This window comes from Ammospiza nelsoni, chromosome 4 (assembly GCF_027579445.1).
Source record: "Ammospiza nelsoni isolate bAmmNel1 chromosome 4, bAmmNel1.pri, whole genome shotgun sequence".
NCBI lineage: Eukaryota > Metazoa > Chordata > Aves > Passeriformes > Passerellidae > Ammospiza > Ammospiza nelsoni.
Window position 1 is genome coordinate 27,803,305 of NC_080636.1, and position 249,592 is coordinate 28,052,896.

A 249,592-nucleotide genomic window follows, 5' to 3' on the forward strand; every position below is an offset into this window, starting at 1 on the left:
TTCCTTCTGAAAGGTGATTCCTAAAACAACTTCAATCAAAAGACGTGCAAAGATGAATGATGATTTTCTTCTTCCAAGGCTCTTTCAACCCTTGTTTAGGGTGCCTTTCTTCAGTCAGGCTCAGGTTTATTATGAACGAATCCCTGGTTTCTTGCCATTAATTGCAACTTTTTATTCGTCAAAGATCCTTAGTTTTACTGTGTAAATATTACACCTCAAGATTAGGTCATTGCCAGTCATCTTGTTAACTGGATAAACACCGTGCCTTATTTTCAGAGCATGCTGCTTAATTCCAGGACAGATGAGTGTTGACATCCAAACAATGATAGTAAAATTAGTTTGTTCATGTGCAACCCTTATCCTAGAAGTGCTTGAGCATGGCTTGGTGTTAAAGCCTTGTCCCCCCAAGCACATCCCACTTCATCTCTGTTGGCCCCTGGGGCTTGCCCCTTCTGGTTAGATGTGAAGCCCTGGCCAGCCAGAGTGAGCTCCATCCTGGTCACACTTCTCAGGTAATTTGCTACAAGGGCTGTGTGGAAATAGATAATAAAGGCAAAAGAAATCAAGGCTTCCAACTACCCAAACTGGCTGGATGACAGAGAGTAAAACACTCTTTTATAATCTTTATCTCTTCCCAAGCCTGATCTCTTCCCAGGATCTGACTATAACATGCAGCTTGGCCAGCTCACAAAGTCATCCTTCACACCACTTATTTTTCACTCCATTTTACTGCACTCCCTCAGTGTCTCTGGGTAGCAGGGCCAGCTGGGCAGAAACAAGTCTGCTACCCTGCCCAGTTATCTTTACCTGTTCTCACTCCATTCAGGAGCTGATGGGCATCATTTTCCCAGGCCAGTTGTCTTCATCCCGAGCCCACAATTGATGACTTCTCACCTTACTCACCAGGGAGAGAAAAGGGAATGATCAAGCATGAATCCAAACTCCGCTATTTCCCCACAAATGTGAGTTGGCTTGTTACAAAACTTCTCTCCTCTTATGCTCCCTTGTAAAATCTTGAAACGCTAATCAAAATAAATAAAAATTACCACTAAGAGTAAAAACACCACAGGAACTTGACTTAGATGATCAGATAAATGCAAGCTAATAGGAGCAGAAGGAGAAGAAATTGTGTTTACCTAGTGAGGAATGCAGTGTTTGGAAATATCAAGCTGTTTACAAAGCACATCATTCCTTTTAAGAATGGATCAACACCTGATGCAAAAATAAGATTCCATTTTTTTGGAGAAACTCACCAAATGCTTTGAAAAGGGGCTCTAGCACAGCCTCTAAACCATGAAGCAGAAAAAGACACAGGACACCTTGGTTCTTTGTAGGTGTTTGTGGAAGGTTCCTGCTAGCCCACACTAGCTCTTTCCTCCATCATCTCAGGATCTTGCTTGAGATGGCCTGGAATGGTATGACCTTCCCCAGCCCTTCTGTCCAACACATCTCTCTCTCTATTATATCTCAAATTCCCTGTGACACAACTGCATTTGAATGTACTTGTGAATTATGTGCCTGTGATTATTTTCAGGCATGGATGTCTCCCCAGAGTCAAAAAAGTGAGAACAGAGGCCATCATTATTCAAGGTGATGGTGCTGACAGGTCCCTGCCTCTTTCTTATTCCTTTTTGGAATGGTCGCTTTTAAGTTTTAGGACTGATTTAAGTGCATAGTCCTAACTTTTCATTTTTTTTTAAGAAGGGAAATGCTATAATATGTCTTTCAGCACAATTATCTTGAAATGATGCTGGTGAAATGACAACATTTCCATTCATTTCTAGGAGCAGAAGCTGACTTTCTTATTATCCTCATTTGCTGTTCATTATGATGGGAAGAAACCTGCTTAACTGATATACTAACTAATGCATGAGCAGGAGGTCATATAAAAGTAAGCAGTAGGAATAATGGTTGTAATGGTAGCAATCAGAAGCCAATAAAACACATCTGATGCTGACCTCAATTAACACCAACATGCTCTCTCATTTTAGCAGCAATATCAAGTGACTGCTACAACATAGTTAAAACCCAGAGCTCTGTTTTCAAGGGATGCTGGTGACAGTTCTGTTTTCAAAACAAACAATTAGAGGCCACAAATCGGGATACCAAGTTGAAACGTGGTCTCCCGAGGATCTCATGATCCTGAGCTTGAGCTGTCAGATAAACACAGTACTGCTACAGAGAGAGTCACATTGCTTTTCTCATTCCAGATGATAAACAGGTGTAACCTGCAATTTTAAAATCCTGCCAGGAGTGGAGCAAACATCTACAGCTGGGATGACACAGGCATTCTTCCAGTATATAAAGGCAGATAATATGAGATACTCGCTGAGCAGCAGGCTTAACCTTTGAGGTTAGAAAGTTCAAACCAATTTGTTGAGAAAAGCTAAAGGCTTATATTAACAAGTTGTAGAAAAGGTCTGGACAAGAAGAGGAACCTGGACTAACAGTGATATGGAAACTCCTACGATCAAGACCAGTATTTAGGGTGTACTCAGCATTTTGTTATTTTTTTAAAGGAATATTTTGAAAGCAAATCTTCCACTCTTGCTCATGGCTGAATTCTTTGATACCATCATAGCATGTGTAAGCCAGGATCCCTTCAGATGATGCCAGACAAAAGGGTGAGATCAAGAAACACGACGGCCATGCCCCAGCCACCTAAGGGCATGCAGGCTCTGAGTCAGATCAGGAAAGGTTCAAAGCAACCTCCTCACCCCACACACAGTTTGGTCACCGAGTCCTTGGTACCAGCTCATGAATCATGCTGCATCAATGACAAAGTTTTAGAGACAATTCCTGTTAGTTGACAAATCCAAGAGTACTTATTTACAAAAAAATTACTCAGATACAATGGCAAAAAAACCAAGAGATGTTCTCCAGGATGATGAAAGGCTTACTGACCTTCCAATAGAGTCAATTTGAGCCTGCACCTTTCCTTATGCATCATTGGCATTTGCAAAGGAGGATATTTCCCACACAGCAGAGTTTTTCCCAACATGCCTGTCCTTCCTAGGATAATATCTCTGCAAAAATGCTCTCAGAAAAATCTTGAACCAAATAAAACCAGGCATGTCTTTTCTATGGGTCATAACTGCATGGGGAAGCCCTAGCACTTCTAAGTATCCAGGCACTTTTTCTGAGCTTTCCAAGGAATGAAATATGAAATTACATGTACTGGTCTCCTCCCAGTACCTGAAAGGCAATAGGGTCTGTGTGATGGGGTAATGTATGTGAGGATGTAACTGTGACTCTGGCTGGGCTGGCTGCTGCTTTCTACATTGACTGCAGCAGAAAGCTCATGAAGGTCAGTGCAGAGTCCAAACACAGTCCAAAGTCAGAAAATCCAAGAATTAAGCATTGTTAGTATGAGTGGGTGATTAATAATACAGCATTAATTGCTAAAAAGCCATCTATGGATGGAAAGAGGAGTGTGGTGTGACTCTCTGGGATGGTCCTGCGCATGGCCAGAATTTGGACTCAATGATCCTTGTGGGTCCCTTCCAACTCAGCATATTCTGTGATTCTGTGATAGAGACATTTTTCATTTGGGTTGTAAATAGCTGCACACCTCCTTCCTTAGGACATCCCACTTGTTTCCCAGTTATTCCTGCTGCAGATATTGAGGCATATTTAAGTGTATTTCCTATGGTGTGGATTGAAGCATCTAGCTAGATTTTAGGTTTTGGTATTGAATCCTCTCTAAATGAAAAGATCATCTCCTTTGAGTCAACATATCACCTGGACAGGAGCAACAGAAACTTAAGAGTCAGGTGTCATCTATAGTTTGATCATTTAAGCTTGCTTCTTGATATCTATTAATCATCATAGCCAGAGCTTTATTTCTCATCTAGTATCATATAGACACATTGAATAGAAAATGTAAGAGATTAGACCCCTGTGGTAGAAGATCTTGCAGGGCTGGGGACCAACCACCTCAAAATATTTTCTTGGCTTTCGGGGTTAAAGGATTGAAGTGACTCTGGTCCCTCAAGAAGCTGTAGCTCAGTCCAGAGAGATGCAAGGTTCCCTCTGTATGATATTTGAAAAGTCAGTGAAACTGGGAGAGGCCTCTCTCTAGTGACTGGAGAAAAGCAAATACTACACACACATGGTCAGAAAAGACCAGAAAGGACAATCCAGTGCACTGCAGACAATCAGTCTCACTTTGATCCCTGGGAAAACTTTGAAACAAGTACTCTTGGAAGATTTTTTTGGCATATAAAGGAATGAAGGTGATTGGTATCAGTTAGCATGGACTGAAGAGTGGTGAGTCATGCCTGATCAACCTGATTTCTTCTGTGATAAAATAACTGCAGGTTATTTTATTTGCAGGTGCCTTTGGTGAGGCTTTTGAGGCTGGCACTCACAACGATCTTGCATCCCATGTTAGAGCTGTACAGTCTGGATGAGTAGATAACTAGAGGGCTGAAAAAGTGGTTGGATAACCAGGCTTTGAGGGTTAATGGGTCATCCTCCACCTAGAAGCTGATAATAAGTGGGGCGTACCACAGGTGTCCTTCCTGTAAACTCTTGTTGTGTTTAACATCTTTATCAATGTCTCAAAGAGGGTGGTGAAGTCCACTGTCATCTGATCTCAGAGTTGGCCATGCTTCAGCAGGAGGCTAGAGGAGAGACCTTCTGCAGTCCCTCCAAACCTCAGTTATCCCAAGATCCTGTGGGAAGACATTAAATGCAATTCGTGCTGTTCCTTCAGAGAGTATTAACCTTTAAAATGTAGCATGCATCAGCATTCTTTGCACTTCATCACAGTGCCTGCTGCAGGTAATTTCCTTTTCTGTTTTTCCATGTTGTGGGTATGTCCATCACAGAAGACCATGATGGGTCAAATGGCTTTGTTGCTCACAGTTCACATGCTGAAGCTGAGGTTTGGTTTTCTCTCTGGCTTTACTCATGCAACGAATTTCAGCACTTGGCTCTCACTTCATATATTCTAGCTGTCTCTATGATTTCAAATCAGCACAAGGTTTTCCATCTAAGGGGTTAAAAAGAGAAGCAATATTCCAGCACTAATGAGTCAAATACTATAGCTCAAAAAGGCCTGTGTGTCCTGAAATAGACTGGAGAGGATCAGTGCTGTAACCAAGTTTCCGTGTGAACCTCTGACTTTTATAAATACCAGAGACTCTTTCCTTTCAGATCCCAAGTTTACCTTCCTCATCTGGCTTGTTGCTTCCTTTAGCTGCATTGGGAGGGGACTGCTGTTTTGTAGGGAGAAGCCTGGGTTATTGTTGTCTAATTGGCCTTGTTTTTTCCACAGATACTGTCCCATGGGCTTCAGAAACTGTGAGGCCACTGAAAGGTGATTTTTCTATGCACAGTTCTTGCCAAGACAGCAACACTTAAAATATTGGCTGGTTTAAAATCCAAGGTGAAACACTCTTGAGTTACAATGAGGATAAAGTTTCACACAGCTCTTTCTGCAGGATGATGTTCCTCCCAAGGAGGAGGTTTATATGAGGGCAAAAATCCTGTGAACTTCAAAGAAAGCTGGTTCCCTGGACTCTCTAAAAAATGTATTTGGTCATTGTGGTATAATATGTATGGCATTTAACTTTTTGCATAACCTCACTCCGATGGTTCTTGCAGACCTGGGGCAGGAAATCACTCTAATATGATCACACTGTCTGCCTGTCCTCCCTTCCTGCCCCCTGCAATAACCTTTTGGTCAACTAACTACTTGAATCTACTCATTTTCCATTTTGTTATTTTATATATAGTCTAGTGGTAGGGAAAGACTTCAGATGGAGTTTGTGATTTAATAGGCACTACAAAATCTGATGGCAAGAGCAGGAGCCATAGCTAGTTCAGCTTCACTGTTCTAGGCTTAGAGGGCAGACCTATCTGCTTTCCCCTTTTCTTTCAGTCTCAGGTAATATTAGCATATTCTTCTTCTAATGTGTTTTATTTTAACATGTCCTTGTTTACAGAGAGCCAAGTTGAGAGAAAATCAGACGTAACTGGAGTTTTCCCTACTGCCTTCCTAGCAGAACAGCAAATGTTTGTTCCCAGGGGCTGATTAGTTCCTGCTTTGACAATGCCAGTCACAGTCTTGCTGGCATCTCCATCTATTCCCAGCAATAAGGAAAGCTATACCAGATTCCTAGAGTTTTGCTCTAGAGCTAGCTGGGAGGATGACTGAAATGTTAAGGTGTCAGAGTGTGTGTGAAACAAAGGAATAAGGAAGAAAAAACCTATTTGAATAGTTAACACCTACGATCTAATCTTAGAGTTTTAAGGTAGAGCATTTTTAAGGGAGAGTAAAACTTGTTTACAAGCTCATATCATACCTCTCACATGGGAGAAGACTTAAAGTGAGCCAGTGACTTGCTGGAAAAGGACACAGATAGTAGTGAGGTGTCAGCTGAAACAGGGAGCTGGGTTTCCCAGAGGGCAGCTTTATCAGGCTGTCTGCTCTGTTTCTTCCCTTCCCTTTCTCCCCTTCTTCAGCCTTATGGGAAAGGCCTGGAAGAAGTCAGACAGGTTCACTGCTGTCTTACAGCCTTGTGAAGGCGTCTTACCTGTACTGCCTGACATGGTCTGTGCAGCCCCTGGATCCAGATCTCTCACATGCCTGCTGTGCATGGGCTGGCAGATATTGGTGCTTGTCTGCACTAAATACCAAGCTGCAAATCTGACAGGTTGTTTCTGCTCAGGCTCATATTCAGGGCAGTTATTCATTTGTTTGCAGAGAGGCTGTGGATGCACAAGTCCCACCAGCTGTAGGGCTGAGCTCAGTGTATCTATCTATGTTTTGTCCCAAGGCCAGAATATTGACTATCTCTTAAAGGCTGATGCCACAGGGCAACATCCAAAGACACCAAAGTAAACAGCCTTTACTGTCATGGACTTTCAGCAGTTGTTTAGAATTTCCATGCTTTAGCCTCAAGGAAATTTTTCCCTGTAAAGTTACTAGGTACACAGGCATCCCAATGGTGTCAATGAGCTTTCCCTCTCTGTGCATTGCTGAGCATGGTCTTGTGTTGTGTTCAGTGAACTTTGAGCTAGAAACATGGAGTGATAAGAAAAATATGATTTAGTTTTTCCTTTATGAATTATCAATTTACATTCACCTTTTGGTTTTTTCCATCTTAAAAAAAAATGGTAAACAGGTTGACTTCTTCACCAAAATTGTGTGGAAATACAGGATATATATATTTAGCACCAGTCAATCTGTTCAGAATGAGTAGGAAACCCATCAGTTCCTGAGGCTGTAATAGATTTCCTCTGCACAACATGTCAGGAGCCTGATGGAGCTGAGGATATTCTGCCTGTGTACTTGAAATGTCAGGAATGCAGTGTTTATTTGCAGCAAAAAGGCTGAAAATCAGGGCCTAAAGTCTCTCACCCAGAGGTTACATGACTCTTCAACAAGCTGCTGAGACAGACACAGGCTGTGCAGCTGGTACCTGGTGGGATGAAGCATTGCTGAAATCAAACTGCAGGGTACAGCCACCCGTGTGAGGCGTCTGTGACAGGGGCTGGTCCACTGCCCTTCACCCTCTCTTTGGAGGCACGCTCATTTTCCAAGGGCTTGGAGCCACTTACAGCAATTTTAGCAGAATTTGTTTTACCCATGCATACAATGCTCTTTGCTGAGCACTTTAAGCGTGTGTTGGAAAACACACATTTATCTTCTTTTACATGCAGCTCAGAAACTGTAACTCTTGCAGAGAATTAGTGTCAAGACACTGTTTTAGTTAACAATAAGAGCTTACAAGTTCACTTATAAAAGCTTCAGGGGGTCATATTGCAGTACACCAAAGCACCCTTCTGGGAGCTTTAGCAGTTGACAGTGGAATCCAAAGTAACAGTAAATCAGCAGGATAAGCACATAGAAAACTTCTCCCAAACACCCTCTCTCAGTTTCCCGTGATTTGCAGCTCAGAGATTTCCTGAACTTGTGATGTGTTTTATATATTTAGTACCTCTGAATGCTTTCTTCTTCCATTAATTTGCTTAATAGTTTGCTCAACTGATGTAATTTTTTACAACCTGTGGGAAATAATTTCACAAGTTTACTGAGCACAGATGAAAGCTATTTTAATTTATTTGTAGCTGATGCTCACTAGTTCTTGTGCTGGAAGAGACAGAGAACCAGTTTTTCCCTACAACTCTATTTCTGTAAGACACAACCTATGTGAGGCGTGAGCAAAATATTATCTATTCTCTGTATTATCTTATTCTCTGTAACACAAATAAAAGGAATACAGAGAACTCTTTTGATGAAGAATTTTACACATCTGAAGGAATATCTTCAGGTTTACTTGAAGTTCTTTCAGCTGCTGAAGAAAACACATGAACAGAGTGGACAGAGGGAAATGTCTTTCCTACCATTTCAGAAAATGCCCCAGATGGGAGCAGTGGGTCTCTCTCCCCCATCTGCAGCTCACAGCCACACAGACACACTGTGCTACATCTGAAAAAGGTTGCAGGGGTTTTAGTTTCACAAGCAGTGTTAGCTGGAGGAAGGACTGAAGCTGTGCCTCTCCACTACTGCCAGCATCCACAGCTTTCCCTCCTGCAGCTGCCACATCCCTTTTTGTAGCTGTGTTGCTCAGTAAACCATGTCCTGGGAGCTGAGTTCAAACTAACCTGAGAAAACCAATCAACCAACCAAATAACCCCACCCCAATTTGTTTTCCAGTCAGCTCTATCCTCTGCTGGCACAAAAACAGAACATGGGGTAAGGGTTAAGTCCAAGAGTCCTAAGCCAAAGTTAGAGAGTTTCTTCTGGTGAAAAAACTGCCCAATTCTGACACTTAATGTCAGAGTAAATGTCAGAGAATTTTGGGTTGAGCTATACTGAAAGTATCTAAGCTTGTTTCACAAGTACGGCCTGTGAAGCAAGACCTGCCTAGGATGTACCTTGCATTTTTTTTACCATGATATTTAAGCTTTGATGAACTCTAATATGCCCAAACCTAATAATATGCTCTTAATAAAGAAAAATAAAAAGCACTTCATCAACTCAGATGAGAAATCTATCACAGATACTTCTGTGGCAAAGTGTTCATCATTAGGCTAGTGAATTTTGGGAATAATTGACAAATATGTTTATGATATGGTGATTTGAATATACATATTTAGATTAATATATTAATTTGCTTGAAAGCTATGTAGTGGTCAGGAATTTTAATGATATTTAGGAGTCAGAAGGGGGAAAAAATTTTAAACATACAGCAATGTTTTTCTACAGTCTACTTGTAAAACTGTTAATTAAATTCATATTAATTAAATTAATTTAAGACTGTGGGCAGATTTTGCAACCTTTTCTTCAATGTCTAAAGCATCTATCTCATCATGCAAAGACCAGTTTCAGCAGAATTATAAAGATTCCTCCTTATTTGCTTTCAAAGCTGTCCCCATAACAGACTCTACAAACTATAGCTATTAAGGGACACTGCATGATACAATATTGATTTCTCTAATAGCTATATAATTATACTGAGAAGCAAATTGCTAATAAAACTCAATAATCCTCCTGAAAAATTAGCAACATTAGCCCGGGAGCAGGCTGGAAATGACTAAAGCCATTGTTCTGATAGCATTAGCAAACACACATTAATAATTGTATTGCTTTAGCTGCGCACTCCCTGCTGCTTTAGTACTTAACTATACTGAAATGCTAAATAGTTGTTGCCAGTTTAAGAAGTTTATCAGACAATATAAAGATGTCTTTGTGATTGTAATAAAAAACTACACATAAGTGCACCTAAAAAGTTCTGCTGGTGCAGTTATCTCCTAAGAGCTCCGTTTATGGGTATTACCCAGAGTTTAAAGAGAGCTTTTATACCCCTGAGTCTTAACTCAGTAAGTAACTGATAAGATAGGCCTGGCTTTCCCTCTCCTTGGCTGGTTCACGGTGCTGCTGTTTGTGCTGCATTGCAGTCATCCAGCCCCTGCCTGCTGCCTCTTATCCCTCCGTGCAGCCAGCCAGGAGCCAGCACAAACAGCCTGGGAGCAGGGCGACGCTGCCCACGGGGACCAGCCCAGCCCAGCCCCTGGAAACCTTCCACCAGCCAAAAATAGCAGCGCTGGGAAGGTGCTGGCAAAGCTGCCTCTTGACATTGACCGATGCTCCCCAATGCTGCGGTCTGTCCGTCTGTCCATCTGTCCTCTGGACAAGGCACGGCCCTCTGCTGCCTGTCCCACAGCCTCCTTCCTCCCCACGGAAACCCCAGATCTTGTGGAGACCTGCTTGGGAATTATGCCAGACAGATGTCACCTTCTCACCGAGGGGCCCTGTTTACAGGTTTGGGGAGATGCAAACACATTTTACAGGAATACTCTGACTTCAAAGGGAAAGACTGGGGGATAGCTGTCCATAAAATCCACAATGAAAGTGAGTGGGGAAAACTTGATCAATATGCTGGAAAGTAGCTTGGGCCATGAAGTGAAAATGTGCATGCAAACAGCTCTTGCTGTGGGAAATTGCAGATGTTAAGGGTTACGCATGAGTTCAAAAAGTGGAAAATCCATCAAAGGATATTAAACATAAGGGCCCATTGCTGGTTCAGATGCCTTGCCCAACTGATCAGCTCTTAAACTGTAGCCTGAACATGGTGAACAGAGAAATAAATGGAGCGAGTCTACAAGTGAAAACCTGGAAAACTTCAGGAATTATCCTTCCTAGGAATAAAGGGGCATATTTCTGCATGAAATATGCACTATAAAGCAGCCTCTACATATCTAGCAGAAAGCAGTGCTGGTATTCCAATCCAACAGTGCAAACTGAAGGTCTCTAACAACTAAATCCCCTTGTTCTTCCTCAGTTCCTGGTGCTAAAGCACAACTCTCCAGGACCTATGCATATTTGAAAAGGATATACACAATTATTAAAACTTTCTTTGGGTCCTCTCCCCTGCTCCATGCAATGCAGCAGTGCCCAGCCCAGGCAGCGTGTCAGTCCCCAAACCAAGGCCACTGCTGCGTGCTGGGCCCCATCAGCTGCAGAGTTAACCAGGTCCAGTACACTGGGAATGGGTGGTGGGAAACACCCTGCCATCTTCAGTCTCAAACGAGTCTGATAGAGGTAAAACATGACACATAACCTTTGCTGCTGCAGTACATGACACAACAGGGGAGTGGAATGCACCAAGAAGTGCAAGAAACTCCAGCAACCAGACATGACTTGCATTGCTCTGGTTATTCCTGGATGGGGAGATGCTGCAGCTGAAGGTGTGCCTCCAGCACATGCAGAGGTTACCCTGTGGCTGACATCCTGCTAGTGACCTGGGTGCCAGCAGCACAGACTTTGCTGTGCCCCACTGTCATGGCACCATCACAATAATTCTGGACCAAGCAGAGGTCCAGGCTGCCAAACCCTCACTGCTGCTTAGCTGGGCAGGACGAAAACTACCTTACATTTTTCTACAATGAGTGGCAATCATGCTTCTTACTGTAGTGTGAAAACAGAGCAAGAGAAATAAAAATAAACTCTCTTTGTGAAACCATTGCTAACCACACCATTTAGCATGACTATACTGAAAGAGAGAGCAGCATGGAGCCCAGAGAAACAGTTTTGCAGGATGGTGAACAAATTCAGCTTTCCTTGAAAAAGATAACTGAACTTCATTTCATATGTTCCACCCTTTGAGAAAGTCTTTTTTTTTTTTGACCAGGACTTAGGAAACCACATGGCACTGCCATTTAATGTGGCACCAGCAGCTGTGTCTGACATTAAAGTTGGGTCTGGAAATTGAATTAATTTCCCCCCCACTCCTCCCCAAAACTTACAGAGCAGTCATCATTCACCATAACATGTCATCCCAACAAGCTGCAGGGCAGAGATACCTCACATTTGAGCCAACTGGTGGCAGCCAGTGAACAATGTCTAGGTAACCAGAACACCCTTCATCATGGATCTGATAGGTTTAACAGCTAATTAAACCTGTGTAGGGATTAGGCTTTACATTGTACAGTTTTATGGCAACAAAACCTGAGCTTCCTAAGATTACACTGAGCAGCTCCTTATCTCTGATGCAGAGATGTTTATCAGCACCATATGTTACAAGCCCCTGCTATGTTTCCCAATGACCTTCTGGGACTTAATCAGCCTGAATGTCAGGGGTTGAGGAGCTGAGGACATATATTACAACACAGAATGCAGCACTCAGCCAGGCAGAATAAAAATACAGGGCAGAAGTCCAAAGAAAAGGTCTTTGTTGGTTAACTTCTGTCCCTAATAAATTTGTCAATTAGAAAGAACAAACGTTAACTTTGTTTTCCTTGCCCTTGCTGTTGCTCTGTGAGGTCCCACACTGCGAGGTAACACAGGGTGTGTACTCAAGTACCAGTGATGAGGGGAAACCTCAGATGATTCATGGTTTGGGAATGTTTTGCATAAAAATAGCAAATTCCAGCTTTATATCTGGAGGCTATCCACGCTACCCAGTTATGTTTTCCAGTCTTGGAACTATAAAAAGAGATGCCATGGAGAGGAAATTTTTGTCCCCAGTGTCTGCAGCTCTGATTGTAGTGATTTTAGTCACATGCTGCTTTTAATAAGCACTCTGAACTAATAAGCACTTAAGAATTAATAAGCATTCTGTCCCAAAAGTATCCAGGCATGGTCTTTTGGGATGACCACATCAGAAGACATGGAGTATCATCCTAACACTTTTATTCTCATGTGAAATGCACTTGTTTGCAATTGGAGACGCATTAATAAGAAAAGCTTAGGCAAGGACTGGATTTGCCAGGACATTTCCATGCAAATGATGAGATACATGTTACAGTATCTCCTGCAGGGAGAAGGACCCACCTACTATTCCTGAACACCCCTGCATTCTTCAGGTGGGCTGTGTTTACATTGATAAGGCTGACATGAGCCATCTCCAAGGCATGACACTGCCTATTTCTGGCATGGCTGTGCTTGATTGCCCAATCCTAACCCACCAGCAATTACTGCTCACTCTGGCAGCTCCTCTGAACAAGACAAGTCAATCCCATCACTGCTTCTCCTCACTCCAGCCCAGCTGCTCACAGTGATATGTTTGGATACATAATTTCCTAAGTGTCCCTTCTATTTATTCTAGCTCACTGGGCTCAGATCCAGGCTGAATTTCATGGATAAGGATGCTGATCCAAATGTTGACACTTTGCTGCATGGCTGCAGGATAGAGATAAAGCTGGGACTGGTTTGCAAGGCATTTGCAAATCTGTGCATTATATGTCTGTTGTTTAATTGAAAATATCCCGTTTGGAATTCAAAGCATCTCAAAGACAGATGTGGCATGACTAGGGTTTAGCTGAATGTGCTGTATTCAGAATACAACAAAAAGTCCAGGTGTTTTAAAGGATGTAATGGCCATGGTTCAAGAAAAGAATTGTGTTACTGGATGCCAAAGATATGAACACATTTATAGAACCTTTGCTTGCTTCTGACAGCGATTATATGGTGTGGGTTGATTTTTTTTTTGTTTTTAGAAACTAATTTCCTTTACAAAAGCAGATGTGTGCTAGTTGCCACATTTTGCAGGCATATTTAAAACTATTTGGACCCAGCAGAGAGTTTAATTGGCTGACAAGGATTGTAAGTGTGAACTTAGTAACTGATATGGCTATGTCTTGAAACTTCATTAGTCTGCATTGTGGTGGGAGGCTCTTCCAAAGGTACTGTGAGCACACAGATATCTGACTGTGTGTATGTGGCACATATCGTGTGTTACACCAAGCTGGAGAAGGAAAAAACTACAAAATGAGACGTCTAAATGGAACATCCCAAACCTTGAGGAATGCAGGTCTGGGGCAGATGGATATCAATGACGCATCTTCCTCTCCTCCTCAGTGTCAGGACTCTCTAATATATGGCTCATCGAGGTCCTGCCAGCGTCAGTATTTCATGTCCATTGTGTAATAATACATAGAAGAGCACTTTCATTAAAAACATTGAAAAATATTACAGAGGGGGGATGTTAAAGGATGTAGCATCGTCTGTTGCGCATACTCTGCTGGCTAGACTCTTGCCTGGGAAGCAAGGCAAATGCCAAATATATATGTGAAATCCTTCCTAGGAGCCCTTACGAATGATCTAGGAAGCCTCTTCCTTTTTTTCTGTCTGACCTCCCTGCTCCTGATTTCCTGGCTATAAAATGCTTTACATTTAGGGGGAGGAATGGAGAAACATTTACAGTTTAACATCTCATAACCTTGTATTTGGGTAATGCACATGTGTAGAGAGCATTAGTCCCATGTTCAGCCTGAGAAGAATTAAGCAGCAAGATCTCTCACTTCCTAGACAAATGTTCTCCCTATGCAGTAGCCTGTCTCATTTCAAACTACAATAAAGAGAAGCTGAATTAAAGTCTGCAATGTGTGGCTTAACTTCCCTTGCACTGTTTTGTAGCATAAGCTGTTAAGTCCCTAGCAGTGGACAGCCTTGCCCTCAGAACAAAGACCTACACAACGCAGAAGAGAAAGTCAAAAATTGGACAACAGAGTGAAAAGGTAGGAGATTTAAGTACAGGTTTAAAATAAAGGAAGACTTCACTGCACAAGAGCAGGGAAAACATTTAGTCTGTGAGAAGTGAGCTAGGAGAAACAAAAGTGGGAAAAGATGAATAAGGCTTTAAGGGAAAATGCCACTCCCCAGGCAAAAGCCACAATACAATTAGATCAACCATCCCCAAAGGAACATAATAAACTTTCTCAAGGGAAGATTCAGCTCATACAAGCAGTCTCTTCCTCTGACCATTTCTCTAAAGGTATTTATTGCCAACTGCTAAAAATCACTGAAGTTCCTTTACTACATATACCTACTACATGTTTGTAGATTTGAAACAAGTAGTACTTTAGAATCTTCCCTGTCAACAGATATAACAAAAGAAAACAAACCTACTTGTAGCCCCCAGGTCTAAATTTCCAGTCCCTTTTAATAAAGCAAAAAGTTTTAGCTATTAAAAAAATTTGTGACCTTTTCAATGCTACAGAACACAGATACAAAATGTGAATAGTAAAATATCTGTTATATAATATATATTTATATTTTAATATATTACATTTATTTCTACATAAAGAGGCTATAAATACTGTATATGCCTTATATTCATGATTCCCAGCATTTGACATTATAGTAAGTACAAACAAAAAAATACTTATAAAAATACAAAAAGAACTCAGTAGAAATAGCTTTACATTTGAAAATCTTGTAGTCCTCATTGTGTCTGTCAGTAGAGTTCTGGAACTACAAGAGCACAGGTAAGAAGTTGTCCAACAATTAGGCACAATTTCATCACTCGGAGAAGATCAGAGCTGCCACGAAACCAGTCACGGGTTCCCAAGGCTACATAAACTGAGATCTCTGCCACTGCAAACAGACTTTGAGTTTTCAAAGTGAAAAAGTCAGACCTAAATCTGAGGGAAGGGGAATGAGATGAGAAGGCAGGGTGCCCTCAGGATGCCCCACCAGAACCACAGTGCTTCCTGAGGTCCTGGAGTAAATGACATTGCCTTTTCTACCTGTTGCTGAGGCTGCCCAAGTGGTGATCTGAGGGGAGGGGAGTACTTTCTGCAGCAGTTTTGGGCAGCTCAGAGGCAGGCAGGCATGAGTGAGGGTGCTGGGGATGAAAGGGGAGCAGAGCCATCCTCAGAGGTCAGGCACGGCCCTGCTATTTGAGTCCCATCCCTTGGCTCAGTGCTCTGTCTTCTCCCTACTAACAAACTTCACTGAGAAAATGCAACTCATGAGGACTTGTACAGCAGCCTTTTTCCTCTGCCAAGGACAGAGACCATCACCCACACCTATATTTAGCCCAGCCTATGTTTAGTCTCAGGCCGTCAGAGTGCCAGAGCCTTGAGCTGGAGGTTCCTTTTTTTGTTTGTGAAGGTACAAGCAAGGAATAACTCTGAGAAACAAGAAGCCAGTGCCGTGCTGTTTCCTTCCTGGAGTCCAGCCACAAGGGGAAAACAAACAAAAAAAGCCCCACAAAAGCAGGGATGTGCCATTATTTCGTACAAGTAGGAACAGTTAAGTTGAATGCCGTGATGCCGCCCGCATCAGGCAGATGCTCCACATCACCAGGCTCAGCCTGTGCCATGGGGCTGGCGCAGCCCACACACCACGGCCAGGGCTCTGCTGGCACCCTCAGCCACCAGTGTCTCTTGAGGAAAGAGCCCGGCCTGGCACGGCGCAGTTTTGCTGCCAGATGCTTCTGCATCATCTTCGGGGAAAATTAGTGTCTTTTCTTAGTCCCATGGATGCCATCTTTCAGTACATGAAACCCGGATAGCAGCAGCCCAGGCAGTGCAGGCACATCCCAGGGGAGCTGGGGCTGCCAGCCTAGAGCGGCGCGGGGCTCTCGTAGGGGAGCCCGTGGGCGCGGCAGAGCGGCGGCGACGCCTCGGGCGCGCACAGGAGCTCGGTCTCCTTGCTGGAGTACACGGGGGTGTCCATGTCATCCGAGTGGTAGCCCGACTGGTACCCGCTCGTCTGGTTGGAGGCCTCGGACATGACGGACTCGTTACTCTTGCTGGGCACCAGCGTGCTGCAAAAAACAACCAGAAACGGGGCTGAGAGAGCTGTGTCTTCTGCAGGGCAGGTGGGCGACTCTGGATGGCAACTGCCTTCCATCACGGCAGCAACCAAAGCAAGAGGCTGTACTTAAACCTGGCTTCAAGCCTTTTTAAACATGCATTTGATTACAAGGAAAGACCTATTCATATGCCCTAACTTCACTAATGCATGAAAAAGATGTTTAATTTTATGATGATACAAGGAGTTGGATTGAGACCACAGATGAAATGGAGAGAAAGCTTGCAGAGGCTTTACATCAGCTGTGGTGCAATTGTAACTGCAGTATATCTTCATCTGCACTGAAGTTGTTCTGGAAAAAAATAATTCCTGGGAAGCTCTCAGAGAGCATATATGAGGTCTCAGCTTCATGAATGCTACTGTGCTTCCTGTGAACTGCACAATGAAACCCCTGTACTATGCTCTGAAAATACACCCAGGTACATCCTGAAAACTTGAGTCCCAGCTATTAGGGAAAAAAAAAAATAAAGCAAGCAAAAAACCAAGAGCTGTTCATCAGTTCAGACATGCTCAGCTGTGTGCACCAGCTCAGTGCCTTTGAGGGGTAATTGATGCTATTGCAGCTGATAAATACAAGTCCTTTCTGGGTGCTGACTGAGGCTTCCAAAAGCTGCATTACCTCCCCTCGCCTAACACCAAATGCAAGATGACCAGGTATATTAGGCACAATTTTGCTTTCTCTTTTTGAAAATACTTTAAGAAAAGTTTTTTTTCTTCTGGACAATTTTAGAAACCAATCATCAGTCTTCTGACATACTGCAGTAAAAGGTCATATTGAATTCTATGTGCAGCCCAAGCCTTACCTAAAGGGTATTTTCACTTGGTTTTCACTTTCTTCCAACGCCTTCAGCTCTTCAGATGCAAGAACCATCCCACTATCTGTCTGGTTTTCCTGCAAAGGTGTTGGAAATGCATTAAATGGAAAAATATTAAAGCCACAAAAAAAAAGCATTGACAGAAGGACAGTATGTACAAATAGACAAACTCACCTCCTGAACAACTTTTACAGTGGTTACCAATGGGACATCTTCAAATGTTTTCACGCTCGCAGGGCGGCTTTTTCTCTTGCTACCTTGTCGGTACTGACTGCAAAGAAAACAAAACAAAAAAATCTTGTGTCTATTCTCCACAACTTGGCTGCAAACCGCACAATGATATCAGAATCCTTTTATCTCTCTTCAGAGAAGTTAATCCTTTTGTCAAAACATATTATGCAAACTTCAAAATATCTATTTATTGAAAGGGATGAACAGCCTAGAAAGTGGCATATTTCTGACCTTTTGCTCCTGACAATATTGATCTCTGAGCAAATTCTAAGAAATGGCTTTGAGAAAACAGCTTCTTTCCTCATTTACACTGGAGGGCTTAACTTCCTGCAAGCTTTGCTTAGAACTATAATAAACAGAGAAGCCTGGAGCACAGACGTGTGTCTCTCTCTTTGGACTGCACTTCTGAGACCCCTGGCTGGACCTAGGACAACAACAGCAGAGTCAGCACACTGCTGCCCTTAAGCCGTGGGGATCAGGACAGGGAGTGCTAAATCTCTCTTGAAGGCTCTTCTCCAAAAGAAGCCCTCTGGTTCAGGAAGACATCCATAAAAAATATTGGACAAAAAAATAAAATTGACTCTCATGGAGATACTAACACAGCAAACAAAACAGCACCCTCAGCTTTCTGCCTAAGTGAAAATGGAATCAAATGGATGGTGTCCCAGTTAAACGGGGCAAATTTATGTTCTTAACAGCTAATGAAGGAAAAGCCATGGAGTTAGTAGAGTAACCTGCATCCACTTGAAGTGCAAAACTGGAGACAATTAAAAGCATCATTCCCCCCTTTTCCCATTTTAGCTATGCTGAATCCTGCTTATCTCCAATAGACAATTATTCAAATTGGTGGGGATTTTACAAGTTCCTTGAGTAGCCTGCTCTGGTACTCAATCACAATTCAGAACATTTTTCAAACATTAAATATTATTATTTATTAAATTTAAAAATATTAAAAGTATTTGCTCAAATAAAATTTGTCCTAATGCTGGGGACACAGAACAATCATTAAACACCCTCTTTGGAGCAAATTTTCATATACTGAAAACAGTTACTATATTCCCTCTCCATTTTCTCTTCCTAAACTTAACAAAACCAGTTCTTTCAAGCTCTCTCCACTGGCCATGTGTTCTGCTCCTTTGCAGTGGTATCTAATATATTTCCCATCCAATACTTTCAGGACCAAACCATCCAATGGACAATCTAGTCCATGCACTCTCCTGGACACCCTAATCTTGTACAACTAGAAGTTCATTCCACAACTGCCTTCTGTGTTTGGAAGCTCCCTGTGTGCCTGCATTAAATGCACACATAGGCACAGAACTGCACAGCAGTTTTCCAGGGTGGTGAGGGCTGAGAAGCCCAGCCTTGATCTGAATGACCTCTCAAGTATGGGAGACCCACCTCTGCTCAGCCCAGACAAGATTACTGTAATTTTTTCTTGACAATTCCATGCTGGCCATTTGTAGTTAATTTGTTTTCCTGTAGGCATTTACCATTACTTATCTGAACATTTATTCCAGGATGGTTCCTAGAATTCAAATTAAACTGATTGCAGAATTACACTTTTTCTGTTCTTTCCAAGAGTAGGCATTATCTTTACACTTTATACTAACTCTTCTATACATCACCTGACTGTTTTTAATGACAATCTTTCAAGGTTCAGAAATCGCGTATCTCTTTCCTATCCCAAATAGGGCAGATGTTAGGAGGTCCTGCTGATTTTAATTTATATCAGCAATTTAAAGATTCTTTAATATTCTCCATGTTTTCCCTGTGCTTGCTATCCTCCTCTAGCTTTGGTTTAGAGATTATATTTTTTCATAGTTAGTACTTTTGTGAAGATTGAAAATGACATCTCTGAACAGATAAATCTTTTTCACTACCAGCATAGCAAGATCCATGCCTACAAAATCATTTTCAGCTACCAGAACATAAGAATAAAGCCCCTAAGCGTGACTTAACCTCCTCACTTTGCCTCTTCTAACATGCTTGCTTTCACAATCCTGTCACAATGTAAGATGAGAGAAAAGAGATTCAAAGTCTCCTTAAAATGTCAACAGAGTGCTTTTACTTCTGCTCATAACAGGAAATGGGGACAAGAAAAGCCTTATAGGAAGTATTAAAAGTGGAAAATAAGTGTGATCTTTTCAGTGCTAAATAATGCTTTTTTTTTTTTTCTTTTAAACATGTATATTTTGAATTGCCCCACTACTAAAACATGGGGTTGAGAGTTCAGCTGCAGGGCTGTAAGTTCACCCAAAGTGTGAAATGCATTGTGTAGTCATTTCTAGGATGACATAAAAATGTTATCCTGTTCTACCCAAGTCTGTGGTGGTTATGATACAAGCACTGAGGCAGAGGGCTCTGCTTCATGGAAACCCCATGAAACCTGTGAACAGAGTCTGTCCCCACCCTGGTGTTCACATTGCTCTTTGTACCCTCCTTCTTCTGAGGCTGCATTGAACAACCAGGGCTCCAGCATCTCAGTGGCTGCATTGGATGGGAAAATTCCTTTCTCTCTTACATCCCATGCCAGAAGTCCTCAAAGGGTCCAACATAAGCCCCTGAAGTGCATTAGTACAAACTCCTCACTGGAAGGTCACCTCTGCCATGATACCTAACAGCATCTACCATTGGGGATGCCCCATGAGCCCCCAGAAGGAAGCAGTGCACAAAAACAGTGACAACACTATTTATGTCACATTCTCCTTGGCCATCAATTCATGAGCTGTTTTCCAATGTTTCACTTTAGTAGGATAAATGCCAGAGACGTTATTAATGATAGCTCTATCATCATTTATGTTCTTGGCAGCTGCAACACAAGAACACTGTGACCACAACCAAACTGGACCAGTAAAACTTTCTATATGTTCTGGTTCTTAAAAAGCAAACAACACATATTTTCATGGGGTTTGCTTTTTTTGTTTGTTTGTTTTTGAATGAGAATACCAAGTCTTGAAAGGGTAGCAACAATAAAAATAAATAAGAAAATCACTAACTGGGAAGGTAAGAAACTAGCTTTTGCCTGCAAAAGCTTTACAAATTCCTTCTTATCCCTATGGAGAAGGTTAAATATGGACCAGGCAGCTGAAGTCTCTTCCTTTCATTTTCCCTTCCCCCAGCATGAACAAAACCTTCCCAGAGGCCCCAGTAGGATGTCCACCATATAAAATACCTAATTCCTGCTGTGTTGTCATAATGGAATTTAGGATCACAGACTTCCTCTTCCTCCCTACAGGAAGCAGGTGAAGTTGGGAGAGAGAGACCCGAATCCTCTTCCATATTCAATGACACTGACAAAGGAAGGACAACGTAGTCTTTACCATCCTGTAGAATGCAGTGAAAAAACACAAAAATTAAATAGGCTACAGAGACACACAGACATAAACAGATACGTGCACGTACATGGAGAATGCATCAGCCCAACAGGGTGGGTGTTTTATTAAATTGTGAACATTATACCACCTTTGCAGGAGCAGCTACATTAAAAGAAGGAGGTGGTTCTTATCAATCTTCCAAGTAGTTTTACTTTTTTTTAAATAGATTTTTATATTATATACTGTAACGTAATATATAAACTGGACTTTTTATTGATGTCTTTGAAAAAATAAAGGTAGATCTCATTAATGTTTGAATCCCAATGCCACAAAAAAAATTAACCTGACAGTTTAGAAGGGCAGCGTAATTCCCATTATCACAGAGGTTAAAAAGGGAGAGTCTGTCTAGTATGGAGCACACAGCCAAATCCATCCTCCTTCATTCAGTGGGCTCGCATTTATGGCCCTGGCCTTGTCCACTTCCATAGTAACTGAAGAGAAACCACAAGGAGAGCTTGGGAGGGAGGCCCATGTCCCCACCTGGTTGCAGTGGGCTCTCTTACTGCAATGCCTGCACACAGGTCATGCCTTACCACATTAATTTGCACAGAGCAATGAAGTTCTTGTGTCCTTGTTTTCCAGGATAGCCATTTAAAGCATTGCAGCCCACACCCACCCCCACATACACAAAGATAACCATCTTTGGCACAGTAAGATCAACAGGAGCTACCTGCTGGAATGTGTCTGCAGCCTGCAGAGAAATCAGCAGCAGAGCAGGGAACTGAGCCTGTGCCACCAGTAGTGTCAGGGGAAGCTTTGCTGGCAGGGCAGAGTGGCTTTTGGTTACCACAACACAACCTCTGGGATCTCTACACCACAAGTCACTCTCTGCTGGTCAGAGACCCAGCTGCTGGTCAGCAATGGGGGCAGCAGAGGAAGCCCAGGCTCCCTGACAGCTCCATCAGACAGTACCCAGCTGTGGAATGCTGTGATGGCTGGCAGGACAGGACAGGTTCAGCCAGTGGTTTTAGCCACCAGAGAATACGGGTCACACACCTGACGGACATTGGCTTGCAGTAAATTCCCCAGGTGCTCCACCAGCTCTGAAAAAGTTGGTCTCTGCTTAGGATCTCCATGCCAGCAGTCCAACATTGTTTGGTACCTGGAATGACAAAACCAATTAAAATACCAGTGTGAAGAAAACAGCACCCATTTTTGCTCCTGCACCTGCTAGTAGTGTGGGGTAAATGTGGGCAGATGGAAGAAGAGTTCCTCACATTTCTGGTGTTGTATAGTCTGGTGCTCTCATTCTCGTTCCTTCTTTCAGTCTTCTGCAAAATTCCTCATCAATTTTCACTCCAGGGTACGGTGATGCGCCTAAAATGAAAACAACAGTAATTTTAATGCATTAGACTCTTAAATTCTGGGATTCATTTTCAAGCAAATAACTTGCTACGGTTTGTGTTAATAAGACAATTTGGTGTATTTGGATGTGTAAACAATTTATATTTATGATGGAAACAGCAACTGACTGAGTAAATGAGGCACATCATCACATACTGAAATTGCATGAAGAAGCATTTCAAGCCCATGTTCCTACATTTGCATTTTAAAGAAAATTTGAGTATTTTATTTTGATGGAGAAAATATACAGGAATTTTTTTTTCAAGAAGTAAAAAGAAAATGCTACAGAGGTTCCAAGAACACTTTGAGTGCTTTCTTCGGACTCTTTTGTTTAGAGATGGCTCAGTAAAATTAAAGTGACTCACCTAATGAAAATATTTCCCACAGCAGAACTCCAAAGGACCATACATCACTCTGAATGGTATATACTCTATCAAAAATGGTTTCCGGTGCCATCCATTTTAGGGGTAGTCTAGCCTAAAAGTATTTCCATAAACAAAATGGTATCAAAGTTTAGCAAAACACCAAGTTTCCAAAAATCTCTTTAAGGGAAAAAAAGAAAAAAGAAGTTCTGATTTCATATTGATTCTCTATCAAACAGATAATCTGAAACTTACATCTCCTTTCCTGACGTAATCCGGGTCTTTGTAGATGTCTCGAGCCAAGCCAAAATCACAGATTTTGACCACGTTATTGTCTGACAAGAGGATATTACGAGCAGCCAGGTCCCTGTGGATGCACTGCAAAAAGAAGTAAACAACTTCATGTGCTGCCTGTCGTCACAGCTCTGTCCACAGGGCTGATTTCTTTCACATATGTGCTCTCCTACCCTCAAAGGCCAGATAATTCTTAAAACCTTTTAAGAAAAAGAAACCTCAGCATCAACAGTTGCTGATTTTAAGTGCTTTTTTGATGGTCACAACTGATTTGGCTCAGGGAGACTTGTGTTCCCAAGTCCAAACATATGTCTGTTTATCCACTGTGCAGAGAGGGCCTTTGAAGTTAGCTAATTAATTATCCTAAGAAGCTAACACAAAACAGGTTCAGATCTGATTACCTTTAGATTTACTTAGGTTCACTCAAATCTGTGTACTCCACTATTTCTCTGAAAAACACCACACTAAAATGCTGACTTGATTCCAACACAAACTAATCTTTACTACAGAGAAAGAAGTCCACATCTCTACCTATGCAGAACAGCAGCTTAGTTAACAACCCAAACAATTCAAAACTCAAGCCTCAATAGCCTGAAGTAAAAAAAAAAATAATCAGGCTCTGAAAGTGGCTTCAGATTTAGTTAACAGCAGCTTAGTTAACAACCCAAACAATTCAAAACTCAAGCCTCAATAGCCTGAAGTAAAAAAAAAAATAATCAGGCTCTGAAAGTGGCTTCAGATTTGCTTCTACTATGGATTGAAACTGCAGATTCTGGAAGCAGGTATTTTTACATTTGCACATCAATTGGGATTTATATGAGAGGCAGACAAAAGTATGTTTTTAGAAAAAGACTGAAGTCTGCTCTTGAAGACTGAGCCTGCATTCTAGAGCAGTGTTGTATCTCCTGCTTCTATTTTCTATTCCCATTTCTAAGTGGTTTTTGTTTCTATACAGCTGCAGGCAATTCCTCACTCTTGCTGGAATTGTCATCCTTTGAAACATGTACTCTACATATTTAGCCACAAATCACAGAAAAATACTTTTAGAAGGAGAAAATGCAGGTCAGGTGCTGTTGACTGCCAGGGTGTCCTTGGCAAGAGATTCTCCAAGGAGTCACCCATATAAGTTTCACAGCTGAGTATTGTCTCTCCTCACATTGCCCTTCCAATCCCAATGCACAAGGTACAACCAACCTCCTCAGAGCAAAATCCTTCACTCTTTTTTAGCTCCTCTTACCAGGGATTTGTCCCTAATTCCTTCAATTGTCCTTTTAAGTCAGTTCCCCTCCTCCAACTACTTAACCATTCCTCTATGAACTGGTGGCCCATAAACCTTGTACAGATCACTAACATTTGTGTCAATAAATGCATGGGCTGTTTCACTCTGTAGCATTAATGATTTGGGAATGTCTCAGAGCAAAAAGAAAATGTTGCGGCTGACTGCCAGTCCAAAGATGAACATGCTGTTTCCTTCTGTAGACCTACAGCTTACTTCCTGCAGTCAAATAAATAACATGTCACTCTTCCTGAGAAGTCCCTTACTTTGCGTGAGGCCAAGAACTCCATTCCTCTTGCCACCTGGAAGCTATAACAGATGAGGTCCTCCATGGTCAAAGGGTTCTTGCAAAGGTCTTCAGGACCAGCTGCAAAGAATCAGATGACAGTCAAACATGCCCTTTGTCACTGATTTCACCAATAACTGCTTGTTAGGTAAAAGTCCATCCGAACCTTATGCCACACTGGACTGGAAGAGCAAATCAAGCACTTTTTTTTTTAGCTATATAATTATCACTAGCAACCCATTTTACATCAAACTAGTCTTGTGCAAAATAAACTTCGAGACAACGGGTTATACCCTAGGTCTCCTTGTTTATGTCCAGAGGAAAGATTTGCAAAACAATCCCAAAAGAAAAACAACTGAAATTCAGCTCACAAATTCCTATGACAGTAAAGTTTTCTCTGGTTTCAGAAGATGAATTTAGAAACCAGGAGAGGGAGGCCCCACCTAGTCTTTATGAGAAAAGAATATGCCATAGGGAGAAGGACTTTGATTTGGCAAGAAGCCCTGCTAATTTAATGTAGAAGAACCCTAACCTCATCATCTGGTGACCTGGAGGAATAATGTACTCAAATATCCAAAGATAGCTAGGCATTTAGTTCCTGCTGAGATAAACAACTCTGAGACTTTGTTCAGCTTTTGATTTGAAGCAGACACCTACCAAGAACTACAACACTGGTGGCTAAAACCCTCACCATAAGGGCTCCTTCAGGTCTTCATACTTCTTGTAATGCTCCAGCTCAGAGGGTCGATGTTTACCCCAGGACATACTGGAAAGGGACCAAGATGGTGTGGAAATGCGTGAAGTGCATGCCTGACATTACCTATTAGATTGGATTGAAACTGCAAGATCATTCTCCCTGTTCACATAACTGATGTATTCTTTGCACTAAATGATTTTTAGTAGCAGTAGAGAAACAGAAGTAGAGCTTTCCTCATAACTAGTCTGATCTCACCTCTCACCCCTAGGTGAAATTAGCAGCCTCTGAAATGGCAGCACTGAGCATTTCATGCTGCATCTGCCAAAGGAGAACATGGCAAATGCATCAGTGAAACCACTGCAGAGGATATGTACATCCTGGAGAGGCTTTGAATGAGTGGATAATTCAGGCTTCCTGTTCCTGACAGACCACCTGGGCAGAGGGAAGGCAAAGCAAGCTCTCTGCTAATAAGCAGTGAATCAATTAGCGTTTCACAGTATTTAACTTTTGGGTAGACATTATGGAAGTTCAGTAGGCATGCTGGTGCATCCCTCTCTGCACTGCCTTCGGAGTTTGTACTCTGCAACTTACCCTCAAAATATTGGGGTATTTAATAGACATTTCTCCAAAAACTTCACACTAAAAACAGACCCTTTTCCTACAGGACATTATCTGGGGTTGGGCTGAGGGGTTTGGGATGCTGATCTAGATAATCTAGTATAGATAATACTCAGGAACTTTGGACATCCAGAGAATATCCCACACACAGTTTTGAGGGAGCTTTGGAAATCACACAGTCCCCAGTGTCCCTCATCAGCCCCACCAATGGCACATGCTCCAGCACCAGAAGAAGATGTGTCCTACCATCCTCCTCTTCCACGTCACTCAGGGACCGCTCCTCCACAAAGCCGGAGCTTGCGGAGCTCTGGCTGCTCGTGATGCTGTCCAAGCGCTGCTTCAGGTCAGAAGAGACATCACCAATGTAGTTCTCCTTCCCCTGCCTAAATCTGGCACATTTGGTCTAGAAATATGAGAGGAGGGTGAGAAAAATCAGAAGCTGAAAGCATGCCAGAAGATTCTGCTGGAGAGGCAGTGATGCTCCCTATGGTCTGTGCCAAGGTCACTGGGGAAGGCAAGGAGAGCAACCAGTGAAGGCATCATCAGCTACCCTGCTCCAAGGCAGTTCTGGTTGGGGCGCCAGGCTGGTGCACTGATGGAACCAGCAAAACCCAACCCATGGCCATGCAGGTTCACCAGCTGGAGCACCCTCTGCCCCTCCACAGCACAATTTTCTCCTGCTTTCACAACCTCCCAGCCAAACCTCAGCAGCACCTCCACATGCAGGTGACTAAATGCTCACTGAGGAGCTGGTGTCCTCAGCCCCTGGTGCCCCTCGCTTGTGAAACACATGTGGATGGATGCTGCCAAACCCTCTGGTACACTTCAGCCTCTCTGTACTGCTATGGCTTTACCTCCTGCTGCTGCAAAGGGCCTTCTGCTAAACCTCTACCTTGGCCAAAACCCTAATAGCCATCAAAATCTGACTTATTGCCTTCTTTCCCTAAGCCACTGCATGCCTCTAGGGAGGACTCCAGCCCAACAGGTATCCTCCAAAACATTTCCATTTTCTCCTGCTTTGGTTTGGTGGTGTTTTCCCTGGCAGGGCTGTTTTTTAACACTGCCAAATCCCATTCCCACTGCTTGTGTAAGCAAGGGTCAGCACTCTCATCAAACCCTGCCTCTTACTTCAAGGCCTCTCAAGATACTTGTTTATCTTTTTACCTCACAAGAAGATGCAGCAAGTTGCCTTTGCCAATACAAAATAGTAAACAATGTCTCCAAGGATAAAGAAAAATAACCCCCTGGAGAGCCAACAAGCAGCGGGAAGAAGCTCTGATCTAAACACAGCAGCTGCAGGAAGGCTCAAGCCTACCAACATGGCAGAGCACAGCCCAGGGGCCTCCCTCTTGGCTAGGGGTGGAAAAGGGTAGGTCCCCAGGGTGACCCTGAGTGCTGGGTGCACACAGCCAAGTTCTTCACACAGCAATCTGACTCTCAGACAGCATGGATCCTCCAGATGGATGCCCTCCATAAATAAGAGTTCTCTCAGAGGCGCCCAGAAACGAGTTTGAAAATGCCAGTCCCCATCTTCCTACTTCTTTCAAATCACGGTGCTGTAATGGGGCTCCCTTTTGCAAAGGACTCAGGGGTGAAAAGCTGAATGTAAACTCATGAGCTGCATCAATTATCCAAAACTATTAAGAGCAGAAGAAATGTGCAGTCTCGTTCAGCAATGAGCCAAGGGGACAGTAGAACAGATAATCATGTCACAGCAGATACCTATGGATATCTGAGGGATATATACACTAAGCAAGGAGTGCAGTTATTTAAGGTGGTCTGGAGCTTAACTAAGAAAGGAAAAAATTCAGGCTGATAATCAGAAAAAACTTCCTGAAAGATACAGCCAAGTGTAGAACAGTCTGCCAAAGGAAATAGTGGAAGCCCAGTTCCTTTGCACATTTTAAGCTAACAATAACAAAACAACTACATTGCAGGGGCCAGGGGAAAGACTAAATGGCCTCTGATGTCTTTGCCATCTCTCATTCCCATGGGAAGTGCTAAGACACTCAGTGTCCCCAAGGACTGCCGCTGCAGTCTGCACTAGAAAAAGAAACATTGTGTGTGGAAAAAAACCACCAAACCAAACATTTCACTGTCAACCTTGACTCCTCACCTTGTACGGGATAAATTCACTCCTCTTGCTCCGTAGGTAAGCGGACAGATTTCCAAACTTGCAGTATTCCACAATCACCATGAGTGGTCCTGTACAACGCATAAAGCAATTAATTAGACCATTTATATCCCACCTTATCTCAGAGCATAAATTCTGCCTAGAAATGCATACAGTTCAAAGAGCATTCCAATAGCCAAGGGTTCTTTAAAATATCAGTAATAAAAAAAAACCAATCTAATCAATGCATCAAAATTATTTATTTTTCTGCTGTTATCTGCACATAATTTTGAAAATTGTGGGCTTAATTTCATATGTCAAAAAGTATAGTGGTGTGCTTATATTTGAAGTGCCAATAACAGCCAAACTAATTAACATTGTAAGGAAGCAGCATAAATATTTGAAAGAGCTTCAGTGCAATTACCCTCTGCAATAGAATACACATGTGATTATCCCTGCATTTTTCTACAGGTGATTAAAGTACTAAACATTTAAAACTGGAAACTTGGTTTTAGACATAGATGCCTTAATGTACAATCTAAATATGGTATTTCATGTTCAAATTTATTGCATAAAGGCATTTGCTATGGTGATACATTTTCATCCTAGGTTCTACGTACTGGCCATCTCTATTTTATTATGGAATAAACAAGGAAATAAATATTTTTGGATTATGTTTCCTTCAACTACTGACTTCTGTCACGGAACTTTACAAATTAAATTTTCATCCCACAGTAAGCCAACAAGTCAGATTCCCTGAAAAATTATTACTAAGTTACTTTACATTGAATTTCTTCCAAATTAGTTTGTAGAGTTTGTAGTACTGGATTTGCTAAACAAAACATCTGTCTCTGATTATAAAGTGAAATAGATTCATCCACCCAGAGCTGGACTCCAAATTGCATTTTCCCCTCCTACACACACACACACACATGGGCACCAACAGCCCATCCAAAGACAGAGAGGGGAAGTCCCAATTTGCAGTCCCCTGTAGCTGGTGACAAGAGTAAGAGTAACTTGTTAAATCTGATATTAGACTTAGTTTGGAAGTCTGTTACACATGGGCTGCCCACCATAAACATGGATCTCAAGTACAGAAAAGCAAAGTGATAGAATAAGTAAGGGATGGAGATGCATGGCCCTTATTCCACCTTTATTCCACCTCTGGACCTGCTCTATCAGACTTTTGTATGTGTGTGTGTGTGTGTGTGTGTGGTGTGTGTGTATGTGTGGCATGTGTTAGAAAGAACTACTCTTTCCAGTCTTTAATTTTGAATTTCAATTGTCTGTGCAGCAGACATGGTAGAAATAGGGTTTTCATTAGCACCTTCTCACCCACTAAGAAGTCACTCACCTCCTGGCTTTGTGCAGGCTCCAAGTAAATTGACAACATTGAGATGATGGCCAATATGAATGAGTATCTTCAGCTCTGACATGAGTGCTCTGTGCTCACTGTGGGTTGCCCCTTCTGCAGAGGAAAAGCAACACAGGTCAGGAGCACCCCAGACAGAAAGGTTGTGCCCTCCTCCCCATTCTCTTCTGGTATTTAACCAGCCCATCAAGTGAGGAGCCTTGCTGGCTGGTAGGCTGTGTCAGCTATGCCAGTACAGCACGGGGTGGAATACAGCCCCCAGCTGCTGGCAGCCCCATTCTGCTGCCCTATTACATCTTCTTTCAGAACAATGTGTCTGGGAACCACACATTTCATTTTTCATCTCATTTTGTGGCAAGTGTGAGGCAGTATAATATGATTTAAAGTGAGGAGAAAGCTATTCCAAACTACAACTCAGTTTGGAGCGTGCCTAAGCCATTGTCTTGAGACTTGCAGAAAGCTCCAACAAGGATGCATAAGGGACACATGCAAATTGATTGCAGGAGCAACTTTGCATTCTGAACTTCAGTAGAATTATAAAGCAGTGGCTAGGAAAGCACAGCTGCATTGCTTCAGTTATCAGTGAGGAAAAGGCATATACTTTTCCTGATAACAGCCATTAAGCTTAACTTTTACAACAATGGGTACAATGGTTAGAGTGTTGACAAATATCCCTATATTGTATATTCAAGTTGAAGTTCTAGTCATTATTTTTACCTTTAAGCATTTTCACTGCCACTGTTTTGCAGGTAGCAGTTTTGTCAATCCCAAATGCATCTGCTTCTATGACCTGGCCAAAAGCTCCACGTCCAAGAGGTTTACCTTGAAGTGAGAACACAAACATATCTGCTTGACACAGCAGGAAAAAGTTGTAGAATAAAAAAGCTACTCCAAAATGTGTTAATGAAGCAAAAATTAACAAGAGGACTTAAAATGTAGAGAGGATGCACCATATCCAATGGGAACACAGAGCCCACCCAGGGATCATGCAACAGAGCAGTCCTGTGGGGAGCCAGGACCCAAAACACCCCCCAGCACGGTGCTGGCTGCAGGATCACGAAATGGCTCATGCCATGAAAACTCACCTAGCTTGAGCCGGTCTCTGGGAAACTCCCACTTGCTGGCATCATATGGGAGCCGCTCACAGTGCTCGTCTATAGGGACTTCATCAGGATCCATGATGATTGACAAGTAGCCAGTCTTCATGTCCCCTCCATTGGCCTGGAAAATGGTATTAGTTGCAGTTGCACAGTTTTTTGCTGGCAATGTGCAGGCAAAATGCCATTTTCTCACTTTAGGGTATTTCATTAGTTCCCAGAAATGCCAGGCTACCATTTCGCTACACCATGTCATCATGAGTGTCATCATTGTTAATTACTTGCACTTTTTTTTTCTGTCTCTCTCTTTTTCTTTTTCTTTTTTTAATAAACAGAACCAGATGAAACATTTTTCTCTTGCAAGGGCCTGTTCAATTAAAAACAAATTTCTGCGCCCCCGGTTCCAGGCAAGAATGTTATGGCATGGAGAGAAAAAATGTGTCTGTTGATTTAAGAACAATGGAAAGAAGCAACACAAAAGGCCTCAAGTCAGCTCTCATTTGTCATGCAAGACCAGTGCTGATAGGATGGTATGAGAATTTTTTCATTACCCGCTTAACGGTCCGGAGGATGATTACAAGAAGCAACCAGAAGAACATGGCAATCACTGCAGTGCCAACGAGGATAATGAGCTCCAGATTTGTTTTCTCTTCAGCGCCTGGGAAGAAATAAATGAATATTTGAGTGATAGTTGGAAGCATATTTGTTTTGTTCATTCATTAAAGTAAAGAATGGAGGTCCTTGTTCTGAAGGTTCGTTTTAAAAGTGCAACATGGGGCAAGGAAACGAAAGCAAAACAAAACAAAAAGCTTGGGGGTTTATGTTGGAATATTACAGTTCCATGCTGTTTTACACACCATCACATTTCTCAGCATCAACTTTGCTCCAAAGACACTGTCTGGACCTTTGGCAAATATAAAAAGGTAAAATCCACATTTTGGAAAAAAATGTTTTTAGAATTAAAAAAATGTTTTTAGAAAAAAATGGTTTTAGAATACCAAAAAGTATTCTTTTTATTACTCTTTCTTTAGAAACCAAAAAAAACACCCTCATCATATAGAAAATAAAGAGCTGCGAGAATGACCTAGAGAACAATCTCTCTCTTGTCTCTTGACATCATTCAGCTGGGGCATGAAAAATGTGGTTCTACAAGAACACACGATAATAAGGTCTTATTTACAATGTTCCTTTTCCCATAAAATAGTGGCCAGCAGATACCATTTGAACACCTTTTAGTGCACTGACACAGGTCTCCTCTTCAGCCCCTCTTTGCCACATCATGCTCCTGTATTTCATCTCTTGCACCACTGAGATTTTCCTACACTCCATTGCACGACCCCCATGAGCAGCACTATAAATTTTTTGGAGTTAAACAGTATGTCCTACACAAATTTCAAACTTCTACAGATGTGCCCCAGCAATATTTACCACATCAGCTGAAATCTACATCGACATCATCTGCAGATAATTTCCACCCCATTTAAACATTTTGCCCAACATCTAAATATCCTAAAGGGACCTCTAAGAACAACATGATATTGCTTTAATTAACTTAATGGTATGGATCAACCACCCTGACTTTTAAAGACAGAGGCGTACAAATGGCTCAGTGACTGAAGTATGCAAATGTACTAATGAATGAAAGGATGAACTAATATCAAGAGCAAGGAGCTTTTAGTTTGAGGCTTCTTGTTGCAACTCTGAGTGGAAAGTCCATCATGGAAAGTCCATCAGCTATCCACACTGCAGACTAACTTCTTGCTACCATTTATTGTTTGTCATTGCAACTTGTATTTTGGTGTGCCACAATAGGACTAGAACAAGTGAGAGATGGGTCTCACAAATGATGCTTTCAGATGGACCAAGGCTGGAGTCCCTAAAATCACTACCTGTTTCACTAAAATGAGACAGCAATCACAACAGACTGCAAAAAGTCTTCACTATGTTTTCCTCAGATCCTGTGAAAGTAATTACATAATTTCAAAAGGTACAACATACTATGCTAAAAAACATGGTATGTCAATTATGTTACCTAGACAACAGAGATGCCCCAGGATAGCTGCATGTTTACTTGGCTCTGTTTTATGGGTTGCACTTAATATAGATTGGCAGAGTTTTCACTGCAACCACAAGTAAGATAGATTCAGTTTTTGTTGAAAAGCCCTAAGCAGCATGGTGGAGAAAAAAGCATCAACCTCAACAGCTATGATAGCACCCAGTTTCAGCTTGATAGGAATGGTCAGCACTTTTCACAAATTTCATATTTTTTTCAGTATGTTTTCAGATCTCCCATCAGGATAGCCTGTAGATTTTTACTTCTAGTTATTCTAAAGATTTTGTGCACAATCTGGAAAGAAGCTAACACCAACCTTCCACTGAAAAATAAGCCACAGCTTTGCTGCATCCGAGGACATTGCAGGCAAGGCAGGTGTACAGCCCTCCATCTTCTTTCCTCACTCTGCGGATGGTTAGTGTTTTGTTTCCATCTTTCAAAACAATACCTGGGGAAAAAAAATTATTCTTAGTTTTGCTATTTTTATGCCACTTTTGTTAGGAATTCAAAACAAAACTTTTCATGGTGAAAATCAGCAGTCAGTCCCACAAAAGAAAGCCTTTTGATGATAATAGCAAATGAGCAATCCTCACCTGAATCTTCCACAAGTGTCTCGTTATTTTTAAACCACATGATGCTTGGAGGAGGAATGCCATTCACTGCACATGACACTTCTATTGTTTCACCAACATTTGTTGTTTGATTTTCCAGATTTCCAACAAGTGTGGGTGCCATGGGCTCTGTTGGTTTGAAAATTCAGTAAAATTACTGTTTATTAAGAAAAAGATCCATTTTTTTCAGTAGTAGCAGTTCATGTCCCAATACCAAAGACTCAAATCCTTTGATTAGACCAAGAGCCACAGTGTTCATGTTAAGATCATAGTTTAACTTCCACATGACATGAAAAAAATTATAATAGCCAAGAAAATTTCAACAGTATTGATATAACCTGCTTTAGCTGAATTAATTTTTAACTGCTCAGGCTGCTGAGGGAAGAGGGAGTAGTTGAGAAATTGCTTCCCTTGCATTTCTGTGTCCAGAGTCCTTATGAGAGGTTTGACACTCCTGGTCCATTAAATGTCCATTCAGGACAGATCATGAACATGCATAAGTATTTCCCTGAATCTGCCTAATCAACCTAGATGTCTAGGTCCCAAAGCAAGGTAATCACTATTTGTGTGGAAAGCTGACTGATTATCAGCTTGCATTGCTGTTGCCTGAACACCAGTATCCCTCATGGCAGTTTTTAATTACAGGCACTACTGCAAACTCAAGAGCCACTCACACAAAGAAATGGCATTAATGCTAGGAGTACACACATGAATACAGCTACAGAGAAAAATGTGTTCTGAAAAGTGGAGAAGTTACTGAGCTAAACACATTACTTCAGCAGAAACCAAACACATCTCCTTGCACAGTACAGTGGCTCAGTCAGTGTTTCCTCACTGGTATTAATGAAACAGTGCCTGCTGCCTGGACAAACCCCAGAAGAATGTGTTACAACAACTGTAAATCTATTTAACAAACTGAGTACACCATTAATCAAACACATCCAAAGCCTGAACATACCAAAAACTGCCACTACTGCAATTGTTTTCATACAGAACCACTCATTTTGCTTCAGAGTTAGAGATCTGTACCTTGAACAGTGAGGTGCTTCACCAGGCAGTGCTGTGTTTTAGCCTTCTTGTCCTGAGCAATGCAAACATAGTCCCCTGCATCTTGGAGGGAGATGTTGCGAAGGATGAGCTCTAAGGTGACGTTTTCACCATTGGTACTTGAGACTGTCTCATTCAGCTTCTGGAGAGCATTGAGGTTCTTGCAAACAGGCATGGGCAGCCCTCCGAAGGGAGTCTGCGAAACGTGAGCGCTCAGCTTGTACCATGACAGCTTCTCAAAGGTGAACTTGTCTGCTGTGCATTGCAGGGACATGTTATCCTTCTCTGTCAGCTGATTCTGAGGCTGGACATTAATTTCAAGACCCCCTGAAAGTTAAAAAAGTAAAATAAATTCCTATTTGATTGTGCATTTTGTGGCTAACATTAACTTGAGAAAGTAATTTTGAAAATACAGATTAAATTATCTATCTGGTTGAAAATAAGGAAAAGAAACACTGAAACAGATCAATCAAATCAATCAGTCAGTGAACTAGGAGTACAATCTTATTTAAGTGACACATTTCAAATGGATCAAATGAAGGATTCAGTCACTCTTCTTGTAGAAACTTACAGCAACCTAAGATGATTTTCAGCAATATCTTATCGGTCATTTTTAGATTTGGATTAAAACAAAATTTTGGCACATGAATATGGGGACTGATTGTTGAGGAGACAGAAGGTCTTTGTCACTGGTTTGGAAAATTTTAGCCTTAGCTCTTACAGCAAATCTTTATTCATTTTGTGGCACTACCATAATTTCTCCATTGCTCTTTTAAGTAACTACTAAAGCTCAACAGCAGTCACTCTTGGGACAACATCTTGCATCACTTTCAGCAGCCTGCCACTCCACTGATGCTGGTAGAACTAATCACCTGACTGAAAATAGTGGCAACTGTAAAGGCTGCCTAAAGAAAGCCATAAGTAAACCTAAAATCTGAAAGAATGAAAGGATTTAATAAAGGTCAGGAATCAGGTAACATCACTGAAGTGCCTTTCATCAGCAAACAGACAAAATAACATTAATTTAACGTGGCTGTCCTTGGCAGGGGGCACTTACTGGTCACATGGAAGGAGATCACTCTCTCACTTGACCCAGCCTTGTTCGTGGCCATACATCTGTACAAAGCAGATACATTTGCTGCTTGAATCACGAGGGTGCTCACAGTCTACAAGAGAACAATCAAGCAATTTCATACCACATCAGTGCTAAAGTAATGCCCAGACACCTCAACAGCTCAGCAAAGGGCTCTGCAGATATCTGCACAACCACAAATCCCTCCAAAGCACAAACCCATGGCATGGCAGAAGCGCTGTCCCCTTCTGAAGTTTACATTTTTGTCTCTAAGCGTGTAAAAATCAGGTAAAAGAAAATGGGAAGAAGCAGAAGATGGACTTAGACATATGTGTTAAAAAAGGGTGCACCCACAATTTTTTCTGCTTTTCAGTCTCTCCAATTTCTATTACAGTTAATTTGCAATATTAACTCATCTAACTTTACACCGCAAAAAGGTAGTTATTGAGATCTAAGTCATTTATATTCCTCAGTGGAGATTCACTTTGGTCAGTGTTCAAATGAACTGAAAGTGTGTATCTCTACCCCTTGGCTTCAGAAGGAGCTTGCCCATCTAGCTGAGAGTAGATCCCCAAGTTTTCCCTGAGGTGAAGAGAGTCTCATCTCTAGTGATGTATTTCCAGGCATGTGGACTGCTGAACAGGGTTAATCAACCCCAGCCAAGAGAAAAGAAAATGTGCTCACCTTTGTTTTCCCAGCAATAGTAACGACCCGGTGCTTAATTTCAACCTGATTCCCACCCTTTCTCTCGGAGATCGCTTTCCATTTCTTGCACGCATACGGATTAGCTCCGGAGCGAACTTTCCTGAAATGTAAGTAGAGACACATGCATTAGATAAGAGGAATATTTGCCCTTCCAGAGGGGTATTTTGGGTTCTACTTATAATATGAACTTATAAGTCAGATGCATCACTGGCCACAGCTTGCATCTATGAGGGAAGCATATGCTTCTGGAAATATTTCTATTAAATTTCACCCTATAACCTCCTGAGACCTTCATGCTCTTTAAAGCAAAGTATCCCCAAGCCTAAAGGTGAATTTCCTAATTAATCTGCCTGTGTCAGCTCAGTTGGGTGGCTGGAGCAAAGCAGCTATTCTGGGAACAAACCTCCATTCATAAGTGGATGATTCAAGTTGATTTAGTTCAAAGGAAGACAGAGAGACATAAAAATCGCTGAACTCCCTACAAGAATTTCTTAAGGACAGTAGCCATTGTGTAGGAAGCAACCAGGCACCAAAGGAAGAAACTAGTGGAATCATTTTAAAAACAACAACAGGAAAGAAGAATGCCTTTTTTTTACTCTGGACTTTTTTTTTGTTAAAGGAAATCTGGGCTTATGGCAGGTCCAGATAAGGGAAGCTGCGTGAATCTCAGTCAGGCACTCTCTCTATCATTCCCCAACATCAATCAGTGCACTTCCTCTGAGATACACTTTCACACAGATAAAGAGCCCCATCACACTCAGCACTTGAGCACAAGGGAAAAAAACACCACAAGGACGCATCATTAGCATAAACAGCAAATTTCCTCTGTTTGGGATGGAGTTTTGGGCCTGCAGCCCACAGGGGGATCTGAGGGAAGGGCGTGCAAACAGCTGCATTTGAGACCCCATGCAAGTCGAGATGCCCTTCCAGAGAGCACAAGAGCAACATGCCAGCACTGCTGGATCCTCTCTGCGGGTGGCCCTCGCCTCTGCCAACAGCAATGACCTTGGCAGAGCCTGCCTGCAGCAATCTGCAAATTAAGTACAACAACCTCTTTCTTCATTGGCCATTGAGTTTGCACTCTGTAATGAGCCTGGACGAGGGAGGCACTGGACAAACCCCAACCCAACCCAAATATCCCTCAAGACCTGCATAAGCTGCAGAAACAGCAGGGCCTTGGCACTCACTGGGGGCTGAAGGTGCACTCCTCCTCCAGCTGCCAGTGCCAGAGCACGGTGCTGGGCGGCGGCACGGCGTACACGGTGCAGGTCAGCGCTTGTGTCGAGCCGTACTTGTACGAGTCCACGGGCGCCATCAGAGCATTCTCACCGATCTGGGGGGGCACTGCAGGAGAGAGCAGCAGGTCACACCTCCTGCTGAAGGCTCCAGGGTGCATGCTTTAGACCCACGGTGACCAATTCACACCATGCCCCAATACCAGTGCAACACAGCATCTCCAAGGACATGTGGGGAAGCAGTGAGCCTGCCCAATGCTTTGAGGATCAGGATACTTAGGATCTCCTACAAAATCCCCCTTCAATAGTCCATGGTTTAAAATGCAGTTCCTGGACTCTCACCACCATTACCAGCCATTAAATGCACACTATTCCCCAGGCCTGATCCCACTGCACGTAGCCTTGCTGCCCTTTCCAAGACCTGCTGTCTTCAAAGCATAGGCTGTTTCCTGGGGAGCAGAAAGGAGGAGGCAGGGGAGGAGGAGGAAGGTTGTAGAGGACAGGACAGAAGAGGAGGGATAGCCTGTGTGGGGCAGGAAGGATGGGTGAGGCGGGACAGGGCCAGGATGGAGCGGGGTGGAGGAGGACTCCAGCAGCATAGCCAGCAAGAAGGGCAGGAAAAGAGCAGGACACAGAGGCAAAGAATAATATACAGAAAAAAAACCCAAAACAAAACAAAAAACCCCACCCCACACAAAGTATCATCACAACACCAGCACCCAGAGTCTGCAGCCTCTTGACTGACACATCCTAGAGCCAGGACAGACCGGTCACCTCTGCCCTCCCAGGGCTGAGGCTCAAGGACTGCTCTTCTTCAGTACTTAAATCTTCATAGGTAGGGGATGAATTAAGCCTAAGGATGGTAATGTACCAAATCCACGCATAAAAGAAAGGCACCTCTGTTACCCCACTTACCATTTACCAGCAGGGTAAATGTGTGTCTTTTCTGCATCTTGTTAATGGGGTTTGTAAGGACAATCGTGTAATTCCCTGCGTCCTTTTCAGTTGCCTCAGTGATCACTAATGCGTAGCCAAGTTTTACTGTGTGATTTGCATTGATGGCTTTTCCATTTTTATACCTGAAGAAAATACAGAGCACTTTGAATATTTAATGATTTGCTTTAACTAAGAATTGCTCATTTTTTCAAACACACTATATCCCAATTCTTACCATTTAGCCTCTGGTGGAGGATATCCTTTAAACTTGACAGGAATTTTGACTGTGTCGCCTAGCCTTGTCTCAACAACATTCTCCATTTTCTCCAGGTGAATAAAAGGACTTTCTGAGGGGGAAAAAAGGAAGCAAACTAAACGGTCTTTTCTCATGGACCAAAGCAAAAGTGCTTTCCATGTGGGTCAGCACCTAACAAGATGACAAATAGGAGCTAGTGACAGGACTATGGGTCACTGGTCAGATGGCTCCATACTGGGCTCTGGAGAGATGCCACCATGAAAGCCTAGTCCGTTCCTTCACACAGAGGAACAGACCAGTTCCCTCACTGAGGAGCTCTGGAAAGAAGAGACAAGACTCAGCTCTCAGGATAGTATGCCAACTGTCAGACCTGTATATACATATATATATATACACATATCATAAAACTCTCTCAATATACTTATTCCAGGAAATTAGACTATTCAAAACTGCAGTGTGATAAAGTTAAATGCTCAAGTATGTATTTCAACCACTGCAGTCACACAGTACCTTCAAATTATTTACATTACTTGATATAAGTTATAAACTTGCATTCAGACAGAAGACAGTGATTAGCCTTTTGACTAAATTAGTCTTTTGACTAAGATTTAGGATGGTTTAGACTTAGTATCTGGTATACTCAGTTTAGCACATGATCTCATTTTGGCTGCTAAAGAGCAGAACAGAAAGAGACCAGGAGAAAATTCAGTATATCTTGAATCACTATGCCCACAATAAGTTTGAAAGTCTTTTGTTTTGTTTTAAAAGTGCCATGAATATTCTGGCCCCTGAAATCAGACCTCAGGAAAATTACTCTCCTTCAAAATATATATCTCTTTGTCTAACTTGGTGATTAAAAATGAGCCATTCTCATGCTGGTAATTTTTTCTATAAGCAAGTTAGCAGAGCTGGGGCTGTGCCCAAGAGGGGGGTGAGAAAAGGCTGTAGGATGTGGCCTCGTACTTATCTATTCACTTAGCCAAAGCTGTTTCCCTTGCATCATTTCCGTACCACCAAAACTCCATTTGATTCATCTATTCATAATACAAAAGCTGAAAGTTTTATTTTCTTAGCTTCATTCATGCTGACCCAGACTCTCGTGTCACAGAGCCACCAAGATCCAGCCTAAGTTCACCAAGAGTGAGAACAGGCAGCCCTTGTACAAAGCCACCTACACAAACTGAGTTTTACAGGACCTTGAGGAGGTCAATGCAGAAGAGGGTCAAAGGCTTACATCACTTTATTTTACTGCCCACTTTCCAGTGGGATTCTACAGCTTTCAGTAAAATACAGCATCCTTTAAAATCTTATTATTAACTAAGGCTGTGGTATAAAAAACCCCCACACTAGTTGCAAGAGAAATACTGTAGCTGCAGTTTGGTTCATTTCTGTCATTTGGTTCATCATCAAGAGGCCTTCTGCATCCCAGTAATTAATCCCAAATCTGAAACAACAAACAGAACTGCAGTGGGAAATGTCATACCATGGATAAGGAAGTAACTGCTGTTTTTCATGTTCATGCGACCACTGGAGGCTGCACAAGTGTACCGACCATTGTCGCTTAAGGACACGCTGTCAATGGTGAGGGTGCTCACAAACTTCTTCATTTCTCCTGCAGTGGTTTTTACATCCCTAATAGTGGCACGCTTTTCCTGCAATAGACAAAAGACAGAGATGTTTGGAAATGCCATTGTTATTCCTTCTGTCACCCTTTGCACATTTGTATATACCAGAAATTTTGTTGCGTATCATCATCTTCTTTCTCAATGTTTTAAAGGGGGAAGTGACATTATGCCAAAATAAGTAAAAGTGCTTTGTGAGGAAGGCACCCGTAAGTTAGTACGACTTTACCTTGATGGAAGGGTAGTCCCATTTAAAATCTATTCCCACATTCAGCTCTGTCCTTACAGTGCAATTGAGAACAAGTTTTTCTCCCACTGCCAGCTCTACTTCATTGTGTGGGTTCATTGTCAGGTCATAAATTCGGTACCCTAGAGAAAAAGGCACACACGAAACGGGGGGGTAAGCAAATTTCCCAGGTGAATTCACCACAACTCCCACCAAAACCCCAGCTACAAAAAAGGCCCTCGATGCCCCAGTGCAGCACAACAATGGGTGTACAAAGGAGCCTGGAGAGAAGTGACGTGCCTGCCCTGAGCTGAGACCCGCGTCAGACAGTGACACAGCAGGATGTGTGCCCCTGATCAGAGCCCCTCCAGTGGTGGGAGCAAGCAAGGGACAGTGACTCATACAGCTCCTCTGCCTTAGACACCTCCTTCTCATCCTTGTGAGACCTAAACCAAGGGAGATTGTACACCCATTCCCAGCAGTAAGCAGGAACTTTATAGAGAATAATGGTAGTGCAGTAGCAAAATTATCCAAAGTTTACTTTGTGCAGTAAAATATTTCAAAACAGAATATTCTGAATGCAGAAATTCTACAGATATTCTGAAATTCCTCCAAATCAGAGTGAGGATTTGTGAATTGGGTGGAGAAGTAAAAGCCTTCTGCACAGAGTAAAGAGGGAAGGCTATGACTTCCTGACAAGCCAGGAGAGATTGCCTTGGTGCCATTTGGACATTTGAAATGGCCACTATGTCCTCAGCTGAAAGAGCTGCTGAGTTTCTGCTGCTAAGTTCAGGCTTAGGCCTCCACAGAATTATCACATTATTTCTGGGGTATGAGGAACAACTGACAAAATGTAGCAGGAAAGCATAAAACCCTGTGAGAGCAAGACACAGGTCTTTAGGGAGACAAGACAACCCAGCTCACAGCAAGATCTTCAGATCCACCCTTCCCTTGGTACCCACTCAGAGCAATTTCTTTTCATCTGTTGCTGATGGTTGCTTGCCTCTCATTTCCTTCCACTGTGACTGAGATTGTGGATAAGTGATTTTAGGGAAAAGGTTTGTGTTGTCAGAAAAAAAAAGTATTAAAATCCCTGGCATCAATGTAAAACACTAAAAATAGAAGCACTTATCCCAATGATCAACCAGAAAGAACACAATACATTGCATTTAAAAGAAAAGTGATATAAATCTCAACATCCATTTTGCATTAACTGCATTGTCAGTATTGAATAACCTAGCGTCCAACCAAATGTAATTGGTTCAGTATGCTGTAGAAAGCAAAAGAACATCGGTTACAGAGAAATAAAAACCTTTGGCTTACCTACAACTGCAACTATGTATATCATAGACTGGTAGCTTTCATCATCTATTTTAGCTTCGCAGAAGACCATGCCTGCATAGTTGATCAAATGACTGGGTATAGTGAAGCCTCTTTTATTATTCCACGAAATGGATTTACCATCAGGAACAAATATCTTTTCTGGATATTTCTGTTTGGAATATTGATAAAACACATAGTCAGAATTCAAAAATCGAACAACCCTGAATTTTTACCAGCATTTGCCACAACTGCAGGGCCCCCATTTCAACATTCTAGCTCAGGGAATTAGTACATGCTTTGAGAGTACAGGTACAGCACTCATCTTGTAATCACAGGCTATAAAACTCACAATGATGGAAAGGAGTTTTTAAGAAATGTATTTTTACTTCAAACAACATATTTATGCCAGAGTGACTTCAACTAACTCTTGAAAAAATAGAAGGCTTTTTCCTTACCGCATGTAGAGATACATTGAGATTTGACACGGTTCCAAGGCACGGCACTACCACAGTTTTGTTCTTAGTGATGTATACAATGCCAAGCTGATCACTAACTGAAGTCACAAATGGTGATCTGTAATCTAGAAAAATATTCAATCGATAAGTGGGTATTATTCATCACATGATTATGGAAACTGGAAACCTTTCCAGTTTTCTTATTTCCCTATTTTTTCACAAGTCAGTTGTACTATTATCCATGTCATAAAGCACTGAAATAATGAGACTAAATAGGGGAGGTACATGTCTTTATAGATACCCCACCCCCTAGATTTAGAATATAATTTTCTCAAAACAGTTATCAGCAGCAGAGTGCACTTTGGAGAATGGCTTCCTGCTACAGCAGTCCTTTTGTCGACAAAAAACTGATTTACCCTAGCGTGACTTTCCTTGCATAAGTATTCCAGGAAGTATCAGTTAAAAATTGTGACATGTTACACTGACTCCCCTGATGGCAGCATCCTTTTCAAAGTCAGAGCAGAACACCAAAAAAAAAATAGCTCCATGATGTTATAAAACAAGCTAAGTCATGTACTTAATTACATCTCATTTCTCAAAATGCTAACTATAAGTTAACAATAAAGAGGAAACAGGATGCATATGGAAACGAGGGTGAAGCCATCAGTACAAAAAGGCAGATGCCTCAATGAATGCACTTATTGAAGCTGAGTGTATAACTGGAGGCTTTGCAGTGTCTGTGACACTCAGCTGAAAACTGAGCTCTTACAGCCTACATAGATTTTACCACCAGAGTCAGCAAATGTGTGAAAGTTTATGTTTTGGGGTTTGGGTGGTTTTGGGGTTTTTTTAAATGGTATCAGTACAAATCATACACGAGATTGGATCTGTAATTTTTAACAAATATAAAACCTCTGCAATCCTCTCTCATATGAAACTCCTGCTGAGGTCAGTAATAGCTCTGCATGAGGACAGGCTCAGAGCTCAGCAGAGATATGTATGCTAAATTCTGGGTGGAATTTAGCTATGCTAAATTCTGGGTGGAGAACAGCAGACCATGTACTGCATATGGCAGGTCAGTTCAGAATCATAGGTATAAAGGATTTTATGCTGATGGCAACTAGCATACCTGAATTTAATTAGTCAACATGAAAACAAGAAAAATGTTCCATAGGATCAAATATTCTAGGATTAATAAATTTTACATCAAAACTGTTTTGAGACACTATATTCCTTTCTTCTCTTGACACTAGGGAAAAGACACCTGAGAGCAGTGTAAGCACTTACCTTGGACATAAACATAAATGGTTGTAGCTGCCTGGCTGTCCCTGTAAAGGCACTTGTAGTCCCCTGTGTCATTGCCAATGACTTTGCTCAGAGTAAGCGTCTTGCAGTAGGGGCCATCACTGCACTCTGTCACGGAGACACGCCGCTCAGCATTGCTCTGCTTGCTTGGCCATGACCACTCCAGCGGTCTCTGACCTCTGGGAAAGCAGATGTTAGAGCAGCAGACACTTGTGATGTGAGCCCCAGCCCCACCAGTCTCTGCGGCTGTGGAGAGGGACAGGCTTCACCCCATCACACACAGAGAGCATCAAACCGTGTAGGACAAATTCACACACACAACCTACTGCCAACAGCTACACTGAAGCTACTTGAGGTTTACATTCTGCTGAATCTAAGTGACAAATCACCCAAAAGAGAGTGTTGAGAGTATGGCTCACCAGCACGATGCACAAGGACACAGCCAATGCTTCCTCCCACAGCCACCCTACACTCCCCAGCTCTCTCTGGCCGCAGCCCTCCCACATAATTTCTAAAACTCATTAGGGAAAAGTGAGGCACAAGGCCCAAAGGGAGTGGAGAGAAAAAAGGTGGCCTGACAGGAGAGAGAGATCACATCATGTGGGATTCTGTACAAAAGCTCACTACATAAATTACCAGTCATCAAAATCATGCTGAACAGACTTGTCCTTACCTGCAAGTAATATTTAGTGTGTTGTTTGCCATTATTGTGAGGACATCTTTTTGGATGTTAAGGCTTGGCTGATCCAGAGACATACATAAACCTGCAAAAACACGTATGAAACCTCTCTAATAAACCAAATAAACAAGTAAATGCTACTCAATCAGAAAAGTATTATATGCAGGAATATTCATCCGGATTTAAGTGGACACTTTCACATCATCTATTTAGCAGCGAAGGGTAAATCATGATTTTTCACACATCCCAAAAAGTTAAAAAATTCTGTCATAACAGGAAGCAAAGGCAGATGGTCAGGAGCTAGCTGCAGAGCACTACAATTCAGCAGCCAGGGTGGAGTTCCTGTTTTCTTGCATTGCCAACTTCAAGGTCTAACAAGAGGATGTGGGACATTGAAACGAAGTGAACCTTCATCTGATGATCTCACTCCCTTGGGGATTACCAGCTTTTCTTATAATAAATCGAATATACTTCTTTGAGACTACTGATCAATGAATTAAGCAAAGGAACTATTTTCACAGTTTGTCACAAATCTGAAATCCCATTAATTTATTTTATGCTGTGATTTCCTAAGTTTCTCTTTCCTCCTAAGAAGTTAGGCAAAACTGTGTTACTCCCGGACTATCGGCACAGCGGCTTGCATCGCACCCACCCGGAGCCACTGGCGCTGGTGAGGGCTGTGATTGCCCTCTGGGTGCCAGTGCTTGCTCTGAGACACCAGCCCAGCTTGTGTAACATTTGGGAGTACCACAGGGAGTACCACAGGGAAAGATTTTCACTCCTCCCTGGCTGCTGCCATCACCTTCGGGAGTCCCGGCTCCCCGGGCCGAGCCGCAGCCCCGGCCGTGACAGCCGGGCCAGAGACAGCGTGCCCGGAGCGGGACACTCCCCGTGTCGCCAGCGCTTCCCCGGGCTCTGATCACTCGCATTCCGAGCAGGTTCTTCCCATGACAGGTTTCCCGCGTTTGGCTCCAGGGACATTTTGCTCTCGGAAACGACAGCTGATGCCGGAGCCAAGCGGGCAGGGCAGCGTGCCGCAGCAGGCAGCGCTCTCCGACGGCCAGCACCGGCCGGGCGGACAGGAGAGGCCGAGGGGACAGGACAGGAGGGCTCCGCAAGCCCGCAGCCACCGGCGCTCCGTCCCACCCGGGGACTCGCCCTGGCCCAGCCCCGACAGACCCATAGGAAACCCATAGCCGGCACCCGGGCATCCCCGCGTCCCTCTCCTCAGGGGCTGCCCGGCAGACCGGAGCGGGTACCGCGGGTACCCCGGGGCTTACCTGGAGCCAGGCACAGCAGCACCGCCAGCAGCCGCGCCGCGCCGGGCTCCATCCCGCTGCGGGGCTGCGGGCGCCGAGAGAACACTCTGCCCGACGGCAGCCGAGCCGTGCCGAGCCGAGCCGTGCCGAGCCGTGCCGAGCCGTGCCGTGCCGTGCCGAGCCGAGCCGAGCCGAGCCGAGCCGAGCCGAGGCGCTCCGCACGCCCCACACCGCCCGGCGGGGATGCGGGACCCCGGCGAACGGTGCCGCCCCTGTTGTGGCCGGGGCGGGCCCGGGGCCGAGCCCCCGCCCTCCCCAGCACGATCCCGCCCCCTTCCCGGCGCCAGGGCCCCCTGTGCATCCCGCCGGGATGCTCCCCTTCGGACGGGCGGCAGGAGCTCTCCCTGTCCCCTGATCGGCGGCAGGAGGGCCTCAGCAGTAAGATTCAGCGTCGTCTGGCGCTTCATCGTGCTTTTTTGGGGTTTCCTAAAATCCGCCCAACAGAAGCGATCCCAAAGGCCCGCCACATGAGGTACTGTCAGTGAGACACAGCCACGATCCTGCTGGCAGCGACTGCACCCCGGGTGTGGAGTGCCTGGCAGCGACAGCGCTGAGTTCACAGCGCGGAGTCCCCCAACCATGCAGCATGTACCCAGCCACCCCAACCGGCCACGTCCCGGCAATGGGATCCGACAAGTGCCTGACACAGCTGCCCTTCCCGCCTTTTTATCAAAATTATTAACTAGTGCCTGCTAAAGAGAAGTTTGTGAGGTAGTCCTTTGGAAAAAATAAACACACATTAATAGTGGTGGTCATTAATGGTCATTAATGTGTTATCCATACGCACAATATAAATCCCATGGGCTAGATAGATCAGTAAAGAGAGGTATAAACAGGTAGATAATCAGGTAGATAGAAATACACAGCTGGGTACATAACTATGCATGCCTATACATATGTGTACCTCCACGTGCCACCTTTTCCTCTTTCCCTGCAAATTGCATGGGAGCTTGTCCACAAATGACTAAGCTAATGGAGAAGTGATTTTATTTTGCATGCAATGCAATTCCAGCTCTTTCACTGTACTGGGGAAAGAGTGTAATTTCCTTTGAAATTACACCCCTGTTGCTCACAGAAAGATACAGGGAGTGGGAGAAGCCAAAGTTTTCCTAGAGATCAAATAAAATCCATGAAAAATCAAATAAGACTCATGTGATTCAAGTGGCAGCGAGTCAACACCATGCAAATAAAAACTGCACTTGCTATTCTTATGAGGTCTTAAACCAGAATATTGGCAGCCTTCATTCATACCCCCACCTCCATCACACTGTGGGTCAGGTCACCGGTATTGCTGGGTGATTTGGGGAACTCTGGCAGTGAGTTCAACTACTGACCTTGCTGAAACTAGGCTGCATGTAAGGGCTAGTGTGCTAGTGGCAGATAGTTAGTGAAAACCAAAGGTACCTGCTGCTAAAAAAAGCCAGTTTTATTTGTGGTGATGCTGGTTTTGTTTGGTTTGACTACAAAGAGAAAAAGAATTGATAAGGGTTGGGTGACCTGCAAGAAGTGTTTGCCTCAAAAGCACTTTGGGCAGTCAACAAAGAAAATTGAATTATAGGGGTAAGTTAAAAACTATTTACATGAAATAGTTACAGGGTCCATAGAAAACAGTAGAGTCACTGGCAGCTCACTTTAATGCTTTCTGTATTTCTACAAAAGTTTCCAAAATGCAGCTGTAGAAAACATGCCCCTATATTTATTTTAACAAGTAACTTTTCTAAAATCTAGTCAGATGATGTGCAGCTACAGCTTGCTGCAATACCACTTGGGCTCTGTTTTCATGCACAGTCATTGCTATTAAGTGAGTGGTTTGGAAGGGGGAGCTGCATTCATTGTTGAAAATTATTGTGGTGCCTGAGCTTTTTGGAAACAAATACCTACTGTTTGCTCTGAGCACATCTAAGCCAAGATAGATGAATGCTAGCCCTCTCCAGGCCCTTTGGCATTTGCCATGTCCCCGGCCCTGCAGGGTCCTGGAGAAGGGAAGGAGAGAGAGGGGCTGACCCCTCAGACACACAAACCTGGCGAGTGCACACATCGAACTGAGCAGCTGGCAGCAAGGAGCTTGCGCGTTGTGACTGCAGCTCATCCACAGAGAACTCTGCATTTCAAAAGCACAAATTGTTTTTATCTCCCTGAGTGATCCCAGTGAGATCCCAGTTTTAACACTGTGCTTCCTAGATGGGACACAATCCTTCAGCACTTTGCCTGGCTGTCAGTATAATCTTGGTAACTAGAATAATTCTGCAAGAACTGCTGCTTCAGTGCGTGAATTGCCATCCCTGTATTACCAGGGACATTTGTGGTGCCAATGAGAACAAGAAGGCAACTTCTTTGAATGGGGCCCTAACCCTGTAAACATTTAAGCACAAAAGTATCTTTATTTTGAAGTCAGTCAACAGATGCAGGATTTTCATCTGATTCAAATTAGTTACATGGTGTTGGTGAGACTAATCCTCTAGGAAGATCAAATAAAAACTAGAGCCAAGTGTCATTGGAAATGGTAGATGTTTGGGGAAAGTAAGAATTGAAAAAGATGTGAGGTAACTTTACCAATACATGGTGTATGATGTTGTATGTACTTTGCTAAACTGATTTTTCTGTTTTGAGCTTCAGTGGGGCTTTTGGTAGTGGATTTTCACTGGAAGATGCCATGGGGAACCTCTGAGAGAAAAATCAACCAGAGCATGGAAGAAGGACAGTGACCTAGAATCCAAGTGAAAGATTCATGTAAATATATTGTCGCTATGATAGCTGTGGGACACAGATGTCTGGTTACAAAATCAAAACCCCAATGGTTTAAGGGATGGAAGCTTTCTCATCCACCTGATTAGGCTGTGATGTCTGCAAAGCCTTTGTGTCAGACTTGCAGAGTGTAGTCCAGATTGCACCAGACACTATCAGTGCTGAAGCACAGGGATCTAGTGAGAAAAGCTGAACATATTAATGTAGCTCAGTGAGTACAGGATGGGATTCCCTCCCTCACCAGTGAGAGTGTGAACGTGGAGAACTTCCTGAGATCTGAATCCAGCCTGCAATGGCTTCTAAAGATACTCTACTCTCTGTCTCAGCATTCTCACCTGCCTCAACAGGAAAAAAACCTGTCAAGACTTTTTTAACTTGTCTTACTTCAAAAAAGTGCCTCTGCCTTGTCCAGACAATAACAGCAAAGAAACGTGGGGCTGGAAGCAGCTCCATGAAGCTTCAGCCGTCCTGCCACACTGAGCAGATCTCAGCTCAGCATGAGACCAGACCTGGGGAGCTGTGGAAGAGCTGGTGGCTGACAGACAGAATGCAATCAAGCCCTGTGCATCACTCCGTGTTTCATCAGATTGACTCCCAGTTCACGGAGCATCTCCCCGAGCCCCGTTCTGGAATCAGAGTGTCCCCAGTGTCTGGGCTCATCAGCCTCTTTCTGCTGCACTCAGGGGAAGCTCCTGTCCATGAGCTGTCCCTGGGAATGGTCTGAGCCATGGGAGGGGGCACCGAGCCTTGCCTTGGCCAAGCTGGGCCGGCGAGCCTTTGTTTGTGCATCTGCTCCTCCGACCGCCAAAAGCTCATTAAAAACAGCACACAAAGAAGCAGCAGAGGAACCGGACAAGCCCCCTCCCGTCTCCTCCCCGACCTGTCACGACTCCCCCAGGCTCTCTGGCTCTGTCAGGGCGTCCCGGGCAGCCCTGCCAGGAGTCCGAGCAGAGGCCAGAGCAGCAGCAGCCGAGTGGCCCTTTGTTTGCTTAATTATTCAAATAACAACCTGGGAGAGATAAGGGCTGGCCCTGGCAGCACCGATTGTGTGCTTTCCTGCTCCTGTAGCTCAACAAGTTTACCGGGGCTCAGCATGCCATGCAGAACACATCTGGAATGCGGCAGCCAGCAGCTGTGCCGCCTGCGGGGCACACCTCTGAGCCACAACTCAGCACCTCACGCAGCAGTGCATGCTCCCTTCAGCTCCCTTCAGCTCCCTTCAGCTCCCTTCAGCTCCCTTCAGCTCCCTTCAGCTCTGGCCACAGTGCAGACTGCACCACTGCAGCAGCCTGCAGCCTCGGCCCCAGCGTGGCTGTCAGCAGGCACGCATCCCCAGCACACCGGTGAACTTTGATAGGCAGACACGCAGCACGTACAAGATGCTGCTTCAAGAAAATGAGATGGCATCCATGTAAATGGCATGCAGGTTCAGAAATACATTTACCACAACATACACTTTGTGTGTAGGCCCTCCCAAAACCTGTTGGCTTGAAAGGGTCATTGCAAAGGAAAAAATCTAAGCTTGCAGCTAGAAATTAAATAATAAATTGTCTCGGGTTAGAACAGATGTGGAAGTAGGAATGAGATGGCATAAATCCACTAATTTTCAGACAGAGTTGCATAGAGGTAGAGGTGTGAATGCTTCTATTTTCAGAGTATGCCAAAACCATTGGTACCTTTGCTGGGATCTAGGGATATGTGCTTTGTATTTGGCTTTGTACATCTATAAACAGGAGGTGTGAGTTTGGTGTGCATGGACATCCCCAAAGCAACTCTATTCTAGCTTGGCTGGATGCTGATGGTACCAAAATTGGAGGAGCAGGTTCATTGCTGTCAAGCCCCAGAGTAGTCTAAAGTACCTTGGATATGTCTCTTCACTCCTAGGCATGTAATTATGGTTCCAGGCGTGTGGAATTTTAGGGATGCACCTTTTAAAAATTCATTTTATATAGTTGTTTATTTACTTATCCCTATTGTGTCCTAAAACTCTGCATAATTACTCCTGCCAGGACAACAGGGCCCTACACACTCTTCATTCACACTGTTCCTTTTTTACCCTATCTGGTTGTTTTTTCTACCAAAGTCTGCGGGGCAAGGGCTCTGTGGAGAAGGGACAAATGCCTTTGTTGTTTCTGTGGCTGAAGTCTGTGGATTCCCTGTTGCTTGCAGCAGGAAGCAGATCTGAAGCATCACTTTCTGAGCAGGAAGCAGAGGGTGTCTGGGGCCCCTGGTCAGTTTGGCTAATGGATGGGCAACTGGTGACAGGGATAAGCTACAGATTCTTATGCAGAAGTGGCATGCAATATTTTTTTTCCTTGTTAGTTTTGTTTTCATTCTATTTTTTTGACCCTTGAATTTTCTTTTTACTTTTTGGGGCTCAAAGTTGAAAGTCTCTGAAAAAAGTCTCAAGGCCCAGGTTGAAAAAACTGCTGGAGAAGGACAAAATCTTTTTTTCTATTAGTTGCCTGGTGCAGCATGTTTTCCCTGCATCCCCTCCTGTGAAGAGATTTGCATTCACAAGAATATCCTCACCTCCATGCTGCAGGAATGGAAAGCAGCATCCTTAGGAGCTATGTCCAAATGGCTGTGCCCAAATGTTAAGGGCACAAATTCCCTTAACATTCACTGAAGGAAAACAAGTATCACACTACCCACAGAGAAGGTCCTGGAGCAAATACCTGGATTCTGGACCATGTGCCTGCAAATAGGGAAGGAGTGTGATGGAGGTGGAACAGCACCATCAGGAACCCTGAAATGGCCACCTGTTATGGCATCATGGTGTCTGAGGCTTTCTAGTGGCACAAAGCCAGGCGTCCCACAGCTGAATTTCCATGGTAGTGGAAGTCTAACTTTGGGAAACAACCTTCCACAGGTATATGTTATTGTTTTTTTATGAAATAAAGAAAAATGATTAATGTATCTGACAGGGAGACAGCCAATCCAACATATTCTTACGAGTCATCATTTTGTTAGGGGGAGAAGCAATGCACCCCAGCTTCCAGAGAGTTTGTGTGTCCCATACTGCATGAGAAAAAATCCCAAGGGTTTTGTGTAGTTTGTAGCACTTTTCTGCTATGGAGGTGCCTCAGTGTCTGCCAAGGGTTTTGTCATGTTGCAGCCTTTCTCTGGTGAGCACTCCAATCAGATGTCTCTCCTACACCTTACCACTTCTTAAATGAAAAAAATAAGGACCTAATATCTTAGAGACTTTTAACCACTGTCACGTTTGCCTGAAACTGGCAGAAGAGTTAAAAAATTATGAGTCAAGTAGATAGAAAAATTAAACAGACAGACATAAAATGTGATTAGTAAGTCCTATTTCCCTAGGGAACCAACCTAAAATTTACTGGTCACAGCAACTGGAAAAAACTGCCAGCAGTTTGTAGGACAGCATTAAGAGTTGAGACTGGAGGAAATGCAAAGGAGAGCAAAAGGCTGTCAGGAATTGTGAAAACTCAGCCTACAAGGAAAGGCTGACAGATCTGAGGCTGTTCAATCTTGAAAAAAAGGAGACCAGACCGACAGGCATGATAACAACCTTCCAGTGGGAACGGGCTGGAGGTGCCTGATCAATTATCCTTATAGTCACCAAAGGTAAAAGAGGAAATAATCAGTCTAATTTTCTGGACAGGCGATCCATCTCAGATAGTGGGGTACATTTTCCGATTTTCTGGGCAGTTAAGCACTAAATAATGTTGTCTGAAGGGTCTGGGACTGACATCAATTGAGGTATTTCAGATCAGGTCTGTCAGATCTTTGTAAGGGATGAAATTTAATTCTAATTTGCAATAGAAGTGGGTATTGGAGACTCTTCTCAGGTTTATTCAAGTTGCATGTATTAATAATTAATAGGAGTACAATTTGTGGTTTCTCATTCTTTAATAAACAGCCCAAAATTAAGTACTTCTTTATTGGGTCAACTGTAATATTTCATCCAGCCTACAACAACATTTCAGCATTTCTTTTCAGCTAGAAGAACTAATGTGATCAGTTTGAGTTGATACCTCTTCTACACCTTTCTCTTGGAAGCCATCTTGAAGAGACTACATCTCCTATCATTTTTTGTGTGTTTGGCAACACAACTAAAAGAAATCCAAAACCACCCAACCTCCAAAACATTATTCTCATCACCCTGCTTCCACCTAGGAACTCCTGGGAAACTTCTGAGGGCAAAACTTGGTGAGGATTTCTGAAACGTGTCAACAGTTGCCGAAGTTCAAGCAGAGTTTTATAAAGATGGTTCAAAATTACATCAAATGACTTTCCCAAATCAGAGCAAATGGCACAGAGCATGTGACATCTCTTTCCTGACTAATACTTGCTAGTACACCTAAACTGCATTTGAGAAAACTTCAAAAATGGTTCCTTCCAGGTGAATTTTCCATACCAATTTTCCATTTTCCTTCCATTTTCTTCCCAAATATTTTCACAGCCAGGATAACTAAATAGTAACTTTATTATGGGACATAATGTAGGGACTTCAGAACCAAAGAACTCTGAGATCCACAAAAGACACAGCAAGGGCTCTTACAGATATAGGAGGGATCTCCATCACTCTACCATTCTTCTAAAGACTTTTTCAGGCACTAGTGCACCTGGCTTTCACAATCCCTCTGAAGAACTATTTTTATCTCAACAGTGAGGAATCCTTGTTTTTATGCTCAAAATTTACTTGCACAGCAGATAAATGTAATTAAACCCTTTAAAGTTGTTATATGGGAGTTGATTTTTAACACCTATATCTCAGAAGCCTTTTCTTACAAAGTGTAAGAGTTCATCACAGTTTGTGACTTTTCATTTTAGTATTTTTCTTTCTTTTGCTTCATGCCCATTTTCATGAGATAATGACCATCATTTGTTCCAAAGAAACCAACTGTTCCACTAAGGGCAAGTTCAGCTTCTGTTCAGGCTTCCCTTCCAGGACACAAATCAGTCAGGTTTGAAAAGGAACAGGGAGAATATCCCAGCTTCTTTGCTGATCAAAGCTCTCTTTACAGGGGTACAAATCATGTTTCAACAGCCTGGGGAAGCAGACTACATCAATTCTCACAATCACATTCTTTACCCCTAAGCTGGAAACCCTAACCCAAAGCTCTGTTTTCTATGTATTTTATCTTTGTGAACAAGCTGATTGATTACACTGGTTTTGATCATTTGACTATTTTCTCACATCTCTCATCCAATAAGAAAAATCATAGCAAATATTGTACTACCTCCTCATTCTTTTCCGCTGTGGCTGTAGCTAAATGAATCCTCTGAACATTTAATGGCTGATGTGTGGCAATGTGGGACCAGAAGAAAAGCATCAACAGGAAAGGAAAGGAAGTGACCAGGCACTGACCGTATTCTTCCCTGGGTTTGTCTCACCAAAGGTTGTCACCAACCAAAGGTTAAAAAATACATTCCACATTGTTTTCTGGAGGAGGACGCCCAAACAAGCCATGCACAAAATTCACAGAATAATCATTAAGGACAAAAGGAAATACTGGGACATGTATTCTGACCTCTGAAAAGCACAGGCAGCCAAGGGAACCCACTGGGACACAATGCTTCATTACAAATTCTACTAGAAGAGAAGAGGAATATTTACTAGAAGATTGAGCCTGGCTGAAGTTAGAGCTGGATGGAGGGCTCAGAGCCTGCATGTTATTCAGGAGGATTTTGGGATCATATATAATAGCAACATTAGCACTGTGTTGAAATTATTATAAAAAGACAAACTGTATAATCATATATATGGGGGCTATAATATATACATTTATATTTATACACATAGGTATCTGCACTTTGTGAGAGGTCAGGAATATTTCTGGAATTCTATTAGTATAACATTTATTAACTACACAGTAAACATAGCTGATAAGCATTTTGAAATTATTTCATTTCACTGAGTTGCTGATTCAGTGCTTGTAATACATTTCCATTCACACCCTTTCAGCTGTGAGATCCACCAAGGTCACCCTTCCTTGCACCACTCACAGCAAGCAATGAGGACCCTTTTTTTCTCCTGCCCAGACTCAGAAGGAGCTGATTAAGGCTAGCAGTGCCAAGGAAACAATAAGGAAAGCACAGAACCTTGGGAGGGGCTGGAGGGTTTCCTAGAGAACCATCCTGCAGCTGAGGGAGCAGTCAGGGAAAGAGCCCAGCTGTGTTCTTTTCCACAGTCAGCATCACATTTTCCAGGCAAGCCCTGGATATGGAACACCACAGACTGGGGAAACTGATCCACGGGAGACTGCGTGGTGGAGGCTGCAGGCTGCGCTCTGGGGCACTGCTCTCTCTGCAGAGGTTATAATTCTCATTTTCAGCTGAGACCAGCAGTGAAATGCCAGCAGTGGAGAAGAGGTGAGATGGGAATTTTGAGTTCAAGAATGACATGGTGCGAACTACACAGGTGCAGATGTAGAAAAGGATGGCAAATCTCCAGGCTTAAATTGGTAGGAAAGGCTTTTTTCCTAAAGCCACAACTACCAGCATTAGAAATGAGGGGTGAAAGCAACCTTTGGGTGAAAAGGGTGAGAACCTTATGAAAGTGACATAGAACTCAGATTATCTGGTTTTGGACTTTTTTCCATAAAATGCCACAGGATGTGAGTCAGCAGGAATTCTCTATAACCCTGAAATTAGACCTTTATTGCAGGAAGTACTATGCCAACACTGAAGTGTTGGCACCACACACGACACACCTCCTTATTCTTTGACATCTGCAGACTGTCATGTGCCAAGAAAAAGGTAACTGAGCAGTTCAAGGAAGGAAGATATTGAGATCAGGGTCACTGATATCTGCCAAGAAGACTTATTTTATTTCAGACTTAGAAATACAGGAATATTTGATTTATAAAGGGTGGGAATCTAAGCATAAAATTATCATTTCTAAATTTTTAAAAATCACAATATTTTTAACCCAAAATATGTAGCAGCAGGTGTCAGAGAAGAACAAATCTGTCTAATGTCCACAGATGCATGAACAGTCACTATGTAGAATAAGTCTCTTCATCCCTTTTCCTCTGCCTCACTTATAATGCTATTTACTGTAGTCACACAGTTTAACTGCGAATTTGTGCTCCTCTTTTTATCATTTCAGTCACTAGATTTTTGTGTGTGTGTGAACCTGTGAAAATATTTTGATTGAACTGGTGCAAAAACATTTCAGGCAAATCCAAGGTATGGATGTCAAAACATGCTAGGAGAATAACACACCTACTGGTAGGTAATAACATCATCCTGGTATTAAAGGAAGCAAGTGGGAAAATATAGGTATATGGTTTCTAGCTAGTAGGGGAAAAAAAAGAGAAAAAGACAGATCGTGATTAAAAGCTGTTAAATGACTTTGATACTGCTTCCCTTCCTTAATCCATTGGCCTCCAAAGGATGGTCCCAGCTGGCCAGGGGAGCACACAGAGGTAGGCAGCCTTGCCACGCTGGCCTGGTGCAGTCAGCGGAAGTCGCTTCCCGCAGCCCCCGGCCTTCCTCTTGGATGTGCGTGTCATCAGGAAAACTCAGCCCAGGCTCCCGACTTTCTCTTCCGCCCCTTTAGCTCCACATGTTTCCTGACCCTTGGCTCCTCTGCTGTGAGGGTTTGCCACCTGCACGCCGGCTCTGCTAGCACAACCACATCCTGTCCCTTCCCGTGGCCAGGGGTCGGGATTTTCATCGGCCCTGAGGATAGCTGTGTGATGGGAAGGTATTTGGGTTCAAACGACCCTGGTGAAGGAAAACAAACCAGTGTTTCCCTTGCAGGCTGCAGCAGGGAGAGCTGAGCAGTAAAAAAGGAACCAAAGACCACGCAGCATCGGGCTGGATGCCTCTTTGGATGGGATGATGAGTGCCCTGTGGGTGTTCAGTCTCCTCAGTCCAGTTAGAGTTCAGCACGGACCTTTTCTTACCTTTATTGATCCACCACCCCAGATGGTGCTATCCTGGTGCTACAGCAAATGAAATTACTGCCCACCTGCAGTTATCAAGCTGTATCATTGAAGGACAGTGACTGAGCAGGGGAAACTCCCACATGAATCCCCAGTGCTGTGTTCTCCAAGAGGACAAGGCAGGCCAAGGAGTAGCACAACACTCTCTGACCATGTGGTGACTTTGGAAAACTCAGAACATGCTAATGAGGGCTACAACAAAATTCAGTGTGTTAATGTTCAATGTTGCTATGTTCAAATGTACTTCAGGTGCCAAATGCCAAAGTGCCTTGGATTTATTCATTGCAAATCATAGAAAAATGAAAGGCCAGTCCCTTTCAAAAAGAAACCACAGGGTTTCCAAAGTCCAGTTCTGACCTCCTGTGCACTGATGCAGACTGGAAAAGTCTGCATGAACGTCCTTCACTGGTTAATGTAAGGTATCGAAAATACCGCTTAAAGCTAATTCACCAAAAGACAGAGGAAAAAAAATCTCCAACTTCCCTGACAGGATTATTCAACTTAATCCTTTTGACAGTAACCCAAATTCAGTAACCCTTAATTTCTCTGAAGTTGATAGTGACTTCTGCTCAGTGTGACAAAAGAAGAAATGCCAAGTCATTCTTCATCTGAAATACGATCTTCTGATTGCAGTGTAAAGAGTCCTCACACAGGACCATAATTCCCACCAGTGAGCAAAAATTAATTTTACCCATGAACTGATATCAGATCTATTTTCTTAAAAATAATGGTCAGTGTTCCATGTGAGAAAGAACCTGCACAAAGAAGAACACTATCTTACATTCGTCAGGAGGTGTTTTCACAGTCCATAGAAATCTATTGGTTTTATAAAAAGCACAAAACTACAACAGTTATGTGCTCAGGGCAGGAACCACATCCGTGGAATTCAGCTACATTTGGTTTGAATAAATGGTAAGGCTATTTCCACCAGTAAAGTCAATCTAGATTTCTTCAGTATGAATAGATTTAATTCTTAATGGCTAGATTTTACCAATTATCTATCTGAAGTCATTACTTTTAAAACTGTAATAGAGAAAGGTATAATCCTCTACTGTGAGTGTAGTGGGGCTGGGGCTTTTTATGCAGTAGGAACAGAGACATCATTTTCTTCAAAGTGGAGATCAGCACATAGTGATGGACAATGAAGTTCCAATACAGGGAAAACTTGTGTCAAATTTTGGAGGTGGCATTTGGAGACAGCCTTAACCTGGAAGAGATTTACTTTGGGAGATGACATAACAACAAATCAGGCTCTTCACACTTTATCCATCACACTGAAAGGTTTGTACATTGTCCTCTCTCAGAGGTGAATGAAACTGCCCCTTATCTTGGGATCAGCTTTAGTAATAGCTGCACAGCACTTTGGAATTGCAGCCTTTATACCCTGGAGGACTTGTAATGGACTGGATAAGGAAGAACTTCCATTTGATGTGAAACACCAGGAAAGGCTCTGCAAAATGAATTTTTATGAAGGCTGGAAGTGTCTTGGTTTGGTTTAGTTGTAGAAAAATGCTCTAGGTTGTGAGAGAGGATGTTATAGTGGGAAGATAACACAGTATCTGAAGAGACAATCTTCTGAACATGTCAGTGGGAGAAGTATCTCAAGAGCTCTCACCTAATTGATAAAGGCATAGAAATTTTTCCTTCTGTGAAATACTTCCCAAAATTACCATTGTCAATCCAGGGGTCACAGTCTGTAAATGTTTAGGTTTTCTTAGGTTTTGTTAGAGCCTGGCAGTCTTAATCCAGTGCTCGCAATTACAGTTTTGAGTCACCATTAACAAGAGAGGGCATAAAACCCAAGCCACCCGTTCTTGGCTATACAAGTTGACTGCTGTATTGTATAACAAATGGGCTCCATGGTGGGTTTTCCCAAAATAAAGGTCCTATAGTCATATTATAGCCCAGTGCAGCCAGCACAGGAACAGAGGCCACTTTGCCTAGTTTCTGAATCACTCTGGCTATGGAGGCAGCACAGCAAGCAGATACAATTTTCGGGCCCAACAGGGACATCCAGGCCAGCTCAGATGCTAGACTAGAATGGTTGATCAATGGAAGTATTTTTTAAATCTTTGGATGGAGAATCCATGTAAATCCTGTTTGAGGTGAATAAGTCCCTTTTTGTGCTCCTGGTCCTTTGATGCACAAAGGATTTAAAGACCAGCAGTGTATTTATTTTACAACGCATTCAGCGTGTATACTTCTAAATGATAAGATGGTTTATCTGTTGTTTGCCTAATCTTTTCCTGTCATTCATGGAGATTAAGCACCATTTTCATTGTAAACATTCTCTCTGCTCCCCTCATAATTCCCTAAGGATGCACTACTTCAGATATCCCTTCAAATAATGAACAGGCAAGGACCAATAAATATTTCACACATAAAAGGAATCTTGTAGCAAAAGGCTCTAACAGTCCCCTTCATTATGGGGAATATTTCCATCTGATTTTTACTTCTTGAATCTTTTCTTATAACTCAGAGACAAATATGGATTTCCAGTGAAAGTGGCAAGCACACCCAGACCTAGATAAAATAAAATGATGGAAAGTTAACTGTCAGGAAGCAGAGCACTTATTTTGTGTGCCCATCCCACTTCCTATAATGCATTTTAAAGCAGGGGCTGTTCTATATCCCAGCCCAATGAAGTTTACTACATATTTTTCCATTTTGATCTAAAGCAGACTGTGCTTTTAAGACTAAAGATTAGGTAAAGGGAAATTGAAAACATAATACATGGTGAAATTTCTCTACTTACCAAATCTGAGTTAAAAAAAAAGAGCAAAACAAGAAAAATACCAGAAAGCTCATATCATTTTCCCTCAGCTGGTTTTTAACTAAGAGTTGCCAGTCTATTCCATTCCTAGTCACCAGAGAGTAATTAATTAGTAAGGCATAAGGTATTTCATTTATCAGTGGTTCTGATAAATTCCCAGTGCCCAGTCTGGGCAGAAATCATGCCATCTTTGGTGTTTCTTCACACATCTTGAAGGTATTTCTTCCTTCATTTTGTTTACTGCCCAAGTACTTGCCCTCTGAGAAAAAAACCCCAAACAACAAAACAGGAGAGGAAGCTGTGTGTGTCTAAATATGTAATTCCTTTTTACCAAGAATCAGTAACTTTACTTGAGAGAAATAAGTCCACAGATCCCAAATTTTATGCATAGTTTCTTCTTTTAAAAGAAATGTAAATTGTTAAGAAAACAGAAGCTGTGTTTTTTTCTTTGAAAAGGTCTAATTTATGAACTGCAAAAAAATTGTGGCAATTTCTGTCACCCATTTCTCAGAAGCTGTTACTTTTGCCGTAGGACATCTCATTGGCCTCTGTGAATCCATGGGTTTTGCAATCCAGCAAGATCTCAGAATGAATGCCTATTTTGTGAAAAGATTATAAGCTGCAATGGTTCAGTAAGGGCAATATCCTTTAGGAAAGAAGAAGACTGAAGAGAGGGACCTGGTGTTCACCCAAATCCATCACATCTGCCTAGGTATGTATCCTGCCTCTGAGGTCTTCCACAAGATGGACTTAGCTGGACATGTAATTCTTGGCCAGTCCCGTGATACTTGCATCCAGACAGCTCTAAAGGAAGGGATGATGGAGCACCACTGAACACAGAACCGGCTTTGGAGCTTCCCCTTCCACTTTCTAACCAAGTCATGTCTACCATTTGCTAAAAAAAGCCACTCAGCAATCCTTCCCTGCCAACATGGGCACAAGGCCTCTGCATTCACTCCGAGCTGGGCTGCTGGTGCCATGGCTTGATCCCTCATCTTCCTTCCACGTGGTGAGTGCCACTGTGCTCCCTGCCACGGTAAATGAAACTGCACAAGCAGGAAGTTCTCTCTTCTGGCAGCTCAAGTGGTTTTCACCACATAGTTGTAGCAATAGCCAAAGCTGCTGGATGGTCAGCTTTCAAAATCTTGAGCTTGAATCATTCACCATGACACACATGTACTGATAGTAGTGAAAAACTTTGGTTGGGGAGTTGTGTTTTATCTACTGTTGAGTATTCATCTCAATCAGAGACAGAAAATTTATCTTGCATTACCCATAAACACAGCAAATCCAGGCCCTGTGTTGTGCTTCACATCTGGGCTGAGCTGAGACTACTTCTGAGAAAGGTGGTCCCAGCCTCTCCCCCAGACATCCCTGTGGCTTTCTGAGGGCCAGCATTAGTGCTACAGTCCTAGAGGAAACACAGATCCTGCCCTCCCTCAACAGAGCATTGGTTTTAGGACTAATGTGAATGTTGCTGGCCAGCTGGTGCCTCAGACATGGCATCTGAAAATGAAGCTGAATATTTCACCTTTTCCAGTCTGATCCAGGGGCACCAGAAGGGATCCCATGCTACACCTCCAGGCACAAGTTGTCAGTTCTCTTTATTGACATAGTCATACAGTTGCAGTGAGTTGGTCAATTGAGTTCATCTGGCAGAAAACAGACCCAGTTCCAAGAAACAGCTTTCCATCAGCACAGATCAACAGACCAACACAACCCATAATCATGCAATTATTAGAGAGTAGAGAACTTATGGTAAAAGCTGGGAAGCATAGATCAACTCCTTGCTGGCAGTAAGCACTCAGGTCTAATTTGGTAAATCATGAAATTGCACCAGAATGCTGCTGCCTCAGCTGGGTCTAGTGGATCGTGTTCTCTACAAAGCTTCCTGTTTTCCAGAAAATCATCTCTAGAACTGGCATAAGCAGCAGTGTCACTTGCCTCTGCACACTGAATCACATTCTCGATTCCCTCTTTGTATTCTCCCGTTCCTTGCTGAGGGCACGGAGTCTGGAGGATTGCCCTGGAGTTTTCACCAGCCTTAACTTCATACAAGTTTTGGTTTTCTTTCTCCCTTTTGGAAACTGTTGATTAAAAGAAGCTCATACCTACTAAAAAGGAAAGTCCTTATGTGATACAATCAGATTTCAAGACTATGTCAAGTTGTGACTGCTTGTGAGCACCTTGCCCACAGTGACCTTGTTCAGAATGCCAGCAGGCTTTCAAATGGAGAGAAAACCTTTCCAGCAAGCTCTCAGTGAGGTGTGCAGGGAAGGCAAGAGCAGATGGGGAGAGAAACAGCTCTGGGGCTCTGGCCCGTTTGATGGAAATGAAAAAACATCAGCAAATTTGTAAGAGCTGACTGAGGCCTTTTTCAAAGAAGCACAACAGCTGCAGGGCTGACTTTGAGGCTGTCATCCTGTGCTGTGCGGTGCACTTTGACCACACTCTCACAAACACCACCTTCCAATTACAGGCAGGCTGGGTCACTTTGCTGGAGAAAATGTGGGGTGAAATGATACACCAGCACTGCAAGACATATATACAAGCAGTTCCACAGTAAGAGTAATAACAATGAGGATGCTCATAATTAATAAAAGCAACAGCATGACAGCTCAGGAGAAAAGGTGGGAGGAGTCATAAAATTTCAAAAGGTTCATTGACAAAACCCTATATTTCAATATGCAACTTTCTTTGCTAAATAAGGTTATTTGATTTGGACATCGTCTCTAACAACACTTGTGATTTGACTTCACAAAAGTCTAGTTACTTATGGTTTGTTTTAGTTCAGTCTTCCAAGATCCTGCCCTTGCTATTCCTGAAGAGGTTTCAGCTTGTGTCCTCAGTTTTAAGCACGTATGTATCTCCCATGGCTTTCACAAGCAGGAGGAGTGCTTTGGGGCTGACATGCACTATGGGACTGCAGCTTGGACACTCATCTGCAGCACATCGTGAGATCAAGCTTTGCATGATTTAAAGCTGTGACTCAGCATGCTGTCCTTTAATATGGTCTCATTGAGCTTGAGGAACTGGCCCTAGGCTGTGTGTCATTTGGAGAAAGGAGACTTTTGCAGTGAGAGCAGGAATATGTCTTACGGAGTGAGAAATTTTGCTGCATGCTGCACTTTCCACCACAGTGCTTTACTTCAAGTGCTGCTTCTTGCCTCAGGGAACCACTCTTTGGTGTTTATAATGATGAAAAGGCTGGTCTTGATTTGGAAAGAGCAATGTGCCAGATAAGATAAAATTGCTGCTGAGGAACTAAGAGCAGTCCTTTCTCTGCATTACCTTTCACTGAAGGCCAGTGCCTCATAGCCAGCCTCCCTCTATCTCAGGAGCAACCAGCAGAGCCCAGTGCTGTATATGCTGTTCAGCCAGATTCCCAGACATCAGGAAATGAACGTTTTGACAACTTAGCCAAAATAACAAAATCGCTAAAGTTAACAGGATAGCAGCTGTGAGGACTTATTTCTCACACGGGGCTTACTGACAACTGTTATGGCATGCTGAGGTGGAAGGATGGGACACCAAATTCCCCCTTAATTTTACATATTTATTAATAGAAATAGCTTTTGTAGCAGGCTCACACTCTTAAAGTCTGAGGTCTGAAGCCCTCTGATTGCTTACAGAGAAAAGACACAGGCAGTCTTTCTCTATTGCAACACTAGCATTTTCTGTCATTATCCAGGTGAACACATTTCGAAAGGGAAGATTAAATTTTACTCCAGTTTTAAGGCAGTCCTGAGTCTAAAGATTTTAGCAATAGGTTTTGTATTTGGTGTTGGATTAGGTTTCTTTAGAAAAGGGGACAAACAGGAAGCAGGGATCTCTCCTGCACGAAGCTGTGCTCCTGCTGAGCTGTTCCACCCCACTGCACCAGGCAGGAGCAGGGCAGGCCCCTCTCCCACCTCCCTGTGGCAGCATGATGAATGATGAGCTCCCAAGGCTGCAGCTCAAAAGGCAAAGACCAGGAAAATCCTGCATCCCTGTGAATCATGAGGACAAGATAGGAGTGCAGAGCCTTTTGTTGAAGGGCTGGGAAAGTCTGTGTACATCAGGACTGTCTACACCAACACGGGACATCTGGTCTCCCAGCCTTAGACAAAATGGGCCAACATGGTCTCTTACTACACCAGTAATCATAGCAGGATTTGTGGCCATCCATGTTGCTGCTATGGAAAGCAGATCCATGAACACATGGCATGACCATGAGTGACCATAATTTCCACCCAGAATGGCTGGAGAATGAAACACTGAATCAATGAGTTTTGCCCAGGAGTAGAAATTTAAATTGCTGTAAAACTGTGCAAGTGTTTAGCCTGGAGCTCTGGAATTAGGAGCCGCAGTGGCAGTTTGGGAGGGATCAGCATCCTGAGGTTTGAGGTAGGATGCAAAATGCTCCATGTTACCTCCAGACGAGCAGATCTGCCTGCATGCCACTGGAGAGGGCTTCTAGCAGGACTGGAGGCATTCTTATTCCCAGGCTGGTGATGCCTAGCCTGGGGATTTCTGTACTGGGCTCTAGAGCACAGAATGCTCCTGTGAGATTTTATGTCTATAATAAAAAAAAATCAAGACAGGTGCCTTCCTGAGGTAATCAGTTTTACAAAGGGACAAGTTTTCACTTATGATGGAGGAAGAGAAGTGTCATGGGATAAAGCTGGAGCTGGTATAAACTGGTATTATTTATTCAGAATCACTGAAATCATCTCCATTTATACCAACTGATTCGGCCTTCGAGGTATGAGAGAAGAATTAGCCAGTGGGCAGCTCAGTTAGAAGAACTGACAAGTGGAAGGCAGATTTTACAAAGCTGTTTATGGGATGGCCTTTATGGAATTCTCCCAACAGTTCTCAGACATTGATGAGAAACATATCATGAGGTGACAGTGTTGACAAGTGTTTTCCTTGGCCCTTGTTATGCTATAATGCAGAGAGCAGAAGCAAAGGCAGTGTTTGTGATGCTACAGTACTTTTGTAAAGTAAGAAGCCTTTATGAAATGTATTGCTTGTTCATTCTGGACTTGCAGAAGCCTCTCACTGAGGTTTTGTAAATATTTGGTATTGGTAACCCTGGTCCTATACATGCCTTGTACCTTAGGCTTTTCATAATGCCATTGTCCTTTAGACAAACCACAGCCCCCTTCAGAACAGGTTGTTGCTCTGGTAATTTTTTCTACTAACTCCAGAAAAGAAAGTTGTATTTCTTTATATGAATAAATATATGCTGTGTGGCACAATCCTGCACCAAGTGGAGAAAAATCCCTGGAGAAGGTTTTTACAAATAGAGGGCTTTTCTCATCATGGCGTGCCCTTTCCTTTAACTTGGTAAAATGATGAAATTGTATCTCAAATATCTCAGAACTCTTCTGCTTAGACCCAGCCAGGAGGGTGCTTGCTCCATACTGACTGGGCATGGAGATGGGGTGCAGTGTTTTGGGAGTGATGGAGAAGGTGAAGAGACCCCAGAGGCAGTGGGGTTTTGCTGCTGAGCAGGAGAGTGGGGCAGGCATTGGCTGGGCAGGGCTAGAGGTGACACAAGAATGGGGCCAGCTCAGGAGCAAGCACTGTGGCCTCATTTCATCATTTTGAGGACCAAGAAAGGACACCCATTTTCTCTTGACCATATAATCTTAAAACAACTTTTATTGCTTTTTCTCTTACACATGCTCAAATTAACTTTGACTTGGCTTCTGAGGAACTAATCTTGTCCTTGAAGTTAAGCACAGGTGTAAGTGTATTTTCTGGAGCAGACACAGTGTACAAAGCCCCTGGCAGGATCTACACTACAAAGAATCTGCAGAATCCTTTGATACACTCAAGAATCTGTAGAAAGTAAATATGCCTTTTATGCACACAAAAATTTCTGCAAGAAACCTGATTCTAGGAGTTATATTCATTTAGCTAAGAGTACAGAAATTTCTTATGTAGCCTACAGCAAATCATCTCAGATGTCAAATATTAATTGCAAACTATTTGCAAATGGTCAGCAGCCAAAACTCATGTGCAGAGATTACACCGCTAAAAATTTATAACAAATAAATCTGTTTACCAGTCATTTCTCTGGGAAATAATGGGCCAAGTTCAACAAGTCTTTCAAATTATTTCATGTAACTTTATTTCTAAATAAAGGTGGTTGCAGTCATGCTGAGAATGTCAGAGCAATGCCCAAACCAGGTGTGCAAACAGGATTATAAACAGAAGTATGGGCTGGGCCAGAAGGAGATCCTCAGAATGTGGAGATTCAATAATAATTAAAATCATAAAGAACTGAGATAAGTCATAATAAGAAGGCAATACTTGGATGGCTGAAATAAATTTGGTTTTTCTTATTTTAACTCCCCCTCAAACATGGTACCAAAATGTATTTTATTTAATTGATCTTGACCATGTAGCTGTATTTATTCTAATTAGGCTCTTACTCTAATGCATATTCTACTAATATCATCTCCAGCAGTGCACAAAGACAGTTTTGCCCAAGTTCATCTCCAGTTTCCCTTGAGAAACAGCAGTCACACTGCAGCCCATAGGTCCTCCCCTTCTTGTGTCAGCTGGATCCTCCCTGAGAACCTCCTGCAGCCTTCAGACTTGCTTTATGCACGACAGACAGGATGCTGCTGTCTGTCCCACAGCAACAGCCTGTATCTGCTCCTGCCTGGAGAGGCCTTCCAGAGTCACCTGGGGCCCATTAGGCTTTTTACAGGATTAAATGCTCTGCTTATAGTCCTAGAGAAACTTGTACTCATTTTACTGATGAACACAACTGATGCTTTCACACTCGGGGTGCAGCTCACCCCTGGTAGGTGACCATCACTGGGGCCCTGCAGCCTGGCACGAGGGCATGGCTGAGAGGATGGCATGAGGAGGTGAACTGATGGCCAAGGAAGGGTCTGGGTGAGCCAGAAAAGCCTTTTCTCCAGCAGTCCACACAGCCTGTGCAGGAGGCAGCAGTTGTTTTTCCTGAACATAATTTGAAATGCAGGTGTGATGCAGCTGCACGAGAGCCTTGGACCATATGGGGATACATTTTATTACCAAATAACCTTGACACACTTTACTGGCAGTCACTGTCTCAGGCTGGCTTATTAGTCCCTTTTCCCTTCTTGGAATATGGCAAGAAGTGTTAATGAAGAGAGTCTAATTTCACCATCTTTCCCAGCAGCCACCCTAACTCCAGTGCATGCCCACTGGAGATGGCCTTGCTCACTGTCTGCCTATTGAGTGCCTGTTTAGTCATCACTTTGCTGATACTTACAGGAAAGAGCCATTGTTTCTGGGCTTCCTTGTCGATAACACAAGTTCCTGAATTTCTACTTGTAAGTTAAAGAAAACACTTCTGAAGAAAGCCTTGGTTCTGATTCGTAACTGTCAACATTTTCTGGCTATAAACTGCATAAATTAGTTTGATTTTTTTAGTTCATAGCCTGTGAAGCAGCAAGGGGGATTTAAGCAAACATCTTTGGGCAAGACTATGGTGCAGCTCACAATAACTGAAATGTCAAAACAACAGCAACCAGCAAACCTATGGGACTGCCTGGAGGACCCTTCAGTTTGGAAAGCTGCTCAGCCCCGCACTGCTGTTTGGAAGAGAAAGGAAAGGTGCTCCTCAAAGGGTATTTTCAATGTAGCCAACATATTTATCAGGTTAGATCACAGGAAAGGAACATGGGCAAAAAGAAATCATTTTCATTAATTGAGTTGATAAGCATAATAGCTGCCTGGTTTGACATAATAAGGGACAGAAATCATTCAGTCATTTGCCAGTACCCATCTGGTACATTTGACTGGTTTATAATGTGAGTATTGCTGTTCTGCTAGGAAGGAAAAGGAATTACATATTCTCAAAATTAGGAAGAAGAGAAAGCATAGAAAATAGAAAGCTGGGGAGGCATCAATGTGTCTAAAAAACCACTAGAATAGATGGGAATCTGAAAATGTTGGGTAAGATTAAGACTTTTTTTATAAAGCGGAGACCTATATGGGTATTTTGCTTTTTCTGTAGGCTGTGTCATGAATATGCAGTAGCCTTCTTTATCTAGCTAACATTGTAGGGAGAGACAGAATTTACCTAGTTAAATGTGCTTAGATAATAAGAGTTTTTCATGTAAGTGTTGCTTTGTAATAGACATGGCCTTCACTGAGATAATGAGTGATTTAGATAAAAGATGGGCATACTGTATTAGCTTTGAAGACATAATCTTCACTAGGAAATTCTGAAAACTGAAACTAAATCAGTGTTCTAGTAATTGTACATGTCCAGGAACATTTCAGTAGATAAGTGCAACACCAGCAGCTGAAAGCTGTTAAACTCTTTGGCTGTTAAACTCTTTGGCTGCTAAAAATTTGATCTACATGACATGTACATAAAATTACAGACTCATGTCACTCATGTCAAGTGAAAAAAAAATGCAGTAATATTGTAAAACATTTTGACGTTGCTTTGGGTGTTTGCATTAGTAAAGGTTAGGAGTTAAGGCTTTTATAGACTCAAGTCATGGTTCTGACTGTGTTTTCCTCTCAGACAGACACAATTGCATCTGTGCAGCCCTGTGTACACCCAGATGAGTAGCACAGCATGGGCACAGTAAGGCTGGTACATACAGAGTGATTTATCTGTAGGTGTGCAATAACATTTTTCCTGACAGCTGCCAGCCTGCACTCCCAAGCCTCTGGAACAGTGGGACTGCAAAAATACAGGAAAGGACATAACCTGTATGCTTGTCATGGTGCCTGGGAGCTGGCCAGGCAGTGCCGGAAATCCTATGCAATATGAGCAGTGCAGCAGCCCTGCACTATCTCATATGCCTTGGGAGGTTGTATGTAGGGAAGGGGGTGGCTGAGCCTGGGGTGCAAACCCACGAGGTCAGACTTTGGGGTGGAACTGCCTCTGCCTGCAGCAGTGCCTAAGCGTCCTTCTCAAGGAGCCAGCAGCTCACTGTGCCGCTCTCACTGACTCGAAGGGAGCTACTCATATACTTAGAATTAGCCCTGGAGCAGGGCCAGAGTTCTCAGCACATTATGGGACAGAACTGTTGACAGATCATCTTAACTCTCCTGCTTGTGAGAAGTTTGTACACACCCTCAGCGGAGCTGCAGGACCAAGGTCTTGGCCTCACATTCTTGATGAAAAGCCCATGGTGTTTTCCATGAGAATTAAGATATCAGGATCATCAGTCTGACCAGATCAGGTGCTGGTGCCAGCAAAACCCTCCTGCCCTATCCTCCCTGGCTATCTGTAAACATCTGTGGTCACCCAGCCTGCCACACCCCAGCACCAAGCAGTTTTGAGACTTTGAAACAGTTTGGTATTAATTTGACTTGAATACCGAAAAACATTAACCAAGAAAGGAAGTACTCAGAAACAGATATTCCTAACTGCTATTTGTGTTCACATGTTCTGTGTTTGTACAGAGACAAATCAGGTAGTACAGCTGAGGCATTCACAAAAAGCAAGGTGTTCCTGTGGTGGGATTATGCCAGTAAGCAAGCAGATGAGTAGAAAAGTTAAACTGGAGTAATATTTCATTGGGTTGCTTGGCAGATTTTTCTTCTCCTACTAGTTTGGGCAGAATAATCTGTTGAGGGTGCTCTGGTTAAGAAAGAAGACAAAAGGAAGAAAGAAAAAATGCTTAGCCCCAACAGGACAGCAGACTTTTGTCTTGCTAACCTTTATAAGACTGAGGTTACGGTGAGCTGGCAAGGCTGAAGAGCCACGTGAGGCAGCACCTGACCACAACAAAAAAAATAAGACTGTCTGAATTAGCAATATGGAGCATGTTACATTTCCTGGGCATCTTCTTTTCTTTATCTTACTTGGGTTTTTGATCTATGGGTGAGCAAGTCAGGAAATGGCCTGGAAACACCCCTTTAGCCTCATGCATGGAAATCTTGTAATTATAAGGCTACATCGACAGGCTCCCACTCCTGTCATGACACTTGGCATGGTTTATGTGGTTTAAACAAGAGAGGGAAAGAACTCACCTCCCAAACCAGTGAAATAATGAGGAACAAAATGCACTCTTTTATCTTTTTGTCAAGTGAGGCAAGTTTATTATCTGCCCAAGGCGGTCTGCCCCAGAGCAGCATTTTACAGGCTGATTAGTGTATAGCTTCCTGCAGTAAACTGCCTGCAGGGGCCAGGACACAGGAGGGGAAAAAGAAGTTCAGGAATGAGATTTAAGCTCCAGCCTTAGTTTTTGTTGCCAATTCTGTATATCAATACATATTTAACTGATAATTCATGGATACTGTATGACATGCACTACAAACAAGCATGCAAGCACAAAATAGCCTACATGAACCCCAGGAGTCACTGCTGACTCTGAACCCAGAACAATACTACATCAGGAAGGACTGAACCATCTGGCTTTGGAAAAAGGCAGGCCTGGAGCAGGTTGGTGGTAGTAATGTCCTAAAAGTTTGTGGGACAGTGCTGGAGTTCTCTAGAGCTGTGGCCTTGAGATTTGAAAAGACCCAAAGTCACTGCAGTTGGAAAAAGTTTCTGCTATACTAAAAAACTATTTGCTCTTACTATTTTATATTCTTGGAAAGTAATTATGCCATGCTGAATTTGTAAAGGATTTCCATGCATAATCTTGTTATTATTTAGTTAGAGATGTCTGTTAAAATGGCTAATTGTATAGACAAAACCAGATAAATATATTTGTGACAACAGGAAGAACCAACTGCTCGTTAAGTATCTAATTTGGATGGGAAAGTAGTGATATGGCAGTAAATTTCCTACACCTCCAAACTGCTAATGCTTTATTGCATTGTGTAAAGCAGGGCAAACCTGGAAAGTCATCGGGATCTTTTGGGTTTAGACTAAGAATCTTTGAAAGTCTTGGAAGTAGCATTTGCTGTCAGAGTGTAGGACCGTAGGGAGTCTATAAGCACTGTAACAGAAAAACTGACACAAATGATAAGCAAGAAAGCGGCATCATTCCTAAAACAGCTTTCTGAAGGTGTCTCAGCAGTGGAAAAAGGTGACTTGAAGGGTGACTGGGAGCTTGTAGCGCATCTCTTTGTATGAGCCCACTCAAATCAGCTGTGGTTCTGCAGAGGCAGCTGCAGTGCAGGGTTAGCAGGAGGAGTTTGTCTTGGCTGAAACCAGAAAGATAATCAGCTTTTAGATCCCGGATGTGATTTTGTTAGGTGCATTGATCTTGATTTGGAGATACACTTCAAATGAGCCTTTGTAATAGAATTTAAAGAGCCCAGAACCCTGCTGCCTTTTATTTATTTATTATTAGCAACATTATGCACTTTATTTGATTAGATGTAAATACTTATTCCAGGTAAATGGGATAACCTTGGAAAAACACGGTGATGATACTGTGTGCATTAACTCCGTGCATTGTGCAAATCTGATTTACTTCAAATATTTCTGTATCATCTTGGCTGAGATTGTCACAAAAATTAACTGCTTCGGTTTCCTGGATAAAGGTGAGTTTACTCCCACTATCCAGCTAAATCCAGTGGCTACCAGGATTATAGAGGAGACAGCTTGGATGCAGACCCTGATCTCTCAGCTCCCTGGGAGGTGTTGAGAGGTTCTGCCTCTCAAAACAGAGATAAATGAAAAAAGAGCAGAATGATAATGAAAAAGATAAAATTGCACAAACCTTCTCCATCACCCTCTCAAGGAGCCTTAGCATCTATTGAACTTGAGCTAGTCAGGCATGCAAACCTTTCACACATCCAGTAAAGAATTAGACCACATAATCAGCTGTTGTGAGGAAGAGAAGCTGTCCTAGATCAACTATTTCAGGTGTTTTCACAAGGAAGAACTGTTGCAGATATTGCAGCTCTGGCAGGTAGCTGGACTGGGCACTCCCTTCATGTTCAGTCATTTGGCACCACTCTTAAATTGCCATTAGTATTTTCCACAAAGAACAGGCATTTTTTAAAAGCATATTATTTGCACCAGTAGATTTTCCCAAATTTCCAGAAAATTCTCTAAACATCAGGCTACTGTCAGAACCATACTGAGGGGATTTGCACACTCGCAAGCAAGGTGTGATACAAAGAAGGCAAATTTAACTCTAAAAGTCTGCCAAGGTCAGGGAATTGACCTGCATGACCAGAGGATTGTGTTCTGTCCCCGTGTCAGCTCCAAGCATTACCCTGTTCACTGCAGAGGCACAGCACGAGTGTCAGCAGCTCCTGCAGAGCAGCCAGCATGCTGCTGTCATTGGGATATCCTGCCCATGCTCGGCCCTCACTCATCTTAAACCAGAGACAGCAGGTACAAGGAGAACAGTATATCCAAATTTTATTTTCCTTTTTATTTCCCCAAAGCAGGGCAGGCTAGATTATAGCAGGATGGGGCACCATTAGCAGTCACGGCATAGGACTGCAGCCCAGGGATCTCACATCCATCCATGCCTGGACACAGAATCACTGCCTCACATTCCCTGGCTGCCAAACAGGAGATGTGGTGCACACCCAGCTCTGTGGAAAAGCACCTTCAGATCAACACACCTGAATGGCAGAAGAAGAGCTATTTAATAATTTTAACTTTTCTTACTTCAATATGAGATCAGATTTTTTTTTTTTAATAACTGCTGAGCAAGTACAGAGGCTGATGAGTGAAATCACAAAGATCCCTTCAATGCAGCTGAAATGAGAGCTGGATGATACACTTGGCACAGGAAAGGTTGGTGGCAGTACAAAAAGCACTCCAAAGAATACTCAAAAGGTGCCAGCTCAGAAGAGGATAAAAGCCCAATTTTGTCAGGGCAGAGGGGAAAGAAGGACCTGTAGAGAAGGGAACGTGTGAGGATCACAAGATGAAAATCTAGTCCAACAAAAGACTCTTGAATCCCGATGAATAGAAGAGGGAAAACATTACTTTTTATCCTCTCTCACATATGAAACAGAATAGAAAAGAAGTTAAAAATTAGACACATCAGTTTTAAAACATAACTTCATTTGCAAATTCAATATATGAACTCAAACTGCATCTGTTTTAACTTTTTTTCCAATGGACTGAAGTTATTGGTGATTTGACTGACAGTGCAATGGAGACTTTCAGAAAATGAAGAAAACATTAATCACTCATCAATCCTGCACAGGACTAGAAAAAAGCATGTGGACAAAAGCTTGTCCGAAGCCATCAGAATGTGATCCTAAGAAACCATTTTTAGCAACCCCCTATTCAATTGATTCCTGCCCAGTAATAAAGTTCCTTATTGCCTCCTTGTTCTGCACATGGCCAGTAAAGGATCAGGGATTTATGGTTCTTTGTGATGCATCCCCGAATCACACCCCATCTTCATAGAATTGCACATATGTGTGCTAAATGCATATTTTTTTTCAGCTGTATAATACAGAATCAGATCCCTCTCCAACCTAGTGAGTAGAAGAGGGTGATTTATTTCAAGTTATAGTTGAAAAAAATGTCTTCATTTGCAAAGTATCAGGGACTGCAAAAGGACAACTGATGATAAGACATTTCTTACCTAGCTCCTCCTAAACTGAAATGGGGTGGCAGCAAAGCTAGAAAGAGTTCCCTCAGTTCCCAAAGCCTCTCTGTGTCTTAACTGTACCTCAGATTTAAGCATTTAAGTCAGAGCATGACATTGTGTGGGAGAAGACAGAAGTAGTAGGAAGCTTTGTTCAGTTAGATTCATTCATCATAGATCTGGTAAAATGAAGGATTGGGATATAGGACATAAGTCAGTTTATGTTTGGCACATGAAAATGGTCAGCACTCACTGTGATAAGTTGCAGCGGATAGTTACATTCTGAAATGAAGGCTTTATGATTTTTTTCTTTGGGGAACAATTTATAGATACAACTAACAGGTTCAATACTAACTGTAGAGATCAAAAGAACATATATTTTTATGTTGTGACCACCTGGTGCCAGAGCCCAGTGATGGCGAGTATCCCACGAGGGCCACTGAGCCCACTGCAGTAACTGAGGCTGTGCCAGACTCCACACCTCAGCACAGGGAATAGAAGCACTGAGTTTCAGATAGTGCTATATGATGAATAACAAAACAAGAAAAGAAAAAAGAAAAGAAAAGAAAAGAAAAGAAAAGAAAAGAAAAGAAAAGAAAAGAAAAGAAAAGAAAAGAAAAGAAAAGAAAAGAAAAGAAAAGAAAAGAAAAGAAAAGAAAAGAAAAGAAAAGAAAAGAAAAGAAAAGAAAAGAAAAGAAAAGAAAAGAAAAGAAAAGAAAGAAAAGAAAAGAAAAAGACCCAAACCAAACAAAAAAAAAAAAAAAAAAGCAAACACAAACCAAACCAAACAAAAAAAACCAAACAAAAAATCCAAACAACACAAAAACCCACAAAAAACACCAACCCCCTCCCAGAAAAAGAGAAGAGTTAAAAAGTAAAGAGAGATCTTGTTTCCCCTGGTACCTACAACTGCAACCCCTCATTTTCCTCCCTCATCTCCACATGCTGGCTGCTACCTCGTGAGACTCCATGAAGTGGTGTTTGCCTGCAATTAAGAATTTTGCAGCTTGCAATATATAGTTTGATGTCAAATCCACATTCAGAAATGCCTATTTTTTCTACTCAGGTGGTTACATTGGCAATGAGAAAGGTTGCTCTTAAGTGACGTCAGTTTAATCTCTGTGATACTCAATTTGAATTAAAAACTGACAATGTTATTTCCAGAAAATGCTTCGATCTCCTTTGGGATTTCTGCTCTTTTGCGTTTCATGTAAACTGCACTTATGCCTGGATCTGGTGATGGGAAGTGTACAGGATCTTTCTCTTTTTAAAAGAAAATTAATTTAGGACCAGCAGGAAGAGCTTAAATATGGAAGAGTCTATATTTAGATTATTTTCCTTTTGTGTACAGCTGAGTGCACTTCCAGATCCCTTGAGTGTCCGTCATGCTGTGGACAACTACAGAACATATTCTACCCTTGAAAGTCATTCCAAAGCAGAAGGAAGACAAGAAAGAATAACTAGCTGTAATGATCACAAAACTTAGGAAGAAGCCTCTTCCGTCCTCAGAACACAAATTTACTTTGTTTGGCAGCACCGTTGTTGAATTACTTTCAATAATTTGTCATATGTGCTAAAACTCACTCATAAAAGCACAAAACATTGAATATTTTAAGTTAGAAAGGATTTCTGCAGATCCTCTTGTTCCCCACTCAGAGCATCTCCTGGATCAGACCTAACAAAAAATTTAGATCAGGTTCTCAGGGCCTTGTCTAGTCCAGTTTTCAATATCTTTGAGAACAGAAATTACATGGCATTTCTGGACAACTTATTCAAGTGCTGGTTATCCACACAGTGAAAAATTGAAATATTGCTTGAACAAAGTCTAACAAAGAAGGACAGATTTAAATATAAATAAGCCATTTGGTGCTGTGTGAATACTAAGAGGCTTTAACTTCTCAAGAATGTATCAATTCCAAAGGTCTCAAATGGGAAATTTAGCATTGTCAGCAGCATAGAGCCACAACTTTTATAAATAAAAAAAAGTTAGTTCAGCACATACTTATGTTTCTGTTCCTACTTACTGGTTTTTCTTTTGATCCAGCCAAATACTTCTAGAGAACAAAATTTACAGTTTCCAGTAGTAACATTTTAGTAATTTTAGTAATACTTTAGTAACAATTTAATGTCCAAAAGGACACACATTAACTTCCATAACATCTCCATCTCTTAAACAGAAGAGAGCTTTAGGATGTGATATTCCAGAAAAAGTCTCAAACCAAAACTAGTTTTTTGCTAAACTGAAATTAATTTGGCTTAATTTCTGATTCTAGTTTTTGTGGTTATATTTTTTAATGGATATTCCTTGTATTTGTTGTACAATATTTATCAATGTTGTGTTGAATAATACAAATTATATTTGCTTGTGCAACAAAACACAGCAGAATAAATGCAGTCTTTAGATAGAATTTCAAAACTATTCAAAATCTGTCAAGCATAGAGAAAGATAGTCAAAAAAGAGTGTGAAAATTTGAAATTTGGAGATAAAAACATAATCACACACTGTATTTAGATGGGTCATAAGTAGCCTCACTTAGAAACAAACAATCTTACAGTGGAGGTGATGTAAAACATGAGATCATGAGATCATATCCACTTCAAAGTGACATCATTAAGAGGTTAAATGTCATCTCTCACACAATTTTATAATTGAACCAGTGCTCTATCACTCTTTTGGAGTTATTTTTATTTGCACTCGTGTAACGCTCTGGTTTTCATATATCACAACACAAGTTTCACCCTCAAATTGCTTAAAAATTTTGGAGACTTGTAGAAAATAACTGGCTGTTTACTTTTCAAGAAGATGTGGATCATGGTACAGCTGAACAGGATCACAGAATCTTATCTCCACTGTTATGACAAAATAAACAGTCATTACTAGCTGCAAAGAAAATAAGCTCTTCTGTAAGCAGAGCAGATCCCTGGTCTGCCATTTCACAAATATAAAAACAATGCTTTATGCAGGACAAGTGTCATGGAAAGCAGTTGACCATTATTTGCTGAGGAAAGGAAAATCTTCACATAGTGGAGACAGGTTGAAGCTCTTGTTGGAGCACAGCACTGGTCACACAAAGGCAGTTTTGACTTGTTCCTAAAGCTCAGGATTTCAAGCAAGGACCTAGTGGGCACATAGCTGTCCATGGTGCAGGGGACACTGCAACCACAGGTGATGTGCCCACAGCTGCCAGTGGTGAAACCCACCCAGCCCCATGCTCTGTGCCCAGCGAGGCATGCACTGCTGGATGGAAATGTAGCTGACTTTGGCATTGCCACAGCTTTGTCAGAAAGTCCACATGCTAATTAAATACACACTTAATGGCTGTAGTTAATAACACTCAACAGTGTCTGACAATTTGCGCAAATAAGAACAAACTCAGCCTGAGGAAGCAATTGAACCACTGCTTCTAATGTGTGATAGTGCATAAAGGGTCCAGCAGGGATTAAATCCTCCTTCAGCTAGGTACTGTACAAACAAAGAGCAGAAAGAGAATCCAAGTTCACCACCTTAAGCAGTGCCCTGCCAGCAGCAGTATCACTTACAGCTGAGACTTGGCCACAATTCCTCAGTCAATGATCAGGGAAGGAGTATTTGGTATGAGATGGATTCTGTGAGAAATCTGGGAGCTGGCTCTTAAGAGAGAAGTACTGGTGAGCAAAGTGTAAAGAAACATCTTATAATTTAGAATACAGCCATCATGTAAAAAAGGCAAAAAAATCACATAGTTTATCACATAACCAACTGATAGTCCAGGGAGAACAAGTTATGCAAAATTAATAATGGAGCGACACACAGTGTGGTATGTAAATAATCCAAAAAAAGAATGAAGACAGGATATTTCTTTCAGAACAAAGGCAGTATAATTAGTTTTTCTTGCACTAAACCCTTAGATATTACTGCAGAAAGGTGTGACAAGTGGAGGAAAAACCAGAAGTCTTTTCAGGAGACACCTGCCTGTGCAAAGGGAGAGGATAGAAAGAAAGAAGGAGTCCAGCAGCACCCAGCCCTCCCAGCATGGTGGAGCTTTCTCCTTGCTCATCCCTACTTGCTCCTCACCCTGCTGACTCCCCAGGCACCACAGGTCTCCCCCTTCTCCTCAGGTCATGGGTCCCTTTGCCTAAACTAGAGCTGCTGGGGCATCCTCCAGAGAAAAGCCACTGCAACCATGGCCAGCGCTGCTCCACCTGTGTTGTAGGTGATGCCATGCCTTGAGTGGAAAGCTGCAGAGGGGCTAGAATAAAGCTAGAGAGTTAAACTTCTAGTAAATGGCAATGCATTCACTTTGTTTTCCTGTCATCCTGTTACCCCTGTCCAGACCTTGTGTTCCATCTACTCTTTTCTTCCTCATTTTAAAGAGGCAACTAGGCAGATCCCAAAGTCAGTACTGCCAACCCTAAAGCAGCTTTTCCTTTGGACCTTTGTGATGCTTGGATCCCCAGCAGTCCCAGCACAGAGAGCTGTCCTGGCCACTGAACACCCAGCTCCATGCTTCGTGTTCAGTGTGGTGTTTGCTGCCAGATGCCTTAGCATTGCTGCAATTAAGTCATAAAGCAGATTCCACTAAAGGGGAGCTGGGGTACTGGCACTTAAGTTCAATCAGAAAAAGGACATGAGGGATTTCTCTCTTAATCCTGGCAAATGATATAAGTAAAGCCCCGGGAAATCAAGGCATTTGAGATGCATCTTTATCCTAAACAGCAGATTTGCTCATTCCCGTAGTCTTTCATCACATTCACTCTTCTCTCATTATTTAACATTTTACAAAATATCTCTCCTGGTATGCAACCACAGAAGCCCAAGCAGAGCATTATCCTCTAGCACCACAAACCCCTTCAAACAAACCCTTCAGAGCCACTGAGGTCATTGAGCTGTGCCTCGTAGCTCAGGCACACAGGGAGGTGAGGTGGGGATGATTAAGTTACAAAAGTACCGTGTGAAAACCATCAAGTGTCACAAGTTCTCTGGAGAGTGATTTTTACACTTATCAGGCTTAATGGCAAGCCAGGGCCATTAGATGCACTCTAAAATTCCTGCCTGCGATTTGCAGGTCCCCACAGCACGCCGTGGACACGCGCCGAGGGCTCGCCTCGTGAAATGCTGCCCTTCTGGGAAGGTGGAATCAATTAGCATGGGAGATGTGTGCTTAGGGGAATGAGCCTGGCTGCAAACACCCCCCAAGAGGTATCAGCCGGGCTGTTTGCTCACATGGAGCCTGTTAGTTACACAAACACGAGGAAAGAAGATAGTATTACAGGTGAAATCCTGCAGTTCTCCTAATGAAAGTGAATTTGTTTCTCTTCCTGTTTTTCTGACTTATCCTTACTATTAGAGCATTATTAGAGTGTGGCTCGTATGCTGGTTGAGGGACAGTTTTCTTCCTCCCATTCAACATTTTCTATCTCTGTCACTGATTTTAACTCAAAGAAATTGCAAAAGAAGTACCTAGACTTTACTTGGGAGCAACACCAAGGAAGTTGTCACTGATCCAGAGGGATGTTTCAAAATATAGCTGGGAAGAATAAACCCTGAGAAACAGATGAAAAGTGGCAATTTCAGAAAGAAAAACATTCTTTTTCAATTTTCATTTTCAATGATCTTTGACCTTCCCATTTCCCATCTTCTTCAGTTCCAGAAGGAAGAAATGCTGCCAGTATGAAAAAGTAAAGCCCCAAGGACAGTAACCTCTGGGGAGGGAACACTTGCTTTATCAGAAATAGCATAACCTGTACATTGATCACTCATCTTAATGCAAAGCTGAGGAACGAAATTCTCTTTTCTACCAGAGGATCCTGGGATGAACAAATGTTGATTCTTGCTGTCTGATCTGGTGACACCCTAAGCACTACTCAATCTGTGTGAGTAGTGAGATACCAAGTCAGTGTTAAATTCCACTTCTTATTCTGAAATATGGAGTCCATGTACAAGTGGAAATAATCCTGGCCTTAATGAGGTTTTCCACTTCTTCTGGCTGCTGTGTTACTCCCTAAAACTTGGGGACCAAACTGGCTGCAACCTGGCCTGGCTGGCTGCTGTCAGGTAACACATAAGCTGAGTGGATGTGCTCTATGGCAACAGCTGAAGCAGAGGTAGTTCAGCAAGATGAGAATCTTCTGAGATCTTGGCAATAACACCTAGACCAAATTTTCAGATCATGGCTATTTCTCAAAATATTTGAAATTTGAAAAAAAAAAAAAAAAAAACAGAATTTTTTTTCAGAACCAAGACACATTTTAAATTTAATTATTTATGTTAAAAGTGATTTTTTTTTCCAAACAACCCCCCCCCCCCCATTTTAAGACTGGAAAGCAGATGATGATGATGATGATGATGATGATGATGATGATGATGATGATGACTACTATTATTATTATTACTATTATGAAGCAGATCACCAACATGGGCAATATCAATCCAAAGGGCTGACATTTGCAACAAGTAATAACGTAATATTAATAATAGCCACTACTACCAAGCAAATAAAACTGTATTCTTCTTACTTTTAGAAGTCTGGGAGCAAGTAGGGTGGAGAATCCTGAAATGCTTCTCTCACCATAAAAATACAAAACCTAATAGTTTTCTTGCATCTTTTTATTCTGCAAAACTATGCAAAGCCTGTCATTAATTTGAAAAATCCACAGGATTTTTTTTTTTGTTTGAGTTATCAGCATAAGTGACATTGACCTCAATATCAATTCACATAAGCTTCCATTTTCAGGCAGCAAGAAAGAAGAGTGGGACTGTCTTGACCAGAAAGCAAGAGCTGAAAAATTCAGTGCAAAATGTGAATACAATGAAGAATATTAAATGGGGAATTTATAACACAAGCACTTTTTATTCCTTCAGCTCTGTGACACACAAGTACCCTGACACTTGGGCAAAATCAAACTGAAAATGGGCAGCATGAGATCCTTTGTACAGAGTAAATGCATAAAACATTAAGGCTCTTGAAGAAACAGGATGGGCTAAAATTAGAAATCAGCTCTTAAAATAGGATTGGGCTGTAAGGATTGGGCTTGAACTGTATGGTTACAGGGTCAGACCAACAGCTGAAAAGGGAGCAGAAAATGCTGAAATGTTTTTATTCTGTTTTGTTTGGGACAAGCAGTGATGAGCTGCTTATGATTAAATGGTAATTTTAAAAAAGTGATAGAAAGGAGAGACAGACTGAAAGCACAACACAGAGTCAGGAGAGGAATAATTAATTATATATCACGTTTTTCCCTGAAATGATCAACATCCTCTGCCAGGCCGAAAGCTCTTGTTGCTCTGCAGAATATGGACCTGAAAGAAAGAATTACCAAAGTCCATGTCTCTGCAGTAAATAAAATTTCAAGTAATTACTCTATTATACACATATTTGCTTTTACTGACAGATCATAGGTTTTGAAAAGTTTGGAAGAAAGACTTCCCCTTCCTCCCAGAGTGTTGAATTTGTATTGTCCACTTGATGAAAATATGAAGTCACGTTCTTCATATGACAATGCAGGGGGAAAAAAAAAGGGAAATTAAAAAAATAATATCAACTCAGCACAATAATTTCAAAACATTTTGCCATATTTTATTGTTTCCTCTTTACCACCCCCTCCTTCTTATCTCATGTATGGGGCCATCTACAGTAATGTTTTAAATGAAAAGCCTTTTAGTGAGCCAACTGCACCTTTCTCTAGGGAGTTCCCACTGAAATTCCTGATAACACCAAACAATGGAACTTTTTTCAAAGAGTTACAAAGCGCAATGAAAATGACATAAATTACAATTTAGAAATTTCATCCCTTTGAATACATTTTTCCTTCATTATCCAGAGCATTTTTTTCTAGAAAAACAAGCCATGATAAATCTTTGCACAGAGTAACTTAATTAAGCCAGAATATTAGCAGCAGGAGTGGGCTCCCTCAATTATTACCATTCTGTATTTCTATTTTAGAATGCTTTTTCTAAAACAAGCAGTTAGAGAGCTGGGGAATTTAGGAGCTGAGGCTTTCCAAATATTTACAGCACCCAATTAAAACCATAGCAGAGGGGACACAATATGTTGCAGGCTTGATTCAGCTGTGCATTTAGATAGATTTGGATTTATGGATACATGGAAATGTATGTCGGTAACAAATTGACCTCCAAAGTAAGAAATCCTGAGCCTCGTTCGTGCAGCTAAATGCAATGTGCTGACCAAACTTGTGCTGCCTTTCTTCATAAGGCGCACAGGAGTTGGAGGAGTGTAGTTGCCTGAGTCTGTTTCCAGTGTTCCCTCAAAGCCATGCAGTCAGGGATGAGAGTGGAAGTCCAGGAGGAAGGGGTCACCTGCAGAGATCAAGGGGCTCTGTGTGCAACATCTTCACCTGGTGGAAAAGATGGGTTGCCCACTTTAGGTGCCTAATTTAGCCACAGGCTGGTAAAGTTCTCCAAATGTGGATAGCTTCTTCAATTGTACACAAAGGAGAAGCCTGGGATGAGTTATTCCTCTGAAAGTAAGCTCTTAAATCCTACCAAGGCCCTGGCAGGAGGAAGCTGTCTCTGCCAACTGCAGATCCCATGCAGCGAACTGGAGCTCTCAGCCACACAGGGAGGGCATGCCTGCCCAAAGGCTGATCTGCTCAGGCCAGTTTGGTGTCCAAGCCTCTCCTGGGTGCCCCTAAGAGGGGCAGAATGACCCAGGGGATGCTGTGCCTAGGGGAAGGACACGCAGCCTGCTGCAGGCTGCGCTCACCACGGCTGCTCAGCACGTGGGTGGGTAGATGCTTATCCCAGCTGAGGATGCAGAGGGGCTCCTTCAGACTGGGGCAGACAGGGACTCTGTTTTGGGCGGTTCTCTAGCAATTTGATTATTGCTTGAAAGTGTGGGTGTGGGTTGCTAACACTATGCTTATAATTTCTGGCATCAGTAGAGAGATTAGACAGTCCAAGAAAGTAGGATCAGTGTGAGGTTTAGACAGACTAATTCCTATCCCAGGTTTTATGCTGTTTCAATTTCTTTAGTCTTCTGCCAGGCCAATACACAGATCTGCAGGAATCCCTCTTCTTCCAGCTTCACACAGGCTTACAAATGCCAAAATTAACAAATCAAGATTGCATTTAATTCCAGATGAGCACATCTGAATTTCTCCATCTTATGATAATATTTTGCATTTTACTCAGAAGAAATACTTACATACTTAAACAACAAAGCAAAACACTTCAAAAATCAACTTTTAGCTCACATCTCTGAGTTCAAGGCTATGTATGAGGCTTCTCACTCTTCCCAGTCAGTGTTGTCTGGTGCAAGGGAGAACTAAGGAATTGGGTCCAGCAGGGTCAGGCAATGAAAAGAGAGAGACTGCAGGCCCCTTGTGGCATAATGCACTGCCAGCACTGGGACCAACCCAGGCACTGCCAGCACTGAGATCCATCCAGGCACTTCCAGCTGTGGAAGCCAGTTTCCAGCTGTGGGAAGTGGTGGAAGTGCAGTGGTGAAAACTGGGGTGCTGATTGCCACACTTCTGAGTGCTGGTGATCCCATCAGGTCATAGCATGCCCTGCCATGTACAAACTGCAGCCCCAGGGTGATCCCATCAGGTCATAGCATGTACAAACTGCAGCCCCAGGGGCTTGGCCACAGCTGCACGGGAGGGCTGCAGCAGGGAAGTTCACTGCACATGCAGATCCTGAGCTCAAGGATCATTTCCTAGCCATTGTACCCTCCTGTATTGTTTCCAGTGCTTCTTCACTGTGCCAATGTTCTATTTGCAAAGGCAGGTGCAGTATGGCAGGGTCTCCCTAGGGGTAACACAAAATAACTCTTTCTGAAGTTCAGACCTGACCTGCACCACCTCTAAAGTATTTCAGGTGAGTCTGAGAAGAAGACTTGGCAACAGTTCAAGAGGTTTGAGTTCTGGATTGTGTAGTCTACAAAACCATCCCTGAATATTTTGTTTAAACATTTTTGCCCACGCCAGCCTTCTCTTTCCAACCATTATAAAGGAATAGCAAAGCCTAAATTGTGGAATTTCTTAAAAATACTTCCCTTGTGTAGGGGACTTTGACAAATACTAGGCAAATCACCAAGAGATGAAGACCTAAATCCTTAAGACCTTATACATATGGATTAAAAATAATGGTTTGAATGTCAAAATAAATAAATATAAAGCTGATTTTACACTACAGGATTATGCTTGGGAGGGAAGGTTTTCCTTCTGTCTTACACAACCAAACTTCAAAAGAAAACTCCCTGTTAAACACTACTGGGTTTCTACAGTCATGTGGATGACTTGGTTGGGCCGGAGAAAGCTTTTTTTTTTGAGGGAAAAGCTCCATTTGGAAGGTTTGGAAGCAATTTCTGCCCTCAGTTTGCAAAGTGCAAATCAGGACAGTTTGTAACAACACAGAGCTATTGAGATGCAGGGAACTATTTACACAAGTAAGGTAAGCAGGATTTGACCCAGCTCCATGAGCTCTGCAGATAGCATTGTCCTGTCAATTTTCACTCCCCACAGCAATGAAGCCAGATAAATGGCTTCCTGCCATATGGCATCACCTTTTTACAAGAGATCATGAGGGCGCTGCCACTGCCCAATAGATGCTTTGGAGGCAAAATCCCACTTTGCTTCACACAACAATTTCCAGAATGCTTTCCAAATGTGCCATGTAGTATGAGTTCTCTGTTGAAATAGGTAAAGATGTCCTGGGTGATGGTACCAGGAAAAATGAGACTTGTGTGTGCTACCTATGAGGTTTGGTATCTTCAGCACTTGGCAGGTTGGAGATCTGCCTGTGAATTGTGTGATCACTCAGGGTCAGTACTGCTATTTTTGTTAGGCAGGATTTTGTACAATCTCCCCATGGGCCATTCATTTAGGAGTTGGACTCCATGACCCTTGTGGTCCCTTACAACTCAGAATACTCTGTGATTCTATATTTTGATCCATTTCTGATGCCTTCAGGGAGAGCAGATACCAGCCGGAGTTTTGAACATAACCTTTCAACAGAAAGATTAGACTGTCACATGAATGAAGTTGAATAGAAAAGTTTGTCCTGCTAGTTAGAGATCTTGCTCAGTATTTCCAGGCTGTGCTTTATCCATAGGTGCTGCCTCTCATCCTCTACTACCTGTCAACCAGACTAGCTAGTTGTGATGTGTCTCATGATTGTGTTACACCAAAGAAAAATCAGAGAAAATAAATCATGTTATTCAAATCTGACTTCAGAAAAGAGCAAATCTCTCAGGAAAGCACTCCTCCCTTCTTATTTATGATATAAAACCCCAGAGTCTCACACCTCAGGAAGGGATTGCTTTATACTCTCACTCTATGTAAAATTTAGCCTGCCAAGAAGCAGCTGATAAACTCAAATCTCTTCTCACAGCATGAGTTTCTTAATGCCTCTGCCTCATTTGTTCATCAGCACTTTATGGGAAAATAAACAAAACCCCTGTCTGTTTGCCCATTGTCATCAAGGGCATCTGAACACTTCCTGCTAGGAGAGGTGGCTGTACCACCCTTGGAGCAGAGGGGGTCACATCTTTTTTCTGCCTCTGCATTTACAATGGCCCATCTACAAAGCTGGAGTCCCAGGGAGCTTAATCAAAGGCCTGAAGACACCCCAGGGTACATGTTATTGTCTAATAAGAGCAAGGAGCAAGCAGTGCACACTATTAGCACCAGCATCAGCCTAGTGTCAGCATCTCTGCATACTTGGGCATCCCTGGGAGGTACCCTACTGCTCTTATGGAGCAGAAACTATTACAGATGTAAAAAACAGACTATGTATTGTATGACCAAGTCATACAATGATTTTTGATAAGGTAAAAAATAAAAATAGATCCTCAATGTTCACCTCTGGAAACAGTTTTCTTTCTCACGTCAGTTTGGAAAGGACAATTCTGCTTTTTTTCAGTTCATCCTATCAGCTAAGATAGTAAAGCAGTGCAACAGTGCTCTAAAATATCCCAGGATCATAGGTCAGGGTTAAAACCCACAGATTTCTTCACAAGTCCACTGGCCAACATTTTAATATTCTTCAAGGGGCAGTTCTGTGAGAAGCTCAATGCAGGTCTTACCATCCATCCCTCAAACTAGGCAGCAGTGAATGTGCAATTTCCAAATTATTTTTCTCCTAGAGAACTGGGGGGGTTTTTTGTGTCTGTTTTTTTGCAACCATTCCCCCTCAAATCCATTTTGTTTCTCCACAGTCCCTTCTAACAGTATTTTTCTTCCTTGGATTTTAGCTTAACTGGATAGGTGCGACTATTTGACTCCACTTCTGCACCCCCAGGTGCTCCTGTCAGAGAAGTGAGGGGCAGGAGATGTGCAGCTGGGAGGGATGTTGTTCACACAGGGTTTGCTCATCCAGCATCTCCCCGAAGAGAGGGAGGAACGTGGTTTGTATGGAAGGCATCTGAGAGCATTCACTTGCCTCCAACCTTCATGTGAGGTGCATGCAGCATGGAAAAGGTGCTGGGGAGGGGATTCACAGTCTACAGGGAGGCTCCTGTGCCCAGAGACAAAGCAAAGGCCTGCTTCTACCCTGCTCACTGTACCCTGAGAGAGGCTGTGCAGGTGAGACTCTGTGCTACACTGAGGAAGGAATACTCCGTCAAGTCCTATTTATACCATTCTTGGGCAAAGGGACACCTGAAGATCTTTGCGTCTTTCCTTTTCATCAGCGAAATGGTAAACAAGGGGAAGAGGTGCAGAAGCAGAAGGTCCTGGGCAGACCTAGAGCAGTGCTGCCATTCCAGGGCTCAGCCACCTGTGCTGTCCCCTGGCTCAGACCCCGAGTGCTCCGTGTCCCCCCCAGGTGCAGAGGGGCAGGGGCACCTCCAGCTGCCTCCCCTCTGTGCCTGCACGCTGTACCTGAGTGCTGCTGGCTGGGTGAGGGAGGGGTGGCAGCCCCCAAACCTGATGCACAGGGCACTCTTCCCAGCAGAAGTACCTCCTGCAGAAATGGTCTTTTTGCTTGAAGTCAAATCTGACGTGATTTTTCAAGGGCTTTGCAGTCTGCTTCAGTGGGGAACTGAGGCTCCTAAACAGATTTCAAATGTCCCTCTTTTCAAGTGCTTCTAGTCTGTTACCAAGTGTTTTTCACACAGGATTTTTGCATTTTAGCCTTACAATATTGCATAAATACATCCAGAGACATACATACACACAAAGAAACAGATATGCAAAAAAGTAAAATAAAATAGAACACTAACAAAAGTAATCAAAGCCAGGACTATCTCAGCAATTCTGACTGACTTGATTTCTTGTACTGCCAGAGATCATTTTAAAAGTCAAATTCTCATCAGATATTGGGGAGGGAGGGAGGAACGGGAAGGAAATTCATGACAGATTGTGCTGTGAATTCCTAAGCCTGGAGTTTTGTTTGCGATTTATCATTGCTGAGCCTTATCAAACACTGATTGAGCCTTTCCTCTCCCAGCCCTTGAGGGTGCAGCCTGTGGTCTCCTGTGGTTCCCTCCCAGATGAGCAGCTTCTCTAAATGCTAATCAGATGATAGGGACCCTCCTGTGATCTTGTGAAGGGCTCTATCAGCAGTTTGGTAGAAACACCGTCATGTAAAAATGATACTCCCCTGTCATCTCTGAGAGGTGTCTGCCAGGAAGCAGGGTAGAAACACAACATCAAATGGTTCCTATACTGTCAGCTCCTGCAGTTTGCCCTCTGATGTGCTCAACTGTGGACAAAAACTTACCTGGCATGGCTTGTTACAGAACTTGGGCTTTTGTGAAGAAAACAGATATTTTATAACTCATTCACTTTGTTTCTTTACTTGGTAAACTGAATTAGATTCAAACAAAAAACTACACAGTTCCAGATAGAATAAACTTGGGACCAAGGTCCTAGAAACTTTAGTTTTCTCATGGAATATATCATAAACATCCTACAGGAACAAGGCCAGCAATCTCCTAACACATAAGCAAGCAATGATATAGTGTCTCCCAACAATAAGTAAGAAGGCAGCTGTGCCACCAAACCACCATTCCTTGGTGCTGCCATGCTGAGGGCAGAGGAGGAATTCTGCTTTTCCTCTCTGAGGGATCTGGCTGGTACAACATGTACGTGATCCTTCCATTGCCAGCTGCTGGCCGAGGGCCCCTGAATCCAAGGGTGGCAAGATGCTGCCCCAAGAGCTCTGTGTCTGCCCAGCATCCCCACCCACTGTGTCACATCCACCAAGGGCCCCTCTGTGCTGTGCTAGGGACAGACTTGTCCAGGCACTACCTGGGATGAGGCAGGCTCTCTGGGGACTTCCTGCACAGAGCCTGTGGGCACTGCTCAGGTGCTTCTTCAAGCTCACAGGGCTGCAGCTCCCAGTCATGGGCTAAGTGACCTCCCCAACATATCAATGTGACCCCATTTAACCAATAAACCAAAATGCAATATAATATATAAAATAATAAAAATGCTGGGTATTGCCTACCCTTCCCTTTCAGATCCCTTTCCCTATTCCACAAGGTGCCCAATCTCAGCAGAGAGGACAATGATCTATCCCTCTCCTGCCTCAGAGGAGGGTCAGGATTGCCCTCTGTGGACAACTGGGTTCCTGGGATAGCCCAGGGAGAGGAAGGCACCTTTCCAGGACTGGATTTCCCTCCAGAAACATGCAGAGGCACCCACATAGAATTTACCTAAGGAGCTACAAGGGAAAGCTGTGCAACATTATTCCACTATCCAAATACAAAAAAACATGCAAAATTTCATTAATTCCTTCCACCTACTACTATTCAGGTTAAAGCTAATTCAGCTTGTGTCATTGAATATGCCAAAAAGTTTCAATCTGGTATCAGCTGACAATCATTTATTGACTTCAGTTTGCTCAGATAGGAAATAAAAGCTATCCCAACCTACACCCAAAAGTACCATGACAGCCTCTGAGGGAAAAGTCAACCACCTGAGCCACAATATGTTAGAAATCCTCTTCAACCAAGCCTACTGAACTTAAGCAATCCATAGAGACACTATCTTCTAAAAATGGCTAATAAAATGTGTCTTGGGAATACATCAGCATGCCTAAACCTAAGGCCATGAGGAACTCATGCCCCAGCACAAGAATTATTTATGTGACAATTCTGGCAGCAGATCTGGTACCTGGCTCTCACACAACACCCACCCACACACCACACACACATCCACAGGTCATTTCTTCCCTTCCAGCTCTCTGCCCCTGAAGCTGCAGTCTCCAGGTGAGAAAAAGCAGTGGGGTTTGAGGGGCAGCAAGGTACCCACAATCACCACACATTATTGGAGGGGGGGGGGTTAAACTTACTGCAGGGCTGCTTTGCTTAATTAGTGGCAAAGCAGTTTCAAATATTTATTACCGCTGGCACTGCAGGGCCAAGTTCAGCTCCCCAAGCTTTATCCAGAAGTGTAGGAGCCTATGGAGATACAACCTGATATGTTTATCTTTGCGAAGCATGCTCTCTGCCTCAGTCGTGTGCCAGATGTAGCCACAGCTGCAGGAAGTTGTTTATCTGCCCTCGTGACCTTGCAGAAGTGTCGGGTGATGGTAAAATCATGTTTTTATTGAGCATCTCTTCTCTTCAACTGGAAATTCTTCACCATCAGTTAAAATGTATTTTAAATTCCATAAGGAAGCCAAGCACTGATACTGCAGAGCTCTGTAATCCAAATATATCCTTTACGGTGTGCTCGCTGAAAGAGTTTATTTTGGGGAGCTAGCTTGAAAACATTCACCTCAGGGAAAAAACCTGGAACATCTGAACACCTGTGGTAGCTACTGTTATTAGTGCCCTTTCTAAATCTCATAAATCTGTATATTTATTGTCCTTTACATCTCCACATTTTATAGAAACTTCATCTATCCCATTCATTGTACTGTGACAATATTCTGGAGCATAAGTAAGATCCTATGAGCATTTGGCTGCATTGTCCAGGACTGCTGGAGCACACAGGCATTTGGTACCCCTAGGATTTCACCCCTAAGATTTGGAAACCAAATTATACTAGGTCCCTCTGAAAATTTTATTCCTTACAGTTCTCCAAAGGAAAAAAAGCATACCATGTGTCAGATAATTCTGTCAAAATAAATTTACAGCTGCAAACGACAGAGCAAGAGCATTTGTCCATAGAGCTAGATACTAATATACATTGATTGATCAGCTTATGGTGTAAGTGATAGTCCTGAGCATGGGAGAAAAAGGATTAAGCAAAATACAAATGGTATGTATCCATCAACCTTATCACTCAGGAGAAAAAATAACAGTGTCATTAGCTAAGTTTCCAAAATAGCCCAGTTTCCTGCTTGAAAGTCAATCCTTCAGAAACAGGTTAAGCCTTCATTTTGTTATGACATGCTGGTAAAGTCACAAGGGTGCCTTTGGTCTTTTTCTGTCAACATTAACGTGCTAAGTGAAAATAATTGTTGCAATGGAAAATACTCACTCGGCGCATAATACATTATAATTATCAATATTTCTTTTTAGTTGAACAGAGATCTTGTTTACCAAATGAAGTGAGTAAAAGGATTTGGTAATGCTTTGTTTTCGTTTTTCCTTCTACCTTTAATCCCTTCATTTGAGTCGAATTTACACAGTAATTTTAGTGATTCTTTACCTTTTTCATTTCCAGAATAAGCAATGCAATTAATACTAATGTAGTCACTTGAATATTTAATCCTCCCCATAACATTAAAATCAAGCCACATTCATTATGCCTGCTGGTGCTGTATTCAATTAGCTGCTTCTGCCTCCACTGGTAACTTCCAGACATTCACAGTAGCTATGTTTAGACACATTTACTATGTGCTCATGACAAAACCAGAGCCATGGATGCTTTAAAGCTTGGAATAGATCCCTATAAAGACAAGGCTGCTCTTGAAGGTTTGCACTGACTGGAGGTCAAATTTGAGAATTACATAATTCTTTGCTGCAATCTCATTTGTTAGGGTCCAGAGATAATCTGTTTACATTTGGATACAGACCTGATTTTCTTTTTAAAGTTAATTTAGTGTTCTTGAAGGAGCTGGGAGCAAATATCTTATTTAGCCACAGAGGAATGACAGCTTGGCTAGGAGCAGTGTAAATTCCCCACCTGTTCCTGATGAGGTGCCTCATTTCTTTTTCTGGTAGACATCCTGATGGGGATGAATGGGTGGGTTTGTCTCTGCAGTTGTTTTGGTCCTGGAACACTTGCTGAGTCCTTGGGAAAAGTGCTGCTAAGAGCAGCCATGAGGCAGCACCATGGTGTGGCTACCTGTAGTTCCAAGACTCAACAGCTCCTTTCCCATGGGACACCCAGTGACCACTAAAGGCCAGTAACTCTCACCTACCAGTGACATGAGGACAGACTAAACCTGCAGTGAGTTCCTCATCCCAGATCTTCTAGCTTCACAGTGGAAAGTAAATCTTCATTTGTTTATCCGGCAATTAGATGCTGAAATATATAAACTTAGAGCACCCATTTTTTCATAATGCTAGCTTGAGTCAGTGTATTATATGAATCTCTGCTTTCAAAAATCCCCTTTTCCAAAGGCAAAGAGCTCCACTCTAGGCAAAGTAACCCCCAAACTGGACCTAGAATATCACATATGTGATGTTATATATGTGAACACAGTAGAAACCTGCTGACTTCACAAAATTATCCTCATCTATTTTCAGTGCCATATGATTTGGACACACAAAATCTCTGAGGTTTCAAGCCAGAAAATCAGGTGGATCAAATGAACAGACTGTCATTCAAACTAGACTGTATTCAGGTATATATAAAGTAGTGATTAAAGTCCTCTTGCAGTAGGATGCCCTGTGCAATTCTTGGCCATATAATAGATACTGAGGAGGCAGGTTAGATTTTTTCTTTATGTTTCATGGATTAAACTGCTGCCAGAGCAGTGGGATTCATTCTGATGCCTGCAGTCAAGGAGGGATCCTGCTCAGTTGAAAGAGATTCAAAGGACAGCCATAAAGGACATGTGTCTTTCATGGATAGATACTACAGATAGCAGATAGGTAGTTCTTATTTAAATTAACAAATCAGAACAGAGATGACTTGATCATAAGTGCATGCACATGTGTCGAGCCTATAAGCTGGATATTTCAATCTGTAGGAGACCAAGGTATAATAAGTCCATAGAGTGAGAAGTTGAAGCCACACAAATTCAGTTTAGAAATAAAATTGCAAGCTCTTTGTCCGTAAGGATAACTAATCACTGGAAAAAATTACCAAAATCTGTGGGAATTCTCCACCACTGAAATTTTTTAAGTCAGGAGTAAATGTCCTTTTTTTCCCCAAAAAAAAGGTGTTCTAGGTCAAATTTTCATGGAAGTCTCATGTCTTTGCCAGGGATGAAGGTGTCCTTTATGTCCACAGAGACTTTGAGTTTATGGCTGTCAAAACTGAAGTCACAAAGACCCATTTTTATTAGAATTATTTAAAATACTATATACAGGAAAAATAAGAGATAAACAACAATTATAAATTTATTCTTTTCTCAATTAAACATTGGACTATTGGGAAATTCTGGCCAGCTCTGGTTTAAAAACACCCCATAAGCTCTCTGTGCTTGCTGGTGCTTTTTCTGTAAAAACCTCCAGTTGAGAGCAATACAAACTGTAATACTATGAGAAACTCAGGGTTGGACCCTACAGGCAATTTCAACTCGGGCATAAAACAACAGCAGTGATATTTTATATGTGGCATCACTAATGTTTCACAGCTTCCTTCAACACAAACATTTTAAAAATTAGTGTTCTGATCTTTTCTGTTATTCTGTTTCATTAAGAAATAATCCAAAAGTTGAACAAACTCTTTTATGTCTCCTCCAGAGATTTATCTTTTCATGTCTCTACCATCTATATTCCTTTTGTTCAGACCATAAATCAAGGTTCCAAGCCAGATATTTGTAATAAGTCTATAAAGAAAACAGAAAGAGGTGTGGTGAGTTTATCAGCTTGAACCACACATTTAAGTTTCTGGTGTACATAAAAATTCCAGACTTAAGTCTTTTGACTCTCCCTTCCAAAACATTTCCTGTATAGCTGCGAGGAAAAAAAAAGAAGAAAAAAGAAGAATAAAGGAGAAAAAAAGAGACATGAAGAGAGAAAGAGAGAGAGGGAAATTTCTGGAAGGACACACATTAAAAAGCTACAGTAGCAGACTTTATGAGATGCTCAGCAGTAGCATGGCATGTTCAGACTAGCACAACGTGGTCCCAGGCTGCAGGACACACCAGCCACATTTGATTGCCAAAGCAGAGAATGGAGCTAAGAAGCAGTGCTAGTTCTTCCTGAGATGTATGCCTCTTCTTCATTCCCATCACAAAATGAAGAAAGAATCCTCTTCTGTTTTTCTGGGAGCACACCAGAGTTTCAGCACAGGCCAGCCTGGGGCTCCTGCAAGGTGAGAGCAGCCCCTCCATGGGCTCCTGCAAGGTGAGAGCAGCCCCTCCATGGGCAAGGGGCTCCTGCAAGGTGAGAGCAGCCCCTCCATGGGCTCCTGCAAGGTGAGAGCAGCCCCTCCATGGGCTCCTGCAAGGTGAGAGCAGCCCCTCCATGGGCAAGGGGCTCCTGCAAGGTGAGAGCAGCCCCTCCATGGGCTCCTGCAAGGTGAGAGCAGCCCCTCCATGGGCAAGGGGCTCTGGGCTGCTGCAGGGGACAGCAGCGGGATAGCTCCGTGTCAGCCCCACAAACAGGAATCCAAAACCCCAGGTTGGAAAACTTCGTGCTGCACACAAATCCCTTTGTTTTTCCTTCCCTGGCATCTCAAAAATCCTGTACAATAACAGCTTAGCACTAGTCACAGAAAGGCTTGAGGAAGCAACAGAGAGCTGCAAAGATTTATTTTCATTTCCTCCTAAGTAGTGTCTTCTAATTCATCAGATCACTTTCCAAGTCTCTTTAGATCTAAGTGGAAACAACTGCTGCATGCAAAAGAAAGGAACTGAGCAGAGAAAACCATCCTCTGTCATTGCATTTTTAGGTGTGACAAACACTGAAACTGCCTCTCCACTACATCACTTAGCATGGGTCACTGGGAATTAATCTATGCTTTTCCTTAAATCCTCAAGCCAGATGAAAGCTGTTGGTTCAATTTGGAGGTGAGCTAGGGAATTTAGCAGGCTAAAACTGTCTGTATTGGAGTGAAATTAAAAACTATGTTTCCTCAGCCAGGATGAATTTTCAGGGAGCTTATGAGCAGATCAGGAGTTGAATTCAACCACAGGCAACCTTGATAGTAAGTGCTGAGTCCAAAAGTTTCCAACAGGCCCTCTGATCACTGAGAACTGGAAGGCAGACGAGATACTGCTAAAAATGATTTTTGCAGAGGTGGGAGCAAGCAAATGCTGCCATCTCCAGACACCTGGTCAGGCAGGGATCACAACAAAATGCAGGAGTGACAGGCAGCAGGCTGGCCATTCAGTGGGCATTCACAGCTCTTACATACCCTGCTCACGACAGTCAGACCTCTGACTATTGTGCTAATATTAGGGAGGTCCTGAGCTTAACTCTATCCAGTTCAGCAAAGCCACTGAAGCTTGTGTTTGATCCCTTGCTGAATAGGGAGAGAGTGAAATAAGATCTAAGTAAGCTGCAAGATGATGGAATTTAAAGGAATCAGGGAACAAGGAACTGAGCAAGGAACTCTCCTGCCCAGTTAGAGCTCTGTCAGGCCACAGTCTGTCCTCTTGGCAGCATTTGCACACCTTCTGAGGCCAGCCCTTCAAGCCCAGACCCACCATGCAGGATGCCCAGTGCTTACATCCCTACATCCCTGCCAGTGACAGAGGAGACAGGGCCACTTCTACCCCTCTGACATGGTGGAAATGAGTGGCAGTTAAGGAGAGGATTTGTCACTCACTGTCCTGTGCCCTGTCTACGCTGAGCACTGGCTCAGGCAAGCTAGCCTAGAAGGTTTAATGATCTGGCTGCATTTTCCCTCACATCCATGGGCTCCATAGTTGGAAAGGAAAACCTAAATTGTTTACATAGTGGTACAAATCATTGTGGTTTTCACCTCTCTCTCTCTCTCTCTCTCTCTTCCTTCTCTAGCTGCTTCAGGAGTGATTTCAGCAGGAACAGTATTCTGTGTGTGAAGCTCAGCAGAGCTATGGGTAAAGCACATTGCTCTGAGTTCCTGGCACATTGCTGTGCTCCTGGCACAAAGACCAGAAGCACATGCAAATAATACATCCCTACTGCTCTGACAGTCATCCTGCTGCTCTCAGTCCAAGGGGTTTGAAACCTGTCAGGATAAGGTTTCATTAAAAGAGCCAAGAAAACAGCAGCCTGGAGTGCAGAGGCTGCATCTCCTCCTAGGTAACAGTGCCAGCCCCATGTGACCTCAGCTTGTTTTGAGTCCAGGCAATAAGAATGTTTATTAACTGCTGTCTCTGCTGCTGAACCAAGATGAATCGCACAATGGGGATGGCAAGCAAGTCGTGCCTTTGCCTTTGCTTTTGCCAAAGCTGCTCCCAGCATCTGAGCACAGGGGCTGGGATTATTTATCAGAGAGACCCCCCTGCCTCAGTCATATCTACCCACTCATAACTGTTTATTTTTCTAGCCCTTAGTTCAGAGAGCAGCAGAGCAGCATGTGTCAGTGCAAATACACAGGTAAGGCACTACAAGTAATTAACTCGTGGATGACCTTTCATTTGCTTTAACACTTCCAGGATTCATTTTTAATTTTCTTCCAGTCATACACACAGATGCCAATGAAGTGGACACCAATATGCTTGTCTAGCTGTATAACAAGAAACCCCTCTGGCTTCTCACATGTCTATCAAATCCAGAAGTCTATTTCCCCTGGGAGAAGATACAGAGCATTTTCAAACGTGTTTTAAAACCAATGCCAGCCCCCAGCTCCTCTGTGGGAGGCTGCTGCCATTTTAAATTATTCGCCTCTTAATTCTGTGCCCCCGGTCAGAAGCTAATCCTGTGCCATCATGTGTATGACAGACCTGGTAGGTGAGGAAATCTCAGCTCTCCTACCTAAAAATCACCAGATATTTGTCACTGATTGGCTGCATCTGAACATGCTTGCAGCATGCAGTGCTCTTCAGGCACTGTTGCTCTCTCAGCTGAAGCCAGTATTTATCACAATTCTACAGGCATTTGTAGTGTTAAGTCCCTAATAAATATTTATTGAGAAAATTACTAACATAACACTTTCTTGATGAATATTTACTAGAGACTTTCAGTCAGTAAGCACACCAAGGAAAAAAATCCTTTAAAAATCTGTAACTGAAAAAAAATTAGAAAAGCAAGACAAGATAAAAATTAATCAAACAGCTGGCAAAAAGGAGTACAAAACTTAAGCACATGCCAGCAAGGGGAGAAGTACACAGCAAAGCATTTGACAGAATAAAAGAAGACGTGTGAGCTAAAGTGGAACTGATTCCCTTCTCAGTCCAGATTTCATTCAGAACTAGACTGGGATTTGTAACAAAAGCCACAGATGAAACTGATTTCCTTTGCATAAAATCCCGTTCTCTTGCACCTTCACTTGAAAATACTGCAAAGCCAGCACTAGGTTTGTCTCATTTACCACATCAGACTGAAAGGCTGAGCTCAGATGTAGTTAGGATCAAGTCCTGCTAAGGTAACTTAGCAGTTTCAAGTATAAATAATATACTGTTAGCACAGACCTTGCATCTTTTTTGCCCTTTGTAGCAATGTGGCATTAATGAGAAAGCAAAGATGTTAAATTGTCTTTCCAATATTACACTAAATTAGTTAATCAGGAAGAGTTAATTTGCCCAGATTATATTTATACAATAAGGATAAATGAAAAAAAGAATTGAATATTCATCAACAGCTTTCATTTCCCTTGTGACATGTTTACCTTTAGCAACACAAATTATTTTCTACAGCTGTTTTTACAGCTGTTAACTGTACTTAGTAGTAGAAAACCTGAATTTTTTTCTAGTCACAGGTCACAGACAGTAAGGGTTCATTGAATCTCTGCATCTTTCCCAAGGCAGGATCACCAGTAAGTATGAGCACATCCATGAATTTAGCCTGTGGCTTCATGCTATGGCAGAGCACTGATAACACAGGGAAAATGACCCATCTGCATTCTGGAGCAGGGCAGCAGCCTGCATTTTCAAACCTAATGGTTCCTGTTCACAGCAGGTGATCCCCCTGAGACACAGCCACTTTCTTTAGCTCCCGTACAAGGGACAGGTACCCACCCCAGATAATGCCCAGTGGAGAAGGTGCTTCTGCTACTCAGTAACATCATTCTCATAGTCCATGACAAATGTGGGTCCTGCTCCTGTTCACGATTTCATGTATAGACTGGAACATCTGCCACCCCGGAGAACAGGACCTATGTCCTAAAATTCCTTCTGTTTCTGTGATTATGTTTACTAAACAGGTACCAACATTAAAATACTTTTCATTCAGAGTCCCAGAGGGTGTAGGAAAAGCCCACTAATGGCACCCATTTCCATGGAGTGTATAAAGCAGCATAGAAATGGTCTGTGTTTCCTTGAGGGAACTTTGATTCTTCCCGATTGTGAGACGTAAATGTTGTTATTACTTTTCTCATTGTCTGCCTAGTCTATTTAGAGCTTTCCTTCTTCAGCTGATATCCCTGAGACAGCTAACTGCCCTCCATTACTTTTATCAGCCTTGCTCTTTCTCCTTTGGCAGGCAGTTAGTGTCTGAACTCTCACACCTTGTATTTGAGTCTGAAAGTTTCAAAAAGGATCTCAGAGAGAAACTTTTACTTTTGAACCCATGCCTGAATGCAATCCGTCTACTCCAGGAAAATTCTGATCATTCTGCAAGCAAATATATTCTGGCAGATTTCTAAATAAATATAAAATATACAGAAGACAGAGACAGGTATGTCCTTTGAGGGTTTTTGTACAGAGTCAGATAATAATTTGCTACTCTTCGGGCCTGAATTCTGCCCCTGCCAAGCCCTGTGATTGTAGCACGGACCAGTGCCTTTTCACGAAGAAATTATTAAGGACTCATTCCTGAGAGTTTTAACTTATCTTCCCTGCTCTCATTTTAACCATAACTTACTTGTAATCTTAACTAAAGGTGTATTTACTTTTCATTAAGCTATATTGAAAATCAAAATAATTCAAGTGATAATTATGAGCTTTAGATAGTTTTCTCCCTCACAAACTTCCTTAGATAATGATAGTTTCTCAAAAATCCAAATGCCAGCTCATATAGCAAACAGCTTGCCCAGACTTAGCCTTCACAGCACATTACCAATCTGAGATGAATACCATATCATAAAGCTACTTTTATTACCAGGGTGAAACTCCAAACTGTCTCAGATTCTAAGTTGACTACATTGGCAAGATACTGGCTAGCTGTGTTTGCTGAAAACTCAGCAAATAATATAGCTGAATGGTGAATAAATCATGTATCTTAGTATCATGGCTCTCAGACACGTGGAAGTCACACCTTGAAGTCTATGGATTCCTGTGCATGAATTGTGAATGAAGATCTATGCAAATACAACAGTGTTTATAACAGGGTTAATCCCAGAAGCATGGCACCAATCCTGAACAGGAGCTCTCAACTTATCAGAGACCGACTCCTGCTTTCTATCAGCCAGTGGAAACTCTCGCATTTTATAATTTGAAAGCCAAGGGCACATATTCATCCCTTGAATGGGAGGAAGTGCATTTCAGTGTAAGTTTCCCACATTTCTAAGTGTGCTTTTTTTGTGCTCTGTGATTTATGTTTTCTTGGCTACAGCATCTCTGTATATTCTGCCAGTGATCAAAACCAGTAGACACAGACTGGCATTTTAAACTTCAAAATGCAGCAATCTGATGGCTTTCTTGGTTTACCTGCCCACAAATTACAGAGATGTATGGCTTCAGCCCATTGTGTTGATTAGTTGAATCAAAGAATGTTCTGACAGCTAAGGTTTCTAGACCCACTAGTACCAACCAACTAAATACAGGTCATTATATCCTATAAACAAGTGTCTAGATTTTAAAATCCTCACCTGTACTGGCTTTAAGCATTTTGATACAAGTCTAAAAGACAGTGGCCTGTAATTCTACTTTCAGGGTTGTCTTTGTGCTAAATTCACATTTAATCCTGTCTCAGAGATTACCAAGAAACTTAAGTGTAGCTATTTTGCTCACAATGTTTTTGAGCTTCATTAGCAAACAAAAATATTTGTTGGAAAGAAAAGTCTGAACAAAGCTACCAGCAAAAAGTATCTGAGTAACTGAATCATTTCCCTATTCTCCCTTATAAATAAAAAAAAATCACTATAATATAGATGGATAAGTCTAGTAAGTCTGGAGTTGCAGTGAAATCTGCTGTGGGCTGGCCAGTAAATGATGCTGATTTTTGCCCCTCATTCAGACAAATTCCTTTGAATAATATGATTCAAAGTTGAAAATCTCCAAAGCAGATCTTTGCTGTCCCACACCCTACAAGTATTTAATGAAGCTCTATCAGACATTATGGTCCACAGTGGCCCACACAAGTCCAGCTTTGGGACACAGAAATTTGAGCTCTTGTCTGACCTCTCCAGCTTTTCCTATATGGTTCAGCCAAGCCTTGATCCTCTTTCTCTGCTTTTGCACACCATCTTTCCAGGCTTTCTCTCCATTCTCCATATACTAAAACCTAGTAAGTTTTGTTATAAGTGATGTCTCACAAAAGCCTAAAAACTGTCTGGGTAGGTCTCCTTTAACAGGCAGGAAACACAAAGCAGTTCATTTACAGTTAACTCTCTTGCATGACCTGGACTTTTGGGAAAAAGTATTTTTTTTAACTTAGTGAAAACCTCTTTGTATGACACTCATCAACTCTAGATCCAGGAGCAGAAATAATTTATGCCCACTTTTATTCTGGATCCTCTGATATTCTCTTTCCCTCAAGCAGATCTTCAGCAGGGAGGACAATACAGCTCAACAGCTGATACATCTATGCTCAGGAAGAAAAAAATTGGCACTCTGGAGATACCTGTCTCCATCAGTTATACCAGGAACCCATGCAAATAGTTTCATCTATTTACCTAATTTTCAGATTCATAAACTTAGGTGAGTGGAACTCCATCTCTCGAGACAGAATAAGTGTCACAGGGCTGAGAACAAGTATTTGCCACAGAAAGCCAACAAGCAAACACAAACGTTGGGAATTGTCGAAGTTCAAAGCCTACAAAGGCAAAAATCAGCTGTTCCAGACAGCTAACGCGAGCAGAGGCTGCGAGGTGGGAGCCCCGCAGCGCTGCTGTTGGGACGATGCCGTGAGGATGCTGTGAGGGTGCTGTGAGGATGCTGGAGGGATGCTGGAGGGATGCTCGGGGCACTGCAGGCAGCAGAGCCGGAGCCCAGCGCAGGGCAGGCGGGTTTCGGGAACCGAAGAGTGCTGGTGCCACCTACAGGGAGTTACTCGCCTAAAAATGGGGAAATCCGCACCGCACATGGTGTCACACCATCAGCCGCAATTGTACAGCACTGGGGAAAAAACCCTAGGAAGAAGGGCTCTCTCTTACTGCTGTGCAAACTATTTACACAATAGGAGCAGTAGCAGCGTAGAACTTTCATCTTTATGTCAGTTTAGCTTGAAATTATAAATGCAGACAGTATATTTAAGACAACTATCTACTGATTCCTCTTCACTTCAAACAATTTCCCAGCCACACAGCTGTACTCCTTCCCTTCTTCCTGCAGTTATCTGAACTCTGAGGAAATAGCCAACAAGCTGACCACACTGGAGGTTGGATCCCACCTTCCTGTAGCAACAGCCATGGCTGGAGCCAGCTGGCATGGAGGGTGCCTTGGGTGTCCAGGAAGAACTGACTATGTGCTCAAGAAAGCATCAGGGATGCAACTCCACAGCCCTCTGCAGAACACCAGCTTTTCCAAATGATCCATCTGGAGCCTAGCATCTCCCTCTGTAACTTAAATTTGCTCTGCATTATGGCAGGAAAAGGGCCAGCACCCACAAGCAAAGGAAGGATTCAAGCATAAACATAAATCGCTGTAATTCTTTCATCATTGAATCTGCCACCCACACCTGTAGGTTTTACCATTATTACAGCAGTGACAATAACTTGCAGGGACACTGTGGAGCTGGGGGAAGTGTTGCTAACCTTTCACAGTAGGTTAAAGTAATTTCTGAGTAAGTGTTGACCAAAACATTGTACCAGAGCACTTTCCTTTAAGCTTCTGCACATGATCACTGCCATGGGTTAGTCCATGGACACAGCATTCATGCTGTGGCTTTTATTTGCCCCAGAGGAAATCCCACGTGGCATCCGTGCTGAAGGTGATTGTTAAGATATTAAAAGAGACCTGTTCTACCTGTTACAGCTGCAGTTTTCTCAAACACTAATTCTCTCTCTTCCCACATTTGTGACCTGGTGCAGAACAAGTGTGGGGCCATGCCTACTAAACCCTCTTTGTCTGGCTTTGCTGCTCATAACACTGCAGGCAACACACCACAGCTACCAACACAGCTTGCCATGTGGAAATAGTGCCTCATACACTTGTACTCACACCTAGAAGATTCCTGGTCTTCATTCCTTAAAGCTTAGCTCATGAAAGAGGTATTTGATATTAAATATTTGGTAGTTCACTGACCTCCATGAGAGCTGTACCTCCAAGGAGCTGGGATAGATAAATTTGGAAGATTATTGAAGTGCCAAAAAGTTGAGTACGTGTCACCCTAAATGGCGAGATGCACTGCATGTCTTTGGGTATGTGGGACTATCCTGCTGGAGCCCTGCTGCCATACACCAGATTATTCCCCAGCAGCACACCTGCAGGCACTCTGGCTTCACTGTCCCATGAGGGCACTGTAACAGCCACATTCCTTGTCCTTCTCTTTACAAACATCCCCAAAGCCCAAACTCTACAGAAAAATGTATCTGGAGTGCCATGGAAGACACTCCAGACACACATGGATCCACTCAGACTGTTGCAGAGCCATGCCATACACCCAGCTAGGAGTCTTTAGACCATGATTTCATGAAAATAGCAACTGCACTGGCCAACAAAATTGTTGAGCAAAGCTATTTCAAGTTTTAGAAGGTTGCTGCTCAGACAAGGAAGGACTTGCTTTATAGGCCAGACCATTGCTGCCCCTTGTCTGATCTGTCTTGTGGAAGCTGTAAAAGGAGCAGACTGCAGAGACAAGGCTGTGACATGTCTCCTTTTTGTTTCAGAAAGAAAATGAGGCTGAAAAGAAAGAGGTACATCTGCTGTGTTTCAGAGAGACACACTGCAAGAGTGGGGTGGACAATGTCCAGCTGAGGGGAATGTGCAGCACAGGAGCACAGGGTGCCTTAAGTCAGGACCTGCAGAAGGACATTGCAGCTGTGACCTGCCGGCTGTCACAGGCAGCTCCTGAGCCATCACTGCTTGCACAGCAGGCATGGCTGCTCCCTGCTTACACATGCCTTGCTCTGCTGGGGCCAGTCACATCAGCAGCCCTCTGGAAATGTGGCTGTGTAGAACTTCGAGATAAGCATGGCAAGGCAGCTGCTGGCTGAGCTCCCCAGCTGCAGGGCTGGGATGCAGGAATGGTGACACTCCTACCTTCTGCCCAGCACAGCCTGGGCATGCTCTCCTTTGCCCTGCTCTCACCAGCTGGGGAATTACCCACATACAGCCAGCTCCTTCCTCTCACTCCCCAAAGATTTACACCCACCTGGCTGATATATTCATCCCCTGCTAATTACCAAAACCATTTGGTCATTAAATCCTTGAACCAGATTTAGGATTCAGTTATACAGAATTTACAAGAGAATTAGACTGAGCACCAAGCATTGTCATAAATGATATTGAATTAAACATATTTATTATAACCTGTCATGCAGATAGAACCAGAGAGCTACCAACACATTTTAGCAGGAAATGTGAACTTCAATTATTTTTTCCCAAAGCAATGTTACTGACGTCATGGGTGCTTCAGCAGTGTATGTGCTGCTTTGAAGGATTCACTGATAGGATTGATTAATGTAGTCATATCTCAAAATAATCTAGGCAGGATTTATACCTCTGCTTAGTAAAAGTACATTGGTAAAATATAAAATATGCACCTCAATGTCCTTTTACTGAAGGACCCAGAAATTAACCCAGCACTCAAGGCGCAGCCTCACCAGTGCTGAGCACAGGGGGACAATCCCTGCCCTGCTCCTGCTGGCCACACTGTTGCTGACACAGGCCAGGGTGCCATTGGCCTGCTTGGCCACCTGGGCACAGCTGGCTCATGTTCAGCCCCTGTCACCAGCACCGCCAGGTCCTTTTCTGCTGGGCAGCTTTGCAGACACTCTTCCCCCAGCCTGTAGCACTGCAGGAGTCACTGTTGTTGTGACCCAGGTGCTGGACCCAACACTTGCCTTGTTGAACCTCACACTACTGTTCTTAGCCCATGGATCCAGCCTGTCCAGACCCCTCTGCAGAGCCTTCCTGCCCTCCAGCAAATCAACTCTATCACCCATTTGGCGTTATCCATGAATTTACTGGGGGTACACCCGACTCCCTCATACAGATCAACAATAATGATATTAAACAGCATTGTGCTCAATACCGAGCCTTGGGGGCACCCCTGTCAGCTGGATGCAGCACCATACACCATCACTCTCTGGGCCCGGGCCCGCCCACCCAGCCAGTACCAGCGAAGGGTACAGCTGTCCAAGCCGCGGGCTGCCAGCTTTTCCAGCAGACTACGGCGGGGAACGCCGTCCAAGGCTGTCAGACAACACGGCCCGGCGCTGCTCTGGGCGCGGGGGCAGGCACAGCGGGCAGTGCCCATGCTCCGCAGCGCCGCTCGGGCTCCGGGGACCCCGCTTTTCCCGAGAACGGGAAGCGGAAGGGACAGCGCCGCCGGCGGGGCGGGGCGGGGCGGAGCGGGGCGGAACGGGCCGGGGCAGGGGCAGGGGCAGGGACAGGGGCAGGGCCGGGGCGGAGCGGAGCGGGTCCGGGGCGATGCTGGCGGCGCTGGCCGCCACCTGGTCCCTGCTGGCCGCCGCCTGGTCCCTGCTGGCCGCCGCCTTCCTGGCGGCGCTGCTGCTGCTCCGGCGGGCCCCGGCGCCGCGGCCCGGCCGCGCTGGCCTGGTGATCGCCGGCCTCTTCCAGGACCTCATTCGATACGGGAAGACGAAGCGCGGGTGCGGGCAGCTCCCGGGCTGGCTGCAGCTCCTGCAGGTGCCCAAGAGGTGAGGCCCGTCCTGCCGCCGTGGCGGCGCGCAGCGATGGCCGCGTCTCGGGTACCGGGTGTGTATCTCGGGTACCGGCTCCGTGTCTGGGGTACCGGGTCCGGGTCTGGGGTACTGCAGCCGGAGGTCGCGGCAGTGAGCAAGCAGCACACGCCGAGAGCACGGCGGGGTTTGATAGAGTTGGGCTCAGCTTTGTTGCGAAGCGTTACTCTGGTTCTGCAGATGGGGAACCGAGGAGCATAGAGACTGCGAGCGGTCATACAGAATCCGTGTGCTCCACATCGGAACAAAAACCGAATCCCTTGAATCCCAGTCGCATGCCAGGTCTCCAAAACAAATCTCCCTGCAAGACTCAGGTCAAGCACCTGGGAACGTGAAATCCTGAGTAATTGTGACTCTACAAATACGCTGCAGGTTGATTGTCTTACACCAGTTTGCAGTCATTGCCTTCTCCCTTCAATGTGGCCAATACCAGCATGGCAGCACAACTATCTAGAGCTTGCATGAACAGTCTCTGATAAGGCAAAAGAACCACTGCATTATCCAAACCCACCTTAACAGATGTTTGATGAAATGAAATTAAGTATATGTATATGTTTAGATGTGTAATTAAATGAATTAAATTAAATAGATATTTAGTGAAATCATGGAAGGAGGCAGTCACCCCTCCACCACCCTTTACAGCTTTTTATATGGTTTTATATGTTATGGGATTTCTTATTTTTTAATCAGCTGAGATTCATGACTAGAACTAGTCTTTGACTTGAACGTAGGCCAGACAGGATCTTGCAAGGCCAGCAGGACAGGACTGAGAGGCTACTTAGCCTGAAGATCTGATCTCCCCTATTGTAACAATCTCTGACACATTTTGTATACAAAGCTTTCAAATGAAAAGGTAAAAAAAGTTTGTGACCCAGCAAGTTATTCATGGAAAGGTTGTAATCTCAGTTATCAGGCTTCATGACACAGAATATACCCAGAGATGTGTTTAAAATGTGCAGTACCCTGAGTGAAAATAAGGATTCATAAAGACTTTGTCCTAATCACTATGTACTGCAGCTTCTTGTCTGAGTTGACCTTTCTCCAACAGAAGTTTCCCAACACCCCTGCTTAGGGAGATTGGTGTCTGAAGAATGTGCTTTTTCGGGGAATTGTCCTCAAGGTCTCAATATGTGCAAAGCAATTCTGTTAGTTAATCATAATAATGACAGTGAATCCCTAACACTTCTACCCAAAGGAATAGAGAATATCTTGAAGGTAGCCATCGAGGTGTTTTCTATTCTTTTCAACTGTGTCTTGTTTCCAGACAAGCATTGTGTTTTCACTAGCCTGGGCTTGTTTTTAACTTTGCCATTCTGTCTTGTAAAAGGTTGTGTTGCATTTCAGGTTGGTTTGGCAAATAGTGAAAATTCCTCTCGTTGAGGAGGGATGGCACATGTACTTGCTGCAGTGCTGGTTTGATGTGTAGGTCAGATACACCCCCACTGTAATTGGGATTGCTGAAAGCTCGAAGGGTGTGTCTCTTTTAAGTTGCCAGGGCTTGTTTGTGTGCTGGTGGCAAAAATCAATGTGTGGTGAAAGTTTCCTGGCAAGTGACAAGAAAGGCAGCTGCCAATGGACAAGGTGCTCTGGAGCACGCAGGGATGCTCACTAGTGCTGTGATTCTGACTTGATCTCTTTTGTGCTCTTGAGAGATACCTGAGCTGCTCTGGGGAGGGTCACTGGTTTCTCTAAGCAGGGGTGTTGTAGCCCTTCACTGCCCCAAGAGAAGAGTTTGTATGTTCAACAGAAATATGGTCTTCACTTGACTACACAGGTACAGCCTAGTTTTGTACCTGTAGATACATTGTCAAGTCAAGGCCATCAGCGTCTTCCCATGGGACTTATTTTATCTCTTTGCAGATGTTTCCAGAAGTCTTGATTTTTCTTCACTGCCAGAAGGACTTCTAATTTTAAAAGCAAAAGGAAATACTGGATCACCTAGTTTGAGCTGGATATTGTAAAGAGCTGTAGGCTGTTATCTCAGCCCAGTTACCTGCCTTGACTGTCATGTCTTGTAATGCACAATATGCTTTTATACGTGCATTACGGGGTTGGGAGATTCTTTGTTTTCTTAAAAAAACAAATGTGTGGTCTTGCCTTGTAATCACCCAGCAGTGTTGATGGTCACTGCTTTTTTTCTATATGATTGTTGCAGACCTTGAATTTGCAGAAGGACAAGATGTTTTAATGTAGAGCAGGGTAATTACTTCTGGGTTTCTTTGATGAATTTTAACATGTCATGTAATGCACCCCCTGGAACTGAGAAAAGTGGGAGTGCTGTGAGGTGCAGCATTTTGGAAATAAGCAGAAAACTAATCTGAATGTGCTTTGAGTGGTGTAAATTATAAAGAAAATGTACATCACGGTCAGTTGTAAACCTTGAGGAGTACTTTTGCAATGTGTGGATTACACTGTCTCCTCTTTAGTGCAGCTGTGGTTAGTAAGGTAAGCTAAGTTAGGATATTCCAGGCAGCATTTTACTGGGTTAAAATGTGGTTATTCCTGCTTGATACCACTGAAGTCCTGAGTTTTCTACTTGGACATTTGATGTGGGCACCAAAATGGAATGTACTCCCCATCAGACAAGCATGTCCTGCAGCTACATTTCCAAGGAATTATGAGAACATTAATGAAAACCCTTTTTTGTTCCCACAGGTGGTTTACTCACTTTTATGTGGTTTCTGTGCTCTGGAATGGTTTCCTGCTGATCTCTCTTTTCCGAGCTGAGTTCCTTGGAGAGTCACTCCCATCATGGATTCAGGACATGCACCATGCTCTTGGCAGAGATTCTCAGAGCAAAGACACAGGTAAGAAATTATAATGTAGCCATATAAATAAAAAAACTTGGATACTGAATTTGTATCCAAGTACTACTTCATTGGTTGCTTTTCAGCTATGCTCCAAATTACTTTCCTGGTACACCAAGTGCCTTTGTCATTATTGAAGATAGAAATATTTATGGATATGTTGGCTTTCAGCAGTCCTTTTAACAGAAAACGCCATTAGCACCTCCTGGAAGAAATCTTGCTCTGATCAGCAGTGCCTCACCTGTACAAATATTTTTCCCAGTTAATTTAAAATGAGGGTAAAATTCTGCTGTGGGAAGAGGGAACATCAGTCTTTTTTAAGCACTGTCAGGGTTAAATTGTTCCTGTCTGTTTCAAAGTTGCTGGTTTTTGTCTGTAAGCAGATAGTGAGCACTTCTCTGCGCTCCTGGTTCTCTTGCTCCTTTGGCTGCATAGCTGTCGAAGGCTTGCAGAATGCCTCTGGACCAGCGTGTTTTCCAGTGGTGTCATTCATATTGTGCAGTACTGCTTTGGACTTGGTTACTACATTGCTGTTGGCTCAACTGTGCTGTGTCAAGTGCCTACTAATGTCAGGAATGGTGAGTACCTGCTTAGTTATCATCAAAGATGCAGTTTTGCTCTCATTTGTTTCCATTGTGGCAAATGGTTTCATAGAGAGCTGCTTGTTTGAGAAGTGTGTTAACTGATGAGACATAAAAGTACTTCCTGGCATAGTTCAAAGTAATTACGTTTCAGTATATCATACAATCAGCCAGCATTATGCACAAACACAGGCAGGGACACACTTTCATGGTTAATTGCTGAAAGGATATAGATTGTACGCTTTGTGAAGGATAGTAATAGGTACCAGTTCTCAAATGCCAGTACATAACTTCAGTGCTCAAACTAAAGAGGAGTTTTTTTTGTTATAATCTTTCCTGCAAACTGAGTCTGCAAAGCTGTCTTGGTCACCTCCTTTTTTTTCCATGGAGAACTTGCCACTGCTCTGCCTTGACTCAGGCAATGTCTTCTTTCCCTTGGTACTGCAATGTTTCCATTAATACATGAGAAATTTGTATTATATGACTTGTTTCTGCCAACACATTCCATTGGGTCTCACAACCGAGCTGCTAAATCCCCTGCACAGACGAACCATCAGCTGGCTGTAGCACTCCTCCTGTGATTAATTTTTGTGAGGCAGTCATTGCCAAGTTTGGTGAAGTTTTTAAGCACTTTGAACCACGTTGGGCAGAGGGTGGTGGGTACATGTGCGTGTATCTATGTGTGTCACTGTGAGGGAGACAACTGTGTGCTTGCATGTTGACCTGAGCCATGACAACATGTTTAATTAGGATAATAATCGTTACAAACAGTGTTGAATATTGAGGTCTTAGGCTACCAATTATGTGTCGTTTCACATCACACTGTATTTCAAGCTGCTGGATTAATAACTAGGTATTTTATTAGAGAGCAGTCAAGGGAAGTGACCTACTACCTGGGCACTCAAATGATACAGGGTTTCAAAGCCTCTTTCAAGGAATTAGAGGCTCACTACTAGAATTTTGTAAGACAGTAACATTTGAGAAAATGTTATATAGTGTTTTGAGATGTTATATATGTTATATATATATATATTGTTTGAGATATTATATATGTTATATGTGTTATAACACTATATGTTTTAAACACTATATGTTATATAGTGTTTTGAGATGATGCTTGGGAAGTTACTTCATGGCCATATATTAATAAAACATGTTTCATTCAGGAAAAAAGCTTTCTGTGCAGATCTGCTGGTATCACATCATAGGAGTTATGGTGTACATTTGGGCCTCTCTTCACCAACACAGATGCCTTGCAATTCTAGCTAATCTTAGAAAAAGCAGATCAGGTAAGATGTTTCATTTCTGTCAAATATTTACTTAGGGGTTTTTTTTCTGGTTGTTTCAGTAGGCTTCCGTATCTTCTAATACCTTAAAAACAAGTGTTTCTCAGTTCCTGTAGTATGTAGAATAAATGAGGCTGTTTGGATGGCTGAAGTGGGGGGAGAGGGTGTGGTATGTCTGTATATATAGTTCTGAAAAACGTAAAATGAAGCTAACAACTTAAGGATAGATGTGGTTTCCATACTCTGTTTGCACAGCCAGAGGTGGCATCTTGTTTCATTTAGTGCAAAGCTGTCAGATCAGATGGAGGTGGATGATGATGAATAATCAGCACATTGTTCCATAATTGTGAGAAGATTATGATGAAGAATAAGTATATTGTTCTGTAATTGTGAGAAGAAGAGTTTGTTTAATGCATCTTCCCAGTTAATTTCATTCTGTTTGCTTGCAGGAAAGGTTGTAAGTCTGAGCCACAGTGTACCTTTTGGAGACTGGTTTGAGAGCATCTCTTGCCCTCATTATTTTGCAGAGCTCCTCATATATGTTTCTATGGCCATCACACTTGGAATGCACAATGTGACATGGTGGTGTGTAGTGATGTATGTTCTTTTTAACCAGGCACTGGCTGCTATTTTGTGTCATGAGTTTTATCAGAAAAACTTCAGCTCATACCCAAAGGAACGAAAAGCATTTATACCGCTTGTTTTTTAGATAATTTTTTCTAAAGTATTTTCATGCAAACTGGGAATATAAGAGATTAATGGCTTATTAAAACCAAGGTAAAGTCACACACTTTCTCTAATTCTACCTCAAAAGCCCATAATTTTAATGATAATCTCATCCAAGTGACCAATTTCTGAAGAAATGTAAGGTCTCTGCATATCATGCAAGCTAAAAAAGGTTTACTAAAGACCTTAATTCAAAGTGGAGAGATGCTAATTGTGTCTTTTCTCTTTTATAGTTATATCTATCTTATGCATAAAACACTTGCTGTTGTGCAGCAAGTCCAAATTCATATTTGTGAAAACTGTTGAAAGGAGGGAATCATTTGAACTACTGTATTTTAAGTCTTGACTAATATTTAAGCATATTTCTTTCCAAGTCTCTTTTCTTTGAATCACTTCAGAGGGAGTCAAATTGTGTATCTTTCTGTGCTTCCCTGGTGACAGTGAAAACCAGCCACTGCTTTACAACTGGAAGCACAAAAAGCAATGGAGAAAGCTGTGGTGGAGGAGTGACTCATGCTCAGCAGTGGAGATAAACAGACCCATTTGCTGCATTATGTCTTCTGCACCAAAGTGGTTTTGTTCATTGATGAAGACTGCTTTGTCCCTAAACTGGGAAAATAGTGGAAGGTCCTCTGACTAAAAAGACAGTAGAAGAAAAATTGCAGAAAATTAATGTTCTTTGTTGTGGTTCTGTTGTCTTTATAGTGGGTTTTTGGGATCCCTTGTGTGTTAGGGGGGACCGCTGTGCAGGATGACCATAACCACAACTACACTGGTTTCTAAACAGATATAATGAACTGCCAGGACAGAGCAGACACAGAAGACAGTACCTAACAAACATTACAAAGAAATTCTTTACTGGGGAGATAATGTAACTTAGCACAGGGACTTCTTTTGCACTTAACTATTGAATATTTTGATCCTTCTTATGACACTGGTGTGAATGATCCCTTTGTGTGATGAACTGATATGGGTGCTGGTGTTTCAGCATGTTGTCTACTTACATGCACACATTATTTTGTACATAAGAAGTATTTTTATACAATGAAGTATATCTTATCAATTAAAAGTTTATTATACTGTTTCTATTTTGAATGGTTTTTCAAAATTGAGCTTATGAATTTGAAAAACATAAGCAATCGCTTTATTGCTCCTCAGGAAGCACATTCCTGTCCTTGCTCTGTGGAGAGCATTGGGGCACACAGCTAACCTGGGAGAGCATCACCTGGAGTGCTGTGTTGAGTTCTGGGCTCCTCAGTTCAGGAGAGACATGGAGTTCCTGGAGCAGGTCCAGCAAGGGCAACAGAGATGGTTATGGGATTGGAGCATCTCTCTTACACAAGGAAAGGTGGAGGAAGCTGGGCCTGTTCATCCTCAAGAAGAGACTGAGAGGGGAACTCATCAATGTCTGCAAGTATCTAGAGGTGGGCGTGGTGCCAAGAGGATGGATTCAGGCTCCCCTTGGTGGTGCCAACCAACGAGACAAGAGGCAATGGGCAGAAACTGATACACATGCAGTTCCACCTGAATATGAGGAGGACCTTCTTTTCTGTGTAGGTGACTGAGCACTGGAACAGATTTCCTAGAGAGGCTGTGGAGTCTCCCCCAGGACACAGCCCTGGGCCATGTACTCCGGGCTGGCCGTGCCTGAGCAGGGGCTCGGATGGGATGGCCATGCCTGAGCAGGGAGCAGGGGCTCGGATGGGATGGCCGCTGTTGTCGCTGCCAGCCCGACCCGCTCTGTGATTCCGCGCTCGGGCCCTGCTGGGCTCACGCATACACGAAGCGCTGCTGCGCACTTGGCCAACAACGAAACCGAGACGTGTCCGGGCCGTTCCTATGCGGATTTTTCTGCCGCCTCACGCAGCCGCTGCCCGTCTCTGCCGCTGCGCCCTTTCCCTGCCCGCAGGCAATCCCGAAGGGGGAAGGGACACGCTTGGACTCGCCCGTTCCGCGGGAACGCAGCGCAGCCACCTTTGCCCGTCGCTTCGCCACGCCGGGAGCCGAAGGAGGGAGGGGGTGCCGACCCTCGCCCGGTCATCCCGGCACACGGCGGCGGGCCCGGCAGCGCGGCGGGGCGGGCCGTCCGTGCGCGGCAGGAAGCGGGCGCGGGCGGGGCGGCGGCGGGGCCGCGGCGCGGGCGGTGACGCGACGCCCTCAACCGGGGCTCGCGCCGCCCCCCAGCTCCGCGCTCGGCCGCCATGGGGTCCCCGCCGCCGCTCCCGCGGGCCGCCGCGCTGCTGCTGGCGGCCGCGCTGCTGCTGGCGGCCCCGGCCCGGCTCCGCGCCACTCCTGAGGAAGAGCCCGGCAGGAAGAAGGAGCCGCCGCCACCGCCGGCGGCGCAGGGAGCGGAGCCGCGGGCTGAGGTGAGGCGGGGACGGGCCGCGCCGGCTGCCCGCGCTGTGCCCCCCGCGGCAGCGCTCGGCCGGCGCCGCGCTGCGCTTCCGGGGGCCGTCGGGCTCCGAAATTCCCCGCTTTTAGCAGAAAAAGAGGAGGGCTGCAGGGCCACCGCATCCTCCCCTTTTTCTGCTAAAAGAGGGACATCTGTGTCCGACATGGGAAAGGGGTCAGTGCTCCCTTGCCCCCGCAGAAGCAGCTGAAAGCAGGCTTTGTTGCTGCTCCAAAGCTGCTGGGTTTTTTCTCTCAACAATTAATATAAATTCCTTCTCGTTAAAACTTATTCAGCAGTGTTCTCGGTGAGGGGATTCTGGTTCCACTGATCACACAGAGGGATGGAAAAATTCCTGGCGTGTGGCTTGGTGTTGCACATGGAGCACGCCTGGTGTCACATACACAAACCAGAAAACACAGAGTGCTGCAAAAGGTGAAGGAACTCGGGGAAGTCACAGCGTGTCACACAGAGCGTGGGAGCTAAATATCAACACCAGGAAACTTGGAGCACTGCTGGCAGCAAGTGGAATGCTGGGAAGCCGTCATGTCAGAGCAGGCTGCGGGCTGTCTCTGCTGGTGGATGTGCTGGAACAAGCTTTCTCAGCCATCCCTGGTCAGGGATGTGAACATGGAGATCTTAGGCCTTGTGTTTGATCACAGATACCTTACTGTGTGTAGAATAAACACTTCGGCGAGTGAGTGGGAACTGGAGTGTGCTGGTCTGGTTTCACCACTGGAGAGTCTTAAAGTTAGTTTTCAGCAAACACAGAGCAAGTGCAGAAGAAGCTGATGGAAACTGGTATAAAATTTGGCTTGGGCTCAATCAGTAAAAGTGTATGCTAGGTAATGGGAATAAATTCTTTCATGTGAGATGGGTTAGGCACTGGTACTGGGTGCCCCATCCTTGGAAGTGTTCAAGGCCTGGGTGGATGGAGTTCTGAGCAATCTGGTCTAGTGAAAAATGTTGCTGCCCATTGCAGGGGTATTAAAACCAGATGATTGCTAAGGTTCCGTCCAACCCAACCCATTCTATGAATCTATGAAATTTTAATGCGTCTGAGATGCAGAGATTTTGCAAGGGAAGGAAATTATCCTGACCATTTTTGAATGGGCTTCTTTTTTTCCTAAGGTATCATAGTCACCCAGTTTTATTTTGAAGCACTTACTAATATTTCTATCAGAAAGCTGTTCGTGGTTGAGGTCATAAAATGGGTAGGGATTTTCAAGACAGCAATACTGCACCTGAGCTGACCATGTTTTGTTGTAATGGTGGTTCTCATGTTCCGGTAATAGCATGCACAGTGCAGTAATGTTTTAATAATCAGCAGGATCTTCTTGCCAAGTGCCTAACTGGCAATTTGAGGTGGGTGGCAGCCAGGAACTAGTTAATGGTCATTAATGAACATGAGAGGTGTATCTGCTTAAAATGTCACTCTGCACAGGGTGCTGTGACAGGAGAAGTACAAGGCTTTGTATTTCTGTGTACCAAGCACTCAAGCCTAATTGACGAGTGTTTAGGATTTGTTTTGTCTTTCTCTCCCCCCTTCTTACAGAAAGGCTCCTCGCTGGTTGCTCCAGTCCACATTGTCAGTGAAGAGTCAGCTGACAAGACCAACCTGGGCTTTATTCATGCCTTCGTGGCTGCTATCTCGGTCATCATCGTGTCGGAGCTGGGGGACAAGACCTTCTTCATCGCGGCCATCATGGCCATGCGCTACAACCGCCTGACCGTGCTGGCCGGTGCCATGCTTGCCCTGGGACTCATGACGTGTTTGTCAGGTCAGCACGCTGCTCCTTCTGCTTTATCTCTTAAGGAAGTGATGGGTATGTGTTTATCCAAAAACCTTAAGTGGAATGCAGATAGTACATACACACAGTTTTCTGTTTGGAGGACAGTGTGAAGCTTTTCATGTGGAGCGTGGCAACTCAGATGGAGTATTTAGGCTCTTCCCTCTAATAAAGTCTTTGTGTTCCCTAGGCTTCAGCTGGTGTTTAAGGAAGGGGAATGAGATTGAGAGCCTAAGCACTTCCTTTGATTTTTGGACTGGGTTTTTTTGGGGGTTTTTTTGTTTGTTTGTTTTTGGTTTTTTTGGGGTTTTTTGGGTTTTTTTTGGTTTTTTTTTTTTTTGCTCCTGTTAAATTAGTGTGCCTAAAGGGAATGTGGGAGTGGCTTGAGTTTTTCCTCCTAAGGCAAAAGATTCTTTATATGATGACACATTTTCCTCATCTGACTTATATTCCTGCACACAGAGCTGTTTGGATGTGTGCTGGGAGCTGTGTACGTGGAATATGGAGGGGCAGGAGTGGAAAGTAAGGTGTCAGGGGGCACTTGAGGAACCTGTAGCCATGGGCACTCAGGTAGCTGTGTTTGTAAAATGGAGCAGCTTCAGGTAGACCAGGTGCAGCACAGAGTTTGTCTGTGTGCCCATTTCTAACCATGCCCATTTCAGAAATCCTTGAAATAGTGATGATTGGTTTCTACACGCTGGAGACAGCCAGTTCTCTGGCACAGGCTGCTTGGCAAGTGTTTCTGTGAATGGTTTTTGGGTGTGTAGCTGTTGCTGTGTACACACACTGCTGCAACTGTTGCAGCTTTAGTTAGAGCAGTTCCCACTTGCATTGTGTGTAATTTCTCCTGCCCATTATGGCTCTCTTTTTCTATACAAATTTCTTCAAATCTTTCTTAATGCTTTCTTATAAAAGCTCCCTTTTCTGCTTTTATCCCCCAGTTTAGAGGTTCCCAATTATTTATTCCCTTTTCAGAAAGGAATTTGTTTTGTTGTTTGGTTCTTCCTCCCCCACAACCTTTCCTTCTCCTATCTCTTGCCCTTGTTTTATGCAAACTGAGTTTGGAAATTCCTGAGTGGAGTTGCCCACCTTGCTTACATAAAGACATACTCACTTAAACTCTTTAAGTAATCTACTGGGGATATTTTTTCAAGCTGTGCTTGACAAAATAAACTGTCTTACAGTTCTGATTATTTCACTGTGTCTATGCTTATATATGTAAGAAATGCTAGGAAAAAGCCTTTTTGTCTAGCTTTCTTGCATTGTTTTACTGCAGTATTTTCAATCTTTTTAAAGAAGTTTAGTTTAACTCCTGGTTTATTTAACTTTGTAAATAGCACTGCTATTTATTTATGTATGTGCTGCGTTTATGAGTGATAAGGCTGATTAATTCTGGTCTCATTCTTACTTCTGGTAGTGGCAGTGCAGAATTATTTCTAGATCGTGTAATAACTTCTGATTGCATTTTTCAGCTAAAAAGGTGTGTACAGAAAAGCACACAAAGCAAATATGCTTCCTTTTATCTAATTGCTTGTGGAATAAAGTAGCAGAAACACTTGTGAGTGTATGGTCCAAACAACCTTGAATATAAGGCATGGACTTTTTATTTCTTCCTATTTATATAGGCCTTTTTCTGTCAAAAAATGCTACGTGGTGTTACTTTGTGAAAACTAAGTACTTTGTCCTGGATACACATTTCTTATTTAAGAACTAGTTTTGGCTTAGTTTAATCACCGTCAATACCTCTAAAAGACATGCTGTGAAGGTTGCTTTTCAGTCTGTAAGAGGGATCTGCCTTTGAAATAAAGAAAGATCAAAGTTGGTCACATTGTGTGTACGTGGGGAATATGAGGAACATATAGTAATGTGCACTTGGCAAAGGAAGACAGACATGGATTCACCCAGCTGGATAATTTGTAGATATGCCTGGTAGATTTACCTCATTGAAAATTTTACTCTGACTTTATCTGATAAATGAAATGATTGGAAAGAGATGCTATCCAACATGTAAATGGAATTACCTGGGATACACTATGACTAATCTAACACAATTACAGATGGTAGTTTAATGGTGTGTATGGAGAAAGACAGGACTTCCACAGACCTTGATGGGAAAGATAATGTTGTTTGGACTGGCTCTCAGGAACAGCAGTGCCTCAGCTTTGGCTGGAGTGCATTGGCTGTGTCTTAGTGGACTTCAGTCTCTGGCATAACCAGTAATGGTTGGAGTTTCTAGCATGTTATCTTCCAAAAGCTTAGAAAATTATACAGAACTAATAAAAGATGCAATATTTATTTATCAGTGGATATTTGGATTGCTGACTTTGCTAGCAAGCATTTCTTAGATGTGGGAAAAACAATTATGATGCTCATGTTTATTTTTTTTAATGACACATTTGTTTTCTTTTCAGTTTTGTTTGGCTATGCCACCACGGTTATTCCTCGTGTGTACACATACTATGTGTCAACAGCACTGTTTGCAATCTTTGGCATCCGAATGCTTCGGGAAGGCTTGAAAATGAGTCCAGATGAAGGTCAGGAAGAGCTGGAGGAAGTTCAAGCAGAAATTAAAAAAAAAGATGAGGAAGTAAGTAATTAAATTGCTGTTGGTGACAGTTGGTGGAAGAATTACAGCTGTGAAGCTGCAGAGCAGCACTGTCATGTTTGGGGTGTTCAGCTGTGTCTGTGACTGATAAACTGACACAGAAAATGTGTGGTAGATGGGATGGAAGTGGTTCCCTGAAGGCTTTTTCAGCAGGTGATTCCAGTCCTGTGGCAAGCCTGGCTTCTTAGGAGAGAAGGGACCTTCTGCTTAGTGTGGGTGTTTTTGATATGTTTTTAATGCATTGCTACCAGAGAGGACACCAGCAGCTTATTCTTATATCTACTTTTATTTCTTCTGATGGTCAGACACTTTATTTGTAAGCAATACAAGATTGACAATAATCAAAGGTTAGAGCTGATTGCAGCTATATATATGTATTTGTGTGTGTATATTTCCACTCATGTGGAGATGTACACATATACACAGTATGTGTATATATTATGTATACACATTATGTGTGAATGTATGCACAGTAGGTATATATATAGCTTTTTTTTGTAATGGTGACTATAACTATGTTGATAATGCAGCAGGGAGTGGCTAATAACATTCTAGAAACAAAATATCTAGCTTTATTGCTAAGCGTTTAATTTGGGTTGTTTGGATGACATTTTAAATTTTATGGTTATTTCTTGTTTTTTTTTTCCCTTGACCTCCACAGCTTCAGAGAACTAAACTGTTAAATGGGCCAGGAGATGTGGAATCCGGGCCAAGCACCACTATACCTCAGAAGAAATGGCTACACTTTATTTCACCAATCTTTGTTCAAGCTTTTACTTTAACATTTTTAGCAGAATGGGGCGATCGTTCCCAATTAACAACCATAGTCTTGGCTGCCAGAGAGGTGAGTGCTGCAGAGTCCCTGCCGTTCTTCTGCCTTCTTTGGGTTGTCCACAGAGGGATAAGAAACAAAATGCTCTTGCGGGAGATATCAGATTCACACCTGCTGCCTTGATGTGCCCCACATGCTTTGTGTCAAGACCTGACAGGAAATGCACTGAAGCTCTGTGTAGTCTTAAAATTACTGTTACATGATTGGGACTGCATTGGCATTTCTGGAAATAGCTGCTTTATGTCATGCAGCTGACATCATTTGGGGTTTGTTACACTGTTGGGAGATGTTACAGAAGAGATGTTTCTTTGCTCTTTGTGGTCATTCAATTTTAATTGGGTAACTTTAAAAATACTTCCATTCCATCAAGCTTTAAACTGTTAGAAAGATAACCTCCTCAGATACCTCTTGTTAAAATATGAGTTAATATGGTTAATATAGAAGGACAATAAACTCTAAACTGCTGGGCACTATGTAATGCTGTAAATTAAATTATATTAATTGTGGTGATTAGAGTGTATATAGCTGTATTACACTTAAAGGAAGATGAAGGCTTATAGTCAAGCTTTTAATAAACATAAGTAGCTTGCATATGCTCTTTCATGCATTGAGATAATTTACATTTTTTTCCCTAGGACTCATGCTTCTTTCAGGTGCACTTTGAGATGTTCCCTAGGGATAAATAGGGCTGTGTAATGAAGGAGGCTGTAACATGCAGGAACCTCTTGTCTCTGTTACAGTGTAGGGAAGATGTTTAGAGCTAACAGCAGGAGAGGATGATCTCATTGTTCTTGGAAAAAAAGGAAGCACTACAGCCTCTGCCCAATTTGCTAGGCAAGTTGCTTAAGCCCATCTTTTTACAGGGGATTGTTGCCTTCTGGTTTGCATTTCCTAAGTGTCTCCCCTTAGGAAGTGTCTGTCAGACTCCTTAGTCTGGTTTGTGAAGTGCTGAGCATTGTAGTTAAAACCTGTGGGCTGTACCTGTAGAATATGAAATGTTCATAAGAGTGCTACCAAACAAAAAAAGGATTGAAGGTATCTTGATCCTGGCTTTCAGAATCAGTGAATAATTATGATGGAATGGGGGGATGAGATCCACCTTCTGCCAGTGAGGGCTGTATAGGTGATTGCTGGCTGTAGGGGTATCCAGGGATTCTGGGTCCTACTCCTGGGGGCCTCTTTGTTCTGCTGGCCCAGCCCTGCTTCTTCCTGCCCTTCCTGGTGCTTTCCACCTGACTGCTTGGTGCTTGCCACCTTTTCTCACTGGCTTGTGGTTTTGGTTCTTTTGGGCTAGTGAGTGTTGTCTTCAAACCATAGAATTTCTTAGACAGTTTTGCTGTTTGTCTCTTTGAGATTTCGTGCATTCCTTAGGGGATGGCAGCAGCTTTTTTTTTTTCCTTTTGGAACTAGAAGTGTCACATAGAGATGAGCAGGGGACACATGCTGTCCTTAGTTGTGTAATTTCTAAGGGGATCTGAGAATCCTCTTTATGTACTGCGTTGTTCACACACTGAGGAGCTGCTGTTACTCAGTGATGTGAAAAGCTGTTGTTGACAGTAAATTATAAAATAATTTATTATCCTCTGGACTTCAGATCTTTCATGCTTATGCTTCCCCCTTTTGGGTGATGGAGCTGGGCAGAGTGTGGAGCACAACTGGGAGAAGCAGGGCAGAGAACTTGGAATGTTGTAGCTGCTGAAAGCTTTCATTTGCAGTTCAAGGACTTATTTTGCTCTTGCTTTATCGATAGGTGGGTGTTCTTCCAGCTGATGCATATTGTGTTTTTCAACAGCTGCCACTTTCCCTCTAGAGGTTGCTTGTTGGTTTAACTACAGCAGAGCCATTTTTGGATCTATGATTACCAACCTAAAGATGCTGCATGGCTGAAACATGCTGTATGCTCCTGTCTTAGGCTGAGTTTAAGTCTGTCTGTCTCACCAGCTGATGTTCACTATCACCAGTCTTTAAGACAGTGCTGAGCAGCAGAGCAGAGGAATCACTAGACAGTATCCTCCATGCCTGGCAGTTTGCAACCAGGGAATCAAAGCACTGCTCTGAGGTTGTTGTAGGACTAGTGGGTTTTCAACAGTGATTATTTATCCCTTTGTGCTTTTTTTTCCCCCTTAGGATCCCTATGGTGTGGCAGTAGGAGGAACAGTGGGACATTGCCTATGCACTGGTTTAGCAGTTATTGGAGGGAGAATGATAGCACAAAAAATTTCTGTTAGGACTGGTAAGTGAAAACTCACTCTAACAAAAAAAAATGTAATGCTGGTAATGTTTGTGGGGTAAAGAGCTGCATGCTTGGGAACAGTGTTTCTTGAAACTTTAGGAAAAACCATGAAAACTAGTGGTTTCTTTTGGGTTATTTGGGGATTTTTTTTGAGTCTTACATCCCACCTCATTTTACTTCACTATTGGCTACTTCTTTTAGGAGACCAGAGGAAGGAAATGTACTATTTTAAATGGTCAGTATTTATTGTTTGACAGTGGATAATAGAAATTCTTTTGCAGTTCTGAGTCTAGACCATCAGGTGAGCAAGAAAACTGCATCCTAATGACTTACACCAACCATTTAAAAGCCATAAAAACTCCTCTGTGTGGCATAAATGGGTTTTATCATACCTGCTAATTGCAACAGGCAGGACCAGTAAGGTTACATTGGGTTGTATATTTTTCCTTAACTTAGGCTGCAACTTGCTTCCACTGTCAGTGCTATGATGTGGTGAGATTTCTTGCTCCCAAAAATAATCCTGTGAAGCTGTTTCCTATATGTGTTCATTCAGAATGTTTGTTCTGTAGTTGCAAGGTGGTAAAAAACCAGCTTCAGTGCTAAAAGTGAAACATGCATGCTGTTGTGTTTGTTTGCCAAGGAAATTGGTGACAAAATGCTAATCTAACAGTGGTTTCATATGCTCCAAGCACAGTGTGGATCTTGAGCCACAGAAATAGCCTTAGATTAAACCAAAGATCCTTCTAGGACATATTAGTTTGTTTGAAGAGTTGGGGAATATATGCAGTGGTGCTTTCCCAGAATTCTGTCCAAGCCTCTAGCAGATTGTGGCCATTGCAAGCAGTTAATGTTTTTTATACTTTTTCTTTCAATACAGGTGCCTAAAATGTGTTTAAAAATGCTAAATATAAGTCAGTCACAATTGATGGCTTGCTCTGGCCATTAATGAGGATATCCTGTCCTATTTTCTGCCATACAGCCAAATATTCAACAGCAGGTGCTAACCTAGTTTTATACTGGCTCAAGTAAGAGTAAAACAAGGTTTCCTTATGTGGGCCAGAATATATCCTTGGAGATGCAGTTAGGCAGTGGGTTGGCATATGGGCATCCCAATACTGAGCTAGAGACAACATCCACTGCTTGTAGCATGAATTTCTAAGTAAGGTTATTTAGGAATCAGACATTTTTTTAAAATAATGTCTGTAATGTCTCATGGAAGATAATTACTTTTTGACATCTAATTTCTTCTTGTTTTGTGTTTTCCTTTCAGTGACAATCATAGGAGGAATTGTCTTCTTAGCCTTTGCATTTTCTGCACTATTTATAAGTCCAGACTCTGGTTTTTAAAATTTTTCATTGCTGTAAAAGAACAAGGATTGGAAGCATCAAGCAGTTATTCTTGTGCATTTTTGTATATAATGTACAGAATTCTAGTTAAACAATGCTGAAGATGAGACACTGAACTTTTTATAGCAGATGATTAATGGGACTGATGCATTTATGGACAGCTTGTGCACTGGAGATCTGCTTATTGTCTGGTTTGTTTGTGCTGTGGTGCCTGCTCCCATGGTGGGATTTCAGTGGTTTTCTCACTTGCTGGACCTGGCTCAGCTGACTGCAAGGATCTACTCTCCAAAGCATTGAGAATTCCTCTTTTTTTCCTCTACACACAGCCACCTTTCCTGTTTTTTCAAGAGCTGATTCTTCAGGCCTCTTGAAGCAGACTGTGTTAAGGAGAAAACTGCTGGCTCCACCTCCAAAGATAGTGGGTGATTCCATGGTGCACCTGAGGCTGGATAATCTAAGCAACAAGAAACCTGAGAGCAGTTCCTACACCATCCAGTGGCTGAGCCAACCAACAGAGAATGTTATAAACTTAATTTAGAGAGAAAACTTCTTAATCAGGGATTTTTATCAGGAAATTGATGTGGGGTGATTAACAACCTACTGTGTTCAATATGCAATCTGGCTGGAGCTAGTATTATTTGACTTTTTTATTTTTTTTAATATTAAGGTATATAGAAAGTAATGAAGTGGTCCAACTTAACCATGTTCTATTCCCAGGACTGAGAAGTAATGGAATTCTTAGGTTTAGATGTATTCCTGATTTTTTCCTTTTAGGAATAGAAATGTAATCTGGAAGAATATTAATAAAACATAGTGTCCCAATGTGTTATTTTCAGTTTGGTTCTGATGGCTGCCATAATTCCTGCCACAAAGGTTTACCAGGTTTACTTCAGGTGAGGAAAGTTTACTAAATTTATTTTTGTTTCTGATAAATGCCAGCGTTAGGAAGGCTTTGAAAATGTTGAGCACATGCATTTCTACAACTGGATTGCAGAAATGCATGCTTATCTCTGCTCTCCAATGATGATTTGGATTCTGAGCCTTTATAACCCACTAAGATCTGCCTTACAGCAGTCTTGGAAGATAGTAGCCATGGTTTCTAATATTATAACCTGCCCTTTTGTGAAGCTGAAGTACGAATGGGGCATTATAGATTTGACCATTCCATTTGTAGATCAGAAACAGAACAGCCAGAAAACCCCTTAAGACCACAGCACTGCAATGCCAGGCACGCACAGTGGTATGAAAACAGGCTGCCATTTTGGGCTGCAGGTCTACATGTTCATGTCTTGGCCCAAACGAACTGTATGGTTTGGTGGTTTGGAGTTTTTTTGGGTTGTTTTAAGGTGTGTTGTTTGTTTGGCTTTTTTGTTTTCTTTTGAAGCAAACTTTGTAGCCAAAGCTGTAGCCTCTTCTTTCCCACAGTCTAAGGACCCACACTGAACATGATGACTTTCACCTCCTGTAGGGCGTGCATTTGTAGCAGAGGTCATGTTAAAACAAGGCAGGAACAGGGATCTGCCTTGGGAAGAGCCTAAACTTCTGTTTGTATTAACATAACTTCTTGTTATGTTAATCAGAAGTGGTGCCACTGGACGTTCATACAGATCCCTCTCAGGCAGGGTAACTGTGGTGCCACCTGATTTTTCTTTTTAAATGTAGTTGGGAAAAGACACAGGATTTTTTTTCTGAAAATCCAAAAAGCCAACCCAGTTCGCCATGTAGAAAAAAGCCAACCCCTGCTCTAATTGTAGAAGCTTCCCAAAGTTTATGTGTGCTGCTTAATGCTATTTTTTATATGAAAAGTTAGGATAACAGGATCAACAGAAGAAGGAAGCTCTTCAAGAGGTTGCATGTAGAGGTAAGCATTAATTTGCAGAACAAATCTCTGCAACATCCACATCTGTATTTTACTATTATGACCTTACACAGATGCCAAGTACTGCTTTTGCCCAGTCATAGCAATGTATTTGGCTGCTCTCAAAGACCAGCTAGGCAGGTTAGTTTGAATAGTGCTGTTAGAGCAGCTTTTTGATTTTTATTTTTTTAAGCATGAACATTGACTTGTTGGAAGTCTAGCATGAAATTAGATAGCTTGTGAAATTTTAGTAAAAGCTTTGAAAGGTTCTTCAGTAGTTGCTACTAGTGACAGTGATTTAACATTGTCGAGTGCCTCTTGGAATTTTTCACAGTTTAAAGAATTGAGTTGGAACATAAGGAAAGACTGTTGAAGGTGATGGAGGGATCCAGTGACATATTCTTAGCAGTGCTGTGTCTGCTGTGCAGTTTCCAGCACAGACTTGGCCTTGTCCTCCACAGTGTCTCAAAGGACTTGCACCCTGGCCAGCTCTCACCTCTTAGCTGGTGCAGGGGCTGGATTTTAGCAGTTTTTATCAGGCTTCTTGTTGCTGTAGCACATTGCCAGTGAGAGGGGTGTGCTGCTCTTCTGTCTCAAAATACCTGGATCCTTGAGATATAAGCAATATGGAGTGTATGGGCATTTATACATAATGTAACCAGCTGAAGCCTCGATTGCCACAATCCTGTGTGCTTGTTCTTTTGTAGCTGGAGAATGTGAAATGCAGTGAGTGAGAGCTCAAGTGCTGAAGGGAAGGCTCTGCAAACTATTGTGTCTACAACATGGGAAACAGGCAACTGTCCACCACAGGTTTCCATGCATCCTGCTGCTCTCCCTGCTGGGGTGAGATGTTGCTGCCAAAGGAACCTCAAAAGCAGCATCCAAAACAGGAATTTACAGCTCTGCCTGCACATTGCACCAGCAGAGGTTTGTGAGTGCACACTGCCAGCAATTCCTCACTTCCACACAATAGGAGTCAAATGGAGATGATGGTCAGTTCTACTGGGATGGAAAATTCTCACAACAACTGAGATGTTTACAATGAGAAAAGCTTGTGGTTGTTATTTTCAAAGGTGCCTATTCCCAATTCTTAGCTAAAGCCTGTCTCATTACTCTGTATATGGCAAAGTGCAATAAGCCAAGACTAAAGTAAACTAATCTTCCATCCAGGACAAAGTTTTTCAAAGGAACCCTGTTGAACCGAAGTACAGGACCAGATCACCAGCAAACCCGCTCTGCTAGGGTAAGGCCAGCAGGTGTGTGTGTGCTGGGTTGGCGCCTGGGCTTGCTGCTTTGAGATCTGTGGGTCAGACACCAAGCTGGAAAACCTGCAAGTGAGAGAGGGGCTGTGTGTGTTCCCTGAGCACTGCAAGAGGCAGCCTGCTGCCATACAGGCTCTCCCTCACCTCAGCTGCCCCTCCTGCCCAGGCTGGCTCTGGAACGCTGCCACCGGATTTACAGGAGCGGTTTTGTTTCTAGAAAGAGGTTGGTAGTTCAGTGTACTTCCATGTTTGTCCCAGATACTGTGTATGTAAAAAACAAAATCCCATCTTAAATCAAGAGGATCAGACTGTTTCATCCTAATATAATCTGAGTTATTCTTAATTTCCAGAGCCATGGAAATAATGATGTAATGGCACTTGCTGTACTGACGTGGCATTTTTCCAGAGATGACCTTGTATGGCCCCTGAAGTCAGCACCCTTGGCAAGTTGCAGCTACAGGCTTCTGCTAAGGGAGATGCAGGGTCATTTCTGCAGCATTTCCCATTGACCTGGGCACTAGGATAGCTGTATGTTTCTTTGGGATTACTTCCTTTTCCTTCCCAAGGGAATGTGCTTGCAAAGGGTCTGACAGTGACAGACTGTGCTACAAAGAACACTAGTAAGGCTCTAGCTATTTTGTTACCCTCAAACAGCTGAAATCTGGAATTTATATCACTAATGCCTGAGTCAGAAGTACAACCAACCTTTGGACTGCTAATCTTTACAAGTACTTAACAGCTTCATTCTCTTATAAACGTGGGTTTTGTTTTCAAGCTTGCATGACAGCAAAATACCATTTAAAAGAATTGCTACAGGTGTGGCAGCAGTTGTAATTACCACTCTTCTTCATGATAAGTTTACAGAAAAATGTACTGCTCTTTCCAAAGATCGATTTTAAGAAAATTGACAATCTTGCTTGCTCCATGCTCTCAATCTTATCACTGATGGGTGGTGACAGTTCTTAACTACAGCTACAGCACTTCTACAGCTGATTTTGTTTCACTCCTGGGGAACAGGGGCCCTATGGCATATAGAAGTAATTTACAGCTTGCACAAGTATTATTTAATTCTCAAAAGCAAAAGATCAGTATCCTCCTCTGGGAGGAAGATATTACAGAAAAAGAAAGTACTGCAGACTGTAAAAATGGCTAACTGTATTTATAATTTTCTCCAGGCATTCCATTTCAATTACACTATTTTCTTCCCACCCTCCTTTCCCTGAACATTTAATTAATTTGGAATTATTAATGTTTACACTTTGATCAGTGAAAAGAGGGTCGCACCACCCTGACAGGTTACATATTATCATACAGCTCTTCCAGGCAGGAGCTACATCCTCTCAAACAAGTTGTGGCTGCAGCTAAATGCAAGTCTCTGCTTCCTTGCTCGGTGGCACAGCCAACATTTCAGACCACCTCTCCTCCTTTTAAAATATTGCTCTTTGACATTTCACCAGCAGAAGAAATACCCCGACAGGGGAGTGGCACCAATTTAGAGAGGCATGTTTTGCCCATGACAGAACATGAGGGAAGGGCTCTGCCCAACCAAACCTGCTGCAGTGCTCTCCATCCTTTGCCAAGACCAGGAGCTGTAGACATGAGGGTATGAAAGCAGTTTTAACTTGTGCACACTCAATCAAGTGCTGTGTGAGTAAATGCCAAGGCAGTAATGTAAATACACAAATCAGAGGTCTCTAGCCTTTAGAGTGGGGCATCAGTTTATAAAGAGATACAGAGAGAAGACAAGGAAAAAATACAGTATGCATTTTACTGCAATCTCACAAGTCATTTGTCTGGGTAGGGGAGAGAAGATAAAAGTGACATCAAGCAACTTCTCACAAGTCAGTTCTGTGGGTGGGGGAGAGAGAGTGCCTTTGGTACAGTCGTGGGAAGGGTAAGAGCGCTTCACTGTGAAACTTGGATAAAACTGACATCAAGCAACTCAGAAAAAAACCTCTAGAACCTTAGAAGCTACAGAAAGCAAAATTTTAAATGAGTTACATTTATTCAGTTAAAAAATTGACAGTTAGTAATGGTCACATGAACACCAGGGAACTGTATCTACATTTCCTGACGTCAATATGAACGGCACTAGGGTTTTTCTGTTTGTTTTCTTTTACGTATATAAATCTAATGCCAGTTAAAAAAATACAAAAAAAGCTGAAACCCAAGACACTGTGAAATCAACACTGCTTAAAAACTCAAAAGTCAATCTGATATATTTGAAAATAAATATTTTTTACCTTTCTTGTTAGAAAAAGACAGCTCACCAACTGCTTTCAAAGCAGTTACATCTTTAAGACCATTCCCAAAAGTGTTTCATAAATAATTACCCATTGATTGATTGTCTATTAATGCAGCATCTCTCAGTCATAGCTGGGGTCTCTGTTATTAGGCCATAAAATGTTTTTTTCAGACACAGTGTTTTGTTCCCCCCCCTTCCTTTTTATTTAGGTATACTTTCTTTGAATATAGCATATCATGCTGGCAAAATTCATGCAGATGGCATAGCATGAAATATCACAGAGTTTAAAATCACCTGTTTAAAAAAGACAAAAAAAGAAAAAGACAAGGAATGTAGTGTTAAAAATCATGGTAGTGAAAAAGCAACTACCCAGTCTCATGGACAACCAAGACAATTTCAAATGTTCTCTCACAGCTGTCTCGTCTACTATGATTTGTTTAAATATGTCTTTTTTAATCCAAATTAATTTCATTCTCTTCAATTTTTTTCCACCAGGGATAAGTAAAAAAATAAAAGGTTAATTATTAAAACTAGTCTCTTTTCCCTTTTAATCAAAATAACCATTTTCCAGCCCTCTGACTGTACATCTAATTTTAATAATTATTTCAAATAGAGAAGCTTATGAATCTGACACGTTTGACATCTCCTGATGCCGTGACATTTAAAACACTCATAACAATACCTGGGTTAAATCTCTGAAAATATAAATGATTCTTGAATCGACTTTAACATTTGAAAAAGGCCACATCTTTAAACCTTCATAACATTTTCACACAATTTATAATCCTAAGGGACACTTAGAATTACTGAGCAGGCAAACGAGCCTCCAGATGATTCTCTCTCATAGGCAACTGTGCAACTAAAAAGCCTCCTTCCAAGGAAGCTATCATCCCTAATCCCTTCCCCTGGCCATATAAAACACAAAGGCAACTAGTTTTAGAAGCCTTTTTAATCCTGCACTTTAAACCTCAAGGATCACCATAATAAAGAAACATTTTCCAGAAATGTCTCTCTTGACAGTTTTACATGTTATTCCTTGTTGCGCCCCCTTTTTAACAGTTTCACTGACTAAAGAAATAAACTGTTTTTCAAATAGTCTTTTCAGTAAAGTGCTTGTTATTACTCAAAAAAAAAAAAACCCAACCAAAAAGAGAAAGTGCTATTTAAGTCTTAAGATAATTTCTTTTTCCTGTGAAAAACTGCCTGATATATCTTTACTTTATTCATTTTTACATAAAGCTGAAATGAAACCTATTTCTTGTAAGGATGCTGGGTTACTAATTTTGGTGTTTGGCAGTAGGCAAGATGCCCACAGAAGGTGGTGACACACTGGAACCATAGTGCAGAAGGTAAACCTTCTAGATGAAGTGGAAGGCATATGGAGAGCTCCTACTAGAATCCTTTCATATTTATATACAAATATAATATATATTAAATATAATATAAAAATAGCTATATTCTTTTTTCTCTCTGAAGTTATCCCAGACACTTTTCTTCAAAGCCTCACCCATTGCAGACAATGTCTATCTCCTAAACTCCATGCAAATGCCATCCTCTTCACTCCATTATGTATCACCAGCCCATTTCTTCACAATCCTCCCCTTAATAGACCCCTTTCCTTCTGTCAGAGTCATTCTGCAACACTTCTGCTCCAGAACCTGCAGCATCACAGCACTCATTGTCGTGCTATTTACCAGGATGTTGCAAGTAAGTCTGTAGTAAATGAGTCAGGCAGAAGCAAAAGGCTGATTAAGAAAGAGGCAACAGCCTGGTCCTCTTCTCACTAAAGCTCAAGGACAGTTCAGGAACTGATTCAGCAACAGGAAAAGCTGCAGACCTGTTAAATATACACTTTTTAGTCACTACTTGTGAACAAAGCATCTCCATACTTGCACACAATCTGGACTAAGTCCTACACACTTGCCTTTGTAAAGTTTGCCTGATTCACGTCAGGAATTCTTCAAATGTGTATTTTTCCAGTTCCTTAGAATTTCTCCATCTTCTATCCTTTCTCTGCTAGCTGGTAGTTCTGTAATTGAATGACCTCTCTCTGAGGCTACAAAAAGCTTCTTGATCAAAGCATATGTTTCTCTACTCTCTTTCAGCAGCCACGGTATCCCATAATCTAATTTCTCTCTCCTAGTTTAGCCTTTTTACTGACAGACCTATAGCAGCACACCAGAGTATCTGGGGAGGGGAGAATGGGAAGAGAAGGTGAATTTTTTTTTATATAAAAAGCTGCACCATTAACTGTCTGGCTGGTATCTCTAATTTCTGTAATTCTCAGTATAATAGCTTAATACACCTATTTTACCATTATTCAGTAGTTCTAACAGCACTATTAAAGCTCTCCCAGTTTTATGTTTTAGCACTATATTTTTATTGTAATTGGTTAAAGAAATTTGTGTATAACCTATTTTCCATTAGGCAGAGAAGTGATAGCACAGACCTCTAGTCAATGCAGCTTCATATAGAAACAGGTGGAATGGAGTGGTAGGGATAGCAGAGCAAGGCAGGATTTCTTTACATAGAACTTTAGAGAAACAAGTCTCTGACAATTATCCCAGTCTGAAGAATGCCAGAAATCCCTTTAAAGAAGAGAAAGTGTTTCTTGCTATGTTTGGTATTGGCATCTGTTCCTTGCTCCAGGTTGCAATAGGCTTTTTGGAGCAGAGAGCAATCGGATTCTCTTTGGTACTGTGTTTCTCACACTCTCCTTCCTTGTTCACTGCTTGGCTTTTTGGTGCCAAGCACTTGCTTTATGACTGGGGAATAACAAAGGTCTAATGCTGGGACACGTGCAGAGGCAAAGGCTGGCCCCAAAACGTAACCAACGGCATCAAAGGCTTGGCTAAACTGGCATTACCTCCTGCGGGTTTGGTTCATCCAGTAATACAATCAAACTGTTCCACAGTACAAAACAGACCATCACCATTTGTTACATTCATTCAACTCCTCCCTAGTATTCAAGATTAATCCAGCTTTCTCTCCCTAGCACTAGTTTTAACTGCTTTTACTGGTTTTTGTTTCTAATTAATTATCAGATCTATCAGCATTTGTTAATTTTCCTCTCAAGTTCTGGTTTCCACAAACTAGTACCATAAAAACCTACCAACGTTTACTTAAATAGCACATATCTGTTGGAACTTTTTATTTTCTTTATAAAGTGAAGTTGCCTTCTGAAGTCTTAGTTCAGTGATAGCTCTTAAATCAATAACTGGTAGTGTTAAATGCAATCATGGTCTCCCCCAAAACACACTTTAAATGCTTCCAAAAACGATTTTAAAAAAGCAGCTTATTATTTTTCCTTCTGCAAAAGGAGTCCTGTCTTTTAAGGTTTGCTTTATTTTTTTCTTTTTTTTTTTTAAGAGTATTACCTTAAAGATCTGAGATTTTTGAGACTGTATTTCTGGCTACTGTCTGAGGGGGAGTACCAGTCAAAAATATTCATGGTCTCAACTCAAACCACTGTTAAAATTAACACAATACAGAAATATCTATGAAGTAGATATACAAGTTTGGTTGACAATGTGCTAAGACTTCAAAATTGAAAATGGTTACAGATTCAAGACACTGTAATTCAAGATGTTCAACATTATCACCTGAATTAAAATCAAGGCACTATGGGTTTTGTTGTTGTTGTTAAAATGACCCTGAATTAGTTCTGACTAATTTCTGAAGGAGAATAAAAAGATTCCAACATGGTTTAACAAGTTACAATTCTCACCACAGAGAAAGTGGTTAAAAAGTGCCCAAAAGGTTATTAAATGTAAATATATTTTTGTGCAAATTACTCCTATAACTGAAACATTCTTGAAAATTACTGTCATTTTTTTTAAACCTTTTACATAAATATTTCCAACTATGAACTATATCAAAAGATAGCTTTGGGGAATAAAATTCCAAACCATCCGCAAGAAAGCAGTGCAAATTCCTATTTTTCAAATAAAATTATGAATTCGTTATGAAATGATGGATGATATTTATGAATCTGAATGTCCTGAACCCTGATGCATGATCACCAGTTCAAACAGCTTCAGCAATAATTTAACTTCAAGCAGTCAACTAACCAACACACTATACCTCACCAAACAAACCCTGACATCACAGACAAAGCACAAACAAGAGACTTGTGCCCACATTAAGGGTGAAAATAATGATGCATCATGTTGTAAACAAAAGGGTAGAACAGAGGAAAACATTAGTCTGAGTATGGCGTGAGAATTTAGGGAAACATATTCAAACCTACAAATAACAGATTACATTTTCATGCATCATATAAAATATTTTGCTCTTTCTCCTTTTATGCAGACATATACACAATATTTTACAGCATCTGTACAACAGAGAACTGGATTTCACACAACATTTTCAAAATATTTACTGTCCTGTAATCATCTGAAAAAAAATTAGATGGTTTTTGGACTATATTTCTGGCATTTTTTCCTGCTAATTCAAAACAATTGCTCCATGTCCGTTTTAATACTTTAAAAATGTACAGGATTGATAAAAATACCAATATTTTCAGCATCACTCTCTTTTCAGTCACATTTGGAGATTTCACCTGGACAAATTACAACATGGCAGCAAATTCTTTAGAACACAGAAACTGGGGCAACGCTCAAAGTTGGCCATGTCCCATCATCATCTTGTGGCTTTTCTTAACAGATTCCAGAAGTTAGAAGTAGATCTCAACACCACAGTGCTAGAAAGCCCTCATACTGTTACCTCTGTAGCTTCAGTGCACCTGTTTGTGGGGCAGCCCCTCCTGGCAGTTTGCTTCAAAAAGAGGCAGCACCCACACTACTGTGGCTGAACTTTGGAAGGATCAGTCATCTTGTCAGTTCTGTGTCGTGACAGCTGCTGCTGCTGCTGCTGAGACTGATGCTGCTGGTGGTGGGACTGAGTGAAAGTGCTTTGTTGTAGTGGGAAAGCAGCAGAGAGAATAAGCTGAGCTGACTGATTTCCATGAAGTAACCTGGATGTCTAAAACACGAAAATAAAAAAAAATTATTTTTTCCTGCTGCACTGAGAAACATGGGCCCAGCTGCTTTTTAACTTTTTATAAGGGTTCAGTCAAAATAAACTTCAGATTTGGCCAGTTAAGCTCAGCAAACAATGCAAGGATTTGTTCATACTAATACATTTAACCAGTGCATCTGAACAATTAATAAAGCAGCTGTAATTAGTCTCTGGAATTTCTGTGGTGATAGGTAGGAATACATGGCAATTAGTCTTCATTTCACACCACAAAAGCATAGCAGGGAGTAAAGAATCTATTTGAGTAAGTGTAGGTAGCTGTCATTGCAGCCAAATGAAAAAATAGTGCATGATTTGGCACAGATCACATTTATTCCCCACAGACAAAATGCACAGTCAAAGAAAATGGTGCATTTGCAGATACCAACATCCCCTCTGAAGGAGACTTATTACTGTGGGAAATGGTACTTGGTTTTAACAGTATTCTTCTTATAACACAAAAAAAAGATTACTGAATAAGAACAATGAAGGATGGGTACAAATGCACTAGGACATCTCAATCCTGAAATGCTCTGCAGCAGAGAGTAAAGTACATCAACTGCTGCACCTACACAATCAGACTGTAAGATGCCCCAGTGAACAGAAGTAGAAAAGGCACTTTTGTCCTTTTTAAAGAATATTCACTTCAAATTTTAGCACTTAAATAGTTTATATTAAAAATACTGGGCTTTCGCCTAGAGTGAAATTCTAGAGTAGGGTCTTCATATTTCACATATCTGTTTCACCAGAATTAAGTCAAAATTGTATAAACTTAAACTTAGAAACAGAGACACAGACACTACCAACCTGCTAAACAGCCTCTCTAGTGTTCTAGCCACCCGTACATCTCCTTTACCAACTCCAGATGCTGGGTGATGTATGTTCCAGTAATTAATTGGAATCCACAAATGGCAACAGATTTCCCCATCAATTCCTTCTACCTTCTGTTTCTTTTAGATATTTCCTATTTCTAAACCCCTTGGGTTTGTCTTCCTTCTCTTTTGACCCAATCTCTCTTCTTTCTCCACGAAAACAAGGTTCTTCCCTACTCTCTGCTTAAAAAGTTGCTTGCTGCTCAGCCTCCCCTGCAGCCCAGACAGAATTTCATGCCTCATATTATTGGGACATGTCTTGCTTTGGGCTGTGTGCTGCTTTCTAGACCAACCATCATCTCTCATACCTCACTGCATTAACATGCAAAGTTAGTGAAAGAAAACATAAACTGTTTTAAAGGAAACATCTGGTTTTTTTCATCCTACAGTCAATCAAGAGCACCAATTCAAAGGGAACAAGATGTAAGACAGGACAATGCATGGAATAACACTGCAGGAAAGATCACCTCTCCTCTAAGTAACAGGATTTTAGAGAACTGCTACAGAATAAACTTACCTCATGCATTTGGCTTAGTCACAGGTTACCATTTAAGTGCTTTGTTTTCAGGTAAAGCACCCCTGGATAACCTAGCAATGCTGAAAGTGCCAGGACTTGGGAAAATCTGTAGACAGCTCTACATTCATTACCTGTAGGAACTGCTGGGGGTGCTGGGTCAGCTGTGACTGAGCTGGTTGTTGCACTGTGGTGAGCTGCTGCTGATGGTCCTGCTGACTTTGCTGCTGTTGCTGCTGCTGCTGCTGTTGTGTTATTGACAAAGTCTGTGTCTGCTGCTGTTGGGCAGCAAAAGTGGGATAAGCTGTCACCACCTGTCCCATAAACATAGTACTTGGTACCATTACTGCTCCACATGCTACTGGGGCCGTGACAAGTTTTGTTACAAGTTGCTGACCTTGAGAAAATCTGTTAATAGAAAAAGATATTTGGAGTCTCTTCAGGAAAAAAAAAATATATGAAGCACCACATACACTTGAGAAAAGCAGATTTCTCAAAGCCATATTTTGCTATAACAACATGGGTTTTGATAAGCCTGCAAACATGTTACTTTGATCAGTTTAATTTCAAGGGTTGTATCCATACCATTGAAACACAAATCACATGATCTTTTTAATGCTATTTTAGTTCCTTTTGTATATGGTGCAGCTGCATATGCATGCTGTTATAAAAAGTCATCTTAAATACAGGTCTTGAAGATTTACCTGATTTGTCTGTCCTGTGTAAAAGTGGTTACTGCAGCAGCATTCTGGTTGCTGTTCTGTGATAAGCTAGAGGGAACCTGCACCACATTTCCTGCTGTTGGCTGAGAAATCACCATAGTGTTGTACAAAGGTGCTGAGACTGTGTTCTGCGACTGACTGGCAAGAGAAGACTGTTGATTGTGTCCACTAAGTACATTTTGTTGATTATGCTGGAAAGAAATTTTGAGATAGTAAGTTGAAAATAGCCAGGTACTACAGCTGTTCCCCTCACTGTCACAGCCCATACTTTAAAACCACCAGTTTTTTTTCTATTCAAATGAATTATTCATTCAAATTACACAAGTATTTCTACTGACTGAGGATTTAGAGATGAGACTCGACCTTGGACATCCATCTTAATTAACCTCTTTTTCTGTTCAGGTTATATTTTTTTTTATAAATTTTTCAGCTATTTGCATACTTTCGTTCAAAATTATCTTTTTACTCCTTTAGCATCTCTGTGCCCAACTTAGAGTAAAATGTGCATATAATGTCAAGAATTTCTTATTTGAAAATTTGGAACTAGCCTACTGCTGAGATGGTAAAATGCATCACTAGTCTGCCTTTTCACAAATTTCAAAAAGAAGTACAGAATGTGGAAAAGGGTACAGAGATTAGATGTTTATGGAGTCTTCATACACATAATGGTCAAACACATTAGAAGTATTCCGCATGAAGAAACAGCCTCTGTGGTAATACATGCTGTTGACTGTTATGCCTCAGCTGAATTGTTAAGGTTAAGTTTATGGTATAAGTTAAGAGCTATTTGTTTGTAACATTGTTACATTTAATGTATAAGGTGAATGCTGTTAAGCTTTTAGGCCATGTTCCTTTGTATCTCTGCCCCCACAGTCCTTTTGTCACATGCACCGAAACACACACACACACACACACATACATACATATACACACCCCCAGACAGCTCTCAGTTCACTTCTGTTTTGATTGCCTGGATTTTCTTTGGTTTTGTTGCTGCCTGATTTTTCCTTATTGTGCCTTAACTGTCCAGTAAGTAGTAGAGTGAATCTTGCCAACAAACTTTGTCGTGCTACCACTTAATATTAAATCAGGCTTTTGCTGATACCCTTGCCAATGATTTTTTAAGCAATCTCAAACACTCGTTTGTAACAGGGGAATGTCAGGGAAGCTGTTGTGTTTCAGATGTGGTTTTGAGCAAATATTCAATCCAAATTGAGTAATAGAATTTTACCTGTGTTGCAGTACTCTGCAAAGGCTGCTGCTGTATCATATGTGGAGTATTTATATGGCCCGTGTTCATCCCACTTTGAGTCTGATTAGTCTGAGCAACTTGACCTTGCATGTTTATTGGTGTAAGTTGCTGAACAGTTGAAGAATTTCCAGAAGGAAGCTGCACAGAACCAAAGTTGAGTCCAGAAGCTGACTGCTGCAAGAACATCTTAAAAAATTCCACAAGTTATAGGGTCAGTATTCAGAGACTCAACTCTATCTGGTAAGAATCAGAATCCTAATTTCCAGAGTCCTAAACATTAACATTCAATATTTATTTTTAAAGAAAAAGCACCATTTAGAGACTAACCAGTAATGTAGTCTACAACTATCTAAAGACAAAACATATTTGAAATTACACTTCCTTTTTGCAGGACATTCCTCAGTAACACTAAATCAGATGAAGAAAATCTCTGAATTAGTAAGACCCAGGCATAGTATCAAGAATGTAATCTTCCCTGACAATCAGGAAATCTTAATGATTGTACTGAACTTTCCAACACTGTTGTAATAAACAGAATTCAGCACAAAAATATTATGTTCTTTACAAAAAGTTAGGCCCAAGTCTACAACAAGGCAGAATGTGTATCACTGAAGTATTTTTTTCTAGTTTTCACATTCCTGAACAAGGTCCCTCCACACTGCATGGAAAGGAGAGCTCTGAATCTCTCCTTTTGAGATATGAATAAGGCAGTCTACTGCTGGCATGTTTACACTAAATACCACACAACTGAAAATGGCACACGCCAGAAACTCCTACTCTTCCAACAGAATTAGGCAACATTCTCAATACTTCCAGGAAGTATTTTTTCTATTCTTTAGTCACAATCCAGACTGAAAATATTAAATTATTTCCTTAAAATATATCTTAGTTTGAGGTGATCAGGTTTTTTTTTAGTTTGGGTCTTTTAACTAGAAAAACCTAGTAGGGTAATTCTTTTCTTCCAAGCATAGCTGCTGAAAAGACAATGACAAAAACAGAAAAATATATACTGGTGAAAAAAAAAAATCAGAAATCATGTAGTCAGCTGCTAGAGTAATGCACCCTCCAGACCTCTGTCTTTCTGGCTCAGTAACTCCTTCAAGTTCACCATGCAAAGTAGAGCCATTCAGCCTGATAGGACAATTTAAGCAAAGAAACACAGATTTAACATCCTCAGAGCTAAAACGGAAAAACAGATCTTGCAGATTTTGGATTAATATTCTAATGGCTGCAAAACTTTGCAAGAATGAATGACCACTCCATCCTTTTACATTTATTTAGGTTAAGTGATAAGCTAGGCTTGACCTGCTCAACACTGGGGCATTTCCAGATACATTTGAAAGCAAAACATCAGGTACCTCTGGAACAGCAGCTTCAGATACTGGAGTTTAGATATATATGGCTCAGATGGCAGCTGACTGGGAGTATGGAGGATCATGTTGTGGAATTAGGTGCCCAAGGCACATTTCAGATGTCTAAATTCTCTACAGATTAAACCTGTAAGTGATACAATAACTCACCTGGAGTCCTTGACCATGAACAATTTGAAGCTGCTCCTGGATCTTACGCAACTCTTCCTGCTGCCGATGAATATTTGCCTCTATCATGCGAGTTCTTTGCTCTAGCTGGTCCTTTAGATGCTGCATAGCTCCCAACTGAGCTGAAAACTGAAACACAGGCTGTAGTGCAATCAATAAATTAAAAGCTGAGCAAAAATTACATTTTATTCACAAGAGATAAGTACAGTCCTCTACAGAAGCAAATAAATCAAGCATCGCTCTTCAAATTAGTAATAAACCACAATCTGAGAACCAATTAATGCGTATGAAAACATCACAGAAGCAGAATCAACATTTAGCTGATATACAAGAATTGGTGAACTAAAAGAATTCCACAGCACAAGAAACTGACTGGTGTCCAAATCACAAACATATGTGTGTGTGTCTAGCCTTAGTAATTGACATGGTACTGTAGATGTTAAAGCTCTCTCATGTTAAAAATTTTAATTGTGTCAGTTTAGAAAAAAATATTCACCCAGAGCTAAAACATACAAATAACTTGGGAATACCCTCAGTCACAAAAAGCTGAAGGCTGAGCCCATAGAGAAACTATTAGCCACTTCTGTTTTTCCTCAGACATCTGCTATAGGCCCCAAGTCAGTATATCAGAAGGTTATCCTGTTCTTATTACACAGAAGCATTTCACAGACCAAGCAGCCCTGTGTTATAAGCATATGCCTGAAAGCTGCCAGCCGGGTTGATGGATTTTCTAAATTCATGCCCTAAAATATTTTAGCTTTAACTGTTTTTATATCTATGTTGCTAATGCACAAGACCAAAAACTATATCCATACAAATAACAGGAAGAAAAAACTAAAGCAAAAGTGTCAAATTACAGAATTTGCTCATTTCAAGAGAATAATTTGGCACTAAAGACTCAACTTCTTAGCCTCTCCAGATCCGTGGCAGAGCCTCCCTGCTCTCCAGCAGATCAACCCTCTCACCCAACTGGGTGTCATCTGCAAACTCACTGATGTGACCTCAACCCTTTTGTCCATATCAGCAACAAATATATGAAACTGGACTGGCCCCAGTACTGAGCCCTCTGGAACCCCACTAGTGACTGGCTGCCAGGTGGATCTAACTCCATTCACCACCACTCTCTGGGCCTGGCTATCCAAACTGTTTTTCTCTCAGTGAACAGTGCATCCACTCAAGCCACAGGCGGCCCATTACTGCAGGAGATCAAGACTGCTTAAAAAATAATAAATAATAAATTGAGTTAATCCATACCTGAGTCATTCCAGACTGGAGCTGTAAAGTTGCAGGCTGAGATATTGCTGGCTGTGTTACTGGTTGTCCGAGAGACTGTGAGCTTAAAGACTAGGATTAAAAAAATTGTTGCATAATCATAAGAGAATGAGCTTCATATTTGACATGAAGTATTTCTTTAAAGAGTCAAATTCAAAACAGCATTACATGAACATATAATAGAAACTACAGTAAATTGTTTCCTGAAATATCTAACCTTAGTTATTAGAGAATTAAGAAAACAAAAGCAATTGATTATCTACATAATATATACATAATTTTTCTACTGCTAAAAATATATACAAGCAGAAAAACAGAAATTACAACAACAAGTATTTCAGAAGTCTCAATTTCAACAAGTCTGGAACTTGACACCTTTGATTTATTCTTAAACTAAATATTTTTAGAAAAATTATATATTATATTTCTATATTAACAGAAATTTAGATATATTGATATATATAATATTGTAATGCATATTTAATAAGCATTATGTTTATGAAGTGAATGTATTATTTCAACAGGAAAACATGCACCAAGTACATGAGGCATGAAAATTTCTCATACTACCAAGATTTCAGAAAGGATATGGAAGTATTCACTAATATTCCTAGTCATAAATTTGTTTGAGTTCTCTACAGGGACATGCATAGCATTTACATTGGCAATTTTACACATATATATGTGTGTGTGTATTAAAAATCCAGAATCACAGAAAGAAGTTCCGTGTGAATGAAAGCAGAGATTTCTTCACATTCTTTCAAATCCTAATGACAAAACCTAAATACATATATGCTTAATTACTGTATCCCTTTAAAATCTACTACACCAATACTGATGATGCAATTCTAAGACATTTATTCTAAGAGAAACTCTAAAAGTTTAAACTATGTTTTTAGAAGAAATAAAACAAAGCTTATATGGATTTAATAATAGCTTTTAAAGGTGAACTCCACTGTAAAGTACAACATTCTTCTCTGAAGTTACCTGACTGCTCAGAGATGATCTTCTTTGTGCAGTCTTTTCATGACCAGATAAGCCTTGCCTTGGAGGAGTGCTAGTGTCCACTGTCATTTTAGTTGGTGTTGCTGACAATGTTGAGAGATAGAACAGAAAGAAACATCTTAATTGCTATCTCAATTCTGTAATGCAATAATTACAGGAAGCTAATTACAGGAAGCTTTTAATGAATAAAAAAACTGTAAAGGCTTGGACTCTTTTTTTTTTCCCCTGACTATCCACCAGTCTGACGGATTGAAATAGGGTGTACTAGTGTCTGATACTGTACTCCAGAAGTAAAAAGTCTTTTTCAGAGTAGTCTGCAGATCTCTGAACCATCACAAAGGGTATTTTCACCAGCACACTTCTCATAAAATAATTATTAACTGCCAGTTATGCATTTAATAAAATTAAGTAGAGAAAGCCCTCATAAGGAAAGCAATTTTGTTTTCAATAGTTGGTGCTTACATGAATGATCCGATACTGCAGTATGTGAAGATTTTCTTGAACTCCTGGAGGAAGCAGAAGGTGTGGGGCTGGTATCAAACCTTTCCAGTGCTTCTTTGAGACTCACTGTGTTTATGTGATTGTCAGACCCAGAGTCCTGACTCTGAAGAGACACACATAAAAAACAAATATTTATCTAATCCAGCACAATGCATATTTCTGTTAGAAAATATCTCAGACCTTTTTGTTTCTAATCAACACCCTTACACAGGTTACCATGCAGAAGTTTGATGGCTGTAAGCTCTGTTTCCATTTGAGGCTTTTATCTTTGGAAGCCAAAGCTATATAAGCCCAGAAACCAAAATGCATGCAGACTTAGGCCACAAACTGACTACTGAGCTGAGCTCCTTCTGTAGCTGCTCATTTCACTCTGAACAACAGTGTAATGAGTGAACTGTAATGAGTGAACTGCTTATTCTTCTGAGAAAGGATGAGTTTGTTCCATTAGGAGCACTGACAGATTAAACTTGTGAAACCGCCAAAGGAAAACATTTCTGAACTGTCAGAGTAAAACATGTCAGATCATCTGCACAAGCTGATAAGACTCATTGAGCTCCCAAGGACATTAATTCAAGACAAATTTTGTATACTTTTAAGAAGTTAGATAGAGTCATACAATTAAAGAGCTTCTACTTTCCTATTGTGAATTCCTTCTTGGTGTGTTGATCTTGGTTTTCAGATTATGGGTACATCAAGTAAGGGAGACCATTTATTTAGAAATCTAACACTGCAGAAATCAGATCTTAATAAAAACTTATGGGTGTTATACCTGTTATAACTACATGCACATTAATTCCTGAAAATATAAGGGTGTTACAGGCAGAGTTAAACAATTTTTCTAGACTGCCTTGATAATTTTCAATAGTCACATTATTTAGAGAACAAATAATTACTTTTTTGGGGGACAAAACACTATTTGCTGCTATATATTTGCTTGCATACTATTTTTAGTATGTGAAGATGTAATATAAGATTATATAAAATACTCACTTTATCTGCTGTTATCTCTGGGAGAGATTCCTCAATACCAAGTTCTCGTCGTCTTTCTGCTCTAACTTCTGCATAACTAGAAGAACAAATCAAAGATAACCGCTATATCATGAGATGATTTAAAAAATGCATCTCAAAGACCAAACTCCTCTAACCCATCTTGCTTACAAAGTATCTCAAGAAGTTCTCCAGTGATTCTTCACACTGCTATAATTTCTCCCATACCACTAGGATTACTTTAAGAAATAACCTACCTTACAACAGTGTGCGTACAGACAATAAACTCTGGCCTGGAATTCCACTGGTGATACGTGATATAGTAGTGAGTTTGCAGCCAAATCCATTGCTGTCCCTTTGTAAGGAATCTGTAGTAACATGACTTCCCTTTCCCATATTGCATTACTATAAAGATGAAGAATAAAGTTTACTGTCTTGCCAGGTTGTAAATACTCCAATTACATTAAAAGAACATTATTCCCCAGGTTCATATAGCCCAAACCCATGTCTAAATCCAGGACTAAGACAATGACCAAGTACAGGTTCAAAAATTTTCCACCAGCTTTTGCACTTATTCAACATTATAAAGCCTTTTAAATGCGACTGGAAGAACTGGAGAAGTATTAGTCATAGAGCTGTGCACTCCAATTTACCACAATGAAACCCCACAATTGTAAAATAAAGTTAAATCTGTTTTGTAGTTCTGAATCAAAAGAAAAGAAGATATGGAACAGCAGTATAATAATGTATAACGAATGGGAGTGAAGACACTTCATTCAAAATACCACAAAATTTCACCAGAACAGGTGATCAATTTAACAACTTTGCTCCTTTTAGTGTCTTGGTTGTACTCACAATGTTCATGACATTTTGCCAGATTATCTAGATCATCCACATGATAATAATCATAGCCTGATGTTCCCAAAACTTCAAATGGAAGATAACCTATTATTGGAGGTGCCCTAATTAATAAAAAGAAAAATCAATGTTATTTTCACACACATCTCTAACAAATCAGAATTAATTATATAAGCTTTCTTGCTTACAGTATATGCTCCAAAGAAAATTAAAAAATTAAACCCAACAGAAGCTATGAGCAGTTAATGCAGATTAGTGAACTCCAAATACTACAGCCACCACTGTGATTCAGCTGCTATTGCTACTACACAGAAGGAACTGCACCTGTGATCCAAGAATAGGAACTTCCATTCTAAGCTGTGTCTAGATGTGAACTCTTCGTTGGGTTCTTCAACAGTGCACATTTCCTGAAAAGGAAAAAAATAAGACTCTCTTAAAACTGCTCTATTCTAGTACTAAGCTCTTTCAGAATTCAGACATACCTAAAGTTAGTAGATAATTCCGCAATAGCTATAATGTTATTTTTAGACAGCTTCCTTGTTTTGCCTGTTTAGATGCACAGTACTGAGGCAGAATCTAATCTGAATCTAATTTCAACTGCGCCAAGCTGATGCTTGGTTGATTTAAATGGACTAACCATGTAATGAGATTGAACTCAAATGCAATATCTACAACACAGCAGTACAAGAAGAAATCCATAGTTCCTGCAGTTATGTTTTTAACTTCTAACACTCAAAAGAAGAGATGAAACATTCCCACCAGTCTGATTATAGTCTGTGTTTTTAATGGGTAGAACCCAACATTAGTAAAATGGTCTTATTACTCGGAGTTTAGGAATATGATTCTTCCCTTTAGTGAACACAAAGTACCCTAAATCTCTTTGAGTGCACAGACATGTACTACAAATAACACACTATTCTTATGTTTAGAACTCATGAAAAGTAAGAGAACAGCTGTATTTCCATTACAACAGAATCTTAAGGTATTCTGCACATAATTCTAAATTTATTCCACTCAAATGTATTCAGACAACTTCAGTTGACTTCTACTGTCAACATCTACTGTCCCCTTCAAGAAAGGAGAATATGCCCCACTGAGAATTGTGCCTCATGCAGAGACAGTCACAATACCACGCACCCCAAGCCAGCCAATTCCTTTGCAAACTCCTCTAGTACCGCCTTATGAGAAGGAAGATGGATAGTGGAATACATGCACACAAATACACCCCTCAAAGAATTACATTAAAATTAAGAGATAAGTAAATGTTTCTTTTTTGGACACCTGCACACATTTGTCATTTGCAGGAGCTTGCAGTAGTATTTACAGTGCCAGGAGCACACTGGAATCTATCGATGATCAGGTAAAAAAGTTTCCTAAACTGCAATGTGGAAGCTGCTGCTACACTGACATAATACTCATAACAAGTGTGGACAGATGAGCACACTGCTGCCCTGAAAACATCTGCAACTAAAGTAGTCCTGCAGAAAAATACAGCAGAAGACCAACAGAGGGACCACCTTTCTTTTCATTCTTTCAGGTTATAATCCAAGGAGTTTAATTGCATACTTTGCATTTTTTTAAATAGATCTAAGTTATCTTCCTAAAAAAGGAAAAAGTGACCATACCTAGGCAATGCTTTTCCCTCACATTCATCAATGTAAAGTCTAAAGACAATGACTTAGAAAATGATGGAACGATGGATGAATTAGATGGAGGCACTGAACTTAACAACTCTGGGCACAAATTTATGACTGCTGATGTAAACTCCAGTCAGCAAGACTTAAGCTTCCAACCTGAAACTACCCCTACAACCAAAAGCTCATCTACTTTTCTAAAATTACAGCATTTAATAAAGCACCACTCAAAGTAAGAGAAATGACAGAGCAAGAGTATACCCTTGAGATATACTTTTGATTTGTAGCTTATTTTGATCTAAATATTTTGGCACAAGTCAAAACAAAAGTAAAAATCACTGAAGTGCAGGCAGTAAAACCACAGTAAAAACATAATGGTTAGAGAGGAAATGGCAGCAGGTTAGTATCCAATTACTCAATGCATTTATATTAATAATTTGCAGATATTCCACTGTAAAATACCCCTGGGCAGAAGCCAGCTTGTTCAACAAGGCGTCTTGTTGAAGTTGTCAACAAGGCATCTAGAAAAGAAAGGACTTTCATTTGTAACAAAAAGTATTCTGGTAAAATCCTTTTGGCTGGATTAATCCTGCCTTCTTGATAGGAGGCAATCATCAACTAGCCAAAATGCAAGACAAATGTTTTAAAGGCATTTAAACCAAATGCCTTCACTAGGGAGCAAAATTTGTGAGATGTTTTGTTGCAGAAGTGGTAGAGTCATATGCATAAAATACAAACGTGAAATTTAAAGGTGCAAAAAGTATTGCATATCCTGAGAAATTATATTTGAGAAAAAAAAATCTGGAACCATATGCCAACTGAAATAAAGAAACTAAGTGACAGATGAGCAGAAATGTTCTACCTTAAATAAGGCAAGTATTGAAACACACATCTCCTTACTGGCTGCATCACACATTTGTTAGTGAAGTTACTGGGATCATAAAATTCCTGACATACACTAATTTGCTAAAGTCTAGTCAATGCTAGCCTCAATAATAACAGAAGGTATCAAGTCTTTAATGTAAGTCTTCTTCTTTAATCTGAGTCTTCCTCTTTAATGTAAATCTTCTTCAAAAGATTTCCCAAATAAACAGCATCAGTTGAAAGTCTTAGGAGGATCTTAAAAATTTTATAACATGGAAGCTTCCTTGGGCACTAAGGGCTCAGAGGTTCAAGTACAGGAATGAAACTTTGGCCACAGAATAATCTGTAAGGCTTTAGCCTGCAGGAGACTGAGTCACTTGAAGATCATAAATGGATGTTCCTCAGCTTCCAGAAGTAGGAAACATAAAAGTTTTACTATGAACTGTCATACTTTAAAAGACAAAAGCAATTGCAAATGTCAGGTTGGTCTTTTTTTCCACAATTATTTATTGAAGCAAAAATCCCACATATAACATACCTACCAACTGTAGGCATAACAGGAAGAATATTTTTTAGACCTGCATGGGAAGAAAAGTGTCACATGACAGATTTCTATAGCTTCAGAAAGAATAAACTTTCTCTGGCATAGTGTCTGGAAAGACAAAATTCCTATTCAGCCTGACAGAACTGAAGAGGTTTATATGATTTCTCCACAGGCTCCCTACTATGCTTTTGAAACCATGTCTTCAGAAGCTACCACCAACAGTCTTAAGCTCAAGACTGCTCAGTGTTTTAAACTTAAGAGGCAGAATGTTTAAATGCTAAGAGTTCTTGTACTACAGACTACTACAGTAGTTTAACATCAGGCTGCATACATTTCATGGTATTACTTTACAGCTGAATTGCAAAAACAAATGTCACATAGCAAACTACCCTGAACCTTGATTCGTGCATTTGTATGAAACTTATAATTGGAATCACAATCACAGACTATAGTGTACTGTATCCTGAGTATTTATTTTGACTGGTTCTGGAGAGAAACAGCATTATACTTATTGAACTACAAGTATCATATGCATTCAATTCTAAACTTGAAAAGGCAACTTCACATTGTACATCAGCAGCTAAGCAAAACAGTAGGTTTAAACTACTGAGTTTCTGAAAAACTGCACTGAAACAAAAGATTTCTATTACCCCAAACCTAATTCTTCATTACTGACAAGTAATGTAAGCTTTCATTAAGCTCTCCAACATTTACTTGTGTCAAACTGCAGAAAAATCACCAGCAACAAAAAATTCACATCCAAGTTTCAACTAAAATCAATCATTTCTCCAGTGAAAGTGGAATCTCAATGTAATCTTTCATATTGTTTAAGTTCATCTTGCTAAATTATATTCCTGTGGACTTGGAAATTTACTTCATGCATATTTCTCTTTTATGTTACTATTTAAAATTAGTGTTCACCACAACTTTGTTTGATACTTTGCATAAAACTTAGTTTATCTGAAGTAAGAAACAGACACTTCCAGTTTCATATAACAGGATTCCTTACAGTCTTCATTAGTATTTCAAATGTTGTGTGCATTCTCTCTGAAGTTTTCCCATTCAGAGTCCATTTAAGAATGATGTAAAAGTGATTTCATTTGTACATACCTTGATAAATTGAGGTGTAGCTAATCTAACTGTGGCTACAAAGCAAACTTTCTCTTCATATGAAGGCCGGTGTGATCTCTGAATAGTTCCTTCAAAACCATTGTGCGCTGAGTTGGGAACTGCGGGCAGACAGAGGAGATGACAACACACATGGCAATGTAAGTATGGAGGAAAATGGCAATAATATCAGAAGATAAGTGGCCCAATATTTATCTGTGGTTTGCTTGTAACTTAACAGGCTTTAAGAAGAATGCTCCATATCTAGACTTGCATGCACAGGAATAGTACCACAGTAGTAGGAGTAGTTACATAGTAGTAATGGGAACATAACTTTCCCAAAGAACCAGAACTACCACTAATATGATATTATTGCTGACAGAGCATTTTTAAGGAACTAGTAATGGTTCTAATCCTTGCTAACTGGTAAAAATCACTGGATTACACTTTCTTGAAAAATATCTTTATATTTTGGCTATTATTTTCTTTTGAACTCTGAGGTAAGTATTTCTTTTCTAGACCTTCCATCACATTTAAGCAACACATGCTGACGACATACTGAGTAACAGAAGAATCAAAGGCACAATTATGGAAGTGGAAGAATCAGGATACTGAGCTGGGAACAAATTCCACTTATTGAATCATAGAGATGGAATCAAAAGGAAGCAAATGATGGGCAAGACCTCAAAACAGAGTAACCTTATCTTTCATTTCCAGCAGTTATCAATTTAGTTTATATTTACTAAGGTCTAGAGATGGTGATTTCAAATCACTTTGAAGGCTTTCTAAAGCCCCAGTGGTTTTAATTCAGCTCTAGATTAGAACTCCTACTGAACTTCCTTCATGCAATTTCATCTTACAGCTCCTTCCTCTTCCCGTCAGAAAGAAAACGGGCAGTTTCTTTTATTTTTTTCTTAGCCTTTGTCCTTTGTTCTTCAGAGTTTATCTTGCCTTGTGCTAAGTGCACAGTGGGATTATTTCATGTGATTTAGACTATATTTTAGAAAGGCTTTTTCATTTTCTCAGCTTGGTGGCTGGTCAAGGTGACTTGTTCAGTTTACATCCCACAGTACCTCCTTTTCCTAAAGGACTGCTATGTAACTGGTTGCAACTATCCCTGTTCATATAGTTTGATATTCCTAAATGTAGTAACTTACATTATTTCTTAGTCAATTTTTCTGCGTTTTTAGCCCAAATTAATTTCTTTTCTAAATTTGGGGATGAACTCTTCTGTTGGTATTGGTGGATTATTTCATAACTGCAAACTATGTTCCATTGTTCGTAACATTAATGAAAATACTGATCAAATCCAGAAGTTGTCAATTAAAATTGCACTTTGTTAAATAACACTGGTTAACATTTTCAATCAGTTCCTGCAGCTACCCTCCAGCAATTTCAATTAACAAGTGCTTCCCTAACATATTTGTGAGAAGAGAATATGATAACAAAAATATATTTTAAAAGTCCATCACTGTTTGTGCTTTATCTTCTTATCCACACAGTGTGTTACTCTTTGGTAGAGGAAGCTGAACTGATTTGATGCTATTTCTACCTGAAAAATCCACAGTGATTGCCATTCAATTCCCTGCTAGCTTCCTGAAATTCATATACGTTTAATTATTTTTTTTCCAGAGTATTTCCAAATATTGAATTGCAACCAATAGGTCTGCAGTTTCCCAGCTCCTCATTCCAGGACTAACATGATATTTGGCCTTTTCAGGACTGTTTCTTGTGTCTCCTATAATATCACATAACTGCATTTGCACCCAACCTCTTCTCATTTTGTGAAACACTGGTATCAGATAAAAAACCCCACAGATTTATTTACAACATACTGGTTTTCATAATATTTTTGGGTGAGCTTTCTAAGAATCTACTACTGACCACACTGCAGAACCCACGTGGACAAATAAACTATTTACTTCTCAAGTAAATAGTCAGCACAACCTGGCCAAACAGATTAGAGATGCAGTACAGAGAAAGAATATTACACATCGCTAATAAAAATAATTTCAGTGGAAGGGAGCAGGAACTCAATGTGGAAAACTGTAGGGCCCACCCACTCACCTGAGGGGTAATTCCTGTCAAGTGAAGCACAGAACTGAAATGGGGGGAAAACCTACATGTTCCTTCTCAGTTGCCTGCGTAATGAGAACTGCAGGTACTCTGTACCACTAATCTTTAAGTCAGCCACCTGCTTAAATATGGCTTACGCTGAACTAAACTCAGATTCTTTATGTTAAAGCATTTGCATAAATTTCTCTTACATTCTTTTGAACAATACTTTACAGAATACTAGTTTTCTTTAATTTAAAGCATTAAGCACAATTACTACATTTTGCATTCAAATACACAGACCTGTGATACATGATAGGCAGTTTTCCTTCCTTTCCATTACACCAATATAGAATTAACAAAACTGCTTCAAGATCTTCTTTTGAAAGCCTGATTTTAGTTCACCTACATTTTGCACCATGGTCCCAAGCCAGTTTAGCTGTGGAGCTGCCTACGTATTCCATTCCAACACTGCTGAAATTACTTACCATGATTCAAACACTTGAAATTTCCTATAAATTTTACATATTCATATGTAGGTTGCTCTTTTGGATCTATTGTTCCTCGCAGCATATGGCAACAGAATTCTAGCTGATTTTTTGCTGGAAAAAAAATAAACAAAGTAATAGGCTATATGCTTGATGAAGCACACATGCAACATGAAATGAAATGCAGGAATAATTAAGCTGAATACAACTGAGGTACTGTAAGTGTAGTGAGTACAGCTAGCTACAGTGATGCCTTGGAGCGGCTACCTAGGACAGGCTAGACAAGAATAAGAGAATAAAGTGGATATTTATTAAAGGCCTTCAAGCAGGTACATCTTGGGCAGTCAGAAGCCTTCCAGAGGATACACACAAGATGGACAATGGTCATGAGGTTTTCAGACAGAAAACAGATATACATTTGGTCCATTTACATATTGGGGGCTAATCCTCCAATTACAGCTTCAGGTAATGAAGTCATATACCCTCAGTTTGCTCCCCCCTCAGTTCACTTTTCTTTACAATTTTTGGGGCCTGAGGCTGTAGGGTGTTCTTGAATCTCAGGCCTAGAGGGATTGTTTTGTCTGACCAATAGTTAACTAACACTTTATATGGAGTTTAGAGTTATGCACTAGTGCTATACAGGATTTGAAAAATATAAAGGGTAAAATGATAAGGCATCAACATTGGCTGCTTTAACCAGCACGACAGTAACTAACCTAAAGAACTCCTTTAGATTTTGTGCACAAAGGGCTTGAATATTAGTGACATGAAAACCTCCGAGAACCAGAGCTGTATTAAAGAAAATGCCCTGAACTTAAGTTCACTAAAGCACATGCTCCCAAACTCCATTAGCCTACCATGTATTTATACTTGCCAACTGCTAAAACTGTCTAAATAGAAGCTCTATAAACAATATGAACATTTCTGTCACACAGGACATTTATAGACTGAAAGGCAACCTAACTGAAAATTCTACTCTAGAGCAGGGGTGACACAAAGTAACACTTTTGTTCTTCGGGGCTGAAGAACACCCCTGTGTATATGTGCCAGCTTAAGTAACACTGGAAAAACTGATCCTGCATAATTCCAAGTAGATAGTTTTAACACAACCACTGTAGTGGTTTTGTCTGGGATAGGGTTAAGTTTCTCCACAGCAGCTCACATAGTACCCTGTTTCGGATTTTGACCAGAACAGTGCTGCTAAGACAGGGATGTGTCCATTCCTGCTCAGGAGCCCTTCCACAGTGCAAAGGCCTTCTCTTTATCTGACTCTGATGCACTGGTGGGGAGGCTGGGGATGCACCAGCAGCTGGGAGGGGACACAGCAGGGAGAGCTGAACTAAGGGATACTCCACACTGTATGGCACTGTGCTCAGCAAGAAAAGCTGGAGAAAGGAGGAAGGGGGAGAACATCTGGGTTTATGGCATTTGTCTTCCCAAGTAATCATCATACATGACATAGCCCTGCTTTCCTAGAGATAGCTGAACAACTGCCTACTGACCAGATGGAGCAAACTAATTCCTTATTTTGCTTTGCTTGCGCAGACAGCTTTTGACTTCACCTGTTGATCTGCCTTTATCACAACCCACAAGTTTGTTCACTTTTACTCTTCTGATTCTTTGCCCATCCAACTGAGAGGAGTGAGTGAGGGAGTGGCTGTGTGGGGCTGAGCTGCCTGCAGGGGTTAGCCGAAAATAACTACTTACATTTTAAGTATTCTGGTGTCAAGGAATCACTTTCCAGCAGGTGAGAAGACAATATTTTATAAATTTCTGAATGCTCCCCCTCTGGGATAAAATTAAATACACTCTGATCCACAAGATCAGACTGAAAGAAAAAAATTTAGTAAGCATTAATTCAAGATGTACAATGTCACAAAGCCTACTATTTTAATACAAAACAATGCCACAGCTCATTACTGACTCAACAAAGCCACTGGCTGGAATACATATTAGTACTTTCCAAGAAAAAAAACCTCACTCTGATATGCCTGCCCCATGGGGAGTGGTAAGTTAATTCCTTGCTTTGATTCGCTTGCAGGCACGGCTTTTGCTTTACCTATTAAACTGTCTTTACCTCAGCCCATGAGCTTTCTCACTTTTACCCTTCCTATTGCCTCCCCCATCCCACTGAGGGGTGATGAATGAGCTGCTGGGTGAGGATGAGTTGCCAGTTACCATATTTTATAAACAGTTCCACAGCTATGGACACAAAACTGAGAACAGCAGAGATGGATGCAGCAAAACTGAGCAACTATTATATGCATAAATGCATTTGGATAAATATTCAAAAAAGAGGAATCATAAAATGTATTTTTAGAATTCATAAATCACACCTAAAAACCAGAAACAAACGTGTCTCTGAGAACCTGGCAAATTCTACTATAAGAAAAAATAAAAATCACAATTACCTGCATGTTTTTAAAAATTCTCAGACTGTTATCATGCATACCTTAAGAGAATTTATTTTGTCTCTTACCACAGTCAGACAACTTGCCTTTAAAGAGAATTTGTCCTTCACTTCTAGAAAAGCATTCAATTTAACTCATCAATTGCTCACAGCAATTAATTTGCCTCACTTCAGAGTAACATTATTCAAAGGTAACTTTAAAAACTAGAATGTTACGTGTACCAGCGAACAATGTCACCCAGATTAAAGATAAGTGAATATGATAAACCCAAAAGTATATACTGAACTTAAAAAGTAGAACCAGCACCAATGTATTTACCAGAGTGCTTTGTCAAGAAAGAAGTAAAAAAGCAGTTTAAAAAAAATTCAATTCTTTAGATCTTTCATAATACTCTTCTGACTCATGTAAAGGCTGTGAACTCTAAAGGGTCTCCTACAATCAACTGTGTTACTTCAGTTACACTGAAACTGATGCTAGGCACTTCATAATCCTCTCTAACACAGTGCTGACTGCATTCTGCATTTCCAAAGGAAATGTTTAATATAGAAGATAGACCAGTAGGAAGCAGTTGTGCTGAAGAAAAACCAGAAACATTAAAACAAAGCATACATCTATCCTACAAAGCCAAAAAGGCCTACAATTAATTAGTACTCATATCAGAACACCAATCAACCACAGACAAACTGATATGTTACTGAAAGCAATTTGTTACTTACTGGCAAATGTTCAAGTAAGGGAGTTATACTTTCAGACACATATATTATATTTCCATCTGTCATAATTGCTAAAAAAAAACCATCAAGAGCCTGAAATTAAACATAATGGGCAGTTAAATAAAAAAGAAACAGAGCATACTTAAAATATTAAGCTATATTCAATACAGAAAATAATCCAGATCAATTTTACTTTCATTTATTACAGAAATGGGAATATCTTTCCCTACTAAAAATCCTTAATCTTATTTTTACACTAAAAGCATTACAATTTCCATACTGTTCTGTTGTTAAATAATCTGTGGTTTCAGAAGCAAGTACATATATAGACAGCCACTGTTTTCCCCAACTCCCACTCTGCCTGCCTGTTATTTTTAATTCCGTCACCATTTTAGACATCAGAAAGCTCATAAAAATGAACTAAAGACAGAAGCAAGAAGATGTGGGAAAACTATGAGAAGAACAAATAAAACAGCCAGCAAAATAAACTAATTTCAGTATTTTAAAATCTCAGTATGACCAATCTCAAAGAAAGAAACTTGTAGTGAGATTTTACTGAAAACTTGTGAGATACAGTTCTGACTGCCTTATCTTCTACTGAACTCAAATTTCTTTCCTCTGAATACAACACCTTTCAGTTGAAAACTATCAACAAAAGAATGACAGAACTGTATTTCTAAACAGGAAATTTTACAGCTCACATCTTAGAAAAAACCTCTTATATCAGAGGATTCTTTAAAAAATTTTTAGAATACCAAAACCCTGAACGTTTTTTGTATCTGTGCATCAAAGCAAAGGTTTAACTATGGAATGAAAATTAAAAAGTTTTTGTTAATTTGTAATACTTTTCATTTAACTATTATTAAAAATTGTTTCATTAACAAGATATAAATTACTTATGCTCATTTTTAATGAAAAAATAGCTTATACTTAAAGTTTCTTCCTGTAGTTTTGCAACTAATCACGTAATCTTCAGCAAAGTAATGCTCTCACACAAGTTTTGGAAAGAATAGCAAGTAAAGAAATTAAAACATTTATTGCTCACAAGTTACATGGATATGTTATGCCTTTTTCATAATTAGGATTTTTAACTTAGGCTTAGTAATTCTTTCTCTTCCTCATGCTGATAATTTAAAATATCCACTTGGACAGTAAACACCTTCATTTATGGACTTGCTCTGTTACTTTGTTTATTTAATTGAAAATGTAGGTCAAAGAAAATCTGCTTTTCTGAAACAAAATTCTGACACTCTGAATACATAGGAATTTTGACGGTTTATCTTCATGAAAACATATGGTTACAACCCAAGTATGAGAATAAAAGGCATGTCATCAAACTGAAAAATTTCATAATGGAATGACTCCTGGTGAGGAATTATTCTACCCCCAGAAAACCAGAAATAATATACCTCTAACATTAACTGTGTGAACTCTTCATTACTAAGGAATGTTGGTTTCCAGTCCTGTCGAATTTCACTGGCGTCTGATTGTGCAGTAATTTCTACAATCAAACACATACACAGTGTAAGGATTAACACTTCCAAAAGCCGTTTTTTCCCCTAAACTACATATACATAGTTAAGAAACAGCAGAAAGTTCTCCAGTCTCCTCTGCTGTTCATTCATTACATGCAGATATTGCTCCTTAGAAAGAAAATAAATGTCTTCTCCTCTGTCATAATTAAATTTGTTTTCTCTTTCCTTCAACCAGTTTGTGTTGCAGTCCTGCCAGGCTTCAATGTAATACTGAAGTAATGGACGTTGATAGTGAAAAAATACTATGCTTTCCTCTGAGACTATAATAAAATGTTTTATTAAGAGTGTTGTTTACAAAGGTTTAGAAAGCCAAAATTCCTAATCTGTTTATGTAATTTAAATGGCTAATGCTCAAGTATCCTGGCAAATCCTTGTCATTCTAACCCTTGCAAAAAAATTGTCATTGTCGTTTCTCTTCTTCCTGCTCTTTTCTGGTTAGACTCAAAAAAGAGTAGTTTTTCAACCAAGATTGTTAAGTGCTGTATGACAGACTCCACTCTAGAATTCCTGCCTCTTACAAACATACAGATGAACCTGGACATAGAAGTAGAGATTAAGCAGAGATTCCTGAAGGAGTTGAGAAATTTACAGATTAACTTCCATATATAGGTGAGAGAATCAACAGCTGCTAAGCAAAGCCTGAGCAAAGGGTTCTGAAAGTGATGCTTCCTTATCAACCAAGATCCAGAACAAAAAGAAGTGAGACCTCACAGTGCTTCAGTTTTGATGAATAACAAGGGCATCACAGAAGTGCTGGTATTAAGAACAATCTTGGACAAGCAATTAAGTATTCAGACAAATCAAAAGAACCAAACCAATTTTTAAGGTTTTTGATTTTTAAAGGACAAATCTGCACAAAGATCATAAGCTAGAGTTTCAGTTAAGGTGGTTTAAAGAGCCAGAAAACCTGGAATTGAGTTAAAATATGCAAAGGGCTAGAGCAGTTTGTAATTTTGTTTACCACACCAAAGGAGAAAAACTTTATAAAAGAGCTTTAGACTTAACTAAAAGAACAGCAAACAACAGCAACGTCATGCAAGAAACTGGCCAAAAGTGGAAAGCTGCAAGAAGAGGTGAAAAAAACAACAAATAAGACTTTCCAATTATCAGATCTCACAAAACATAGAAATTAATCAGGCTCTTGCAATCTGTTTTGAAATGGTAGCACAAAGCAGAAAGAGTGGGCTGGAGAATAAATGAAACCTAAGCATAACTCCAAATGTAGCTTTTCAGTTAGCACAAAGATACTGAACACTAAAGGGCAAGTCAAAGGACACAAAAATGAAAAGCTCTGCCACCGAAGTGGAGGCAAAATTCCAGGGACTTAGTGCATTCATTCCACAGAACACAGATAATCTTTACTTCAAACTGGGAAAGTCTGATTCACTGGCTCATTCTGGCCCTTATAACCATCCTACATCAGAATTTAAAAAACTGTCTTTTGCACTAGAATGGGTTTATGTTGAATAAAAGCTGAAGTTCATGCCTTTAACCCACCATTCTGAAATACCACAAGTATAGGTGTTCTTTTATATTTTCCATCATTAGAACAAGTATGACAGAGGCAAACAGAAACCAACAGAAAGAATCTGTTTCACTTGGTACCTTCAGAGAAACACCTAGAAATTCTGTCAAAAGGTTGCCCTCATGGATAAATGACAGTAGGGCCACATTTCTGAGCCAGGTAACAAAAAGAGCATAACCAAACTTGCACATTAAACTTCAGTCTTCAAGTTCTCTATCTGAAGTATGCCTACACCAGCATTGAGAATTCTCTAAAGAAATTGCTAGCCAAGCCAAGATCTGTACCATTTCTCTGTGGGCTGTAGGAGTATCAGTCAACTACCTGCAATTATTCTACTTGCAGTTAAATTCCTCAGTATTTACTAATTTTAAAAAATTTCTTGTTGACAAATTCAAAGAAATACGACAGACAGTATTAGTCAAAGAGAAGCTCCCAGTGATACAATTTCAGTGTGTTTAGTCTCCCATATTTTCCCAGTGAGAAATCCACACTGGCCAACAACCAATTCAGCTAGTTCATCTGGAGCTGGTGCCAGAGTACCTAGCTTGGATAATGTGGAGATAGTCCAGAAAGAGCCAGAAGCAATGCAGTTAAATCCTGGTGGCTGAACACAGTAGGATTTCAATCATAAAGCTGCTACTCAGTGCTGAACAATCCATTTATTGCTAGGTCATTCAGCTCTATTGTAACATATCCAAGCACTTCAGAAGATAAAATATTCTTCTGAACTTTGCCAACACTTTATCCAAAAACATTTTAATGTAAAATACTGCACAGCAATGCTAGTAAGGATGGGCAGCCAGAGCTTTAGGGAACTTAATATGATATGTGCAGTCACACAGAGCTGCATTCTGTCACACCAAGTGAAGGACAGAAGTGCCATGCCTTAAAAGGCAACCATCTCCAGAGCTGCTTTTTGCCCCTTTATTAAAAAATCAAATCTCAGAAAGCACTTTGAAGAAAAAAATATGACTGGTGCTGCTGGCTGGCTGACACACATTTGTTCTATGTTTTGTGGCAGGAATCAGCAAGATAAATTAATTTTGAAACAGAACTGATTTTCACAAAGCCTTATAACCTAAACAAATAAATTTTACACAAGGAGGGCCTTCATACTGCTTTTATTTTTGTCATGAGACACATGTATCTCAGAAAATTAAAACAGCATAATCAATATTTCATTGGAAAGGAAACCCCCAAATCTATGAATTCTCATATAAATTATATCCCCCTCCTCTTTCATTTGAGTTATGTTTACAATTTTAATAGCAATATTCAGTACACATTTGGTGTTACTGAAAACATAACACTAATGGAAGAGACATGCTAGGGCATGGAAAAACATTTCTCATACCTTAAATTGACACATATATTGTTGATAATTACATAACTATTCATCCACTTAATAGCTTTACTTATTTTATAACCTTATAGCTACTTCTTTTGACCCTACTGCTTTCTAGTTAGTATGTGTTGCAAGAAATTATCCAAGGAAACTATTTAATTAGCAAAAGAGTCCATTTTCTTTGGTTTTCATTTTATTTTTGACAGTGTGAACCACAAGGTGCCATATTAAGAACAAGTGTAGGAGCAGGAACAGAGATATTTTTATATATATAATATCTAACAGCCACAAACAAGAATACACTTGGTGGAAGAATTTTTTTCATGACAGAAATAACAACTTGTAATAAACTTCAGTACAACATATCTGGGTATATCCCACCATGGGCTGATGCAAACAGCCAGAGGAACAAAGCATAGCAAGGATGTTCAAGGATATTGATCGTTCTGACATTTCACACGACCTTTAAATAACAACACACACACATACACTCAGTGGCTTATACACCCATGCATACATCTTAAAACTTTAAAATTTAGCTAATGTATTTGTAGATTTTTCTGGCATTTTTTCCCAAAAAAAAGCAAAAATGCCTACACTCCTGGTCTCTCTGCTCCAGTATTTCACTTTCTCTTGTCAAGCAACCAACTCAGAGAAACATTGCTGGAAACCACAATGCCCTACTGCCTTATCACCTTTGTTTAAGCAGCAAGGTGTGTAGGCACTTGAGATGACAAGAAGGAGCACTAACTTCTCTGGGACTAGCTTGTCAGTGATTTATCTTGCTTCATGTAGAACCCAGAGCAACAAATCAACTGTTCAAGTCAGGCTTATCTAAATAACCAAATAAGTATTTCCAGCAAGTACTTCCAGTCAAAGGGATCAGCAGTTTTCCTGTGAAGCAAAACTTTTAACAACTTGCACCAACATCTGTCCAGAACAAAACACTTCGAGGTTATTTCAAAAATAAATCTTCTCTTTGTGAAATAGATTTCATTGACAAGTATGGGACAAAACAAATAGTACTGGCTTTTACATAGTTATGTCTCTGCTACCCAGATGATCTTAAGAATATCTTTCTCCAAAAGCGCTTCACAACTTTCTGACAAATTCCTTAAGGAAGCTGCAAAATTTTTAATATTAAAATACATTTTAATAATATAATGTATCACTTAAAAAATTAAGAATTTATAAATAACATTTATTGTTACCTTTGTGCTTCCGTAAAAAGTCAATGCTCTTCTGCAGCACAGTGGATTTATCCATCTTCCGAGCATTACCTGGAAGCATGGAACCCAACTCTTTGATAAGCACATTAAACTGATCTCGACGTTTCTTTTCGGACTTGTTTCTAGACACTCTGAAAAGCAAATATGAAAATGTTTTATAAAAACTGTGAGACTTTCTTATAAGCTGTATATTACTTTCAGGTTCCTGAAGCCAACAGCCCCTTTAGAATTTCTGCTGTGATAAGTGTCACAAAAACACCTACTCCATATCTCAGACAATATTTTTGAAGAATGGCTTCCTCCTCAAAGAACAGTACAGAGAAGCCTTTGGAATAAAATATCCTTTTTACAAAACACAATAACTGAATCAAAATTATAAATATACAATATACCTGAAAAATCACAGTAGAAGAAATGCTGTTGAGTAATATGGTTATTATTAAGAGTAATCATTTTATTGTTTAGAAATCACACTGATAAATTAAAGCCTAAAGTACAGAACCTTTCTTAGCTTTAAGTAACTTCAAAATTTACCTTTTTGCTTTATCTTTGTCATCTTCTTCCACCAGCCCATCAAAAATGCTTCCGTCATTTCTGAAAGAAACAAAAAGAACTAAATGTTGGAGTGGAAATTCCTCTCCTTTAAAGTCCAATAACAAAGAAGGAGGAAGGGGAAGAGCTGACTATTCACTATCATAATCTCTATTACATCAAGAAAGCAACTGTTTTACTGTGATGTCTCACAAGGACCATAATCAGTAACCTGAAGCTAAGTCTTCTATGTTCTGCTTGCATTTACTGAAGAAAAAGCAAAAAAACCGTCTATTTCTGACACAACTGTTTCTCAAAAGAACTTACAGCCCTATACAAACACTTAATTGAACAATGCTTAAATTCGGTTTTCTCTCTTCTTGATTACTGGCATTACCTTACCCTTTTGAAAACATGGGAGAGGACATATATGATTTATTTTTACTTACTGGCAATTTCCATTCCAATTACTGAATATACATTTTTCTTGAATTCTGAAATACTATTAGTGGAAGAGTGCTAAGGAATATGTAATACTTCATCCACATATTTAATTTCATAAATACACAATTAGTATCAATGTTAAACAGTAACTATTCATTACATTTTCTTCCTCAATAAGTATCACATAACTTTCTTAGCTTGACAACTGTCCATCTACTGATAAAGAGGGGTTAAAAAACCAAAATAAGAATGTTTTCCTTTAAAGATGCCTCAGCATCCTTCATACAATTCCTTTGTTTCACTTCCTTTTGCTTTGAAAGTGAAGTCAAAACTGTTCTTCTGTTTCCCAAAATTGCTGTATAATGGACTTTCACATGTTACTTCTCTAACTTCTTCCTGCTTTCAGTCTATTTAGGGCTGTCCACACTGACCTCTGTGTGTCTACCCTGACATTTCTTACTCTAATATTTCCTTCCCTTAAGCCAAGTAACTTTTCTACAATGCTTATCTCATCTCTCTGATTTATCAACCATCAGGCAATTTTACTGTACATTATGATAAGCAGTGATGTTAGGAAGTTACTATTTTGTATGCTACTACATAACATCAAGCTTTTAGAAGCAAGTCATACATTTAAAAGGCTGAAGGTTCAGTGAGATGCCACAGAATTTCACTACAAGAACCGACAAGTTAAACAAGCATTATAGACATTTTACCTTTTGCTTTTCTTCTTTTTTTTTTAATTGTGTTTAACTTGACATAAATTAGATGCAAGTTTCATTTTCTAAAGTCTCAAAAGTGGTAATATACAGAATATTAAGTACAGATGTTCACCTAAGCTGCTAAGAGAGTGCAGCTCAAGGAACCAAGCAGAATCAACATACCTCAGCTATTACTTTTCCCTTGAAATAGGTTAGCAGGTCACTTTACAATCATCTACAGCAACACTAATCATTTAAATGTATTTGCTTTTCTTAATCTAAAACTGAAGTACTGAAAAAATTAGTAGTTCAAGTAAACCTTAAAAATCAGCTCAGCTTGCACAGATGTTGTTCCAAGGCTGAAAACAAGTAATGCATTTTAAGATTAACCTCAGGCAATTGAAGTCACTATTTCCAGTGGCTACAAAATGACACATCTAGCAACTACCAAATTAACTTTGTCAAAAATAACCAAAACCTCACTCTTTAATTTTTTGCATAAGTTGACATCTAAATGTACTAACTGTACAAAAAAATACTATTAAAGAAATAACTGAACAGTAATTCTCCCAAAACTCTCCATATCTATAAACATACCTGTCTGCAATGGAGCTCATTTTATGGGTGCTTATGGTAAAAAACATAACATAGCACACTTTAGTCTTGTGGTAGACATTTGTACGCTTGCCTGAAAGAGAAGAAAAAGTATCAAAATGTGACTGAGGGAAAAAAAATGTGTTCTTTGTTAAAGCATACTAGCATTTTCATTTGCTCCTAATCCTCCCCTCTCTTCCAGCCTTCTCTCTGCCCTCCTACCTCCTCTAAAGCAGTCTCCATTACCAGCATAACCTGGGCCTTAATACCTCATTTTACATGACAGAGTTGAAGAGAACATTATTAAGGCTACAGTAAATAAGTCTGCACTAAACCAATACAGACCTCTTTACGACTCTGAATTCAGATATAGCTTTTAGTTTTTATCTGAACTTTTTCCTAAAGAACCCTCATAAGTTTGAGGGCTGAACAGATGTTAAATACACTTAGCAGTACATTGTACTTAGAAACACTGCAAATAGAAAGCACTTGGGATATCGTACTTTAAAACTATAATTTATTCTTACTGTACTTCTTCTTGAGCACATTGTTATCATAGACATGTAAAAAGATAACAACAAGATACTGATTAGACTGTGATCTATGTACTGTGCGAAATTTAATCTTACCATATCTAAAAGCAGTCACTTACTCATGACAGGAAGTTTTTAGTTTTCCAGATGTGCATTTGACTTTTAGTTAAGAATGTGAACAAAATATTAACAGTGAGAGAAGGAATACAACACAGGTTATGAAAAGGCTAAATTTAAATTCAAACATAAAACAATAGAATTAAACCTGTTTCTTTCATATGAAAAGTCAGTTTTCAGAGGCTGCTCAAATGGAGCAGCAGGACTGTAACATTGGCACTGATTAGGGAACAACTGTTTGCAGCATGTTTTATAAGAGCTGAACTTGCCGATCTTCAGGAATTTTTAGCAGGCTACAAACTTAATTGTTCATTTAGTGACTCAATATTTTCTGAAAAAGATTTGTTTCTGAGAGTACTAAAACCAGTGGAACTTGCAGTGTCAACACCACAAGAAATATGGCAGCAAAAGTCTGAGGAACAAACTGAGGAAGAAAGCTTGGGATTAACCAAACTATCTCTGCATCTGCAACAGCCACATACTGTGTGGGTTTCCTTCACAAGAATAGCATTTTTCACCACAACGTTTCATAACTTGAGTGCAGCAGGAAAGTAAATGGGAGAGCTGTGCTGCAGCAGAATGTCTTCCAAAGCATGTCACAAGGTGTGCTGGTGTTTCTGCTAAAATGGCCACTTCTTCAATTAGTATGGACCACTTCTGCCTTGCCTTCACCTCCAAAATCCAGTGCTATGAAGACACACTGGCAGCAAACCACTTCTTCCCTCCAATTCTTCCAAATAACAACTGCACTGGCCATACTGACAAAATAAATTCCCCAAATTACTTTGCCAAGTAACAGAGTTGTGGCATTTAAAACCAGCCATAAATGGCATGAGAAAAGTGAATTGTGAAGAAGCGTCTGTTTGAATTTTTGACAAAAGTGTGCAACAAGAGACAGGCTGCTCAGCAGTAAAAGCTAACTATTGTGACTGGCATGGAACTAAGTTTACAATCAAGACAAAAGCTATAAACTCGTTTTCATTTAACTTACATGGCAAGCACTAATACAACTGTGCACTAATTACACTTCTAGCTCTGTGTTAATTTTGATACAGAAATGGCACCTAAAATTATAGGGATCAAGAGCAACGTGAAATTCTGTAAGAGAAATTATACACTTTCCCTAATCTGCAAAAGAAAACCACCTGTACAGCTAAATACAGAAAACTTCTACTTGTGACATAACTGACATATTCACGATGCAGAATCAGAATTTAAAAGTCAGTATTTTTTACTTTAAGAGTGCTCAATTCCCAGAATTCAACAAAATCATTCATTACAATCTACAGATTCTGTGTCAGAACCAACAACCTAGATCTGGTATCCAGACAGAGAGTTTAAAGTACTGAAAAGTACAGGAAATGCACCTGTAGCACACTGGTTTCTCATCTTTCAAGGTTTGGCCCTTCTCTCTTTGCATCCAAATTTGCAAGACACTGAACACTCTCAGTGCTTATACATGCCAAGGATAAGACTGCAGAGATAATGCCACCAAAACCAGTCAAGCTGAAAGCAAACACTGGGTAAATAAAGGACTATGTCTCTTTTCTAAGATTCAAATTCAGTCATGTTCTGGAGAGCAAAAGACACTACTTAACACTGCTACTCAGCCCATCAGTGTTGATAACTGAAAGCCATGGGAACCTTATCAATGATAAGAACAGTTTTACCTTTTACACTTTGGGACTCGTTGAAGTATGAGGTTTAGGGATGAAACCTGGCTCCCGTGAAGAACAATGTGGAGTTAGAGGTATCCTCTTCAGCATAAAATAAATTCCAAACTGTCAAAAAATAACAATGGAGAACTTGAAAATCAGTGAGTTTAAAAATTATCTACTTCTTAATTTTTTAATAAAGACAAGTAATTGTTTTAATGAGCATAATCTCTAAATGCTACATTCTGCTTATCAAAAATAGCTCAAGTATTTTACTTTCTGAATTGACATTGCTTAAAAGTTCTTCTTGATAAGCAAGACATTCTGACACAGTTTTATCTTGGCTTTAAGCTATCACTTTATGCCTATATCTTTAGCCTTGATGTCCTTTTCACTTTCGAACTTGGTATCACTCATATCATCTACCTCTTCACATCCACTTACACTACCTTCAAAGTGTATTTATACACCATTATTTAAACATCTTTTCACTCAAGTTCTTATTAGGGTCTCTTCTGGCTTTCTGTGTTACACCTCCTCTCCAAGTCTCCAAAATTGTTATTCTCAGGACTCCAGCAAGTGCAGAATGCTGCTGCTGTTCACAACTAGCAAAGCTGTCCAGTTGCATTATTATTGCTTCTTCCTCAAACACTGCCATTAACTCTTTGTTTAAAAACCCACTTCAAAATCAATTCCTAGAATGTATCACAAACTTGCTTCACAACTGAACTTCTTCCCAACAAGAACTCTGCACTGACATAAGTGATTGCCTACTTCCAGTCTCTTTATACAATTACATTTCATTTATAGTTACTTCCCTTGAACCATGCTGCTTTCCACATTTTTAAGCTACATGAAATCAGGTTTTTTCCCTCTCCCTGTTTCTATCTGCCTTGCTTACTGTCCTGAAAATAAAACAAATTCACTACAACGTGTACTTCTTCCATTTCTAAAAAATGTTATTTTAAAGTATATTAAAATCTAAAAAGGAAGCTGGAACCTATAAACTAAGGTTATGCTACTTGTAAATTCATTGATGACTTTTATGGAAAACACCAGAATTATCACTTATTTGATTTGAAAAGTTAGAGTGCCTTCTCCTTGCACCTAACAGAGGTTCTCAAGTAGTTAAAATGCAGATGCAAACATTAACATAGAAAGTTAAAGCATAGCAGAAAAATCTGCCAAGAGGAGAAAAACAATTACAGTGTGATTCAATGAAGCCACTCGTTCTTGCATGGCCAAATAACCTGCTGGCCCATTGACCTACTTTTTTAGGTGTTTACAGCCTCCTCTCCTATTCTGTTTTGTTCCATTTGACAAGTGCAAACATTAATAGTGACAATGAGTCCCATGGAAGTCTGCAACATGAAACCAGTGTTTTTAAACTGCTTGGAGTGAAACAACTCTGCCAACTCTCACCCAGTGCCTAACAGAATTCTAATGATGAAAATTTTAGACCTCCTCTCTGCAGTATGTAGAGGTGCATTTCCTTTAAATCACCATTACACACTTAAGACAAACTCTACAGGTCTTAATCACAGAACCATCTTTTATAATGTCAATAAAGGGAGCTCTTACACATATTTCAAAAAGGGATTTTAAGAAGAGCAGGAGAGGAATATGCATATATCATAAAAGAACACAAGCAAGCCTAAGTCAGACCAAAAGTTAAGCTAATCACAGTGGAAAAGCTTTTGTTGCCAAAACCACATAGATCTCTAACTCAGTAGAAATGGCGTGCATGTGAAAGCCAGCAGAAAGGTTAAAACGCCTACATGCCAGCACTGGCAGCCACAAGTGTTCAAAGGTCATCATTCTGTCTGCATAACTCATTAGTTTCCAAAAAAATTAATTATGTGTGTCTTGACACTATGTGTTTTAAACACATTCAGGCATGTTTACCAACTTTTCTGTAACCAAGGTGGCTAGAAACTTACTATCTTAAAGGAAGCTGAGGTCCTCAATCAAAAATCTTAGTTGCTGCCATGGATGTGCAAACCATTACTACACAAAATTGCTCAATCTGTAGAAAAATTACAAAAACTAGCAATACTGCAAATTCTGCACTATGCTGACTTATCACTCATGGACAGGCAATAAGTTATTGGGTCCCAATTCATTGTTTGGCCAAATAAAAAAGGTTCTCAGAAAGTTACAAGGTAAAAAGTCATAATACAACATAAAGTAATAAAGTTAACACCATCTGATAAAAAAATACCATTTTTTTTAGACTGAAAAAATTTCAGTACCTTCAGTCCATTTTATTAACAATATTGGAATGCACATTGGTAATATTAAATATTGAAAACAAATTCAAAGATTGACCAAACTCTGAAATTACTGTACAGTCTTGCTAATGACAAATGTTCTGTCAGGACTGGACTGAAAAATGAGTGGGACAATGGTGAATGCATGGCCTGTATTTCATTTTGTACAGAGTCAGTAACTGAAATCCCTATGTCTCCAGCACTTCACCATAATGGTAACACTGAAAAATATTTTTGAGGAAGAATAAATGTGCCTCTATAAGTACTGTTAAAAATTTATACAAATGCCTTGATTTATGTAAAATTTATATCATGGCATACAAATAATACTTAGATGATTTTGCAGATTACCACCCCCAGAAATAATGTGAGGTGACTTGTATTATTAAGGCAAATAATTTTACACCAGGATTATCACAGGAAAAACATATGAAGCAATACAGTTTTCCAGCCCTACAGTCTCTTCAAACAGAAATTGATTAATTTCTTTAATACAACCTGATTTCTCTGCTATAATCCAATTTTGCCAGGGGAGCAAAATAGTTATTAAAATCATTGAGGATTAGCTGTAGAGAAGATCTTGTTTAAAGAATCAGAGCCACAGCACCCAGTGCCCTGCAGAGCTCTTAAGAGTGGTCACTCAGCAGGGCAAGACCAAGAGCAGAAACATCACACTGAGCAAACAGCTGAGCAGAACTTGACTCCCAATGTAAGCACAGTGTCAGAAGCCCTGTTCATTATAGAGATCCTGAAGACAATTATAAATCTTCCTGATACTTCTTTCCATGAGCTTCTGATCACTTGGATAATGAATTTCTGGGGTTTTACTCCACTAGGACATCATACCATAATTAGGACAAGCAGCGATCCAGCTATTATCTCCAGCCCAGAATAAAACGTCACTATCACTCATATTTTCCATTTTGCTTTTTGCTTCATTGGATCACCTCCAGCCCAGACATTTTTCTCTTTACCTTCCTCTTTTTTGGAGGTGGAGTAGAGGGGAGAAGAAAAAGAAGAATTTGTTCTGCTTTAGTTTCTCTCCAGGAACCATACTATTTTGTAGAGCAAGAGACCTTTAGACAGATAAACCATAAGCACTTGCTCTCTAATCACATATATTTTGGTCTAATAGAACAAGTAAGCAGCTTTCAAGGTAGCTGCTCCTTTGCTGTTGTATATACACCAACAGAGAGCAAATTAGGGCAATGACTGATTAATCTTTTCTTGCTAATCAAAGGCTGTCTGTGAAAATACTATGTTTTTAAAACTGACATGTCTCCTTTTTTACCTCAAAAAAAAAGAAAAAGGGCAATTGGAAAAAAAATCAAAAGATAGGGCTAAAAGGAACTTCAAGGAACTCAGCATAAACTTTGCAGCTGAACAGCTGGTTATTCCAGCAGCTGGGAACAGTCACATAATGCAAGCTTTCCTCTAGCACACCAATAAATCAGTTTTTGGTCTGTGCTTGCACAGAAAAGATGACAACATCCTAGAAATGTCATTTTCTGAGATAAAACATGCTATAGCAGCAGGTGTTCATCTTCCAGTGCTTCAGAGGACAAACAAGGAGAGGGCTGCTTCTAGCATGGATGGATCCCAGATGGCTTTTAATAGGAAAATTTTGAGTGGCCATGAGTAGTCTGCTGTGGATGAGCAGCTTCCTTAGGTCCATCACCTTCTCAGAGAGTACTCAAGGATATATAGTGGAGAAAGTGCAGTAGAACGGAAGACTGGTGGTGTGGGTTGCCATTACCTGAATGGCAGTCTCTCATCTGCTACTGAAGGACTTTTGGTAAGAGGGTAAGTCCAAGCAGTCAACAGGAGAGATTAAATGCCTGTTAGAAGGCTGTTATGGTAGTAGTTAGTGATATCGCCAATTTAGTTGATTTATAATGACATTTGAAAGAGTGCACACTATTTGTGTACCATCATACACAGTCCATAGCAGCTAGAAGAGGCTACAGATCACCTTGAATAGCAGAAAACATGACAACAGCGGTAAAAAGAGGTTAGGTTGTTAGAAATGGTTTGTCACATAGATGTGCCCCAGTCTACTCCCTAACAAGGTAATGGACCTAAACAAGCTGCTCAAACAAATTTGCTCAAAAGTCACTGCATAATATCTTCATAGAAAAATTAATTCTGAGGTTTACAGGAAAAAGCAATTCTCTTCTGCCTGCTTCGTGTATTAGACTGTCCCACCATCAGGAGAGAGATTTCTCTAGGAATTGGGACTGACCACATTTGCAATTTCCATCTCTCTAGCTCACAGAAAAAGAAAACACTCCTTTGCTCCAGATCATTTGGGCTGATCTCTGTTTGACCAGCTGTCCTGCAGCCACTCTTCTACCCTCCTCTGCAGTCTCTATCTCTTTCCCCTTACTCAACACAGAGATGGCCCCATAGCTCCCTCCCTGATAGAGTGCAGCTCCCTAATCTTGGCCCAGACTGCAGTGAAGATGCATGCAAGAAAGCTCCAATAAGGCTCAGACCTTTACCTGAGCTACAGTGATTACACACTGGTGGAATTTGCAGCCTAGAGGGATGTGAATCAGGTGAGCAGTAAAGTTAGGCCTCTGGAGCAAGCCAGTACGAACCCCAGGAAACCTGCCCTCAGGGACAAGGGAGAGCAACAAGCTGGCAGATCTGTAAGGATGTCCTCCATAGAGCACAAGAGCTAATGATCTCCAGGCACAAGAAATCAGGCAAAGAAGACAAGACTCTAGCAAGGATGAGAAGAGACTGCTGGTCAAACTAAAGGGCAAGACATTAACGCATCCCTCTGCTCTGTCCCAGGACAAGTATCCCGGGAAGAGTAGACGGATGCAGCCCAGGTGTGAAGGAATGGGATGAGGGAGGCCATGGTGAAGCTGGAGCTGAACTTGACAAGGGATGCAAAGCATAACACAAACAACATCCATAGCTATATTAACCAGAAAAGGAAGGTCAAAGAAGGTGTACACACCCACTAAACAAGGCTGGTAAACTGGTAACAACAGATAAGGAGAAGGCTAAGGTACTCAACAACTTCTTTGCTTCAGTCTTGGCTTGCAACATCTCTTCCTATGCTTCTTAAATGGATGGACTGCAAGACAGAAACTAGAGGAACAAAGTCCCTTCCACTGTAAGGGAAGATCAGATTCACGATCACCTGAGGAACCTGGTTATACATTAAGTCCATGACACCTGATAAGATGCATCCTGGAGTCTTGAGGGAATTGGTTGATGTATTTGCACAGCCATTCTCCCTAATATTTGAAAAGTCGTGGCAATCAAGCTAAGTTCCAGGTGACTGGAAAAAGGGAAACATTGAAACCAGATGATCTTTACAGTGTCTTCCAACCTAAACTATTTTATAATACATTCAAACTTGGCCCACACTTGCCCATGTATGCCACTGAACTGGTCTCTGACTTACCAAACTGACTTCTCCAAACATCCTCAGACCTGCTACTTCATCAGGAATTCTCTAGCAATCTGGGCTCTTGGCCTGAGCCTGGCTTCCCTCCAGCTCCCTGGGGGTGACCAGTAAAGCACTCAGCAGGTTGTCAGGTAGCTAATAATTGGTCCTTGGCTGTGGGGTGCTGAAGCACTTACCAGGCTTTTTTCCCCTGCATTGCTTTCCAGGCTGTATTATCTTCACCTTCCAAGATTCCAGCTAACTACACTTACAAACAGCTGAGGTGTTGTTTATCTGCCTCCATCAAACTACTAACAAAGATACTAAAAGAGAGTGATACAATACAAATTTTCGGAGTCATTAATAAACAAGCTCCCCAAATCAGAAAAACAAAAAGGACAATAAGAAATAGTACCAACCCAAGTTTATAAGATAAATTTGAAAGGCAGCATTTAGTAACCTAGCCATCAGAACCAGCCATTATTCTTCTGTAGTCTCATTTAAAATATTTTCTCAGTCATTTGCATACAGTTCCTTACAAGAGATTCCCTTCCTTCAATAACAAAGCTGTAAAAGTGAGTGGAAGAAATAATGTTTGCAAATCATGTGCAACTAGTCTGTACAAAAAAAAAGACAGTGGCTACATGTTATGATCCCACTAGCTCCCATTTTTTTAAGGCCTCACCCTTCCTTGGCTCCCACTGGAGGCGCACATCCCTTTAGCTCTGGCCACATACTGAAGCAGATTTGTGAAACTATGTGTTTAAAAGAACACACATATCACACAGTTTTAATAAGAACAAAATAATAAAGAAGACATTTTAAAAGTGTGGCTCCACCTATCTTTGAAAATTGGCACAGCCAAGAAACATTACCCCTCTATAAAGAGCAGGAACATCTTAGCTACATCTCCCACTCCTGGTTCTATAACATGGTACCTGGGTTAGACTTGAGTATGTGTTGTGTTTGCACATCTAAAATAAAATATATATTTCATAATCAAGTCTGGCTTTAAAGTACTCCTACTGTCTCTTTAAATGGAGCTTAAAACAAAACCAGTACTTCCTAACAAGAGTTTAGGTCAGGAGAAGCTAATTACCAACCTGCTAGTGTTACAATTCAAAACTGAAAACTTTCACATCCCTGCGGAAATCTCCATTTCCTTTAATGGAATGCTGAGAAGATACAACTTGCAGTCAGCTAACCAGCTGAACAACAGACCCTTAATTGAAGCTCATTGTGCTGAAGAAAAAAGTGCAATAGATAGGGTCTAAGATCTGCAGTCTGCTATTCTCTAACTGGACCCATGTAAATTGGTACCTTTTACAATGAACAAATAAAACCAAACTTCCTTCTTCCAGTCTCTTAGATGGAACTGAGAAGGTAGACAACTGACAAGTTTTTTCCAGAAGTTCAAAAGGTGAAAAAATTACACACACACATTCTGAAGTTTAAATTCCCACTGAATATTATAGCTATCCATAAAATTATTTACTACCTACAAATAATTTTTTTCTATAGAATAAAGTTATCAGACAATAAAAAAAATCTTTACTTGATGATTTCTCAATATTAACAGAAATTTAAAGAAAAACCTTTAAAATAACACTACTGAGATGGAGTGGGGATCTATTTTGAATTAGGTGAAGTGCCTGGAAGAGGTGAGAGGTCTATAGGGCCAAAGCTGAAGGAAAGCCGCATTCCAGAGACAGCAAGGAGACAGAGAAAGAAAAACAGAAATTACTGCAAGGTCGATCTGCCCTAGACCTAGGAATTCCTCTGATAAAGAAGAACTAGTGCTAAATGTCACGCGGAATGAATATGTATGAACTTATTGTGAAACTGTATGCATATGCATTTAGAAGGGGGATAAAAGAAGACCCGAGGTCTTCAGAGGTACGCTTGCCTATTGGGAAGGCTTGCGTCCGGCGCGCGCCGCAATAAAGCATACCGGGCTTTACAACTTTTACGAAGTTGTGAGGTTTCTTCTTTTCTCCGCAAAACACTACCAAGATATATATCCTGGAGTTAAAAACACTTTGATACAATTAATCCAATTTAAAATGTGCATATTTATGAAAATGAGCATTATAAATTTTAGATGTTTGATATCACACACAAATGTTAGCTTAACAATCAATTTTCCTAAAATGGTTTGTCACATTTTCATCAAAGCAAAAATACTACGAAGAATCCTAACAAATCAAACCAAAGAAGAAAAATTTATTAAACATTTAATTCCTATACTGGAAAATAAACATGGCAATTCACCAAGAAATGAGACAGAACAGAGTCAAACATTGGTTTTCCTCTACCCCAATAGTAAAAGGGAAGAATGAATAGATACAGAAAGTCAACTATTTTTTGAAAACTGTCCTGGAGAAAATTAATTATCTATTTCAACAGACATAACTATTACGCATTCAAAGCAAGATAACACCAAGAAAATTCTTCTTCCATTCCATGCAAAATTTCTGTTTGGTGTTGATATAAACGCAGCCTTAAGTTTAGAAAATGAGACTTTATCATTGTTGTTATTACTGCAACAACACTCAGCTATCCACCTCAATTACTCTTCCTGAAATACGTGAACCTACACATTACCTGAGCACTTCAACTGCCAGACTTTTAGCATGCAGATGTGTCTTAAAAGTTGGGAAAGGAAGCTAAAAAGAGATTATAAAATTCACACAAATGAATCTTTCCAAAATTCAATCCTAGACCAGAAAAAAATGACCCAATTAAGATTTATTAGCTTTTACATTCAAAACAACAGTTCTACTTTTTACATAAAGAAAGAGAAAACTTGAGTCAAAATTTCCTGCTATGTTCTCATTATGCCATTCTAAAATTTTCAGAAATCAAGAAAGTCAACAGTTGACCAAGAGGGTCTGTAAGAAGATATGCAAATTATTTCTGCACCCAATGCCTTTATGACAGAATCACAGAATGGGTTAGGCTGGGAGGGACCACAGTGGGTCACCCCATGCAACCTCCCTGCTCAAGCACAGTCATTCTAGAGCACAGTGCACAGGGTTGAGTGAGACCGCTCCGGAGTACTTCCAGTGAGGAAGACTCCAAAGACTCCCTCGAAATCTGTTCCTGTGCTTGTTCACCTCCACAGCAAAAAAGTTCTTCCTCTTCTTCCTCTTCAGTAGTTCTCTGGGTTCCCCTTTTTGCCATTTCTGAAGAGCAGGGTGACATTTACTTTCTGCCAGTCCTCAGGTACTTCTCCTGATTGCCCTGACCTCTCATGAGCAGCCTCACTATGGTATCCACCAGCTCTCTTAGCACTTGCTGATGCAATCCATCAGGGCCTATAGACTTGTGAATGTTCAGTTCACCTGGGTGTTCTCTAACCCAATCCTCCTTGACCTCCTTGAGGGAAAGTCTTCCCTCCAACATTCCTTTACCCAGGTCTCGTGAGTCAGATATTCCGGAGAGCTGGTCTTGCCAGCAAAGACCAATGCAAAGAAGTTGTTCACTGTCTGCACCTTTTCTGCATCCTCTGTCACCAGGGTCCCTTTCCATTTAGTAAGAGGCCCTCATTATCTTAGGTTTTTCTTTTGTTATTTATGTATTCGAAGAAGCCCTTCTTGTTGTCCTTGACATTCTCAATCAGATTTAATTCCAGGTGGGTCTTGGCCCTTCCTGCCATGTTTCTACTTTGACAAGTACTTTATATTGATTCCAAGCAGTCTGCCTCTGCTTCCATTTCCTGCTTATTTCCTGATTACACTTGAAAAATGACAACAGTTTTTTATTCATTCATGCAGGTCTCCTGCCCCCTTTGTCCAACTTCTTGCTTATTGTTCTTGAGCCTTAAAGGAGTCATGCTTGAATACCAACCAGCTCTCTTGGACTCCTGTTCCCATAGGATTCTTTCAAGAAGATCCCTGAAGAGGCAGAAGTTAGCTCTGCTGAATTCCATGGTTGTAATCTTACTCGGTGCCCTGCTTCATCCTTGCCCTTTACAGTCCATAAAGGATATAGCTTATAAGTCTTAAATCAGTTTTAAGAGACATCAAATTATTTTATATCATCAACTTACTCCTTTTAGATACAATTATCTAGCAGATCCAGAAACACCTTACTGCTGCTCAGTTATGCCCACATGAAAAAGTGATGGGAGGGGTCAAAGGGGAACTGGCATACCAGTTCCAGACAACTAAAAAACATGCCAGACAACTAAACAAAATGAACTCAAGGGATTTTTGTAGGTGGTTTTGTTTTGTTGGTTGTTTTTTTTTTTTTTTTTTTCTTGTTTTGCCCTCTTTTCTGTGGTTGGTTTTCTCTAAATAGGAGACAAAGACTTATTCCTAACTTGTGGTCAGGGTATTTACCTAGAATGTGGGAGAAGTACGACTAAGTACTTCCTCTGAATTTGTCCACCACGGATGAAGAATTACCACATGAAAGATAGCAAGAGCAATACCCACAGACCACACAGGTAACTGCATGGCTACAGAGACCTGGCACTTCACACCCTAACAGCTACTTTTGTTAGTAAGCACTTTTACCAATCTCCTTGATCAAGCCAAAAGTTTGTGTAATGTTAGCCTTTGATCATCACTCTGACCACTCATTTCCACGGCCACATTAGATTTCCTCTCTTCAGCTAGCAAAGACAATCTCATGAATGATTTATACCAACATCAACTATTTGTAACACAATTATGCAGGGATACCAAATGGACATAATTTTTTTTTTCATTGACAACAGTTGCTAATAGCAACAGCCAAGAACATATGACAGGTGTTTTAGAAAGCCAATATTTTATTTGAAATTTAATTATCTATATCACACAGAAATGCATACATGTAAGTAAAAACACTTCTAAAAATATTTAGTGCTAGTCACCACTTTACTTTTTACAAGTTGATTGCACAATCCATGATCTGTGCAGCTGTGGAAGTGCTTCTGGTGCCTAAATTTCCCAGCATGGGTGACTCATGCACAGCTAAATTATTCTGTAAGGCTCTTGTGAAGAGTGGACTGTTTGCCTGCCTGAAAAATGGAGTAGGCAGTGTACTTCACTGGAAGCATCTTCAAAACGAAAGAAGTGAGACTTCACATTTCCATAAAATGAGACAGTTGGAAAATTTTAAGCTACAACACTGAAGTGCGGTCCAAGTCAAAAATTACCAAACAAGCAGCTCCACCTCCTCCCTACCTCCACCCACCACTTTTCCCAGAAGTCCTGCACATCATTTTGAAGACCACAAAATGGTCTACAAAAGGAAAATGAATGAGGTAACCTAAAAAAGGACCAAACAAAACATAGGAAGCACTAGGGGATGGTCATTTCGGTCTATTTCCACTGTAAGAGAAGAGCAGGTTTGGGACCACCTGATGAAACTGAATAGGCAAGTCTATGACCTGATGAGATGATGCTGCCATGCCACTCTCCATCATACCTGAAAAGCCATGGCAGTCACACAAAAACCCTGTTGACTGGAATAACAGAAACTTTATTTTTTAAAAAAGGGAGATATGAAGATCCAAGGAACCACAGAACAATGAGCCTCACCTCTGTGTCTGGGAAGATCATGGAAGCAATTTTAAGGCACATACAACAAGCAGGTGATCAGAGACAGCCAGCACAGCTTTACTGAGGGCAAATCATGCCTGACCAATCTGGTGGCCTTCTATGATGGAGCAACAGCTGATAAGGTTAAAACCAACCAAAGTCACCTAAAGACTTCTGTAAGGCTTTTGACATGGTCCCACACAAGATCCTTTTCACCAAATTGGAGAGACATAGGTTTAAATGGTGGACTGTTGGAGGGAAAACTAACTGGATGGATGGACACAGCCAGAGCGTTGTGGTGAACGACTCTATGTCCTGATCAAGGCCAGTGACAAGGGCTGACTATATCCAGCTCCCAGATCCTCAACACAAGAAAGACATGGATATGTTAAAGCAAGCCCAGAGGAGGCCACAAAGATGATCAGAGCACCTCTCCTATGGAAGACAAGCTGAGAGAGCTGAGGTTCTCCAGCCTGAAGCAGAAAAGGCTCCACAGAAACCTCACTGCAGCCTTCCAGTACTTGAAGGAGGCTTCTAAAAAAGAGGGAGAGCAACTTTTTACACAAGCAGATACAGAACAAAGAGGAACAGTTTAAAACTAAAAGAGCAAAGACAGAGATTAGATGCTGGTAAAAAATTCTTTATTCAGAAGGTGCTGAGGCATTGGAACAGGTTTTCCAGAGAAGTTGTGGATGGCCTATCCCTGGAAGTGTTCGAAGCCAGGTTGGATGTGATCCTGAGCAACCTGATCAAGTGAATGGCATTCCCTATTCATGGAGGAGAGGGATTGTAACTAGATGATCTTTAAGGTCCAAACCAACCCAATGATTCAATCCAAAAAATATGTGGCAAAACACACTTCTGTATTAGCATGCTTGCAATTATATTCCTACGGTTAACAGGACTTTAGCAGGAGTAAAGAACTTAATTTTCTAGAATTATAGTGCCTGCCAGATCTTTCAGTTTATCCCTCAATAAAACTACCTGCTATTGAAAAAACAAGCTTACACTGTGAAAAAATCCTCTACACTATATTTAGAGAATTCCAGATTTTAATTTCCCTGCAGAAAACACTGGAGTTAGTCTTTTGTCAGAACTTTCAGCCCAGAAGAATCTGGGCTCAACTGGAATTACTGTTGCAAGACTTGAGATAAAGAACAAGTACTTCATGTCACAAGGGCAAGAAGTGCCTTAATAGGGAAGGGGACCACCCCCCCCCCAAAAAAAAAAAAAAAAAAAAAAAAAACAAACAAACCCAACCAACCAAACCAAAACAGAAATACAACTCCCAAAAAAAGCAACAAACCAGAAGAGTTTTGCAATTGATACAGAGAGGAAGTAACTCTTGTTTTGGCTTAAGAATAACCAAAACTAAGACAAAAACAAGTTTAGTTTTATTGTCCCTAGCAACTTTCAGCAAAACACTCAGTAACCACTTTGGGTATAGATGCTAAATATCTTTTTGCCACCCTGCTACAAGCAAGAACCAAAGGAAATAAAACCAGCCAGCATTCAGTCACATTGGACTTGTTCAGGTAGAAATTACATTCTGGTAACAAAAGAGATAGTGCTGCATGAACTAATCAAAAACAGCAATGCAGCAACAGAAAAAAAAGTATATAAAATCAACTCAAAATTTAATTTACTTTTACTATAATCACTCTGCATATATTCTTATATGGAAATAAAGGAAAAGTATTCAAACATTAGAGCACTGAACACAACTGAATTTCCGAATGTTCAGAAAACAAAGCTCAAAGAAAAATTATAGTTTAAAGTAACACTAACATTTAACATTTTTAACAGTCTGTGTTTGTAGATAACAAATTTTCTCACTTTTCCTTTATTCTCCTGAGCAGTAGAAGCATGCACTCCCTCCTCTGAAACCTTCAGAGCTTGTGCTAAGTCCAGAAAACCTACTGAAATCACCTTCTGAGGGTCACCAGAGAAACAGCAAGAGACAAACAACAAATTCCTTCTTCTCATTCCTTCTTCAAAATATTGGTTCCAGTCAATTTAATTGGAAATTAAATTGATTAATTATGATGAGAATATTACTCTTCAGGCACAGGGAATTTTCATAATGAAGCCTTTTAATACCTTGCAGACTAATTCACTGCTCATAGTAAAATTCTGTCATGTGTCTCCCATTCCTTCAAAAATATTTTAAGATCATGATATTGACTGAAAGACAAAACCTATCAGGAAATTCTACACCAAGCTCTTAGAAACTTTGCAGTTAAAATATTTAAGATAAGAATGTTCAGCATGAGATTAAGCATGGGGAAAGGTCAAAAACTCAGCTCCTTTTTTGGAAATTCAGATTCTATTCGGACACTCCATATAAACTCTACAAAGTTTCAAATGTGTCCTCAAAGTTATTTTTGTGAGAACTATTAGTCCTTTTTACCATCTACAATACCCAACAAAAAAAAAAAATCATATCAACTACTTAGGACCACACTTGCTACATTTGCATGCTTTCAAATTCCCTCCCTCACTTTTGTAATTTTTATCTTTTACAATTCCCAAGTTTTTCTTTCACAGAACATTATTTCTGTGCACCAAGATACTTGTTTCTGAATGCTCATTTCCTGCCCCTCAAAGTCTTCTCTGCGCTCTAGAGATGCCAAGGTTAAGGGAAGCTCCCTGTCTGACCATCCAGGAATCACTCTGGCAGTCACTGCCACCATCAGAGACCCTCCCTGCTGGGACTGAGGCCCCTTCACAGTGGGTGCTTCTACCCCTCACAGGGCTCTTTGCTCAATTAACAAAACCTGACTCAGCTCATCCAGCACTTAAGTCCCTAAAAGCAACACTAAGAAATATTTTTAAAAGTATTATAGCTATTTCAATTTACAATTAATATATCAGTTATCAAAAACCAAAATTACAATCAGGTTTTATTTAATTCCCTTCTGCTCACCACATTGTGAGAATGGTTTTAAAGATCTAGGATCTTGCTAGTGGCCCATGAAACACTGGTACTAAGGAATGGGACAACAAAAGTTATCAATATTGAAGGAAATCCTGAAACTAACATGAATTTTATGTTCAGGCTATATGCTAACAGGGCAATGAAAACAGCTGTATTGTATTTAAGCACACATTCAAGCTTGAAACAGTTTACTTATACCAAACACATGAAAAAATACACAAACAGAACACTTCAACATAGCAGTGAAATATTCTTAAGGCAAGATTACTTAATGAGGAGTCTTCAGAACTTACTGGCTTATAACTCACATTTGGACTCTCAACATTTTTCTTCAGTTTAAACTGAGGCTTATATCTCAATTCTGAACAAATTAAATAATACTGAAAATAACTTCATTGCTTTTATTAAAGCCAGTGATTTTTTTCAAACAGTTTCAAAATGCTGCTGCTACTTATGCTGTTACAAGCTTAATAGTTTTGGGTGCATATTAATGATTATATTTTTAAAAGACAGTAGGTTGAAACATCCCTATCAACAGAAATCTTCATTGAATATTGGAAAATTTTTGGAAAAAATGCTGAAAGCCAAGGTCAAGATTCTGCAAAGATCTAATAAACAAGAAACATAGCTGAATTTAGTCCTAATTACTGGCTTAGATATGTGAGATATTATACTACAATTAAGCATGCAAAATTCTTGGGAAGCTCTGAACTTAAAATTAAACAGGGCAGATGGAGACTACTCTCTCAACTGCTATTTCAAGATAAAATGATTTAACACCAGCACCTAAATATTACTCAGATTTTCAACACCTTAACAACTGAGGAATTCATTCCAGGCCAAAAAAAAAGAAGTCTGTCATGATTCATGACAGCTAAGGCAGGAAAAAGGGTAATAACTGCAAAAACCTGCAAAGACCATCTCTTTTTTATTTTTTGCGTTGCTCTTACTTAATGACTGCCACAAAACACTGGCCTTGGGGTTTTATCAATGCAGATGAGCAGCTCAAGCAAAACACCTGGGGTGGGAAGCATACATATTTTCAAATTCTATACAAAAATTATAAAATTAAAGAAATCATAAGACTCCTCTGTTTAACATCTTAAAAATCCAAGCACAGAAAAAACACCAACTAATCTATCAGAATTACAAAACGCAGGTACAATTTAGTCGTTTGAACCACTGTCATTTACAGAATTTATTTGCCTCATCAACACAGTTTATATTACAAAAATTGAAAAAAAGTATTTCTGGCACTTCAAAATTTTTCAAAATCAGCACCCAAACTCATGGCTGTACTTGCAGCATGGATACATATCTTAGAGGCTCACTGCCCTCATCTACTGACCTATAACCAAAGTGAACAACTATGGCTCTGTCCCCATTAGAAAGTAACCTGAAACCGTAGAAATGGATCACTAGATCAAAGCAGCTGGTGCTGACACTCCTATGCTAGCTGTTCAAGAGGGTTTATTTTGGATTAGATTTCATCTGGTCTCCAGAAGCAAACTTCACTATCACATGGACCATTCAAATTTTTCCAGGAATTTCATGATTGATGCAGAACTCCATGTCCCCAGTAGAGACAGAATAGCACTGCCCCTCCAACAGAACTCACAGACTAGTTTCTGAGAAAGAAATGTAGTTCAAACACACAGAGCCAAGCAAGTGGTAAGGGGAGACAACAGTGAGATTTTCTCCAAAGCAGTTTTAATCACCCAAATCGCAATTGTAATCTATGCATTAGAGTTAAACCCTACCTTTTCAAATCAGACTAATCAAAAGAGATGTAATGTCATAAACAGAATACTTGATGGCACTGAAAGACTTGAGAAAAATTCTGTAAGCAGTCTTCTTAATGCCTCACAATTGAAAAACAAAATCATGATAAAAGACATTTACTGGGTTCCACAAAAAATTTCCTCTGTGCCAGAATTCAGCAGAAGACATAAATCTAGATATCCCTATTTCTTAGGCTTCATTTCTCTTTTCTTCACTTATTTACTTCATCTTTTATGTCCTGTTTTCTCACTTCAAATATTTTACTTCTCTTCTTTCTACCTTATTTCTTTCAGCCTTTCTCTCGTTTACTTATTCATTTCCTCCTATTACCTGTGCTATTAAATACAGTAAGGGAAATGTAAATATTCTTGCATCTCTGAACTTTTAGGCAGAGGTGTCAGTATTGTTTTTTCCCTGGAAAGTCAGATAGTATAGTCTAAGAAAGGTTTGTAAGCACTACTACTGTGATTTAACTTCCCCTAACTCAAAATTTAAAAGGGGTAAAGATGATCATGGGCTTACTGCAATGACTCAAATTGATCTCTAAATCCTGCGCTAACCAACTATGGAAATTGAGAAAATCAGATTAATGACACAGGAATATTAGTCTACTGTAAGACTGAAATTAGCCTGGTTCTAAACATCATCTCAGAGAACAGCCACAGGAACAAAGAAATACTAAGGAAAGCTCATCAAGGGATCTGTGGAATGCAATAACTTCACTAAAGAAACAGTAGATAAAATATATTTGGGGTATACATGCTTTTTACCTAAGATGTAAAGCCAGGAATATATTGCTTAATCTCTGCCCTTTATTTTCTGGGCTATGTAATTTACATTATAATTTAATCCTCTAGATTTGAGGTTATATGCCAGAATTTCTCCAAGAACTGTAAATTACAAATAGGATTTTTTAACCTTTTTTATGCAATTAATTCATTAGTTGCTTAGAATAACCAAACTCAAATTCAGACTTACCTAGTTTCACTGATGTTCAGTACACAAGATCCAAACAGATTTCCAGAAGAATTTGCAAATGAAAGAATGGGCTTCTCTCTACATTTGCTAAATTTAGATGAAAACAAAAAAAATCTCTTTAGAGCAATTCCTAAAGAAAAACTGTCTTTTAAGAAAGATAACACTATACAAATTTTCACATGTACATAATCTGAAAATTTTAAGTATATTATATTGCCCTTCCATTTCAGAATAAATATGGTCTTCATGTTTTAAAAATGTTACTTGAAAAGCAATATCAAAGATGCACAACACATAGAGGTTTTCAGGTTGCTCAAAAAGAAGTATTTCAAAACTTTTAACCACACACAGCCTGTGCTGTCCAAAAAATCAATATTATTATGATAAAATAATGATCTTGTGAACATTAGTGAATGTTCACATAAAAGCAATAAAGAGAAAAAGCAAAGAATATAGAAAAACTGAATGAAAAAAATCAACAACAGTTATGGAAATATACTGCTGAAGCAGAATTTGAAGGACCAAATCAACAGTACATGCATGGTAAAGTTAAGGAAAAGCACAGAGTACAGAAGAAAATCTTCTTACTCAGTGTTTGTACCTGACACTACAATGGAGTCAAGGAGATTAGACCTGTTTACTTCTCACAGCCCAGCTAGAACATGCTCAGTAGCCCTGTCTGCTTATGACTAAAAGGATTTGGAACGTATCTACCTCATCTGATTTGGACAGATGAAATGGATTTAGGAAATTCATTGAATTGGTACAAAACATATTTTCAGAAATCCATCATGCTGCCTAATGTAAGTGGGACAGCAGAAAAAAAAAATATTGTAGCATAACAATTTGTTTCTCCTAAAACCTTGAGTGCTTGCTCCAGCATATGAAGGTGCTTTATTTTTCCAGTGGCAAAATTTTCATTGCATTTTGCATCAAGAAAACAGTACATTTCTCCCTCTAAACTCATCCTCAGAAACAAGCTGATGCTTGGTCAAATTTTAGGTGAAGGAGACATAGAGCAGAGATTTAAGTCTTAGTAAATTAAAAGCAACTAAAACCAGGGTTCTGGAACAGAAAGTGTCAAGCATCATTAACTACAAGCACTGCTACCTGTAACTCCATTCACAACCATATTTCATGTATGACCAAGCACCTCCAATGCATTGTAAGCCACTAGGAATACAGGAAGACTTTCTGCCAGCAAGACAAAATAATCCCATTTCAACAAGTTTGGCACAATGTCGGTTCTACATAAATAGACCGATTTCTTGGGGGTTTTTTTGACCCAGTATAAAAGTGTACATTTTGACCCAGTCAAAAAAACAACAGAACATCTGAAAAATAACACCTACTCAGAAAGATAAAACATAAAAACACACACATAAAGTCTACAGAGGACCATGGCCACGATCCTCATGATACACTGTATCAAAATCCCTTTGTTGCTCAAAAGACGAACCATGAACAAACCACCCTGCTGCTCTGGGCTTCCCTCTGTGTGATGCACAAAGCAATCAGCAATCTTACTGCAAGCTACAACACGGACAAATCTTAAAAAGATGAAAATCTGCACCTCCTGGCCCATCCTCAGCTGGAAGGTACACAGTGTCCAATCAAGGAAGCAGGGAGAAGCAACCCTTTCATAAATAAAGTGACATGTGAACAGAGATACTGATAATTGAACCCACTAAGATGCATTCTACTGTTATATCCTTACATGAATGGGGTATTAAGTCACCTCTACAAGAGCATCTGCAAAAAGAAATCCAAAACAAAACAAAACCAAAAACCTCACCACACAAAAAACCCAAACAAACAAACAAACAAACAAAAAACCACTCAGAAAAGCAGTGAGTATGGCTGTCCATATGCTTATTCACTGCAACACATCCCTGGGAGAGAGATTAGCTTAGTCTCCAGAAACCACAGCCACATTAGCACGTTGCACTGCTGGGAACAGGGCCTTCACAAGGTCTGGGCTTTTTCTTCCTTCTAGTTTCTAAGGCAGCTCAGGTACAGTTCAGTTGTTTCATTCCACGCTCCAGTGTACAAGATAAAAGCTTATAAAAAGCTTATTTGAAGTTTATTCTTGCCCACACACACCATTAATTTGAATCTCAAATTGAAGTGGAATGTCTACCTTGCCTGAGGTTGAAAAAGAGCTGTTTCTGTTTAAAGTATTACTGTTCCAGTAGCAATCATATCTACATACTTACTTAAATTACCTAGAAATACATTGTGCCTTGTAGAGTGGGTGGGTAGCATTAGTAGTCCAAAGGTGATGTCATCTAAGTAAGTCTTCTTTGGCACAGTCTTCTGAAAAACAACAAAAAAACCCATCATTTAATGAAAATCAATCTGTTTAAAAAAACCTTTTGGGGATGAGCCCTTGACTATTTCTGTTTTCTCTCCTGCCACTGCAGTAATTTCATATGCGTTCTTAAATTGTCAAAAAATTCACTTTCTAATTTTCTATTCAAGAGAATGATGTAAATACTCATGAAGGAGAACTTCATCGTTTCACACCACCTTTTACATAGCTTTGGCACTGTCTGAAATCCAAACCTGTGAGACAAATGCAACAGCCCAATGGTAACACCAAATTTACAGATGTAACTACATCTACAAAATATCAATATTACAATTATTGTATTACAGTTGCTTCAGATTGTATTATGACCTTGCAGAACACTAATAATACACTATGCAAACTTCTGGAAAGAAACAATAAAATCTTAACTGTGTGTACTATGGTTCAATAAGGACACATGAACTACCTCAGCACACAACGTGAAACTCTCAGAGAAGATGGCATGCAACATCACAAGACTCCCCTCACCAATCAAACTCCCCTCATAAATAAAAAACCAATTTCATTCAGATGTCCTGAGCAAAAGCTAACTATACAACAGAGATTCTTATACACAAACACTTTATTCAACAAAGAAAGAGCTCCCCACCTCCTACAGATCATTAATTCTGTACCACTACACACCATGCTGTATTTTAAACACACCTGCACCAACTTAGTAATATCATCTAACTGATGATAATCCTGCTAGAAAAATCTACTGCTACTCACCCACCGCTGACATTTTCCATTCAGCACTCCCAAGTGGCAAAGCATATCCTTCAAGGCATACATAAATCTATTCCCTTCCACTGTATGTAAGGATTGGTGGATTTCCTTTGACATAAAATAGCCAAAATAAAGGAACTTCTAAACCCCTGTCCTTTACCACCTTGTCCCCCAGTACATATAACATAGAAAGAAGAAGCTCTCAGCCTGAGGAAGAAGAATGCCAATGTTTGAAGATCTACTGCCAAGTCTAATTGGATAAGAAATACAGACCATTAACACCTACATATCTATTTTTCTAAGTGGTCAAATGAAATATGAAATGTTAAAAATCAATGATTTGAATCAAATACCAGCATGTAGATAAGAAATGGCAAAACATATTCTATAGAGCAGGAAGTTAAGGTGCATTTTTTAAAAAATCTATGCCAGTTTATGAAAGATTATTTTTAGTTCCTCTGTTGGCAACATAAAGTTTAATGTAACTCAATCTAAATCAACCATAAATCTAATTGTCTATATAAAGGCAGTACAAATTTAACTAAAAATAATTTGGAAAAGCAATTTCAGTTATTTTAGTGAAAAAAAGTTTGTGATCCTTTAGACTTGGATAAAATGGTAGTGTGTCAATCACCACTGATGGTAAACACTTCTATAGTCCCACTCTCAATTGTACTGAAATTCATATGAAGTCCTCCAGCTTGTAGAAAAATTGTGTAATAGAAAGTAGCAACAGAGCAACAGGAATGAGATGCAATTTTCAGGGATGCCTGTTATTTTGCCACTCACTTTAAAAGCAAGTTTGAGTGACAGCTAAATTTCTTAAAGGGTTAAAAAAAGATATCTTAGTAGCAGAACTTGTGTCCTAACCTCCCTGATCAAAACAATTTGTCATATTCTCAAATAATTTTCCTGTCTCATTTTTTTTCCTTCAGAAGAGCTACACTGATCAACATAATTTGTAAGTTTCTATAGATCTTTTCCCTGCTCTATTTCATTAAACCTTCTAGTTACTCCTTCTCTTGATCCAGACTACTTTTCTGATCTCATTATGCGATCCAGATCCTGAAAAATATTTTGCTTCTTTTCCTCCAAATCTGTATATTATTTGGACTTGCTTTATGCTGTCTTTTGCTTCTATATTCTCATATTACTTGTTGCTGATCGATCTTATCTTTTTAGAAATGAGAATTTGTTTAATTCACTCACTATGACTCGCTTATTAACTTGAATCCTTGTCCCCCTTTCTGAGGTCATTGGCATCATTTTCTATGTCAGTGAAATTCAGATCACAAGCTTCTCAAGGCTGAAACTCTATCTTATTATCTATGAAACATCATGAAAAGCTCTAGGGCAGCACATAATGTTTAGCTAATGCTTCTGAGCTGGAAAAAAAGACTATATTAAAAAATGAAGTAGAACATTTTAACAACAAAAACAGTTCCAGAAAAACATATTACATATAAAATTGCTATCAGTAGAACTACCATACTAGCTCGGAACAGTAGTTCCCAAACACACAACTGCTAGTAATATCTTGATTACACATAATGGATGTTGCTTCTGTGGATGGCAAGAAAACTTTATTAAATCACATTACTACATTAAAACTGACAGGAAGGTGTGTGTGTGTTTGTGGTGTGTGTGTGTGAGAGAGAGAGAGAGAGAGGGAGAGAGAATTTGCATTTCTATTCTGACAGTTCTTGGAAGCTGTGATTCATGCTGCTACTTGCTTTTCTACTCACAGTGGAGGAAAACCCTGTTTCCTTTAGAGTATTTGTTGTTACTATGAAAACTACTTTAAAACAAGCACAAGGTTAAAAAAACAATTTTGCAGTCTGTTATGATATATTAAATGAAACATTTTAATACTTAAAACCAATCAATTAAAATTTGTGAAGATTATGAGTCTTGACAAGTATATTTCATATTATACAGCAGAGAATTCTCTAGAAACAAAAGTAGCACAAGCTAATAAAGTTTTCTTCACTTTTAGCATTACTAAGATGTTCAGTTTTCTAAACCAACCAGCAGGACATGCTACATTTCTCTACTGAGACTTCATAAAAATCTTCAAGTTGATTTCAGTCTGCTGTTTATTATGATAAATAAGTAATGCAAATACAGGCCAGACAGGAAAGAAGCCGAGAAATGCCATTCTAGACATAAATTCAGTTCCTGCTTTTCAACAAGTAACTGAGTTACAAGACAGAGGAGTGGGCTTACTGGAAATCTGATTTGGGAAATACTGTCTTTGGTTCTTATGCTGACAGAAAAATATTATGTTTATTATTATTTTGCTATAATGTCACACTATGATATTGTTCGTCCCCCTCCCTTTCCAAACAGCCCAATATTCTTCCTGTCTCCTCAAGCCCTGAGGAGACAGGGCTTGAGACACAAACAACTCCTGGTCTCCTACCCAACACAGACCCAGTGCATGTTAAAAAAACAGGTCAGTACCAAAATCCATTCCATTATGTCTCATTAAAGAGAGGGCAGTGCCACATTTCTCTATATCCAGCTTGCCCATTTTCCCAAAATCTGTGGTAACATTATAGTCTGTGATTTCCATCCCTCCTACAAACATGGCTACAATTGATCAACTATTTCAAAAGCTACTGGTGAATATGTAAGGAAAGAATGAGAGAGAACAAGGCAAAAGCATAAATCACATTTTCTTAGGAAATTAGGCTTAAAAAAAGGCAACTCCCTCCCTACAGATTTTAATTGAGGAAAATTTCCTAGTTGTTTATTGAGCCAAGGAAAGAAGCAGCTTTTGGCAAAATATTTTTTTATCTTTTTACAACTTCACCTGTAGGTTTCAAATTAAGCTTTGGGGAACTAAGGTGGGAAAGTTACCACATGAAACAAGACAGGTTTTTTCTCCTGTCTTGAGGCTTTTGGATGACTGGTGAAAATCCAAACATTTAACATATCTCTAACAAGAGTAATCTGAAAAATTACATACCTTCTACCTTAGCACACCAGCAGGAGTCTACATTCTCTGTATTCTCAACCATCTTCTCAACAGCAACCTCTAAACTTTTGTAACACTGTTCTGCCAAAGTGCAGTAACAACCAAAATCCAACAGGCAGTCACTGACATTACACTTAACATGCAATGAAATAGCCACCAAACACTTCAAATGCCCTTAAATGCCAGAAACTATTATTAACTACTTCATTAAAAACTCAAATATAAAAATGGAGACTTATGTTTTATTTGTAACAGCAGCAGGATTCTCAGAATTTGAAATATTAAATTAGCTGTATTAATATAATTTGAAGTACCTTTTTTATTAGGCAGCTTAGTATCTCATGCTTTCATTAAGATCATAATTTAAGATGTAAAAATATATATTTATTTCCTCAGTGTTTCTAACGTACATTAGGAAACTCACACATTAACCTCCCACAAGAGCCACTTCTTACCAGCCAGCCTGGCCTCTACATTCACAAATACTTGCCTCAATGAAGAAAGTGCTGAAACTTTCTGGAGATCTATCTACCAGTTCAGCAGATAATGAAGTGCTTATGGGATCTGGGGTCATTCTTCTGCAAGCAATGGAGATACACTCACAAACTTGTCATGCTGCAAGCTGAAAACTCTTGTAGATGAGGTCACTAGTAATACTACTCCCAGCTAGAAAGTACTTAAAATTCTGACACCATGCTGGGTGATCAGCCCATTCCCAGGTATTCCTCCTTTTCCAAGTGTCCCACAGCAAGACCACTACTATGCAGCATGGTTAGCAAGTTCTGTGGCTTGCTCTGGTTGTAGCAGACCCCAAAGCAGCAGAGTCTTCACTAAAACAGGGCACAAAAAGGGGATTCCATACAAAGGATCTACAAAAAGGATCCAAAGTACCAAAGGATCTTAAGTACCAAAGCCAGGGAGAGTTGCATGATTCAGCAAGACTTTTTCAAAACTTAACAGAGACACAAACTATATAAGCTTTTCCCATCAAAGCAGGAGTAATATATTCTTTAACCATGCCAGCAGAGGGGAAGAGATGTGCTCTCATTTGTCCAGCAGCACAGGGTTATGGCACAGTAACCTGGATCACAGAAACTGGAAAGCAAATCTCTAGTCTGTCAAACAGGGTGCCAACCCTAATTTATCAGCAGGCTCTGCATCACACTGGGAAGATGCATCAACTCCTAACTCATCATTTCAGTGTCAATTTTCAGAACATGGAAGTAAAAATAAAAAGTAAAGCTTTACTGGACAGAGCAGCACCAGAAGTAGGCATACCTCTCTAAGGCAGCAAAAAAAAAGATGTAATTCTTGGGTCCTAGTTTGTAATGGCATTCAAAATTTTAAATGGAACACAGGCCAGAATATAGGTATATATATCATATCCTTTTCCTCCAAGAAAACAACTGGCCTAGTATATCCCTTTAGCCCAATTAGACTTCAATAATTTGTCTGCAAGGAAAAGTGAGGTTCCAGGCTTTGGAGTTTTGTTGGTTTGTTGTTTATTTTGGGCATTTCTTTTTTTTACAGGAGACATGAACAAAGCCTCTTCCTCCTCACTCCTTTGTGCTTCTGAACAAAAGGGAGAGTCACCACAGGGTTTTGGTCCAAGTCCAATTCCATAGGTGTGCCTGAGGTGTGGTTTGAACATGCCTTTGAACAAGTGAAGGCCTAATTTACAGATTGCCTAATTTATGAATAGTAAACAGATTTTAGATGCCAAGATGCTGGGTTATGATATGATTCTGGAAGATGTGAATGAGAACAAAACTTCAGTGTTCAACTTTGCAAAACTTTACTAGTGAAAACCTAGAAATCCTCTAAGACAGACATCAATTTTATTTGGAGTTGGACACACAAAACCCATTTAAATCAATTTTGACTCCTCCATATTATTTTATGGATTTGTGTGTATGGCTGGCCATATACACAGCACAACATAAACCAAAACCATCTTAGAGGTACCTGCAAATACCCTTTTTAGTGGAACTCTAGAAAGACCTCTATAGAATAATTATGTCACACATATTTATTTTAAAAAACTACCTTAACTGGAGACCTGTCTTACTCTAAGAAGTGTTTTAACTAAGGCATAATAATCTAACACCATTTATCTTGTGGTACCAGGCTGTCATTATTGGTAAAATGACATTAGCTTCAAAACTGAAGCCTTCTCACATACTCTGAGATGATCACACACAGAGTTTTAACAAAAACGCATTGAAGTAGCCACATTTGTTCCTAATTTGGCTACATTTTTATCATGACTATGAGGAATGCCCATAGTATATAATGAGCTTCAAAAGCATCACACTCCAAATATGTCATTATCACTCTTGAATCTCATATATATAACTAATTTTTAAGGATCTATATTTAATAAAATATTAATACTATTAATGATGATTTCCTAATATACTCAGAACATCAGTACAGAATAAGGAAATTTATTCACTGATTTTAATGACAAAATGCAACAGTTGGAAAGAGTCCAAAGTGTGCAGCTCAACTGTTGAAAGAAACTGTGAAACCTTGTTATTTCCACATTATATTAAATATATGACAAGCACAGTGGACCAAAGCATTTTATGTATATGACTATATATTCTAAAAGTAGCTACAATAAAGAATTTATAATACACACAAAAAGTATGGTAAGAGAACACTAAGGCTATAAATTAAAACACTCAGAGGTGAGGTATACCAAAATTAAAGTGGCTTTTACATGACAAAGGCATTTTGTGGCAGCAGTAGGAATAGAGAATTCAATCCTTCAGGGCAGCTGCATTAACCCTGCGTCTTTTTTCTCTTCTGTGATTTTGCACTTCACATCTTTTAAGTCCTACAACAAATAAACAGTGTAATGTCTGTCAAAGTTTCAAATTATTACAGATTCCCACTGAGTTAACAAAATAACCAACGTTCCTAGTAAGTTCCTTTTCCCAGATGGACCACCGACAGAAGTCAAAGAGGTACCTTCCTAACAGATCTGCCCAAGTTTGCTTGTGCCAGAGCTACAGAGAGACACTGAGATCTTTAATTTCAGATTCTGCTAAGGGAATGAAGACGTGCTTCCACCACATCTTTTTATTCTGAAAGACCACTAAATCCAAAATAGTATCAATGCTACTAACAATAATTCAGTATAGGCTTAAGATGAGAGAAACAGTTGAATGGTTTGGTGACTATCTCTAGTGTCACACTTTTTTTGCCTCTAGAGATAAAGCTACTGTAGAACAGCCACTGTTCTCCCAACAGCCTGGTGACTCTCCTGGTCTTGTGCCCCCCCTTCACTGGTCAACCAGTTCATTAACACTGAAAGGTTAAAAATACCTTGCAAAGTAAATAAATAGAAAGTAAGAATGGCAGGAACAATCACTACTGACTTTGCTATGCCACTACCTACTAACATCACCAATCCTCAGAAACAGTTCTACACCTGCTTTCACATTTGGCCTTCACAGTTTGCAGTGTTCATAGAGAAGCTAGTACTTTAAAAAGGCTGAAACACTAAAATGAACTTTACTTCAGAGATCTACCAAAGCCTTTGCCTCAAGAAAAACTAACTCATGACAATGTGATGAAAAGGCACCTTTCAGCTGAAATTCCACTTCTTCTGAATTATATTTTGTATTAAAAACTGTATTAGGATACTAATTTTCTACTCTAAGAGGAGAGCTACCCATAGTCTTCATCTATAAAACTAAGCTGAAACCGTGAGGCACTGACAACATATTATATGTATCTCCTGAAGGAAAGCATATATAAAAAAGGAGCTGCTTTCAAATGAGGAAATTACCTAGTGCAGCAAACTGCATTTTTGATTCACAACTATTTTCAATACAAGTTTATTCATTTTTAATAAAAAATTCACAGCTTTCCGAGTTGATAAAAATATTTCGTATAAAGAACATGTGGAGAAGGTGGGGGGCAATACCTCTACTGCTATTTAATATCAACTCACATTTAATATTCAACTTTTTGCAGAAATTTAAAATAGGGAGGGAAAAAAGCAAAAGTTCAAGGCTCTTAAAAGCTGCAACTTCTTTTGCAAGACCAATTCAACCACAAAGATTCATGACTTCTATGAAATTCTATACTAAGAAGCTAATTAACCAACACTGCAAATTAAATTTAAGGTAATTACCACTCAGTTTTTAAACTGCTTAGTACAAAGAGACTAAAGTAACCTACAGCAGAGGTTTGGGGGTCCTTAGGAGAGCATTAGTAACAAAAACACACTGTTGTCCTCACATCCTTTTATTTTACCTAAATGTGTTAAAACTTTCCCATGCAAGAACACGAAGCGGAAGAAATAAAAAACAAGGCATGGCTGAATGGCACCTTAAACTATTAAATATCAACCCGGAAGTTTGGGCTTTTTTCCCTGTTTGAATTGCTTGTTGAGAAGCAGTAACCCTTGCCTTACCAACAAAATTCTCAGACAAAGTTGCCATATTCTACAAAAGGAACCTAAACCAAATACATTATGTCTGGTAATCTGAAAGCATGTCTGTAATGAGTTTGAGGAAGTGTCTTAAGTGGATACACATGAAAATTAATATTTTAATTTATAAAAAAAAAATTGAAAGCAGAGTTACTTTGAAGTAGAATCCCTCTGTTATAACAATCAAATGCTGTCCAATTTCAAATAAAGGCCCAAACCCCACAGATATTTATAAACAAAGTCAATATTATTTCTGTAAAACTGAACATTGTGAAACAACTGCAACTGTTGATACTGAACTTTGCCAGGACTACCACAGTTGAGGTGTATTTCTCAAGTACTTCTTTCTCTAGAGCATTTGCTTAAACAATCCTCTTGCCTCCTGTCACACCTGTCAGCCAGAGAAATTACACAGGTTAAATATAACCACATTAAAAAGAAAAAACAAAAACATAAAACCATGGTAGTTAATTTTAACCTGGATCATTTCCTCAAGCTAGTTATGGGACACAATTCCACGAACTACTGTGCTGGTGCAGCTGCAGCAAGGAACAGGCAGGCCAGGTCAAGTCAATACTGCCACCAAAAGCACTGTTTGTCAACCAGTCATTTAAAAAAAAAATACCTACTTTAAGGATTCAGAACATCAGTTTCTATGGTTGGCCACTGTGCCTCTACATGCAATTTCATATTCCAGCCAAAGCCATACCTGACTTTCCCTGTGCCCCTTGGTAGGTTAACTCTTATCAGCACATGAAAACAACGGCCTCACAAAAATCTCACTGCAAACATGTTTGATTAGTACATAAGCACTCCTCCTCATGGAAAAAAAAAAAGAAAAAAAAACATTTCCAATTTCTATCGAGGCCTAAAGTATCTGGAATTTGAAAGTGAAACCAAGCAAAAATCCTGATCCACCTTAACGCAATCACAAAATTGAAGTACCACGGATTTCCAGTCCCTCGCTGGTCGTATTTCACACCTGCATGCATGGAGTATTTAACACACTGACTTTAAGGCCGCCGCAGGAACTCGAAAAAGGACCGGGGGCTACTGGGAATCCCGCAGGTTTTACGAGCGTGAACACGCTGCAGTTATCGCAATAAAGTTATCGGAACCAAAAGAAAAAGGGGGGAGGAGGTGGGTTAAAAAAGCCTACAAGTGCATACGCAACCGCGCAGCTCCAGCCCACCTGCGGCGGGGAGGGCGCGGGGCACGCTCCCGCCGCGGCCGGAGCCCGAGGCCCCGCGGAGCCGAGAGCTGTCCCGCGGCGGGGAGGGCCCGGGGCCGAGCGGGCACCGACCGCCGCCCTCCCGCCCTGTAAACACCCGCGCTCGCAGGGCCGCCGCGGAACCCTCCCCCGCGCGTGGGGCGGCGGGCCGGGCGCGTCCCCCCGGCGCCCGCGGGACGAGCGGCCCCGGGGAGCGGCGGCCGCGGGGGGAAGGCGCCGCCCGCGGCTCTGCTCGGTCCGGCGCGGCCCGGTCCGGGGGATGCCGGGGAGTCCTGCACCCGCCCTGCCCGGTTGGCGGGCGCGGGGCCAGGCGGGCAGCGTTCCCGACGCGCCCGGGAGTTGTGACAGGAGCAAAGTGGGTCACCGGGCCTAGCGGGTGCCCCGCGAGCGCCCCCCGCCCCCGGCCGCGGCCGTGCCCGCCCAAGGGCAGCCGCTGCACTCCCGCCCCCCGGTCCGCGGCGGGAGACGCACGCCGGCGCTGTCAAACTTCCACCGCTCCCCTCCGCGCCGCGTCCCCGCCTTCCCCTCGCCACCGCACACCGGGGCCCGGCGGGTCCGCCCGCACCGCCCCGCGCCGCGCTCGCTGCTCACCTGGCCCCGCGCTGCCGCTGCCCCCGCCCGCGTTGCCCCGGCGAGCGCCGCTCCCCGCGCGCAGCCCCGCGCCCGCCGCCCGCCGGCACTGCCCGACTGAACCTCCCGCTCCTGCTCCTCCGGCGGCGGCGGCACAGCAGCACCCGGGCCCGGGAGTCCCCCCGACACCACCGCGCCTGCGCCGCCGAGCCCCCACCGCCGCCGGCCGCCGCGGCGCCTCGCGCCACCGCGCGTGCGCCGGCGCGCACTGCAACCCGCGGCACCCCGGGGCCGCCGCCGCCGCCGCGCCTGCGCAGGAACGGCGCACCGGGGAGGTGATCCCCGCTCCGCGCGCGCGCCTCACCGCGCCTGCGCAGGGGGGCGGCGGAGGGCCGCGTGCGCTGCGCAGGCGCGGTGGGGCGCGCGCCTCCCTGACCTCGGCTCACCTCGCCTCACCTCACCCCGAGCCGCGGGAAATGGCGGCGGCGCCGAGCCGCGACCGGGACAGCGGCACCGGGCTGCAGGCGCAGAGCCGCGGGGCCGCCGGGCGGGCAGCCAGGCTGCGACCGGGACAGCGGCACCGGGCTGCAGGCGCAGAGCCGCGGGGCCGCCGGGCGGGCAGCCAGGCTGCGACCGGGACAGCGGCACCGGGCTGCAGGCGCAGAGCCGCGGGGCCGCCGGGCGGGCAGCCAGGCTGCGAGCGGGACAGCGGGCACCGGGCTGCAGGCGCCTGCCGAGCCCGCCGAAGCGGCTCCGCTGAAAGGAGACCTTTCCCCGCCGGCACGGTGAACCCGGCACACAATGCGGTCGCACGCGCGTTCCCAAAGCGGAACAAGCGACATGCCGGGTCCTGTCCGGGAAATTCAGGGGTTCAATGAACCCGTCCCAGCGGAGGTCCGTGGTTTCTTCTTTCCTGTCTATAAACGGGTGAAATTCCGAGAGCGGCAGAGAGCAGACGTGTTTGCCTCAACCCTTTTGTATGTACGAGGCTTGTAATACCGTTCTGTAATATGCGGCGACTATTTAAACATAATCCTGTCATGCCTGCAGCAGAGCATTGCGCGAATCCTTTTCTGTAGAATAAAACGCTCAGGATTGTGTATTGTAAGTAATATTGTGTAAGTAATTCCAGCTTTTTCTCTCAGCTAAAAGGGTTTTATTTTTCAGTTGATACCTGAATAGCAATGTATCTAAAAGTATCTATAGAAGTTGAATTCGTGTTTGCGTCTAGAATAAAATAAAGAACTTGACTGCAAATTGTCATTGATTTCCTTTCTGGGTTACTTTTCAGGTAGTTCATTTGATTCACAACTGTGACCAAAGTGTTAGATACTGAAAAGGTACTGTAGGGTCAGGAGCTTCTTTACCAGTAGTGCTCCCAAAGGGCTAACTATGAGCTTTTCCACTGAAAGAATTCTGAAAAGCATTAGTAAAAGTATTTATTTTTGTTACTTATTCATAATACTCCAGTTCCAGCTTTTAGTTGAGGAAAATGTAACATAAGGAAAGCGAATAATATTATCTCTTTTGATGAAATGTAGTAGAGCTAATAGGGTACAGCAAGAGTAGAACGTCCAGGAGAAAATGTGGGACTATTTTCCAAAAAATCCCTAGTTATCAGAACACAAATATGGCAAAGAAACCAGGAGGCTACAAATAACTTCCATCAAATTTGCCAGAAGATTTTTAGTAACCAGTGATCATTCTTCAGAAAAAGTAGGGATGCTGCACTATCTCACACCTTGCATGAATAGGAGCATAACACCTACTTACTGCAATGCTGCAGTGACAAATTATTCTTTGACAAGATCAGAACAGGCAACACAGCTGTGCAGATGATACACATTGGGGTTTTCTGCCAAAGCTGTGGCCTAAGTGAGGTCATTTTTTTTAATGCTACTTCTCTTTTGGCACTATTTTGTAGGATCCTGAAGGAACAGGACAGCTTAGAGATGATGTGATGGTTTTATGAAACTCTTTTTCTCCTAGAAATACAATTGCTCTGTTCTTGCCATCAGAGTGACTTTGCTGTGCAATGATAGTTCTGATTCACTCACACGGGCTATGTGAGAGCCAGCACAGCTTTTAAACAATGCCAGATTGGGAGCAGCAGATTTCTTGTGAATTGATGAATGGTGGGACTGCACTGAGCCGGAAATGCAGAAATTTCCAATGCACTTCCATTAGCTATAGCCATGTTTCCTAGAGAAATGCCATTGCCATCCTGCACAATCTGTTTCAGAGCCACAGAACGACCACATGCTTAGTGTGTTCCTTTTTGATCCACGCTGGCCTGTTCAAAAGAAGGTCTGTTTGGGGAAACTGGCATTGAAACTAAATTTCACATCACTCCAGAATACTAAAATGAGTGGATGTGGAATTGAAAGCCTGTCGCAATCCACATAATCCTTGCAGAGCAAGGTTGGCTAATATTCCTGGAGCCTTTTCTTCCACACAGCATAACTGACTCCACCCCAGAAACACCTGGTTTTAACCTGGAGATTAGCTCGGATTTTGCTGCTGCTTTGTCACATCTGATGACTTTAATTAGAACCGTGTGGTCACTTTGCTTGGACAAAGACAGCGGTACCAGAGGGAGGTTTGGCTCTTTCCGGGTCGCTCCCACTGTCACACCCTGTGCGTGTGTCCCTGGCAGCAGCCGCAGGCGTGGGAGGGAGGCTCAGGCTCGCTGCTGAGAGGAAGCAATGCTGCTTTTACAGCAGCCAGCTTTGATACTTGAAGGGACTCTGCAATCGTGTCTAAAGTCCCTGATGACCTATTTACATTTAAAACTACCAGCTAGCGTTCTAGTTTGAAGTGGCAGATAATGGCAGATAAGGCATTGTCTCTGAAATGCAGCTACTAGTTATCTCTGAATCTGGAAAAGAAAAGCTTCCAGCAGTGGTATCTGCCAGTAGGTGTCCACCAGTAGGCTTACCAAAGGAGTAGAAAACCGTATTTGAACCAATTTATGTCAGAACACATGATCTTAGTTAATTTTTTTTCAAGCAATACATGTTTTTATCTCAATACAATATCTTACCGTGGAATTGCAAAATACCCGTGTTTAGGCAATATCCTCACCACAGAATTACACAAATTCTATACGAATTCTTGGCCTTTTTTTCAGATCTTTTTTTCCCTTCAAAAATAATCAAATGCCTTTTCAACCTTTAAAAAGTGGCCTTTAGATCCAATGATTACAAACAACAACAATTTTTCATAATGTGAATTATTTAGAAACATTCCTAGTGCTTTCTGTTTTCAGATATCTTCCCACATGTTTAGCTATCCCAATGAACCTGCTTGTATTTCACCAGTTTATATACAAGTATTGTGGGTAAACACCTGTCCTTGGAATTCTGAATGCAGCAGTTTACAATGGCTTTGAGAAACTTACCTTCTGGAAACTTTCAGGCCAGCAGGTTGAGGTGATCATTAACCAGTAAACACATGGGGATACTAGAAAAGAATAAGGAAATAAAATGACACTTCTAGTGTAAATTATTTGTAAAATAACTGAAGTTATTGAAGCATTTGAAGAACACAAGTACCTTTTCCTACAGTCTGCTTCTACTTTAATATGTTATAAGAATTGCAGGACAAATTTTATTTAGCTTCTTCCTAGATCATTGTGATTTAAAGAACTGTTGAATTAAAAATAAATTGCAGTCATCTTATATGAAATATGTTAGTAAAGCTACCAGACACTTCAAGCAATGTGCCTCAGTTTCATTCTTCACTAAGTTTTTAAGTTTTCACTAAGTTTTGTCCATTGTAGAGTTAAATGACATTTTTGAATCCGTAACATACATTTTATTTTATTTAAACTAGATCTTAGTTTAACAATAGATATTTCTCCACTCCTTAAGTAACATCAGGGAAACTTTTGTATATTTTTATTTTTACCATGCCTTACCATGTTCATTATCTTCATAGTTATTATTTAAAATACAATCTATATAAACCCCAAAAACTAACCAATGGAGGAAGAAACACAGACACAGATAACACCAAAATGAACAGAATTTCTCTTGTTGCCCTGCAGCCTTTTGAGCAATTAGGATCTTTTGTATCTGACTGAAGTTAAATCAGCTGATGTGGACTGTGGACCCTGGAAGTCAAAGGCAGGTGAGCCAGTTTTGTTAGTAGTGATGAGAGATTTTGGGGATACTCATACTCATTCCTAAGGGATTACAAGTTTCCTCAGGTCCTTATCTATGCAATGGTAAAATGCAGAATTGGTACTCCATTATACAAATCAAATGAAAATCAAGAAAGGCTACTCTTTTCTCTCTTCAGATCTTGAAATTTAAATTACTGTAATTCTAACAATTTCATTTGGTTGTCCTATTCCTTTTGCTTCTGGGAAAAAATGTTTGATTCCTGACAATTGAGAATAAACTCCCTCCCAAAAAAACCTGAAAAGAAGGAAAAGAGGAAACTTGTCTGAATCTAAAAAATGATTAAACATTCTGTACTAGTTCTCAGTGCTTTTCAAGAACATCTAATAGAACTGCTAACATACACAGAACTAATAATGGGAGTCCTTTGCCATTTCTGCTGCATCCTGTCACAACTTCTGCTACCATTAGAGAATTTACTGGGCAGTCGATAAACTGACAAGATTTCCTCAGTTTGCATAACTGAGACTTTTCCTGAGAGGCTGTTGATTTGTTCAAGTCAAAGGGGAAATAAAGGTAGAATAATCCTGTTAGACCACTCTTGCTGAGAAAAGAACCTGAAAACAGTGGACACCACTTTCTTAGTGAAACCCAGAGATCTCAGTAAGGTTGCACACATGGTGATAAGCATGCACAGCAAAATAAGTCTTTCATGTGTTTGAACAAAAGTGAACAATTAACTCTCACAAAGTGAATTAACAAATCGAGTAAGTCAGATGCTCTATGATTCCATTGCTTCCAAAAAATTGCTATCTCATTAGTCTCTCGTATTTAATTTTTCTAGATTTTATTTAATTACAAGTTCAATTCTTTGTATTGAAATATTCTACGTCTTATGCAAGAATGTTTGACCAATAAAGATTAATTATAACCTAAACATCCTCTGGAGCATTTCTATGCTTCTTTTGCATAGTGCTTTCCACAACTTTCTCTTAGCTTCACATACTTTTGCCTCCTCTGAAGACATTTCCATTCCTGCAAGTGCTGCTGCCTAATTAGAAAATAAAAATAATAACAAGCATCTTAGGAATGTTTTAATGCATTTTAAAAGAATATCTAGTGCATCTCAATTACTTAAATTATTTAAGTAACTCTTGAGCTGGTAGTCTTAAAATTTTAGAGCTAGAAATGTATCTATGCCAATCTTTATTCAATAATATAACATTAAAATTAATTTTATTAATTCATCAATATCAGATTTGGGAAACTTGAGTAACAAACAAATTGTACAAGCATTTATAATTTGAGATGAAACAAGAAAAAATTAGAGCAGGTACTAAATATTTGTGTGATTCTGAATATGAGATTAGTTTAAGGAGGAATTACAGTACTTATACTAGTTTTAAAATAATTAATGAAAACTGAAATATAAAATCAGTAGATGGCAGTCTTCGTCTATAAAAATACTTGCAATGTAGAAAAGGAAAATGTTTTACTGAAACTTGATGAACTAAAAGCAGCTATTAATTAACTGAAAGCCACTGTGGAATTGCTTTTCACAAAAAGAAAATTGAAAAAAATAATAAATGTGCAATGCTATTATACTCTAGCAACAGTACATCATAGTTTTGGTTCACAATTTCCACATATTTATGTGAATTATTTTCTTTCTCTGAGAGTACATTACTAGATACACTGTGTTAGTCCTATAATTATTTTAGTCATTTTAACAATTCAACAGCAGTAAGTACAGGTAGAATCTAGATAGAAAAAATGTTTTGATCACATTAGCTTCTTTATATTGTGTAAACTGCATGCCTCATTTTTCTTAGTTACAATATAATGCTGGGCAGAACTCAGCAGAGTAACTTGTAAATTATGTACAAAAATATACACATGAATGTCTGGTAAAGCAACAATTGCTGAAGTCGATACAAGGTGCCAAAGTTTTCTGAACCCAAATTCACAAGCACATTGACTCTGTATGGCACTGTAAGTAAAATGATTGGTGTAGTCCTATTAAATAGTTGAATAAGGTTGATTGTGCCCCAGTTGTGCCTAAGAACAGTGTGCTGCGTATCACAGATTTCCAGAATTGTAGCCTGGCTGGGCTTGGAGGAGAGGTCACCTGATTCAACCCTCCAGCTCAAGTAGCATCAGCCTTGGGCAGGCTGTCCAGAGCCATCTCCAGACAGCTTCTGAACAACACCAAGGGAGAAGACTGTGCAACATTTCAGTTGTTCTCCCTCACAGTAAAAAAGTGTTCTCTGGTATTCTGAAGGGACCTCCAGCATTTCAGTTTGTGCCCACGTCCTCTGGTCCTGTCATGGGGCACCACTGGAAACACCTTGGCTCTGTTTGCTTTATACCCTCCATTCAGGTATTTATAGACTTGATTTGGTCTCCCCTGTGCCTTCCTTCAATGTAAACTTCAAATGAACATTTTCCTGAGGTAAGAAATAGAAAAGTCATTGAAATCAACTTTGAATAAGAGGCAAACCAAACACAATAGCTGTTTATTAGGGATCCATTGCTGGCTTTTAAAACCACATGAGTTTATTGTCTGGAGCATCTCTCCTATAGAGAGACTGAGGGAATGGGCCTGTTCAGCCTCAAGAAGAGAAAGCTGAGAGGGGACCTGTTGACAGGACCTCATCAAAGTCTGTAAGTATTTGCAGGGAGGGTGTCAGAGGATGAAGCCAAGCCAAATTCTTGTCAGGGGTGCCAAGCAATAGCAGAAGATACAATGGGCAGAAACTGATGCACAGGAAGTTCCACTGGAATATGAGGAAGAACAACTTTACTCTGTGGCTGGCTGTGCCCTGCTACAGGTTGCCCAGAGAGGTTGTGAAGTCTCCCTCACTGGAGATAGTCAAGAACTGGCTGGATGCCATCCTGTGCCATGTACTCTGGAATGACCCTGCTGGAGCAGGGGTGTTGGACCTGTGACCCACTGTTTTCTCACCCAGATTGCCCCATTCTGTGATGCTGTAGTTCTGCAGCTACCACCACTACTGCACAAAAATTTTAATGTATGATATAGTGAAACTATAGTAATTATTATAGTAATTCATAATAATTTGCATTTTTATTACAGTAATATATTTAGAAACTATATTGTACTGGAAATGAGTGCTATGCTAGAAGAAGAAATGTATTCTGCTCATAATAATCAAATTAATTACTTAATCAATTAAAAATTCTGAACAGTTTGATTCCAGCACTAAAATACAGTTTTCTTCTTTAATGGCATGCCATCCTCATATAGGTGGTAAGTACCCCATATGCAAAACGTTATCTATCACAAAACTGGAGCCACAAGATATTGTTTTTCCTATTTTTTTTTTTTTGTGCACACGAGAGAAAAGGGATACCCAGAACCAATTGTCCATTCTTTCTGGCTTGAAATGCACAGAAAACTCTATCCAAAACAGGAGAAAGAAAATGGGATTCAGAACTTCTTTATTTGAACATTTCTCATCATCGCACAAAGTCTGAAGACTAGCAGAAAGTGTCTTTAGTGTGCAGAGTTGTCTTTGGTGTGGCAGAGCGCGGGGTACCCTTTAATCAGGCAGAAAGAGAATGAGCCCTACTGGTGTAACTGGGACAAATGTTGACACTGTAACACTTCAAACACAGCACACCTCCAAACACACCATGGCCCAGTGCATCCTCAGCTCAAGTGAGGATGTGTAACAGTGCTTTCCACTGTGGCCTGGTCAACAGTGTCTTTTAAATATCGAGCTTTCAGAGGAAATAGTTTTGCCCTAAGAGAACATCAAAGCCAAATATGGCGTAAACTGTTTCTCTGTGCCACTGGCAATCAGGAGTTCCATCTGATGTCAAAAGAGTAGAAAGTAAAAAAAGGCAGTTGTGTGAGTCAGCAGACGTTACTATTCAAAAGATTCTGAGTTTATTTTTTAGGAGCATGTACAGTAGTGACATGTGCACTGCTAATCTGGATGGATATCTCTCATCACACCTGTACATATCAATAGCTTTCCTATCAGTCTCATTAAAGCCAGCTTCAGCTTCCTTTAATTCTTCAAGATTCATTCATTCATATGGTTTCACTAGAAACACAAAAAACCCAAACCAACCAACCAACCAAAAGAAGTCCACCTTTGTTCTCCAGAGTCACCAAACATTTTAAATGCATGAAAAGTAATAAGCAGATGTAATGTAGAACTAATGAAAGAAAAATATGTATTTATTTCAGAAATTAGTTAAATTTGTCATAACTCTGGGTAAGAGAGAGGGGGAAAAAAGGACTTTATTTAGTTATAACTATACAGGAAAATACAGAAATACAGGGGTGGATTGCTACTAATAATTCAGAATGGTAATCTTCCTTGCACTCACTGGCTTCTTTATGAAATTCTGTAACTTAATTATCTGTACATGTTAGATGTCATACCACTTGTCATGATCTGCATTGAATGTTTAATTCAGGATCTTTTTCAAAATAACTAAGTCAAAATCATTAAAATTAAACCATGAATATTGAACAAATTTTGTTATAGGAAGTGTTAATTATTAAAGTGCAGAGCAAAAACAAGTGGGCAAGAAGAGGAAAAGATCTTCTCAATTTGGCTTCCTCTGAGGCCGTAATTTTTCCAACTACCTTCTGAAGTTTTATTGCTCATCCAAAAGTGCAGAAGCAGGAGCAGTAATGCTGAGGCCAATTCAAACCATGACCAGCCAATACAATGTTAAAAATTTTGGCCCACTTCTAAACTGAGTCACAGAAGCACAGAATGGTTTGGGTTGGAAGGGACTTAAAGATCATCTCCTTGTGAGTGATTAGTTACTTTCAATATAATTACAACCTCAACAACATAATTTAACACAATTTTGGTGTGAAAATAAACTCGGAGAGAAGAGCTAGGAAGATTGTAAGGGTAACTTGTGCTTCTGAGTAGCGTTTCTTTCAGTCTCCATCAAAAGCACTTGAGTTTTCAAGTGAATTGTGACCCCATTTGCAATTAAGTCTTCTTCCAAATGAGAACCATCGTGCATCTGTGTTCTTAATAGCTAAAAAGGAATGCCATTATATTTTAGTTGAATTTAAGTCACAATATTTCTTCAAAATGTGCAACTTGTTCAGGTTCCTTTTATCAAGGGAAAAGGAATTCTCTTTTTGTTTTTTCAGATGGTGAAACACACAAATCACAACATATTCTGGAAAAAACACAGGAGTCTTGATTGCAAACATTCTCATTAAAACAACTGACTGGCTGAGGGCCTTTATTTAGAAGGGAAAATTTGCTTAACAGGGTTTTAGAGGCAATGTCTGTTGTGTGCAAACAGTGACTCTTTTACAGTTGAATTACATGTGGTTGTAAACATCATAACACTAGGAAACAAATACTTTTAATATGCTTTTAATATAATCAAGATAGTAAAGACCTTCTTAACAGATTCTGGCTTAAGAATATTTACATTCGAGTGATTTCTAATTGTACATTAATAATGAATAATTATTGTAAGGAAAACAGTATGTCCATGTACTCAGCATTCCTGCAGTTTTAGTTCTAAGTCAGGAATCTATAATCCTGAAAAATAAGATAGAGCATTAGCTGTTGATATAACTCTAAGTTGATATAACACTTAAAAATGATGGCAGAATAAAATACATTAGAAAATACATAGTATTGGTCTACATTTTTACATCTCTCCAGATAGTTGCAGGCATTGAAATTAAATCCTGAAGTTTGCACTCAGTTTCAGTGTGAGTTTTTATCTTTGCAAGATTAGGGAGTTACCTTCAGGATGTCAGTTTACTTCTCAGCATTCTTTTGACAGGTAGTTGACTCAGTTCCTTCTTAGATTTACTTGTCATCGTCAGTACTTTCCAAATTGTTTACAAATGTGGGATATTTTCCATTTCTTGCTGCCTGAAACACCTCTGTGCTCTCTGTTCTGGGAACTGAATACCTACAGCTTATATTCACTTCCCCTGAAGATAAATGTAATTAACACATCTAAGTGTATTTAACATCTGGGAAAAGTTTGTGGGTGGAAATCTAAGCCAATTACACAGTTAAAGGCTTTCTGAGACAACTTCTCAACAAAAAAATTGTGGTCTATTTGGATAAAAATGAACTAATTTACATGTAGATTATGATCAAAAGCATTAAATAAATACCTCCTTAGCGAAAACCCACCGATCTCCTTCCATTACGTGGCTGAAAGACAAATATTCAGTAAGTTATATATTCTGTAAAACTGACAGAATTTAGTAACAAAGCCCCTAACAACTTGGTGTGTATAGAAATTAGTGAATTTCTCAGCAGTGTCATTGTGATTATTGTCAAAGATAGACCTAAGATAAGTTATTGTTTAATCTGTATCTACCTCTGGGGGGTAATTATACACTAAAATTTACCGCAAATCAATTGAAGAATGAATTTTCTATCTTGTATGAGTTTATAAGGGGGACAAAACTGTAAGAAGTCACTTCAAGACATTGCTAATCCTTATTCTTTTTGCATTTTATTAAAATGGGCTTTCTGACTGTTGGAATTATTGCACTATATGTGCTTGTTGCTATCAACAAACAAATACATGTCACTCTCAATGATTTTCTTTTTAGACTGTATTCTTTGATATAGGCAAAGACTTTTTCTCTTTTTACTGTACTGTTTTTCAGAAATATTTTGCACTAGTGAGGGACTTGATACAACTTCTATTAAATCTGATAAAAGTTTCTTCCTGGGCTTAATATGGATTTGCCTTTTACTCTGGAAGCATGAATGCACCAATGTTAATATTACCCATAAATTTGGCCTGTCATAACAACTCTAAGAATCCAAGCCTGATACTTAAGAAATGTAACTATACACATCTCTGGTCTTTTCATTTGAATTATAGAATAATTTAGTTTGCGAAAAGGCCTTTAGGATAATTGAGTACATCCGTAGCAACATTTTTATTTAAAGCCATCAGCCACTTTCTTATTTAAGCAGAAATGCCAGAAAGCCTGATTGCCACCTTTTCAATTTTGCTAAAGTGAAATAAAAAGCCTCTATGGTGTAAAAGATGAACACAGTAGATTCAGTCTCATGAGAATTTCTGTATCTAGTTTCTTACCTTACTGGTCAAAACAGAAGGAAAATGGCAAGGTCAGACCTAGCATAGTGTGTAAGGGTGGAATCATATTTACATCATTTATATCATTATATCATTTATATCATGTGCAAACATACCCTGCTGAACAATGCTTTACAAAGATTTTCCAAGATGCCATATTTTCTAGAACTTTCTCTGGCAAATAGAGATGAAATAACCAATGACTTCTTAAGGCACAGAATGGTCTCATGTAAACACAAACCTAGGAATATGAGTTTTTAAAAATTCCTACAATGCCTTTATTTTAATACAAGGAAATGTCAGGAGCAGACCTGGAGATGTCTTGTAGGGTGGAATGGTCTAACTGAAAAAAATATCCTTAATCACAGTAATTCTTTCTGTAATTCAGTTATTTCTCCACTTTTTTTTTAACCTCTCACCACAAAACAAAAAGAAAAAAAAATTAAACAAACCATACCCTGTAGAAGAAGTAGCCTCTGCTTTGAATCACTCCAGGTCCTTGAAGTTCTTCCTGAAGAAAAAAGTATTTTAAATTATAACAACAGCTGTAAATTAATACATACAGAGAGATGTTTATGTATATATAAGAAATATTTCTTCAGTACTACATACAGTTTTACTCCTTAAATGCTTTATGTGCATTTCCCCATGTCAGCAACACAAAGTCCATGTTGTCATGTAGAAATGGAAGAGAACATATGAATGGAACAAATTCCACCTGAAGTTTTAAATCAGCTCAGATTGCTTCTTAATGGCACTAGAAATGAGGAACAGCCTTTGCCTCTGATTTTCCAGGGCTCACTACCCAGGCACAACAAGCCTGTCTTCATGACAGAGCAAACAAAAAGCAACAGAGAGAGTTGCTTTTTGCATCTTGCAGGAGGACAAAAATACAAAGTTTAAATATTGGAAATGCAAAGTTTAAATACAAAGTTTAAATATCAGAAATGCTTGGGCTTCTCCCAGGAATAAGACCCCAGACTGTTCCCAAAGATGTGCCATAACCACCCCTCTCACATTAAGTGCCAAAGAGCAGTACATGTGACAGTCTATCCTGTCCACGCTGCACACAGGGTGAAACAGCTGCCTGCTGATCCACATAGCAAGGAGGCTAACAAATGATGAAGACAATAGAAAATCTGTTAAAATACAAGAAGTAAAAATCATGAAGTATCCAGTTGCTTTAATGAGACCTTCATGATTAGAGAACACATAAGCTTAATCACAGTGTTTTACTTGCTTCTGTTGGCGTCAGAGAGAAGTGACGTGTCTGCCCTGCTGGTGGGGAGACAGTAAACTTGAGAAACAAAAAACTTGTAGTGTTATGCTTACCAGAACATTAAAATTAAGATGGCTTTTATCTAGCAATGGGGGTATTTCCCAACTAAAAACTGGGTTGCTGTGATCTCTTGGTGAAGTGATCATCAGGTGAAGTGTCATAGAAAGGAATCACACCTGTTCTGTTCTAATGCTGTGAGAATTGTGTAAAACAGGATGACTCCCATCATTTCCAAACTACAGAAGTAGATTCAATCCAGGGAAGTTTTCAAAGGAAGTAGAGTTAAAACTACACATAATTTTTGTGTCTTAATTCTAATTCTGACTTCAATTCATCACATATAGCATTGTATTCAGTTTCTTACTGTACATAAAACATCTGTATGATTTTTATTTCTATTGTAATTCTAGCATTATCTGCGTTTGAAACACCCATCTTGGATTTATAATCTGATCACTACTATAATTTTTTATATTTCAAAAGGGTAAAAATTTTTCTGTACATTGCCATTTGAGTCTAATGGTATTCATATGTAATATTTTCTACTTCTTTTATTCGATGTGTGAAAAAAACTGAAAACAGGAATAAAATTGGCAGCTGTTGCAAGATTAAGAAATTCATCCAGAACAGAAAAAGTAAAATTACTAGTGAGAAACTGTGATTTATGTTAATGTGATTTTTCTCTTACAACCAGACCCTCCTTAAAGATTACATGTTCTTGTTTGAGTTCATGTCAGAAGTTTGGTATTAGTAAACATCTCAAGCTAACAATCTGTCATTTTTGTAACACCTGCCTTCTAAACTTCTAAGGGTTTGGAGATGTTAAAAAAACCCTGCCATAATAAATATGCAAGTTTATTCACAAACCTGCATGTATATATGTACACAGAAAAATATGTATACATGAAGATGTATGATTACTTAGAGTTTTATTTGAATGCCTGCCCTCTAGAAGGTATTTTGCTCAGTCTCTTATATTGACTAGCCAAAATAATGCTTGAGTCTTCTTTCTTAGATCATATCCTATCAGGCAGGCTGTGGCTCAAGAGGAATCAAAGCTGTGAAAAAGTCTGGTGCTGTTTCAAACTGGGGAGAAAGAATGAATTTAATAGAGCATGTTTCCTCCTTCACTCACCCACCTTTTCAATTCCTTATCTAGCCAGGGAGAGAGGTGGATGTGTTTATGTACAGCAGGTTCTGTTGTTCTTCCCAATATGAGGAAGAAAAAAGATAACAGCAAGATAACCCTTCCTGAAGCACATTCTCTGACATCAAGATTTGGGTAGACCAACCAAAATATAGAAGCAGAAAGGTCTACAAGGGCATTTTTGGAACAGATAATGAATCACAAAGTGTAAGAACATAAGCATGCAGAGTTTCAGTTTACGTACGTCCAGTTTGTATCTCTTCAGTCTTCTCTCATTAAGCTGAGGAACGAGTTGCAGTAAAGGATGCAGGACAGATGACTGAGAGGACACGAACACACACACATGAGCAACAGTGGAATTTGGCCCTTATGATGCACAAAAAGTCTCTTTCTGCAGTATTGACTCATGGACCAAACATGCACCAATAAAGGACTGAAGACTGAGAAATTGATTAATTGAAAAACTTATTTTTTAAACATTTTGACTTGACAACAAACAGAAATCAACATTTATATTTACACTACACAGAGTGATGGAGGGAAAAGCTGTGTATCCTCACCTTTGCTAACTGAAAGTTAAGAACCATTTACAGACTCCTGGAATTATTCAAACTTTGTTCAGTCTCTATGAGTGGTACTGAGAATATTGCCATACAGTATTCCTACTAACACTTCTGCAATTTTCTGCTGTAGAAGTTAGCAGCTTCAACCTCTGTTGTACTGAGAAGTTCATTTTACTTCAAAATAAATGGCAACAAAAAAAAATTATTTTTTGCTAAAGAACAGTGTACAGTAGAAATCCATTCTCAAGGGACATTTGTAACCATGGCACTGATCACTCTATCTAAGCTCTGATCATGAAATTCCTTGTGTTCAACAAGACTTTTAGCTTGCAGACAGCCTAATTATGCACAGTGGCATTGTGTGCAGCCTAAGTACTTGCCCTGGAAAAACACAGCTATGTGGGATTTTGGAGAGAGGTCCACAGGAAAAATTAAAGTGTAAAAAACCTGTGTTCCATTAACCAATTTAAACCTTCCACTCATATAAATGTAATTTAAAAAACAATGCATTTTTGCTACAATACTTCTTTGAAAAGTAATGCAATTAAGAGAATTATAATATATGAAGTAACCAGTTACCAACGTGCTGTTTTACTTAATAGGTAAAAAGAATTTGCTTATTTGTAGCCAATTTTGTGCTATCTGCCTAAGGTAAGCAATATAGGATTGTAATACCGAAAAAAAGTAGGAATCTGCTGTGATTGAAGTAGTTAATGAACATCCCAGCTGTCCACTTGGGCTCTGTCTTGCAGCCAGTGGAGAGAGCTCATAAAGGTGAGAATGATGGATCTCACCTAAGTAAGCATCTCTGAGAATGGCTAGAAAATTGTCATCTGAACAGCTAAACCAAAAGTGAGAGAGCAGTGATCTCTGGGAGCAGCAGCAATGGTATTCAGGATGGTGGTGCAGTGGAGTGCAGTAACCTTTTAAGCAGGGGCAGCAGCAGAAATAGCTCATTTCACTGTGCCTTACTTGCCATTAAAGCCTCCAAAGCTGCTGTAGCATGAAAACATTGACACCAATATGAGCAATGTCACTTTCTAGGAAACACACCACATGCTTCTGAAGAAATGTAAAGAACATGGCAAAAATGGACATTGGCATATAAGAATGACTGTTAAGAAACAAGAAAATATGAATATGTTTAACTCAAAATCCTGTGGTGCATAGATGTAGAGATAACAGATAACAGAGCATGTTTGCATCTCAAAAGCAAGACTGGATCACGTACTTGGCTTGTTGGTTTATGAGAATATTTTTAGAGTAACAATTCTTGGCCATGGTTTAAACTATGTTTTTCATTCAAAATATATTCCAAAGTCCAAGTTAGACTTAAATACTATTTTGGCTCTACATATTTATGACATGTGCAAATGACCTAATACAGTGTAATTAAAAATTAATAAAAATGCTTTCAAGAGTATCTAATAGTTATGGTCATGTTCTCAGGTCCTGTAAGTCCACATTGTATCACTGCATGTGCTATGTCCCAATACCCAAAAAAAGTATTTGTTTTCATTCTTAAAATTTGAAACTGCAAGATTAAGATTCAGTTGGGTTTCCATGAATGTTCGGGTGAGTTTTTTAGATTTTTTTTCCACAACTGTACAGTACTGATCATCCTCTCCCATATTATTAAAACCCCTTCTGTGCTGTAAACATGCAACTCCCAGTCCTGAGCTTGCTATACAGTTGGCAATATTCCTTTTGCTATACTGCAAAAAGGAATATTGCCTTGGTTTTGCATACAAGCACACATGTACTCACTCATAAGGAGGGGCTATGCCACTTACCATGATGTCTGAGTTGCCCGAGTCATGAGTCTTAGAATAATGAAATAAGAACTGTTCAAAAAAAATTAAAAGTGGGGTTTTACTACAAAGCAGGGCGAGAGTTTTAAGATTTTCTTGCCTTTTTTAGTGGGATTGTAGGACATATATAGACATCTTACCCTTTTGGTGTTGTCTTTCTCATCGAAACCCTGTGGGAATAATAGTTGGTAGAAAGGCTTTTATTCATAAAAATAAAAAGAACAATTGATAATTTTGATTAAATACATAATCTTTTCAGTACTGGGTTGAAATATCCTTCTTCCTTGGCAGATGTATTTTATGCCTTTGCTTATCAATCTAACTAATAATTTCAAACTCTGTAGAGAGCATTGATTACTCTGCCCTAGAAGAGTCAGATGTGTTTACCAGATGTTCCCTTGTTCATCTCCTTTACTTAGGAGATTCACTCTCCTAAGTAAATTTCTTTTTCTGTTGAGAATTCCTAGTTTTTCTAGTCTAGAGCCATAAAAACACCTAACAGTTTTTACTGAACCTGGAGAAAATTTTCCAAACATTGATGTATCCCTGTTGTCTTTACAAGGTGTTACATTCTGGCACATGGCATTTCACAGTAAAAACTGATAGAAGTATTCCAGTGCTGAATGACACTTTGCATTTTAGGTCCTCAGAATTCATTGTAGACAATGGCACAGTAAGAGATCAGGCTTCAAAAATGCTAAGCAGCCTTTTGTGTGTGTTACCTGTGGTTTCTGGAGAAATCCCATGATCAAAAAACAAAGTTCTTCCAGTGTACTGGATACCTAATACAAAGAAAACAGGAACTCAGGTATCACACTTCCAATTCTACTACATATAACAAACAGTATCCAAATAGTAGAGTTACCTCTGTCTGACTCACCTGAGGCTGAGAGTCTGTGGACAGGTAAGCAGAACATGCCTCATCTATCTGTAAGAGTTCACACAGTTTTTTTAGGAAGTCAGAGTAATGAAAACAAGTGAAATATGCATATTTTCAGAAAAGAGTAAGTGTAGCTGATGGCATGGCATGCTTGCCTATTGTAAGACATCCTTATAGGTCCATTCATTAAATACCTTGCATTTAAAGGGGGAAAGGGTCTTAACCATATTAAAAAGAAAAAGAAAACAACAGCAGCAACAAACCTATATTTGTATGATCTGAACAAACATACGTATCTGTGACTCTTATTCTGTACCCAGCACATACTTCTCCTAACTGCAAACTTCTCAGACTAAGTCATATTTTAAGTTATAATTGTAAGCATATGGGGCATGAACTATGAACTTGAATCTCTTCTGCAATATCTTTGAATTATACAAAACTGTGAAGAAAATAACAGAACTAAGGCAAGGGATTCAAGGATCAATCCTCAAACACAACTCTTTCAACTGGATTACTGCATCCCTACAGGTGTATGACACATGCATCCCTTGAGTGATTATGATATGTGCTGGCACACGTTATGCACACCACTCAATTTGTGCCAGAACTTTCCTAAACACTGTGTGAAGCACCATTACTGTTTGTCTACACCAGTCTTTTCAAAGCTGTCTTCATTCCATGCTGTCATCATCTTGGAAGTACCAAACAAGTGATTCCTGCCCATCCTCTCCCTAAGGTTCATAACCCTGTATTAATTACATCCTCCTTCTGTCTCTTTTCCAAGATGAAAGAGCTGATTAATTTTTACTGAAGTTATTAATAGAGAAGGAAAAAGAAATGGAATAACAGGTATTTGAGTTCAGAGAAATAATATTACCAGCGCTGAAAGCTTGGAGTATTCTGTAAGGAAAAGTCTCCAGTACTGCAAATGAAGTTGCACAGTTTAATAATGATGGCAAAAAGCAACTTACAATTTTATTAAGTAACTTCAAAGTTGTATCCTAGTAATCTCAATGAGTATATGCTATTTTTTTCCATGTAATATTTCTTAGTGTTAGACAAAAAAATATTTTTGCCACTCATGTTGTTCACAGGCTTTCAAAAACATAGTGGTTTTGGGTTTTTTTTTGATAGAGCAGGCAATGCAATTGTTCTTGCAAATTTTTTATAGAGAAAAAGCCCTAAGCAACATGCATTAGCAAAGAAAACATTAAAGGAAAAAAGAAATTTTAAAAAATAGTGCTTATCTGAGCACTTCAGAACAAGAGATGATTCATTTCTCCAGAGACAATCTGTGAAAAAGCATTAGCAGATATAGTGGAAAAACTAATAGCTCACAGGATTCCCTTTTCAAATAGATTTTGTTAGTAACACATCCAATCTGTTCTCTTTTTCCTTCATCTTACACGTGTTTGAATGTGTTAGAGTAAGTGTTACTTCAGAGTAAGAAAGTACAGAGGAAGAAGTCATCAATGAATGAGATAAAATCAAGCTGAAGTAATTTTGGAAGCTTATGTTAAAGAAAGGGCTGTTTCCTCTTGGGGGCTGTTTGTGCTTGGGTTTTATTTGTTTATTTACTTGACACAGAGAACTACCACAGTTCAGTAGCAGAACAAGCCAGAGACTGCTTTGCAATTGTTCAACACAACTGTATCTTTCAGCTAAAACCTTTGCAGACAAAGCAAGGATGGAGGAAAAGCTACCATTTCTGTTAATTAATTTTTAAAAATTTAATAGTTTCTATATTTTATGTTTCTTCTCCAAAATTTTCTCTCCTGTCTTAGAAATGTGGCCTGAGGGTAGAAGATTACAAGTTGCTTGGTGTTGGTTAATTAACATAAAGAAACAAAGGAAGTAAGAGACAAGTAATGAAACAAAATACTTAGTGACAAAGTTCTCAAATTTATAAACTCAGAGCCATTCCTGGAATACACCCGGTTTATTTAGAGGCAGGGTCTCTCCTGAATGGTCCACTAGTAAAGTAGCAAAGAGGGAAGAATTATTACTTACTTGCACTTTATGAAACCTCAGTGACCTAGTATGAGTGAGTAACTAGGTCAATTTAGGGTATATAAATATAGATCTAATTCTCTTTCTTTAGACCCTTTCCAGTCCAGCATAATTCTAGTGCTAATGATAACTTTTATATTACTTCTATTACAAAAATTTTACAATATTTAGTATCTTATGCATACCGTTTTCTTAATTGAAATCAACAGGACCTTTGTCTTGGTTTCCAGGCACCACAGGGACAAATCTTAAAGCTAACAAATCTTATCAAGACATGCAGAAATGTATAAAACAGCTTTTTAAATCCAGAATGTAAATAACTAACTTTCAAAAACTCCTTATAGTTGTCAGGTTCTTACTTCCCAAGAGACCATTTTTTCCCAGGTGAACAACATCACTAGGGCTCATTCAAGTGCCAGTCTAGAATAGGTTAGGTTTTGAGTCACTATGTCCAACTTATGTCCAATGTGAACTGTGGGGAGATGACAGTAAGCAGAATGTCTCCTCTAATGGTCTCAGTCAGAAGAAATTTACTCTCTGCATCTGCCCCTGTGATGAGTCACTTATTTTCCAATGTTATCAAAAGCTACTAAATTAAATGTCAACACAATAGTTGACAGTTGCAGCAACACCAGGGCATGCAAGTTGCAGGATAAATCCTCTCCACATGTCATGCCCTGCCACTCCATCTGTTCCCAAAGGGCAGGGAAGAGCCTGTGCTAACACATGCGTCACACTCCAGAGTCAAAACAAACGCTCATTTCAGAGATGAGGGTGGAAGTTATTATACCAATCAGCAGCCACATGTTAGAGGGGCTAATTGACACAGTACAATGTCCTTTGACTAGTAAATTGAGAGGCTAGAATAGGATTGAACAGTGTCCCAGCCTTGTGTGCAGAGCAGAGGATGCAAGAAGCAAGCCAGGATGAGTTGAAACAATTCCTGAGTATCATGTACAGACTATAAATCTACCAGAGGTGAGGAGCACTGTGATGCTTCCAGGCGCAGTGTCTGCCTGGTCATTGACAGTTCTCAAACATGGCTCTCCATTGAGACAAGACAATATCTTCTCAGAATGACATCTCAGCACTTAGTCTCAACGTCCTCCTGAAGCAACTGTTCAGATTATCTGGAAAATTGGATATTTCATCTCTTTGCTGATGCCAGGATAGGAGACATACAGGAAGATGTACTGGAAGAAAACACAGCTGAACTCTGTGCAAGAGAAACCCTGGATAGTGAGGGGGGACTGTAGCAAGGATGGGCACAGAAGAAATGGGAGAATACCACATGGCAGATGATGCTTACCTCTTTCAACAGCTGCAGATCCTCATCTGATTCGAGTGCTTGGGATGGCATTGGTGCACCTGGAAGCACAAACTGTGCTCAGCAATGCTGTACCTTAGCAAAGGTCATTTGTGTAAGTGTCCCAGGTCAGACATACCTAGCACATTTCCACCTCTGCAAAGGCTGAGAGCTGCTTGGTCCAAGGAAGTCTGTGACCCTGGGTGCTCTGTGGTTTGTCTGGTAGATTTTTCCCTGCTCTCTTTCAGCAACACAGCAGGATGCTTTATCACAAGTTCACAGCAGATATGAACACTCACATGTCTGAACAATAAACAGTGTGGAAGTTACTCAGGTCTCACTGAGACCTCCTCAGAAAATCACAGTCCAGTTCCTATAACCTCGAGTTTTCTGAGAATTCTGCTCACCTCCAGTGCATGCACTGTGAGTTGAGGATCTGGACTCTACTTCTTGCCTTCACGTGTGCTACAGCTGCAGAATTGAACATGCACTACGTAATGTGTGGTTGCATATAAATAGTGCCCATGGTACAAACATGTTGTTTTGACAAGGTGATAGACAGTACATCCGTAACTGGATTTGTTTTCTCTGTCTTGCATATGTGATGTGGAAAAGCTTGTCCCTCAGTAGATTAAATGTGTTCTTAATTGCATAACAATGCAGTGAAGCTGTGCTTAACTTGGGGGAGCTCCTTTCTCTATCTCTACCCACCCAGGCTGCAAGCATGGAAGTCACTGTCCCAGCATCCCTTCCAGCTCAATGTCCAGAATATCCCTCTTACCCCATTGTTATTTTACCTGGCAGTGTATTTCTGACAGCAGTGCATTGTTAGAGTCTCTGTCAATAGCAGAAATGAGCATCCCCAAATCGTGAGTGTGTCAGACACCACGCAATGGTGTCAGTGAGGGGATGTGCTGTAACTCCCATGGGAGGGAAACTGGTGCTGGACATCTAGACCTAGATACAATGTCCAGTGAGCAGGGAATAAATGCCATCATGTTAATTGTTTTACATTCGCCCCTAATAACAATAATCACAACAGTACTTATTTCCAGGCATTAATGGAATGGGATGGATTTCAAAACCACATTTTTGTACTGGCACCGACTTAAGGTGACTAATTACTATGGATGCTTGCTTTGCCCCAAAAAGAATTAGAGAGGCTCTTAATTTCACACTGTAGAAGTGGGATTTTAAAAATATGTTTGAATTGTTCACATTACAAGGAAACTGATTTCCAATTTTTTGTTTCATTTCAAAGAAAAATGCCAAATAAATTAAAGGTGCTGCAGTTGTCTTATGTTGTCTTCTGCTCTTAAATTATTGTATTCAAACTGGGGTGTTACCTGGGATTAGTATCCTAGTTAAAAGAGTGGAACAGGGCAACATTTCAAATTAGAACACCTTCCCCACCAAAGCATTGCCTGCCCATCTCTGAACACTGCTTCTGCCATTGACTGGTTCCCAAGGCTTTTCAGGGAGACCTAAAGAAATTCACTTGCATGCATTAGTAAAACTTAGTGCAACAAGAAGGAAAGCCTGAATATTATAATTTTTTCCTTTATTTTTGGCCTGTAGCATAAACTTCTGGACAGAGAAGATAAATTGTTTCCCACTCCTCACTTTCCTTTACCCTTCTCTACATATTCAGAAATGTTTCTTTCACGTGCAACCCCATTTGTTTTGTGCACCTAGGACCGTGTTCCTCCAAAGGCTGAGCAGTGTTCCTTCATCACACCATCCAGAACAGGGCTGCAGTACCTACAGGACTTCATTCATTTCCACAACGGCATACACAGTGAAACGGTAATGTTTTTTTGTAATATACACCATAACCATAGGGGGAAGGGGGAAAAAAAAGAAGGCAAGAGAGAGAAGAGAGAGAGAGAGGAGAGAGAGGAGAGAGGGGAGAGAGAGGAGAGAGAGGGGAGAGGGGAGAGGGGAGAGAGGAGAGAGAGAGAGGGAGAAAGAAAGAAGCATGTGCTATTGAAGAAAAGAGTACTATTTAAAGGGAACATGGAGGTGGAAATCATTCTACAAAGTCGACACTGTCCTGCTTGAGCACATTTGCTCTCCTACCCTTCAATTCTGCCCTCTTTAAGAAATGCAACTTCTTTCAAGGCAGTAGAATGCCAGATGCACAGCTTGGGACTCACATCTTAGTCTTCTCTTCCTTCTACTGCATCCCTAAACAAGCTCCTGGCAATCATTTGTGAAAGAACAGTGATGAAACACTGTGTGCCACTGCCCTCCATTGTGCTCCTCTTCCTTCCCTCCCCTCTTCCACATCCTCAGAACTTATTTTTAACATATTAAGTATGCTGCCATTAGATTTCTTTGGTTATTGATATTGAAAAAACAAAACAAAGCAGAAAAAAACTCCTCACAACTAGAACAAATCCCACAAATAAAATACAAGCAAAATAGAAATGGTCCTTGCACAGCATTTTGTAATGTTACTTTACAAGGTGTAAGCAGCTAATCTATCTGAGGTAGGAATATAGAGTCAAAAAGAGAGTCTGGTTTGTTCAACAGTCCGCTAGATGTTTCACAAGAGCCCCCTGCTACAAAAATAGCAACATTCAGGATTCCTCACCCGATAAATACTGCTACAGGTTGGAATGACTGCCAGAGGATCCTAATCTGCCCTGCAATTTTGTGACACATGTTTCACGTCTTTTCTTACCTTTTAAAATCAGAGTAAACGACACTTAAAATGAAATCTCCTTTAACAACAGCCTATTCCCCAAGTTGGTGGAGTGTTTTGCCAGGACAGAGTAATCCTGCCGGGATACGGGAGGAGCCCAGACCAAGCCCCGGAGCCGTGCCCAGCCGTGCCCAGCCGTGCCCAGCCGAGCCCGCAGGGCTGGCCGGCTGCGGGCACCCTGCTCGGCGACAACGGGCAGGGATTGCGAGCGGGACGAGCCTCACCTTTGCAAGCAGAAATGGAGGAGGCGATGAGGACGAAGAGGAGGAGCAGCGGGGCCCCGGGCAGCCCCGCGCCGTCTCCTGCCCTCCTCGGGCCGCGCTCGGGGGTGCCCGCGGGGCGCTGCGGGTGGCACGGGTGTCCCATGTCCGCCGAGCTCCGCTCTGTCAGCCGCTCTGCTGGGCATGCCCTCGCTCGCTGCCCCAACTCTTTAAATCCCCGGCACGTGGGGCTCCGCAGCCCGGCTCGGGAGGGCAGCCCCGCTCCGCGGGTGACTCAGCCGCTCCGCCCCGGCGCGGGGGAGTCCCTGCGAGGCACGGAGGCGAGGCGCTGGCCAGGCTCCAGGCCCCTTGTTAAACCCCGTCCTTTACAAAACCCCCCGTGTTTTAGTGCCCCGGAGCCCGGCAGCAGCCGCGGCGGTTGGAGCGGCGGTAGCGCTGCCTCGCTGCGCGGCCGCGGATGCTCCGAGCGCTGGGACGGGGCCGGCCGAGGAGCGGGGCTCGCACACTGCCCCAGCCCCGGGACTCGCACACTGCCCCGGCCCCGGGATTCGCACACCGTCCCTGCCCCGGGATTCGCACACCGTCCCACTCGCACACCGTCCCGCTCGCACACCGTCCCGGCCCCGGGGCTCGCACACCGTCCCAACAGGAGTGCCGGGATGAGAGGCGTGATTCACAGCGGGGCAATCCGAGCCACTGGCTGATCTGCCCCCAGCTAGCCGAACGTGGGAGGAAATGTCGTCGAGCTGGCGTGTGGGAGAAGCCGTCGGTGGCTCTGGGGATGGACAGACGGACACCCCTCTGCCTCGGCACCCGCCGACTGGTCACTGAATTTTCTGAGCAGTCCCTGGCTGCAGAGGTGTGACCGCCTCCAGACTTTTCCTGTGCCTTAAATACACGCGCAGTGCCACACCGCGAAACAGAGCTCAGCGATAGGGTAATGTTTAGCAATTAAAATCCTAATACTGTGCTTAGCAAGGTATTATACTTATAACACAGCTACAGACCTCGGTCCCACTTGTCATTTGTGCCTGTAGATAATGAAAGCAACTACATTCTATGACAGTCAAAAGTACTGCAGACTGCAGATCTGTTCAGGAACTTGGGCAGTTTAGTCCGGCCATCCCTGAAGCACAGCAAGGTCTGGCTTACCACAGTGGCTGCCCAAAGTCTGCCGTTCCTCCTGCTGTCAGATCCAGCAAGTGATGATCACCAGTGCCAAGAGTGAGCAAGATGCTCAGGCCAGTGCTGACCTGCTCCTCACACCGAGCCCAGCAGCGAGGGCTGACTTTGAAGTGTGCCACATGTCTGTCTGTCTCTGCTTTCTCCCCATTTGCTCCAGGAAGATCCTGCACAGATGAGGTGCTGCTCTGATGCTGCAGAAATGGTTTCCCACGGGAGATCTCAGTTTAGAGTCTGCCTTAATGTTTCTTTTCCCCTTCTTTTTACGTTCACTCATATTTTTTTCTCTTGGCTGCGTTTTTCCTAAGGAATGCACAATAGCACAGCAGTAGATTGCCGTTTTCCAAAACAACTTTCAGCTCTTTTTTACAATTTCAGTGGGTTTTGACTGGGGGCTAAATAGTATATGGTGGAGTAACTCTGCCTCACAAGAGCAGTGGCTGTTACTGTGAAACAAAGCAAAAGTTTAATTTATAGCCACAGCATTGGTGTTTGCTCTTTGCATTCACCTTTATCAGATGTATGGGAAATAAAGTGTGTTCTGCCACCCTGGACACTTTGACAGGCCATCAAATTTGCAAAAGCTTTGCCAAGCAGAATGCTAAGATGCTGTAGAGTTCTTTTAGTAATAAAAGCATCTTCTTTATCAGATTCAGTAGCAAAGCTTTTCTTTATATGTCTGGGGACAGAACTAATTCTCATGTCAATGGAGAGCCAGTTATCAAACCAGTATATAAACTAAAGAAGCTTATATTTTGTATGTATGATTGTATTTATACCTACCTAATTAAAAGAGGATTTTTTTAAAAACAGTCTTAATTGAGGGATTGCATTTAGCTCTGTTTTTTCATTAATAAAAGCAGAACACATTTATTTGAAGAAATTATCAAAATGGGGAGTCATCAGTGATGAAAGGTATCTCCCTAATCTATCTTGATTCAACTGCATGAATCAGTGTCCCAAGCTTTAGCCTAAGGAAAGATTTAATTTGTTATGCATTTTAATTATTATAGTCTTGTTAAATATTTAATAGATGGTGAAATAAAATAAATTACCGTCTATTATGATTTGAGCACTGGATACCTGTAAATATTCTGCACCTGTTGAAAGGTTCAGAGTGTTTTAAGAACTGAAATAAAGATACATCTTGACTTAAACTTTAGTTTCAGGTGAAAGGGCTCTGATGAGCCCAGAAGCTGCATTTTTGCACAGTGTGTTTTAGTACTGCAAACTGAAAAATTTTGCTGAGCCCACTTGCACAGAAACCTATCAGATTTTGAAGATTATGAGAAAAAATTTTCAGGTAGAAAATTTCTGGTCTTCCATTTACCATTAAAAAAAAAATTCTCTCTTGCTTGGATTTGTATTGCTTGAAAATCCTTCATTTGAAATGTGAATTTTCTTTTCAGCAGACTCCTGCTAATGGGCAAAAGCAGTAGCCATTACACATTCAACCCTGTTTGTGCCATGAGTTACAGTGTCTGAATCCTACAGGCTACCCTCCTCCAGTACTTCCAACCCAGTATGGACTCCATTTAATTTTTGACTATGCCTTTTTGCTAAGAGCATCAGGGTAGTTTTGCATTTCCTGATACATGAGTAAGGTAATCTGATTTGGGCATAGTTATAATCCTCCTTGTAATATACTAGAAAAGACAATATATAACTTCTAACAAAAATGTACATTTGCACTAAGGTCAGACTATATATTATACCAAGATAATATTTCTACTGAAATTGGTGCAAATTTTGACAGAGCAAGTTCACCAAGCTTGAATCTGAGTTTATAGGAAGCTTGCATGGTTTATGACAGTCATCTTTATTCAAGGAACTCACTGAAATTCAAGTGAGCATTCTTGTAAACAGGAGAAAAAAATACGTCTTTCTCTATTGTATCTGGTTTTGGTTTGTTTAATAGCTTGATGAAATTAATGTTGCACTATTGCAGGAACAAAACACATCCTCATTAAACGAATAGCTTGGAGGATGTTTTGGATGCTGTAATTAGCTTCTTTGAAATATTTATGTTCTTCCTAATGTTGCTTGAATAAATGTTAATTATGGCTAGTGGAAAGGAAACCAAAGAGCTGAGTATGAGCAAACACCATCGTGTCTGTGTGTGCAAAGGCAGGGTCGGGAGGTGCGTCACTGCATCCACTCGCCGCGTTCACGCACACGCAGCCGCTGACAAGGTCAGTGCATGCTGCCTCTTCTGCAACTTCAATTCAATAAAGATTATGAGAAATCATCCCTCCTGCATCTGAACACAAGCACTAGGAGTGCTTTCGTCCACACTGCACTTTCTTCACTTTCAATTCCACACTTACTGCAGTGCTTGAAATGGCTCGCTGTGTGCATGAGGATGTTTCTCACAACTTCAGATGGTCTGTTAATAACCTGTTAATCCTTCTGTACAATGGGAAAGTTGTGCACATGGATTTTGTTCTTACTTGTTTATGTTCTAGAGAATTAAATTTTCTGTAGGCAAGTCTCAAAATTAATTAATGGCTGCTCAGATACTGTGATTCTTCAAGGTATTCTCTCCTTTTATTGCTAATATGAATACAAAGTTTGTGTCAGAACAGAAAAAAGGTCCATAAAGAAAAGTCACTGGAGTCTCAATTCAAGAATAAGCATCAGTAAATGGGCTTTTATTACAGTATTGGCGTAACACAAAGAGATAATCACTCAGTAATAGTCTTTAGGGATGTCTCCCTACAAATAGAAAGCAAACAACAAAACTCAAGTCATATTGGGCATGATAGAGCCTGTATTTTTAAAAGAAATTCCTTTTTTTATTTTGTCTAAGATGATGCCTCAGCTCTTCCTTTATGAATAAGTAAAACATAAATGACCCTCTAATGAACTAGATCTTGCCTGAACTACTGGAAATGAGGACAGAAAACCCAGCCCCTGTGCTAAGAGAGACTCCACTAGGGAACAGTCATGGGACTGATTGCAGCAAGTGTTCAGGGCTCTCTTTGAGAGTTACAGAATATTTTGCATAAAAAATTCCTTGTGTAAAAGAGAGATGACCGAACCTTTTAATGACTAAAGAAAATCTGATGACAGTAACTAAATTAATGAAAAACGTGATAATCTTTCCAAAATGGTGGCTACCTGTGAATACCCAGAATAAATGTGTAATTTTTATGGACTTGAGTTTGTTTAAGTAGTGGAACAGGTCACAGAGAATAAACCTTTCTCCACCAAACTCACATCATTTTCCATATTTTCCACCAGCATTCACCATTTATTCTATACAAACATGGAACTGGAAACAGAAGAGATTATTGTTTTATGAAGTCCTGATGATTGTAGAAAAAAAATTTCTGTTCAAAGGAAAGCAATAATTATCTACAGTATGGTTGCATGAATTTTTTTGAAAAAGGCTACTCTTCAAGATACTCTCATCTCACTTTCCTCTCCTCAATATTGCTTTCAGAATATACAGGTTTTATTAACTTAAAAGACCTTAAACAAGAAAATAGAGGAGTGAAGGTAGATGAGTAATGACACTTAGAAAATGTAATTCTGTCTTCCAAAATTTTGTTCTTTCTCACCCCTCTGAGATGAGTTGGTTTTAGAATGGGATCATTCTCTTGTAATGAGACACAAACTCATATCATGACCTCACAATGCTTTTCCATAATTTTTTCACAATATGCACATAAATCCAGCAGAAAGGAAGGAATCCTGAAAATTTGGTTTATAAAGTTCATATTTTGCCGAAAGTTTTGAATTGGCACTGGCTTCAGAAAAAAAGTATATATATTCCAGGGCTAAATTTGATACACTGTCAAAACTCTAGTGCTTCACCAAAAATCTCCTCCCAGCTTCCTAGTGAGGTACAACTAATGCCAGCTGCAGGAAATTTCTTCGCATGGATGCAGCATGAAAGCACTTGCTTGAAAATTTGAAGGAAAAGACCATAAGGAAATAATTTGGAAGAATGGACTGAAATACTGAGTGTCTTCCAGTTTGAATGGTTCAGAGATTCTCAGCCCAAACTGTGAAGCAATGGGATCCCTGTGGTCTGTTGTTTGTCCTGTTTATCTGCTCATTGTCTTCCTAAGACCAGAGCACTTGGCTCATGCCAGATTTACTTAGAAATTGTGTTTATTAATGGAGCAGAAAACTGAAGAAAATTCATAGATATTGGTATGTCAAAATAATGATAACACAAAATAATGATAATTCTACCAATCCCTTCATTCTTATCCCAGCTCCACAAAGCTGCTCTTACTGTGGGTTAATCAGCAAGGCACCTTACTGTGCAGGATATTATTTCTGTACAGAGCACATAACATGTTTTTTTTTCATTGTACCAACCACTGAATGCAGAAGAATGCCAAAACCCATCAGTAGTGTCTTTGCCCTCAAAGCTCAAGAAATTGATCTTTTCTTAGTTTCAGGTTTTTTGGAATCGATCATAAGGAGAGTTTTAAAAGGTGCCTCACTTGTCTAATCTGAGGCACAATGATCAGACACGCAAACTTTTCAACAGCTTTACCATAATAAACTGCAATTTAGGAAGAACTAAAACCTTTTAGACACGCCACATTCTTTATTATCTTTATTATTCTTAAAAAAGAATAGTTTTCTGTTCAGATTGATCAAATATATCACTGATGGTCAGTTCAGCACCCTAGCCCACTCCTTCCAGATTTTGTTGAAAACCCTCTCTGGTTTCTGGGTTATAAATCTGGCTGCTCATAGTCCATGATGGGTCACACAGTTACTTCCAGGAAAAATTGAAGGTGACTTTCCATATAAAAATGCTACTTATCAGGAAGAAACATTTGCAAATTATGAATAATACAGGTTATGACTACTATGAGTGGCAGCTCTCCCCATAACAGCAAATAAAACCCAACTCTCTGCAATCTCCATCTCAAACGACAGCCCTGGAGTGAGTAGGATCATTGTTTCTTATTCTTATAATGGAAATGAGCCCACAAGGGCTATAAAAAGTACTGTAACTTAATAATTTAAAGTACTGTAATAAGTTAAAAATGGATTAATGCCAGGAAAAAACATGGTTTTGGTTTTGGAAGATTTTTTAAATATCCTTAGAAATTTAGGACAAAGTAGTTTTAATTGTCTCAAAGAAGGAGCATGACACTGTCATATTCTTCAGGGGAAAATCGGCCCATACTTATGAGATTTTCATTCCTAAATTCTTTTAATTCTGATTTCATATTGCTGTCTTCTCAGACAAAAGAACTCTTAAAATATACACATCATCTATGAAAAACCTCCAGTTTTACTGATGATATGAGACTTTTAAAAAATGATTATTTGTTTCTGTTGGTGAATATGATCAATGAATGCTGCAGAAATCAAATATGACAGAACAACTCCAATACAATTACAAAGTTGGGAAGTCCCATAAAAAATAATAAATGAACTCATTATTATAAAAGAAGTCCATGCTTAAAAATACAGAAATATTCTTCAAATGGGCTGAAAACTGACATCGACGTATGAAAGGAAAAATTATCAGCCTAAAACACAGCCCCTAAAATGGAAAAAGGCTGAAATACATAGTACTGCATAATAGGCAAAAATATATACTAGGTCAAATTGTGTCTTTTCTTGAGGAGACATGATGAAATTATCAGAAAGGATTATTTAATAAATGTTACTAGAAAGGAGGTTGTGTAGAGGTTAATAGGCCTAGACCACACTTCTCTCTCCAGAAGATAGTTTATAATTTCTGCATGCATTGGCACAAAGGGGTCATGTACAGGTTATTTTCAGACTCGCCCTGGACTGAGCATGTTTTTGTAGACTAATGTAATGTAGTCCTTCCCAGGTGAAAAGAGAATGCAAAGCACTCTGCAATAAGAAAATTGGGGCAGAAAACAACCAACTTTTCAGTCAGGCCCAAATCTAATTTTGATTTACATTCTGGAGATGGCAGCATTAAAGCGACTTCCCTTAGAGATTACAGCATTAAAGAGATTTCCCTTTGAGATTAAAGTCCTCAATGTTGTGCTTCTGAGTAACAACCACCATAAATGGGCCTAAGAATTTCAGTCAGGTAACTCCCAACTAACATATGCAATCTGAAATCTATTTATACTCATTAAGGAACCAAAATTGCTTTACAACCATTTTTGACATTTAAAGTTAATATAATTTAAGGTTTAAACCAAACAAAGTTTGCCTGAGCTTGAGTCACTATGCAAATTAATGGGATGCTTGAAAACAGAAGTTCAAATAATAACAGCAGTCAGTGACACATAATCCTGGGGGTTTTGTCCTTTCTGGGCAGCCTTGTAACAACACAGAGAACATGGGCAGGCATCAGCTCCATCAGGAGTGACCATGATGCTTCTGAGCTCTGCTTTTGCCAGGCTTGTTTTCACTGTGGCAGACTTTCACTGACAGGTCAGCTTCATCTCATTGCTTCAAGGAGTCAGGCTTCAGGAAGGGAACACCTTGAAATGTCACGACCTTTCCCTGACAAGAAAAAATGTCACCAAAGGAAACACATTAGAAGGGAAAGACAGAGACCGGGGATCACAACTAATGAAAACACATTTATTGCACTATAAAGTAATAGACTTTTAAATGGAAATACAATTTCCACTTGAATGGCAGGTATAGAGTACATACAGTGGTTTACCAGTCTGTCAGTCCCTTGTGAAAGAGCATCTACGGCTCTGTTACTCTGGTTTGTCACATCTGAAGCAGAGAACTAATGGAGCTACACTGACTTTAAACTGAGACCGAGCCAATTGTTAACATATTCTGTTCTGGAAATTCTCATTCTAAAGCCACAGCTGCAGTGTGTGTCGAGGTTGGAGAGCTAACATTTCACTAGACATTTTGCTCGACATACATGACCTGACAGCTCCTGGCGTTAGTTCCTTGTGACAAATGCTCTGAATCTAGAGACAGCTTCTGATTTTCAAAAATATTAAAAGGAAAAAAAATTCAGCTGCTCTGTTGGCATGAGCCACACAGTTATGCTAAGGACATGTTTCAGGGGACTTATATGAAATTACACTAGCTAAAGTTTAGTTCCAGATAATCTTGCTGCCTGGTGGCTTAGGGCTGAACTCTCTATAAAATAATCTATGCAGAGTTTTTCTCTGTATTTATATACAATATTTAATGCTGTATATAGAATTTTTGTACTATTTTTTTTTTTTGGTAGAGCAGATGTTTTGTAGAATTTTGTACTTAGAATATTTCATATACAGTATTCTGTGCTGCATATAGAGGTTTTTCTCCATCTTCCTCCCAAATAGCAGCCGAAATTTTGGAGCTGATGCAGCAAAGCAATGAAGCATCAGTATTGGCTTTCCTTAGTGGCCAGCACCAGCTCTGATGTCTTAAACTGGAATTTAAGCGTGTGACTCAAAGCTGAACAAAGTCCTGGGCAGGTATGTGAGGGCAAGGGCAGCCATAGGGTGAACTGTCCTGTATTGTCCTTTTAAATATGCAGTCATCACCATATGCAGGATCATGCAACATGATAACCCAAACTCAAATGAAAAGTAATATTTTTCACTGATGAAAGTGAGATCCCATAGAAGTTACATGGAAATGTTCCCCAGTCTAATTGCCCAGACTACTTTTGTTTTCATTGAAGAGCACAATGCCATGCCCTGCTTCCTTCTCTGGACTATGCTCCCCTGAAAATTTTTGTGCATTTTCCAGTGCCATGCACAAAAATATTTGTGCAGGATAGTACTTCTACAGGAACAAATACTTAAAGAGATTAATGACTCCTGGTGTCCCCCAAGAAGGAAGGTAAAACAGAGTATGTGTTACCTACTTTTCCCAAAGCCAGAGAACAGAGCTAGAAATTATTCATCAAAGGCCAACAAGGACAGCCAGTAAGGCTTGAACAGCTTGTCTTGGTTTCAAAATGTGGAAGCTTACACCCTTCCCCTGTCTCCTACAAGAGAAGACCATAAACCACCTCACACACTCTACATTACAAACAGGCAGGCAAAAAAAAAAAGGAACAAAAGATCAAAAACTCAAATTCATCCTGAATTACAATACACAGAACCACTTAGGTAAAGACCTTTGAGAGTGAGACCAACTGTTAGCCCAGCACTAAACCATGTCCCTGAATGCCACATCTACACAGCTTTTAGATACCTCCGGGGACTGTGACTCCATCACTTCCAGTGCTCAGGAACACTTTCAGTGAAGAAACTCTCTCTAATACTGAATCTAAACCCCCCTCCAATGGACATTGCATAAGCATTTTCACCATCTGAGTACAAATTTTGTTTAGAAAAAGAAGTCTTAGAAATAAGTGTACCCAGGAAGCAGGAAAATTATGTTACAGTCTAAAAAATCTGCTACTTTCTCACTATCTCTAATGACTTCTAAGTATTTCTTCATTTTGCAGTAACAATGTAAAAGCACATCTTTCTTCTTTTGCTGCTGCAGACATATGGGGTGATCAGGTTACTCGTACATCATCTCCATCCCACAAAAAAAAAAAAAAAAAAAGTTGAAAAATAATGTTCCTGAAGTCAGCTGATACTAAAAGTCAAGCATGAGTTAACGTCTCTTCTCTAGGCAGATCTAAGTCTTTGAAATGTCTTTTATAAGGGCTGCAACCTTTTCCACTGTGGCTCTCCTTTTCTGAATTGCTTGATGTTCCTGGTGTTGTCAAGGAGACAGTGGGATGATTGCAGTCCAAACCCAAGGAACTCGAACATAATGCTGTGTGCCAGCCATTTAAAAAGCAGTAGGCTTGTGATGTAGGAGTTTAAAATGAGCTTTTATACCTCAGTTGTACTTTCAGATATGTAATACCTGTGGGAAATAATGGTTGGAAATTGGGGTTATAACAATATGTATTCAAATACTGTTCAAGAAGTGGGAGCTCTTGATTTCAATCTAGAGAAACACCACATACACCTATTACAGGTCAGTTCTTTTCTTTCACATTCTCAAGATACTCCTAAGGAAGCAAGTCAGTGAGCTTTTAAAAATAATGTGTCTGATGAATTTTTTATTGCTAGTACCTAAAAAAAGTTTTTTTTAAGCTTTTTTTTTTTTATTTTACTAAAACCAAATTAATTTTAAGAAAAGGAAATCCTTTTTGGGAAGGAGAAATATGAGATATCCTTGGTTTTTTTTTCCCAAACTTGTGATCTTGAATTAATTTGACGTTTCCTTGCTGAGCCCTCCAATCACCCCTTCCAATCAGGTGGATGTAGGAAAATCTCAGCAATTTGTTCATCTTTACTGGTGAAATAACTGATAACACAGCCTCAAGCTGCATCAAGGGAAATATGGGTTGGATATTAGGAAAATGTTTTTCATGGAAAGTTCTGGAATGGCATGCCCGGGGAGGTGGTGGAGTCACCATCCCTGGATGTGTTTAAAATAAGACTGGATGTGACACTTGTTGCCAGGGTTTAGTTGAGGTGTTGGGGCATGGGTTGGACTTGATGATCTTAAAGGTCTCTTCCAACCTTGTGATTCTGTGAATTCTGTAAATAAATGTTTTAGGTGAATTCTGTGAATAAATGTTTCTGTGAACACAGGTTTTAGGTAAGAGTGTTTAGAACAGCAGAGTGTGAAAATCTCTGGCTTTAGGAAGGCTGCATTATTACTGAAAAGAAAAAAATATAATAAGAAAAACTTGAGCCATTAGTCTAAATTTATGCACTGGGTCAGCGTGGATATCCCAATATCTGTTTTTTCCATCTTTATACCAGATCCAAATGTAGTACAGTGTCAAAGCAAAAGTGGGGTTTTTTTTAATGCTGCCAAGTAATCTTGCACTTTCACACCAGATAATTTTCAAGGACATCAATTGACATGATGCCAGCTACATGAGACAATGCTCTGGGCTGCAGAAACTTGATTTTAAAAAACAGAACTGAATTACATAGGTACATGGAATGCTAGCAATAGAAATTAGGCATAGTGAGAGATGAAGCATTTGGATTAAAGGAGTAAATTTGTTGCTAAATAACCAATGGAGTCCAACATCAGCAAATGTTTTATGCATAAGAAAACAGTGGGAGATGAAGTTGCACAGTAAGCCCCCCTCCTTCTCACTGCTAAGAAATTACCTGCTTTCCCTGGGCACCAGGAGAAGTCCAAGATGTACCAGCTCCTGTGCTGCAGGGATTAGGTCACCACACTGTTCTCCTGGTACCTTGCTACTTTGGGAGATGCTTCATGTTCATCAGCTTGTGAATGGGGACACTGGAGGAGCTCAGCCTCAACTGCCCATGTCACGCTGAGAGAAGATTCATTAAAGGTGAGTAACTCTGTGTTGCCTGGACAACTTCTCTTGATCTCCAGCAAACCTTGCTTTTCCTCTCCTTTCTGACCAAATGTCAGAAAATTATATCCTGCATGCAAGAGATATCCATTACAAGGCTTCGTGCTGGCTTTCAGTTAACTTCCAAGGAAAGGAAAGGTACACGTGCCTTACCTTGGTTGGTTAGGAGAAGATTTATAAAGCAGGTATGGCAGCACTAGCACTGAAGTGACTGTCAGTATGCCAGAGTGGATCTAAATAGAAATAATAACAATTTCCAGCCTGCCTTGAATTTGTTTATTTCATGATATCAGCAACACACATTGAAATTTTAGTAATAACCCATTTACATTTTTAACGATTTAAGTTCTTGATGCTGGAACTGCAGAACATTAAAGGAGAGCTCAAAAGTATAATTATGAATTCTCAGACTAATGTTCTCCCCTTTTATGACACTCAACCAAACTGCTAAATATTTAATGATGTGATGAGTAGGAGTGTAGGATGGGCCAATTTAATCTCTCTTTACTTGGCTGAGATGGCTCTTTTGTTATCCTGTGCATGTGGCATTAGCAGTCATTTATCATTAACCAGAATGGCAGATAACAAGTTCATCTGCACACTACTCCAATAGCCCATTTTCCTACAGCTCTAAAGGCCAAGTTTCCTTCAGATATTTTCTTCAAGTGAAGAGCCAGTGTCAGGGTGACTTAAGAACTGTTATTTTCTTAGTTTTCTTTGTGATGATATTTTTTCCTAGCGAGTTATAAGATTATTCTCCAAGCTAGACAAATACAATTCATCTTTGAAGGTAACTGTTACAAACCACCTCCCTGCAACTCACAGTGCCACAAGCTCCTCACACACAGCTTTTTAGATTTTGCCTCCCTCATTGGTGCAAATGGTTAAATACACTAGGGTATTATTTCAAGCAGCCTAAATATGATACATATGAAGTGGTGACTCTACAAGTGATGCCCAACACCTTAAGGATCCCAAAGCACTTTTAGAAAAAACAGCATTCCCTTTGGACCAGCTCTGCTGTAGTTTATAATCTAGCATGTGTCATTTACATTCATGCTCCTTTTTCCAAGAAAAAGGGGAAGTTAATGCACTCAGCCACAAATGATGCAAAGGTAACACAGCTGTGTACAGCAACAAAACGTTTGATCCTGAGGTGATAAGGGGCTCTGACACACCTGGAGGCGTCATGCTCCTGAACTGATTCTGACAGGCTTCTCTCTCACACCTACTCCCCTTTGCCCCTTTGGAGAGGGTCAGAAGTTTAAAAAGGAATAGAAATTGAGCACCATCTAATTTATGAGAGGAACATAAGGAATTTTCCATCCTTCAAATGTAATCCCACACTGAAATCTGTAAATGAATCCTGCCATAATCAGACATGTTTTCAACAATGACAAGCGTACTCTAAATTATAGATGATTAAATCAACTACAGATTTACACAGAGAGAAAAGTATAATAAAGTAAAATAAAGTAATTAATTCCCCTAAAGACCCAGGGAGGAGTTTGATGTACTATGTGAGGAGGTGTTTCAGGGGCAAACTGTCCATTGAACAACCTGAGATGCTTAATAAACCCTCATCAATTCTATACTTAATAGTTCACCAGTGGTAGTCTGCAATAGACATTAATTCCCACTAAAATTTCAGGCTTTTGGTCACTGTCAGGATTACTGTAAAAGTAATCCTGAACCTGTAATGGTGTGTCCTAAAACTGTCCCTATAACTTCACAGGCAGCCTGGAAAGCAAGGTTTGGGAGGGACCCTGGAGCAGCAGAGGGCAGAGGGCTCTCCTGGGGCTCCAGCTGGACCTGGGCTCCAGCTTATGGGCTGTTAGGACAGCTCTGTAAACTGGGGAGGTTGTGTCTCGTGGTGCACAGCTAAATACAACTGCAGGGCTGATGCCTCTCAAAGAGCTTTCAGCTCAGGGCCCCAAGGCCCTGGGCCAGGCTCCCTGGAAAAGCAACTGGATGTGAGAATTTAGCAGAGGCTCTAGTACAATTAGGATAGCAGTGGTGTAAGGACCTGGCCAGGGATGCAGCTTGGAGGATAATCCTGAAGTGTCCTGGGATTACTGGGCTGAGGCTGTCCCCACACACCCTGCCATACAGTGAATGTGCAACAGTTCCCTCTGAAAGAGTGCCTTGCCTGGGAAACAGAGTGTCTTGGATAACAAAATACAAAAAGCCAGTTTCTGCTGAATTACACCTGAACCTTGAGCCTAACCACAGCATAAAGAATCCAGAGCAAATCATCTGTTGTCAGTTTGGCCCACGCTTGGTTTGGTAATTTTTTCTTTTTTCTTTCCTGCTGCAGCTCAGAGCAGAGCATGGCCCTAGGCTGATGAATAATAAAAATAAGAAAGATTACAAGGACAAAAACAGTTTGGCTCGTACCAGAGTAGGAAAGTTGTCCTGAGTTATTTGCCCTGCAGCTTTTCCTTCACTGTTGTTGCACTCCCATGTTCACACTGTGACACTTCCAATAAATTTACCTCCAGTAAACAAGTAAAAGATACAAGATCTATGCTATGTGGAACCAGCAGTAAAATGTTAGAGTTTCGAAAACTTTCTCCCAAAATCCGTATTTCAGCACTATTTCCAGCTGCCTGCCTGTTGTTCAGAGGTCCCATAGGACCTGTTTTCCTGCTGCCTTTCCATTTGCCCAGCCTGGGGCACAAGAATCACAGCCTGTGGAGGAGCCCTTTGTGGCAGCAGCCCAGATGCAGGAGCAGCTGCCCCAGCAGCTGCCCACAAAGTGTTCCCATGGGAATTGCTGTCACTCCTGTCACTGCTCTCCCCTCCTCACAGCTCACACTTAAGAGCTCTTTGGGCACAAGCTTCTACTCATTGCATGAATACTAATTACAGCATTACATGCAAAGTAATTGAAGTTGCTGTAATACATCCCCACTTTCCCAGCTTTGCCCTGGAGCTTAGCTCATCATGACAACTCCCATATCTGCCTGCTCAGTGTCTTTCTGGCCCAGGGTAAAATTGATTTCTCATAATGAATGCACTCAAGCACAGCCATGGAGCTCTTAGCCTTATTCAGCAGGGGTTTTTAATATTTTTTTAAATTAACTGCTCTGTAATCACTATCCTAAAGTAAAATCCTAGAGCTCTGGTGAACGTTGTCTGAGTAAAAGGGCACAGGTAGCTGTTGGGAGAGTCCCCCCAAGTATACTTGGGATTTTGACATCTGAAGTGTTTTGGGATGTGTTTATCCCATGGAGAACTAAAAGTTCCCATCCTGGCGATAAGAGCCTGACTTCTGTGCTAGTGTCCCTGGCCAGGTTTCATTTAGGTCACACCTTTCAGGCAGCAGAAATGAAGAATCAGTGCAGGTTTAATTTTCTTTGGGTACATATCTAATTTCAGGAGCCAGGAAGGACTAAAGTCATGAACTTAAAATACTTAAATACTTAAAATACTCATGCAAATCCACAGCTTGGCAGTGCAAGTCCCCAGCTGAAGAGAGGACAAGGGGTGACATGGACTAGGACAACAGGAGGATGCAGTGTAATAGAAGCAGCATAACAACACCAGAGACAGCTCGTATCTGCCCGAAGCACACGCCCACAGGAGGCACAAACACACCCCAGAGCCCCAGGCAGGCTGGACATGTTGGTCTGGTTTGGTCCAGGGTCATCCAATCTGTGGACATCTGCAGGCCTTACACATACACAGCAAGTGCAGAAGCTACAGCACTCAGTCTCTCCTAATTGTTATTCCAGGCACGATCCTGTGGGATACATTAATAGTAAGAATGATTTTTTAAATTACGCAAATCTCTCAAGAGGCACCTTCTATTTCTGGAAACACATTGTAAAAGACTACTAAGCCTATTCCTTCAAGAGACTCTTTAAAGGTCTCATCAGGAAAAACAGAATTTGACTTTATTTAGTTCTCTCTTTTCCAGTGGTACTATTATTTTTACTATTATTTTTGAGGGCACGTTAACGGATCTTGAATGTAACTTTTCTCTTGCCCAGGTTCTGGTGGTGGATTTGCCTAAAAACCTGTGAAATTTCAACTCAATATTCCTTGAGTGAGAATCATGAGGAAAGGGGTGTAATTCCAACTTCAGTAGCCCTCATTTCATGTTATAAAATAAGACAGTAAAGTAACTGTCAATGGCAACACATCGTTAAGAGGTTTGCTCACCTTCCTCACAATAATTTTTATAGACTGACTCACAGTGGACAAAAAAAGAATTTTTATTTTCCAGAGTCAGTTCCACCTCTCATAAAAAAGCCTTTGGATTTACTTGATTCCTATATCTGGGAAAGCAATTTATCTCACTTTTTATGAGGATACTGGAAAACAGGAAGTTGTGTGTATCTTCCTGGCACAGGCAGGATCTTTATGAACACATCTTTCAGGGTGAAGCCATAGCACTTGAAGCCGTCTTTTATAAAGAGTAAAATTGTGCATACAGCCTACAAACATTATGTCAGCACATGCATCCACATCATATGATGGCTTAAAATTAATAGTTGGGGAAAAAAAATCTGTTGTCTTTACTCTGAACAGAGGCTGCTCAGAGTGAAGTGTGCCACTTTTTAGGAGAAACATGAACATTCCTGTTCTGCCTTTGTTCCCATGCTCAAGTGCAGAAAGATTTTGGATTACATATTGTGAGGTCTCCTGCCTGACCTGCAAGATGTAGGATGGTGTGGTAATTCCTGCCAGCTCTAAATATGTTTCCTTAAAAATGGCAAGCCTTCCATTTTCATTGTACTGTTATTGGAACTGACAATATTAGTGACATCAAATTCTTCTCCAACCCTCTCCAGTTTTCTTTGCATTCTCCCAGAAAACAACACAAGTCTGTGTGGTTCAGAAAGACTCACTTCTTACACTGGAAGAAATTGCTTCTGTTTCCAGTTACTGGTATTTTATGACTATTTTCACATAACACAGGTATTCTGGTAAAAAATCCACTGTTTCCCAATTGTTTACATATAAATATCACCATTTACAAATTCTACACTTACACAGCTACATTTACAGTAACTTTGCAAACTACTTCTAGTCAAATACTGATCCAACTCAAATATAGCTGAGCTCCACAATCCCCCCACAATTCCAGTGACAGTTTCTCTGGCAGGATGGCAGTCCTGTGATTGCCTGAAGCAGCTTCCCACATACTGCTTTGAAATAATTCATAACATGCAGAGACTGAACCTTAGGATACAGTCTGAGGAGAGTCAGTGAAGGCAGAGGCTAATATACACTATAAGACATATTAAACATCATTTACTGTTTTATCTCAGACAGCACATAATAGCAAATAAGATATAATTGCAAACTCATTTTTACCTACTAAGTAGCAAAAAACTCAGAACTCCAGCTCATGTCATTACAGAAATATCAAACTGCATGTAGAACATCTGAGATGTTAAACCAGCACTGCAAGGTACTTTAAGTAAGAGTTGTGGTTAGGAAAGTATTATGACTCCCTAGAGAGATAGGCTAAGCTAATGCTGGGTGGAGTGGAAATAAAGAAAGTGTTACTTTGAAGCAGAATGGTTCCTAATTTCCCTTTGCACAGTAATTGGGCATACAACCCTGCCACAGTGCAGAGGAGGGAAAATGAGCCTTGCAGGTACCTGGAGATGTGTGGGCTGGTATAGCAGGAGTGCAATAGCCAGGATTCAGTTTGTGGTGGCTGGGCTGTGCAGAGCTCCAGACGTGCTCCCTTGGACACCCACAGACTAAGAGCAAGAGGCCAGGGCAGCCATCCAGCCACATCTTAGCCCACCCTACAAACTCTTCCACCTCCAATGTAAACACTACTAAAATGGTAGTGTTGTGCTGGGCATCACTGGCTTGAGAAATCTGCTGGTTTTTCTGCTGGTTTCAGCTGTGAATGCCTAGAGACCCCCAGCACAGCTGATCATGGTGTTTTGGGCAATGACAGCCACTAGATAATTAACCCCTTTGCCCTCTGCTGCTCAGTCTGTGTCTGACACTGCATCAATTATTTAAGCTCCACATGCTAACCATGCAGATATCAGCACTGCTCAGCACACATCACATCTTACAGCTTTCACCAGAGGCACAAGCACCAGGGTTTGGGCCCAGAGGTGAACTGGACAACCTTCCAACCTGGGTGAACTGCTGAGGCAAGCAAATGGAGTGGTTCTTAATGGGAAAAAAAAAGAAAAAAATAAAGAAAAAAAAAAAAAAACAGGAAGAAAAAAAGTGACTTTTCAAGGAAAAAGCCTGCTGTTCAAGCCCTACCCTCAGCCATGCTGCAAGCTCAGAGAAACACAAGTTCTGTCTGAGATGGTCTGCTTTTGCCTTGCGGCATGTATACACAGCTACCAGCCATCACCTCTAAGAACCACATGTATGGTCAATCATTTTCCTCCTTTGTATTAGTGCCCATAATGTCTTTGTAATATTAATATGAAGTAATTCAGCATTAATTTCATTCATAAAGAATTTGTTGATAATTGAACAGCTTCCTTTCTAAACAAAATCTGTATTTCAACCTCTATTAAACTTGTATTTTAAAATTGTAATACGCTAATTTGCTAATGCCTGCTCTTTTTGAATCATGGAAATGTTGAATACTAACTCACATCTTGAACAATACAACATGAAACATCATCTACTGATAAAACTGGTAGGAAAAGCCATGGTGAGCAATGGAAGGAATCACTCCACAGCCTATACAGGAGGACCTAGCAAAGCAGCAAACAAACAAGGGCCAGACTTCACATATATGGAATCAGAAAGTCAGCAACAGTTTTGGGTTGCTGTTTTTGGTTTTGTTGTTTTTTTTTTTTTTTTTTTTTGGTCAGGAATATTTATTTTGGTTGGAAAGGGCTGATTTGTTGCAAGCAAAACACTTGCACTTTGAAAGTTAAAAGTTGCAAAAAAAACCCCCAAACCAAACAAAAGCAAGCCATGGCTCAGGGAGTACAAGGAAACTAGGAGAGGATACTGGTGAGCATGGCAATCACATGGTTAATGTGAGCCTGGCATCAAGCTGGTTTGTAGGCTTGTAGACATGCAATGTTAATCTAATGAATATTATTTTTGTAGCAGCTCTCCACTATTCTGCACTTATTAAAAGGAGTATATTATTAGCTTTTATGCCAGCCTTTGTTCATTGAGCATACTGTATGTGTGCCTGTGTGTGTGTGCACAAACACTGTGAAGAGCCCAGGTATTTTCTCTAACAAACAGTCAGATCCCAATCTCTTTTCCTCCTTTCCCGCAGAAGTATTAGTCTCTGAAGCAGGAGGTAGTATCCACAGCATCCGCTTTACCAAAGAGATAAATTTCCATTTAAAGCCACAGGAGACTGTACATTGACAATATCTCTAAAAATCCTGTTCATCAAGCTTGTGTTTGTTTTTGTGAAAGCAGTCGGGATGACATGAAAACAAAACATTCCCCAGATTAATGAAATGCTGAGCACTTTAAAACAATTTTCCCGTTCCAATAAGGAGCAAAGAAGTTTCCAAACTAATTTTCCTAAATGGGCATTGACAAGATTCACAAGGGAAAGCTTTTTATTATTTTACTCCTCAATAAAACAAAATTGCTTTCAACTTAAAAATCCCCACAAATCTGGCTGATACCAATCTTGGTAACATTCTAGAGGCTTACAAACTGCAGTAGAATAGAGGCCACTGCTTTCAGGGACCAACAAGTCGGTGCAGAAACGGCACCTTTTTTGTGATCCACATTGTAGCTCACATTGCGGCGGCAGCAGCAGAGCTGGAGTGCTGCAGCTGAAGCCCTGATTGTGCAGGGGACTGAAGAGATGCCCCTGTCTGTGTGCTGAGGGCTGCAAGGCTCTCAGGAGGGCACAGAAGGGCTGGGATCACTGACAGGTCAGAGCCTGGCTGGGGGCTACTCTTGGCTTTGTCAGACATTTCCTTGACTTGTTGATTTAGAGCATTAGAAGCCAGCTGCATCTCTGACTGTAAATTCTACTTCTATCTGGCAAGACACATTGAAAAGTGTCAGCTTTCTTTGATTTGCCAGATATTTTCAAGCCTCATTCATGTGGCACAAAAACCAAAGTGACTTTAGATCCCATTTGCTGTTGTATTTTATGATCATGAGAATACACTCCCCTCTTGTACCATTAACCTGCTTCCTCCATGGCCAAATTTTCTGGTTTTCAATGTATAATAGTTATACTATTTTAAACATTATTTTCCTGATACTGAACAGGCTATATCCCTCTGTTAAGTATAAAACCATCCTCTTAAACATCCACTTCCCTAAACCTTCACACAGGTGTACAAAACTTTTCAATGGGATCTCCACCAGCTAAAAAGCATTACAGCTGGTGTTGATGAAGATACTGGGACTAAAAACCTGAAGATGTCAGCAAAGCAAAAGGTGTATGGAATAGAAATAATCCCTAATCTCAGTTATTCTAGGTACATAAAACATTACAAGGAATATCTGCAAGCTGACCATCCGATTCAAATTATTATTCAAGCCTTAATTTTAAATGGTTCAGGAAGCAATACCTGTGAGGAGATAGGGGTTGCATGATTTATTTTAATTTATTCCTTTTGGGAGGGAAAAATAGTAAGCAAAGAAGGAGAAGAAGGGAAAATAGTGGCATGTGCTTTTAAACTGTTGTAGAAATGCAGTAAAAGCTAAACCTGCCTGGTTTAGTAGCTGCCCTATTTCTAAAACACAACAGTACAAAACTGGATATGACAACTTGCTGGGCACTCACAGTTGTGTGTTTATTTAAGAGTATAAATTCTTGTGAAAATAATGACAGAGAGAGAGACTCTTGGAGTAAAATCTTCATCTACACTGTTGATAAAACATTTCAAGGCAGGCTGTGCAGTTTCACAGGTAAGAGAAATATTTTATAAGGTGATTGAAGAGCTCAATGCTGGGCACAGGAACAGACCTTATTTGAAAACATGGCTCTTGAAATTGTTGCTGGCAACACAACAAATCCTCTAGCAGGAGCATTTTAAGTATTTAAGAGGGTAGGCAAGGCTTTTACTATTTCCTTAGCATGGTAATTGCATTTAAGTTAGTAGAGTTATGAGGAGTCTCTGGCTTTGACCATCTGCTGCTGGTGATGAGGAAGATCTGCCCTCACTCAGAAGCTCTGCATTCACCCAGCAGAGCTGTCACTTCCAGAAATGCTGCCTGCTGTTTGATCTGTCTGCAGAGCCTCCTCACCTCTCCCTGCCGGGTCTGCAAAGGCACCTCTGGTGAGCAGAGAACGACACGGTGCTGCCATTGCCTATTAAACCAATTGAGTAAGATGTTACAGAATAAAGTGTTTAAAATATTCATTAGTTTTAGAAGCACATATATCTTCTTAATTAGCTTTGTCACTGGATCAAATTAACAAGGTTTTAATGACAGTTAGTAAGTGATACATTCATTAATTTAGGAAATGATTCATTTTCTCTGACTTTTTTAATTCCCTTCTAATAAAATAAATTCTGGCATGAGTTTTTCAATTAGGCATGATGTCCTTATTTCACATGCTGTAATACTGCAGCTTGAACACCAGGATAGGGTGAGTACATTCAAGCAAAAAAAAGTGATTAATTCTAAATAATTGTGTGACCCCTGAAATCAAGATTTTATTTTACAAAAAAAAAAAAGTTCAGTTTTGGCTAAAGATTTATCAGCACATTTACTGTACTTACAAATCTTCCATACCAACCTAAAATATGCTTATGCATCACTTGATTAATACTATATCTTACTATATCTTATTTTTACATATGCACAACATCAGCACTATCCAAAGAAAGAAAAAAAAGAGAGAAAGAAAAGAGAAGCATTAATCATAATAAAGAACCATTAGCTCATCATTACCTGGTTCAACCAGCTTCCTGTCCAAATCCATCAAGCTGCTCACATTAGTTCCAGGCTAGAGCTTAGTAAAACATACTTACTGTGATTATGCTTTTTATCAGTATTTATGCAGAAACATGCAAGAAGGTCAAGCTAGCACTCTTCTAGTAACTTTAAAGACAAAAGACTTTCTGTTGTGAAATCTCCAGCCTGAGAAATTGCACACAACAGTCTGGTCTGTGAGGCATAGGAACTGCAGGGGCTCATACAGTTTTGCTTTAAGGAATACAGATTTTTATTTTATCAGATTATATGAAGAAAAAAAATAAAGGTACAGTATTAATTATGGTATCAACAAGCAAATACCAGTCCTATATATTAAGGTTGCTTTGCTTACTCAGAAAATTCATGCTAGCAGAAGATGCTCTCCCTTTCAAGTGCTATGGGGTCTTCCACTAGCCTTTAATCAAAATATAAAACCTTAGCCATAAGTCTTGGCTCCAGAAATTTAGAATGTTTCCCAGATGGCTCTTATGGTAACATTCTTCCATCCTTGAGAAACCCTCAATAGTTAAAAATCTGCAGTGTTTGGTTACTGAGATATTAGAGCTACTTCCAGGTTTCAGTGACTGCTTCAAGGCTCAGCAGACAGATGTATCCATGTGACATTTCTCTGTGGTTTTGCTTCTGACAGAGAAGCAAAATCCTGCCTGCCCACTGCACAAAGCTGTTCAGGGGCTGCTTCACAGGAAAGCCCTTACATGGAAATGTGGGAGGTCCTGTCAGCCAAAGAACCTTTAAACCTGTCAGACTTCCATGACTGTCAGACTTGGCATTAGCACTGTCAGAGCAACCCTCAGTACTGTGCCTTAGAGTGGCTTTAAATGCACCTTCTGGGGAGCAGGGTATGTAATGTACTCACTGATATGACAGTGACCCTTTGAGCTTCCTGAGATAATGCTTGCTCCTGTCCTAAAGGAAGCAAAAAACCCCAGAAACTCTTGGGAGCAAAGCAATCTCCAAAATTACTTGGGGCAATTTCATTCCATAAAGTGAAAGAAATTTGTGCTTTGCAAACTGCAAAAAGCTGACTTGAAAGCAAATTCTTTTAACATATTTTTCAGTTCATGGCAAAATCTGAAGCCTTATGAGTAGAAACATAGTGTTTGTGTAGCTTGTTAGAAGCCACATGGCACATATTTTAGTTATGGGTCAAGCTTAACTGGGTACATTTGCATCTAGTTATTAAAAAATTCTCCCTAGTGTTTCAACAAAAAGTATTCTTTGTAATATTTGATAATGTTACATTTCAGTAGCAAGATCTGTAATATCTCTACAGGGAGCAGTGTACTGGAGAGACTCTTTTTCTGAAAAAGGCACTGCAAATCTGTTTGAAAATGAAACACAGCTTTGTGCTTCTTAATAAACCTCCTACTCTGCTCCAAAGCACTGGGATGAGATTTTATTTTTACTGAAATTGAAGTGAATTGCACTTTTTAATTGGGATCTACTTGCATCTGTAATGCATAAAGCAAATAACAATGAAAAGAGAGCCTGAAGTGCAGAGGCAGTGCCCCTGCCCACACCTTTGGTTGGCTTTTGCTCAGCTTTGTGAGAGGTGTTTGCACATGCCTCGAGACCCCCCAGCTTTGTCTAGACTCTGACCTACTTTGTTTTAGGTTTTGCTTGGCTTTGCAGTAGTGTGTGGTGCAATGTGTACATGACTGCATTTGCTAAAACTACCTAGTTTAGCAAAATTACAGATTTATAGAGGTGCCACTATAAAATTCTCTATGTCAATAATTTTATCTATCCCAGTTTTCCCTGTGATCTACCCTTTTCCAACCCAGCAACAATATCTGGAAATTATACTGTCATATGGCAAATTTAAGGAGATCTGCAAAGGAAGGGCCAATGTACTCATAAGGTGCTTGATTCAATTCTTTTTCATATCCAGAAGCCACAAAAAATTTAATTTTTTAGGGCTTCTGTCCTGCAAAATCCAGACTATTTTTTCCTAAATTAAATTTGATCCAGGGAAAGGAAGAAAATCTCCCTGTAAGGATTAGACAAATATGAAATAACATTGGAAATGACCTGCTAAATTGTGTATGACGTCTAATTTCATGATACATCTGCTGCTTAACTAAAACTGCATTGCACTGCAAAGCAATGGCAACTCAATCTGATCATTTTCCTGGTGTTATTCTTTATAAACTACTCCATTCTTGGGGCAGTATATTAGGGTCTTTAAAGCAGAAGGGGATCAGCAAAGATTGGTGCCAAGGCAATCCCTCTCCCATAAATGTGGTAAAAAGGGGAGACTATGGGTGTAACAGTGGCAACCAAAGTGGCAACTTCTGACCTGAAGAAATTTTGTCTTTTGACTTTCGTGGCCAGTTTGGTAGTGAGTGGACCAGGAGAGCTTGAAGTGTCTGCTGTGAAAAAGTAGCTCCAGGCATGCATTCGCTGCAAAATTAATTTTGCTTCTCACATTTTGTTTCTCACACACGTACTCTCACACGCACTTACCCACAGTCTTTCCTGTGATACAGGAATTAAATAATACCCATTTTACTCAATTAGGTGTGCAATTGCATCTATTTGGACTCCTGCACATCCTCAATAACCCAGCCATGAGGTTACCATCCAAGAGCCTCCTAACTCCCAACAAGACAACAGCATTCCCAAAGCTGTGCCTGATGGTGCAGCAGGGAGTCCGTGAGGTTGTGGTGTCTTAGGAAGAAAATTAACTCTATCCTAGCCACAACCAGAATATTGGTGCCATCAAAGATACCAAGGCTTTTTCCTCAACTTTGTCTAAGTCACAGGAACAAATTCTGTAAGGAAAAAGACAGGTGACATCTTCCATTGTTGAGATCAGGAAGCAACATCATATAACTTCAGGCATCAACTAAGCAAGTTTCACATGAATCAGAGCAAAGTCACAGGTTGGAGTTGGCTTGCTGCCAGAGGACAGTTCTGCTGCCTACCTTCCCAGCACCATCCAGATGGATCCAGTATAATTCCTGCCTGCAAATCATGGGCCAGAAGCCACATATAAAACTGCATTAGCACTGCCTGTGCTGAGGGGGACAGGGCTCTCCAGCCCAGGAGGGGCTGCCTTGGGATGCAACTCCTCCAGAGGCAGCACATGTCAGAGCAATGGGGATGGAGCGCTGGGTTGGAAGCTCAAGTTCTTACATCAGTTCCTGAAGGAAAGCTCATTAATTGCTAAAGGTTAAATGCACCCCAAGCCATAATTTGCTCATAAATATGGCCATCACAAACAGTTCAAAGTGCTCCAGAGTGCCTACAAGTATTTAGAGTCTGTCCTGGTTTCCGGCAAGGACCGGGCTAAGTTTCTGCAGTAGCCAAGATGGGGCAGAGTCTGGAGCTGTGTGGGCACATCCAAGATGTTTTGCTGTTCCACAGCATCTTATGTCATGGCTGGAGTGGGCAAAAGGGACTCACTCTCTTCCCAGGTCCCTTTTCCTGGGGAGCAAGTAGCAAATGGAGCCATGGGGTAACACTGATCCCAACTGGAGGATTTGTCCATCCTGTGCTCATTTTCCCAACCTGTGAGCAATTTTTGCCCGTAAATCATCCTCTTTTTGTATATTTTTATCTATATTTTTGCTGTTGCTGTTTGTTTTCTTATCTCATTGCAGTGTCCAGTAAATTGCTGTTATCTCAACCTGTAATCTCTCCCTCTTGTGTCTCCCACCAGAAAGGGGAGGAGAACCACTGTGGGAGCGACAGGACACTAAATTAGGGAGTGCTGATCCTAAACTGTGACAGATTCTTTTCAGATTAAATGTATTCAGTGGCTGTGCATCTACCAGGGAACAATGATTTGCCTTGGTCAGCTTTAATGCATAGGTAAATTTCTCCCTATGCACAGTCAAGGATTTTAAGCATTTCTTCACTTATTCCATCATTTTAAGTGATATATATCACCTTGTCTAAATGACTTACAATTACTCATGGTGACAGCATAGAACAATCATAGGAGATATTGGTATCTCAGTAAAATATTTCATAAAATTGTCAAATATGTTATTACGTGAAGCATTACCCCTTATTATATGCAAATAATGTAGTCAAATGAAGATAAATATCTTGGCACAAACACAGTAAAATAAATTTAATGACAAGCAAATGTTGAAAATAAAATTCCCTACTTTTTTATTTATTGGTTATATCTAGAAAAACAATTATCATACTGATTTTTTTGAAAGCAAAAGCCCTTTCATTTACCAACTTAGAGCAAATAATGCAAATTTTCAAACAATTACTTGAAGTGCTTTTATAGTTTTTCAAAATGAAGCAATGGTACAAATAGAAGAACACCCACACAGAGAAATCAGACAGAATTAGCTCCTGCCTCAAGTCAGGCTTATCTCAAGGAGAAAAACAGCCTACATCTGCTACAAGTATTTCCACTGGCAGAGAAGCGAGCTCGAGGAGACAGTTTTAAGGGTCAGTTGCGCTGACTTTTCAGAAACCCATCTCATTTTCTCTTGACTTTGTCTAGTTCCAGCTCCTGCTGCCCGTGAGGTGTCCCTGGGCAGCTCGCAGGTGCCAGTCACTGCCCCGTGCGGGTCAGCTGTGCCGTGGGTGCCAGGGGAGCAAACCTGGCTCTGCAGGAGCACACCCAGGCCAGCCCCTGACCCACAGCCACAAGGGCCCATCCCCGTCCTCCACACCTCTGGGGAACCCTACCCTCCCATCCTTTGAGACAACTGCACGCACATCAGGTTCTTTCAGTCTTTCAGAATTTTCAGTGTTGTTCCTTAACTCAGGTCTTACTCGATATTCCTCTGTTTTACACATTTGCAGAGCAATATTGGCTTTTCTGGCTACTTGTCCAGTAGTTTGCAATGGGATTTCATGGACATTTGGCTTTCTACCATAAAGCTGCAGCACTTCCAAGTTTCCTATTTTGTAGGGCGCTATGCAACAGCCTGTAAAAATGTCCTGCCTACTCTCATATCTATTTGTGTAACTATGTAGATTTCTTAAAAAATTTATTCAATTACTCAGTGCTTTTCCCAGCATCTTTAGATTTGATTGGTATCCTAACTTTTGCTCAATACCACATTCTTATTAAAATTACTCCTCATTACACCGAGAATTAAAACTGTTGCTGCATTATTACAGAAAATATTAACTCCCTTATATGAACTTCACCCCACAATAGAACAGAAATGTGTATTAAGCAATTCTTCCCTTGGCAGATTAAAATTAAGAATTCAAGCAATAGCACCTAAAGGGCTCTGGTATCATCACCAGACAATTCAGATAAATAGAATTCCTTTTGGTCTACCCAGATTTGTTCACTTTTACTTTTGCCTTACAAAAAATGTTCTCTGTTTTGTTCTGACTGTTCCTTAATTCTTACTACACAATCTTAAACAATACTTATAGAGGAAGTATTTATTTTTTTAAAAATATCTGGACTGTGGGTTCAGCATCTTGTAAAATGTACTTGAGTGACTGTTAATCTATATTTTCATTATTTAGTTCAAATCCTCTCTCCACCTGATTTTTGCTAACATTTATTTGTGAGAAAACATTCCTTGTAAAGCACGACTGTTCTTTAGAATGTTCATTACACAGATCACATCAATATAACACACTTATTGTAGACACCAGATAATTATGGGCCTTGAGTTTTCTTTATAACTTTTTCCTTAGAGTATTCAAGACCATTTGCCACAGAAAAGCAGACTGAAGACTTAGAATTCACTAGTTAATAATTTCCTTGCTGGGACTGAAATGTAACAGCATCATTTCTTATCTGGAAATATTATAATAATAGAGCGAGCAATGCTGATACCTGGTGGTGAAAGATGAAATCGAGCCACAGAATTGTAGAATTGTTAAGGTTGGATAAGATCTCTGAGATCATTGTGTCCAGCCATTAACCCAAACCTGCCAAGTACACCCCTAAAACATGCAGCCCTTTTATATGCCAGGCAAGGAAGGAGATAATTAGTGAATTACTCAGGAGAAAGGCTATTACTGTCCAAATCTTTCCTTTTTTTCTGTGCGTGTTGGCATATGGGTGTATGTTGAAAAAAATGGAAAATCTCAATAGGAAGAAAATTGCTGGTGAAAGTAGACAAGGATACAAAAAAGTCTCACTGTCCAACAACAGAATTTAAAAAAAGGCCAAAGATTGTTATAACAAATGAGAATGTCTCTCCTCATGAGAAACACTATTGACAAGCAGATGAATTGAAAAATCAGTGACAAATAGATATAGGACTTTCACCAAGAGAAACTGCTTGGGAAGGAAAAAAACTTAAGGAATTTTGCCACAAAATGGTAGATTTTATTGGAAAAAGGAAAACATTTTGAAAAATCAACTTTTACCTGTCTAAGTCTCAGACTGAGAAGGACACTTGGAACAACAATGAAATAGGATCCACATATTTCTGACCTTGTTACTGTCAAGAGACCACACAATCTCACCATTCCTCTAGGAAAGTTTTATGCACAAACAATAAAAAGGGAAAAAAACTCCAAATGTGGCTTTTTGTGGGATCCATAAGGCCACCTAAGCCCAGCTTTCCAAATGGAACTTTGCAAAATCATTCAATCACTGTCTGCACGAAGCACTCAGACGTGGATAAGCATGAGTTGAAATCCGAAAGGGATGAATGGCTGGAAAACATTCTCAGGCAATTTTCTTGTCACTTGCTCCAGGAGAAATGCAGATACTGTTCAAAATTAAACAGTGGCACAGACAGAACTCGCCCTGGGAAGAACTCACCCTCTCCAGCTCTGCTGCAGGCAAAGCAAAGCCTGAGCCCTCGGTGCCTCCAGAGGATGCTCAGCTCTGGGGCGGGTGACACGGGGCTGAGGGACCAGGAGAGGCCTTGGTGTCACACAAGCCAGTGTGAGCCCTGCAACCGAAATTCTCCAAGAATCCACAAGAAGAGCTGTCCAACACAAGGGAGATTGTGGGTCGGTGAGGAAGCACAATCAGAAGATGAGATTGGACATGTGTCTTAATGGACATTTGAAGTTATCTGTGCTTAAAAGTCTGGAGGCAGATTGTAGAGCGGTTGTTATTGACAAACGGTTGACTGCCAATGACAGTGTGGACAGCAACCTTTTATTTTCATTGAACTATGAAGCTATGAGCCTTTCTTTTTTGATTAACATTCTCATAAATTTATTGTGGCACGTGCTACATGAGTCAGCATCACTCATCTATCAAGAGCTGAGGCAGGTACAAAATGCAAGATTAAAGGTCTCATGCCGAGGTCATCTATTTCACCAGATTTCCTTCAGGAACAACAGTGGTTTCTGCCATCGACATAAATACCTGCATTTAGTTACAAAATCATTAGGATTTGACAAGTCCAAATTATCATACTGAGGTGATGAAGTGGTTAATGGCTAAATCCTGTGAGAAATGTATACAAACGTGTATAAGAAAAATTATATGAAAGAAATTGTCTCCTACTGAATAATGAGTATGCAACTACAGTTCTTAGAACAGAGATGTAATCATGAAAACAGATTTTTGTGTGCTTATATAATGTGCAAATATCTTTAAAATACATTATTTGAGTTGCAATTTTTGCTTAAAATATTTTATTCTGTAGTGTTGCTATTTTTGTTTACATCTACTTTCAATAGACTTAGGACGATAGAGAAAAAACAAAGAGAATTGAAATATTTGCTTATAAAATACCACATCAATTCTAAGGAAAACAAGTCATGTAAGCAATTGTTTTAGCTTCTGCTAATGACACGATTACTCTCTCACCATCACTCCTTTTAAGAGACCACAAACTGGTTTTTACCTTGTCCCTGCCCTGGCTTGGTCCATGAGTGATCAGGCAGCACCATCTGCTGGGCATTTTTTCCTCCCGATGACATCCGATTGCCTTTCTGAAATAATTAGGCAAGCAGGTGAAGGCAGAGCAGATCAGCTGGGGTCTGTGCAAAATCAAGCGTTTTAATCTGCTCCCCCTGGGTCTCTTGGATAGTAACTTCTTTGCATCAATTAACGTGCTCAGGATGTATTAACTAAAGGCTAATTTTTGCTCAGTTTCACAGCATTATTTGAAAATAATTAAGGTGACCTAAAATAATAGGATTTGCCCTCCTTTCCATAAAGATGTACTATCACACAGAGTGGTATTTAAAAGCTTTTTGCTATTATAGATGGGGGAAAATTGGATATTGCCTTCTATAGGTTACAAGATACTGCATCTCAAAGCTACCCATATATAGGAAGCAAATAAAACATTAGCAAAGAACTTCCCAGTAGGGCATGCATATGTTTTGTAACATGTGAACTTAATCCCAGGCATAAACCTTTTCCCACCATCTCCTTGTTACAAAAGCAGCACCAGCTTTCATTTTCCACAGGGATGCTGTCTGTAATCTTGGCACCAGATGTTACCAGCTGCATAATTAAATATTGCAACTGTGTGGAAAGAAACCACTCTTCTGCTGGGAACCTCACACGTATTTAGTAGTAAAGAGCCTGGCCTCTACTAAATGTGGTTTTGCAGCTCACAAAGGAATATGTTCAGTGTGCACCTACTCCCTTTACAATTCTTTAAATCTTTCACCGATGTTAAGGAGAATAGGCCTAATGTAGTCTGGAGGGGAATAGCATGGGGCACATGGGCACGTATTGGAAAAATGGTCAAAACCATTTTAAGCCAGCAAAATGTGGAATCTGTTTGCATTTATGAGAAGGATCTAAAAGTGTTTCTGTTTGAGGTACTATGTAAATTGACAAGGAAGATTTTGTCCACAAACACACATTTCTAGGGGCTTGGTTGCTCACCAGAGGTTTACTTTAAGATCAAATAAGCCAGAAGTTATTTCACCTCCTGCTGCTGCTGCTCGTTCCCACATCTACATCAACCTCTCCTGCTGGCAAAAGCAATTATGAGGCCAAACTGGTCTGGGGAGATTATTGCTTCCTGCTGCTGCTGGATTGTTTTCAACTTGGATTAAGCCCTCAGTGCACTTTCCTCCACAGCCAACACAAATTTGTGCTCTCACAAGGGAGGTTGCAGAGACAGGACAAGCAAATCTCTGCACATGGATAAAATGGTGGTAACACACAGGTCAGCATGAGAAATTTGGACAGAATGACAGATATCAGTAACGGCAGCAATTGAGCATCTCCCTCTGTCTGGTCCCTCCTAGTCTCCTTCATCAGTTACATCAAAAAAGCCCACATCTGTTCCAAGGTGAAAGTTTAAAGCTCTTATTAAGAAGAAAGAATGAAAGTTTAAAGCTCTTACTTCAAAATAGTATTTCTAGTACAAGATGTGCATTTTGATTTCACCGTATGCATTGAGAAAAAATATTATTTGATTAAATCTTTTGCCTTTACAAAAATTATATTAACAAGTCCAATCACAAATTGCTGCCAGAAATGCCTGACATATTCCAGTCTTCTTAAGAAAGAGTGAAATATTTTAGCAAAACAAAATAGAAAAATTCTAAAGCCAGGTTTAAACACATAACATTTCTAAAAATAATGCTGGGAACAAATCCTCTTGCCTCAGCCTTGCTGATTTACTGTAAAAAATAAGGCCACATCACACTGGGATTTAAACTACAAGTATACATCAGTAATGTGCTAACATCCAAAAGCAAAACTAAACAGCAAATGTGGTAATGGAACATTAAGCATTAGGGATGGACATGATTTATGCTGCTAACCAGACACGTTTCTATCTGAGGTTGCCAAAAGTAAACCTAGAACATGTTCTGCACTTCAAGAAGGCTGAAAGAAGGTCATGTAAAAAAAGAGATGGCAGATTCAGAAAAAAAAATAATATTGTCAGGAATTAGTTCTGGAACAATGTTTTGAATGGTCTCACAACTTCTGAGACTGGATCCCTTTGTTTAATTTCCAACCTATGTTCTATGAGATGGAAATATGCGAAGATGTCACAGTGCAGCTCTGTAGGTGAAAGGAGATGCCTGGGGACCAAACAGGAAGAGCAAACACCTGTGTAAGCTGAAGGCTGGAGCAAGAGCTTGGACTGTGGAAGCATTGTCCAGGAAATGCTTTCCCTTCACATTCATAACTTGGTTAATTGTTTCTGATCAGACCTCAGAGATCTCATCATCATACTCCAGGTTTTACAAAGGGAAATGTAAGAAAACCTGGTTTGTGTCCAGAACCTTTGCCACCCCTGGCAGTTACTGCACAAACCAGGGATGCCTATGAGAATATATAATGAAAAAAATTGAAGAGATGGGATAAAAAATTTAAAACTATATAATGAAATACATCAGCAAATTTTAAAAAAATTATTAGTAATTAGAGTAGCCATGCTGCTCTAGAGTAGCCATGCTATCCCATTTTGAGAGACATTGTTTTTTCTGTATAGATTTGGATTACATGTATTTTTTGTGGTTTAAAACCCACACACATTGGTACCAAATTTTTGTGGGCAGCTCTGGGAAATGGCACCATCCTTTATGCACTCCAACAAAAAAGAGTGGGAGGTCCTAAGTTGTGCTCTGTATATGATGTTTTGAAGTGTTTGAGATGTTATGATAAAATGAACACACTGACCTAGTTAGAGGAATGGGGGCATGAGGTGGACTATATCCAGAAAGCAGGGAAAATTATTATTTCCATTAAAATTATTTATTTCCATAAAATTATTAAAAATAAGATGTGCTGTTATTAATTGAGAGTCCCTCACAAAATCAGTAAAAGATACCAGAGACTTACGTGGTGGCAGAAGTCAGAAATCAGAAAATAGCAGGCTTAACATGAATACAGCCAGTTTTAAAGACTTCTGCATGCAGATCAGTGCAGAACAGACTGCTATCGTTTTGTGCTGGAAAAAGAACTAAAATTGGGATTTTTATCTGACAAAAATATGAAAAGTGTTGTCTTGGCAACCTTCATTCTGTTTAAAGCTGACTGCTTCTCTTTTGGTTACTTAAGAGGCATAAGAACACTTTAATACCAATATAATTTTCCCTTCCAATAGTTTGTACCAGTTTAATCAAAGTGCAATTAAGCCAAATTTTAATTGTTTGATGTGACTGATATTTGTATCATATTTGAAATTGGATGTAATATACCCATGTTCATTTGTTTGAAACCAGCCAGCAGTGCAGTGCAGCTTATTATTATAAAGAATTCAAAATTATAAATTACTAAGAAAATGTGTCTGTATGTCATGCATTACTCTTCTCATCATGATTATTGTGTGCTTTTGTTTGTATGGAGATGTAACTATGGTGATATTAACACAAAGACATTTTAAAACCCCTGATTGATACAAGAAATAGGCATAAACCAAGCACAATGCAAAATTAAGATGCTTTAAAATATATCTATTATTTTCCCCGCTTCTCTTTCATGTTTCTATTATGTTGCTCCTTCAATTGATGCATGTTCCACTACTTTGCCTTTTATCTTCAGTTTCCAAATCAGACACCTCTCACAAAATCAATGCTGTTTTTAAAGCCACGAGTGAATTTATTAGCAGCATCTCTATGGAAGGGACATGGTTAAATTAGAGATGGATTTGGCTCACTACACTGGAGTAGTTATCAGCACTCTGCAGTTGCCTATTCATTATGACCTGATTCAAACCCCAACAGTCAACTAGAAGACTCCAGTTGTTATCAGTGGATTTAGACCGGATTGTTAATGAGGTTAAATAAAATTCAAAGAAAATTAAGAAAGACAAATATATCATCTTACCTATAATACCTAAAACAAAAATGGTTTGATTGAAATCAGCCTTTTAAAGAAAATTTTACCTTGGAAAGTTATATATTGTGCAGTGTTTTTCATACAGCAAATATGCAAGTATACCATTGAGAGATATACTGAGCTTAGCTGCATATGCTGAGATTAGCTTGGTTGTTGAGAGCATGGTGCTAATAACACCCAATTTATGGGTTCAATCCCCATATCAGCCATTTATTTAGGAGCTGGAGTCAATGACCCTTGTGTCCCTTCTAACTCAGAATATTCTGCGCATGCTGTGAACCTGCAAGAAAAAATGTTAAAGCGATAGCTATGGAGAAATGCGAAGAGCAAGAAACAAAATATCAGCGAATCTCATGCTAAAAAAGCTGGTGTCAGGTTCCTGGGATGTGCAATTGGGATAAAGGGTGCTTGTTCAAAGATGATTATAAGAAACAAGATAACATAACATTGTTACATGAAAGTAGCATGACAGATTTAAACTGTATGAGGCCAATATCCGTGCTAGGTAAGAAGAACGAGAAAGGCTGGGAATATTTTGTGCAGTCACCCATGCCACAAACCACTCTCTTTCTGCTCAAACTTCCCTAAACACAAAGTGGCTGCTCACAGTGTGTCACTGGCCCTCCAGGCAATGCAGGATCATAGGGATCAGCCACTACCTGCAGAGCAGATGAACCCATGGAGGGTTTGAAAATCAACAGTTTTCAGAAGAAAAAGACATAGTTACTCCATTTTATAGAACATGAGAGAGATGTACAGTATAAAAAGGCTTGTTTAAAATGAGACTATAATGCCAGGATTAAATTTTTGAAGATCTTGAATGTCCCCTCCCTTTTCAATCTATTTTGCTGATCTTCTGCCTTATTTAGTTCATTATTATTGTTCTCTTCATGCTCTACCTTCAAAACAAAACTACACTGGTGTCTGACGTGTCTGACTGATCTCACACAATAAATTACACAGGTAACTCCATTTCCTTTCATAGCTTTTATTAAGAAAAAAGTGAGAGAGGCATCTCACACACAAGATGTAGGTTTCATTCGTGAGGGTACTCAAATCACAGAACTCAGTTTGAACCTTGCTGGTGAAAGCTCGTGTGTGGTCATTCATTCTCAAAATGAAAGGGAACTTATTCCAGACAGGACGGTGTGTCCATCCTGACCAGGAGACCACCCTACATTGAGGAGTCAGTGACCACCCCCTTATTAACCTGAGCTGGCAGCTGAGGGGCTGCACACCCCGCATGGCCTTAATGCCAGGCTGTGCTGAGCCACATTCCATGAGGAATGTCCAGCAGGACAACCTCAGCCACCCCACTGCAACACCAGAGCCTGTGGGCAGCACCCACTCAGTACCAGCAATCCCATCACCTGCACATCCCTGCCTTTCTCAGAAAGTACAGGAGGAAGTGCTCACCTGAATATCCTTTATGTCTTATTTTCTTGTAAGAAAGGTATATAACAGCTCATATGTATAGAAAGAAGGACCCTCTGTCCATGAAGGGGATACAGAGTGCCATGGGAATATCCATCTGGGGTCTCTCTGGGGCTGAAAGAATGCTGTGTGCTCAGAATCTGAAGGGAATTTAGTCACCATCTACAATCCTTTTTTTTTTACTGTGTCTTATTAAAGAACTATTTTGTTAAGTCATTTTATCAGTCATTTCTTCAGAAACAGCACTGCTTGTCTTTTTCTCACCTCATGAACTCTGCTGCTGGTGAAGAATAGATTTAAATATGAGTTTGCACTTATTTAAGTAAAATTATAATGGTGGAGCCACAACAGAGCTTTGTGCTGCCTTGGAAGGACCCCTCAAGCCCTTCATGCTTGGTTTGCTCCTCCAATTACAAACTTCTTCCAATTATAAACTTCTTCAAAGACAGCCTAGCCCAGAGGTGACAGCCAGGCACCGAGTAATTAAAGAACAAAGCCCGAGGAATAAAGCTTTAATTGAAGGAGCAGGTGGAAGCTCCACGTTCCCCTCTGCCAGTGTGCCCAGCAGCAGGGCATGCCTTCAGTAAGACAGAACCTTTACTTTAAAAATGTGCCATCAGGTCTATTAGGGAAAGCATCAATAATTAAAGTTAATGCCTGGAAACTGGCATCAGCTACGGGCATGATGACTCAAGCTCTTGGAGATCCATTCATTACATTCAACTACAAAAGCTAGAAGTTATAAAAAATGCATGAATAAATTCTTTAAGTATTAACACACTACTTCTTTAAATGTTTGTTCTGACCCAGGTGGCGCTGCTCTAACTTTTTCTGCAGCTTCTTTTCACTTAAGTGACCTTAGATTATCGTAGCTGTCTCTCAGGATTAAACAAATTACTCTTTTTAAAATATATTATTGAAGGATCCTACTTAGTAAGAAATAGAAAATGGTCTCTGGCATCCTCTCCTCCAACTCAGAAAAAATAATATTTTTTTATAAAAAAATAACTCATTATAAAATGTTAAATTTCACAGCAAAATTTATAATCTTAAATTTCAGCCTTTTGAGCTAGATAATGCCATTTGCTAAATTCCCTTCTGGGCTTGGCAAAATTAAGTAAAACAAGCTAAACACTACAGAAGACATCCCTGTTTTGTATTTCTAAAACTCACCAAGGTAAAGCAGTAGACACAGTGCCACAATAAAACTTTAGGTCAGAGGTGGTAGCACTCAAGTGTCTTCCACATTAAATCAACAGCAATAACAAATAAAAACAACTTTGTGGAAGTTTGGGCATTTCTGATATGGTAGAGTGAAAACTTTTGTTCTGCAATTTTTGGGTTTAAGCTTCTTTTTGGGTTTAAGATGGCATTCCTTTCCTGTTTTCATTTAGTTTGCTTTTAGGGTGGTATTTTAAGATTCCTTGTTGATGGATTAATTTTGGCATTTTTTGTCATCCCTGGTAGGGCTTGGCTGTAGTTTCTAGATTCACAGAGTGTTTTCCACTTCTTTCTGCAGTTGAATTTTTCTTTTCAGGGCAAGAGGTGTCAGTAGCAATTTCCAGAAAAAAGAAGAGCCATATGTTTCAAAGAGAGTTTGAACCTTTCTGTTTCTGGCTTTGCAGCCAAATATCCAGGAGTTGTAAGCTACTTATCATTCTTTTTCAAAAAGGTAATCTAGAAAGAATCCAAAATTCCAAAGGGATTTGGATGGATCCAGAAATGTCTTTAAAGATGAGATTAAAAATATGAGAGTTACAAATTCAATGCTTGTAGTACTTTTGTAAAAAAGAATTACATTTTAACTCAGCATGATGACTTTGCTTTACTGGATCTCATAAGACATCTGAAATTTTCTTTGAACTCCTGAAGAATTCACATCAACAATCTACACATCTGGATAGTAAACTCTTAGAACATTTGCTGCAGCAACTAACTGTTATCAAATCTAATTATTCTACATACCTTATTTGTTTAAACACAATAAAAATTATAAGCCAAGTAAAATTACAGAGGATAGGCATTTAGCATTAAAAACAAACACTATCTGACCTTCACATGACTAACCATAGGAAAAAGCCTATACTAGGCCCTTAATTTCTTTAAAGAACATTTGGAGTTGAAAGTGGATTAAGATATATCTTATTTTGTCTTCAAATGCATTTTATATGTGGTTTGAAGTCCCTTTAAGTGACCCTGCTGCACTCTTACAGACTGCGTTGTCCATCAGTAAAAGGGCTACCTTTGGGAGTGGGTGGGTCTATCAGGGTTTAGGGACCAGGACTTTGGTATCTAGAATCATGAAAGCCACAGCATTCCTGGGTTTTGGCCAGAAAATTATCACATTATCATAATGTGGTCAGTATCACAACTCCAAGAACAAATTAGCTGCCCATCCTGTCTGTTTTGTCTTATCTCTTATGAAAAATATCCAATTAAAGTGGTTTTAAAAACCTTTCTACAATCAGGTTCCTAGGCTCCACTGTTTTCATAAAGAGTTTTCGAGTCCTAATGGAAATCTTCTTGCTGTACATTTTGTTTTGATTGTTATAGGTATGACATGACAATTTCATCACCCTAGCCTTCATGGAAAGCTGCTACAAGCACTGATAGTCTTATTTAGTCCATGGAGGGAAAACAATGAGAAGGTGAAGCAAATTTTCTCCTCAACAATTGGATTTTCTAAATCTCTGACAATAATTTTGTGGATTTCAGGTATTTTTCTTTCCTGTGGATCTCAAAATAGATAGTGTGCTTCAGGCACCAGTAATCTCCAGGAATGTCTTCAGGATTGAGTACCACAACAGTGGAAAGGATGTTCCTGCAGTGCTTATGGCAGAAAACGAGCCAGCAATGTGTCCTTGGGGCAGAGAAGGTAAGGGGTATCCCAGGCTGTGCCAGTGAAAGAACTGCCTGCAGATCAAGGGGGTAATTCCCTACCCTCTGCTGAGCACTGGGGAGGCTGCCTGCGTACTGTGTCCAGTGCTGGGATGCTCAGGACAAGAGGGACATGAACATACTGGAGAGGGCCCAATGAAGGGCCATGAAGATGATTAAGAGACTGGAGCACTTCTTCTATTACAAAAGGACTATTTGGCTCCCAAAGAGAAAGCTCAGGGGCATCGTATCAATGCATATAAATGTCTGAAAGGAGGCTGTGAAGAGGACAGAGCCAGGCTCCTCTCAGGGGTGCCCAGTGACAGGACCAGAGGCAGTGGGCACAAACTGAAGAGCAGGATTACACCTCTGAGCACCAGAAAACACTTTTTTGCTGTGAGGCTGACCAAGCACTAGAGTGGATTGCCCAGAGGTGGTGTGGAGTTGTTCAGAAGCTGTCTGGGCATGGCTCTTGGTGGCTGTGATTGAGCAGGGGTTGGACAAGGTGACCCCCAGAGGTGCCGCCCATCCCCAGCTGTGAATCTGTGATAACAATCTTGATATGCTTCATGGGGACTTACTATAAAAGACACCGAATTTGATCTTTGCCTGAATATGACATCATCTTCATTGCAATTTGCATCAGCTGCTACTGGACAGGGACCACTATGTAGCAATATTGCAAAAGGGGGAGTTTACAGCAGATGCTGCTGCTTTGAGATCTCTTTAATATATCTGCTGACTGTAATTGCCATTGCTAAAGTGCTGAAGAAGCTTGTCCATGCTTTAAATTTCTTCTACCTCAGTTTATTCATGCAAGAGGTGAAAACCTTCATACTGTAGCTCCAAATCCCAAGAGCTGAGCAAGCTTTTAAACTCTTTTTCTATATTCCATTACCTAGTTCACCTTAAGTAGACAAATTCTTACACAGTTTAAACTTCAATCTCTTGCCCTATAAACAAAGAACCACAAGCCCTTGCTGACTCTATGACATTAATAATGCATAAAGATGTAGATGGACATCTACCATGTGAGTGGAAGTCATTCTCTCAGCTTTAGAGGACATTTC

The 249,592-nt window shown here is 40.6% G+C and overlaps 5 protein-coding genes across 12 annotated transcripts; 2 read left to right on the forward strand and 3 right to left on the reverse strand.

The window, feature by feature from the left end:
* Positions 1–14,971: 14,971 nt before the first annotated feature.
* On the reverse strand, positions 14,972–45,452 carry KDR (kinase insert domain receptor). Its single transcript, XM_059470283.1, has 30 exons — positions 45,243–45,452; positions 43,957–44,047; positions 43,266–43,462; positions 41,979–42,103; positions 41,524–41,692; positions 40,204–40,343; positions 39,836–40,004; positions 38,332–38,443; positions 38,076–38,239; positions 37,113–37,269; positions 35,905–36,025; positions 35,206–35,314; positions 34,131–34,475; positions 33,084–33,230; positions 32,807–32,938; positions 30,989–31,095; positions 30,426–30,561; positions 30,058–30,162; positions 29,323–29,436; positions 27,972–28,060; positions 26,102–26,258; positions 24,521–24,621; positions 22,940–23,062; positions 22,688–22,799; positions 22,196–22,295; positions 21,975–22,080; positions 20,777–20,928; positions 17,545–17,641; positions 17,359–17,447; positions 14,972–16,508 (listed from the first exon to the last, which is right to left on the reverse strand). The coding sequence occupies exons 1-30, from the start codon at positions 45,292–45,294 to the stop codon at positions 16,304–16,306; spliced, it is 4,023 nt and encodes a 1,340-aa protein (XP_059326266.1). The 5' UTR covers positions 45,295–45,452; the 3' UTR covers positions 14,972–16,303.
* A 56,226-nt stretch (positions 45,453–101,678) lies between these two features.
* On the forward strand, positions 101,679–108,803 carry SRD5A3 (steroid 5 alpha-reductase 3). Its single transcript, XM_059470374.1, has 5 exons — positions 101,679–102,277; positions 104,975–105,126; positions 105,510–105,704; positions 106,874–106,996; positions 107,443–108,803. Exons 1-5 carry the CDS (start codon positions 101,679–101,681, stop codon positions 107,700–107,702), a joined length of 1,329 nt encoding a protein of 442 aa, XP_059326357.1. The 3' UTR covers positions 107,703–108,803.
* Positions 108,804–109,868: 1,065 nt separating this feature from the next.
* On the forward strand, positions 109,869–119,737 carry TMEM165 (transmembrane protein 165). Its single transcript, XM_059471282.1, has 6 exons — positions 109,869–110,085; positions 111,664–111,889; positions 114,310–114,485; positions 115,165–115,347; positions 117,463–117,568; positions 118,839–119,737. The coding sequence occupies exons 1-6, from the start codon at positions 109,921–109,923 to the stop codon at positions 118,913–118,915; spliced, it is 933 nt and encodes a 310-aa protein (XP_059327265.1). The 5' UTR covers positions 109,869–109,920; the 3' UTR covers positions 118,916–119,737.
* A 3,339-nt stretch (positions 119,738–123,076) lies between these two features.
* On the reverse strand, positions 123,077–188,238 carry CLOCK (clock circadian regulator). 8 transcript variants are annotated; one of them, XR_009418370.1, is made up of 25 exons: positions 188,076–188,238; positions 177,964–178,063; positions 175,748–175,834; positions 158,861–158,971; positions 156,544–156,634; positions 154,805–154,864; positions 154,253–154,401; positions 150,046–150,137; positions 148,640–148,729; positions 147,220–147,340; positions 145,513–145,626; positions 142,973–143,091; positions 139,145–139,227; positions 138,818–138,924; positions 138,220–138,367; positions 137,966–138,041; positions 136,937–137,078; positions 136,457–136,557; positions 135,452–135,541; positions 134,180–134,338; positions 132,639–132,845; positions 131,390–131,598; positions 130,820–131,093; positions 129,009–129,266; positions 123,077–124,574 (listed from the first exon to the last, which is right to left on the reverse strand). XR_009418370.1 is itself a non-coding variant. In XM_059471178.1 (25 exons), exons 6-25 carry the CDS (start codon positions 156,588–156,590, stop codon positions 129,084–129,086), a joined length of 2,571 nt encoding a protein of 856 aa, XP_059327161.1. In that variant the 5' UTR covers positions 156,591–156,634; positions 158,861–158,971; positions 175,748–175,834; positions 177,964–178,060; positions 186,554–186,644; positions 188,076–188,188; the 3' UTR covers positions 123,077–129,083. The 8 variants fall into 8 exon arrangements, 7 of the variants coding, with proteins under 7 accessions (XP_059327161.1, XP_059327163.1, XP_059327164.1 ...); XM_059471178.1 differs by adding an exon at positions 186,554–186,644 and having other exon boundaries at positions 123,077–129,266; positions 177,964–178,060; positions 188,076–188,188; XM_059471180.1 differs by having other exon boundaries at positions 123,077–129,266; positions 177,973–178,063.
* Positions 188,239–197,608: 9,370 nt separating this feature from the next.
* Positions 197,609–211,342, reverse strand: NMU (neuromedin U). The gene is made up of 10 exons (XM_059471166.1): positions 211,201–211,342; positions 208,273–208,331; positions 204,951–204,998; positions 204,793–204,852; positions 204,211–204,240; positions 204,053–204,103; positions 201,941–202,015; positions 199,728–199,781; positions 198,327–198,366; positions 197,609–197,733 (listed from the first exon to the last, which is right to left on the reverse strand). The coding sequence occupies exons 1-9, from the start codon at positions 211,340–211,342 to the stop codon at positions 198,331–198,333; spliced, it is 555 nt and encodes a 184-aa protein (XP_059327149.1). The 3' UTR covers positions 197,609–197,733; positions 198,327–198,330.
* Between the last annotated feature and the right edge of the window lie 38,250 nt (positions 211,343–249,592).

What these genes read in the sequence shown, in the direction of transcription:
- TMEM165 (XM_059471282.1), top strand. Translation starts at nt 109,921, where the DNA reads ATGGGGTCCCCGCCGCCGCTCCCGCGGGCCGCCGCGCTGCTGCTGGCG. An exon ending in GAGCGGAGCCGCGGGCTGAG is followed by an intron (nt 110,086 to 111,663) that starts GTGAGGCGGGGA and finishes CCCTTCTTACAG; the next exon opens with AAAGGCTCCTCGCTGGTTGC. An exon ending in ACTCATGACGTGTTTGTCAG is followed by an intron (nt 111,890 to 114,309) that starts GTCAGCACGCTG and finishes TTTTCTTTTCAG; the next exon opens with TTTTGTTTGGCTATGCCACC.
- SRD5A3 (XM_059470374.1), top strand. Translation starts at nt 101,679, where the DNA reads ATGCAGCACCATACACCATCACTCTCTGGGCCCGGGCCCGCCCACCCA. An exon ending in TTCTCAGAGCAAAGACACAG is followed by an intron (nt 105,127 to 105,509) that starts GTAAGAAATTAT and finishes GTCTGTAAGCAG; the next exon opens with ATAGTGAGCACTTCTCTGCG. An exon ending in TCTTAGAAAAAGCAGATCAG is followed by an intron (nt 106,997 to 107,442) that starts GTAAGATGTTTC and finishes GTTTGCTTGCAG; the next exon opens with GAAAGGTTGTAAGTCTGAGC.
- KDR (XM_059470283.1), bottom strand. Translation starts at nt 45,294, where the DNA reads ATGGAGCCCGGCGCGGCGCGGCTGCTGGCGGTGCTGCTGTGCCTGGCT. An exon ending in GCTGCTGTGCCTGGCTCCAG is followed by an intron (nt 44,048 to 45,242) that starts GTAAGCCCCGGG and finishes GTGTTTTTGCAG; the next exon opens with GTTTATGTATGTCTCTGGAT. An exon ending in AGTTCTTGGCCTCACGCAAA is followed by an intron (nt 23,063 to 24,520) that starts GTAAGGGACTTC and finishes TTCTTTTTGCAG; the next exon opens with TGCATCCACAGGGACCTGGC.
- CLOCK (XM_059471180.1), bottom strand. Translation starts at nt 156,590, where the DNA reads ATGTTTTTTACCATAAGCACCCATAAAATGAGCTCCATTGCAGACAG. An exon ending in CTACACCTCAATTTATCAAG is followed by an intron (nt 139,228 to 142,972) that starts GTATGTACAAAT and finishes TTTCCTTTTCAG; the next exon opens with GAAATGTGCACTGTTGAAGA. An exon ending in TCCAGTCTGGAATGACTCAG is followed by an intron (nt 134,339 to 135,451) that starts GTATGGATTAAC and finishes ATTGCACTACAG; the next exon opens with CCTGTGTTTCAGTTTTCAGC.
- NMU (XM_059471166.1), bottom strand. Translation starts at nt 211,342, where the DNA reads ATGGGACACCCGTGCCACCCGCAGCGCCCCGCGGGCACCCCCGAGCGC. An exon ending in GATTTCTCCAGAAACCACAG is followed by an intron (nt 204,241 to 204,792) that starts GTAACACACACA and finishes TTATTCCCACAG; the next exon opens with GGTTTCGATGAGAAAGACAA. An exon ending in AGAAAGACAACACCAAAAGG is followed by an intron (nt 204,104 to 204,210) that starts GTAAGATGTCTA and finishes TTTTTTGAACAG; the next exon opens with TTCTTATTTCATTATTCTAA.